The sequence below is a fragment of the Nipponia nippon genome, unplaced genomic scaffold (assembly GCF_047370975.1).
Source record: "Nipponia nippon isolate SJK-2023a ecotype South Korea unplaced genomic scaffold, ASM4737097v1 scaffold_2, whole genome shotgun sequence".
Taxonomy (NCBI): Eukaryota; Metazoa; Chordata; class Aves; order Pelecaniformes; family Threskiornithidae; genus Nipponia; species Nipponia nippon.
In genome coordinates, this window is record NW_028262336.1 from 2,333,533 (window position 1) to 2,585,153 (window position 251,621).

The 251,621-nt window shown below is 43.1% G+C and overlaps 3 protein-coding genes and 1 long non-coding RNA gene across 5 annotated transcripts; 2 read left to right on the top strand and 2 right to left on the bottom strand.

Annotated features, from left to right (window-relative positions):
* Positions 1–3,957: 3,957 nt before the first annotated feature.
* Positions 3,958–17,944, bottom strand: LOC148055607 (uncharacterized). Its single transcript, XR_015705174.1, has 4 exons — positions 17,821–17,944; positions 17,238–17,423; positions 13,501–13,581; positions 3,958–4,703 (listed from the first exon to the last, which is right to left on the bottom strand). It is a non-coding gene; the product is annotated as an uncharacterized LOC148055607 (long non-coding RNA).
* Positions 17,945–71,022: 53,078 nt separating this feature from the next.
* SPAG17 (sperm associated antigen 17) lies at positions 71,023–182,034 on the top strand. Its single transcript, XM_087756878.1, has 48 exons — positions 71,023–71,431; positions 78,970–79,088; positions 79,962–80,102; positions 80,497–80,556; positions 96,195–96,326; positions 100,118–100,325; positions 104,415–104,609; positions 110,342–110,523; positions 113,596–113,751; positions 114,464–114,545; positions 114,911–115,029; positions 115,940–116,077; positions 116,160–116,273; positions 117,732–117,882; positions 119,558–119,788; positions 121,787–121,875; positions 122,534–122,650; positions 124,161–124,315; positions 128,693–128,772; positions 130,548–130,642; positions 131,967–132,203; positions 133,412–133,523; positions 134,094–134,222; positions 134,743–134,856; positions 138,935–139,143; positions 142,801–142,921; positions 145,794–146,122; positions 147,730–147,859; positions 149,459–149,679; positions 149,974–150,118; positions 151,258–151,412; positions 153,272–153,448; positions 155,634–155,761; positions 156,925–157,055; positions 158,735–158,862; positions 159,266–159,448; positions 161,819–161,932; positions 164,130–164,175; positions 165,845–165,947; positions 166,398–166,451; positions 169,481–169,583; positions 170,188–170,284; positions 171,667–171,765; positions 173,664–173,815; positions 174,302–174,471; positions 177,679–177,739; positions 178,982–179,376; positions 180,329–182,034. The coding sequence occupies exons 1-48, from the start codon at positions 71,023–71,025 to the stop codon at positions 180,477–180,479; spliced, it is 7,167 nt and encodes a 2,388-aa protein (XP_087613004.1). The 3' UTR covers positions 180,480–182,034.
* Positions 182,035–185,348: 3,314 nt separating this feature from the next.
* Positions 185,349–208,659, bottom strand: WDR3 (WD repeat domain 3). 2 transcript variants are annotated; one of them, XM_009460547.2, is made up of 26 exons: positions 208,410–208,659; positions 207,245–207,454; positions 206,667–206,785; positions 204,879–204,957; positions 204,437–204,532; positions 203,864–203,974; positions 202,724–202,825; positions 202,509–202,606; positions 201,511–201,606; positions 200,947–201,177; positions 200,016–200,109; positions 199,545–199,646; positions 196,674–196,759; positions 196,083–196,218; positions 195,325–195,381; positions 193,780–193,880; positions 193,517–193,628; positions 193,267–193,401; positions 191,640–191,690; positions 190,899–190,964; positions 189,939–190,031; positions 189,330–189,377; positions 188,229–188,272; positions 187,619–187,747; positions 186,760–186,853; positions 185,349–186,131 (listed from the first exon to the last, which is right to left on the bottom strand). In XM_009460547.2, the coding sequence occupies exons 1-26, from the start codon at positions 208,578–208,580 to the stop codon at positions 185,976–185,978; spliced, it is 2,817 nt and encodes a 938-aa protein (XP_009458822.2). In that variant the 5' UTR covers positions 208,581–208,659; the 3' UTR covers positions 185,349–185,975. The 2 variants fall into 2 exon arrangements, with proteins under 2 accessions (XP_009458822.2, XP_087613320.1); XM_087757194.1 differs by lacking the exons at positions 185,349–186,131; positions 186,760–186,853 and adding an exon at positions 186,871–187,241.
* A 90-nt stretch (positions 208,660–208,749) lies between these two features.
* Positions 208,750–236,032, top strand: GDAP2 (ganglioside induced differentiation associated protein 2). The gene is made up of 14 exons (XM_087758104.1): positions 208,750–208,872; positions 210,501–210,747; positions 212,228–212,367; positions 216,538–216,691; positions 218,246–218,334; positions 220,693–220,769; positions 221,865–222,024; positions 223,732–223,882; positions 224,839–224,915; positions 226,286–226,362; positions 226,938–227,077; positions 227,670–227,724; positions 232,446–232,589; positions 233,501–236,032. Exons 2-14 carry the CDS (start codon positions 210,572–210,574, stop codon positions 233,546–233,548), a joined length of 1,488 nt encoding a protein of 495 aa, XP_087614230.1. The 5' UTR covers positions 208,750–208,872; positions 210,501–210,571; the 3' UTR covers positions 233,549–236,032.
* The last annotated feature ends 15,589 nt before the right edge of the window (positions 236,033–251,621 follow it).

Genomic DNA, 251,621 nt, shown 5'->3' on the forward strand with positions numbered 1-251,621 from the left:
CCTTTTGAAGTATTTTATGCAGTCAGACCGTTAACTGTCAAGTACGGGGAACATCCAGTACTACTGATTTATGAAGCACCGAGGAGAGCTGCATTCCTATCTTGGATAGAGCATGGGGACACTAAGAATTTCAAAACTAGCTATTTAATTAATCCATTTATCCAGGCTCTTATCTACATTTTTTTAATGCATACATCTTGCCTGTAAACTTGCGTTTTCCTTTTGCATCCTCACCAGCAGTATTAATGTGCTTCTGGTGTATATGGCTACATCTCTACTAATAAACTAAACAGAATTGCAACACATGCTCAAGAACAAGTCAACAATCATCCGTTATGTTCACTTCTAGCACACTCCTTGACACAGTTTCCCCAGGCGAACTGGACCCTCGTGCACAAAGCCAAGGCACAGCCTAAGGGATGGTGCAGGTCAGTATTTCCCATAGGCATTTTGGGCAATGGTAGGTATGCCCCTCTCCTTCACTGCTGATTTTATTTTTTAGGATTGACATAGTCTATGGCTCCCATTTTCTATTCCTGAGAACGCAGAAGACTGACAAACTCGTCCACCATGTGGCTGTGCAGGAGTTGCATCTTGTGCAAACCACGACTGAAAAGATGCAGTTTCTTTTCCACTTACTCCCCATAAGCAGACCACCTTTGTGTCTGGCCGCTGCTTACAATGTGCTAAGAATGGGCTCTTCGTTATGCCAGTGTGCAGACAGCACACTTTCCAATATGCAGAAGGCTGAGGACAGCATATATTTTATTTATTTTCTCTTGAACCAAATCCTTAGTTTCTTTCCATCTTTCTACTCAAGCAGCATTCAGCTGCACTACAGCTAATGGGAACTTGACTGAGTAAGAACTTAGCGTTTGTCCTCCTGCTGAAGGAAAACATCTTATTGTTTCTTGCTTCTGTTACCGTAGGCATAAAATGCCTGTTTTTAAACCGAAGTCCCATTGGTCTCAGGACAAAAGGAAAACATAGTTCCACCCCTCAAAGTGATCGTAAGACAAAAGACAATAGGCAGCTACAGACAGATGAACGAGCACACAGACACAGAGAGACAACACTGGTCAGTGTGATGAGCTGCAACCTAACCATTGTCACCGTAGGCATCCCTGGAAGAAAAACAACTGGAAAGAGAACCAAGCCAAGAAGGGCAGTTTATTTGCAGAGGAATTCGCATCTCAGCACTTGGTGACAGTCCAGCCAGAACAAAAACCGGAATTGTTGCAACGTTGGATGAGAGGCGGCGCAGACCCCCCCGCCGGGGACGCTCTCCTGGCAGGCTGGCCCCACATGGGACTTGCACAACCTTCCAGTCACAGCAAACTGGCACATGCCAGCAACCACGAAAACACTTCCGTCACAATTTTTCCAGCCAGCCAAGCCTGAAAGAGGCTCATGGAGCAGCTTTTGTCTATGATTACAGAGAACTCCTCCAGGAATGAGGGGCAGAAAAGGAGAAAATATGATCATTAGATCTGAAAATGTAACATGCGGGCACTATGGTATAGCACCATAGGCTGGCCAAAGATCCAACATCTTCCGAGTGAATGAGATATGATAGGTAGCATAAGAATTGACTGCAGACAGCTAGAAAGGAAAGACTAGCTCCTTGCATTTTATGCAGGAGGTGCAGAAGCAGCAGAGGAGGGTTGCAAACAAAAGGTGACACGATCACAGTGGCAGGCTACAAACACAAAATGCAAACTGACAGAACTTGGATGAGAGTTTAGCCGAGTACATGGAAGCTTGTACCCCCATCACACTGTGCAAAGGGTGTATACGGTCTGGATGGGATTCATGAGTCATGGGCTCTGCCCACATAGGCTCTGAGTGACCAGCAGAATGGCGATGCTGTCCCCAAGAACTGAGAAAGCGAGCTTTAGTCAACCTGAATTCAAACTGTTAATTAGCTGTACATAAAGAAGTGCAGCTAACACAAGTGAAATTTTAACTTGGAAGAGAAAGAGATTCTTCTCTAGCAGTGATGTGAATTGCCTACGTGGAACGGTCTGCGTGGAGACAGTCGATGGATTTGTGTCTGTGCCTGACTAGCAGTTTGAGGGATTTTACATTGAAAGAGATGTCAGAAAGGATCAAGCTCATAAGGAAACTTGAGTCTGACTGTGCTCTGGCCAGAGGAAAGAAAAGTTACCTCTGAATTCAGTCACCTGCAGGATATCTTTGTCCCAGAGTGTTAAAGAGAGCACAGAAGAATGGTTGGCCACCACCAGACTGAAATGGCTAGGACACTTCCTCTTCTCTGAGACCTCCTCTTTCCCTTGGGTGGAAGGAGACTGACCCAAAAATGCCCTGAAAGATGGTGAAAAGGACACTACTTGACTACAGTTTCTCCTTACCATTTTGTGTTGTTTACAGTTTCTTCCTCTGAGATATCTGTCCTTTTTTTCCTAAACTTCAGTCCTGGCGAGCAGTACTACGAAGCTTCGCACCCTAACCTAGACAGGCGGGGACGTGTCAGAGGTACAGGTGCATCAGGAAGTCAGGGTCGTGTCTCTTCTGGTTGCTGGCAGATGTTTACTTGAGAAATCTAGGAGACCACACTTTTCTTTCTAAGTCTGTAATCCTGTTCTTTTCTCACCAGCAAATCAGATGTCCTCTGCAAACCTTTTCCCTATTGGTCTCATTGTAACCTATATGACTTTGGAGGTTGGTAGGAAAGCTGTTTTGCTGACCCACAATTTTATTCTTGTTGGTAATTCAGTGCCTCACTTGGGTTTTGGCCCGTAATGACAATAGTTACCAGTCTAAAAAGTACTTCATCTTGCTTTTTGTTGCCAGTTGAGTTCAAATGTCTTACACGCTATGTGGAGACCCATTATGTTTAATCATTTTTAACTCTTTTCTTCAAGCTTAAATGGAAGTTTCCACACCTCTAATGAGTAACAGGATACAAAAATTATAACTGCGATTAAAAAAACACAACTCGTAGTCTGTCACAGTATTTTAAATTTATTTGTGTTTAGATACTCAGTTCAAAATCGTACGTGCTAGACCTCTTAGTGGTTAGGGAAAACAGTGGGGAGTTACTAGTCTGGAGCCAGAGGGTGTCTGATTTTCGTTGGAAGCTGGAATATCCAAAGCAGGAGTTGGAGGAGCCAAAAGTCCTTCAGAATAATTTTTCTGTTTTGCAAAATAAACAAAGGAGGATTCAAATGAAAGCAATGCTGGGGCAGATTCCCATAGGAACATACAGCATATTCTGGCAGAGTCCTGGGGCTCTCTTCTGCTTTGATTTATATCAGCATCATAAATGCCCTTTATCATTTACCAGCTGCCAAGTATCGGCAGAACCTACAGGAATAATATGGTTCAGTAATCTACAATACAGCTATTTCTTGGTTGCCTTGTCATCTCCCCATCTCTGTGCTCTCATTTAACTGTCCCTGTGCACATCATTGGCTGATCCCTGGCTGATTTCTTCAGCAGGAATAAGAAGATCCAGTACAACGTCCTGCCTCCTGCCACTCTTCTCTCCTTCTTCAACAAACAGGTTTTATAACAGCCAAGTTATGGTCCCTATAGAGCAGATAGTTACACCAATGCCTTACACCACTGATCATCTGTGTGTGTTGTACAAGAACAAGCTGTACCAGTATGACATAGTTGTCCTGGAATAATGGTATGCACAGTCAGGGAGTGCTCTACCAATTTAACTGTGAGGAAATAATTAAATCAGTGCCAACTGCTCGTTCAAATGTGTTCTTAGAAATCCTAGCCATAAGCAAGGAGTTGCCTATTCCCTTAACCCCTGATCCAACTTCAGAGGAAGGTCTCACATCCAGTTCCACATCTACCTTGACATCCATCATAAATGGTCAACGTAGATCAGCAGGGCAGCTAGTGAGAATTGCTGTTTTTCAGAATATTTTTCTGGTTACAGAATGGGCCTGGGTCAGCACAAAGTCCCACTCCTGCTCCCCTGATTCTCTGTCCTCCAGCCTCTCCACCTGCATGCTATAACCATGGCAAGCAACTAGGAACTGAGAGTTGAACAGCCTTTGTTCCTCTTGCATGACAGCAAGACTCTGTTCTGCATCGAAGCCTCCAGGCGATCTCCTAACAGCATGTGATTGTACTGTCTTTTCCACCTATTTAAGTGCCTTGTGGCACACAGGGAAGGTGCACTGTACAATGCAACAACGTGTACTCCCATGTGTGTCTTTTAAGGAAAAAATACATAAAGGAACAATTTTTTTAAAGGAGAACTCTTTTTTCCACTTATGTATTACTTCAGCTACTTTTAAGTATTTTTTAGGATTAGAATATACCATTCTTGGCTTTTTAAAACAATACTTGAAGTAGGATATTTGTTTAAATTCTTTCTGCCAGACACTTTAGGCTAAACAACACACTGGTGTCAATAAGCCACTTCCCACAAATGAAAACTATTTGCAAGGTCCATAGACATCAAATACCAGGACAGACTCAAGGTTAAGGTCTTCTGTTCTCAGCTTGTCATTTTACCCTGCACAACCAGAGAATTCCAGAAAATGGTCCTGAACAGGATCTCAAGAGATCATCTCTGTTCCTCTGCCTCACAGCGTAGCAACTCCACCTATGGCATCCCCAGCAGCCGGTTTTGTCTCTGCACAGAGAGAGCAGTGAAAGGGAATACCGCCTTCATTTCTTCTGGGGCCAAGAGAGTTGGAGATCGGTATCACTGGAAGCTGTGAATATCAGTGAATGGAAGAAGTGATTACTCAAAAGCAAGATTTCCCATGCAAATCGCAGGAGACCAGAGATTTAGGCAAATTCATGTTATGGCCAAGTCAGTCTGCCTAGCTGCTACTGAACAGCATTTGTCTCTTGGGTCCTAGTTCCCTTTCCTGGCTGCACCAGTCCTAACACCTTGTCACCTGCTCCCATCCTGGTGTTCACCTGATCCCACTGGAGGCTGATTCACACAACCAGCCCAGCAGTAAGGTCAGCATTACGGTGTTTAAACTCCCTACAGCACTGTGGGATCAGACTAGCACCAGGGAGATGTAAAAGAAACAGCAGGAGCACAGGAGTGGGAAGATGTTTATGGCATGGAGAAGGAAGCAGGCTCCACAAACACCTTCCCTGAATGCTATGTCCTAGCTTAGCTGCAACCTGGAATAGCACCATCAACCTGCTGTTGATGCTTTAGGTGGGCATAAGCTGCCACTGCTGCAAAACCAGCAACCCCACTGCCAGCTGCTAAACCCTTTCTCCATCCTGCGTCCCTCCTTGTGCTACCCTACGTATCTGTGCACCCACACAAGGATCCAGGCAAAGAAATCGGAGCAAACAGTTGTCTAGGTACGAGGAAAAGGACAAGGCAGGACCTGTACTGAAGGGACGAAGCGGGGCTGGCTCACTGCCTGCTTGCAAAGGGAGTGTGGAAACCATGCCCCAAGCTGGGACCGGGCTCGCTTGCAGGACATCTGCAGCAGAGCCGTACGCACCTGCCACACCTCCCAGCGCGACCACCATCCCTCGTGGGCACTCTGGTAATTAGATAGCTTCCTTTCCAATGACCAGCACTTATGCCTTATTTGCCCCACCGTTAATATGCCTCTGTAAGCACCCTTAATATGAGATTTTAATGAGAAGTGACAGGAAAATGTTCTGTTAGCCAGCACCAGGGAAAACATCCATCTATTTTATCTTCAGTATGGCACTGACCGCTCTCATCACCTATGGCTGATGTCCTAGCTAAACCACCCAGATGTGCCGGCCAAGAAGCACTTAATGACTTTTTTAAAAAATTCATTTAAAATGAGGCCAAGAATGGCAGGAAAAGAGTTAGCAGCTGATATGATAAAGTCATTGTTGCCCGCCATGCTTGGGGATTTCTTGGGAGAGATTTCTGGAGGCCAACTGATCAGGGACGGGGAGCTGGGTGGTCCTTTGTCTCTATTACTTCCACGTTAGGGGTATGGCACTGGGAGGGTTGGTGAGAAATAACGCCAGCCCCTCATTGCTCACCCGCCTCAGAGGTCTTCCACTGCAAAGTTACTACCTGTAGATTCACTGTTTTCTTACCATATAGCATTGCTCCTCCCTGCTACAAGGTACTACGACATCCTACAGTCACAGTACAACAGCATTTGTCCAAAACGTTACCTCTCACAACAGCAATTGCTGTTATTGCCAGTGTTGCAAAATTAGTCCGCAGATGATAAGACCAGAGCTATTTCCCATGGCAGCCGCAACTCACATTGCCTGCTCTAGCACTATCTCCTGCTTGTGCTCCAGGGAACTGCATCAGCCGGGAAAGTTTTACGGCTCATACCTCTTTAGTAACACCTTGGTACCTGCAGTGGCTTTTCATCTATTGCCATATCACCCGTACTGCATAGAGCCCCAAAGGAACTTCAGGCAGTAGGACGTGGAGGAAGACTGAGCAGCTGCAAACCTTTACCGGTGGTAAACTGAACTGCCCGGCCATTTCTGTCCGCAGCCTGTGACACGAAAGAGCTCAGTGCAAACAAAAAGCATGGCGGAGGAATGCCGTGTTCACAGAAAAACATGTTTTTCTCTGTCTCTGCAAAGGCGCCGTGGCCTGGAGGATGAAATGCTACTGCTGAGTGAAGACCGCCTGTCTGAACCACGGTCTGACCGAGCGCTCCGCTTGGACTTGGATTTTCCTTGAACCACAACCCTGCAGGAATCCCAAATTATCCAGAGAAAGAAAAGGCACAAATGAGGTGTTTGTGGTGAGACAGTCTCCGCTTAAATAAATCCGAAGCGACAAGGAGTTTTCTGCGGGACTGGCAAAGAGAAGCCTTGTGGGGCAAGGACGGGGAGGCTGGGGTGACCCAGGAGGCAGGCTGCATGGGATGCTCGGGGAGCAGGAGGGAGAGCTGAAAACAGCCACCACTGTGCTGTCAGCGTCTCGGAGATGGGGAGATGAGCCCTGCTCAGACCTGGGGGAGCACGTCCTTGGTGCTACCACACAGGATAATTCAGCATCCCCGCCTCGACCTGCAGGCAGGAGTTCTGCCAGCTGAACGAAAACAAAACCTCTCTGACTAAGTACGTAGAAACCATACTCTCAGCTGGAAATGGCTTTCTGCAGTCCCGGGGCCTCTCTCAAAAGCCAAGTCAGCATTTTGTATCGGTCTGGGTACCAGAACTACGGTCAAATTGCACTGTCGCTTGCTGAAGAGCTCTAGCAGAACTATTCGCCATGGGGGAATTAGTTTTGTTGAAGGGGAATTATTTCACAAGTCTGATGATTTCTTGGAGGTTTTGCCTCAGAGGTAACGCTGGAGGAGATGGTCTAACACTGTCAAAAGGCCAGGGTTTCTCTGAACAAAGTCTTGGGCTGTGACCTTGAAATTACTTTCTGTAATATTTTTCTTTGTAGTGTATGTATATATATTCAATATTTTTAAAAGAGGGTGTCAAAATCAAGTGTTTAGAGCTATTCAAAGTGAACAATTTTGAGAATATTATTTCATAAGAAGCATCTATATTCCAAAGGCAGAGGAGTGGATCCTCACTTATTAAATTCCTACATAAAACAAATAAAAAATATTCCATTTTCCACATCCCTCGAAGTTATTATCAGTCTGAGCTAAAAATCTCCGTTTTCTCATTCTTCTTCATAAGCATAATACTATGGCAAATACGCAATCCTCCTGAGGAATTCACTTAGTGGAAGCAGTAATTCAGGAGTGCCACGTCTTCCTAGGGAACGTGTCTGAATCTCCCCAAATATTTGACCTCCCTCTCATAGCCTGCACAAACACTAATGACTCTAATGCTGCTCACGCTCTATGCCTAATGACAGCAACTCCTGTTGCCAATTAGATGAGATTAGGGGAGAGCTGTCTTGTGCATACTGTACATGACAGCCTATTCCTAGAGCCATATATTGCCTCTAAATTGGCTAATGCCAAATTCAGGATGGAAATGGAAAGCTATTTGTGGGAGGCTTGTCCTGAGTCCCCAGCAGGGTGTGAGAATTCGTACTTAGTGCTGATGGTAGGGTTATGCTGCATTGCTGATGGATGTAAAAGGCGGCTGCCAAGAAGAGACTCCAGAACCATTTCCTAAATAGCAGCGATAAAAATTACTGTTAGAGCCTAAATCTGCACTGTTTTCCTGTATTCCAGGCAACTCCGAGCTGCCTAGGGGAGCAAGGACATAATTCTCTGAGTATCATTATGTGAGTTTTTGTACACTAAGCTTTTTATACCCACCTCACAAGGAGCAAGACTGAAAGGGAAAACCTGGCAGGAGAGTGAGAAAGAAGAAAGTGGAGAAAGAAGAAAAACAGCCGAGCAGGCTCACCAGGACCGGAGACTGTGCAAGAAAACCGTCACGTCAGCCCACACCATATCACTGCATGGCCAGAGGTGTCTTATGATCCCATGAAAAAACCTGTACCAGAATAATCAAACCAAATTTTCATGCATTCCATTCACTTTCTGGAGTCTAGGTGGGGACTGGTTTTAAAATGCAAATTTTGGACTAAAATAGGCTCTTTTGATTTGTCTTGGCTATTTTAAACATGACACTAAATTCTTGCTGATCAAAAATTTCTATTGGAAATTTGTATTGCACAAAAATAACCCTTTCTTAGAAGCAGAACTTTCTTTAAAAATGTCGTTTTAAAACAATTTTCTGGTCTCTGTCAAGCAAAATGCTTCAAAATCCTGGAATGTGAGTTACAATAGGCTGGATTATATTTAGAGCTTTGTTGATATTTACTTTGTTCGATTTTTCAATATTTATTTCTTTTCAAATTGTTCGCGGTACTGGAAAAGTTACAGGAAAAAAACGACAACTCAGCTGCTCTTTTTCAAAGCTGATCAAGTTGCATGTTAACTCTTTCAGTTTCAATTTTTTTCCTTCATAAACTAGTTTTTCTAAGTTGACACTGTCTTAAAAAGCCATATGAAGCAAAATTAAAAACTGAAAAGTGAAATAAAAGCATTGACATTCTCAATGGTATTTGCTTTCAGTGATCAAAAAAACAGTAAAAAAAAATTGTATTTGGGAAAAATAGAAAGAGATGTACAAACATTAAAAACTGAAAAACATTCTACCTTTATTCACCCGAAGAAGAAACAACTTTGTATTTGGGGCTTTTGTGTGAAATAGTTCCGATATTTTTCTAACAGCTTTAATCCACGCATATGTTTGTGTGGTGAAAAAACCCCAAAAGGGTACATTCAAAGCTGCTCTGTCCTCCTCCAGCGTGAGTGGAAATTGTCCTTCCTGATGCCTATAGCAGATACACTTTCTGTTTGTACAAACAGAAAACATATCTGCCCCCCCAACACACCTGCACTTCTTTAAATAGGGAGGATTTTTAAAAAGAGGAGTGTCCATAATAATGTTAGCAGTATATAAGAATCATTTCTCCTTCAGTTTTATTTTCACATATGCTGAGTGGCAAAACCAGGCAACAGACAGGTCATATAAAAAAAAAAGAAAGAATATATATCTGGTAGCACATTCTCATTTGTATTCTTCTGTTTGGACAGTCTCTTGCAGAGTTTTGTGTTTGGCAATCGGGTCCAGTTTTAGCTTTCACCCTCCAGAAACTATATTTGTCTACAGTCTGTCCCTCTTGTTGGTCACAAGGAAGAATTGCTTTTCAGGCAATTTTTAGATCCCCTCTGCCCCCCTGTTGCAATTTAGTTATATCCTATCAGGAGGTTCTGACTGACGTTCCCAGGACTGCACTCCTCTACCAGGGGGACATGTCAGGATCTGATATTCCCTCCCCTTTACCTTCAGCTAGAGAAAAAACAAAATTATTTTTAAGAAAGACTGCAAGACATCTGTCCCCTTTGACTTCTTAATTTTGGGTTACCCCATCACATTAAGATCAAGAATGCATTGATTACAATCTCAGGATTATAAAGAGGCTGATAAAATAAACAAACTAAAGAATATTCATCCTTTCATCCCTTACCTCTTTGCCACCTTTACTACATTTCACATTTAACCACTCTGAAACATGAAACCATTATTAAGAACTTCTTTTCATTTTCCTGATGCTGTTTTCCCTGTATCTGGATTCCACTCTTTTTCATCACCTTTTTCCCTCTATTAGGTTGAAAGTTTTTGTACGGGACCTTCACCCAGAGACAGCTTTTGCCATCTATAACCAGGGGTCTCTAGACGCTTCCTCATTAAGTCTTATTGCTGCGTTGGTTTAAGGAATAATGTTAGCCAGTTCATCTTACTAGCTGTGCGGACCAGCAAATTACATCATAACCACTGTTACGATCTCCATCTTACTAATGAATTTAGCAAGCTGTTTCTATTTTATCCCAGAAGCTCCCAGGAATATTTCCCATAGTCTCTAACATTCAGGTTTGTTTCCTGTGGTATACTGAGCTGGGTCTAAGGAATAAGTGTGACCTGCCATTGTAACCTCTCTAGTTTAATCTCCGGTGTTGTTATTTATGGAGAATTGCGATGTGAAGACTGCAGGAAACAATATTTCTTTTGGAAGACTCCTTTGCCTCCCCACCCCATGGCTGCGAGATCCTCGCGAAAGTCACACAGCAGATCAGATGCTGGTTCATCTGCAGCCAGTAACAGAATATTTTGGGCAAGTGTATATCCCACCAGGTCAGCTGCTAATATTTCGCTCTTGCTTTTCAGTGAGACAGGCAGGCATAAGATACTCTGACTAAGACCCAACTTGCACATTCCCACTAAAGCTTAATTTGGCTGCATTGCAACATCTGTGTTGTGCTGAGCCCAGTATCTCTCTGTGCTTCCAGGGCCAAACTCATCTATCATCACAGGCAGCAGTTTGGAAGATGGCAACTGCTGCTGCTGCTGGTCCCAACTTACTGACAAAAAGAAACGAAAAAAAAAGGATTATTTTTTATTTTTAAAGGTGCCCAATAGCTGAGGCTACCCCTCTAGGCAAAATCAGGCTGGAGTTACTCCCCAGACACTCTTCCCACACAAGAGGTGCATACCCTTGAAATTTAATAAAAAGAGCAAACAGCACCCCATAATTTTTGGCCCAAGCACTGACTGAAAGGTGACATTACACAATAAGAGTAAATCTCCCACTCCGTTTATACCGGCCGAGTACCCAGAGACATTTCTGCCATAACTCCCAAACCAAAATAGCAATTGGTGAAATACAACCTGCGTGCTGTTGTCAAAAACAAGTGCGAGTATTGTAGTTAATGCTTGGCAGCAAGCCGGGGAGGCAAAGTTCACCAGAGGGGCCCCGCTGGGGATTCCTGGAGGCACTGTATAAATCTCCGCTCCTCTCCTCGCCCCAGCAGAGGCTCACGATGCGCTGTGTATGGGAGCACCCCGAGAGGTATGCCCCAGGCTGCCGGCAGCAAACACACGTCACAGCCCGAAATAAATAACATCAGTGCACGCGCCCTATGTGTGCACGCATGCACGGAGGAGCGAGGGGCAGTTCTTCCTTTGATGCAAACAGATAACCTTGATTCGATAATAGTTAACCGATCATTGAGGCTCTCATTCATTTGGCTCTTACTGGGCTTTTATAACTATCTGGTAATCGTGGCCTGGTACTTGCAGCTCTCACTGTCCCGTCACGCACCATCAATCTTCCCCCAGTAATTCGGTTTCTGACTCAACAGCTCAAAGTCAATCCACAGCACATCTTTTAGGGAACCACACAGTCTTATTTTAAAGGTTCAGAGTGATGCAGGATTTACCTTATCTATTTATCTGTCCTGAAGCTTAAGTACATCCACTACTAAAAAATTTATTTTAGGTTTGAATTGTTCAGCTGTCAGATCTTGTTACACATTTGTCCGCTAGACCGAAGAGCCCTGTAATATCAGATATCTTCTCCTCGCATAAGTAATTATAGAACATGATTAAATCGTTTCTTAAGCTCTTTTACAAGTGAAACAAATAGATCCCTTCTAATCTCTCATAGTAAGCATGTTTTCCAGGCCACAAACCATCCTGGCAGGAGTCAGAGTCAACTGAAGTCAGTGGAGCTACACTAGTCCTCACTTGCTTAGGATCTGATCCCCAAAATGCTAACGTGAATATTTACAAACTAGAAAGTGTCTAGGTATGTAACTAGACACATTCACTAGTTTCGTACCTTTTATTTAGCTCACAGAAAGTATTCACTGTGTAGACTGCAAGTGGTCCCATTAAATATAGCGTATTCACACACCAACTCAAATACACAGACTACCTGTCAATGCAAAACTAAGCAAAATTCAGAATATTTATCCAATAGAAGATTCTGACATCTCACCTTCTTATTTTATCGCAGCTCAATAGTTGAAATATTAATATTTCTCAGAGAAAGAAAATTACATTTTTACAAAAAATGGCAGAACGTTGCATTTTCATATTCTTTAGTGCAGACATATCACATCAACATTGCCCAAATTAAAACACTTCTACGTGGATCAATGCTGTTGTGAATCTACATTGCCTCATTGTGGTAAATTGCCTCGCAGGGACTGCAGGTCGGTACCCCAACGCCCTTGGTGCTCTGCGAAAGGCTGTGCTCCCTGATGAGACCATGCTCCCTCTCCCCAGCTGGCTCAAGCCTTCCAGAGCCAGGCAGAAATTGGGCAACAAGAAACCTGCGTGGCACTGCGGGAAATGGGGACTTCCAGGGAGCTTAGCTCTGGGAAAAGGTTAAACAGGCTAAGTTATAACACCAGCATTTGGCTTAATGCTGTACTGAGTGGCTCTGAAACATTTTAGGCAAGCGGAGCATAGCAGAATTGTCTGATCCAAGTTGAAGGAAGGCTGAAGTTTTTCATACCCACAGTACGCTCCGCAAAAACTACTGATGACTGCTTTTCATGCAAATGTATGTACACAGACACTTCACAGGCATCCACATGCGTACTGCACATACAAACAGAACTGCCATATGGACTCCAACACATATATAAATCACAAGCAAACACATGTCCTGAACACGCACAGTCAGTGTACCTAAAACTTAGATGGCGAGTCTAAATAGATGCCTTGTCCAAAGTGCCTCCACCACCAGAGGAGATTAATCTTCGGACAGGATGAGTTGCTTGCTTTGAAAGTTTCTCTCTACATACTATAAAGTGTGTAAGCAGCCCATTTAGACTAGAAGCTAAACTTTAATATGGCTAAAATGTACATTATGGACACCAACGTGGTAAAAGCACGTAAACATTTAGTTATCCTACAGATGCATGCAAGCACAAAGCATGAGTGTATAGTACAGCTAATAGAAGCACATACCCAGATGTCTACCCCGCAAACAGAAACCCTTTTTACCAGTTCCCAGAATTTAATGCACGTCCTGCTATTTTCCTCATGCCTTTTCTTAAACCTCAGCTCTTACAGCCAAATGATCACTGCAGAATCAGAAATCTACTTTTACAATGAAAATATTGCTCTTCTGTCATCAAAGCTGTAAAGATCAGACTGAAAACATGAATCCAACAAGCTAAGGAAAAAAGAGAAAGTGGACAAAAGAACCCAAAATCTACCATTTTCCCCAATCTTATGACTTACCCAGTCTCGCTGTTATTTTTAACGCTGTTGGCAACACTGCAACAAGCCCATGCACATTAAAAACACATTCACAAGGAAAACCTAAAAACATAAATACATGTAGATATTACTGGCATGAACTCAACATATGTGTGCGTATCTTACCACCACCGTGCAAATGTGGATATCCAAACTATACGGATGAGGGTACATTCTGCAAAACATATATATGTGTAACACCTGCAAATACTCAACATGCATCCTACACAATGCAGTCACACCACCACAATTATGCACACACAAACACTGCAAACCCACATACCTGCAATTTTGGAAGCACGAAATAGCCTGACTTTCTGAGGAGAAGTAACAAAAATATTTTCATTTGTAATTGATACTTTGCAAGTAAATGAAAAATTTTGTTTCGGTTCAAATTAAAATGTCAATTTTTGGTTAGAAAAATAAATGAAATGCTTTTATGTCAAAATAGCAATTTAAAATGACAGATTTCCTTCGGTTTCAATTTAAATTGTTGTTTTGTTTTGAAAAAAAGAAAAAATATTTAACACAGAAGGAAAACAAAAATGAGCATTGTGTTTCAACGGGCCAACCCGAGACAAAAATACTGTTCGGAGAAAATGAAAACCAACTGGAGAAATTGTAATGAAAAATTTTCATTCAAGTTTTCTCTTGGGAACCTTTACTTTCTAGACAGTGGTAACGTGCACATACAACTCCCTTCTTATTCCACGTACACGTATGATCTGTAGGAGTATTTCATAAGGGCACACTCCGAGCACTTTACACACACACACACACACACACACTCGTGGACACTTTGTGTTTGCGCTTTCGGCATGTGTGCAAGCATCAAACACGCATTGGCCCGCAGCAGACACACACATGTGGTCTCTGTTAAGAAACCCAAGAAATAAAGCCAATTTTAGATCAAGTGAGCTGTGGTCCCCTGGCTCAGGTTCTACTGCAGGTGATTCTATAAACAAAGTTTAGTGCCAATGTGAAAGAACAAATACGCTATAAATAGTTCATGACTTCCAAAACCCCTTGTCTCATTCCAGTCCTTGTTCTAAACCAAACCAGCAGATGGGCTGAGAGCACTTCAAACCCACTCCTTGAAATAAAACGCTGGAAATAAAGGAGAACAGCATGAAGGCAGTAAAACAAAATAGGAAAAGGAGGCGGGGGTGGGGAGAAAGGCTTTAATTTATTGGGGAGAGCACTGGGAATGTAAAAAAAGCAGGAGTGGAAGGAAGAAAGGGGACATCACCCTGCCTGATTGCTATTGTCATTAACTTGCAGCAAGGGTATTAAATTGCAGCATGGGTGCAAGTGCACGCAGCCCACCTCCAAACCAAACCTCCTCAGCATCTGATTCTTCTCTGCACCGAGTGATTTAATGCCCTGGCCCATGCGGTTTATTTACTGCCTCTTGCTCCATTTAATTGAACCCAGGGGCCTTCACGCCCGCACGGGTCAGTGACGAAGCATTTGTTACCTGTGCCAGGCAGCACACCAGAGGCAGGGGAGAGGGAGGGGATCAGCCGTTCAGGCACAGAAAGCAACAGTCGGACTCTGTTGGGGGGCGGACGTGGTTCAGCGTGGATTCTGATTAGTTTTACGAAGCAGGAGGTTACTCTCACATCTGGAGGGAGTTTGCGAGGAACTGAGACAACACGGGGCTGATGCAGCAGGCTTTGCATGTAATGGTCGTTCACGCACAGACAGAGGTGTTAGAAGAACTTGAGAAAATCCCCAAATTCTCCAGTGCAGACTAAGAGCCCTAAACACAGTTAAGGAGGCAATTGGTTTAACTATAACCTTTGTAGCTGCCGAATGTCAAATAATGAAAATTACTGTCCATTAAGAGTAAGAAAATGAGAATATTAAGATATTTACCTACACAAGAAATTGGTGACTGCAGCAACTACACAAGGTGAGACAGCATTACTATTAGGTTATTAAAATTAAGGTCTACTGAGATTAAATATAACTGGAGTTGTATGTAATTCAGTATTTCCATGTGCTGAAGTATAATCCTGCTGGTTGAAAGATCAGTCTTCAGTGCTGCTGGAAAAGTCTCCATAGACGTGAAGCAGCAATGACAGAGTGACAGTCAGTGGATCTCCAGGAGAGGTCACTATCATATGACAACATGTAAAAATTTATGGTACACACACAGCAGACAGCGCCTCGGAGAGACAGCGAGGCAGGCTCCAGAGACGGTCGTTCTGCATTAGCACGGTGCTCCGTGCAGACCCGCCGCTGTGCTACGCCAGGGGAAGCACGGGGCCGCAGGACTAGCTCAGCGCACCATGCCACGCAGACACGGCTTTCGGAAACTCTCTTTTCAGGAAGCATGCTATGAAAAGAACAGTAGGGCTGGGAGCACGTAACTCAGGAATAGAAAAAAGCTGGTCACAAATGCCGTACAGTGGATAAATACACCTACAGGTACCAGCGACCTGTTGAAGAGCTGCAGACTGTATAAGAAAACAGTTCAGGAAGAATGATAAAAGGAAACACATAGTATAGTCCTGAGCACTGCACTAAAGCAGAAATGGATTTTTTTCCACAGGAATCCATACAAAATACATTGCTACTGTTAATCGCTACATAGACTTCTAGCAGCTAGATGGACTGCCAGACATTACAACAGTAACTATCAGAGATTAAGCAAAGCGACGTTTCAGCAGGCATGGCATACTCAAAAAAGCATAGGACTTTGGTATCCTTTCAGAAAGGGTGTGGCAATTATCTGTGAAAAGGAAGACCTCACCTCCATCGCACAGCCAAACAGGGACGCTGTTGAAATGGCTAGAATTCTTTCAAAGTTGCAGAAATGACTCACTACGCTATTCCAGGGCAGACAAATGCCCTGGAAAGGCACTAGTGCCTAGAGCTTCAGCATAAGCAAAGGCAGGAACAGTGAAATGAGTAATAGAAAGAAAAAAAAAAAAGGAAGAGAAAAGCAAAAAGTCACCTTGACCCATGTCCCAGAAGTGTGATATCTGAACAAGAAGTGGCCCAGATTAAACTGTTCTCTCAGGAGAAATCTCATCCTGGGGAAGAAAGTCACAGGTGTCAACAGATGAAACTTGGTTCATAATTGTAAGAGCAGGTAGTTTTTTTTTCCCCTGGAAGCACAGATAAACCTATCCACCTCAAACACGCAATTGAGACGTAAGAGAAGAAAAAAGCCCATTGAACTTGTCAGCAAGAAGCGAGAGGAATTTAGCCTGGCAGGTTGGCTGGGTAGCAACACGCTGCCCGAACACCCACACCACCACAGCAACTGAGGGCAAGGCAGTGCCCTTCGGTTACAAGAATGACTTACATTTACAGCTTTATCAAAGCACTCACAAAGTATATACAAAATTCTACACATTTTAAAGGTGTGAAAAAACATCCCTCCTTAGCCAAGGGAAACCTTTTGCCTTTGCCCAGGCAATTTTATAGGGAGCAGTCTTTAAAAAAATCCACATTATGCCATGTCAGCCAATTTCGGTTTTATGGGAATATTACACAATGTTAAATATGTAAACAGATTATCCTCCTCCTTGTGGTTTGTTTTATTCTAAATAAATGTGCCAAAAAAAAAAAAAAAGATGGAACAATAAATAATTCTGTAGTGGGACCATTTATATAAAAATTTGCACTCTAATTCTGTGGGCATGACTGAATAAAACCTGAACATTGCAGTATCTTGGCATGATATCACACAGAATCAAAACACATACCAGAAGCATAGGCAATGCCAGTCAAATGCTTTGAGATGATGAAGAATGACATTGGAGTCGCCGGACAAGGGCGGAAAACTCACACACTCATCTGCCACCGGTCTCGAGCTTGCCTGGGATGGTAAGGACTCACGGTGCTTCTCAGGCATGCCCCAATGAGAAGTGAGTTTAATCTTTGTTATCAGGCTGGAAGCAAGACGAGAATGGAAACAGGAAAAACCCTGAGCCACATCTCCTAAGTTTTAAAGCTTTAAACCAAGTACACATAGGGTAGCATTTTGAAAGTTTCAAAAGGAATACAATCTGTAAAATCAAAGAGATACCTAGGAAAAGTCGACTGTTTACCAGCACAAACTTCTTTACTTCAGCAGGGTAAGTTCTCAGCTTTAGATTGCAATAGTACAAAGGTGCTATATTTGAAGAAAGGGAACCGCAGGGAATAAAGATAGCTAGTAGGTAAGATATGCTCAGCGAGATCTTTTAATAACCTTTCCAAAAGCAGAAACAACCAGAAAAATCTTTCATCACCATAGGTAGGGTCAGGAGATTATGGGTCACATATACAATGCTTTAGAATTCTCACCTTGTACTCCGCTGAAAAACAGGGAATGTAGTTATATAGCGTCTTCCCTATAAGACTTTTTCATTAAAGAAAGAGAGTACACATCAACAATTATCACCAAAAAAAAAAAAAAAAAGTAAAATTGTCTGGCTTTTAGTTCTGATAGAGGTGAGGAGCAGATGGTTAATAATGAGTGAAGCAGGGGGTTCATTTATATCACATGGTTGATTAGTAGGGTTGGGTGTGATTTGCAGGGTGCCCAACCATAGCTGGTTTTACCAAGTGAAATGATTTCCATTAAAAGGTCTTCTGAACTTTATCAGCTGGAAGGTGAGCTGAGTATAAAACATCAGGCTTCAATTGTTTCAGAGAGAAAATCTGAGAGAGGATCAGTGATTAGAGAGAGTTGCCAGGAAATATTTGATAAGCAGCAGACCTAAGGAACTGTTACATGTCCATTTTCAAAATCCCTTTCTTTCCTGCTGTGCAAAACCAAGAGCATTATTTGGCTATGTGTGAACCACAGAATCTGAAACATCTGGGGGGGGGGGGGTGGTTAGACAAAAGGAAGGACAAAGAAGGAAGCATTTATGTATTCCTGTTCCTTCACTGAAAAGGATATTTTTCTGCAACATGTGCTCTGTAGGTACTGGGTATAGTGCAGTATGGGGAAAGAAAGGTGCTTGATTCTACCTAAGTGTCTCTGTGGAGGACAGAGACAGCTTGAGAAGAGCAAGCGGCCTTGCAATCACTCTGCATTTGTAGGAAGAAACATATTTCTAGCAACAGACCAAATAAATTAAGGGTGTCATAGAGAAATCTGTCTCATTTGGATTCACAGATTTACAGCAAAGACAAGAAACATGAAAAAATGGGAGAAAGCAAGTGCCAGAGAATGCCCAGTAAAGCTGTTCTCGCTTTGGTTGAAATGGGAAATATCCACGCAATGGAAGTCCACACCCCAGATACCAGTCAGAGCTCCCTGGGCCATGGGGCTCCGTAGGCATTCAGCCTGCCCTGGAGCTGGCAGCCGCAGAGGGACAGTGTGCACTCACCTGGGCTTCTGTGGGATGCTTAAGGGTTTTGAATGTGTTCACACGGTAAAACAGAACAGTCAGGGTTGCCGTGATAGTATGAGGGAGCATCGGGTAAATGATTTTTTAAGTGCTTTGGTTTCCTTTTTTCAGACCTTAACAGGCAGCTCCCTATTGTTGTAAAAATGAGGTGATTTGCTTCCTCCTCCTTCATCACACAGAGCATCCTCCTGTGAGAAATTATGAGACTTGCCACTGCTCTTTCCACCTTGTTGCGTCCATTCATTGTTCCTGTTAATCAAGGGGGCGGCAGCTCTACGCAGCCAAGCAAGCAGTGAGGAGCAGAGGAAAGGAAAAGGACTATAAGTGGTGGGGTTCAGACCTTGAGGACTCCCGCAGAGAGAAAGCTCACAGGAGAGAGCCGCCCCGGTAGCTCCTCTTGCACCAACTTTGCTGTGGCTCTGGCCCATCTCCTCTAAGACAAGACCTGAAGCACAGCAGGAGAGACTGGGAGGTGGCCACCAGCACAGCGGGAGTAGCTGACAGATCGATCAGCACAGAGCGGTAGGAAGGAGTAAAACTTTGTGAGAGTGGTAAGGAGGGATGCTCACCTTGCTCTAAGTTGAGAAAGGCATATAAGCCTCTTCAACAGAACGTTCCCTGTTGAGGGGGGAACAAGGGATCAAGCCCCAAACAAATGATGTCCTGTAAACTCAGATTACAAGCTATGAACAGGGTACAAAGAGAGATGGACAACAGCTTTCATTATTTAGGCACAAGGGGAAGGGCAAAGACAGGTTTGGAACTGTTGCCTGCATACTTTGGGAGCAGTAATCTCTCCCACGGTGTATTGTCTCAGATTTGACAACTTGATATATCACAACATCATCCATTTACACAGGGCTTTAGGGACAGCAGGGGTGCCAGCCCAACACAGGTGGCTTGTAACTCTCCTAGTGTCACAGCTTGGTGCCAGAACGAGGGGCTGTAACCCCACTGTTCATGGGCCTTTCCAGCTAGGGGCAATGGGTCAATCATTTGTCCTACAGCCAGCAGGGCGCAGCTGAAGAGATGACAGTAGACCCTCATGTCCCATGCCTTGCCTGGTGGGTTTGACATAAGAGAGCCACTAAGCAAAGGCAGTACTTAAAATAGTTGGGCATAGAGGGTGAAAGGAGAAGTAATTTCTATTCAGACTATATAAGCTTATTTTCTGTTTGATTTTGTCAGCTTCCACCTTGTCGAAGTGCTCCATTCATCAGCTTGAAGAAAAGGCCTTTAGTTAACAATTCAACATATCTTTTCTATTAAGAATTTTTAATTAGCATCTCTGGGTCTTTCCAGTAAAGAATTTTAGCAAGCATGAAAAACAGGATTTGTATGCATGATATTCCTAAGGTTTTAAAAAAAGCAATAAAAACCAAAACTTCTCTAACTAGACATCTTCAACATTGTAGACTGAAATTCTACATCAACTAGAATTGGAGGGATATAAGATGTCACATTTTTTCCATACTTCATTTCAGCTGTTACAATGATGTTTTCTGTATTTTAAGAAGCCCATGAACAGATTCAGGTGCTGTCACCACAATAGTATATGACCACAAGAGCAAGATGAGGAAATACAGAGTACATGCTTTCTTGGCTTTTGTGAACCAAAAGCATCCTGAGCAAGTGGCACGGCCATTAAAGGAACGAAAAGCACACAGGACACATCTCTTGTAGTTGCTTGTATGATAAATGAATGGAAGAACCAGCCTTTGAATTCCTGCATTCTTGCTTCCCCATGCCTTTCCCTATGCCATTAGCCAAGGGGATTCAGCAGGGAAGAAGCCTATAGGATTAAGTGCTCATCAGTAAATATAGAAATCAATTTGCACTGGCTTTGGAGGGGTTTGGAAACTAAACACTGATGGGCCAGACCCATACATAGCGTATGCCATCAGGATGTGACACACTGCCAGTATGATAAATTTCTAGCAAAGATGCTTCAGTTGATCAGCCAAGACAGAGTTTCACTGTAGCGCTGAAAGCCACAACAGTTATTTTCCTCACATCATACCTCAGATCAGGTGAGCATTAGGCTGTGATGAAAATTTGCAAGAAATACTTAAAACTGGAACCTTCTCTTTTCCCTGCTCCACAAAATGGATGTTGCTTTTTCCAAAAATTCATCCTATGCAAAGAGTTAGGTCCGAAAAGTTATGGTCTAAAATGTAAAAGAAATGGGAAAGACGATCTTAGAATGCAATTCTTGGGCAAACTTAACTATGTACCTGTCACTTTGGTCCTTGTGATAATTCATAGACGTTAACACCAGAAGGACAGTTACCATTGCATCTGTTGTAATGCAAAACACATCTTCACTCAAAGATTTGTTTCCTTACTGAGGTAATGTCCTCTGTTGAAGTGCGTGAACAATTCCTATTTCCATGACCTGGAGAAGGCCTCCATGAAGGAATTGTCCAGCAACCTGGGACTGGACTGGAAAGTAATTTTAAAATACACATACATTCTCAAATTGAAGTCTCCAGACCATTACGAATTTAGCTTTTCCCTTGATAAACTGTTTGGTGATTAATTATACTCATGGTTGAGAAGTTGTATGTTTTCTCAAATTTGCATTTTTCTAACCTCAGTTTCCAGATGCCACTTCTAATTATAACCTCATCAGCTAGATTAAAGGGTCTCAGAATGACACACATCTCCTTTTTGGAGACATCTACTGCTCATAATTAATTTACCCATTAATGTTCCCTTTCATGGGCTAAGCAAAATAAGCTCTTTTAGTCTCTCATTTTAAGGCATGTTTTCCAGACTTCTTTCTTTCTGTTCTTCATACCTTCTTCAATATTCCAACTTTATTCTCTGAGTCAACACTGAAATCAAACACAGCTCTTAAGGAATAATCTCAGCAGTATCCTACACAGAGGTTTTGACACCTCCTTAGAACAAAATAACTTGAACTGCTTCTGTTTTTCTTCTCAGGCCCACAGGCTCCTGGTCTGCAGTCCCCTCGAATGATCAAAGTCTCTGTATTAATTTTCAAATCCAGAACTTAGTCATTCAGAGGATTCAGGTTGTGATGTTTCTTAAAATGTTTTCAACTACTGCGCTGCAGGTGAACACTCTGATCTAAACTTGGTTTAACATTAAGTATTGGTCAGTAATTTTACAAAAGAAAGATACAAAGGATGTTACAATTAATCATTAAAGTGAATGGAGCTAATAATAACATGAAGATCACACAAAGATCTATTGAACACTTACATTCATGCATTTCAGTTCATAGATTTTCGAACAAATGTTCCCATTTAGAAATGATTGGTTCTGCTGTAAAGATCTGTGGGAGTACAGCTTAGAATAAATACAGGGGAATGTTTTGTCAAAAGTGTGAATAAGCCATTTTGCAAACAAGAAACATGCAGAGATGGTTGAATACAGTCACACGTGTGCAATACAAATTCACAGAAACAGGCATACCCAAATGTGGGGTTTTATGTGATTATGCGTTGCATAGTCTCCGCTACTGTCAAACAATATTTGCACTGACATAAAGAAACTCAAAAACATACAATACCGTGAAACAAGTAACCTTTTCAGAATAAAGAGGGAATAATAAAACACTGAGCATGAAAAATCTTTTCACTTCAGAATGCCTCATCTCTTTTCTTTTTGCCTTGGGAATAAAAAATCCCTTTACAGTCAGACTTGCGGCAGCTCTCTCCAGACAGGCTACAGGGTGTTTATTTGTAACATTCATGTTTGCATAAGGCAGTCTGTTCAGTCAAAGGTTTTAAAAAAAAAAAAAAAAAAAAAAAGCAGCATATGTAATCCTTTTTTGCACTCACTAAAATCTGCAGTTGTTCCCTAAAGTGATGTGTTTCTGTAATTAAGAAGTTCAAGAGAAACCTTTACAGGCAAATCTAACTGATTTCTTTTTTATTAATTAGGCTAATCTAGGAAAGAAGTGTTTGCAGAGCCATCCTGATTGATAAAGAACAATCATTTGAGCGCAGTCTAACCCGAGGGACACTCTGCCTTTCCACTGTGTCCGACTTACCATCTCATTTAGTTCAAAAGGAACCACTGTGACCAGACAGGAAAGGGCATGCGCACGCACAGGCAGAGCAGTGTCATTCTTTATAAAGGAATCATTTCTAGTAAACCTGGAGAATAAATATAGATGTCGTCAGTCTGCAAATGAACTTTTGGTGAATCATTAGATGATACTAATTTGTTGAAGTCAGAAGTCAATGAGGAGAGTGAAGTCATGAGAGAATTGTGCTCCAATGATTAGATCACTGATTATCTCATTTTAATGTCCATGAACCAAAGCTATCAGATTGTCCCAGCATTCGTGCAGGACTCTCTACGGAGTATTCAGTAGTCGGCGCCAAAGATGCCACTGGCTTTGAGATCTGTTCTTTGCTAACTTTTACCTGTCACTCGTAATTTCCTACATATTTTTTTCCAAACAGTGATAGGAACATAAGGATGAGAGGAATTTAAATGCCCTAAAATTGGGCTATTGAACAAGCCAGGAAAAAAGGGATAACAGTTACCCTAGATATGCTTCCATCTCAAAATACCATGTGTGCGGAGAACAAACGTGCTGATGATGTGGTAAGCCATTTGGCCCAAAAGAGGAAATTACATTCAAGTACAAAATATTGAATCACTTGGATATGGTTTTAGTACTGAAAAAAAAGTTATTTTTGCCGCAATTGGCTCTAAAGAAAACAGTTTTTAAAAGGCTTGTCCTTGCTGGTTTTTGTAAACTGCTGTAGCAGGTCTCCCTCTGAGGGTGAGCAGGGCACTTTGGGGTGGGAAGGAGGAGAAGGCACGCACCAGTACGGGGCTACCAATTGCAAGGATGGACTTCATCCAACTCCATTATGTCAGCCCAGGAGTCCTGATGTTAAGGATTAGTTCTGCTTTGTATGACCTCCTGAGTTTCTAATATCACATCTGACAGAAATCACAAGATGTTACTAGGTGTCTCAACTCTAACTGGTATTAATCTACATGGAAGTTTCTGGTACATGTCAGTTAAGACAGAGTCCCATGCAGAAACCAGTTGTGAACAGGAGATGTTACCCCTTACAGTGAAACACCTACCCGTTTCAGGAACTGCATGGGTCGGGATTTCTCACAGTTATTGGCAAACCACTTACTACACTGTCTTTCAACCTACGGTCATTCTACAGGAAGAGGTTTTACATGTCACCGTCTATGACAATAAGCTATCCATCGCAACATCTCTAAAGTAAGGGAGAGTGCAGGGTTTTATTTCTTTTCAGTGACCCACTGTATCACCTTTAGCAAGTTCACTTCTCTCTCTTGAAACAACATTCCCAGATTTTGTATGAAGTATGCTAGTTTACTATGAGGATAAATTCTTTCAAGCTTGTCATGTTGTCATATAATAGCACAGATGTCCCACCCGATGAATAGCCGTTACTTCATGCAAACCATCAGGACAACACTAAGCCTCTTAGAAGCTTTCCTATATGTGCATGCTACCTATATGTAAAAAAAATATTAAGGCTAGGAGGGGTTGATAAGTCATTTGTTTGATTTATAGACTAAAGGAGAAATGTCCAGAATTGCATACTGGCCACTGTTATGTTATTAAATATTTTTTCTGGGCCATTCTGAGCTAATCTGCTGTCACGCTGCCAGGAAAACAACAGTGCAATGCTGCCGGATTGCTCGGGGTTAGGATAACTGATGACATCAGATGGATTCGTAGCAGACTCAAGTTTGAAACTTTGTGGTGCCTAAGAGTGATTCTTAGAGAAATTATCAGTCCTCTCAGATCAATGCAAAAGGCACAAACTAAATCAACTCTTAGGTCAGCAAGTGGACAAGAAGGTAGCCTAAAAAATGGCAGGGAGGGTTGACGCAGTAGCAGGAGGACGCCCTGTTGGCACCCAGTACCGCCACTCACATATTTGACTGCATGGCACTTCTTGTGCGGTGGATTCCGGTGGATGTGGTTATCTTCACCACCACAAGAGAAGAACGTGGTTAACTAGCCAGTACCAAAGACTGTGTGTCCACGAACTCCTGCCTTCCCAAGAAGCCACTTTTTTCCACGATGTGCTCAGAGAACCATCAGCAGTCAGTCTTCTGTTCTGTCACGTAGCCAGTGTTAGCAGAGTGTCGCGATGAATTACAAATTTAAAATTGCACATGCTTTGAAAGAGCTAATGACTTAAAATTGTAAGTGGTTGCTCAGACACTGGGAGAATACTGGCTATTGCTGGAAAAAATAATTTTCTGTGCTGGTTATGCTGCAAGCACAATGGAGGAAGCAGAAACCACTCATCAGAAATTCAGATAAGAACAGAGTTGTCAATCCTTGGTTAAAACTTGAGGCAAGCTCCTGGTTTTACTACCACAGTGCTTCATCGATCTTATCTACCCACACCTGCTTTCCCCTTTTCCACAGCATTTAACTGCCTGATCTGGGAGACTATGAAATCTCTTGTCCACCTTCCACCATCTCTAAGAAGTGAGCCCCGAGTTGCATTTGATATGTACCTCCTTAACAACACAATCTTGATCCAGTCCCTAAGCCCCCTTTATTTTGTGCACTGAATGAAGCAGGTAACCTGCAAAAAAGTAGAATAACAATTAAGTTAACAAAGCTAACATCATAACACACTTCCAAAAAAGGCTGAGCTACGCTTGGGTGGGCAACTTTAATCCTGGGATTTCTTAACTTTTGAATACATAACTCCTTGGGCTTTTTATTCTTTTAATATTTTTATGCAATTGGGCACACAGAGGCACAACAAGTATGAACTTCTGCAAAAGAAGTAGCCATATGGCCACTTCTCCTGCCAGCATTAACTAGCTGCGGAAGGGAAGAGAAGATGTATTCTCTGCCTGCTGCTCTAACCGTGGGCAGCATGCTCAGTGGGTAACCCACTGGAGTGACACATTTTCTGAACCTCTGCCCTTCTCACCCCAGCCTGAAGGGAGCCTGCACCTAGCTACCTGCCTGAAAACCCACTTGCTCTCCCAGTAATGAAACTGTGTCTACTCTATCTCGTGCATCCATTTGCAGGATTGTTTTTCAGACTGTCCCATTCAAGTCCAAGTATTTCATTGCACTTACAAGAGAGGCAAACATAGGCGCAGCCTGCCTGCCACACGTGTAAATACGGGCTAGTGCTCGCACTCAGAGCACAAGGCTGCAGCCTGTAAGCATCCATCACATCCTGACTCACACCCAGGGCTATAAAATGCGTCTTGAAAAAAATAGCAGTTCTGTGCTTTTTGAAGGATGGGTTTTAGTTTAGAGAGACAGACAGAGCCCTGGGGGTGCGTTCTGGGCATTTCCTGCTGGACTATGTAGCTGTAAAGATCAGTCACATTATAAGCCTAACCAACTTGACAGAATCCCTTTAACTAAATCTGCAAATGAAGGCAACCCCTGATGGGAAGGAAGGGCCACTGTGGCTTAATTAACTGTTAATGAAGAGCCTGGGCCTTTCCAATACTAGTACAGGACAACTTAAAGTAACACAGCCAGTTGGGGATCACTCTTGGAAAAACAGAAAGCTTGCAGCCCCCTTCACAGAAATTATACTTCTCTGCCTTTTAGTGTTTCTGGTGTGCCCAGCAAGCCTCCAAAATATGAGATGTAAGGCACAATTTTAGCTGACCGTTGCCAATTGCCCTCTTATCCTACCCTGCCACCCCACTGTCCCCACATCAATGTATTAGCCATGCTTACAGAGTATTCTGACCTAGAAATTATCATCTCCTTTAAAATACATCATTAAGTGCAGAAGTCACTTAAAGTCTATTCCCTGAATCTCTTTTAACATTGCCTTGAGTGATGGCCTCAATTAATTCAGCCACGTAATTCCTGGATACCAAGCAATGGTTAGATGTTGCCAGGTCCTCAGTTGCAAACCTTCTGCCTGGCAGTCTCAGGTAGTGACCTGCTGAGAGACTGAGCGATCCGTTTCTCTGCCTTTCCACAACAGTCAATTAATTTGTGATCACCAGCATTCACTGATGTACTGTAGCGAATGAGATGAGGAAAGAAAAAAAAAAACCAGGGGTGGTACTAGCTTCCATACTATTGACAAAGGTTTGCTACAGGGATCCAAAGCACGAACATGCCCGTGGATGTTCAGTCATCAGCAGTAAATTTCCCATGAGCTAGCTCTTCATTAATATTCTCCAAATTTTGCACGCTGTCATAAAAATCACAGAAGTAGAATTGGAAAAGTCCATTGTTTTAATAGTCTGTTGGGACCAAACAAGGCACACGCCTTTTGCTATACTCAGCACTTCTGTACTTCTTTTAAATGCAGCACTGTTTCAAATGACTCAAGAACTGGCTCTCACCATCTCTTGCAGATGGAGTTCCACAGCTAATAAATGTCACTGAAAAGATTTTTTTTTTTCTCAGTGGCCCACCTATGTTTTGATTTCTTCATATTTATCTCATTACTCAAACTGTAATACTTTACCCTCTTTGGTGTTTCATGCTGGAAGTACATGTGGATGGCTCACATAGATTTATAGAGTCTAGAAGGGAACTCTGTGATGATTTAGTTTGACTTCTATATAATATACTAAAAAAATTTTTGTCAAGCAATTGCTTCATCTGAGCCATTAATTTGTGGCAGAATCAAAGCATACCTTTTAAAAAGACAATGAGTCTCCATTAAGAGACTTCAAGTGGCAGAGAATTTACGATGTCCCTGGGTAAAGTGCTACAATGGTTCATTATTCTCAGGGTTAAAATCTTAATTCTGAATTTTAGTGACCTGAACTCTGAGCCACCAACTCTTGTTATAGCTTTCACCATTAAAGAATTCTCTTATTTTCAACTCTGCTCGAGTAATACCTTAGTTTTCACTTAGCTTATACTAATTGTGAGAGTTTAAAGCTGTCTGACTATGGTATTGCAGTCTTCCCAGAAACAGAGGTCTTGAGAATACGCAGAACTACCCAGCCAATGTCACTCATTACAATTGACAGAGATCCCCTCTCCCCATATCTTAAGAGACCTCAGTCCTGGTGCCTCCTCTCTTTCCAGCCTCCTGTCTTTCCAGCAAAATGACAAAAAAAAAAGGAAAATTTATTTTAAATGAGTAATTACTACCACTTTTTCTGTTCTACCTTTGTGGTACTTTTCATCCAGAAGATCCAATTACCTGTGATAAGGGGAACAGTTATATGCAGAGCTCATTTTCATGGAGAGTGGGAGCTGGAAGGGATGGCTCTGAGTAATATATGTACCAGTACGGAAAGGAGGTGAGGGCAACAGTCTTCTCCAGAACACTATTGTTATTAAGTGAACTTGTTATTATAGAAGCTTACATATGCCCGTTTCATACTAATGCCCACTCTGAGTAAACAGGATCTTGGCTTTTAAGGATTCCTCCTAAAAGCCTTTTCACATGCAGAACAGAAGGGAATTCATCCTAAGCACCTAAAAAATATTGACAATAATAATAATCTTTCACTGTGGTTTACACATTTGGCCTTGTTGGGCATACATTTCTGTACCAGCATAAACTGTTTTGGTTAGAGGCTTGACTTTATTTTTACCTTTGAATTATAGCCTCAGCTGTGGATACAGTCACACTTTATGTTTATTCTGGTAGAGATTATCTTCCTCTAGTAAAGAACTTAGCTACACAGTAGAAGCAGGTGTGGATTCACTCACCATAGGTGACTGTGTTGCCCTCAGCAGCACCACCTTCAGTCTGCGCTCTGCTGGATCACACTGTGCATTAACGGCCATGCAGCTGCACAGCTGCCTCCTCCAACCGCCCTGCCCAACTGTTAGCACCCTTTCTTGAGCCTAATAGCATGGATGCAAGTGAGGGACTTGTTAAAACTTTAACTAAAGCAACAGAACAACTGTGTCTAAGTAAGGAGGTTGCATAAGTCCGCTGTTCACAAAGGGTCTTGTATCCACAAGCAGAAAGGGGGTACCTCAGCATGAAACAATACAATGATTTCATGCTGTGATGTTAGGTTCATTAGATAACTCCCCGTGAAGCAATCATAGAATCATAGAATCGTCAAGGTTGGAAAAGACCCTTAAGATCATCGAGTCCAACCGCTAACCTATCACTGCCAAGTCCATCTATACCATGTCCTCGAGCACCACATCTATCCATTCTTTAAATAAGTGCAGGGATGGGGACTCAACCCCTTCCTTGGGCAGCCTGTGCCAGGGCCTGACAGCCCTTTCGGTAAAGAAGTTTTTCCTAATGTCTAACCTAAACCTGCCCTGGCGCAGCTTGAGGCCATTCCCTCTTGTCCCATCACTTGTTACTAGGGAGAAGAGACCGACCCCCACCTCGCTACAGCCTCCTTTCAGGCAGTTGTAGAGAGCGATAAGGTCTCCCCTCAGCCTCCTCTTCTCCAGGCTGAGCACCCCCAGCTCCCTCAACCGCTCCTCATAAGACTTGTGCTCCAGACCCTTCACCAACTTCGTTGCCCTTCTCTGGCCACGCTCCAGCACCTCCATGTCCTTGTAGTGAGGGGCCCAAAACTGAACACAGTACTCAAGGTGCGGCCTCACCAGTGCCGAGTACAGGGGAACTATCACCTCCCTGGTCCTGCTGGCCACACTATTCCTGATACAAGCCAGGATGCCATTGGCCCTCTTGGCCACCTGTTCCCCTTGCAGGCTCCTCTGCCCTGCTGCTCTCTCTGACCTCGCTCAGAGATCTTACAGGTAGTTGCTTCCCTTGGCTTGTTCTACTTGGCTCCACCGTTCAGCTGGGGCTCTACACACAAATGCACCTGCCTTGGCCTGGCCGTTTGCCAACACATTTTTAGTGCTTTGGTTAAGTAGATTTGTAACAGGTCTGGGAGAAACAATGCAACTTCTTATCACCTATGACCAAACTCTCCAAGAAATTCAGTCCCTCAGGCAGCACATGTTTTACATCTGACTTTGATAAATCAGATATGGGCTAATTATTCCCTATAATTTGGGGTCATGCAGATATGGCCCTCAGAATTAAAGACTTACAGATTTTAAGTTCAAATTCCAAGTACTGTTCATTTTGGGAACTGGTCAAAGTGCAGAGATTGCTTGTAGCTCACCTCCTAGGCTGATTCAAACTCCATTTTAAGATGAAGTCATGGGAACATAAATGCAAATTCACAGAATTGAGATCAGAAAGCAATTAGGCCATTTTGCCCAATCTCCTGCACAGAATTTTGGAAGGTTTCAGAGTATGCTCTTGCTACTCTTCTGCAGAGTTCAGCGACTTTGGTTTGGCTGAGGCATATCAGCCAAGAAGAGGACTGTTACAGAAGATTACTTGTTTGGAAGGAAAGGCAGCAAAAGTTTTTCTGATGCCACAGTAGCACGACATGCGAGTAAAACTGAGACGAGACAATGAGCACAAGCCACTTCTCCATCTGTAACAGAGTAAGAAAGAGAGGGAAAATGCTCCAGTATGGGTCACCAGGACGGGTCACCAGGACCATTTTCTGTAGTGCAGCATTTTCAGCATCATGCAGCACCAGGAGCTGTGCACAGCCCACTACCAGCTACCAGCTACAACACCTACCATCTTTCTTGGACATGAGACAAAATGCAAACATAGAGCCATCTCAGTTCTGCAGAGATAAGAACTAATGAGTTAGCACTCCGTGACGGCACATCTCAGATAACAGAAATGACATCTCAAACCTACAGAAAATCTCATCTGGTAGCTGGGCTGAATGAAACATAAAGCCCAGATTCTTTGCCACAAGGTGATCTCTACTCCATGCTGTTTCAGGATTTCTGCAAGTCTTAAAGAGCCATTTAAGTGAAATAAAAATAACTTTTCATAAATAAATAGTTTACTGACCGAACTTGCCAAGGCTGCATCTCCCCAAATCCCAGGGGAAGAACTGGCTGCACTGAATCAGCTACACTGAGAAAGGTCTCCCTCTTCATGCCTTCAACACCTACAAATCTTCCAGGGCCTGCCGGGCTGCCCACAAACTGACAGCATTTCTGCAATTAAAATCAACTGGCCTGGAGTCAATGTTACAAAAGGAAAGTGCAGGATTTCTTTCTGGCTTATAGGGGAGAAGGCTGGGGGAGAGGTTTGGGGAAAGATAGAGTAGTAGGTACGGAGTAGAAGAAGCGTAGCAGAGGGCAGATAGGGTGTAGTTGCAAAAAGGTGTCCCGTGTTGCCCTCGGTGCCTAGAATTAGTTGAGCTTTGGCCATGTGAGAAAAATACAAGCATTTCCACCTAACAAGAAAAAGACTTTTTTAGCCTTTTTTTTTGGCGTTAAACACCTTGTTAATTTTTCAGCGATTAACAGCCGTTTAGCACATGGAGAGTGCGGTGGGCAACTTATGTAGATGAATAAATTAAGGCTAAGAATGCATGCTAAGATGAAAATCAAAGCTGTCTGTTTTATTGGAAAGGCGTCTGCAAATGAGAAGGGAGGAAATTGGTATCTCATTAAAAATGGGAAAGAGAGTGACAGCGAGAGAGAGAGAGAGAGAGGAAACTGACTTCTCATTAAAATAACTGGAGAGTCTGTCCTAATTATACGTTTCCAATTGCTAACAAGAGGATATTTGTTAGAGGTTCAGAGTGCTTTTCCTCCAACCAAAACAAACAATATTAATAGCATTATTCTGTCTCCTTGGTGCAGTAGCAGTGACAGAACCTTTTTCAAAATAAACATTTTGGGGCTAGAGATCAGCAAAGTTAATGCAAGCAAAAAAGGTCAATTGCTTTTTCTCTTAATGACTCGTTGGAGTGTTGTGGCCTGACCCCTGCCCTGCTGCACGTAAAGTGGCAGGTGGGGCTTAAAAAGAGGCAGCTCAGCTTAGTAATGAACTAGTCCACAGGGCAGCAGAGGCACACTTGCCCTGAAGTACAAAGCTAACAGCTCCCTTCGGCCTCACCACGTGCCTGTGTCTTGTGCTGGAAAACAGTGAGACTCACCTCTGAACTCAAAGATAAGCCATCGTGTCTAGCAAACAGAGAAGTGGACTGAGTGCCAGAGACTTGTGACATTTACTCCCAGATCTTCCACTGGCTGATTCAATGACTTTGCAAATGTAGCCTTGCCACATTCCCTAAATCATAGGCGGGTACCTTGAGGCGTGACGACTGATATCTCCTTGGGAGGACAGAGAGCTGGCCTGGTCATGTCTGTCCCAGGTTGCATAAGAATGGATGTAACGAACTGAGCTGTTGTAACTGGTGCCAGCGGCCATGGGTCTCCAAAGTAATCCAAAATAAGTTATACATTCCTTATGATTAACATGATCACAACAACATCACGGGGGCAGTGTGCAGGGATGTGAATGCCATCCACTACCCCTCCTACCGTGCTGCTGTGAAATCTTCTTTGGGTGAACAGTCCCATTCAGTAGGTCCTGGCCGGGAGCAGTATGGCTGAAGGCCAGCTTGCACCACTTGGCCAGAAGACACAGTTTATTCTTTTGCATGGAGGAAAAAAAAAAAACCACCAGAAAACCCCAAAACAACAAAAAAGGACAATGCAAATGTAGACAAAATCTCCCAAGATAGGTCTAGGTGGCTCACTGTATGAAACTCACAAGCATTTGAAACAGCATAGCTACCTCGAGGCAACACTTCACCAAAATCATTATTGTGCTGCCAAGAAGCAGGAAATACTAGCTTGGTACTACCTTACCTAAGGACTTAGCTACACTGCTTTTGGAGCTAGGTTTGACCATGGATTCCAGACTGTGCACTGGGCCACGTAAGCACAGCCTTGGGTCCTCCTGCTCTGTCTCAAGGGAAAGAAAACATATATAGCAGACTGTGAGATGTGCAGAGATTGTGAGTGGGTGAATAGAACCAGGCTCAAGTGAGTGTCACTTTAAGCTAGTAATCATTTCTGATTTATAAGGAGCAAACTGAACGTAAATATTGACTACTTCGTGACTTGGTTTGATAATGTTACTAAAATCAACGTACAAAATAGACATGTCAGATTTTACTAGAAGGAGCCAACAGCAAGGCACATTCAGTTTATGATCTCTTAATTATAAAACGAAATCCACAACTACCTTCCCCACTGCTTATTGTTTTTACAGACTATAGCCAAGCTGCCATTAAGCTGTACGTAAGTTTAACAGGGAAGATTGGCTCTAATTTATGCCGCTATGAATCATCCAGTAGACTTCTGCTATTGTATCAATACTTACAACGATAAGGACAGAAAAGGCCTTGGGTTTCTTCACTATATTCAGAGAAACTCTATGCATCTGTTGCGGAAACCACAGGGAGGCGAAGGAGTGCACTGGTCGAAGTGGATGAGACGGCCCCTGCAAATGCAGCGTGGGCCTGAATCAGACAACCTTCTCTCCAACTTCCTTTCTTTCCTTCTCCACTTTTTTTCTTTTTCACAGGCGAATTCTCTGATAATCCTGCATGCTGGTATTACCAGCAGCACACAAGTGTGTCTAAAACCTTGACGACAGTCATTAATGTATTCCATCAGCACCCATGTCTCACAGCCAGCTGTTTTGTTGTGAAATCTGCCAAGCCCTAGAGGCAGAAAACTGTGCCCCTTCCTTTCGCTCCATACAATGTCTGGTGTAACTTTCACTTAACGATTAGTGGCTTTATTCAATCCATCAGCATAGGGCAGGGGTTACACTACTCTCAGGGGCATCCAGCAAAAGCTGATCTGATAGAAAGCACTCTGCTGAAGGAGAAGTGCCTATCAGAAGAGTAGCTGCAGGTGGAGAAATGAGAGAGGAAAGAGGGGAGGCCTTTTAGGGAGAGAAATACCACTTCTGTTCTGCTTAGTTATCAGAGCATACAATAGGATGCCTGGGGAAGAAAGATCTTGGTTGTCAGAGCAGGCAGATAAGGTAGGAGCTATGCTTGATTATTGCAGTGACCACCAGACTCTGCATCTGGGCTTTCTGTCTTATTCTATTCCAAGCAGAGTTTGAGAAACCTGTTTTGTACTGTCAAGCCCCTGTATGGAAAGCTCCATTGCTAATGTCACTCAAAATAGGAAAGGAGTGGTTTTATATACCACACATATTTGCCAACCTGCAAGTAGAAAAAGAACTTCTGATCATCTATAAAGAAAACCACTTGTTTATGCGAGATTTAGAGCAGCTAGAAATGGAAAACCACTTTAAGAAATCCTCTTTAAAAAACCTTTGCACTAACTAATAAGTTTATGAGTCATTAAGGTTACTGCTGTCCTCTGATTCACAGCAAGAATGTGTATACAAATGAATTTTCCATTACTATTGTCTCAGTATAGGCAAAGGAAACTCTCTTAAAGAGATGGAACTTGAGGTTTGCCCTCAAAACAGGTTTATAACCTTTCTCAAATCAGTAGTATCCAAGCATTCTCCACCAGGAACATTAAACGTGGCACACATGAATGTTCCATAAGCTCCCTGTTTTCTCTGGACCCATTCCCCAGCCAAACCTACCTGGAGGCTCTCAATCAGTCTACGTTGGCGGCCTTAGCAGTCCTTCAAATCCACCACCTATTCCCCTCCCGAGCTGCGCCGCAGGCTGCAGTCGTCATTCCTGGTTCCTGCACTCCAGGTCCCTTGCTTGCAGTAGCCCTCTCTAGCTTAACCCTTGCACCTTTTGCCTTCTCTTTGCACGGTAAGTCTAGGCGCTTTATTTCCACCTGCACAACTCTGCTCTTAATTCTCTCTCATCCATGAATCAGGAGTGTTTCTGTGTTACCAGCACTGATATACCTATGCTGTTGTCTTCTTCTCAGAAATATCCTGGACTGTCCACATTTAGGAGCTTTGCTTCTTATCTTCCAGTTTTGGGTTTGGGTTTTTTTTTTTTTATTTCCAGGATTCCTCTTGTTTAGCCAGACTTGGTGTCTTCTTATTCTCTTTTACCTAACACATGGAAAAGTTAAATTACTTCTATAAAGTCACGAGGGAAAAAAGGGAAATCAATAACTTTCTAATTTCTAGAAGAAAACTGAGCTTGACACTTCACTGTAAAACAACCAGTGATGTGCATGTGTAATTTTCTTCATAGACTTTCCAAAGTTTGCCAGACCCGAGTCCCGAGACCTGGACCATGCTGACTGAAGAGTGTGCAACCCCATTTGATCCACCACTCTTGCAGAAAAAGCAGAAATCAGCCCTTACCAATCATTACTGTAGATGACAAACACCTTCATTAGAAAGGTGCAGTATTTAAATATAGGTAAAGACTCCCTCCTGTGGAGCTTATGAACTCTGCAAAACCCTATCAGGTTTTGAAACTGCTCTGCAGGGGAAGTTGTAAGTACTGAACAGCATTTGGGAGAGGCATTAGCTTTGGGGACAAATCCCTGAAAAGATGTAGGCAGTCAGTCTGAGTCCGTGGTGTCCAAGTCTAAATTTGTTAGCCTGAAAAAACAGATTCAGCTGCTGCCTACGTCAGCGGGCAGCAACAGCGAGGTGGCTGTGCATCACTAAACCATTTTCAGAACAAATAATGATGGCTGCGACGCTGTCTGTCGCTACATGCCTGATCTCACACTCTTTCCACTTTTGATGTCATGAAAGGTGCAGGGCCGGGGGCAGCTGGGGGCATTTGTGGCTCATGGGGGATCTTCTGCCCCACGTTCACGCTTCTGACGACTGCTTGGGCCTTCACGAAGACCTTCTTCCAGTCAGCGGGCATGAAGAGTAAAGAGGGCACCCATGAAAGACTGCGTGGATGAAAACTGGGGGTCTGGCAGCTGAAGTGTGAGCTCCAGAGACAGCTCAGGTTTTAACACTTAATGTTTCCCAGGTATCTCCATGTGCGTGCAGACCGGGCTCCGGCACAGCCAGCCTGGCTCACTGCCCACCTCACACCGAAGCCCCCCTCTGGCTCCTGAAACCAGGCGCCGCTCCACACCTTTCCCCCCACACCGGGGCTGACAGGCATCCCCTCAGCTGGGCTCCACTCCCGCCCCGTGACAGTGGCCGCCGAGAGGGGGCCAGTGGGCCTGGCCAGCATGTGGGGGCCTGGCCAGCGTGTGGAGGCTGCTGTGGCTGCTCTCCCTGCTGCAGAGAGCCCGGGGGTCGGGCAGGCGTCTCCGCCTGACCATCCCCACACAGCAGGCTTTGGCAGCCCCTGTGGTGGCCCCAGGCCTGGGCCTTGCCTCTCCCCACCAGGGCCACCGCTGCTCCTCCTGCCTCAGCCATACTGCCGCCCCTGCCGGGCTGCCATGTTGCCCCGGCAGCCTGAGGGCTGGCACAGGGCCGCTGTGGGGGCAGCCGGAGAGGGGGATGCCGCCTCCTTGTTGCCCCTGCCTGGCTGCTTCCCTCACCCAGGGAAGGCCGCAGTCCTCAGCTCCCTGGAGCCCGAGCGACCCTCCTCAGGCCACCTGCCCCACCTTCATCGCCCTCCCTCAGCCATTGCAAAGGGGCTGTTGCTGCCTCCATGGCACAAAGCCCTGAGAGAGTCCTGGGACAGGGCAGCCTGGAGGGGCTCCGGGTGAATCAGCTCACGTCCCCGCAGGGCAATGGGCCAGGCTGCCAGCAAGCACAAGCACAAACACAATGCCTGTTGCTGAGCAGACTTTGCCATCGGTTTCCCTCTTGTGATGGCCTTGGCCAGTATTTGAGAAGAAACACGGGATGGCCACAAAAAGCTGGATGGTGGCTGAGGGGAGAAGCCCTTGAAATAGCCACGGCTCAAAGCAAGGCAGGACGTGATGGTGGGAAGCCCCCTGTGGTGCTTGGTACCGCAGGGATATGTTCGAGGGGAGTTCAAGACCGGTAGCAAGTGCATTTCAGCAGCCCAAAGGAGCCGCTTCTTTAACTCCTTCCTGATCCGAGGCTGGCCACTTAGGCCTTCCAGAGGCAAAAGGAGGCCTTTGCGCATTTTATTTCTCCCAGAAGATTTGCAGTCAGCTTTACCATACACCTGCCACCCTGCCAAAAATAATGTAAAGGAGGGCCTTCTGTTTAGTCTGTAGCCAAGAAAGTCTCTTATATTTTGAACAACTCTGGCCCTGATGATCAGGGCTTTTTGAATACACCTTTTTTTTTAAATTTTATTTTTCCTTTCACTTCTGCTGCATTTAATGGCTTGTAGATGGTGTGTTCTCCTGTATTTATGCACAGCCTCTCTTCTACAGGTCCAGGGTCAAACTCCGAAGCATGGCTCAAAGGACTGCAATACTACATTTAGGGGTATCCAAGTCTGAAAGCAAAGTGTGCTGGATACACTAACAGCCCTGCAGCGATGTTGGTGCTTCTTCTAGGAGACCTGTGTAGCTCCGTGAAAAGAGAAGGATGCTTTTACTGCTTCCTTCAGCTACTTTCTTTGTATAGACAGTTGTGTGCTGCTGGGGAAGTGCACCCAGTAGGTAGAAAGCTATGTTTTAGAACATGATAGTTGCTTTTGCTGCTGAGAATTGGTTTAGTATGATTTAGGATTAATTTCACATTTCAAAATTTGTCTATTTTATTTTACTTTTTTTTTTTAGTATTCCTTGAGCAAAAAGCATCTAAACACATCATACAATGGGAAACTTTTTTCACTTGCATAACACAGAAACATACATCGGGATTGTGGTCAAACTTTCTAAAAAATTTTACCTCCAGAGCTGAGACCAGGCACTGAAATGGGAGATTATAATAAAAGTCCAAACATAACCTTAATGATAGGTTTTGCTGTTTTGAAAGCTATAATATAGGGTAACTACTTGTACCCGCCCAGCATATGGGGGACTTCTTTTGTCTCTGACACTTACAAAAGCTTCCTTTGAGCTAGGAAAACATCTTTGGGTTCCTTAACTGGATCACCAAAAGAAAAGAAAAAAAGGAATAAAATCACAAGAAAAAAAGGCTTATCGACTCCATCTAGTTCAACAAGCTCCCAAAATAGCAAGAGCACTCTGCCAAACCTCTAATGCCACAGGGTTCACTCATTCCTTGACCTGATCTTGTGCTTTTCGTTCCACGCTGGGATAGAAGAATTCGCTAGCCCCTTCTGGAGCTGCACGTCTTGTCACGTATTGTCTGCTCTTTCGGTACTGGGAACACCTATGGTCATAGAATAATAAGAGCAACGAAGAAGACCCAGAGGAGGGAAAGACAGAGAAAAGGATGGTTATGTGGAAAAGCCAGAAGACAGGAGAAGCTGAAGGGATACACAAATTGAGAAGGAAAATACAGGGGAAGGAGAAGAGGGGAGGAAGGTGATGAGAGGAATAGAGGTCGCCCTCAAAGAAAAGGAGACTATGGAGAGGTATTTTACTTTCCCATCCATCCGTTAGAAGCAGAGAAAGCCATACAATTGCACTCCTCATTTCATTGTGTACGCGGTGGAATTCCCCCATCTGGTTTGACATACCAGCTGAATCTACAATCCACCCTGTAGCCTCAACAAATACGTCAATCAAAATGACCTGCTGTGAAAGCTGTGAGAAGGCACTCTTTTGTGTTATCCTCACACGCATGTTAGACCCACACAGAATCCCTGCTGTATCTTATTTTCAATCACAGGACGTTGGAAAGCTCCTGCAGATGTTATTTTTGCCATGCAAGTAAAGGAATATTGTGATGTGACTAAACCATGAAAGATGAGGAAAAGCCATGAAATGGGGTCTGGTGTGTGAGCTAGCAGAAGGGGAGCAGCTACACATGGGAGGCTCTGACACAGGACAAGCTCAGCACTCTTTCACATGACTCATTCTGGAACCATGGAGACAACCAGCTTTGCAAATATTGCTGAAGAGCTGATGATGAAATTGCTGCAGTCAACCCAGATGTTTCTATAAAGAAGCCCTTCAAGAAACTCCTGAAGCATCAGTGATGGCCAAAGAAAACTTCCCCATTATACCACAGAGCAATTTAAACAAGTTTCACCACCCAGTTGCAGGAGCTTTCTTGGGGTTCTGGTCTTTCTTTTGTGCGTCTCAGATGTTCTTGGACCCAGAAAGTCAGTTTGGTGATTCAGTAACAGGTCTAAATCCCTCACCTCACAGGAAGTTTGAGGAATAGCTTCACTATATCGCAATGTCAAGTTTAGATTTAGTTAAATTCTGAGGAAGCTGCCAGACATATGCAGCCTGCTTGGTCTGCCATTGCCAAGCAAGGCTTTATCTGGATACTCACAGTTATATATGCCAGTCCTGCCTCTTACTTGTGTAAAAGTAGTACGCGCAATAAGTAAATTATAATTGTTTGGTTTTGCACATCACTATTCAAATGACATACACCTGGACTCCCTGTTGGTACTGCAGATAGCATGAAACATTAAGCTATACTAAAGTAATTTGAGGAATTTGCCCTTGTGAGACTTCTTTTTTCTCACTTATGACCAAGCTTCCAAAGGAGAGACAGAGCCCGAATACCTATGTTTTCTTAAGATCATTCCATGCTACTACCTTTTCATCTTCTACCACATCCTTCCTTCACATTTCTATTCCCATCAGATACAGTGGGAAAGAGTCCTATCTTTTTTTTTTTTTTAATTTAAGCAAATAATGCAATTAATTCTAACCCCATGCTGTAAATTGAGCTCAAGTGAGAAATTCTGGCATTTCTGTGAAAAGGACCGAGTCAGTATTTTCACATTTCTGGTACTCAGTGGCACAAGTGAAATCAGAATTATTTTGTGAGCATGCTGAGGGGGAGGACTGTAGCAGGACATCCATCATCTTGTGGAGCAATGATGATCAGTAGATAGAGTGGCAGGGTGGAGACTAACAATAAAATACATAACAAACACATAATAAAGAGGCATTATTTGTCCCTCTTTCATAGACAGGTAAAGTCAGGAGCATAGTTTTCTTAGAAGTCCTTCATACTGACTCAGAGAAAAGCATAAATGCCCAGTAGCCTTACTCTCACCTCCTTATTCTGAACATCAGATGCTGATCCCTTTTCATTAGTATCGCACTCCTGGTATGTGGCCTTCTGCAAAAACAAGGTGGCATACAGTTCCATTTAAGGCTCTTCTGTGAAGAAAGGCACCTTATTTCAGAATAACTAGAACCTTCCCAGAGGATGCCTTAGGAAATGCTGCTACTATTTCCTTCTGACAGGTAGTCACAACTTAAATAAATGTATCTGGGTGGAAAACTGATACAGCAGTGAACACTTGTGTATGATCCCTGATGGAGTCCTTGGATGCTTCACTGATTAATTCATTTCAGCTTTAACCCAGTTGCTTTACCGGCCCTGCTGAAGTTAGTTAAGTTTTCAATTGGCCTGCAATTGGATCTTAATTATCCATCTCAGAGGTATGGGGAGACAATCTGAGCCAACCTGATGACTCACTGTCATGCTAAGCAGGTCACACTTGTCCTAAAGGGTTGCGTAAGGGTAGGGGGAGGGAGTTCACCAGGATGAAGCTAAACTGATCTCTGCTGATCTCAATCAAGCCTCTGTCCAGCAGTAAATCAGATCCTGTGACACAAGTAATCAAAATAGAAATCTGATGTGCAAGTGTCTTTGTGAGCTGAAGACTGTTCCTTTCTTCAGACAGCAGACTGGTAAAATGATGTCTCATGTAAACTGAGGTGGAAACAGTTTTGGTAAGGCCTGCTGTATCAAGCAGATTTTCTGTTCATAGTGAGAACATTGAAAGTACCACAGGAGTTGGTTTTGCTGACAAGTTCTGATACAAGGAATGCCAGCTCTCTCACACATGTTCTGAGTAAACCAAGAGTCTGTGTTTTAGAAGAAATAAAGAAGAAATGAGAAAAGTTGACTGGGGTTCAGCTTGTGCTTTCTGCATTTACATTGGGTTCTTGAGCATTGGATAAATAGATTTTCAAAATCTGAATAAATAAGCAGCCTCTTGACCTCTCCTCCTAGAGGATGTTTCCCTACAGTATCTTCTCCAGGAGCCTTCCTTGCTACCTTGCTTCACAAAATTCCACTCTCCATTCCCTATCAGATAACCAAGGTGAAGTTTTAAATAGGGGAAGCGTGGGGCTGGCTACATAGCCTCATATGGGAGAACTACTCTCCCTTTCCTCTTTTCTTGTCATATGATCAGATGCACAGCCACCACATGCCAAAAATGCCAGCATCCCACATCATGTGAGGGGCACACATGCGGTTCCATAATGGGGAATAACATTCAGCCATGTGACCAGCTCACTCCTTGTCACCTGATGGGAGGAAAGGCTCTGGGGACTTCAGAAATGAGGATAGCGAAGAAGAAACTAACAGAAAAATTAATCCAGCCTGCAACACGCTCCTTCTCCAGCCACCTCCAAAAACACTTTCAAGTGACACTTCCTACTGATGGGCAGCTGGAAGGCTGTCCTAGCAGAAAATGCCTTGGCCATGTCTTTGTCATCACGTGGCTGAACTATAGCAATGTCATAAACTTTGGGAAGAAGCCTTTAGCCCATAGGAAATTCCAGCTACGTACAGAGGGGAGCAGGCTATTATTTCATCCATACAGATTTGTGAGACATGATGTCTGATCCCCCTGTGCTCTGGGTGTGTACTCTAAAGATGTGCAAAACCAGAATCAGGATATAGGAAATTTGGATCGATACCTTCTTCACCATCTGCTGCTCCACATACCTGTCATGCTTTTTGATATAGTCTTCTATAGTATAAACACATAGCAGTATGTTCTTCTAACTTTTAAAAATAAACAAAAATTCCAATAAAAATGTTTCTCCCTATGAAGCAACCTTTCCCCTTCCAGCAGTAGCTTCTTCCACCCTGTCTCCACTGTTCTAGATCAATTCCTTCACCTGTGCATTCTCTGAGCCATCTCTGGTATTGTCTATGGCATGCCTCCTTGGATTCCCATCCCTTCTGTGCAAGGAAAGATGATATCTTCATTTACATTTTTTGGGGTGGTTACAGGTCCTAGCTGAACAAGGTGCAAGGGGCTGGACAAGCACTAAGTGGTATGGCTGATGCTAACAAAGAGGAATGCACCTCAGCAAATCCACTCCTGAATGCCTCATCTGGGATCAGATCATGCGATGGCCTCAAGCTTGACATAACTAGAGCATAGATAGGAAAGTTTATATATTTGACAATTCATTCAGAATGAATCTTACCTAGCAGGCTATGAGGACCAAGACAGAAGCCTAAGCACATACAACTTTCAGGTAACCAGTCTTTGCATCAGGTAAGATCCTTCTCCTCCTTCCAGCCTCTTGTCTCCATCACAGTTTTATCTGGAAGGGGACTATTTTGTGTTCTTTGTATGACAGGTAGCATGGAGAAATCTTTGTCCCACCACAGAGGCCTCTGAGGTAATAAGTACAACGATGACAGTGATATGTATTGAACGAAATCTATTGTGCTGGTCCCATTACTTTGCACGTCCCGGGACAAGCAATGGGAGATGTTTGGGAGCTGCTGCTTTAGCAAACGGCAATGCAAGGATGATTGCTCCTTTGGGGCCTTGTTATCTACAACTTTTGCCACCTCAGTTCAGTAAATTTTTGAACGGCGTTTCCCTGCCAGACCATTGCTTCTCTGAACTCACAAGTGTCTGTTCTGTCACCCTGTGAGCTACCTTCCTCGTCACGTCACAGCGTTTCCCTTCTGACCAAAAACTGATCATGGGTTCAGGCTGACCTCTGCAATCCAGCCACTGAGCTGCACTCGGAGCTGTGAGAGAGGGGCATCAGCCAAGCAGCTCCCCAGACAACATGTGCTTTAGCGGGGAGAATTCAGCGTAACATGGGTTGATGTTTCACAGAACAAACCACGTCAGTTCAACAAACCAACCTCATCCATTTCAGGCCATGAATCAAGGTTTTTGCTTGGTCAAGATATTAAACAAATAAATAAATATTCACTATTTCTTAATCACTTTTTTTTTTTTTTTTTTTTACAGGAGAAGTTTTGGTGGTTAATTTTTTGTTTTCATTTGAGAACAAAAATGAATGTTGAAATATTAGGATCTCCCAGAATGTCATGCAATGTAGATAATTCTGGTGCGTCATACAGAGTCCTATTACTGTTCCTTCTGATGGGAACTGGTTGCTAGTAACCACTTGGTGAGCTCTGCTGAACTTTTCTGAAGGGGAAGAACAGGCATTATGTCTGTTACAGGCATTATGTCTGTTCCTACTACCCATCACAACCTGGCTTTTGGGCCAGCCTGAAAGGCCAGTCTATGAACTGCAGCATCTGGGCATAGAGGTGCTTCCTATCCTTCCAATTCTGCTAAAAAAGGTGGTGTCTCCAGAAAAGGACCAAGGCAGACATGCCAGATAAAAGCCGTATCTTTGGCTGCCTCAGCAGACGTTCGGTGTACTTGATCAAATGAAGCCCTTGTGCTTGCTGTACTGCTGGACTTGCATTCCAGGAGGGACATCTGATCCCCTCAGGTGAAGGCGATTGCCAAGATATTTCTGTGGTTGGCCTTTAGCTTTGCAAGACAGATGTCTTAGCCCTCTGCTCACCTGGCAGTGTGTGCCTTTTTGTTCCCTGACATCTGGCAGAACTCTGTGGTATGACTTTGTGTAATATAAGTGCGATCGAATACTAATAAAAGAGGAATTTGGGTTTGTGTGGACATTCCGGTACTTAGCTTTTAATATCGGCACAAATATTTCGACTGAGCTGAGGTAGGGTGCTTCCAATATAAAAATAAAATATACCTGAAAAATTCTAATTAATTCACTGACAGTAAGAATGGCCTCTTGATATTTATAAGCTATCCTGACATGCTGAAGTGTTAATGATAATGATCTGCATATAAAATTAACTGAACAGTCAGAGTTTATATCAGTGCTGAATCACTTTTCTATGTGGCACCTTGTGAACCACATTTCTTTTCCGTAGCTGATCATTCTTCTCATGAAATTTTACTGTGGTTTTTTACAGAGAAAGTGGAAAAATCATCATTTGAAGAATACTCACTTCTCAGCTGATCAATCAAAACTACCGAAACCAAAAATGAGACTATATGTTCCAAGAAGCTGTATATTTTATCATTTGATTCCATTATATTATATTTTTAAAGAATTGTCTTTTAAAAAAGTATTCACAAAAATAACTTTTGGGGAAAAAAACCTAAAATGGGCTACTTCAAACTCATAAGCCATTTGCTATTAACATTTTCCAAGTTGAGATCAGACTTACGAGAGCTAACGTAGAGTGTGTTGAGATATCTTAAAGGATAGTACAACAGAGCAGCAAAGTAATATTTCTTACCCACTAGGACACTTAACCACAAACTAATTGAGTCCAAAGTATTCTCAATGAGCTGATCTTAGAGCTGGGAATGAAACTTCAGGCTTCTGGCTCGAAATCTGCCATTTGAACACTATTAAAATAATGAATACAAATAACGGAGCAATAAATAGTACTGTTCCTGTGCCAGGCATACCCAGATGATAGCTGTACTTAGCAAAAAAAGGAGACATTTAATTATATGAAGATTTGCTGCATTACGAATTTCAGCCCTTGATAGCATCGGTGTCTGAAGACAACAGCTGTGCAAGCAGCAGAAAAATTCACTCTCTGCCGTGATGTCTGACCAGAGCGCATTCTTGAAACGTTGTCTTTTGTCAACTGTGTAAGAGGTTGAGATTCCCGAAGAAACAATTATGTGTCCAGCACTTGACAGCCTGTGTTCCAGAGCACGTGTCTTGTGAACAAAGCGAGGTACAAGCAGGCACTGAGATACGGAGATCCCTCCTGTGGGTGTTTCCCACCAAGCTGGGAAGGTAACCCGCATAGCCCAGGTCTCTCTGTTTCACATGGACATGCCACCAGCACCTGAACAGAGCAAGTGCCGGAAAAAAGGGCATTAATATTCTGAAGAACCCCGTGAATGAAAGAGAGCAGCACATGACTGTAGACTTTACTTAATAGCACGAGTATTTAAACCTCTGGTTTTTCTGCAGTAAAACTGTTATTATCCGAACTCTCCATCTTGGTTCCAAATATCTGGATTTTATCAAATTCACCTATTTTTGAGAAATTACAAAATAACAAAATCCATTTAGAAGGAGACAAGGAATAAAATCCTTCAGGAGAGTAACAGTTCCCTTTAAAAACCTGGAATGAGGCTCCGATCTGCAGTGCCAGATTGCAACAATGGCAAAGGAAAAAGTCATCAAGGAAAATGCTGACTTCATATCACACCTGATGGTAACGAACCCAGCTGCAATTTCAGGCAGGGGAACGGTACTTCTCCCTCATCACTTTAAAGTCTGCTCTGTTTTAAAGTTCCTGCTAAATTTGACAATTTAAAGGGGCATTTAATGGAATTGCTCCTTGTACCTTGTGTTATGCTTTAGCTCTGGAAGGAAAACTTGCCAGTTTTGCTGAAGTCATGCCAGGAGCGTGGCAATGTGCGCTATGCGTGATCATCCATTTGGGACAGAAGCGAGATGGCCACTTGCACAGGCCTTTTATAGCCATCTGAAGATCGAATGACCTGCTGTGGTTCTAATCAGGGCTCAGCTCTGCGGCAACTGCCAAAAGGAAAAGGCCAAAGGAGAGAGAGAATTCAAAGCTCACATCATAACAGCAATCAAGCGGGGCCATAGTTACAGGCAAACCACAGAAATGAGCAGGGTAAAAGAATTATCCAACTATCACAGGCACATTAACGTTGGTCGCATTCCAAAGCACTCATTACAGCACTCCAGTGTGGCTCCCTGTACAGCTGGTCAAATAATGCTCATCAAATAAACGATTTGACAAATTTTGCAGAGTTTCAAAAATAAATTATCCAAAAAAGTGTGCCTTTTTAATTATTCCCACAGCTGTATTCTTGCGAATCTAGAAATATGTTCAAACTCGCCTCTTTCCCTCAGCCTGCTCACTCTCTACATTTTCTTAATTCATGCTCCCCAGTTGCACTTTCTGAGCAAACCTGTTAAAATAAGTCTCTGGGTGCACATTGCAGCCTTCCTAAGCAACTCAAAATAGCAACGCAGCGTACCTTGTCCGGCTCTCCTGCGCACCCCTAAGTTTTAATAATAAATCAGCATGTCGGTACACATGACAAAGCCCAGAACCTTGAGGGTTTCTTCCAGACAAGTCAGGCATCCAGTTGTACTTCATCAACACTCCACTGAAGTTAATGGCACCATGCTGATTTACACTGGGTGAAGATCTGCTCCATCATCACAATGACTCAGGTCAATGCACACTGCAGAAAGGGTCCTGCCTAGCTGCCTGCCTGAGTTTGCTTCTCTGTTGTCTAGTACACTGCAGTTTGTAAACACATGCGATCCTGCAAATTTATAATTTCCCCTGATAACCTTGTTTGAAAAAAACCAGAGCATGTATTTATTGAATTTAAGTGATTTTTTTCCCTTTTATTTGTGGAGCCATCAAAATGGCTCTTTGTACATATCAGTATATACTGAGTGCTTCTCCCGAATAACTATAAAATAACAGGTCAGCAAATTTCTCCTAGTTCTTTTGAGTGACTTTAAATGACAACCATGTTTGTACAGCCAAGATTGTGCAGTCATCCCTGAATGCTAGACCTGACTGATCCAGTTCTCCACAGCTCTTGCTTGAAGGCCCTTCAGGTAAGAAATGTGTAGGCCAAAGTAACTAATTTTTTTCACTATGGTTAGGAACAGAGACACAATGGCAGGAAGATAGTTTATTCCCTATAAAGAAACAGTTTAATTTCCTAGCCCTGCTGGACCAACTCCTTCAATAAGCATTGTGTACATTTAATTAACAAAAATAAGTCAATGTAGAAAAAATTCAAAACTATGCAGGTACATTTATTAAATTGTTTGATTTTGATCACAGATTCAAAGCCCTTTTACAAAAGGTCCCAGATATCTGGCAGATCAGCTCTTGCTCTTGTTTCTAACCAAAGCTTCCTTCTCTTGAACAGTGAATTGTCGGTCGATAGAGGGAGGCTTCTGACCATGGGAAGCAGGAGCCTGGCCAGGGCTGGGGCCAGGCTGAAGAATTTTGCTGCCTGGTGAAACAAAAGTGAATGTTCGGTTTTCCTACTTTTAGGATTAAATGCAAAACCCACCTGCTTGGAAAGGTTTGGCTTTTTTTTATAATACTACTCTTCTTGTGATGCATTCATTTAGAAAATCAAGCCAAACTTAGCATTTCCTCATAGCAAGGAAAGAGGAGAAAAGTTTTTATCACTTAGTCACTACAAGGAATGTACAAGCATCAGGGTTATTAGCAAAATTATACTGGAACATCATATTTAGATTCAGAAAGACCTTGGCACGTCACTGGTACGCACTAAAAAAATGTGTATTCTGCACATGCGAAACACACGAATACAAGCCTCTCAAAATTTTTCATCTCTTTTCGACTACTTTTTTTTTAAATTTGACTTGAATCGACTCTGGTTAAGTGAGGAAAATGAAGAGATGTGCACTACTATTTCTTCAAATCCAGAGCAGGGCAACAGTAAGCCTGGAGACTAGCTTTGGAGATAGATCGATTTTCCTTAATCTAATAAAGTTGAGGGGCAGGGGAGGGTGCCTGTACTGATCCATATCATTCTGGTAGTTCAAGCCCCTCACAAATCCTCCGTCAAAATGGGTGTTAAGCCATGTTGCAGCCCCAGTGGGAAATTAAGTTGTGGGTTGTTCTTAACGATTAGGACAGGAAGAGTGGTGTGTGCTGATGGAGACTGTATTGGTGATTTTAGGCACATGGCCAGTATATATTTGTTAGGATCTGGACAAGATGTGCCAGTTCACTCTATAAAAACCCCTGAGCAGTCCAAGTAGTTCAGTAAAGTCAGTGGAAAACTAAGCACAAGGAAAAAAGGGTTCAGAAACAGAAAGGAGTAAAGATGAAAATGTGTATCTAAAATGGAATCAAAATGTTAAAAGCAGAAGTAAAAAACAGAAGAGTGTTTTGACCTGTCTGATTCTGTACGGGTTGCAAGAGTTCTTAAAGCACAAAATCTTAGGCATTTAACCTTTCTTTCTCTTTCCTCAGCTGTGCATTTTTTCACCTTTTTATGTCTTGCTACACAGGAGTGGATTCCAACAGCACTTTTATGATCCAAGGACAAGGCTTCAATTCTATCAGAATATTCAGTCTTTAAAACACGGGAGAGGGAGGGAAAGAGAAAAGGGTCTAGGGGTGAGAGATGCCAGAAGGCACCAGACTGTTTCTTTCCAGATGCAGAATTACCATCTATTTTGATTTTTATAGGCCAGCCTTGAAACACAAAGGGCATGCTTGCATCCTACAGGATTGCAATTTGGGACTTGTAGAGCCAAAGGTTGCAGCCCTTTTGGGGGCTCTCTCATCTTGCTGTTCATGTACGCGAATCGGCTGGACGTGGGGTAAGGAGATCTGGGCTCAGGTGTAGCTGTCACGCAGTCTCAGGAGTCTTCCTAGAAGCCAAGGGCAGTGCAGCAGCGTTTCTGGTGGTTCTCAGCTAAGTGGTAAGTCACTGCAGGTGCAACAGCTGCTGACACAGCTCCATGGGTGAGGAGGACTGTGAAAAGCTTTCCTTCCCTGAGCCACCTACACGAGTCCTGAGACGTAGAGAACAGAGCTGGAGAGACACTTATTTGGGGCAATGAAGAAGTCAACAGGAAAAGAAGGCAAAAAACCATGCCAAAGGTAAACGAAGCAGAGTAGGTGTGAGCACAGATGCTAGAGAGGTTGTTAGGGAAGAAGACTCATCGAGATCCTAAAAAGGCTGAGAGACAAATGAGGAAGCAATGGACATAAAGAGAAAGAAACTTCGAGAGAGCACTATAAGAAGGCAGTACATCACAGAAAATGTGCCGTAAGAGCAGCTGAGTGGGTGAATAAGGGCATTGGGCCAGTGCTGAAGAGGATGAAAGCAAAAAGAAAACTACACTCACATCAAAATATCACTGATGCAACCAGTGAAGTCATTGAACATGAGGACTGGGCACCACAGGGTGAGGGAGAAGGAGGTAGACAGATAAAAAATTCAGAGAAAGAAATTAGAGAAATTGGGAAAGGAGCAAGGAGGAGGTCCATCAACAACAATCAGCCAGGACCCTCAGTGCAGTAGTTGAGTCAGTCTTGCCATCAGGAGAGGACTTGGTCTCAGTGACAGGGAGCAGGACCAAAGAGAGCCTGCAAGGTCTAAATGAACATTTTAACTATCAAGCAGGGATTTGAGAGGAAGCAGACGGAGGGAAGAGGGAAGAGGCATAAAGCTGGACAGATTATGTCAAGGAGAAGGAGAGGGTGTAAGGAGAGCCTGGTATTTAGAACCTGCATATTTCTTCCTTGAAATGATAAGGCAATATATTTTGGAGAGATTTATACTTTGTGGACGGTAAAGAGGCTGTAGATGATCTGTCTCATGCAAGTTACGTTTGAGCCATTGGTGTCAGGTGGCACAGGAAGGGTTAAGTTCAAGTCCCACCAAGCGGCTGTACAGCTGGTGAAATGCATCTGTCAACAGAACTATTACTGTCATCCCCAGATCAGCACAATGTCCTTGACTCTGGACGTCAACTAAGAGGCATTAGCTGTCAAGCTCTGGTGGGAACAGAAAGGTTACAAGACCACTTGGATCAGCCCAAGGAGTAAAACCGTCCCTCCTTATCCAATAGTGGCTTAGAGATGCAGGTGAAGTGCAGTGTGATGGAGTTACTCCAGCACCTTTTCCCTTTGGAAACCTAGATTTAAACACTCCCTTTCAAACAGGCAAGGAGAGGGACTCCGGTTATCGTCCTTCATAGCCCCCATTTATGCGCATCACAAAACTGTTGTGTAGTTTGCGGGGCGCAAAGCCTGCGCTAGACACGGAACGGCTCAAGGCTGGAAGTGGGTGGGAAGCAGATTCGGAGGGGGGACCCCAGGGGTGGCACAGCGGGGGGGAAAGAGGCAGCGCGGGACAGAGGCTGTAGGGCTGCAACAGTGAAGAGCTGCAGGGCAGGACTATGAAGTTTGTGCTTTTAACCATAAGAAGATGAACACAGGCATTAAAAAGTTCTCCTTTTTGAAGTAACTGGTGGCATTCCCGTTGCCTTCAGCAATGCTTTTTTATCATTTTATTTACAGCGCAGTCACAGTAACAACAGAGGTAGAGGGCTCTTAATGTCACATTTCCCTGAAGGGATGCGAAGTCTTAAAGCTAAGATTTCATTAGTGAACAATTTCATTAAACCTCCTCTGATGATATATATAGACATACAATCCAGTGTTGTTCAATTACCAGGCAATTACATCCCATCTTGGCTGAAATATTATCTAAATTGCATTTTTAAAGGGGTGATTGACAGTGGAATGGCAGCATTTCCCTCGATACTAGGATCTGGCAGCGTGGAAGGGAGATGGGAGAGCTACGGAGAGACAGAGGAAGCAGAGAACAAAGGCAGAAAAGGTGAAAGAAAAGGGAAAATAACCAGGTTCTCTTTTTTTTTTTTTTTAATTTATTGTAAACTGTTAATCGTGGCAGCACGTTGTTCAGCTTGTAGAAGCGCCTCCCCTCTTGCTCCTCTAACTTAGCCCCCCCCCGTGTATTTTTTTATTTTCTTTTGAGGCAACCTGCATTAGCAAAACATTTTTGCATTACTTAAATCGGGGACAACCCCCCGCTGCGCGCGGCGCAGGGAGAGCACTCTACCCCGTGGTTTGTCTCCGGGTTCTGCAGATCCCGCGGCGCTGGTGAAGTTCGCTCAGTCCTGGCAGCAGGTGGAAGCTCCCAGCCCCGCAGCAGCTGTGCACAGCCTTGATCTTCAGGTTTTCACACACAGTCCTCAACCTCCCCTGCCCAAGCCTCCTTTCCCTGTGGTTTTTTTTTTTTTTTTTTTAATGCGGAAAGCAGTAACCCTCTGGCCCGGCTAGCCCCCCGCTATCGGATTCCACCAGAGGAATTCTGGGCACGAAGCTTCACGGGGCAAACAGGTCTCCCGCCCTCTCTAAATGTCTCCCCCCTTCCTCCCTCCCTCTCTCTCTGTCGCTGGGAATCCACCCTTATCCACTGCAGCGGGGACGATATTTTTGAATTGTGTTTATTTGTTGGCACCCTGGTGTGAAAGCGCTTCCCATCAACTGCATATTAATCTTGTCAGCAGTTTGTGAACATTTTCCTCCCTCTCTGCCCTAACTAATTTATGACTTTTGGGTCTCTTGCTCCCTTCCATCCCTGCCTCTCACTGTAATTAAAGAGAAATTAATCATCCTGATTTTTGCTAAAGTGAGTCCAACCCTGTCAAAATGGTAAGAAAGGGACTACTTTAGCCCTAGGAAGAGTGAAGTTAGGAAAGCTGTAAATTGACTTTTAGAAAAACCTAGGTGGTGATACAGGTATCTAGCCGTTACATGTTCACATGGTCTTTGAAAGTCCTGGGTCGTTTGTGCCTGCACTTTTTCCATTGATCCATAGCCACTGGTTGGAACCTCTGCCGGGTTTTCCTTATCTTGAAATCCCCAGGGACACTGCAAATTTTTTTAATGCGGAAAGCAGTAACCCTCTGGCCCGGCTAGCCCCCCGCTATCGGATTCCACCTGTGTTCTCCGTTATCCTGAAATCTTTCAGGCCATTATATTCAGTGATACAGCCTTTTATTCACTATACCCGTTGATACATTAATACTTCTGTTACTTGATTACCCAAACATTCCTGGGCATTTTTTGCAATCCCAGACTCCTGGTCCCTATTTCTTAGGTACATAGCCCACAGTGATTTTTATTTCAGGGTGGTTTCGGGGAGCTGAATTGAATTTAGTTGCACTGAGCAGTCTTCTTCAGGAAAAGGCACTATTAGAAGCCCTCTGGCTGATGGGGGCAAGTGGAAATGGTGCGATGCTGTTAATGCACGGGGACATTGACTAGTTGGAGTTATAGAGGAGGTAACGGAGAGTGCCCACCGCACAAGGAGTGCACATCCCCACCCATCAGAGAGGACAGAGGTCTCCCCACCCCCTTGGCAGGGTGGAACTAGCAGAAACCCTGGGTTTTTTTTACTCATTTGCTGGTCACTTCTGATGAGCTGCTCCAGCCTTTCACTTCCTTGGGCTAGCGAAGATTCACATGTCCACATCAGTGCGGACCCAGGTGGGTCCTGGACCCACTACCAGAACACTCAACTATAGGATGCTTTTGATAAACTGCCAGCTTGAAATAAGCTCTAGCTGGTTAAAAGTGGAGCTGCTTGCTTATATAGCACCCCAGGCTATATTTACCATTTAGTTCCCCAGGAACCTGGCTAAATAGCCCAAGCAAATGCAGAGCTTCAGGCAATACCTTCTAGTTCCTCTAGGGTCAGAGCCCCAATCATCTGGAAAACTCAGCATGTGTCTCAGTCTTCCAGATCTACAACACAGATGGGCATAATTCAGAGAAGCCTCTGAACTATGCCCATCTGTGAGCTAATTATGTCTTCTGTGGCTGTTTGGCATTCATACAATGGTAGTTACTCTCAAACTTTACCACCTACATCAGGGTGTGACTTTTGCAGGAACCTAGCCACTGTGCCATTACAATTCATACTTTCCTTACTTCAGCAGCAGATCACTGTTACGGGCTAGGGAGGTGGCTATACTTGAAAAAAAAATCTGCAGAGATGGGAGTGTGAAGTGAGTACTTGCGTCCTCAAGGAGCATCATCCTCCTGAGACCCCAGGTCCCCAGGGCCCTGGGATTTCTACCACACGCCTGTTAGACTTCAACGTTTTCCCTTTGATCTAAAATAGCCAGGACCAACCTGCATAAAGCGTCCCCTCTTCCCTGCATCCCATCCCCACTGAAGCTAGGGAAGGTGCTTTGACAAATCCAGACCCAGAATTTTCAGATCTCATTTTATCTTTCCTCTTTTGTGGTGTCCAAAATTGCCGAGATCTGCCTGCCTTTTTGGGACGCCATTTAAATTGTTTATATGATTAGTGTTTCAGGAAGAGGGTCAGCTATAGGATAGAAGGGAAGGAAGGAGCTTTTATCTGGGTGAAGAAAAGTGGACAGTGGTTTGGATTTATAGTGTTGGGCTGTCGGAGTAAGAATACTTTATGATGCTGGCTGACAGACATTTTGTAAAAGTTTGATATTGCTAAGTACTTTATCACTGCTGTGCTTGCATTTCTGTTATTTTTACACAGCATTTCACAGTGGGCAAATAGACGTCATCCCAAACTGAGAGGTCAATGGCTTGGCTGAAAAATTAGCAACTTTCTTCTTGGTGACTGACAGTAAACTCAGATTTTTCTCTTTGTAGGCCAGGTTTTTCTACCACACAGCGGAGCTGTCTGCTTCAGGCAAACTCTGCCTCCCTGGGAATATCAAGAGAAAGATAGTGCTAAGCATTGAAAAGTGCAGCAAGGTGAGTAATCTTCCACTGGTTAAAAACTAGAAATGCAACAGGCAGAAGACATGACCCTCTAGATTCTATAAATTCAACTAATTCCATAACTCAGCCTCCTCCTGCATAGATTTCATTTGCTCCTTGTCCAAATACTCATGTCCTCCCTCTGCTGACATCTCCACATCCTTCCCTTCTAAGCTCTGATAGTGTCTCTGCTACCATATTTACACCAGTTGCAAGTGTGCCACTTTGTTATTTATGTCAGCGTCACCCTGGCTGGCATTACTAAGGCTTTGCGTACCCCAGGGCTGCAGCTATTTCTCTTATTTATGTTAATGAGTCCTGCATAAAAGGTTTTGCCCAAGTCAAAAAAAGTGTAAAATTGATGACATAATTGTGGGAGAGTCTACGGGAATATTGAGGAGGATTAGGGTACTATCAACAAATCAGGTTTTGAGTATTGTTCCGCTAGGCAAGGAGTGTTTTCAATTAATTTGTAATTAAATAAGGGAAGCAATTTAGTGAACTCAGAGAGATATTCCAGCAAACGGTTTATCTCATCAGTCTGAACCTCACATTCCTCCAGAACAGGATCATTGTTTAGATCTTGGGCATGTTATATGATCTGACCTATAGGAGTAATTTAATAAAACATCAATATTTTCCTTCTATTAACCCTTAGTGTCATGCTGAATGGAGAGAGCTGCCTCTGCCTCCCTTCACAGCCCCCATTAGATCTGCACCCTCTCCAACTGGTTGGACAGGTGTTATCACTAAGCAGTCTGGGGCTTTCAAACATAGACAAACCAGACACATTCTCCAGCAAATTTGCAGCGCAGCAGTAATATAGGGAGAAATGGAGATGAAGCAAGGGAGGGACAGATAGAGAGGACAGAACGACGAAGAGGAAACACACACGGCTTACACAGCGGAAAACGTAGTGTCGCTTGAAGAGATTTCCAACTAAGATGATGGGATTTGCTCATATTTTCTCAAAATGTTCCTTATAAAATCATTTCTTCAATCAGAGCCAGAAGTAAAAGGTAGTTTAAGAGGACCTGAGAAGAGATGAGCAATTCCAGATGGGGTTCTATGCATGAATATATTCAGGGCAGGCAGAGCAGGGATTTGTTGATTGCTTAAAGGGCTTAGTGCAACAGCTGGGCACATTTTGTGTATGACCAAAAATAAGAGTACAGATGAACACCGATGTCCAGACATCTGGCCTTACAACTATTGTTCTTGGCTTTTTTTTTTTTTTTTCTCATAGCCAGAGTTATTCCATGGAGCAGATTGAGGGGGGAAAAAAACTATGACATGAAGGAAAAGGAGCCAAGAGAAGAAATTTAGGAGATAATTAAGAAGTAGAGTAGGAAAGAAAAACAAAATGAGGTGCAAAGGGACTATAAGGAGACAGAGTATGAGACGAAACAGGTACAGAACTGAAGAATAAAGATGTTGGGGACATGGAATTAGAGGAGAAGGGAGTGAATGAAGTAGGAGAAGACAAGACAAGCAGAGCGGTGAAGAGAGTACTATATCATAACTATGTTGTTAAAGACTTACTGCAACCTCTGATAAAAGAAAAAAGACATGGACACCTTTGATATAGGTTTCTTCCATTTCAAGTCTCTTTTCACTTAAACTTCTCCCACCCTCTCTGTCCCTAGCTTGCCCCAGTCATTGTCATGTTCATGATGAAACACTTGTCTGGAAAATTCAACTTGAAACATTATGAACATTTAAATTTTTGTTCATATTGAACACGTTCTGATAAATTTATTTTAGAAGATGTAGTGTTACTAAAGTTCAAAAGGAAAATGCCGTCCTGTCAGAAGGAATGCCTTTTGAGTCAGGAGTGTTCCTCTTTCTCTCCTTGTGAAAACTATCAAAGCTTGGCCAAGTTGGAAAGGTCTCATTTTGACATGCACAGGTCAAAGCTGCACAGCCAAAGTCACCAAGGATTTTGTGCATGCGTTGCATGCATAAGAAGTCAAGTAGGTTGCTTCTTATAGACACTGCTCCTAGAGTTAATAGTGGTAGGACAGACTCCCTCAGGATTGCGATGATCTGCAACTGGCACTCAGAAAACATGGAGGAGAGGACCTACTGAATGGAAGTGAATGTGGAGGAGAGAGAGGAGGAATAAAAACCAGTTCAGCATAGAAATTGCAAACAGGAGTTGTTTGGCTGATGCTCAGGGCAGGGATCTGAGGAAAAGGGAAGGCTACATTCAGAAGAAAAGAGGAGGAGGAATCTGAGGAGGAAAGACTCAGCTTGAGGAGAAGGCTGGAGCCACAGGCTGTACTGTAAATGTGTCAGATGAAGAGGTGCGGCAGGAGAGAGATCAATTCTAGTAGGAGTTGTGTCCAAGGTAAAGGAGTTGGTCTAGATAAACGCAGGGGCTGGAGAGGGAGCAGAGAGTAAGAAAGACAGAAAAGAGGGCAAATGGGAAAGGTGAACGAAGAGAAGCTGGAGTGGTACAGGCAACAGAGACTGCAAGAAATGCAGGTAGGGAAAAATTATTGTAACTCAGAGTGTCAGAGAAACGGACTGATCAGGGAACTAGTCCATGCTGGTGACACAAATCAGAGAAGGGAGTCAGAGACAAGCTGAGCCAAGAAACTGGGGCAGGGGTGTGGAGAAGGGATTGAACTACAACATTTACCTAAGTAAGGGGGAAAGACAGAACTGCAGCAAGGACCAGGGAACAGCAATGGCACACAAGGATCACAGCTTGTTTGGCGCTGGCAGAGGGGATCCCCTTTGATCATAGTCCCCATCGGAACAGAGTCCACATCTCACCGCTCCTTCCCTGCCATGGAGTCTCTCTGAAAGCCAACAGTATGTGGTAGTAAGAATTGTATGACCTCATCTCTTTTTAATGCTCATTCACCTACCAAATAGCAAACCTCTGCTGTTACCAGTTATTCCAGTTAGCTCAAGTGACAGGGGTTGCTGAAAGTGATCTTAAGTTATCAGTTGTGGAGTTAAGAATGTCAGTGTGATCCTACATAACTGGTTTATTTTTCCTCGAGTTCACCTTTCCTCTTTGAGGCCTAGAACATAAACTCAGAAAAATATTTTAAGAGAATACTATTAAGCTGTTAAGGTCAAAGACTTTAAAGTTGTTTAAAATAAGGTCAGTATTGTGAGGCATGCATCATGCCAAAAGTATGAGATTACGCTACTGTAAGGATTTAACTCTGTTTTTCTTACAATTTCTCCTGTGATGCTGTATTAATTTCTATTTTTTATCTAACAGTAAACTCAATGTCCCATTTGATTTTTAGTACCCTGAGACACAGTGTTCAGCATATCTGGAAATGGTTCCAACAAAAACATAATTGTTTGTGCTCTTTTTCAGCTACACATCCTGCAGAGAAATGCCTATGACAAGAAACATCTCATACAGCTTTTGGGGGTTCTCTCCTTCTCTAGAACCTCCTCCTTTCCCACTCCAGCAGCTGTGGTTCACCCTGTCCCTCTCAAGCTCCTAGAAGTAGGTGCCTTTAAGCTATACAGTGGTCTGGGTACTTTGAAGTTAAATACTGCTTGAAGAATCGGATCATATTTTCCAATTTCCATTTAGTACTGGCTCCTTCTCTGAGTGTGGCTCAAGCAAGCCCAGCTTCTCTGCCCATACCTGAAACAACCACGTGCTGCTATGTCTAATTTGCCTCAGAAACCTGGAGATTGCTTTCCTTCTGGAGAGACCAGGCAGGACTGGGTTACAGAGCAACACGAAACTTCAGGCACATAAGAATTGCCTTGGTTGTGGTGCTGGGGTTTTGTATTTATAGGCTGCCCAACTCCAGGCGTGGAATGCAGCCATCGACTTTTCTCGTTTATCTTTGTTTTGGTTGCACCAAAACCTATAAATGAAACAGAAACCCCAGAAAACAGTTTCTGAGCTTAACGCTGCTGAGCTTTTGCCCAGCATTACAACCTCTGGCTTCCCCTCAGATAATTATGGAAGGACCAGAGGCTTGATCCTCAGTCATATATGAATTTTCTCCTCTGCAGAAGGGGAAAAAACAGTTCTTAAGAGGAGCCAAACAAGACCAGAGGATGTGCTGTAGGAAACAACAATGCATGGAGCCCAAGTTCTGGATTAGGCATGGCCTGGTGGGCATCATTTGCTTCCATTACAGATGACAAAGCCATAAGAAGCCATTGTGATCATCTGCTCCAGCCTCCTGCATAATGCAAGGTATAAGACTTGCCTAAATTAGCTTATCTTAGAGCTATAGCATCTGTTACGGGAGGAAAAAAACATCCAGTCTTGCCTGGAAGCTTTCCAGAGAAGGGCGTTCATCACAATGCTCGCTAATTTGCCCCATCCTTTAGCTGCATTCCACGTTAAATATATGGGGGGGCCTTGTTTCCAGTCTGAACCAGTCTGTCTTCACCTTCGCCCACTGCATATCATCATGTGTTTGTCCGCTGTACTGAAGAGGTCCGGTCCTCAGTCTGCCGTACCTGTCACATTTGAACAGTAGAATGACTCCACTGAATGGTGTCATCTCCGTGGTGCAGCTCCGTGGAAGACCATCAACTTGAGCACCAGTCATGAATGACCCCTTGTCTCCTTACCAAGCGTTGCAGAGCATCGCTGAGAGAGCCTATTTCTTTTGAAGCCCATGGGGACTCCTAGCGGGAAAGACACAATGACTTGCAAAATAGTGAAAATTGTTTATAATCAAAGTGGTCACTTATAAATAGCTCTCGCTCGTTGTCATGTGGCCAGCTTAATTAAGTAGCACAGAGCGTGTGCGGTCACTCACCTCAGATAGAAAAATCTGTATTGGGCCTTCGCCCTAATGTGAATTTCCTGACCTGACAGATGGGGATTGAGTGTCTGTTTATGCCAAGCGTAGTTTGCTAACATTTTTCCTCTAATTACTAATTATACCAGTGAAAGGGGCTTTACGCCAGAGTCCTGAAAATGTGAAACTTGATCATCAGAGATTTGCAGGAAAGATGGAAGATTGATGGGTGACATCAAACAGCTGACAAGGAGGCCAGGGCAGCCAGACAGACCACAGCTGCTCCAAGGGGTTTCAGGGGGTGGGGGGCAGCTGCTCAGGGGGGGATGGGGGTCTGTGGGGGAGCAGCATGGAGGGGGCTAAGCCATTTTGACAGTTTGCCCCCCTCCAGTCATTTCAGACATGAATGGGTCTAATCTCCACGGGCTCGAGGCTGCGCGTGAGTGCGTCCACCAACAGGTGGTAAGGCGAAGCAGCAGGACCGAATGCAGCTGCCTCCACAGAGCAACACCAGAGGCAGAGGGCTCCGCATGGTGCTGTGAACACCCGACCGAGGAAGAGGAGCTGGAGGATGTAAATCAGCTCCTCTGGGCCTCAGGTTTCCCAGATCCAAGCCTAAACATCAGTGTGTCCGTTCCCTGAGGCCCCGGGAAACCTATCTTCCCATCCAGCTACGGAGCGAGGACAGGGTCACTGCGAAGAGATCCCTGCGGGGCAGTTTCCTTCTCTGAAGGACACGGGAGTTGCATGTTCTCATCAAGCTGCACCAATTCCTGTTTAGAGGTCCAAACCCAAATCATCCTGGTGGTCTCTGACTCGATGGTGGGATCAGCACGTTGTCCTGATTCTCCGAAAAATGTTTGGCCCAGGCTGGGCTGTGTTACCCCTACCCTGTTACCATCCAGCCGGCTGGAGACTGGTGCTGCATCGCAGTGCCCGTACAAGCTCAGTCTCCAGTGGTCCTGCCATGGTGTACTTCACATGGCCTCCAAACCACCGGTTTCCTTGGCATCCTTGGGAGTCAAGGGGATCGGCTGCCAGAGCTTCCCCTACAGGCTCCCTTGTCTAAACCGCAGATCTCCTCCCCATTGCAGCCACTCCGCCCGCGTGGCTGTCCACACGGAGATTCCCGTGCTGACAGGAGGCCACCTTCTGCTGGAGGAGTTAAACCACCGTCTTGAATGACATTCCCTGAGTGGACATAAGAGTCCTGGTGCTGGCACAGCTACTCCTGCTCCCAGCATTATTGCCTGCTCGACGGTGCCACCCTGAAGAGGATTAATTATCACGCCATGAGCCCACATCGCTAAGCCAGCAAGCTGCAGCCCATATCCTGCCCAAACCCACGACTGTAGAAAGCGAGCAGAGTGACCACTGGAAATACATAAATTGGGAGTCTGCTGGGGAGTTGAGAGAAAACCGGCTTTCGCCATCCCAGAGCAGCAGGCATCTGGTTGATTTGTATGATGTTAATTAGAACTTTATTCTTGAAAAGGGCCAAGTGAACTGCGTTTGGTTTTGCATTCCATGAATGTGAAAGAAGCAGGCAGCTAAATAGTGAGCTGTCTTTATGAAAATTGCTTTTTGCTGGATGTAAGGGAGCGCACAGCAGCAGTAGCACAGGAATGAGCAGATTTGTGATAATAGGAACTTTTTCACCAGCACAGTGAGCTTAATTTCTAACTGATACAGTAAATAGTGCACATGTATTAACAGGTAAGTAACCTGTACTGCCACCTAGCCAGTACTCGAGGTAGCGAACATTGCCACAAGCTCCATCTCAGGTAACAAGCCTGCCTTTCACCAGAGTTGGCAGAATATTGTAATACTTACGAGTGTTTCCCAGAGCTCTAGGTCATGACTGCAAGTTCGAAACAACCAAATGATCACATAGGAAATATCACAGTTACACGGTTCAGCATGTGCACTCTCATCCCAGTGTTTCTGGTCCAGGTGGGTAGCCTTCATCTGAAGTAGAGTTGGAGAGATATAGCACAAGGGATAACTCTGTAACGCATATATTCTCTCCCATGAAGGAGCCTAGTCATCTATTTTACCTAGGAAAGGCTGTGGTCTCCCACACTGATGTTTGCATTTCTATGCTTGTACTTTTCTTCTCATAGATACAAAGTACTGAACTTCACTGTGTGAAGAAAACTGCTATAAAGAATCTACCCTGAGTTTTGCAGCTCCAGCTTTACAAATGCATACAGAACCACACTGAAAATACAGATATTTAACATTACAACTAGCTTTGTACTGTCTTATTCTATCTTTCTTCAGATTATGTTTTATACATACTACTGTACAGAAGTGTCCTATGTTCTCCAAAAAAAAAAAACCAACCAAAAAACCCCACAAAAACAAAAACCAACCACAGGCTTTTTGAAGCACCCATCATCAACTCCTCATAAATATCCCAGAAAGCAGCTGGGCAAGATATCCCCAGCTTGATCTTTATCAGACTGATAAGCTGTTCTTTTAAAAAGTCTATTGCAAATGATTTCCAGGGCTTCCCATCTAGGTCAGGAGCCTTTCAAAACTTGATTAAAACATTCTATTTCCCCACTGAATTGAGGATAACAAATGGATGAAAGTCTGCACATAATGTTTCCTCCCTTCAACAATTCTTTAAATTCCAGAAGTGGAGGTCTAGAGCCCAGCGTGGGAGGATGAGCAAACAAATGGGTCAAGGCAGGTCAAGGTATCTCAGTTTAAAAAGACTAATATTAAACACATAGTGCAGTCCCTAATGGTAATATTGCCAAGCCCCACCAGTACCATGCCCCACCAGCAATGTATTTGCATGAACAGAACTGAAATTATTTTCTCCCAGCTTCAAACGCCTGCTTTTCAGTGCCTTCTCACCCCTCTCACACTTCCAGCGGCACGGACTGCTCGTTTGTGTGTAGCGGCAGCAATGCAGCATGCCCCCGGGTTTGTGTTTTGAGCTCTGTCCCTCCTGTGTTCTCTCCCTGCCTTCACATCCCCTCCGTAGATAAAATCAGGAACACGAATGTAGTCATTCTTTCAGAGAAACCACACTGTTCCTGTCTAGTTGATGGAATAATCGATGATGGCATAAACGCAGCCTTGAGGAATGCCTCCCAAAGGCCAAGCTGCATCATCAATAGTCCTTTCTCATGAACACTCAGGCAAAGAATTTGGTTTACGGCACTGTGAAGCTTTCCATCATTTCACCATATTTCTGAAAAGCAAAAAGGATAGCGCTTTCTACAGGGAACTCCACTGTTCTTGGCAGTAAAGATCTCCAAGTCTCCGATTTGAACAGCATCCTAGTACGTGTAGTGGATCAACTGACTAATGTTTCATTAACATCTATTAGAACCACCGGATGAGAAGTGCCGCCAATTGTATCTACTACGTGTTGCTAATCCACTCATTCTGGGCAGAAAAGAAGGGGAAGCCAGCTCGGTCTGCCCTGCTTTGCCTGTTAGACAGCCCTCTAATTAGATGTGAGTATACCTCCAGCGATCCAGGATGTGTGGGCAAAGGTGTGTGAGCCAGGTACATAAGCTCAGATCGTTCGAGGTATCTAGGGAGCTGACTGCCTACAGATCTGGGCCTCAGCCTGTTGTTCGAAGCATCTAGAATTACTCGACCTCTGATGGCAAGGTCTGAATGAGGTAAGTGTTGAGCTTTAGTAGTCAATATTTTCCTTGCTTCAGAACTGATCAGCTTTTCCCACAGCTAGCTTACTGCCCCAAAATAACAGCGATATATGTGCAGCAGCTTGGAATCCCAAGTACTAAGCTCTAAAAAGGACCATAAAGTGCTGATTGAACCTTTTGTGCAAAAGCTACGTTATGATCTCCGAAATAAAATTCCATCACCTCTGAAACGAAAACTACTCTAGGAGTGATTCAGTTTCAGAGTAGCCTTTTATTACACCCAAACTCTCACACTTCTTGGTGGCACAGCTCTGTCTTTCTAGTGTTGTCTAAACATCATTAGACCAGAAGACGGCCTTTCAATTTCAGTTCGTTAATTTTTTGTCCTGGAAAGCAATAGTTGGTGTTGCAAATCCAAAAAAAGTTTAAATAAATCTTGCAAATGTCAGACTTCTGTATAAGAGGAAACCAGACAAGTTGTACTTCATTGATCCACGCTGGTAGTAATGGCACTCAAGGTTTACTGACAGGAGTTTGCAGTAAAAATAACTCATTCATCAGTGCTTTCCTTAAATTGTTATTGCTTAGTCATCACAGGATTTTGTGGGATGATGAAGAAAAGCAAAGATAATTCAAGGCAAATGGAAGAAGACATGTTCACCAAAAAAAGCTTTCTGTTGGCATTTAACATATATTTTAAAGAAAGCTAAGAAATTCTGCTTTCTTTCATTTTGCTCACAGCCTTACTTTGTCATACCTGATGACAGACAGTCACAATGACTTTATGACGATTGTGTACTCAGAACTTATCTGCATGGAAGAGAAACAGGGTTTACACACCACAGCTGGTACATTGGGCCAAACCACTGAGCTCAGCTGTTTACCTCAAATCTCTCCACATTATTTGCAAATGCTGACTAGTACCACTCTTAAAAATCACTAGAGACAAACTAAGCATTAAGGATGGCATGATCTGAAAACACTGGCACAGGCAGGTCAATACACTGGGATCATGGCCAGATTTTAGCTAGTGTACCTTTTCCATTGATAGAATCATAGAATTATAGAATTGTTTAGGTTGGAAAAGACCTTTAAGATCATCAAGTCCAACCGTTAACCCAGCACTGCCAAGTCCACCACTAAACCATGTCCCCAAGCACCGCATCTACCTGGCTTTTAAATACCTCCAGGGATGGGGACTCAGCCCCTGCCCTGGGCAGCCTGTGCCAGGGCCTGACAGCCCTTTGGGTGAAGAAATGTTTCCTAGTATCCAACCTAAACCTCCCCTGGCACAGCTTGAGGCCATTTCCTCTTGTCCCATCACTTGTTACTGGGGAGAAGAGACAAACCCCCACCTTGCCATGGCCTCCTTTCAGGTAGCTCTAGAGAGTGATAAGGTCTCCCCTTCAGCCTCCCCTTCAGCCTCCCCCAGCTCCCCCAGCCGCTCCTCCCCAGCCTTGTGCTCCAGCCCCTGCCCCAGCCTCGCTGCCCTGTTCTGGCCACGCTCCAGCCCCTCCATGGCCTTCTTGGGGTGAGGGGCCCAACACTGAACACAGGATTCGAGGGGCGGCCTCACCAGTGCCCAGCACAGGGGCACCAGCACCTCCCTGGTCCTGCTGGCCACACTATTCCTGATACAAGCCAGGATGCCATTGGCCCTCTTGGCCACCTGAGCACACTGCTGGCTCATGTTCAGGCGGCTGTCGACCAGCACCCCCAGGTCCTTTTCCGCCGGGCAGCTCCCAGCCGCTCCTCCCCACGCCTGCAGCGTTGCCTGGGGTTGTTGTGACCAAAGTGCGGGACCCAGCCCTGAGCCTTGTTGACCCTCACCCAGTGGCCTGGGTCCATCGATCCAGCCTGGCCAGGGCCCTCTGCAGAGCCTTCCTGCTCTCCAGCAGATCAACGCTCCCGCCCAGCTTGGTGCCGTCTGTAAACTTACTTCCAGATCATTGATAAAGGTATTAAACAGAACCGGCCCCAGCACTGAGCCCTGGGGACACCACTGGTGACCGGCTGCCAGCTGGATTTGGCTCCATTCACCACCACTCTCTGGGTCCGGCCATCAGCCAGGTTTTACCCAGCGAAGCGTACGCCCGTCCAAGCCCTGAGCAGCCAGCTTCTCCAGGAGAATGCTGTGGGAAACGGTGTCAAAGGCCTTACTAAAGTCCAGGTAGACAGCATCCACAGCCTTTCCCTCACCCACTAAGTGGGTCACCTTGTCATAGGAGACCACGTTGGTCAAGCAGGACCTGTCTTTCATAAACCCATGCTGACTGGGCCCGATCCCCTGGTCGTCCTGCATGTGCCGCGTGATGGCAGTCAGGATGATCTGCTCCATAACCTTCCCCGACACTGAGGTCAGGCTGACAGGACTGTAGCTCCCCAGATCCTCCTTCCGGCCCTTCTTGTAGATGGGCATCACATTTGCTACCCTCCAGTCCACTGGGACCTCCCCGGTGAGCCAGGACTGCTGATAGATGATGGAAAGTGGCTTGGTGAGCACCTCCGCTGCTCCCTCGGTGCCCTTGGGTGGATCCCACCCGGCCCCATAGACTTGTGTGTGTCTAGGTGGTGCAGCAGGTCGCTGACCATTTCCCCTTGGATCATGGGGGCTTCATTCTGCTCCCTGTCCATCTTCCAGCTCAGGGGGCTGGGTACCCCGAGAACAACTGGTCTGACTATTAAAGACTGAGGCAAAGAAGGCATTAAGTACCTCAGCCTTTTCCTCATCCTTTGATGGCCCTCAGCGTCTTGCAACGCTGCCACAGTAAATGTTTTGCTTTGTCTGAAGTAATGAGATGGAGAGAGACAGAAAAAGGCCTGGTTTTCATTCTGACTGATGTTAATGTGAATTAAGGAATTTGGCTGGTGGAAATTAGTCCTAATACAGTTTGTTAACTAAAAAAAGTGCTAATTAGAAATCATTTTAAACTTGATCTGTGTAACAATATAAAGTAAACTCTTGCTGCATTTTATATGCTTAAAGCTTACTGAACCCATATGAATGAGTGGTCATGGCCGAAGTTGTACGTTGATGATAGGGTGTTACCGGTTGTTTTTTGCAACTTTTATTTATTACACAACACCTGTCAGTAGTAGTAAGTGGAACTTTTACATTAAAGCAGGTGTTAGCATCTGATAGGGATGAAAATATTGTTTACCCTTCCTAAAATTATGTCATTTGCTCTTTAAATAAAGAATTAGTTTTCTGAGAATTTTAAATTAAATCTGCTCTCCTTCAAATAGCTAATTTCAGAAATGCAGAAAATCTAAGAGAGCCTTGTTTTTGCTGTCATTTGCAGAAACAAAGACAGCACAAATTCTTTCAACTTCCCATACTGATAGGACTCACTAAAATCTTGCACGTAGGATACGTACGCAGACTTTGGGGGGCAGGAAACTCTCTTTTTTTGTGGTTACTTTGCATAACTGCACAGCGTCCATCCAAAGAAGATGAGGAATAATACACTGTTACAGATAATTCCACAAAGGTAAGCCACCTTTCGTAATACTTTCCATCTCTCGCTTACCTCGGTAGGAGGGTGCAAGACGAGGCCTGGCAGGCAGAGACTGCTCATAGCCTGCTCATCCCCATCACCTGGTTTTCACCGTGCTTTTCCTAATAATAGCTGGGGCTACAGCACTTGCGGGGGCACTATATGGGATCATGGCTAGATCCTGATGCCCTCAGGAATAAGTAAATTTTCAAATTATTTGAGATTCTATAGGATGACTGGCCAAATTACAGGATGTGAACTCAACTCATTAACTACCGCAGCACCCAGCCTTCCCATATTCTTTTATTTCATCCGTCATCCGGGAGATGGTGGTGGTGAGGTGCTCGATGAAGCGCAAGGGAGGAGGCACCCAGCACAGCTGATGAGCGAGAGGACCACATCCGCATAAATGCTTTTGTTGGAGCGCCGTGCCAGGAGCTCGCTGGCGGCGGAGGGGCTCGGCAGGGGTATCACAGATCACAGGGACCAGCTGCACTGAGAAGCAAGGACTGGCAGGAGAGAGGTGCCGGTCCTTCAGATGTAAGAGATCTGCTCCCGCCACTGCTGGGAGGTGCTGGCTTTGAGGCTTTATGGTGCCTCGGTCTGCTGACACAGGCAGGGGTATGTGCTGGCCGGGGGGGAAGTATTTCAGGGGATGGGGGTCCAGCTTGAAGCTTGGAGATGCAGAATAAGAAAAGCTTGTGACGTAGGAATGGTGCAGGTGGGAAAGAAAGAAGTGTAGGATGCTGCTCTGGTCTGAGGTAAGGGGACTATTCGTTAGACTTCAGGTTTACGGAAGAGTAAAGGATTTAGTGGATGATAGGGTAAGGCACGACAGGGGTTTGGGATACAGTCCTAGGACTGGGAAGTTTAATCGTGGCTGTTCTAGAAAGCAGATTTTAGGCACAAGTATGACCGAGAGAGACAGGTGCCAAAATAGGGCAGGAAATAGCCATTACTCCATGTACTTCTTTCTAAAACCTCCTCATTGACCGAGATCTACTGGGGAGCGTATGTGCTCAGAGAAACAGATGGGAAAGAAAGTTGAAGCAACAGTTTCCGAACAGCATATATTGTTGCAATTCAGTTATTCTGCAACTAGACGTTACCCTCAGAAAATTCAGTTAAAAACCATCAGAGTGCAAGTTCACAGAATTAGGATACCAAGGCCAAAGAATTATGGTTCTAGCCATTTAATTACTCCAATTCCAGTTCCGATTGCATGTATTTTTACAAATAATCTCTTCTCTTTTCAAAAATAAGCAAACCCACCACGTTTTTCCACCACTTACCATCAATATTTTCAGTGCAAACTCTGGCATACACCTCAGGTCTGTTTACCCTCCACGGTGTTAATGTTTGTTTTTAACAGATTAGAAACATTTTTATTTTTGCACCAGTAACGGTATAATGTTTCAAATTCCACTTATTTAGACGTTGCTTTGTTTGGCTGTTGAGAAAGGTTGGAGGTTAGTGCCCAGCACTACTCTGTAGGACTCCCTGGCTTGCTGGTGGCGGGAGGGAGGCGTGCTCCAGAAGCAGATCCACACGGAGGAACCCCCCGACCTTAGGGACACCGCTCCTGTTGTGCCAGAAGAAAGCGGGCAACGATACAGGATTTGAAAGTGCAGGAGAATGGGGTGAGGGTGGGGAGCCTGGCTTTCCGCAAGGGTGGGAACATGTTTTCTTTGGGTTCATTTCTTTAGGGAGAAGAATAAAACCTTGTGATCTGTTTTGGAAAGGGGCAGGAATAAAGCCCGAGATATCTGAAATCGGACTTTTTTGCTGACTGGCAGCACTGAACTGCTTCCAAGATTCAGTTACCTAGAGACAGTAGAACTATAAGACCAAATGCAGAGGGAGTCTTTCTTTAAAGAGAGTGTTGCACAGCATCCAGCTGGAATTTGGAAGTCGTTTTACTGACAGATGATAATGGATTTCATTTTGAGCTTTGCCAGGAATCCTTACCCCTTTGGCTATAGAGAGGAAAAAGCATTCTCCTCGCACATGCATGCACGTGGGAGAGAGCAGACTACGAAAGCATCTTTTCCAAAATTAAATGCAGGGCCTTGTAAGTTTGGGGTTTTTTTCCCCTCCAGTAAAACAAAGTTGGTGGATACTCTTAAATGTAAACTTATTTGTATGTATAAAGGAAGTTTGATCTGTTCTGCGTGTTACGCTTGTACATATTTGTAACTCAGCTTGATGGGAGATACTTGAGTGAAGAAAAAACAATGACTGCTGAGGCCAGCACTAAATGCTAGAGCCGGAGGAAGAAGGGAATATCTACAACTTGCTTTGATTTTGGCCACATTACTGGACAAATATAGGCTTAAACAGGTTAGGCCTATTGCTTTGTGCATCTACCCGAGGGCAGGCCTTGCCATGTGGCGGATGGACTCGACTGAATGGTATTGTCTTTACAGTTTAGCTGCTCCCTTACTCTCTAACCATCCCTGCGTGTTCTCACAGTTCTGCAAGCATCTAGCAACCTTTATCTTATTAGGAAGATCCATTACAATCTGAGGAGGAGAGTTTATTTTATTGTTTCATTATGGTTAGAACTCAGTCTAATTCAGAAATGATTGACCTTTTGCGTTGATTATAAGCGCACCGTGCCACATTCAGAAGGGGAGTGCATTGATATATTTACACTCAGCTTAACCTTTGTCCCTTTCAGGGCATGCGCACTTGTAATTTACTGATGTAGAAATAAGCTTTCTGGATCCTAAAGCCAAGACAGATATTTGGTCCACATCCACGAGGCCAATGCAGTCCATGTGGGAAGATTTATGCAAATTATTTAAGCGAATGTAGAGACTGAGAAATAAATTATAAGGAATCATTTGGTGGCCAGAGCAGCAACTGTAGGCAAAGAACTCCTGCATCCAGCTTGGTACGTGAGAGTTCAGGGAGGCTGTGGGAACACATGCCAGAGCTGCCAAATCTGCGTAACTTGTGAGACGGCTGCGTCCTGGGAGGCTGCAACTGTCAAGCAAAAGCTGTCCCCAGCCCAGATGCTACAGTGCCATGAAACTGGGAAGGAAAGCAAAATGAGTTTTATGTTCTTCCCCCTCTTCCTTTGTGAGGGAAGAAGGATTGGACAGTGTTCTCTTAAAAAAAAATCAAGTACACTTTTTTTTAAATACCTTTCTTCTTCTTTTAGAAATACTAGGAATATGAAAGACTGTTTTCCTTAGCAGTGCTGAAGGCCATGTTAGCTGTTCTAGACACCCTTCTGGAAAGTTTTCTAAAACGGAAACAGCTTTCTGAAGCCATAATTCAGGAAGCCTCCCCGTTTAAGAAACATTTAAATCTTATGAAAGCAATATAAAGCAATTAAGTGTGTTCTTAAGGACTCAAGCAAAGAGGACTCTCTGCTCACTTCTCAACTGAAGGCGAGAAGTTGATGGCTCTTACTGAAAAGATCATTTTTTCCAAATATTTGTCAAGCATTTAAAATAAGCATTTAAAAAAAAAAGTAAGCACGATTAAAATTAATTCCCCTCTCAGTCAATCCAGCTTTAATTATTTAAGATCCAAAACTTTTACTAGTTCTTTAGTCAACCGTAGTCTTTCAGGAAATATCAAGTAGAGAAGACATGACTTTTACAACTAGTAATGCCTTTCCACTCCCCACATTTTACTGGAGAACAAGTAAGTGCAAATGTTCTTTAAGTCACCCTAAAATAAAAGGCAACCAATGTTTCTTCTTCCTGAAGGAGGTAAAGAGTATAACTAATTTCTAAATGGTCCTTCTATATTATTATTATTAAAAGCGTGGGCACAGGAACATGATATTGTGTCTAGCTGCTCCGCAGTATTAACCATGCACGCTTTCCTACCCTGCTGTGTAAATTCAGAATACACAGGGTTGTTAGCCCCTCTCCCAGGGAAAGGCAAGCTACCTTCTATTTACACAGAGTAGTATTCAGAATCAGAAGTGTATTGTAAATTCACAGCTTTCGTTACTCCACTCTCGTTTGTTCATGGATTCACACGCTATGTTTTCTAATAAGCCAGAAAATAAAAGGCTGGCTTTATGCTTCTTAGCTTGCCACTCTCCCTGAAAATCTCACCATAAATATTCTTGTCATTCGCAAAGTCATCACCGATTCTCCCATTCACTCTTGCACTAACGGCAGACCCAGTTTCACTGCATGGAAATGTCAGGCTTACATGTGCGCATCCCTTTTTTGTGCAGAAGGTAGCCCAAGCAGTGTATTGTCTCTCTGGAGTCTTAATTTGCCTATTCTTCTCATCTGTGGCTTATCAGTACAGTTGAATTACACTCACTTTTTGGAATATAAGTTTTAAGATTGCGGCAACTTCGTCTTTTAGTTCTCAGGAGGAAGCTGGAGGTTTTCAGATGGCCCAGAGACAACTCAGTGCTCTGTAGTCCAGACCATTCGGAGGAAACAAAGGCTGTAGTTTCCCAATATTTTTTAGTTGTCTCTTTTGTCTGCCAGAGGATTTAACCAAGAGGGTTTCAGGGATCTGGTTTACAGCTTGGCCCACAAGCATCTTTGGCAGCACAACCGCATGGACAGGGACAAGCAGCCAAACAGGAGACGTCTTCAGCTGACTTTGCTACCGGAGGACCTATTTCAGAACTATACGCTAGGGCCCTTTGTGATAGCGAATAAATACAGTTTCTTTCTCTCCTTTGTTCGGGAGAGTGGTGGAGGTAATTTTAAATGAACTGGTATAAACTCCCAGTGAGCGGCTGTCCTACTTCAGCTTGACTCGCTATCTGCTACAGCATCCAACAACAATAAACAGCAAGTTATCTAGATGCATTTACTAAGACGGCAAGCAGCAGAACAAAACAATCTCCTTCAAATAATCGTTATTCATCCAAGCAAACACAGGCCAGTCCATCGTTCGCACAGCTACTGTTCATGTTCTCAGAGCTGTCTGTAGGCTGACATCAGTCTTGCTGGTTTTTAACCTTCCTAACGACCCTGGGCATACAGATCCAGGTGTGGGCATAATGAAGCAGTCGTCATCTCCCACGGACATCGCGGCAGTGCGTATTTCCAGCCATACCATCAGCACCTGGGTGCACAACCCTCTCCCGTTGGTCCTCCTGAAGCTTATATCCAGCCCTGAAAACTGAGCCATGAAAAATCAGAAGGGTGGTTCATAATAGGGACATTTGGCACCATTTTCTGTGCATTCTGCCCCATGCCTCTGTCCTGTTCTGCTGCATCGACGGCCGATCCGGCCTCGTCCCTCCTTCCCGTACTCTCTCACTGCACCTCAGCAGGCACAGGCTGCCTATCCAAGACTTTAATGAAGAACAAGGGTATGGTGGGAATGTCACACTGCCTGCTTCTGTGAACAATTGAAGCCTGATTTTTTTCTGGACAACAAAAGAAAACCTCAAAAAGAGAAAAATGGCCACCAGCCAAGAAACGGGGTGGGGGAAAATGTTTATGGATGTTGGCAAACCTACTGTGCAGCTTTCCCATGTTATAAACTACATCACTGTCTGCAAACCCTGGGGAGGATACCCTTCTGCAAACTAAGATGGTATGAGACTCGCCTGTTACGTCCCCTATGAACCTAAATTCCTACTTCTCCACTAAAACCCTGTAATTAAAGGTGTTTTATTCAGCGCATACACTAGGTCGGTATCATCCCAGAGTGAAATTCTGACTCAAGCAATAACGTGCTGCACAGCAGAGCTTTAAGGCTCGGACAAAATTAAAGCTTTGGAGGCTCTGAACAGCCCTGGTCGGTATGAGGCTGGGGGGAAGGGCGGCATGTGGTTTGGGATATTTTCACCAAATGTTAAATCACACAGAATATTTCACTCGTCTCCAGTGTGAGATCACGACATGACTCCTCTGTAATGAATTCTTTATCTTGGCAGCTCTCCTGCTTTCTCCCAACTGTGCCTCCCTCTCCCGCTCTGGTCCCAGCGCGGTAACATATGGCAGCGTTCGGGGAGCGACGGCGGCCTGGGCGCGGGCCTGGCCGCCCACGCCCGCGCGCCCCGGCCCGCTGCCCCGCCGCCGGCCGCGCTCCCCTCAGCCCCCCGCCCCGCCGCCTCAGCCCCCTCCTTCGCCCTCCTGCCCGGGCACGCCGCGGGCCGCGGGGCGGCTTGGCTCCGGGCGGCCCGCTGGATGCCGGCTTCGTGCGCCCCTTCCGATGTCACGCTTGTCTTGGCGGCCAGGGGACGGCGCGGGCCCCCGCCGTCGCCCCTGAAGGGCGCCGAACCCTTCCCGCGCAGCCCCGGCGAAGCCTCTCCTTCGGGCGGCCCTGCTGGGGCCGAAGCGGCTGGCGGAGAGCAGAGCTCCCGCCGCCCGCCTGAGGCCCCGCGGGCGGCGGGCACGCACCTCACCGCCCGCCCGCCACCGCCGCCGCCGCCGCCGCCCCGGAAGGCGCCGCCGCGCGGGAGCCGGTCGCCAGGGCGACGCGTCGGGCTTGCCCGTCGCCATGGGCCCGAAGCAGCCCAAGACCGGCGGGGTCGCCTCGGCGGGGGCCGCGGCCAACAGCTGGGAAGCCGCGCTGGTGTCCGCCCGCCTCCAGGAGGTGAAGGCGGCCGCGGGGCCGGGCGGGGCCGCCCCGGGGGCTGGGGACGCGGGGAGCGGGCCCGGGCGGCTCTCGGCGCTCCTCCGGGCGGGCCGGGGCCGCGCCGCTGCCGGGGCCGCCCCGGGCCGGGCCCTGAGTCCTCCCGGCGGGGGCCTGGCCTTCCCCTCCGCGGCGCTTTCCTTTCTGGGGCTCTGGGTGCCAGGTTTCGGCTCGGAGTGAACTTTTTATAAACTGCTGAACGAGGAGGCGTGATGGAGGTGCTGACACAGCATTAACTGTAGCGTTGAAAATGTGAGGCTGTAATTTTCCTGCTTGAGTGTGTGCAGCTAAAAGTCACTTTCCCCCCCCCCCCTTTTTTTTTTTCCCTTCTTTTACAGCGTGTGAGGATCTAAAGGCATATTTGGGTTTCCAGGTTCTAAGTAAGCAATGTAATTCTAATAAATCTTGACTTGCAAGAGAGAATTTGGTTTCAAAGTAGCAGAGTAGTTTAGCAAACAATAATATTTATCTAGCATGTGTTTATCTAGCGCTGCTTCTGCAAGTGAGACAAATGACTTCCACGGCTTCTGTGTTGGGTGGGTTCCTGTTGTGCCCTGTTAAAAACCCAGGTGTTTGTTGTTGTTGCTGCTGTGTTTGGGTTGGGTTTTTTTAACATGTCAGCAGTTCTGGTTAAGTATGAGGACTTTTGAATACAGGCGGAGGCTTTTAAACTGGCTAATCAGTTTTCCCGAAAATGCCGCAGATGTCCAAAAATCTTTTAAATACTTACGTGCTTTTACTTTTATTTAGCGGTAACCATATAGTACAAGTTCAGCCAAACAAAATCACTTTTTGAAGCAAGCTGCTCAGCTAAGGCTGTCGTTTCCCATTTCTCCCTAGAACGTAGAGTTTTTCAGTAGAGTTCAAAGGCGCCTGAGCCCTTTCTGGCTGGTGACGCTCACCCCCGCGCTAGGAGAACCTCCCCGGAGCACGGGAAGGGGCTGGAGGTTCGGTCTCCGTCACCTACTCCGTTCCTGACCTTTCTCCCGAGCTTACAGCAAGGTGCCAATTAGTGATTTATTTTGTTTTTGTTTTTACGGTGGTGTTTATTGTGGTTGTGGATATTGTCCGGTGAGTTCACTGAACAAAGTGCTTTGTTTACACTGCTGCTTCTACATGTAACTTACTACATTTGTTAAATGCAAACCGTTGTATTGAAGTATTTTAAAAGGTAGGAAATAAAATGCTCAAAACTTAGGAAATGCCAGAATTAGGATTCTTCAGGACCACACATTGAGGCAGATGGAAAGAAATGTTGAATACGTTCACTGAATGGGGTAAGAATTCTGTAGGAAAAAAATACCCGATCACCTAATTAAAGGTTATCGTAATGCCTATACCCATGGGGGCTGAATTAAGATTCCTTGGTGCCTTAATTCTGGTATTGTCCAACCGTTTTCTGTTCCAGTTAAGCTAATTCCACTTTCTCGGGCTCACTGTTAGCAGGCAGAGCCTTGGGAACATGGGAAAAACTGTCTCCCCGCTGCCGTCAGCTTGAACTCAGGCTCCTGTGATGCTGGGCAGCCGCTGAAATTTCTTATTGCAGGAAAATTCTTATTCAGCTCTTACAGTCATGGGCAGGAGTGCAAAACTGTCAAATGCAAACAAATCTCTTCTGAGCATGTGTGAATCAAGATTTGTCAAGTACAGCCAAATGTGGGTATAAATAATGTAAATAAACGTGCTCTGCAACAGAACATCTTTGACACAAGTGTGGCTGTGCTGCCAAATTTTAGTTCCTTCCTCTCGAACACGGAGGGAATTGAATATCTTAATTACTTAATCACATAGGGTTTTTTATTAAAGGGTAAAAATGATTTTTAAAAATGAAATCTCATTCTGCAAATAGTCTAACCACAGTATCCTTCCCCCCTCTCCCCGCCCCAGTAATCTCAGAGCATACAAGATTTAAACTGGAATATATAATGGTCAGGAGCGGAAAGCAGCCTGTAAAAGAGAGTGCTGAGCACCTCTAATTGTGGGTGTCACCAGACACGCTGCACAAAATTGTTCCCTACTCTTCCTCAGTATTGTATGTGATACACCCTGTGAATCTGAAATGATTTGGGAGATGGCGGGAACTCCTATCGCTTAAATACATTTCTCTCCTGGTAATTCATGTCTAATGAATTTTAAAATCTTTTACTTGTATCAATTCAGAGAATATTCTTTCCCTTTAGTGGAGTCAAAGGGAATTTACTAGAACTGGTTTTAAATTGTACCAGATAGACTGAGCAATGAAATTTCACGTTTTAATGTGTGTTTATGGCTTACAATATTTTATTAGTCTGATCTATGAAAAGGAGTCATTTTACCAGTGCTGTTAAGATTTTATGGATGGGTATGCTAACTAAAATATGATTTAAATGGTATTTACTAACCAAATAATTGCTTTTACTAAATGCACTGTGAAAACTGGCAAACAGACAACTTAAAAACATGTACAGAGGAAATATGGAATTTTCATTATAGTTTATATACATCTTTTTTTTGTTTCTAATGTGCTACGCAGAAGAACATGGAGCTGCAAGTTGTATTTGCCTTCAGATATTTGTCAAGACATTTTGATTGGGTTTGCTGCAGAATTAAATTACAAAATATAAATTAAGATTCTTAGTTTTAAACTGTGCATGCTTTAAGTAGTTAAAGGGCAATATTTGCTAAGTGAAAGGTGAATTCTGGGCAAATACAGCCCTTAACAATTGAAATAATTGTAATCTATTATATCTTCTTCTTAACTAGTAAAGCTAAGCATAGCAACTGGAAGCCATCTTCTGCTCTGACGTTCCGTCTGTATGGTTTCTCTCATTTTATTGGCATTTTAGGGCCTGAAAATTGGCCTGAAATTAAAGCTTGTAAAACCATTTAAAGTGTTCTGAATAGGATGGCCCCACTTTTGGTTACTATTCTTACTGCTTCCGCTTTGGAGAGGAATTAGCATTCAATGGAGTTTTGGTACTCTCTCATCTGCCCAGGTTATACAGCAAAAGCTCAGGCTCTTAAAACCAGAACCCATTAGTAAACACGGGCGTGTGTCAGTCAGCAGATAAGGCAGGGGGACTTGCGGATTTCTCAGCAGGGATGCCCTACGCAGGCACTATGTTAGGGCTACAAAATTGCTGATGAGCAACCTTTCCCGGTAATGCCAGCTGTATTGATTGATTTACAAGCTCTCTCGTTGTTGAAAGCAATGGATGCGAGAGGTAACATCGCCCTAAGTGTTCATAAATCACTAATAAATCTCATTATTTCTGAGGCATTATGTAAAAATCAGGAGATTAAAGAACTCTTGCTGTTTGGTGCTGAAGTGTTTGGAGTTTAAGTTTTCAAATGTTTCTCCTCAGCCATTACAGTTAAATTTGAAATTGTGCTGTAATGAAATGAACCTACTAATTGTGGCCCTAAGAGGGGGAAAAAAAAAAACCCAAACAACAAAAAAAACCCCATTACATACCACAAGAATAAATGATGATGCAAAATGAGAGATACTCAGATTGCCTGGAAAGGGGGTGGGGTGAGGTGGCTGCTTGATGCTTTTCCTGGCCAAAGAGATCTAGAAACTGGTACTGCAAAAATAAACAACATAGCTGACTTTTTCAAATGTCTGCTCTAGAACAGCTGCCCTTTTCTGTCTAGGAAATGAAGCAGGGAAAACAAGACACGTTTAAAAAGGAAACAAAATTTTGTGAGCTACATCTGCTTTTTTCCTCAATGTGAATTGAAGTTAGAGATTTTTTTTAACATACCTACGCTGTTCCAATAGCACTGTGACAAAGAAGTAGGCTATATTGTACTGGTTTTTAACAGTTGGGAAAAAAAATCACATTACAGGGTGACACAGTGGAGGCTTGAGAACAAAATCAGGAGATGATGAGATACCTTCTGTCTTTTGTGAAAACAAGGATTTTGGAAAACTCCTAGCTGCTTAGACGGAGCTTTCAGAGTTAGGTAGACTTTGCTAGGACTGGAGCCCCTTCACCTGAGGGATGTACAAGCTTCCCCCATAGATGGTTATTTCTAACACTGAGAGAGACGTTGGTGCATGTCAACTCTTGACATGGCCGAGAGTTTTGGAAGGGGGTGGGGACAGTGTCGTCTGTGACAATGGTTGTCACTGGAGGTTTTCCAGGGAGAGTGGTCTGGCCTCCCCTTAACTGGAGCTTGTTTCAGATCGTTTAAGGAGTATTCAGTTGCCAATCCCACATTTCCAGCTTTGGGTTTTTTCATTCGTGTTTCAGTCAGTGTTGTTGGTTCTGTGGGCTACCTACTCTCCGCATTTTGGTCGTCTTCGTTCACAGTACGTCGTGCTGGCGTTATACTCTCAACGGCAGCCTTCCTAGACTGTTTCCTTGCTTCTCCAGTAGTTATTTTTATGGCTTTCTCTATCCTGTTCTTTAAGCTGGGAACCTCATTTGAGGTAGCCGTAGGGTCACTAATCTATCTTCTTTCAGATCCTTTCTCGGGTCTCACTTCTACAATAACATTTGAAAGAATTAAACTCAGTGGAGGAGCAGTTGTATATTGAGGGAGAAAATGTTTTTAAAGTAACCATATACATTTTACTACTTTTCCTTCTCATTTTTATGTTGTGATTTTAGGTGGTGAGCTGTAGAAGCAGGGTCTGTTTCTTCTCTTCCTTTCAGTGCCTTGAACATTAAGGATACTGTTACAGTATTGATAATATAAGGGCAATATTGCAAAAGTAATAGATTTTTAAGGTCAGAAAAGAGCATAGTCAATTAAACACCTTTAAACTATGTATTAACGCTACGCATTCGCGGTCATTATTGACTTCAGTTGCTGTTCTCAAAGTTTAGCTTTTCTGAAAAATGATCTTTGAGGGCTTCAAAACTGGTCAGTCTGGAAATAGTTGATATGCTATTAGTGACTCTGAGAATTCTGGATCATTATTCACTGTTGAAGTGTTTGTAGCCATTTCTGGTATTTAACTAGCTCCAATTCCCAGGTATTGCACCTTTTTTACAAAAGGAACATTTTTTTCTTCATTTTGCAGCTAGGGAGGTATGGGCTATCTCTAATACTGTTTAAATTTTTACACAAAAGGCCTTACATCGAGTTGCATATACTTCTGTAGAATTAAATTAGGTGAGGTTATAATTTTCCCTACCAGCTATCTTGTAGAGGCTCATTCCATGTATTTTATTTTTAATATATTAGCCAGTGTTTTGCCTATGCTATGAGTATTCGCATAGCTGTTCTGTGGAGAAACTTTAGCAGCTTGTTTCTTTGAAGCAGAGAATTTAGGAGGGGAGGAGATGCACCACGGTGATGCCAAGGGTATGCCTTTTGCTGAGGGCATACCTCTTTCTGAGAATGTTTGTGTTTGGGTAAATCCTAAGTTTTTTGAAAAATTGATTTTTCAGCAGGACTTACCCTGATGTTTTGCTTTGGTGCTTTGTTACAGGCTGCTGTGAAGGTGAGCACCGCAGTGGAAATCGGGAAAATTCTCTCTCCGTTGCTTTTAGTGCCTTCCCAGGGAACACACAAGTACCGGGAAGGAGAAAGTCTCGTTGCTCAAGCGTAACTCTGAAAGTGCCTGGGAAGTATTAGAGGGGCTAGAGAATAAGGATTTGGAGAAGGAATCTGAGGCTGGAGAAAGCTGGAAGTGGGATCAGATAATGAAACTAGGGACTAGCTGGACAAGGAGACTGAGGACGAGAGCTAGGGGAGCAGGTAATGGATGTGGGAAGCATTAGGAGAAGTGGTGGAAGTTGGGTGAGGAACAGCGAGTAGAAATGGAAGGAGAAGTGAGCTAGGGACAGTTGTGACCAAGGGGTGGAAAGATCAATGAGAGACAGGACTGTAAGGAAGACAGGTTTCACAGACGTTGTTGTTGCAGGATGATGTTAATCAGTGCTAAGCAGGTGTAATTTGTGGGCACCAAGACACCGGCATGTTTTAAGGAGGAACTGAAGAAGGCATAAGGCAGAGGTTTGAGGACTCTGATGGAGATTTCTTTGCATATCTGAAGAACTGCAGAAGTTGTGAGAGCAGGCTCTGTATTTCTGCTGGACCATGCTTCCCCTAGCATCTAGGGTAGAACCTGACATTCCTCAGTCTTGCTCTTCTTGTGCTGTCACCATCTGTCTGTGAGACTGACTGAGCCTCGTTCCCCTCTTTTGGTGGTCCTCACTGAAGAGGACAGCGTAGCGGTATCAGTCGCTCCTTTAGCTCACGTTGTAGGCGGATGGTTGTTCTAAAGGCCCCGTCTCTGCTGGCGAGCCCTGGGAACACCAGGGTACTGCCACATGAAGGCGTTTCGGTCTCAATTCTGAAAGCCTAGGAAATGACACGTTGGCACACAAGTATGGACATCTAAATGCTCTCTGTCCAAAGAATGGTAAAGTTTTTGCGTCCAGCTCTTGGCAGCTATACAATGACAATTCTAACTTGAATTCAGATTAACTGCAACTCCTGCGCACGTGTTTTGACGATAATACTGGAATACCTAGCTCTTTCATAGCGCTGTGCACCTGTAGTTATCTTGGCTACTTTAGGCAGGAGGAGGTATTGTCCTCCATCCTCGCCGCCAGCTAGAAAGGGGAAAAAGAAATTGCGTGTGCTTGGTGCAGTCCCCACACAGGCCATTGCTGCTGCCGCTTCTCCAGCGAGCGGTGCCCGCTGCCCCAGCGCAACTGGGCACTCTCCGCTCGTAAATTCCGTCGTGTTTGCACGCTCCTAGAGCATCAGTGATATGCTTGCACTCTCCTGCATTTTGTAATTTTAAAAACTTAAGGTTTGTTTTGTGCTGCTATAAAAGGTCAAGGAAGTTTATGATGTGTGGAACTCTAGGGGCCCTTCTGGATTAGGTGTCTGCTCTGTAGCTACTTGCAGTTTCAGAAGACTGCACTTAGTGACCCAGGTGATCTTTCCATCTTTTTTTATTTCTCTGAATATTCTGTGGTTTAAAACATGGGGCATGTATGTATCATCACATTGCGCCATATTCATGTGATGTTATCCTTTGTTACCTGAAGAGTATGACAAACTGTTTCCCTCCATGCAAGCATTTACTAGTTTGAAACTTACGTCAGCTCTTGCTTTATCCCATCCCAAGTCATCAGTTGCTCAAATTGCAAACGTTTAGGTAGGCTTTTTTTTCAACTAAGGGAAGGAACAAATGAAGAAGGGTACAGTAAAACTGGAAAAAGAAACTTGTCCTTTTACCGTTTACATCTAACTTTTTTTTGGAACCGTCCTTTCCCTCACTTTACCGTCCACTCAGGTTTTGTTCCTCTTTTCCACAGGCACTTTGTACATAATATACACGTATGATAATATTTCCATCAAAATCCTAAAGTTACCACCCTCTCTTAAATTTGTCTTTAAAATCTTTCCCTGCTATGGTGCACACTGGTCCGGTACGTGACTCTGCTTGGCCCGGTCCTGGTTAGCGTGACAATGTCTTGGGACCACCTTGATCTTACTGAAGCTCTTTCAATATTTACCTTTATTCAGCTTTATTGATATCCTTGCAGTTTACACATGCAGATGTGCAATCAAAAAAAAATTTGGTGATCCCTGCGGAGTGTACAGCACAACCATTGGAAGCACGTATGGTTCAGGTGCCACTGATGCTGATAGCGAATACTCTGGGGTGAGATGTAGGTGTGCTGGAGAGAGCCACTCGCTTTGTGAAAGGGATTCTGGTTAAAGCAGAACAAATGGAAAAGAAGAGTAACGAGTAAAAGTTGCTTAGATGACATTGTTTTGAGGGTTTTGTGGATGCATATCACTATATAACGTGTTCCAGTCTTCTCTGGTTCTGCATTTCTTTAATGCTGAAATCAGATTTTTTCCCATAAAAATGTGTGTATTTTACTGCAAGTGTTTGAAAACTACTAGTGTTTTTCATTTGTCAATATTGTAGTGAAATATAACTTGCCATTGATAAATAATTTTTCTTAGTCCAGAATACTTATTGAAACCATGTAAGAACCATGATATGCATAAAAATACCCTTATAAAACATCATACAAATAATGCTACCATTTTCAGAAAATAGTATCTGGGCATTATCTAATTCCCGGGATGAGGGAGCTGAAATTCGTTTATTTTTTTCTACAGCAAATAATCACAATAATAGATGTATTCAGTGACAATAACACATATATTCAAAATTCACTTCTTGTTTGCTTACTTAACTGTCAAACCTGCAAATGACATTTAAAAGTTACTTTATCTGTGTGTGGTGCTAATGCGTTTGCCTGGGGGAGGTTTGTAGGGGTTGTTAGTAGGCATTTGTGTTTTCCATAGCATAATGCTGCCACCTGATGGCAGAAAGAATTGCGACAAAATAGTATGTGCTTTTTCGAGTTGTATACAGTTTATTTCAGTGTGATTAATACAGTGATGTTGAATATGTCTTAAAGGGAATAACCACCTCTACGGGCTTATTCCTTAAAACTGCAGAGAAGCGCCTTTTTTTGCTTGTGTTTTAATACCTTAAATATTTTATTTTGGAACGCAGGATGACTGGAAGCCTAGCATCGCTTTCGTTGTGGGGACCAAACCTGAGGATGAAATCCACACCAAGGCCCTGTCTCTTGCTGTGCGGGTGCCGCAGCGGAAGCTCTTCAGCGTGGTAACGCGGGAAGACGTTTTCAGACAGGTATTCCCAGAATGGAACTTTTAACAACAAACCAAACCCTAGATCTCACTTCTAAATACGAACTTCTTTGGTCTGTGGTAGCTGTAAGTTTTGTGTTCAATTGAATTACTCTGTGGAAGTTTTAAAAATTACACTAATTCATAGGAGTTAAAAATGGAAAAAGAAAAGCTTACTGTATAAGCTGCTCTGCTCCCTGTGAATAGTGAGGTTTTGCTACAGACTTTTCTTCAAGATGCTGATCACAAAAGTTCCCTCCCTAAGGTACAAGGGTACCCTAAGATGATTCCTCGCTATTTTGGAGTGAGAGTGTAGTGTTTTCAAAAGGGAATAACGAGTAAAATAATTTGTGCAAACTTAAAATCTTCTCACAGTAGAATGCTTTGTTTCCTCGCAGATCAGAGAATCTGGGAATCAAAAGGGAAAAAAGGTTAAGGATCTGCCTATGTACTATGAGGTAGGTTAAAACACGTTTTGCAGAGCCTGTGCTGTTTTACACTGAGGTAAATACAGCTGTGTGATTGTGTTGTGCATACCTGAGTAAATGCAACTCTGTTGGACGTAGCTGGTAAAAACGCTCCACCATCTAGATACTTAAACTGCTTTCTTTTGGTGATACCAACAGTGTTCTGTTGGACTGCTAAGTGAGTGAGGATCAAGATGGCTTTTTAGGGGTATGAAATTTATTATGTTAAGGTATGTTATGTGGTCGTACTTGGATGGTGGTGTCATAAATTACAGAAAAACGATTCCACTCTGCTCTCCCCGATGCTCCCAGTAATTTAGACTTATGCCTTCAATTATGGGAATGAAGTCCCATAAGTGAAACACCATCTCGGTGTGCTAGTATCCATTATAATCTCAGTTTGATGTTAAATTCTAAGCTGGTTCCTCTAGTGGGGTATGTCAGCGGGGTTAGGAATCATGCCTAGTACAAAGAGGACTTCCTTCTCCCTACCTTGTTAATGTTTTACTTAGAGCTTGTGAGAGGTTATAAAATTCTGTGATTAATTAGAAGATTGTTTAAATTTTTCTCAGGTAGAGTTTTATGGCCCTACAGACCTGGAGCATAAAGAATTTTGGATCCCTCTAAAAAGATCTTGTTTGCATTTTAGTTCTGCAATGACTAATAAACTTTTTATGTGTCTCAGGTTTTGGTGGGCCTTATAACAGGTCTTTTTAGTTGCAGTCTGTTTTTCAGTAATGCCAGACTACTATCTGAACAAGTCCCTTTGGAATTATTTACCACTGACATGACTGTGAATTTTATGCAATTAACCCTCTTCGTTTAGGACTAGCCTCCCAGGCAAAGTCACCCTTATATTGCCTGGGATGTAAAACCCTGTCAGTCCTACTGACAGAAGGATTTTGAAGTCTGGCTCTAAGCAGAAGCTTTGTATGATACCTGTATTTAATTACTAAGAGCAATTTTCCTTGTGAAGTGGATACTTATTAAATTCCAGCTGTCAGTGCTGTGTCTCATTAGCTACTTACTTTACTCCTCAAAGACATTTTTTTCCTCCCCTCTTTTAACAGAGAATATAAAATGCCTGTTCTGACCTTTTGCTTGGACTCAGTTTCCGTTCTGGCTGCAGCAAATTAAAAGATTGATCATGTTGCCACAAGCGTTAAGGTCTTGCCTCTCTGGGCAGAATTTGCTCCTGAGTGTTCATTTAAAGTCCATGTGCAGTTTGTGCATTCAGAGCTTTCACTGCAGTAAGGATAAACAAGTACGAGGTTAGCACACGACGCAGGATTGGGAGATGTTCTTCTGAAAGGAGCATTTCTACCTTCACTGCATACGGTTCTCTTCTCTGTGGTAGGATTCAACACACTGGCATTTCTACAAGCGCATATTCGTTTCTAGGAAGACTGTAAATGAGATTCCTGACGTTTAATGGGCTTTGAACATATGATGTGTACGTGTGTGTGAATTTGGGACTGATGACATGCATAGTAATGTGGTTATTAATGGAATTAATAGTAATGTTGTTACCCATGTCATTGGTCTCGCACATTGCGTCTACTGAAATGCAGGGGCTTTTAATAAAGTTCAGTGCAGCAGTCAGCAGTGCCTGCTTTAAGTCAAGAAACTTTAACAAACTACTCTTGGTATATTGCAATCTAATTATCTATCATATTAAAATAATTCCTTTAGTCTATTCTAAATTATTTCCCTTCAGGGTTTCTATCATCTTACATTGTTGTATTTCCTATCACTTTTATTGTACAAAGTGAAGAGGATCAGGGCAGGGTTTATGAATACGTAGCTAAAAGATTTCCAAATCCAAGAGAGTTAGGTGTCTAACACCTTTTCTGTCTCTTAATGGGACTCTTGATGGGAGTAGGAGTCCTGATTTGTAATTTTGTGCTAATTCCGGCACTTAATTAAATGATGGTAGACTGAGTCTCTCATAAAGATGCCGTGGAAATTTTTTTTTTTCTTTGTATCTGGGAGGGAAAATGTTACGCTTCTTATAAAATATCAACAGATTTTATAATAAATCAGATTAATTTATCATGTACAGTTTTTCCAACAGACAAGACCTAAAACTACAGTATGTTTGAATAAAATACAGGCATTTTATAAGCAAGGTATGTATCTTTTATTGTTTGTGTACCTGTTTGTTTCTGAACTTTCTGTTAGGGTTGGTAGTGTCATATGTAATTAAGGTGCTTTACCACTACTAAATCTGATAGTGTTTTAGTTTCCAAACTTTGAATTTTGAAAATCTATTCAAGCCTAAATTTTCCATACTAGATTTGTTTATGAAACTGATTTTTAAAATGTTTTTTCTTGAAAATTCTGGTGAGATTAAGTTTGGGGGCTATGTGGATGGAAGGATTTTTTTTTTCCTTGTAAGAGTTGTTTTCCAGCTTTGCCAAAGTCGTTGGGACAGGGTCAGGGAAGTTGTCTTTACGTTACCCAGGCAATTTTGAGTAGGATCCTTGTCCTATACTCATAAGGGAACAAGCTGGAGTTGCAGAGTAGTACCATAGTGAGAAAAGATTTTTGAAAGAAGATGGAGCCTCATGTGGTCCCTTCATGTGATAATACTGGAAGTAGATAGATGGCGTTGCTGAAAACGGACAGTTGAATAAAGGATATAGCCATGAGAGAGAGAGGGATGGAAGGGGAAAGAGATGTGGAACGATTTTGTGGTTCTCTTGGATAAGCTGAGATGCTTGGGATAAAGGGTTGTGGAAGGATAAAGAAAGCACAAGTGGCAGAAACCAGAGTGGTTTTGCTTGGATGTGGATCCCAGAACACTGCCTTAAAAATGTGTCCTTGTGCTTGTGAAGCCAGCAAAACTGAAGTCTTCTAACAGCAGCATCCCTCCCCACACTGCTCTGACTCATCTCTTGGACAAGCCATCCCATGTAACAAAAAAGGCTTGATTACAATTAAACGTAATAATCTTTATTCCACTACCTGTCAAGACTTAATTCTGCTTTCTCACAGCATAGCTCCTACCTATAGTTGTCAAACTGAAAAATATTGTCAAATCAGGGGCCAGATCTAAATCCTGGCCCATTCTCATGCTGGAATTCTGTGAGACTGGAGCAGAATAAATCAGCTGTAAATAAGTATTTCCCAGCTGTTAATCACTGGGTAGAGAGCTAACTGTACTGGTGTCTCCTGCATTTTGAGGATGGGAGGCAGCACGAGCCGTGTGTGCTGCACTCCAGGAATCCTCACTAGACTTAGGATTTCTTGAGGACAGGTGTAGGTGAACACAAGTTAGAAAAGCTCCTAGGCATGGCAGAATTTTATCTATCTATCTATCTATCTATCTATCTATCTATCTATACAAAAACAAACCTAAGGAGTAAATTCATCTTCTGCTAGGCTCTGTATAATAGGCTGTGGAAGAGTGGAAGCACTCTTTAAGTAGAAAAGATGGGCACAACACGGGGGAAGAGGCCATTGCACACGTGGAGTGAAGGCTGTGATAGCAGCAAATCCCGTAACTTGCAGTGGGTGGTGGGAGGTGGTTGGAGAAGGCTTTCATATTGGAAAGGAAAAGGTAAATGGGCTTTGGACCTCAAAAGTAGTGGAAGTGTTTGATGTAGTTGAAAGGAAAGTTCCTGCAAGTGATCTTTTTTTTTTTTTTTTTTAAATCCTGCACCCTGCCTTTAATGATGCCTTTCTTCTCTCCATCTTTCTTTCCCTTGTGAGACACAGAGCTTTGAAAAGATTTTCCTTCTCCCTTCATCTCTAGTTAAACTGCCCCAATGCTCTCTCTGTTCCTCTCAGTCTAGGCTGAGAAGTGCTCAGTAGTTAAATGCCTCATATTTTAGGCTTACATTGTTATGGTTTACACTGTTCTGGCTTACAAGAGGATTTAAATGGGAGTTATGGCACTTCCCTGAGAGCTAACTCTTCTGGCCAGGTGTGAAAACTTTGGACTTGTTTTTTAAGCGTACATGTGATCTGTTTTCCCAGGAGACTATAGCGAATACTACAAAAATAAATAAACATACACACAAAACAAGTTCACTAAATTGTTTTGATTCTTCTCTTTTGGTGAGAAAGGCTACTGACAAGAAAATCTGTAAACGATGTAGCCCAAGAGCTGGCTTTCTGACCAATGCTGCTATCACCAGTTTGTTTTATGTTCTGTGAAATTAGTAGATGGATAGATTTGATTGGCAGAAGAGGCTATTGTGTGACCTGTACCACCAGTCACAGTATTTTTTTCAACCATAATCTGTGTGCTCAAATTTTTAAAATCAAGATTGGATGTTTTTTCTAAATGATTGAAAACAATTAGGAATCTGCTACAACTTAATTTGTTTCTGGGGAGGACCTTTCCTGATAAAAGTTACTTCTAGTTTCAGTGTAAATGTATGGTTCAATGTATGGCTTATGCCATATTTACTAAATAAAATAAAATCGTGCAATTGATCTTCTCTGTGTAGAAACTTTGAGATTGTGTTCAAATTGTCCCTTAATTTTCCTCTTTATTTAGCAATGTGTAATAAATTCCTTCATGGCTTTTTTTCAATTCTTTAGTAATAAAATTTATAATAATATAATAATAATATATTTTTAATATATATAATAATATATATTATAATATATATAATAATATAATAAATTTATTTAGTAAAATACAAGCATAACATAATGCACGTACTCCTATTTGATAGCTCATTGTATACAAATCTGAAGATTGTGGAAGTTATCTTGGCTGCTGCCTTACACTGAGGGCTAATTTTGGATGGATTGGTTCACCCTTGACCAATGAGTCCTGCCCAGAGTTACCACTTCACAGGTTCTCCATCCCGTCAGTTTGGCCTGTTTTCTTTCTTCTGAGATATGTCTTGTAATTTAGCCAAATCAAATAATATTGCTTTCTTGCACTATACTAAAACTACATTCACCAAATTTCTTTGTGTGAATTAGTTTTCCACTACATTCTTTAAATCTCCTGTGGTTACCACATCTTCTGGAGATCTTATAATTGAAGACTTTGTGTCTTTTCCCAGATCACTGACAAACTTCTAAATAGAGTAGTCTCAATATGTTGTATGCTTCAGACCCAACAAGAAACTCACCTGTTTGATGATGCCTCTTTGTAATTGCATTTTTAATCTGTCAGTTAATGAGTTTTAATCTTTGTCACTGCTTTATTAACTACAGAATGCTTGTTTCTAAACCAATAGTTAAAGAATACTTAGGGAATTGTGTTTTACATTATATCAGAGTTATTATCTGTTTCAACTAGAATTACAGTCTTACCAGAGAAAGCTATTCTCTTTGTGAAAAGGCCACCTTCTTTTTTTTTTTTTCCAACAAAATTGAATTGGTAATAATTATTTTACCCTCCTTTTATTTGTTGTTCATTGAACCCTCTGTTAGGACATTAAGGAAATAATATCAGCTCCTCTGTTATTCTGCAATGATCAGCATTACATTACCAGTACTTAAAACGCATATGTTATTCTAGTTTCCCTTTTTTTAAGCATTGGTGTGACATCAGCTTTCTTTTATTTAGTTTAAAACTGCCCTTGTTCTCCAAGAGTTGCTTTGAGATTATATTCATCATATAAAAAAGCTCCTCAGCTACATATTTTTAGTGCTTCTTTGATTATGTTGCCCAGGTTTACTGGGTTTTGGTATGCCTAGCTTTAAAAGCTGCCTTTTTGCAACTTGCCATTGACGCAGTTGGAAATAACTGCTTATTAATGGAGTGATACAACATATTATCTCTTGTTTTTCCGAATATAGAGCAGAAAAATCACTGATTAGCCCTGCTTTTCCTGAATCTTTATTGATTCTTCTACTGTTTTCTTTAATACCAGACCAATGCCATGTTAATGATATTTTTTTCCTGATACAGTTTTTTAAAAAAGTAAATCTGTTATTGTCCTTATCTCTGCTGGCATACGTTGTCTCTCCCTTGTTTTTCTTGCTTTTCTTCCTTAAATCTGAAATAGTGAGGACTTTTTAAATCTGCCTGTCCAGGATCTTGTTACCCATCTGATTGCACTGAATTGTCTCTGTTTGATTCTTGCTTGTGACAAGCAAGAAAACATTAATTTGCATGTCACATGGAGGAACTGTTAATATTTAAACAGAAGAGAATATAGAATTTTGATTACGAATTGTTCTGTTTCTTGTCATTGTTGGCTGAACTCGGGACCTGTTTGATTCTCCTGTTGACTTGCTGCCAGATCTGCGTGGCAAATGGTTCTCATACAAAGCCTCACTTTATTTTACCTCCTTGCTAACAAGGAAGGAGTATCAACTCAGATACTTCAAGCTTCAGGACCGATAAAAGCAGGAGAAGTGCCAGTTTTACTGTCTGAGTCAAGATAGGTAACAGTCAACCCGTATCACCAGGCATATTGCGATATCAACCTAGTTGTGCAGTTTCAACAAACAAACCAGAGACCCCCAAATTAAATCCTTCTGCTGAGCATAATATGCACAGTTTTGCCATCAAAATCCTGTTCCGCTGAGTGCTTGAATATAAATCTTAACTAATTCATGCTTTGTACAGCTCATTTTGAGGACTAAAAGGTTATTGGTTAGAAATAGAATCTTGCATTGTTTTAAAATTATTTATGTGGTACATGGGCTTTTTTCTTTGGTTTGTTTTTTTCCCTAAGATTGTGCTGTCAGAATCCTCGGGAAATTGCGTAATGCTCCCTGTACTTCACGGTACTTCTTGCCTTAATAGGCAATAGGCTGTAGCAGACAGAAGGATCCTTGGGTTTTCTAGGTGTAAATGAAACATGCCTCTCCTGCCACGTCCAACACAAAGACATAACCAAAGATATTAAGAACTTCTGTAGGACAGTAGAATGTAGCAATAAACAAGCTGAAGTGGAAAAATTTGAATTAATTTAGCCAGGAAACAAAGGATTAAAAGCAGTCTTTAAGCACTTCTGTGAATGAATGCTTTGCTACAAGTGTGTAGAATGTAGACGTATGAAGTGAGGGCTGCTGCTGGTAAGACTATTTGGAGTGCTGATTGTGTCATGATGTGAAGGGAAGGTCCGCTTTAGATTGGAACTGAGTATGTAGTTCATGGGATAGGTGCTCTTACTGTATTATGAAAGTTTATATATATAAAAATATTATGCATATATTTTATTATAGATGATTATATGATATAATTATACATCATTAGATAATAAATATCTTTTAACATGTATTAAAAATATATGTGCATAATTATTCTAAGCTACCTGATTCTATTACTCCCTCACCCCAATGGCATGAATTTCGCTCAAGAAACCAGTTAAGAATAGCTATTCTGTTTCTAAGTAACTTTTACGTCCTCTCTTCAGTCGGTCTTAAATACCTCATACCTTTCTGTTATCTTATACCTTTCTGTTGTCTGACGTCACTTTTTTTTAGATTCTCTCATCATTTTCTCTAACAATATCTTCAGGAAAAAAAAAAAAAAAAAAGGAGGGCAGCACTAGGGACAAGGAGTATGCATTTATTTCATGTTAAGGATGTTATAGTAAATTCCTCGGGCAGAAAAATCAAAAATTTTGGTTTTAACTTGATGTGAAAACAAAACTCTTAATGTCATAGACATAACACTTGTGGCGAGGAGTATTTTCACCTGAGAAGGTACAAACTGTTGTGAGTTGTGTGGCATCTGGAGGAGAGCAAAGACTGGTTAGTAGCCGGGATATGTGTCACTGAAGAAACAAATTTCAGAAATAATGCTAGTCAGGAGTACTTTTAAGGAAGTCTTTTGTTTTTTTGTGGAAACATATAATTAAAGGTGAAATATTTTTGTGGAAGTGTATAGATTTTGACAAAACACCATCAGAAAGGTTGTGATCAAGAACAGGCTTTCTCAAAAGTAGAGACAGTCATACTAAAATCCAGCCTTCTCAGTCTAAAAATCTATGTCAATAGAACTCTATTTTGTAATAAAAGTTAGAAAGATTTTGTTTTCATTCCACTGTAGAACAAAATTAATTATAAAAGTAGTTGTAAAATGGAACAGTTCAGGAGCCAAAACTTGTCTGGTGTCATTGTTTTGATGAGAGGGCTTGACAGTAAAAACAACTTTGGCAGCCATGCGGCCATGGTCAGAAGGATAGAAAGATTTAATTTTATTTTTCATTCCAGTACAGAGCAAAACAAATACAGCAGTCTTAAATGTCATAATAAAATGGAACAATTCTCCAGTCAGCCTTTGTCAAGTGCTATTGTGTGGATGTTAGAGAATTTTATTGCAGAAGGACTTGGCCCTTACACTGTATGGATACAGAGGGGACTAATGCTCGATAAACAGCTGGGAACTGTCGTTAAATGAAGATGCCTTTTAGGGAGGTACTGGCTCCAGGGAAGGGACTTTAAATCCTACTGTGGGCACTGTCTACTCATCTGTTTTCAGCTCTGTTGTATCTGTTACCAGGCTCCTACCAGGTACATCACAGTACAGAATATAGTATGGTTTGTAAACGATCCCACTGCATGAAGTGGTACATTTACCTGAGATATTTATTGTCTTGTCTTCTGAGGAGAGTTTAAGTACTCTGCCTCCTGGGTCCAGGTATTTAGGTCAGTTTACTTAAAAGGATGTTAAGAAAAAAAATTGTTAGCTTAGGTTTAGCAAGTTTCACAACTCCCATTGGTCTTCAGCAGTTTGTGAATGTCAATATGATGGGCGTTATGGAAGACTACCAGTGTCTGCGTATCAGCTGAGGTTAGATTTACCCCCCTTTTTACCTCGCAGGAGACCTTTACAAGCAGTTCAGTTTGCTCTGCTGCCAACTGAATAGGGACAATTTATGGCTGTGCCAAACTATTCCAAACAGACACTATCACCCCAGGCCACAAATCTTTGGCATCTTTAGATGAACTGCAAACTTGGGTTATCCACATTCCTCCTAGATAATGTTAAGGTATTCCAGGATTTCCTACCTCTTGAAGATTTTACTAAAACTCGCTGGGAGTTTCTCAGCTCGCTGCACAAGCTTCTACCTGTCCTGCTTACCTTAATTCTTACTTGATAATGCCTTTCACTGGTGGACTTCTTAGTGCTTGCTGAATTGCTCGGACAGACAATTGCCTTGGTAGCACCAATATCCAAGAGAGCAGAATATCATTGGCAAATGCCTTCTTATAACTTGGCCAAATGGAAACAAAATAAAATGTCCTGACAGAAGCATTCACCTGGGTTCAGCTGCCTTTCCCGAACAGCAAAGGTCTCCCCTAGTTCTGCGTTCCGTATGCCAGTCCAGTATTGATGTCTGAAGGACCTAGGTCATCCTAGTGGCATTAGAGGCGTGTGTGTGATCAGGTAAATAGTTCTAACCCTTGGAGAACAGTAAAGGGATTTTTATTTCAAATATAGGAAACCCATGCCACCTAAAAAGAAGAAAATAGTACCCAGAGTAAAAACATACCACCATGTCCTTGCATCAGCCTTTGCCATTGTCAGAGCATCCGATGCCACTGCATGATCAATAGTGGCACGTGTAGTCCTTTGAGTTATCAAATTATACGCCTTCCATTTGGGATTTATTTATTCCATGAGACTGAACTGTTGTTGCTATGAACCAGTCAGTCCCAGACATTGTAGTTGTTTGTAATCAATTTCTAAAGTCTCTCCAGTTCAGTATCCCTTTCCAGGGACCCCTCTAAGGACAATATGTCATGTTAAGAACTACTAGGATTTCTAAGTGCTGAAACTGGGGCAAAAAGTCTTGAGCTCCTGCAGGAAAACCATCTGTGTCTTCTCATTTTCTGTTTCCTAAAATCTGAGAGGTTGGGTTCTATTATTTACATGAGACAACTGAACATGTTCATCTTTTCTTTCCATTTCAGAATAGTGACTCTTCTTCATAATCCTAATTCTAGTGCCCTCTGCATGTATTATTATTTTACTACTGTTATAATTATTTGGCCTGAGGCCATCCATAAAACTCAAAATTGCTGACAATTTTATTTTCTTTGAAAGAAACTTGATGCCATTTGAAATTCATCTATCTATTTAAAACCTGCTTTAGAACACTGGTGAGACCTTGGTTTTGCTTCCTAGATTACAAGGTTTCCTGCACGCATGCAACTTAGTATAAAATTTCCTGCTTTTCCTGTGCAGGTTTTATTGAAATCTCTGTGTAATTAGAGCAAACAGCAATTATGTCTGTAAGAATGTCATCCTTAAATTGGTAGAGGGACCCTCTGGAGTAGCCAAAGGAAATGCTGTTCTCTGTTTTGTTGCCTTCAAAAATTTCAGGTGACTGTAATTGGTTAATTAAGGAGAATAGTGTGTAAGACATTTTTCTCAAGTAGAGCAACTAATCCCAGAATCCTTTGTCACCAAAGGAAAAAAAAAATGCCCAAAGCCCTCTTGCAAAGCTGGACCAAGGTGGAAAGATCCTGCCTAGGAGTTTTGTGGTGCCAAGCCCACGAGGGCATTGGGACTTTGTGGCCCACGAGTTCTGAGACGGCTTAGGAAACTCTGGCAAGGTGTAGCTAGATGGGTTCTGCCAGCACAAGGGTTGATGAGACAACTTTGCTTCTTAAATCTTTTTGTTCCCCCTCTGATTGGGTTCTTTTCCTAGCCAGATGCAATGTTAGAGAAGCGTGACTAAATCCTTTAACTTTGTAATGTTTGTTGTGTGGATCCAGTTGGCTGGAATTACTGGGACAATTTACTTCTCAGAAGCATAAAATACTCTGCTCCACAATGGAAAGACTTGTTGGGCAGATTCTTACAACTGAAAGGTAAACATTTCAAGATTTGATCACGGTAATATCTTTCCTCTTCTGAGCACAGATCACAGCAGGCTGGCCTGTCCTCTCTTTTTAAAAAGGCCTGGGTTCTGTAGAGGTTCTTCAGAAATCACTTAAATGCTATTTCAACGATCTCCCCCGCAATCAGAGTGTTAAAAGGAAACAAGTATCTGAAGGGTCACATGAGAAAACCTTCCCCATGCATAAAACTCCTCCTTCCTGAGGTAGCAATACTAATGACTGATCTTTGGAATCACTCGATATTCATATTTGTATTTTGTCCTGCCTTAAAGCAGTTTGTTTTGGTAGCAGTTAGGTGGTCAGGAAGCCATAGGAGGTACACGTCATTGATGGTGAGAGCTCTTATACGAGCTCTTTAATAAAGCCAAGGTGAAAAATCATCCTAATTTTTGTGTAATGTATTTTCTCATTTTTACTTAAATTAGACTATTCACCTATTTGTATTTCCCTTTAAACATTATTTAAGTATTGGTAACACTAAGACACATACGCTGTGCAGATGTCTTAGAAAGTCCTCATTCTGCGTTGCTGAGATTAAGCCAGTTAAGGTATGCCCTCAGGTTGCACGTTTTCTGTAGAGAGAGGTTTAAGGAACAGGCCTTCTTACAATGGATGTTACTAACTAGGTTTCTGCTAACCAGATCAAGCTGTGTTATGATTTGGCAAAAAACAGACTCACTCATATGAGTGACAACATATTTTTCTAGCGCACAAACAGCCGTTGCTGCTGCTTTGAGAAATGCTCTCACAATAGAAAGGCAGATATTTAGTGTATGAACGCGTACATATTTGCTCAGTGTTGCTCAATAGTGAAAGTGTCCTATTCTTCTTTTAGTAGGTTTGTTTGAAAAGGACTCTGAGGGGCAGGAGAAGTCATCAAATCCACTTTAATTTTTTTTAATTCTCCAGAATACATGTTGGTAGAGTCTTCACTGATTAGCGAAGATGCTTCATTGGCTTAGCTTAAGTTTGACGGTCTACCTTGTGGATACATAAGCTGGATATGGAGCTCCGTTCAGATATGCAATTGATTTACTGATTCACATGAGTCCTTAAGCTCCATTTGAATTGTGAGTCATTAATTCACCAATGAAGGATAATGATTAAGCAATGATAATGATCTTTTGACGTCATAGTTGGGAAGAGGTTCCGAGAGGAAAAATGAAATTAGATGAATGATCTGATAGTAGAGACTAAATTGCCTTTCACCACACTGCAGGTGAGATCTGAAAGAAGTTTGAGTCAGCTCAGTGCCTTTCTGGTATACTTTCAAAATTGTTGATTGTAATGTGCTATAGTCAATGAAATTACATCAGCAGATTCAGAAATATTTAATAGTGTACGTAAAGAAGTCTTCTTTGGACAAAAGAAATTTATCAGTATGACACATGGAGCTCTTGTTTCCCTAGTTTGTCTTGAAAGCTGCTTCTGAGGGATTCACGATACTGATGGCAGATTGTAATATGTGAAGATCGCTTTTTTCCCCCTGCTTTTATTAGCTTGCTCAGGAAAATGCATTTGAACATTAAATAAGAACTTGGTTGCTATGTGTAGTCCCTATAGCCTCTTGACTGATGGCTCTGCTGCTTCAAATTGACTTGAACTGTGTCCGCTACTAAGGGACTGGAATTACTGAGGAGTTCTTCTAGGAACCATTATGTTTCTGTTAGGAAGTGTTATGTGAGTCTGAGGTATGTGATGGCCTAGATTTCTTACAGTTTCAAGAACAAGAGGGAAGCTTCAAGAACAAGAGGCAAGCTTTAGAAAGTTCACCCTGGATATGGGAGAACTACACTATGAAATGGGCTGACCACTGTTCATAGCAAGTGATGCTACTGCTTCTGAGTAGTGATAAAGCTGTGAAAGTCAATAATGCAATTTATCACTTGGAAAGCTTTTCTGATTGTGATTTAGCAGCCACAGAGGTTCTGTATATTGAAAAGGAGGCATTTCAAAGAAAGATACCATAAAGACTCTGGCTTTAAATGTTTCTCTAACTTTTAAGGCCCGTCTCCTCTCTCAATGGCGTCGACATCTGCCAATAGCATAGTGTCACCTACAAGCACTCATGCAGTGTTTGAATGGCTTGAAATACATGCCCTTTGCACCAGGCCGCTAAATCTCTGCATGGTTCCTACTGCCACCATATGAGATCAAATACTGCATCACTGAGGCCTTTCTGCACTTCACAAATGTGACCCCTGCTGTGTGAGGAATGCTAAGTTTCCTCTTCCTTTAAAGGCAAAGAGGCCCTACCTAACTTTGTCCATCCAAGTTTCCATGGTTTCTCACATACGAAAAAGGTCATCACTGGTGGGATGAAGTATAGCCAATCTGAAATGAATCCACCTCATAGTATCCCAAAAAATTCCTTCTGTACTCCTACCAAGTCTTTGTCTTCAGCTTTTTTTTTTAGTTGAGGCTCTGTGGATTCTTAACTGTTTATGCCAGGTGCCTGCATAATTCACAGGGCCACAAATGAAGTAAACATCCATAAGTGTAATAAATATAATTCCTTTTATTTACTGTGCATGGATTGATCTATGTTCTGTCTTTAAACTAGCAGTGATGAGGGGTTGGTTTTTATTCACTTATGCATAAAGGAGATTTTACATTGCTGTATGAAAAACTATTTGCTTTCTTTGTATTGCCAAACGTAGTGTGCTCATTTTATCTTTGTCTTATTTGTGTGACTGCCCTCCACAGTCATGGCATGTACTCCTGTTAAGTGGAGTTTGGTTTGTACTTTTCTAATGCCTCACATAAGAAAATTTGTCCTTCCCACCCACTCAGAGTTGTCCAGCTCACTATGGACCTTGGACAAGTCTCTTCATTCCTGCGTTCTCTATCTACAAAATAGGAATAATCATGATGCATTGCTTTTGACTGGTAAAATGCTTTGAACTTCTCAGGAAGAATGGGTTGTAAAAGAGTCTAAGCATTCCTTCCTTCTTCCATGAACAGTAAATCAGCAACTGCCAGCGAGCTGGGTTACTATATATACACTTTTCAGGAATCCTTCCAGAATCGCTCCATTTCCCCTCTATTGTGTTTCAAGAAATGTGCAACTCATCTAGATTAGGCAGTTGAGAAGCATCCCTTTCCATAGGCTGTTAACACCCCTTCTGCAAAAAAACCCTATATGAGAATTTTTCTCTCTAAGGGAAATTACTATGATACTTCTACCAAAGTTTCTTTCAGAGCACAGAGCTTTCTAGCTCTGGATGACCGTTTTTTGTTGGAATAGCTAATAGTTTCTAGCGTGCCTAAAGTCTGTAGGAGTTTTGGAGTCTGTTCTTAACATATCCTTGATTTTCTGCTGTGACTCTGAAGTCAAGTCTTTCCAGTAAGCCTTCTATGGTTGGCTTGTTGAGATAGTGACCAGTAATTAGTCTTACTCCGAATACAAAAGATGTAAAGCAGACTGATCTTAATAATGGTGTATTTTCCTATGTGTATGTTAAGGAGATCATCAGGTTTAATAGTGTTGGAGGGGCAGGATTGTTTTGGGAAGCCTTATAAATGCAAATATTTTGGTTGCTTTGTCTCCCTGTTAGGCGATTCAGAAAAATATGAATTGTAAGAGGTTTCTTTTTCTGTACTTTGCTTTCATTTGTATGAAACAATAATTTGGCATATAATAGGCAAAATGGAATCCAGACTTTGTTTTATTCAGAGAAGCATTTTTAGTGGCCGCATTTGCTTACCTGGGTTTTACTTGAGAAGTGAAAATTTCTAAGCTGGGCAAGAAACTATGAGCGCTCAAAGCTAATGGTGGTGTTTGTGCTAGACAAGACACAGTTCAGTGAGATGCAGTGTGCACCTTCATTGTCTGAATGCTAGCAAGCAAAATTGACACCATATGTGCCCAACTGTAATTGCTCCAAGAGGGGAAAAGAGAAACATGTCAGAACATTTGAGTAACACCTAATTCAGCCCATGGTTATAAATAAAGCTGATGGTTGCTCAAAAACAAAAGTAGGAAAATATTATGGTTATATTATTCCTCAACAGCGCTTCCTACATAGGTGAACTTTATTACAGAGACAACACAAGTGAAAAGAAACATATAACAACTTTTTATGGTATTTTTATGTTATTTTATTTTTTTCGCAGTAAATAAAGTGGTTATGAGGCTCCAAGGAAAACGGCCCAGATGTTAGTGAGTTGTATGAAATTTAGTGGAAACAAGCTGTAAAAAACATAGTCATAAAACAGCCTGTCAATGCCACACATCTGGACAATGCAGCTGTATGTTCCCGCTGCTGTCATCACCCTAAGAAAACTCAATAGCCTTATTTCACCCCAATTAGGCTGCATACCAACGGAATCAGAATTACACAGGGAGGGGGTGTATTTTCACCAAGACAGACCCTCTCAAATTCCCTTCAAGAAGTTTTTATCTTTCATTCAGGGCTACTGCCTCAGACACTAGTCACTTTGTAAACAGTACACCAAACTATTCCCCTTGATTTGCTATCTGTTAAATGCTTTTTAATTTATTGCTTTATAATAAGTAGTTGCTTAATGTTGCTTCTTTGTTTAAAACCTAAAAAAAATGGCATTTTACTGTGAGAATCGTGTGTCTGATGACCCTTACATAAATCATAGAAGGTTTCTCCATTGTAGTTTTATCTCATACTATAGCAGTTATAACTTCATTTGGTGTCTTAGGAACCAAAGAATAGCTATACGTTTTACTGATATGCTGTTTTTCTGAAACTGTGGCCATTTTGACCAACGCATTGTACGATGTGAGATAGCACTTCCTCATTTCAGCATGCAAAATATGTGTCAAATGCAATATTAAAATTATATAAGTAATAGTTTTTTGGGTTTTTTTTCCCCTGCAGGTGATAGAAGTAGCCAAAGCCATTCTGGATAGTGGTGAAGAAATTCCTGTAACACTAACTGGAAAGCTGTTGAAATTTCAACTGCTTTGTCTCAAACAGAAGGAACTGCAGAGAAGAGAAGCTGAAAAGAAGGTACTATAGTATGCCTTAGGGAGGACGCTTAATTAACTTTATGAAGACACTTCCATTCTGGTGCTGTTTGCATAAATTCAGCTTTGTCCTCATGCTTAACTTCCTAGATCTATAATTGAAGAGAAGTGTGAATAAAATTTATCTTTTTAAGTTAATTAGATTAGATTGGAGAAGCAGCTCTCAATTACTCAAATGCAGGTGAGACAGGGAAAAAAAAAAGAAAAGAAAAAATATTGTCCAAGAACTCTTTGCTAGAGTAATAAGTAGTAATGTCTTAGCTGAGCCTTAGAACCAATAGAAAATAGAACTGGCTTCAGCTGAGTATATCTCTGCTGAAGTAAAGATAGGACAGGTTATTACTTGAGAGGTATCAAGGATAGATGCAGAACAGCAGTATGAAGAAGTTGTTATTATGAATCACCTCTCTGGGGGAAATTTGGAGAAGTTATCTATGCCATCCTCTGGCACTAAAGCAGGATAAAATATACATAAACTATTCCTGGCAGATGTTTGTTGAACCTGTTCTAAAAACCTTCCACTGCTGTGCTTTCACTTCTCTGCGGCAATCAGTGTTACTGCTCAGCTATCTCTGCAACATAGCCATTTGGAAAAGGTTTCTAACCTTGTCGACCCTGCTCACATTTAAACCTGTTACTGCTTCGCTTCTCACTGTGTACGGGGACAACAGCTCTTACCCTTCATTCTGCAGAAATCTATTACATGTTTAACTAAACAAACCCAAATATATGCCATGGTTTCTAGCTTTTGATTATGCTTGTTCCTCTCCTCCGAACTCTCTCCAAACAGTTCACATCTTGAAGTCTGCTTCTCAGAACCGAGTACCACATTTTCCAGTGTTCCTATGACTCGCTTCCACGTATTCTCCAAGATCCTCGCTACTAGCTCCAAGATTGCTTCAGTCAGATTGCTGATGTGTTCTAGGAGGAATTTCACCAAGCTTGCACAGCATCACAATCAGATCAGACCTCTAATTGCTTTCTAACATCTGTAATTAAAAAAAAATGTTGTCAGTACATTTCAACAACTTGCTGAACGGTTGGTCTTTGCTATACTCCTTTTCCAGCAAACATTCATGCGACTGAAGACCATTACCAGAAAGTCATATAATTGCTGCAATAGTTTACCCTGTTAATTGATCAAAAACTATAACGTAAAATGTGATGACATGGAGACCTAAGCAGTCTATGCATGTAAAAGATGCAAGAAGAAAATGTTTTCGTGAATTTTGTGTGGTTGAAAAGTATGTAACTTTCTCTATCAATAATGCTATTTGTAGGAATAATTGGTGGGTGAAGTATAGGACACAAGCACAAGAACATTATATGCTAGGTGGTAAATTAAAGTTGTGTCCTGTTCCCATACAAGTCAATTACAAAACTGATTAGCAAATTATAATATAAGCCACAGAAATATATAAAGAATCTGAGAAAAAAAAAAGTGTTTTCAATCTGAAGAGAAATCAAGAGGCTGAAGCTATAGAGCAGATTTTTTGTAATGAATGGAGAAAAAAAAAGACTTTTCTGTTAGATATCACTCAGTGCTGATAATTAAACTGTAAATGAAAAATTTGAAATTTAAAAATTAGGCACTTCAATATTAAAATGGAGCCTTTAGCTTTGATTTGGCAAGATGACTGTTGTAAGTATAATTTTATTTCCCTGGATAATCTGAGGATAGTCAGTATTGAAGGCTGAAGAATCTCTGGAACTTACAATGTCTTCTCTTTTAGCCGAGCAATCTGGTCAAAGTTGTCATCTCCTCTGGATTATATCTATATCAAAGCATGACAGGCAAACGTGAGAGCAGCAGTTGAAGGACAAAGACAGAGTCAAGAACCGGAAGGGCTCTTGGCTGTGAGGATGCTCTGCAGTACAGAACGGGCAGAAACTGCTTTTAATTTAAAATTCTAACTAAATTGTCTGACATAAAATTTTTAGTCCTTTCCAACTAGCTTGTACAGTACAAGTTCCATTGCCAACAACTCAGGGGTTGAAACAAGGATTTTACTAGCAGATCAGTTCTCAGAAAGCCAACATAACTGTCCATTGTTTTTTAGAATAGACATCAATTAATACAATGGATTGGCAGAAGAAAAACAGCAAGGGAATAAACAAAAATAAACCATTACGAAATTTCTTTATTTCAGTAGGAACAGAAGCTTATCATAAATTGACAGGTGTATGCATTTGAACTAATATGCAGAAGAGGTGTCTCTGAATTAGAGAACTGTTTGAGGTAGTAAGATTCTGTAATATGAAGCTTAAAATAACAAAATTACAGACTGTAAAGCTAATGGAAGATTAGAAGCTCCACAAAAAGCTGCACCTTGTAGGGAAAGAGAAATATGACATTGAAGGGAAAAGGAAAGAGTCCTAGAAAGGAGAGGCTTTTACTTTCTGAGGTGTTAAGGTCAGCTAGCATTCCTTGTTGGAATATTGGCAAGTTCAGAAATGTCTCGCTTATTTGAGACTTAATTACATAAAATGATGCAGATGCGATAGATAAAGCTGATGGTGAACTTTGTAGCCTGATGATTGTATCATCCGTTTTGATGTGTTCATCGGCTTACAATCAAAGTAGTGTTATCAAAATCATTGGTTTGAAATATCCAGAGTGGAATAGATTTGAAAGAAAATAATGAAAGCATCCAAATCCCCCATTTCACAGCACACATAGTTCTAAGAATCTCTTGAAGGCATTTTTAAATTTTACAGAAAGGGAATGCATGAAGAAGGGAAAGCAGGGAAAGATTTTTCTGCTTTGGTTTTGAATTTGAACTAAACACAACTTCTACAGCTGGAAAGTCTGCTTTTCCAGCTGAATCTAGGGAAAGCAGCTGTGTAGTCAACTGCCCTATCTCGTTTGCATGGAGAACTTTTCTCATTGCTTTAATAGCCTTTAAAGTGACACCAGCAGGATGGTAACAGTAAGTTAAGTTAATATAGTTTTATGGTATTTAGTTTAGCTTTACAATCCTTAAATGTCATTCTTGCATAGTTAGTGTGTAGTCCTGCTGCTGGGCAGAAATAAGGTGGAGGTTTTCTTGCTCTTACAGCACCTCGCTTTACCTTAATATATTTTTGATTATTTTAATTTTAGGCTGACTCTGAGCTTTCTGGATTTATAGTGTGAGGCTTTGGGATACTTGCAAAATCTTTTTTCATTCTTCACTCTTAAATTACTGAGTAGAACTTAATGTAGGTGTTTTTGTTTGAAAATAATGAGAATGGCTGAGTAATATCCTGTGTGAAATGAACACAAGACTCTTGGTTCTAGTTTATAGTAGACAGATATTTACATCAAAGAAAAATAGTGCTGGTACCATTTTACACCATACTCAAGAGTGTTAACAGAGATGCTAAAGACTTAACAGAAATTGAATTTTTTGTCTTATTTCCCTTCAGTCCAGGGAAGGTTTCTGGCTGATGCAAGTGCTGTAGCAGCAGTAACTAAAGCACAGTGATTCTTTACTCGTCTTTCTGCCAGTATGCATTTCATTAGTTTTGTAGGTATAATGTCTACCTACCTCTCTCTGTTCCTTTTTAATGTGAAGTCTTAACACTATGATTTAGTAAGAATATAATAAACTGAATGGCGTGTTTGAGAAGGATAAAGCAGAGTGTTCAGGATGGCTTCACCACATCAACATTATAGTGGCTGAGAAGGAAAAGTATTCAAATAAAAAAATTGAACCACTAAAATTTTACAGCAGTCTGCCCTTTGTTCTGCACGAAGGCTACAGTGAGAACTTAGTTTATTCATCTTGTCAGGCAGAAGAAGAGCAACAACAGGAAAAAGATGGAGGGAAAGAGAAAGCTAAACCTCCCGGCAAGAAGGAGAGCCTCCCCAGTGCCAAGACAGCTGAGAAAGAAAGGAAAGGCAAAAAGACAGAAGGAGGCCCTCTAGCACCAGTCACTGTTAAAAAGGACACCCAACTGAAGCGACGGGGAGACGCAGAAGAGGAAGTCAAATACATCGGTATGTAAAAAATGTAGATATACTCTTGAAAAACTTGCTGGAAATCTTGCAGCCTAGCTTCTAACCAAGTACTTTGTTTTGTTCCATGTTGAGCAGTGAAGATTTATTTGGCAACATTAAAGCATTGCCACTTTGCATTTGAAGAGGGCACTGTGTTCTGCTCAGTATTAGGATAGATTGTACAGTCCAAGAAATAAAATACAGATGAGGCCTATGTAGCATGTCGACATCAAAATGTTTTAGCATGTGTAAGACTAAAAGAAAGTGGCTAAACAAATCCTGCAGGAAACCTTTCTTACAGAAGGATTTCAGAATAACTAAACACATTTGTGTCAGTATCCAAAGGCGGCTTTCTCCTTGTATTATAAAGTATAACAGAGAGCCTGCCATTGTCTGGGGATGAAGCCAGGTTCTGTACAAAGGGCAGTATGATTTAATTTAACATGTGGATAGACCTGAGACCTGAAGAAATCTACTCCAGAAATGAGCTATACAAGGTAAGGAATAATATGCTAACTAGTGCTGAGAAAACCTTTATTCTTAATACATAACACCCATGGTTACAAATTTCGCTGGAACAAAAAATATTGGAGAATGTGCATAGCTCTCCTCATTAGATCACAGTTGTATTTAATTTGGACCATATTATGTTTGAGCTACATCAACATAAACAGAATCTCTCCTGCTGGAGAAGCACTTGCTGATTTTTGGATGCTTTATGTGTACCTGCTATTCCCTAGTTGAACTGCTGCAGGCTTTCCTCACTCTTTCATCAGACCTTTGTCTGCATCTCATTTGAGATCAATGGCACTCTTCAGGCATCTAAAAAGCATTGGTCCAGGTGTTTAGAGCAAATCTTGAATCTTAATGAAGCTGACAAAAGTCCGCAAGAACAGAACAGTAGCTATCTGTGCACAGCTCCTCAGTTTTTCAGCTGAGGCTTGGCTGTAACATCATTCTTTTGATAATTTTAAGTTTTTTCAGGGCCTGAAAGAAGTTTTCAAAGAAACATTCATGCCTTTAAGAATCCAAGCTGAAGCGATGTAGAGAACTCATGTCATCTTACTAAAATTTGTACAGAATGTACAGTACCGAGTGGCTTTGGGTGGGTATTAATGTGCTTCCACTCGGCCCCGTGGAAGCAATTTTAGCAGCTCCAACATTTTTACTCCCTACTGCCTTGAGAGGTGGGCAGAAAACTTCAGGTACCTGTATAAGATGCCCATGCTTTGCTGCCTTGTTAGTCACAGCTAATGAGAAGACAAAGTAAGGAAAATATAAATTGCCTCCAAAAACTAACAAGCATGAAAAGTATCCTTCTTTAGTATGCTTAGTAACTTTATATATACTACTACTATTTATAACTACTAGCATTGCTGTTAAACTATTATTTTATTGACTGGGATTTGTCTCATTAGTCCCAAGGATATTTACGAAACAGCAATAGTCGCAGATTGCCTCAAAGGAGAAGCTGTTGAGGTATTTTGCGCTTGGTCGCCTGTGCTGTATTTAATTTTACAGTCATGACTGTGCTGAGCTGAAGCCATTCTGAACAATTTACCACATTCATTGTGCATCCACACAGTTGGGCTTAATAATAAACAAATTGGTTCTGACTCATACAAAAAAAAATTGTATTCAGTGGATTGATTTCCAGTCTGAAGACAATAAGGAACTACCTAACAACGGAAAAGGTAATCTGAGCTTGCTGCTTCCTTTAGTCGTACTGAGGAAGACAGCGAGGAGGAACCGGTAGCCCTAGGAAGGGACAGCACCCCGCAAACCCTTCACCCTAGGCTACAGGAAAAACACAGCTGTTGTTTTATGGAGAGGTAATTGTTTCTTCATTCTTCCTGACAGTTCCACCCAGAAGTCCGTACCAAGAGAAAATTAAGTCAAGTATTGCCAAAATTTCTGGAGACCATTCTAAATTAACATTGAGTGTGGTGAAACAACGGTGTCAGGAATTTCTCTCTTTCCTCGAGAACATGGCAATTAAGGTTCTCAGAGACCTCATGCAAAAGCTTTGTCTTGGGACAAAGTGGCGCCAGCTCCATTTCTCAGTGTCAAGATCATGTAGATCTATGAAACTTTTCTACCAAGAATGTAGTACTTTAAAAATCCTCATGCATATTCCATATTTTCCAAGAGCCTGAGCAGAAGACATGAAGAACCTCGGATGATCCTTAAAGCTGATACAATAGAAATTTTTTTCAGCACTCTTGGCCACTCTAATATAGCTGTATCAAGTGGGAAAAAAAAAAAAAAAAAAGAGAAAAATGCCACAGTTTTTACTCGAGAGTAGTCTGAGCTACTGCTTATATATGACCATGTCTTGAACTCAAAGACAATCTGTATCTGTTTCTAGTAGTTAACAGTCATTTTATCATTCATCCCTAGTACATTATCACCTTTCTGAAATGGAATATTTCTGCTTTTGAGTAACCTTGAGATTACTTGCATTGATGTCTTTCATCATTTAAGTATGAACTAGTCACTGATTATTACAGCTGACTGATTGTTATCAACTTGTCATGATTATTAGCATAATCATAACTGTTGAATGGCAGGCAGTCGTTCTTCTCAGCATTGGGATTTTTGGGTCTCTGTGAGTCACTATGCAGACATCTGTCTTTTTTGTTAGAAATCATTAATGCTCAGTAATTGTACATGCTCATGCTTTTTCTTCCTGCAGTAACTGAGGCATCAAGGTATGTAGTTCAGTTTCAGCACTAGCAGTACTAGCAGTGATAGACTAGATAGTGGACTAGTTTTCTTCTGGTTTTGATTTTGCTTTATGCAATATATGTACTGGACTGCGGTGGCTGCTTCCTCAGTCAGTCTTTCTCCAAATTCCTCAGTTCTTTTATGTTTGCCTAATGTTACAAGAAGAGGCGAGACAACCGTGTTGCCAGCCTGCTGCTCCAGCGTTTGCGCAGCCCTGGCTACGTACCTGAGCACAGGCAGATGTCAGCGCCAGGCTACCTTTTTTTCCTGCCTTTTTTTCTCCCATGGATGAATGAGTCCCGTAAGCTGAGGAGTGGCCAAAGGACTTTTAAGGGTGTTGTGTTAGTAGGCATAAGATAGAATTTTAATGCTAAATAGAGTATAAAACTGTGTTTTGTTGTTAGTGCAGGATCTGCATTAATTGTATGCGTTCCATAGTCGATGGAGAGATACAGGAACTTCAGCAGGCAGTTTCTGTTGTTTTAGGATAAATAACCATGTTGGATTAATTAGATCACTGGATACCTGTCTGAATACCTGTATTTCTGCACGGACCGTAAAGGAAATCTACACAATTAGCTTCAAATAGAGTCAAGCTTCTAGAGGGATCGTTTTTACTTACATAATGCTTAACCTTTTGCTTTGGTACTGAAATGTGTTGCATATTTCTACAGAAGTAATAAGCCCAAACAGAGCAGGCGCTCAATGAAACCTCTCATCTGTACTTTAGGATGAATTTGGATATGCCCCTTGCCAACTAAAAGGACTAATGTGAGCTGGTATCACCAGCTGAGGAGGGTTTTGACAGGGAGTCTGCCTAGGAAACATGAACCTGTTGGGCAGGGAGCAGTCAGCAGTGAGTCAGCTCATACCTGCAGCTAATCCTTCAAAACTGTTACAGCTAATATCATCTCTCAGCTAAGACACGATAACTTATTCTGTGTGTGCTCCCTGGCCAGCTTTATGCAGGATGAATTAGGATAGCGTAAACTACCGTTAGAGCATGTGAGTATGTCCTGGCACTAAACTCCTTCTTAAAGAGAAGCAATTACAGAAATGCTGCTACAGCTGGCATTCTGGTTATAATCAGCTTCTCCAATTTTTCTCCTGGTGCTTCTCCACAAACAAGTTTTACTTCTGACTTGTACTCTTCCTGCTGAGTTCTAGGTGGTTTGCTACAGAAGACTTCAGTCTAGTGCACATAGTGTTTTTAAACTTATATGTAATTATCCCAATGAGGTTATAAAAGAACTGTTTCTCTGCCCTTAATTTGCAGCATCCCTATATAGTCAAGAAAAAAAAGAATTTTGTTTAGTTGTTGAACGTCCTTGCTTTAATCTGGTTTTGTTGTGTTTTGAACAGATGATGAACCAGATGATGGTGCCCATCATTACATTATAATTTTGGATTTCCATAACCCTCAGCTGTTGCCTGTGATGTCTGAGCTTGGGATTAACATTTCAAGTGTAATTAGAATTTCTTCGGAGAATTATAAGCCGTTGCAGACATACTTGGAAGCAACTAAACTGCAGGAACAATGCTTACTTTCACCTGAAGGTAATCTGGTCATAAGAACAAAGCTTGTGTAGAAAGGAGACTATTTTATATGCAAGTAAAGACTGTTCCTGCTGTGTTTTTCTCCCTCTCTGTGCCTTGTGTTTGTGCATACTACCTGTGAGCAGCTGTATTTGCCAGTGCAAAAATGATATTGCCATTGGTTTGGTCAGTGCAGAAACTTGCCTCAGCTGGATGGTGGAAAGAGGGGCTGACGAAGCAGGCAGCAGTTGCAGCCGTAGTTTTCTGCAGCAGCTACCAAAGAACATTTTATCAAATGCGTACTTCTATGACTCATTAGCCAGGAAGGTGTGTTGCTAAACAAACGGGGCTCATTTGGTAATTTCAAGGGAAGTGCACAAGGAGAGGCTGAGAGCTGGGAATGTTTACCCTGGAGAAGAGAAAGCACAGAGGGGTCTCATCAGTGTGAGAGCAGCGGAGTTGTACCAGAGGTGCCTTCCAACATCAACCATTCTGTGAGTCTGTAATTGAAATAGAAGATTCTGGCAAGATATAAGGTGGGGAAAATTAGCCCGAAGACAGTCAAGCGTTGCAACAGGTTGTCTGTAGAGGTTGTGGGATCTCTGGAGATTTTCAAGACTGAGCTAGATAAAGCCCTGAGCATGTTGTCTGAATTTCATGTTGGCCATGCTTTGAGTAGGAGATTGAGGTCCCTTCCAACCTGAATTATTTTAAATCTAAGTCACAGTCTGATGATAAATAAGTGTAGGTGAGAAAACTGAGTTGGTTGCGATAATTGTTCATATATGTGTTTTTTTGACTAATAATTATGGTTCTAACTATAACTGTGCATATTGACTTTCTGCAATGTTCTCTGTGGTGCTGGGAAATCCCTTGTGATGGATTCTGACACTGTTGAGATGGCACAAGCGACCCAGTAAATGGGAGGAATGGTGTCCTGGGTATGTTGGGCAGGAGAGAGGGTTATAAGGGTTGTTTATGTTGGAGTGCTGAAGGACAGGAGATGGGATGGTGTGACTCACTGCCATTCTGACCACTGAGGAACATAAGCCATTCACCTATGAGTGTTGTGAAGGCTGAACTATCTCAGCGTGCTATTCCTTCTTTCCCGTTCATGTTGACAAAATGGAATACTCATATTGCCTCATTGCAAATGCTACAGGTTAGATTGTGTGGGCACTGGGGAAGCTGTCCCCAAAGGTGCCAAGGTGTGCTAATGTGAATCACATAGATGGAGCTTTTAAGACTTAGGCAATCACAGAACCCAACTGATGGACTCAAAGAAGTAACATCATGTTTGAATTTGATGAGCCATCTTATCTCTGGGAAAAACATGAGAGGAAAACATAATTCCCAGGTTCTTATAGTTTTGTTAGAACTTGTAAGATTTAAGGGTAATGTCTTACTAGAAAGTAGTTGGAAGTGCAGAGAGCAGAAAGCGGGGGTTTGTTTATTTTCATTTTATTTACAACACCTGCTGGGGGTGAGGGGGCAGGGGGAAGTTTCCCCAAATATTTCCAAAGTTATGTTATCTTTTCTTTCTCTTGTATGTATAATAGCAGGAAGAGTTCAGTAAACTTAGATAATTAGTAAGTAAAATTTGTAAGCAAACTTTTTAAAGGGGAAAAATGTAAATATAGATGATAGTATCTTGTGTAAGTAGTATTATACGTAGTAATGCAAGCTTTCCCTGTTACTAAGAAAGGATAGGTTGCAGTAAGAAAACAGCTTGGCTAAACCATGCGTTCTTTGTGGACCTCAGATATAAGGAAGCATTTAAGAATTGGAAATAGGTCAGGTCACTAGGAATGAGAATATATGTTTATTATGAGCCTATTGGCACAAAATCAGAAATGCCACGATACAAAATGGGATGCAGGAGGAGGACCAAGGAAAATGTTTGTCTGCTGCTCAACAGAGAGGAATAACTGTCAGGAGGTGGTCCTGAGACAGCTGGCAGGGGTTAATGTTTGAGGGGGGCTTTGGGTGGTACTTGCTGGCAGGTGTGTTGGGGGGTTAATCTGTTTTCACTACAAATACAATTGCAGACAGGTGGTAGTTATAACTAACCACAGTTAATGCTGGTAGCAGAAAGATTCAGCTTCAAATTGTGGAGGAACAGGTAAAATAACTGAGTACTACTTAGGTAAGGTGGAGAACTTTTCAGATCATCTGATTCAGATTAACTTAGATTGTATTCTGTTTAACGATCTGCCTGCCATTCTCATTTATATTTGAGAACTCATAAAGAGCAAGTGAGACAGTGGAAAAAGAGTTGTGAGGAAGATAAATAGTCAAGGTACTGTAATCTGCTTAATTTCTGTGTCTGGAAAAGTACTGGAACAAATAATTTATAAGCACTTAAAAGAGGAATGAGGAGATGAGTAACAGCTAGTGTATGCTGTTCAAGAACAAATCACGTCAGGTAAGTTTAATTTCTTTACAAAGTGAAGCACTGATCTTCTGAGCAGAGGAGTAGTCTATGTTGTATATTTGGGTTTTAATAAGGCTATTTTACCTAGCCCGCAGTGAGCAAGGTGGGTCTAGATCAAAAGAAATGTGTAGTAGGTGCAGTTTCATTCAAAAATCTTGGTCTCTGTGGAGTAGCTGTTAGAGGTGCGCTGTTGAATAGAAGGATGCATGCAGCAGACTCAAGGGAATTTGTGCTGGGTCTGGTATTGTTTGGTATCGTCATGGGTATTGGAATAAGAGGGTGTGATTCAAATGCAAAATGTTCTTGACAGAATAGAGAATAATAATCTGGAAAAAAGACTTTTGTTTAATATAGACAATATACTATGCTTATACAGGAATAATTAAATGTACAAATGAAGGCTAGGAAACAGATGGCTAGATGACAGGTTTGAAAGATAAGCTATCATGCTGACTTCAAAAATGAACATGTCAGCAATATCACTATGCCACTAAAAAACAAATACCATCTACAGATTATAAATGAGAATGTCCTAAAAAATACCTGAAGTGATCTTATCATGCAACACAGTAGTAAGGCAAGACCTTGTAAGAAATGTATGCCAATCAGAAAAATTCCAAATGATGGAAAAGAAAATTATTAGGGATCTATAAAATTTTACCTATGAGGAAAAAAAATGGAATTGTTATCCTTAAACTTAAGAAGAGAAGGCTGAATGATGTAGTGGAGAAATGATAAAGTTTGTAAAAGGCTAGAACACAAAATGAAGAGTTTAAATTGTAATAGAGAAAATACAAATTAGCAGGAAGAAACTTCCCACAGGTGAGGTTAGTGAAGTACTGAAGTAGACTGAGTAGGAATATTATTGAGTCTTTGAGGCTTTTAAGGTTATATTAAGACAAACATTTGTCAGCAGCGATACAGATGTAGTTAATTGTGCCTTGGAGCAGGCATTAACTTAAGTATTTCGTAGCTGAATGACTTACAAAACAGATCATGGTTGATCATTTCAATAATGTACGGAGATACTTTGAGAAGGGAAGACGTTAACCTGTAAATGCAATCATGTTACAGCGTTTCTGTTGTTCCTAGCGTGAATGCGCATGAATCATGGATTAGGGACCACAGCTTTCATGTTCTTTTTCTTCCCAGGTGTTTGCATCCCCTAATGGCTTTCATTTTGTGATGTTACCAAGTCAAGCACTCTTAGTACCCTTTCATATGTTAGTTTTCTGTTCCTCTAATCACTCTAGTGGCTGTGTTACTACTAGTTCAGCTTTTCTGAGAGCTAATGAGAGAACTCAGACTAATCTCTCAGCCTGACAAAATGGAATTCATTTTTCTCCATTTGTTCTAGAAATATGTGACCTGACACATCCTAGTGATTCTAGGATTTCTGTTTTCGCTGTGATGGTTCAAAATCACTATGCCATGTATTAGTATATATTAGATGTTTTTCTTCTATGGTTATATGATGATAACAGATTTTTTGTTGTTGTTCCAAAATCATGTAGTGTACTGCTGGGTACTGTCTCAGTTCTATTACTGAATTCAGTTCCTCTCCGGGGTTTTGCCAAATCTCTTCTGTATCGACAGTTTCTCCCAGCTTCTGCACCTTCTTTTGGGGTTACTCATGAAAGCTTTAATTCATTCTGAGAGGGTTTACATGATGAAAATATACTTGAGGAAAGAAAAGCCTTAAGACTGCAAGGCAAAAGAGTTAAGAGGGGAGGCAATAGTCAAAGGCAGAGCATCTAATGATTGATCTTGGCAAGCCATGATGTTTCTGTGAAAGTGGAAACCTAAGTGTCGTACACATTTTTGTGTGTTTTTTATTATTAAACTATGGGACGGAGTTAGTAAAAAGTTATTATTCTTCTATTGTAAAGCAGGAATGTCTAGCTACAATGCTATTAGCACAGTGCCATTCAAAATTCAAAAATGCAAAGAGATTAATCCATTGACTGAGCAGCCCTCGATGCTGTTACACTGCTGAGATGTACTTTCAAATCTGAGTTTGTTAGGGGAATGTTGCCACAGGTGAGGTCTTGTCCTGAATTAGAGGATACCTTTCATGAGCAGATGAAAAACAAAGAGAAAGTATGATCCCGTGACTGAGGTGAGCTGTTAGGAGCATAGAACTGTTGAAGATCAAGGCCAGTGATCTACCTCCAGAAGTGCTCATAAACTGATGCCCAAGGAAAAGAGTAGTAGGAAAAGCATGTATGAAACTTCTCAATGCATAGATCATCTAGCCACCACTTATTTTCAAGTCAGGGGATTATCCTGATGTGTTTGTCTAAATCCTGTGATGGATTTAGTTTGTCTGGTTTTTAAGTACTTGTTCAGTCTCCCCTTGAACTCATGAGAATGTCTTATACCTACAGAATCTTTTGGCAGAGTTCCCAGGTCTTCTACCCAGTTTCTGGAGTCACTTAATGGGAAATATCTTCCAAATCATGATAAAACCATTTCATGAGTTCATTGGCAAACGTTTCTGATGGCTGCTACAGGAGGCGCATATAACTTGGAAAACCTTCAGGAGATCAGCATTTTTGGAAGAGTCCACAGCCTCACTGCGTTGTTTTGTTTTAAACCCATGGGGCCACTAAAATTATACAAGTGAGGTATTTGGCCTTCGTATTTAGCTTTTAGAAGTGCCTGAGCACCCATAAGTCCAAATGAAGGCAAGTCACTGCAGGCTTAGCGTCCTTACATCTCTTAAATTCGGCTACAAAAAGTAGGGTTCATCTTGGATTCCAGAGTGTGATTGTAAGGTTGGCATTAAGAGAGAACTTCTTTTTTCTCTGTAGCTAGAGCACCTTTGAAAATGGATGATTACTATGCAGTAAAAATGGAAACCATACAGCTTCTAGGCTTGCTATTCATAGTCATACTGTACCTTAATCTCCTTTTGCCCCAATTTCCACGCCAATAAAATTGTGATAATACGGCTTGCTTACCCTATAGTTAAAGAACATGTTCATCAAGGTAGGTGCTGGCAACTTTGAAAAAGTGCAACCTGGGATTTTTACATTTCCTAGGTTTCAAACATTCACTGCTGCTGTTTAGTTTGAAGGGGAGAGGTAGGGGGGTGGTTCTGGTCTTGGTTTTGTTTTTTTCCTGAAAGAACTACCATGTTTTACTGAAGCTTTATCTTCCTGGAGTTTTTTAATCCCAAAGTTGGGTGTCAGATTTTTGCTGAGGCTCTGAGGATGGGAATATTTTAACAGTACTTATGGAAGACTAATATATGATTTGTGCTTTCTGTAAAAGGAAGACATTGTACCATGATTTATCTAATACTTATAAGTTTTAGTTGTAGAAGCAGAGAAAAGAAAGAAAGATGAAGCTATCAAAGACCTGGAAACATTTTGGAAATACCTGGAGCCGGTTCTGAACAGTGGGAAGCATGGATCAAGTCTCTTTGATGTTGCCATACTTCATCACCTAGTTAAGGAGAGCGCCTTTCCCCCTGACTGGTCTGACAGAGAAATGCTGGTCAGTAGATTCTGCTTTCAGAATGCATGGCGTGCTTTGGGGTTTGTAACATCTAAGACCAATTGAGAAATGACAGGAATTTTGGCTTAGTCTTCTATGAAGCAGAACCAGAGTAGTTAATATATTTTTAACCTTGAAAAAAAAATCATTTGCTAAGTATCCGACAAGTTTATTCAGTGTGTATTCACAAGGAGTCCTTTGAATAAAAACACCAGACTTGGAGTTTCTTACTATTGTAGGCCACAGCAGCAGAGTTTTAAAACAGTTTGAGGTATTAAATTTATTCAGCATTTTTACACAGACTCAATTTGGATCTCATTTGAGAGTCAGATGTCAGTATGAAATAACACAAAAATTATATTTTTGTCCTCATAACAGCAGGTCTACTTACTGTATCTCAGAACCATTGCATGAGAACAAATTAAAATGAATGCAAGAATGCTTTTTGATATAAAATGTTGTTTTAGCATACCCAGCACCACTTCTTTTTGTCCAACCCAAAACATGCCTCTGGCTTGTTACTCATTATAGTCTGCTGAGTCAGGACTATTTATTACTCATTATAGCGTGCTGAATCAGGACTATTACCAGGCACTGGAAGAGAAAGTGAACCATTAGAAATTTTTTCCACCCTAGGTTCTCAAGTCTAGTGAGGTAAAAGGGTCCGGTATTTTTCAATCCACAATGGCAGCACTAAAAAATATAAACTGCTAAAGCAAAATAAAGCAACATGCCATAATTTAACGTACTGTATTTGTGGGCTATAGTATTCGGACAGGCTACACTCTCCTAACACTTACTTATAGTGCATTAAATCCTGTACATAAACAATCTGGTGAGCTAGGAAGTACCCTTGATCCTGAAGGGATCAGAACTGAGTTTGGCTAAATCCACAGTGGTTTCCAAGGCATTCACTAAAAATGCCTCAATTGTGGAAATGTGTAGGCTTGCCACTTACAACATTACTTACCAGATCTAATCTTAAAATATGAAGCCTATTTTGGGAAAGAAGTTTTTTAATCTTGTCTATCTTCCCCATAATCACATCTTATAGGGGACCGTTGCTACTCGTGAATATCCTGCGAGCAGCTATATAACTGAAATAAAAGAAAAATGACCTGTCACTGAAATTGTTCCAGCAGATTGTAGCTGTAATTTCCCATTCTTCTGTATCTCAGAATTCAACAGAGCTCTAAAGAAGTAGGAACATTTGTAAGTTTTTTAAAGAAACAGATGGGCAGAATGTAAGTTGTGAAATCATAGGTGGATAGAGTAAGTCTGCTCTAGTGGGCTTCCTGGAGAGTCTCCAAGTCCTAGCTTGCTGCATCCCTGAAGTCCAAGACATACAGAAGGAAAACTCTTGTGACAAATTGTTAGACATTGATAGAAAAATGATTATTATATATAGCAAGTAATTGTCACTTTCATATTTCAAATATTTAGAAAGGAAAATATTACCAAAAATTTTTTTCTTTTACTGAAGAGTCACTAGTTGTTAGACTCTGAGAACTTTTGACAAGTATCTCTGTCTCTTCTGAGAAGAGGAGAGAGCAAGTAAATTGAATCACAAAACTGTAATTATACATGTAATATGGCTATACACACAACGTGGCTAAACTTTGCATGTGTCCCATTGAGCAGAGCCAGGTTGTGTTACTTGGAACTTTGTAAAAATTCTTGTTTTGTTTAAAAGATAGTGCATTCAAAACACTCCAGTACTTGAACTGAAATTTTCATGTGCCCTAGTGATCTCTTGTAAGTAATGTATGAATGGAAAGTTTTTTATACTAACCCATTTTTCAGAAGAGTATCCCATTGGAAGAACAAAGGTACAAGAATATTAACTCTGAAAATTCTGCTTTCACAAATAGAACTTCTCTCCCAAATATCTCCTCTAGTCTTCAAATGTTATGAAAACTGAGACAAGTATTCCATAACCGATCAGTGATTTGGGGTGCTCATTTTGAGGTGCCATAAAGGGGGTCTGAGTTGAAGAAGCAGATGCTTAATACTTCTTAAGGATCAGCTAATATATTTAGTGCTTAATAATAGCTTCTTTGCCATGTTTCATTTTTGCATTTCTCAATTTTAAGTTTCCTAAGTTGATAACCACCTCTTAGAGGCAAACTTCTTAGTACAAGAGACTTCCCCTACTTTCACAAGAGTGAAATAATCACTCAGAAAAGGGCTGTTGACAGACATTGTCTAAAAATTATAATAATTTCATCTTTTCCACAATGTCTAGGATGTACAGGGGAAGAATATGTCCATTAAAGCCACTGAAACTGGAGCATGACATGTGGCCTCAGATAGGGCTTTGGTATTTGTACAAAGACATTTCACACTTAAAACAGCGGTTGGTATTATTCTTTTTATTCCTCCCAAGCCTTGGTGAAAGCCACAGTACACCACCTCAAGAACCTTGACTCTTTCCTTGTCAGACTTTTGCAGATACAGCACTCTCCCTTTGGGCGTTGGGCTGGTATGCTGACATTCCTTTGCTTGCACAACTATGGAATTCGGAGTTCAGTAGTTGAGGCTTTCTTTGTTTTAAAAGGGCAACAGAAAGAAAGAAAATAATATGAGATGGCATTGATTAGTTGGTTGGTGGGGTTTATTATTTTTTTTATTCTTCTAGGGCAGGAGAATAGTTGACCTTGCAAATACGCTGCAGGTTGATCACCAGTAGAAACATGCACATATGATATAAAACAATTATTTTAAGCTACCTCTCCTGATCCTTCCCATTCAAAAAAATAACCTAAATTCCAGTTGCAAGAGAGGAGAGCTTGAATGGTTACTGTTAAGACAAGCTAGGCTTTATAACAACTAAAGCAATTGGGTGATACTCAGTCCATACTGTGGTGTGGCAGTGTTTAAGGAAATAAAGGTGAGGAGACCTTGTTTGCTTAGAGTAACTATAAAACATTTTGAATTAGTAGAGAAAAAAATCCCTTGGAGGATTTTAAAATAGTTGTAGATCAGCTAGTTAGAGAGCTAATGACTCATGGCTAAGTTACATGACAGTTTTGTATGCAAACTTCATCCTTTGTATCTGATTTTCTGTCATAGCTTGCATTTGGCACTGCGCTGTTCGAAAGCATTGCTTGTTTAATGTATGACTGCCTGGACTGGAGAAGACAGCATTGTAACTACTTGGAAAACACCAAGTTTGTTAATGTGCCTGCATTATCGGAGAGCAAATCAACACAACCACCTGTAACTGAGGCAAGGTTCCTTTGTGCTTTACCATGCTTCTTGTAGAGAATAACTAGTTATAGGCTAGAATTGTCTGTCTTTAATTCTGCACTCAAAAATTCACTTTGGACCATCACTCCATGTGTAATTTTTTGTGAGTGAAATTGGGATTTTTGCCATCAGCATTTTAAACCTAAAAAATAGAAAAAAAAATAGCAGAGCACTGGGGAAACAAGAAAGGAAAATTGGAAGTATCACACAGGTGCTGGCATAAAGTACCACAGGTGTAAAAATGACTTAAATAGCTTCAGGTGGCACCTTCTTGTGTCTGGAAAAATCCCTATGCCTCTGTGGAGCTACTATGTCTTGTTGCAGATCTGTGAACTACCCAGAGAAGATTATTAGTTCTATCCAAGATCAGTTTCTTTATTTTGGTCACAGTAGACAAAAGCTTAAGTGGGCAGAAGAAAGTGGCTTATAGGACGTAAATCAGTGGCAGGGAAAAAATGGGCTTACTCCATTTGTAGCAGTACTACTGAATGCTCATTTAAAGCATTCATAAAACTACATTCTTACTATCTTGTTCCATTCAGTTAGGTAGGGTTTGCCTCCCCTAGCACCAGCCGTTTAAAAGTTTAGCATCTAGTCTAGGGTAAGTAACCAAAGCTAAATGAAGTTAATTTCTCCCACCTATTTGTGCAATCCTCATTTGTTCCAAGGTTTTTTATTTTTGTTCCTTTAGGTACAACCAGCATCACAGATCACACCTTCAAAGAAAAAAGGGCAAGCAGAAGAAATTCTGCCAGCAGTAATTTTGTCACAGGGTATGTCTCAAGGATTCAAGCACTGGTCTGTAGCTGTTTGCTCTGTTGTACTATTCATTCATCCGACAACACAAATCTTTGAAATTATTTGCACAGTAAGCTGAAGATGTGATTTGATGTTGTGAGAGTAGTTTCTTGGTGAATACATTGTGAAAATCTCTGGAAACTGCAGTGGTGATAACTAAGTTCTTTAGAGAATCACTTTTCCTATTTGTTCCTCGTCACAGTCAGATTTAAGAGCTCTACAGTAAGGGACTTTGTTAGTCTTTTTTTAAGAAAAATTGTCTGAAGGTTGAACTGGTTGATTTCTTCAGAAATGCCCATTTATATTACCAATCTTAATGTTTTATCTCTTATTACAACAGAGGAAGAAGCTTCTGTTTTGGCTGCTTCTGTGGACATGAGGTATTACAATGACTTGCTGAGTCAGATTCCCGAGGAGTACTTTTCTGTACCCTTAATGCTGAACTGTATGTTGGAACAGGTGGGAATATTCTCTTTATAATTCCTGTGGCTAATTCGGCTTAGAGCTGGTATAATGAATTGATCAAAGATCAATAAATCCATCTGTTTCAGCCTAAAATAAGAGACTGTGCATGGAGGCACTGACCAAGGAAGTTCAATAGAAAGGAATCACCACTCAGAAGTGACTTCTTTGGGTTTCTTTCATGTTGTGCACTTACCCTGTATATACAGCGTTATTCCAAAATTTTTTTCCAAGACTACAGATCCAATATAATCAAATGAGGAGAAAGGTGTAATTTCTTAGCTAAGTCACTAACGAGTTTTTGTGTCCTGCAGCAATGTTATTGATACTGAACTTTTACTGTTTTGCTCAGTATAAAGGTCTTGGGGCAAGCCTAACGCAGAAGTGGCGTGTATCAATGCTAGTGCTAGACAGATCTGACTTTTGTTGGGTTCAGGCACAGCCTATGAGTCAGCAAGGACCCACAGTATGATTTGGAAATCTTCCTTCTTTTAGAAATAAAATTTCAGCACAATCTTATTTTTTACTTTTTGCAATTTAGTCTGAAAATCAGATTCAGGCAAAAATACTCAAAATAAGGTCCAACGCTTGATACACAGTTAGTGTTTAATTATCTATGTTCATTAGCAATTCTTAACATTTCAAGTTGGAAATATTTTTCTTCTCATACTTCCAAAAGTGAATAACAGGAGAAAACATTTAATTCCAGTTTCCATAGTCTTTGTTTGGGGCAGGAACTAGCGTGGAGAATTGCATTTTTACTTCTTGTAGAAAAAAATTATGGTTTTCTTTCCTGACAAAATTTATGGACATGTGTTTAGCTTATAGTAGGATCTGGTTGGTAGTTTTAATGAAGTTAAGCAGCAGTCATACTGTAATGACAGCTAACGTATATCACGTTTGCCAGGTTATTGCAAGTGAAGACGACCTTATACCACCTAGTCTGGTGGTGCCAGAGCCCCGGGTGGATGGGCTGCATCATACCATTGCAGATCATATAGCCTCCATCCTTCCTTCTCTTTCACTTTCTGAGAGTGAAAAAAAGGTTTGTATTGTCTTTTGTTCATTTCCTAAAAGGACAAATAAATCTAATTGTTGGAGTTTAATGCATCTTTCTTTTTTAACAGAATCTATATGACTACTTTTCTCCTAAATATAGTGAAGAAAAGGCTGTCGCCCCCGAGTACCCACTCTTATTTAACTACCACGATACCCTGGCTCAGCGGTTGCACCTGCTGAAGGTATAGTGCTACCTGTCATACGTAAACAGTTCTAAAGTCCACAGGCAGTGAATACTTAATGCACTGGAAAGGATGGAGTGGTGTTTTTACAAAGCAGAACAGTATAGCCTAGATTTTTCCTGCCGAGATAGATGCACTAACAGATGTGTTTAGTGTGCTTAAGAAGCAATGAGTTACTGCTACTGACAGAGAACGCGTCACAAACATAAAGCATTATATTGATTTCAGTGATCTGTTTGCATTATTAGGAAGAATGTTTAGCCTTTGGCATAGATAAGAGATATTACAGAACTCTGTTGATTTACTGTAGTCAAACACTGATGAAACTGTGGAAAATGAGTTACTAACTTGACAACAGTGATTTAACACATAGACTCGATACATTCTAGATGTAGAGGAGTACCAGAAAAGATACAGAGTTTGTTAGTGAACACAAGAAGTGTGCTCAGGTTGGCTAAATAGTTGGAGCATAGTGTATACCCAGGACATTGCCAAATTCTAACAAAGGCAGAAAGTTTGAGACTGCAAGGTTTGGGATTATTTCAAAGTAACTGTTCCCAGACGTTCTGAACCAAAAAAACACTATGAATTCCTCAATTTTTTCCAAAGCCAGGGTGTAGTTTTACAATTAAACTTTGAAAATACTCTGAAGGCAATACAAGTGATAATACAGTTCTAGATTTCATAGCTAAGGTGTATCTGCCTGGCTTCATGAATTACAAATTGTCTATGGAATACTTTGACAACCCTTGATTAAAACAGTACTCAGAAACAAATCAAGCTTGACATGTTGGTGGTACTCAAGCAAAAGGAAGGACTAAGTAATCACCAAGAGAGGTGCTCTTAGCAGGCATATGCTTGATGTATATGATGTACTTGCTGCAGAGGAAATTCAGGATATAGCACAATGTTTGAGTGGTTACAGGAAAAAGATTTGGAAGATACCGTCCCAGACAAAGGTACTGTAAGTGCGTAATACTAAAAAGAGCAAAGCTGAAAGATACCAATAAGTCTCAAAAGAGAAACCCTTAAATATATAGGGATGCTGCAGTCACAGACTGGTCAACGAGTTTACAGACTTCATTACCGTGGGAAGTAGCACAGACCAGCTGAAAGATATGTGGAAGGTACCTTCTGCCTGTCTGAATAGATCAGTACATATTTCTGTATTCCAGAATTTTTGAGTCTAGCTAGCACAGGAAAATATCTTCTAACAAGTGTCTGTTATTATGCTGTCAGTTATTCTCTTATGTATTTCATTTTTTCTGCCTAAAATATCTGACACCACGATTCAATAACACACTGCAAGCACAGCACATGCTCAAATTTATGTCCTGCTAACTTAAGCACATGCTTATGTCTTTTGCTATAAAAAGACTTCTTTATTCAAACATAATTTTTAGAAATCCACTGATGTGAAAGTTTACTTTAACTCTGGTACTTTGGGTTTTGTTCCAGGTCCAGAAGAACTTAAATCCAGAAAAGATTGAACGTGAAATGATGGATAAACTGCCTCTTACAGAACTTATCCATTTCGCCTTTCCTTCAGCTGAAAACAACACTAAACGCTTGGCCAGAGTTCACGAGCTCATGCATTATTGTACCAGTGGTAAACTGATTTTCTTTTTCATTGATATGCATCTTCAATTTTTTTTTTTTTTCTTCTGGTTGATGAGCCAATTAAATAACAGGAATTTTGGGACAAGTTTTTTTTCAGCTGCCTAAAACCTTTGCAGAAATTTCCCATTTTCACATTCTTGCTTATACCTTAGCCTACTATACAAGCTAGGGCTAACTTTAGACCTCAGTTTCATGGTTAATGGGCAAGGCTGTATGAGTATTAAATATTGCATGACTAAGAGCTGGAAGTATGTTAGAACTCATTTATTTATATTCACAAACATAAAACCACTTACTAAATCTGAGAAAAATAAATAGTTGTACAAATTGCTATTTTGATCCTAGGACGTAGAATGCATTTTGGGAGACACTGACATAATCTGTACACTTACTTACTAATGCCCTTTTGGTGGAGGAGCACATATATCTTAGGTCAAAGATTTTTATTGGGCAATAAATGGCTTTCAGAATGTATTCTGTGTAAGCTGTTGGTGTTAATAATGAAATGGCTTTTATAACAGTCCCTTTATCAAACCAAGAATCCATTCACTTCTTCAACCATAATCACTTCTGCAGTTACCTTTTCTTGGAGTGTGCATACCACCATGACGTACACTGTGAAACAATCCCAAAGACTGCATAAATACCCTTAGGTAGTTTTGAAAGTTTACGCTGGACTACTAAGAAATATAAACATCCAAATCCCTTTGGTTACATTTATGCCGTCATATAAGGCACAGGATTTGAAGGTACTTTCCCAGCTATTCAGTCCTGAAATCCCTTGTGTTGGATTAATTTACACTTGCTGCATTGTTTCTAGTTGTTGGTATGTTCATTTGGGACATTAAGCTATTAAGGTATTCTGTATTGCTGTAGCATTCCAGCTGATGGGTATCAAATTTGATGGTCTTCACAGGGCCATACTATACTGCCAAACTCTCCCAGCGCTTAACTTAGCAATGTCTTTGCTTTTATAAAGAAGGTGATTGATTCGAACAGAAGATGAGATATCCAACATTTTCAAGATGTGTGACATGCTTGGCTGTTTAACTACCATAAAGAGAAAACATTTCAAACTGAAGATACGCTTCGTATGATTTGGACGCTGAACTACCTGTCTTAAAATTCAGTCCTTCTCGTGATTATCATTGTTATATGGACACCAATGCATACAACCATAAATAGGATTTATTATTGCCTTTGCACCTTGCATACTTCTGTATAAACTATGTGTAAAATTTTGTCTGAAGAGAAAAAAACATTTGATACTTGGTTTGAGAAGCTACAGATAATAAAAAAAATTATGATAATGAAGCCTTTTTTATGAACTGAAAATACCTAGTTGTTAACTGGTTTGATAAAGTCTACTCAGTATTTTAAAATCAACATCATTTATATAAAGTTAATGAGCCAAGAGGTATTCAGATGTAGGAAACGCTTCATTTGAGATGGATTAATAGTTAGGCATATCATTTTGCAATTTGGAAGCATTCGACTTCGAATGCAGTGTAAAATGTAGCTCACATAATTTGATCCAATACCATTAAGGAAATTGTTGTTGGCTTTTGCGGAGTTGCCAAGAACAATACACTTACATAGTCTTCTATTTATCTTCTGCTGAGCCATAAGGACACTTTCAGTTAATGATTGTAATTCTTTTCTAGAACCTCTGAGTTCGGCTGAAGTAGAAAGAGCCTTCAGAGTGTTTACTTTTGAGAGCCTGAGGCTGACTGGGCTGAGTGACTCTGGTCTCCTGGAGAGCTCTGGATCTATGGTTGGAGGTGATTCTGCAGTGTCTTATATCCCTTGGGATAATCCAGCCCGGTTTGCAAGACAGCTGAGACGACTATTCCTTATGGAAAAGAAGTTTAGTGGGAAATCTCCAAGAGGCTCTGGTAAAAAATTCTCTGTTTACATTACTCCTGAAGAATTTAAATCCACTATTTATTTTACCATATCCTTTGCTATTTCAGGGTTGTGATTTTTTTTTTTCTTACTTGTACAAATCACTGAATTTCAAGTCTTATATAGTCTGTACATTGAGTATATGTGTAGGATTACTAGATAAAGACAAAAGTTAGCTCTTTTGTATGACATTAATGGTTTATTTAAGCAACTCTTTAAAATGACATCTGTAGAAAAGTGTGTACTAGAAAACTGTTTTATTGCTTATGACATCAAATATATTTTAGAGACAAAATACTGAAGACGTGCTCCAACACCTTTCTGAATACAGGCTTTTGTGAGTTATGATGGCAGCCGAGTCTACAAACTCTGTAGGAACCACCGAGTGAAATCAAAAGTGATGTATAAGGTTAATTAGATGAGTACTAGTGAATGAGTATTAGGAAGTGGAAAGGATATATAACACACATGAGGACTCTAGAAGGTGATATAAAAAGTTGAAAATTAAAAAAAGATGTGCCGTATGTTGTAATTATACAAGCACACATGCTTTTTCCTATAAATTTTTTTCTTCATTTGCAGTCTGTGCAATTAGTAGATCTTTAGCAAGTTACTGTGTGACATTTGAACCATTATAACTATCTCATTCATATTAGAATGGGAACATTTTGGATAGAAGGATCAGCGATGGAGATCTCTTGTAGACAATGCGGAGTGAATTTTCTGCAAGTTCTACATATTCTCCTTCTGCAGATTGTAACATAATGAAAAGCTGTTGGCCTGAAGCAGTGTTGGAGCAGTTCTGGCCAAGAAGCAACATTAAAAACAAGACATTATTTTTCTGGGATGTGAGAAAAATAGAAATTAGGTCAGTTTAAGCTGCTATACCTTTAGATTTGTGATGTTGCCCATGCTTTCCTAATATAGATGCCTAGGCAACCAGCTTAGATGGGATCCTTTGCTTAGAAGGTTGGAGCAGGCCAAATGAATCCTGCTTATCTGCCTCTTCCGAATTTTGGGAATGCTTTTTGGGTGTTAGTTTTACTTTTATGCTAGTCACAATACTAAATATTGCAGTTACAAACGTAGCCTCTAACATTTCATCACTTCTGCAACGCTAAAGCAAATACCAGGAAGAGAAAACTTTTGCTTTCAGATTTCTTAAATCTTCTAGAGGCAGTCAGTAAACAGGTCTGATTTCCTAGAGAAGCAGAGCCAGATACATGCCTGGAGGCTGAGCTGTTTATGAGCCACTTACGAACAAATACTCTCCAGCGTATTTTCTCCCAGGAAGAGTATTTTTCTTGTATGTGTGAATTTTGATCAAATGTTAGCGACCTCTGCCCTAACTCTGGGCATAAATAATACTATTAAAAGGAAATTATTTAAAAAAATTATGAGAGCATAGAAGTTAGTGTCGATGTCATCCTATTCATATCAGGTGGCCATTGTAACAACGATAGTTTGTCAGGAATGACTGGTCAGATCCTTGGCAGAAGTCATATTCTGTCAGTAGCTTGTAGAACTCCATAAATCCAATTAATTTCAAGTTTAAAATGTTGCGTTTTTCAAAAACATGAAGATATCAACATAACTTATTTTGCCGCCTTTTTTATGTCACCTGTGCAAAGGAATGCTTGTTATTGATTCTCTTGTATAGTAAGCAGAGAAATGGTTCTTCATGTATGAGTCTTGAGGACACTTCTTAGAGTATTTTAATCTTTTTGACTGGCAGGGCCAGCATTTTTTTTTTTTTTTTTTTTTCTAATGAGCTGTCTGGCACTCCTTGTCCCTGGATTTTGAAGTGCTCTTTTAGGAAAGAAGTGTGGCAGAGTTGGTCATGTATTTATTGGACTAGTGTCGTAAAAGAAAGCTTCAACTTGATGGCAATCCCATCAGGGAGGCTAAGGAAATTGCATCACTCCAACCTTAGTGTTTAGGGCTGAAACTTCTGGAACGCTTCTTAAAATTCTGCTTTCAATTTCCAGGACATACAGAAACAAATGGCAAAGATGGAAGAGATGGTCTGGCTGATCCTGTTTTGAACAAAGAATTGGACCTTTTTATTTCTGATATGGCAAGTGTGAGGAATGGAATAAACTGCTCTATAGCGTGAGACAACAGAAGATACTGTTCAGTGCCAGGACACGTTACTGGGGACTCCTTTGCAATGCTACGTGCAAATATTAATTTTGTGATGTTTGGTGAATACTGCCATAAGCGCTATGAAATGACTTTCTTTGAGTTTTAAGGTGACGGGTCTTGGTGAAGCTACTAATGACAATTCTGTGCTGGTTTCACTGAATACCAGGGGTCAAATACTAGCATGAGAGATTAAGAGAAGTTGCCAAATTGTGTCACGTTAATAGACTGTGTAGTTTGGCATCTTCAGAAACACCTGCCTGCCATACAGCCCTGGATAAATATAGCAATTTTAAAATTACTTCATAGGACATGTTTAAATATTCATAATTGCTTACAGAACTCAAAAACATATAACCTAATAATAAAAATATTTAGATTATGTTTGCCATAAGAAAGCCAAGACCAAAAACCTTTGGGAGTAATTGTGTTTTTTATTAAATAGTGCCATACGGGTCTACACATGTGCAGCATTACGCAATTAACTGATGCAACATGGGATGCTGTCTGTTAAGTCAACAAGATTACAGTTAATTTAATACAACTGACACTGAAATGTTGATATTCATTATTTTGTTTTGGTGTATTTTGAGGCGAGTCTGGAAAATTATGGTCTAGGACCAAACTTAGAAGAAATAAAAAAGACACAGAGGCGTTGTTTGACAGACTGGAGTTTCACTGAGCATTTTCAACCCCATGTTCTTCTTCAGGTATCTGTGCACTGACAATCTTGTACATACACTCACCCCCCTGTTTCTGTACAACAAATTAGTAGCACAGTACAGGGTATTTCCTTGCTAGATAATTGATTCAGTTTTATCCCTTTTACATTGCTCTTTAGCTGCTTTTCAGTTTCTTGTGTGAAATTTAGTTTGTAATGGGTTTTTATTTCCTGGTTTGGCCAAACTGCAGCCGTCCTTTTTGGTAGTGAGTCTTTTACCTAAACGTGTGATGGAGACAAAATGATCTTGCCCTTAGGGGTGATCTTCCCTGGCAGTTACGGGACTCATTAGTGCAATGTATGTGAAAGCATACTTTTCAAATACCTATGCAGTATATGCTTTATGGGCAAATAGAAAATTTTGTTGCAATGGTACTTCACCTTCTCAGGGCTACAAGCTTCATTTATAGAAACCTTGCAAGCTAAAGACTAAAACTCATCTTGCAGAAAGACAGAACGACAAATGTGAAAGATAAGTTGAAGTGTAGATGGCTTAAGTGGGTAGGCATCCTCTTGGGAGGAGTGGATTATTAGTTCCTGTGCTGCCTTGAGCTTCATATGCTGCAATTCTTATTTGATCCCCGACACATGCTATACGTGGGTGAAGGAAAGGCTGCTTGGACTTTTTCAGCACCACTTTAGCATCACAACTTTAAAGTCTGGTCATACGTTTCAGTACCTGGGGAATTCCTTCTTATGCAACATAAATAGCGAGTACTAACTCAACTGTCAATAATTAATGAATCTAATCAAAAGGTGCTGATGAAAAATAACTGCAACAGAAAATAACATTTTGTAAGAATACTTCCATATTTCTTCACACTACATGTCACATCTGCACGTAATTTTTATACCAGCTGATACTAAGGTTTTCATGTTTAAAGCGAATATTTTTTGATCGGGGGTTATTTCAGTTTTTACAGAACTATGCAACTGAGGTAAAATAATAGTTTCAAAGAAGGCTTTCTTCTAGCTATAACTATAAAATAAGTTTCAGGCTGCAGGCAATGTAAACATTGAAAATGATGGGGCAATACAGAACAGAGTAGAATAATGTAGAACACAGTAAATCTCAGAGATGTACAGGTCATAGTATAGCAAATTGAATATCAAGTAAACTTGAGCTAAAAAAAAAGTAAATTTGTTTTCTTTTTACATGGTGTATGATGGTTCTGCTTTTATTTACTAGTTAATTATTTAAATACTTGAAATTTAAGTATTTAAATATTAAATTTGTTTATTATATAGCTGAACTTTTTCATTCATGGTCAGTCTCAGAAGGTGGAGCATAGTGACTGCCCCTTCTCAATATGAATAGCGGTGGAGTTGCAATTTCCGCCTGCCTGAACACTTCAGATTGCTGGACTCTAAATGCTTTGCGTACATCTTGTAGGAAAGTGAAGTTCTGAAGCACCTTTTGCTAAAAGCCGTGCTGTGTAGCATCTGTACGTATGCTGTTGTCTGCAGAGAGGAGGTACCTTCCTTCCTTTCTTTTTCAGGTTCTTCATACTGCGTCCCAAGAATACAGATGCATTGATTCCTTTTATCGTACCCAAGATAACTCTTTGCTAATGGTTCTTCACAATCCTATGAATCAGTATCGTTTGTGCCAAGAGACTTGGGATGTTGCATTGCACTCTAATGTTGGATTCAGGTAATTGATTTTATCTTTCATGTCTTGTTCACAGTCGTTTTCAATTAAAGCTTGCATGGCTATGCTTGGGGCAAAGCTTTGAAATTAAGAGATACTATGATGTAACACATTTATGAGAAAGCAAGTCACGCAGGTGGAAAACAGTGCTATATCAAAAGAATTGAATTGAGACAAAGCGTTTCTGAGTGAGGAGAACTGTGCGGTAACTGTTATGTGATTCCTTATCACAAACTATAAAAATACATATAATGCACACATACACGCAAAGTCATATTAGGGATATCCATATCAAGAAAACTACATTGAGGATACTTCAGGTGAGGGAGGTTAAAAAGAAAATTCTGTCCAAGAATATAATTGTCAGGTTTTTCAACTATGTGTACATAAATTAGGCAAGCGTCACTGGGAAAATTTTTCAAGAAAAGCTAGAAGCCATTTATTAATATTAGAATAATTTTTTAACAGAATACCACGTTCTTCTTAATTCCTTGCCACTATCAGCTTACAAGTTAGAGGTATGCAAGTAGCTGATGTGTCCACTATTATAGCTTTTGTCTGTGGACCTGTTCATTTTGGAATACATTTTTGCACTGAAACAGCTATATAAATGATGTGGGTCCAACTACTATTCCAAATAATTGACCAAAAATAGAATATGTGTCCATGTACTGATATGTAAAGAAGCTACAATGCCATGGAGAGACAGCTGAGCTGTCTTTAACCATGTCGCTCTGGTGCTTTATGGATTAATTAGATTTGATTTATCAAATAGAATTCCAAGCAAATTATCCAATGGGCAGCAACCAACTTGTCTGCAGGCATCCCTTTCTAAGTGCGGTGCCTCATTTATCAGAATATGGGAATCTTTTGGTAGCAACTGTTGTTGGTACCTATATATTTGAGCAGGTTTGAATGCTAAATAGGCAATGTATGCCTTCCTGAAGACCTATTTTGTATTGTATCTTTGCTCTCAGTCAGGGAACTCTGTGTGAGTCTATCTCAGCTCTCCAGGCACTTGGACTTAAATTCTTTTCCATGAAAAGAGGCTGTTGTGATTAGCAGTGACTGGACCAGAGCCAGAAGAGATTTACCAGCAGAAACACAAAGTTTCTTGGAGAAAATGCTGGCTGTTTTGTGGTTGTTGGGCAAATCCACTAAATGTCTGGTCAATCAATTTTTTTTGCATGTATATAACAGCTGAAATCTTCCCCAAAAGATAGTGAAAGATGGTGTGTTCAGGTAAACCTGGGTCTTGCATTCAAGATAGACTCAGGCAGAGGATCAGTGATCTCGAAGTCTGTTACACAGAAGTATATTGGAACCCGGAGCTGTTTACTTTGCCAGCTATTCTTAATCTTCTTTGGGGCACTGGACATTAAAGGCCTGATTCAAGTTGCTTAAACATAAACACCTGGTGCTAGCTTAGCTGCTTGGTGTTTCTGAGATGTCTGCACAGGTCTGACACATATGACATGAGACCCATAGGAGACCCCTACTCTTTTGGAACAGACACTGGAGACCAGGTCACGTACCCTGTACATCTAACGTGTCACTTGGTGTTGACGTACACTGAGTAACACCTCATCCCAATGGCATATTGTTGTGTTGTCTGTAGGAGCAGATAGTGAGGAACCAGACCTCCTCAGGAAGCATTTATCCTTGAAACAACAACTCTTCATCTCTGGGGTCCTAGAACAATTTGGCTGGTCGCCTTGAAAGGGCATTGAAATAGTCAATTCAAGGCCAGCTGAAAAATGGGAAGAGCTCTTGATACCTGCAAAAGAAAAGTTGCTAATTTTGCATCCAAAGGAGGAATGAAGCATGTTTTCTGGTAGATGCATTATAATTCAGTTGAGGATGGAATAGCTCTATGCTTCCTCCGTCTTACTCTTCCATATACACTGGAAACAAGGCTTAGGCACTGAAGATAGCTTCTGCTTGGGGCATGCCATCTTTTTTCATTGATGCTTCTTCGGCTTCTGTTTCAAAGCAGCAAGGAGTTCCTAAAGAAACTGGCATGAAAGCTAACAAGAAGGTTTGACTTTGCTGTTGTTTCATTGAATATTTCTATGTCACTGCTAGGTATGCTATTTAATATCTTTGAAGAGCTATGGGCTCTCACTTGGATCTGTTATGTGGCAAATATACTTGCTTTTTCTCTGCAAAATAATCAGCACGACTTCTGACCTTATTCAACCTTTTTGCTAAAGATCATTTCAGATTTCCAGACAAAGCATCATAAATACTTGCTAGTGTATGTTTCCAAGCAACATAACACTCCTCTGGAAGACGGTCTTTAAATACCTGGAGTGCTTCAAGCTGTTGCCTGCAGCAGCTTCCAGATCCTGCCGAGTTGCCAGAAACGGGCACTAAACCCTACTTATTAATTAAGCAGTGTTATTACTGGTTTTTACCTTTGTATGAAATAACTGCCTCCTGATGAGTTTAGTAACAATTTATTGATTTTCCTTTCATTAAAATTACTATCATTCTAATTTGGGGGATATATTTAAGAGTCACACTTTCACCACAGTTACAAATACACAACAGATGCTGTGCTTGACTATCTCTCTGTTAGTTCTCTACCTGTGTTTACTTGTTACTTCTTTATTGTGACATCTTACAGACCACAGACCCACTTTGTAGGGTTGTTCCGTATTTGCTGTCTGGAATATACTTCTCTTACCTGCTGATCAGTTGGTTACAGTGGGTCCTGGTACAGCGAATTCTCATGCAAGGGGGAAATGAAATCTCTCATGTTGCAGCAACTTTTGCCTCTGGAGATCCTAGTCAGGTCCCATAGTTCATGTAGAACGTCCGAAAATTCAGGAATTGTGCTGTTCAAAGGGTAGGCAGCAGGAGGCTGCCCATGAATCCAATGGATGCTACTGACTAAGGGGATACACGCGTACCTGCAGTGATATGTGTGTATAAAACATTTCGACTCTGGTTAGGATAAGTGACCACTCTAACAGGAAGCCAAATGAATTCAGACATCATGAAAACTATTCTTTTGCTCAAAGTTAATCTTAATGACATTTGTTTACTGTTTCATAGTAAACACATTACACAAGTTACTGGAAAAGAATAATCCTTTCTGAGAAATGATTCTGAGTCAGACATTGGCAGTAGTGACATCAGAATACATATTAATAGAATGTGTATTTTTGACTTTGAATGACTGTTTCATTGCCCTAAAATATTTTCCATGCGAATAATCTCTTTTTTATTTATAACATATATTCATCTTCAAGTTATTCCAGTACTGGCAACTCTAGGTTCCAGCCTAGCTTTGCCTTTTGTTTTCAACACCTTTGTTTTTATAGCTTGTGCGCTTTTCTTCAGATACAACCAGAGTCACCTTGTTCCTACTGAGTATATGATCAACAGTTTCTCCATGCAAGTTTCCCAAAGCAGGCTCCACGCACATTGCAGGAGCTGGGAGAGACTTGTGTATCTTTAACCTGTACATGAAGCGTATACATCTCTAGTCTGTGTAGATAGCCTAATTCTCTTGGATATACAATGTAATGCTGCAATAAGAACTTTAAAACTGTCACAAGGTCAAGAATTGGTTGTGCCGCCTACGTGTTCACAAACAAAAACTGTAATGCATACGGAGCTTTTGAGTACAATTGAATCATCTTGAACTTATAAATGCAAAACATTGTGAAGATGCTACAAGTGAATCTTGCGTGTTCTTTAAAAGCCCCCTTTAGTTTTGCACATGTGAAGAACTGTAAAGAATTAGGGTAACGCTCCAAACAAGGGGTTGAGTGGTAACTGCGTATAAGACTTCCAGGCTTCATCCTACCTTGGAAGCAGTTGTTCACAATGAACTATTTTGGCAGTCATTTCAGGCACCTTTGGAAGATGAGACAATGCAACTACCGATACCAGCTGCAAACTCTGGATCAGTTTGTCATTCGGGGTTCGCTTCAACTGCTAGTTGTGAATATTCTTAATTTATGCTAGGCTACTGTGCGCTGATTCTCTAATCTGGATTTGGATGGCAATTTCCAAGCACCTTGCTTGTCACACTGATAAAGAAGAGCTAGAAATTAAATAGAATAACACCTCCTCAGCTGCTGAACAAACAAATGAAGCGTATTCTAAAAGACAATATAAATCAAGAGCAACTAAGAAAATAAGTTATCCTGGTGGTAAAACAGTAAGATATATTGAGCAAATAGCAGCCAGGCAAAAGTATCAGCTCCTGTAAAAACCGAGCAAAACTCTGTCAAACGCAAGCATTCTCTCAAAGGTTATAGAATAATATTTGTATAAGAAACTGAGAAGCCAAGTGATCTTGTTTGACCTGAAATCATATTAGTGAAAACTGTATTATGGTAAATAGAGGAATGTTGTACTTTTCAGGAACTATCTTGAGCTGGTGGCCAACTCAATTGAAGACTGGGTGAAAGAGGAAGAAGTCAAATACCAAGAAGAGAAAACGGGTAAGGAAATAGAGTCTCTTAAACTGGAAAATGCCATAGCAGAAAGACCTTTTGAGTTGTCTGCATGTGCTGTCAAAAAAACTGCTTTCCCTAAGAAAGCTAAAAGTAGGCATCTTTTTGTTTTATCCTAGAAAATTCATTTTTCATGTTGAGTGCTGAGACCAAAAGTTGTCCAGAGCAGAATCGCATGTATTTTTTCATAGGGTAGCCTTGTTTTGTCATCTGTATAGACCTAAATATGTTTTGAAATGAATTAAATATATATGCTTAAATATTCTGCATCATCCTCTGTTCTGAAAACCAAGACCTTTAATGTCAATTTACGTTTACAATAGCCATGTTTATTTAATGGAATTACTTTAAGGATTGCATACAAATATGCATCTCTGTTTAGATGACTGAACATATGAAGAGATGAGCAGTAGTTAAAGTTGGCAATATGGTTCAGGAAAATTCCTTTTTAAAAGGGCAGGATAAAAGCTGGAAGTCAGAAGCGGTGGGCTAGAAGCTAAAATTGGAATCCGGAGTTGACTAGACTGCAGAGCAAACTTTAATCACAAGCAACATTTTGGATGGTGAAAATTGTAAGCAGTAACTGTTGAGCAGACAGCAAAATCTGGAAACCCATTTTGACAAAAGAGAACTTTTGTCCAAATTTTCTATTTATGTATTTAAATGGTATTAACAATGATTTGTTGATATTTAGCCTTTGCTTTGTTCACCTTCTTTGAGCATGCACTTTGAAACCTTCTAGTACTAGTAATTAGCATTTACAAAAATAGGAATGTTATTCCTCAGCCCAATTAACACGTCTGATTGTAGTTTGGAACATGAAAGGACAGTTATGACTTCTAAATCTTAACTTGTGCCTATCTAGCTGTCACAGGAGCTAGACTGAGTCTTGCCCTATCTGGTCCCTCATGACAGATATGAATTGTAGAGAAGTTCGCTTGCTGAAAGAAGATAATTACCTCTAGCCTGGGACGTGCAGATGGGCAACAGTGTATTTAGGTGATTTCAATTTCGCTGGCAGTGCTGTAACCCACACTGTAATTTTTACTGTTTAATGCAAAGTAATTTAAGTAGAAGTTTTGGATAGTGTAGTTTAATTTATCTTTTCTAGTGGGGTAAATATTGGGTGTCCAAGCATGATATAAAACCACACACCTAGAGAAATACTCTTTTCATGAGTGGTAGAGGCTGTAAAGTCCTAATAGTAAACAGGGCATATGGTAAGTGTTTCTTTAGTGAAAGTTTGAAGGTTCATGACAGCATTTATTCACTTTTTTTGACTGGAAAGGTTGTAATATCTATCATTCTGGTATTGAGCTTGTTCTGGCATTTGGTGAGCTGATTAAAGCACTGGATCTGAATTCTGGAACAGTGGTAGTAGCAAAAATAACAAATACTGCTTATTGTTTATTCAGTATTGCTTAATCTGCATTAAAAAAAAAAGTCTTGTTGCAGGAGCAAGGCCTTCAATAGCAAGAAGCAGAGATTGAGTCTTTAAATATGTTGATATATTGTTTAGCATATGTGGTCCCCAGTTATGACTGTCAAGTAATACTAGTTGTCAGATAAGTTTCTTCTAACCTGAACAGTCTTTCTATTTTTATCTCTAAAAATATTTAACATTTTTTCTACTTTTATACTTTTACAAATACATATTTTTTTATTTACTTGCACTTCTTTTTATTTTTATTTTCCCATTTTTTAAAAATTACTCCATTTTCATATATTTATAACCTCATTTATTCCCCTTTCATTTCTCAAAGGCAGCACGTCAGAACCTGAGAGCATAACAGAGACTATTCCAGAGTCTCAATGCGACAATGAAAAAAGTCCCTTTATCAGAGAAGGCTCTCTAAAGGTGAGGCAAAAATATGTATGTTTCTGAAATGGACTAAATAACACTGCTTTCCCAGGAAGATAAGCCTTCATTCTTATGTAGATTTGACTCAGTCCTCTTAGTTTTTCTGTTCTTGACTGTTTCTTGTATACTTTATTTCTTGTTTTCTTTAATTTATTCCTAATTGATTCAGTTATGTTATTTGCTTAAGGGAAGACTGGAGTTAGACTAGACATTCCAAAAGCAATTTATAATTGCAGAACTAGGTAATGAGAGTTATGGATAATATCCTACTTCTCATTGAAGGTTTCTGGTTATAAAGCTATGAAAACATAAGATCCAGATTCATGGAAGTGCTTATGTACCCAACTCCTGCTTTCACTATGTACATCTCTTTGAAGTTGAGGAATGTAATGGTACCTCAGAGTTGCCTTATGTCAGAGGATCCTATTTTACAGACGTAGACCATGGTCATGCACTATAGATGAATTGACTTGCCTAGGTTCACACAGTAAGTTTCTGGCTGAGGTAGAAGTTAAGCACACATTTTTTAAGTCTTAGCACTGGTACTGTCCATTACTCTGTACAAATCTAGCTTAATTGATGTTGTACTCCCCTGCTTTTTTTTTTTTTTTGACTCCTTACAGCCATAGTACGTCTCATCTTTCTTACAGCGCGTAATGCTCTGTACATTAAGTACCGATATTGCAATGTAGCTATGAAATGGCGCTAACCAGTTCCCAGGTACTCAACTTGAGCTGGCACAGCTCAAGTACAGCTGATGCCTAACTTGTAATTGTGAATACTTCCCGTTTCTTCCACAGAAATGCTTGTGCTTTGATATGCTTAGAATATAAAATGCTACAAAGCCCTAAATACTCTGGAGAATCTTGGACGTTTCTTGTTGTCTTCCTCATATAAGTTGATAATTCTGGCATTGATACCTCATTCCTCTTTCTGTAAAACAATAAAATAATTTTATCTCACAGTTGCATTTTTGGGAATAAACTAATACCAGTGATGCATTCTGATTTGGTGATAAGCGTTGCAGAAAAGTGCACAACAAAATAATTCTTTTATGACTGAATGTGTAAGATACAAGTAATCATCTGGTACGTCTCCTGTGGTCAAAAATGACTGATCCTGTGGATTGAATGAGTCAGTAATTTTATGCAAAATACAGTGCGTAATATTGTAAAACTGTAGACGTGTTTGGAAAACATGTGAGTGACTTAGAATATTGTTCCTTTGAGTTTGTTTACTTATAGTCTTTTCAGCGTGCACATATGAAATATCTTGTAACGCAAAGAGAACCAGTCATTTGAATTCCTAACATTTAATGTAGGCTTGGAAGGCGGAGCAGGACCGATTACTAGAGGAAGAACAATTTAAGGAAGTAAAAAATGGAAAAAAAGAAAATTTGGGAGGATCCCAAAAGAAAGGACAGGAGCTAATACGTGAAGAAAGTAAAGGTTCCAATAAGAAATCTTCCAAGGAGAAGTTTGAAGATGAGCCAGCAAAAGCTCCTGAACTTCATGAGGATCCTAGCATCCCAGAACCACATTCTGAGAAAGTTTATAAGGTAAGGAGGTGTATTACTACACCATGTTAGGGAAGTGCTACCTATAGAGAGAGAGAGTTGAGATCACAGTAAAGCTATTATCTGTTGTGAAATTGGAGTTCAGGGCAAATTAAGCCTAAGTAGGTCTTGTTTAACTCCATCATTTTAGCAGCAGATCCTTTCCTAAAAGTTTTGGAAAGCAGTTTCTGATGTTTAAGATTATTCTACACACAACTATTTAATTAACTTGGATGGTTTTTAGTGTATGTGACATGAACACAAAGATAAGTTGATCATGGTTTTGTGCCCGTGGAAAATATATTTATGAGATGAATTTTTCCTGAAAATGTGATTTTCATGGGAGAGAGTAGGGAAGGGGAACATAAAGACCTGTTCCAGCTTCCATATGCAGGGACTACTAGACCTAGTTGAAGTCTTGGCTGTCCACATTGGAAATCAAGTAAACGGAGTTCACCATTTCTTCCATTTCCTGTTTCAAAATTCATGCTCTTGGAGTGCCCTAATACAAGCTATTCTGCCTGATATATTAACAGAGGAATATTTCTTACAGAGGGAACTCTTCACTAGTTGTGTTCAAATGGTTTTTAGGCAGTTTGCACCACTTCATATTTGTGGAGTCTAAGCCTTCCATTCAAAACTTGTGTAGGTCAATATATTTTAGTCTAAACGTGCTTGAATACAGACTTCAGATTCAGAGAGATATAACATTTCAGTCTGAACTTACTTGAGTACACTCACCTCGTTTTTGCCAATTTGTGGCTCTTTGGAAGGCACAGCAATCTAAGAATCAGATTTACAGTGTCCAAATTCCAAAACCTAGAGGGTGGAAAGCTGAATCTTTATCTGCCCTTTATCTGATCCCATGGCATTGTACCTTGTCGTTTTGTACTTGGCCAGAATTTTTCTTACCTTCCAAATGTATGTTAGGCTACCAGTCTACTTGCTACTCTTCAGTTTCCATGATGGCTCCATACCACTGAAGGACCAGATTCTGCTCTCATGTGTAACAAGTTACTGCAATTAGTAACTGAGAAATTATTTGGATACGAGAATAACATGCTATGTATTTGCTAAAGTCATTATTACATTAGTTAAATATCTAAGCAAAAATGTTGACCAGAACAGTGGGATCCTGCTGATGTCCTTTATTTGCCCTTTCATGGCTTCTGCCTTAACACTTACGCATAATCTAAAATGTGTTTTTCCAGTTTCTTGGCTACAATACAGGGGAGGATCTCATTCAAGTATCAGGAACCAATCAGTATCTTTTCCCATCTGATGGAGGACAGATTCAAGTAGAGAAGATAGAGTTTGTAAAAGGTGATTCTTTAATTCTTTATGCGTTGCTTTGACTCAGTTACTAACTGATGGCATAGTTTCTTGGTCCATAAATGCTTTTTCGTGTCTCAGTGGTAGAAATTCAGTTAAAGATATTGAGAGTACTATGTAATTCCATATTAGCCTCTATCGCTACTAATGTTTACATTTTCCTGGAGTATGCTAATAATTGATAAATAAAGTACCAGAAAATTAGAAATGGAGAAAAATTAGTTCATATTTATCTGTTCAATGGCAACCAATGTGTGGTATTCCAAGACTGCATGTTCCAATAATTTGTCCAGTCAAATTCAATATATCTAAGCAACGGGGTTATTCTGCAGCCTCTCAGATCTAATGGTCAGGAAGTTTTTGAATATTTAGTCTAAACTCAGGTAACCTTGATTTTGTCGTCTTGGTCTACTGCTAAGCAATTCAGTCCACTTCTGAGCAATTTTCTTTTTTGTGTGCTTTATAGTTGTTAGGTGCAGGGTGGTTTGTTTTGGGGTTTTTTTGGCACGGGGCAGTTCTGAAGCCTGGTGGGAGCAGTAATAGTATCCTGTTGCTTTGCAGACCTAACTTTGGTAAAGGTGAAAGTGATAAAAGACAACCACAATTTCTTCATTCATATCACAGACCCCAAGAAAAATGTAAAAGAAATGGAAGTGCAAGAAATTGATGAAGAACAGAAAATTAGTTCAGGTTAGTGGATTGACATCGTTTATATAAAGAATTAATAGTTTGAGATATTTAGTAATTGGATGCAAACCTTATCAGCTAACATAAAATAAATTCCTACGAATGGCAGAGGGTACATAAGATCAGTGTTCTGTAAATAGAAGTAAAAATCCAGCTGGCTGACTTAAGCACTGTGTAGAAAGATCTTACCGAGATGTAGAAGCACAGTACAGGTCAACAGATGCAAACCAGTCTCTTTTCCAAAGCAAGGAAATAAATGAAAAGAGTCACCATTCCTTAAAGAATTTTAATTTAATTAGAATGCACTTTCTAGATGAAAAATCAAAGCTATATTACACAAAACTGACTGTTATATACTACCCTATGTGTGGAATGATAAAGTTTTCCCTGTTCTATATTAATCTATTTTACAGGTTAGTCGTCCACATTAAGGTGCCACTGTTCACACCAGTCATTGGTTTGCAGGTCGGGTGGTTCTGGTATGCGTTGCTATCTTTAAAATGCATTCAAATTTTTTTTAAAGGAAATTCGAAAAATCAAAAGAAAGCTGTGAGCAAGTTTGGATCTTTTTCAGCCACCTTGGAAAATGGAATCCAGCTGTCCCTGAGCTATTACGGACCTACAGGGAAGACAGCAGGTAAAGTAAGCAAATAGAAGAGGATATTTGAGAACCATAGGGGGAATTCTTTTTTTTTTTTTTCTTGGGTTTTTTTTTTTCCCCTTCATATACTCCTTAACCCAATAATTTGTTGCATGCAATTCTGCCTTTCTCAGCAGCTGTTACTACATGGTGGGGAATTTTCAGCAAGGCTTGAGGTGAGATTACATTGTCAAGAATATTCAGTGATTCAAATTTCAAAATGGAGGGAGGTCTCTGTGCTTTTATACTTACTGTGAAAACAGAGCAGTGCAGGGAGAAACTTGCAAGTATTGTTATTAAGTAGCCCAGCAAAATCAGCCAATTAATTTGAGCCAAAGAAAATGTGATTTGCTGAGGAGTCTTCTTGGTTTTCCAAGAAATAATATTTTTCTAAACTTATATAGGTGATTATGGAACTTTCATTTTACATTAGGAGTTGGACTTTAGGTTACAGTTGTGCAGATATAATGGGGCATTTCTCTCAGTCTTTCAATAAACACATTCACCGACTGGAAGCAATTGCTTCACAAAACCACGGTGAAAATAGCGTCTGCTTTTACCAAGAGCTTTTTGTTTCCATTACATTTGAAAGGCCACTGAAACCATTATACGTATAAAAGTGAAACCTTCCTCTAATCAGAAAATAATCCCAGCATTTTTCAGCTCTTAAAATATGAAAACATTTAATTGAATGCATCTTTGTGTGGACTGTGGTAAACCATTCAACTATACACTCAGTGTTTAATATTCAAATACATTTTACAAATTATTTACTAAAAGAGGACTTTTTAAACTTGGGCCAAGAGAGCATCCACAATGTAGTGGACTGAGTAAAGTTGTGTTTTGGCATAAAAGAGAGATGTCTAATTAAACATCTACATGTCAGCTGTGATGGTCAGGCTGTTTCACATCTACCGTAAGCATCCTATTCTACATTAGAATAATCCTTGCCATGTTGAGCTTTAGTGCAGCACTGGTGATGGGCATTCTTTTGATTGTTTGCAGTTTTTCTACAATCACTTGCTTATGCCTAATTCCCTTTGTGGGTGTTTGTATCGTAAGTGCTCTGAAAAATTCTAACCAGGAATATTCTGGTTTAGACTTTTCTCACATATGTCATCCATCCCTAAAGTAGAAAGGTATGCCATGTAATCTGTGGTTTCTCTCCACTGATTGGTTAAATTGGGTGCAAATTACTCATTTTCCCTGCATTACTAAAATAATTTTCTGGAACCTCTCTAATTCTCATTTTTCTTATTGTTTTTTTTTCTCATTTTTCTTATTGTTTTTTTTCTCATTTTCTGTCTTCCATTCTCCTTTTAGGGAAGCTAAGATGACAAAAGGTTCTCAGGCCGTTTGCCATCTTTATGCATCTTTTTCAATTATTGGTTAAATGTTAATATTCATTTCTGTTTTGAATTATTAGTTGTTTTTTCTAGCATGACCAAAATCTAACTTCAGACCACCTTACAACCAGACTTAGAAGTAAGCTCCTCATGGCTTTGTGAATCTGGCACTGCTTGAGCACCTGCAGGGCTTTCGTCTCTGGGTATTATAGAACCTTTGCACGTGCTCTTTGTGCCTTAATGAAATCATGAGAGTACAACTCCAAGTGCTAGAAATCTGCTTATGTGTACAGGAGGAAGGAAACCTTCCTTAATCTGACAGTCCTCTGGAATTTCCCATCTGTCTCAAGATTTCTAGAGACACTTTCCCTCAGTCTCAACAATCCACTCTTTTTCATTGTTACCCTCAAACACTATGTTCGCATTTTTCAGAGCAAAGGGGTAGGTGAAATTTCCTTAGGGGTCAAGAGCCTATAATGGCTTCTGTTCCTAAATTCAGCACTCTGGAAAGTAGTGTCATCTGAAACTGAGCGTGCTCCACTTCACAGCACAGGTGGCTGTGAAGGATAGCTCCCCTCACTAATATATAGAACTTTCTTATACCCAGTTTGCAGTATTCACATGGATATTTATACTCTCCTGAGCGGATGGATTATATTCACTAACGATTTTATTGGACGGTTGCCTCAGAATCCTTCATGTCAGCTATCCTGCTACTTTGTGGAGCACTAGCTCTGTCAAAGTTTATTAGTCAGCTGTTTCTTCTCACCATCTACCTGGAGATGGGTACTACTACTTGTTTATTCCGTGGCCATACTGTCTAATAAATGTGTATCAGAAAGGACCCCATGGAGAGTTTTAAACTTTCCTGTTTTATATAATAAGCTGAGAATTTCTCTCTAGCATATTATAAATAAAACAGATTTGTTTGCCTTTCCTCAGACTTCCAATAAGCTGTAGAAGCCACACAGCATAAATTTCAGTTCATGAAAGCAGAGCCACCTAACAAAGAGTCAGACTCTCATGCCATCAGCTAATGAAAGCAGGGATTTCAAAAATCTTTGTGGCTAAAGGCCATGGATATATTCAGATATCTGTGCGTTTCCCTAATTCTGGCACCAAGGCGAAAACTGAGATTGAAGGGTTAAAAACTGAGGTGGAAGGCTTGTTATCCATGGACTCCCAAATAGCACTTTATCACCAGATGATCTAATAGTTTCTTCTAGCCTGAGAGTCTTAAATTTTGGGTCACCTTTGCAGTTGCCATAAATCCAGAATCATCCATAAGGCAAATGAACATGCAGGCAGCCTTTCTAGTAGTTTAGAACTTTATTTTTAAGATGGCCTCCGTATTTTCTTATCTGCAGAGCTAAAACCATCTATGCTAAAACCTTTCTGGAAACAGTGGACATAGTAGCGCTCAGGCCTACCTTTTATCTCTTTCAGCCAAAGATATACTAACACTTCATCTGCATTACAGAAAATGCAATGATCTCGCACCAGAATGGTTCTATTAGCACGCTTCCAGATGCATGTCTTTCCTTCTTTGTCTGAATGGGATCTGGCTTGCAGTTTGTTAATGAGTTATTTAACTTTTCTTTGCCTGATGGATCAGTTTTCACATTAAATAATACTGTTCATGGGAAGAAGAATTAAAATGTAATTTTACCAAAACAACAAAAAGAAGGATTTTTTAGAAGTCTTCCTGAAGATGTTCTTGAAATGACTGACTTGTCATCAAGCTTCATCCTTCGTAGAAACTACTAAGCAAATCAAGCTTGCTTGATTTATTTAAAAAAGGTTTTCAAAAGATGGTTTCTGAGATCATCATGTTTTGCTTACTGGTGTTTTTGGTTCTTATCTATATGGGTGTGGTTAAGATGTGGATAATAAGTTACTCCATCGGGGGTAACAAGTTTTCCAAAACAACCAAGAATTAAATTGCTTAAATTGTCTGGATCGGAAACAAGGTGGTATTTCATGAGTTGTAGGTTTGGGATTTAGGCTGCCTTCAAGCAAGAAAAGATGATTAAAAAAAAAATCTTCCAAAAAAAAATGTTAAGGTTAGAGCTGGCTGGGTTTTCCTGATTAAAGAAAAGTGTCAGTTTGAAACAAAAAAGTTTTACAGAAAATCTTACTTTGTATTAATTTTATTTTCAAGAAACTGTTTTGGAAGGCAACATGACTACTTCCTGTTAACATGCTTAGCAGGCTGCCCTAACGCTTGGCCTTTAAGAACTGGGAGAGTCTTAGCAAATGTAGATCATCAGAATTTTTCTCAATCGTTATAGCAAAATAGAGCTACGTAGTGCAAAACTGCTGGAGTCGGTCGGTGCTGGATCAGCCCATGATAAAGCATAACAACAGTGATCATTTCCTAGGCACTAGACTCAAAATGTTTCCACCTATCTAAGTATTCTGGAGGTAAAAGAGAATTTTTAAAAATTGTGTGTTCTGTTTTTGAGAGACAAGTGATGACCTGTGGGAAACAATAGTTTCAAGATGCCTTTTAGGCTGACAAGTAGTCAGTCTGTGGAAAGATATTTTTTTTTTTTTTTAAATAATTTCATATGTTCAGTCCCTCTATCTGAAATAATAACACCCCCCCCCCCCGAGGTTGTTATTTCTAAGGTAAAATTTAGTTTACAAAATCTTGTTAAAAATAAAATGTGGCTATCTACGTTTATGAAACTTAATTGCATTAAAAATATTGCTTTTCCTTCCCTTAGATGATAAAACAGATCCTGTCTTAGCAAGAATTCTGAACATCCCTTCTGTTCATATTCCGACCATAATTTCTCCTGCCCCATCAGCTTCTGGAAAAAAAGATAAGTCTGCCAAACAAAAATCAGGAAAATCTCTGCTATCTATGAAAGCAAGCCATAGCAAAATAGGCCCTGCACCACCTGGTGACCTGGTAAAGCAAGAAGAAGGAAAGGTGAGAGCATAGATATTATCCAATGAACACAGAAAAGAAACAAACAAAAACTCAAATACATATTCTTCTCAGATGGCTTTGAGCTGTGCCTTGACAAATTCCTAACAATTTATCGTGCTTCTAAGGGTATGTTTTACTCTTCCAGTTGTTCTCAGATGTACATGTTGGCAGCTGTTACTGAAATTAAAGTTCCTTTATGACTCCATGATATAAAGCAGTGTGTCTTCCATGGTCCACATACTTGTGTCCGTTTTGGCTTTACAGTTACACCTGTTACATTATTAATATCTCAGGGACTAGAACTGCTCTAGAAATTAATTTTTACTTTAACCAAGTAGGAGAACTTTTCTGTGCTTTCCAAAACCTGTATCAGAAAGTCTAACCAACCGGTAAATTAGTGGAGACAGTTTTGCAAAAGCTTGATCTGCAATTTTCAGTTTCTAGCTGATCACAAGCCAGGGACCAGCAACTTGAAGAAGTTACTTTTGCCCATAACTGAAGTACTTCTATCACAGGACAGTCCTTTCGAAAGGAGGGATGACATTTCAAAAGCAAATTCTGAATTTCTGTTATGGAATACTTAGCACAGATTAATACAGGAATCACAGGACCATGTGCATCAGAAATGCACAGCGTTTAATCTTGAACATCTTCCACAAAGCTCTATGAGAAGCTTTTTTTGGCATAAAAACATGTGAGTGGGGGAGGCCATATGAGTTCAGAAATGGGTCACCATTGCCCTCTGCAAAATGACTAACCTAGCTTATTTCAGATCATTAGCTAACTATTGGCAGAATATTTTAGGCAACCATCAGAGGTTTGTTTGATCCAGTGGTCTCACAGACCAGCAAGGGTATGAGTTATGTCCAGGTTCTCAACCTGAGCCAAATTTAAGTCCAATCTACTGCATATAACACTTTTCATGACCAATCATTTTCCATTAACTCAGTCATTCCTCCCTTTTATATTCTGCTTCTTCCACAGGATGATGGGTGATATGTAGAGAACATGAGTGGCACCAGGTCTGCCATGTTTTCCTGCACTGTTTTCTCTTTTGTCCTGTTCCTCCGACTTTCTCCATGGAAAATTAACACTAGTTCATTCAACTGTAGTGGCTTCCAATTCCCAAGGCATTTCATGAAACACTGCTTTAGTTCTTGTTACCATTTTCTAGGGCACTGCCCCAAAAAGAGTCACTACCTTCTGGTCTAAAGATCTGTTCATTTCTTTTTCAGAACTATGTCTTGAAAAATTGGTCTTTTGTCTACTCTGCTTACTTTGACCACTTCTCTCAAAGTCACTCCTGCTATGCACTCATGAGAGGTTTATGAGTTATCTTCTCAGGTCCCTTGGCAAGGGAGGTTGAATGGAGATCATAATTCTGGTGAGAGAGCTGGGCTGAACTGTTTAAAGAAGCAGAATGGGCAATATGGAAGTGAAGGGTTAAATGCAGTGCAGGTTTAATCAAAACAGGAGATAGCTTCCATTACAGAGCAAATGAGAGGAGAGAGTAATAAGAATAAGACAAGAATGATAACATACTGAGAGCTGCAGGAATAGCCTTGGAAGACTCTCTAAACACAAAATAGCTGTGCTGCTTCCATGCTACCTAGTGGATGAAGTAATGCTGTAGCTCTTGTTTCAATGTGGATTCTGTCCATAGCCACAAGAAGTCCTGATGACCTAATTTCAACAAGTTTAGGTAGGTATTTAAAGAGCATGAGCATGGAAGGTGGTGTAGGGAGTTGCCAAACAGCACTCAGCATAACACACAGCAATTGTGTGGTATAAACAAACTCTAGACAAACAAATTCCCTTACCATTAAAATTCTGTCAGGAGGACATCTAAGTTCCTCCTCTTCTTCCAGAAGGCTTTTTACTATTTCGTTTAAAATGTCCTCAGTCCATTTTTGGTGTTTTAATAAAAACTCTGAAAGACAGAGCGTATCCATATTAGTGCATACAGCTCGCGGCTATGTGTCTGCAAGTTATTTTGGAGGACAGGATTAAAATCCAAAGCAAACTTGACAAATTCACATGGACGTGGTCTGGAAAATAGGATGCAATTCAGTAAGAATAAATACTAGGTTCTACAGTTAGATGTAAATAATGGATATATTTGCATAGAATGAGTAACAGTTCTATCGATAACCGTTCTGCAGAGAAAGGTCTGAGAGTTGCAATGGATCACAAGCTATACCTAAGTCAACAATGCCATCTTGCTGTGAGAAGGGCAAAGACTACATTGAGGTGAATAAACATGAGTATAGCCTGCTAAATATGTGAAGTTATTTTCCATTCAGTGCTGGTAGGGCCTCACTTGGAGTATTGTGTCCAGTTATGGATGCTGCACTGCAAGAAAAATGTGGGTCACACTGGAGAGTTCTAAGGAAAGCACGAAGAAAAATCAGACGTCTAGAAAACTTGACTGGTGGGGAAAGATTAAAAGGCTTGGTTTGGGTTTGTTTGATGTAGAGTTGAGAAACAGAATAGCCTTCTGTAAAGAGCTAAAGGGACACCACCATCTCTTATGCTACCCATGTAATCAGAAGAAATAATCCGAAGTAAACTAATTTTTTGCAAGAGAGATTCAGGCTAACCAATAGGAAAATGTCAGTAAGGTTAGTCAAGGTAAAGTACTAGAATAGAGTGCCAGGAAACCTCCAGTCCTGGAAATTTTTTAAATCGGTTATGTTAACAGTTTTCTCTAACGATGTAGACATAATTGATTTTTTTTTTTTTTAACCGTTAGACAGGAGGAAGTAAATGACAACTGAGCGTGACTTCTACTCCATGATCCTGTCGCTACGATCTTAGGGTATTGAGGATAGCCTTAATTACCCAGTGATACTGTGTAAAGTAACTATAAAATGTACATCATCCTTTATGCTGAAAAACAGGTGGCAAAGCATCGGCCAATTTTTCCCTGTATTTCTATTCCTAAAAATTGAAAACATGGGGTAATACCAGGACGAGTCCTCTCTGTTACCTCTGTCTGCAACCCAAAACTGTTTTCATCTTATGACGACAGGCATAGCGTAGTTCATTGTCACATAGCTTTTTGGGCGGATGACGTCAAAGGGTCTATTGTTGTATTTTTTCCAAATGTTCCAGGGTCTTCAGACATTCCTTAGGTCAACCTCATCCTTTCTAGTCATCAGAACAGTTTCCACTACAGAGAGAATTACACATTTTGACTACTAAACATTCCTTCCTGTCCCCTTCTCGGGTCAGCGCTGTATCTGCAGCAGACTGGAAGTACTGCTTTACTTACCTTTTGTGCTCTTTTAGTGATTATAGGTAAAATAATTGATGTGCAATTTCAAGAATTATTTCACGCTATTCTGCTTCACGTTATCCATTTATTGTCATCTTGACGCTGTGTACAAAGTAGCATAATCACTCAGCAAAATGAATAAAGTTAGGAAGGGTTGTTCTTCAAGGGTTAATATAGAGGAATGAAAGAAGAGAGTGTAATCGAAGAAAATAAGCTAATGTTTCCACTTCAGAATCTACAAGCTCTCAAAATGTTAAAAATGAATGATAGAAAGCACTCCTTTTTTTTAAATGTTTTGTTACAACTGAAATCTCTAGCCTAATTTTTTTCTTTATTCTTTTAAAATGTGGAATAAAACTAATTTGTATTTCATTCCATAGATGGAAATGGAAGAATCAGCGTTCCAAACACAAGTGATGTCAAATGCTATTGCTTTCCCAAGTTTGAACGTCTCCTGTCCCAATGGACTAGTATTAACTTTCCTTGGTGAAAGTTTTGGAGGTTAGTTTTCCGAGCCGCTGCAAAGTAAGGAATTTTAAAAGAAGTTACAATTACAGGAGAAAATTATTTCTGCCTTGATGGGTTTAGATGTAACAATATGAATTTTTTCAATGTCTCCAAGTCTGTCATAATGTCTATTTAATAGTATTTGCAACATAAATAATGTGTTTTACTTCAAACAAATGTAAAATCTAGAATTGCAAGTTGTTGGACATAACAGATTGGGGGCAGGGCAGCAGCAACCCTAAAAAGCACTTGGGAGTCATGTCAGATAATCAGTTGAATATGCATGTATATTGGAATATTAAAGAAAACAGAGAAAATTCAATTCATGAACGCGCATATATATATATATATATATATCTATATCTATATCAAGGAATCTTGAGCGACAACAGGAAGCTTGTTATGTTACCTATATCTGCACCTCCTTTGCAATCAATCGTATGTATTGGTTTTAAGTCCACAAGACAAGATGTTCATATTTTGAAAGATTCAGGGGAGAATGACAATAATGATTGAAGCATTGGAAGAGATATCTTATAGTGAGCTTATGCACCAGAGAACTTAATTTAATTACCAAAGAAAAGGTCAAAGGAGTGACTGATGCAAGTCTGGAAGTACAAAGGAAACAGAATTTTGGTGATAGCCTGTAAACAGAGAGCTTGTAAACACAGTATACAAAAAGGTATTACAGATTTGAGGGGCTTGAAACTGAAAAGTAGTACTTTGTGCTAGATTTAAGTTATACTCATTTTTTAATGGTAAGAATCATTAACAAAACTAACCCAGGCTGTGATGGACTCTCTGCTACTGGATATTTTACAGTCAGGTTTTGTTGCCTTTCTAAAAGATACGATCAGTTTCAAACAGGAATTACTTCACATAAGTCCTTTGGTTTATGCCATCCGGTACATACAGAAAACACGGTCATAATAAGGCTTTCTGCCCTTATTGAATTTCCTTTTGAAGACCGGTAGGCTATATAGATACTTGTAGTTTGTGCGTGACATCCCTCTGCAACGATTCCGTTTCCCAGTGTTTTTGAAAACTAGCATGAGGTTCATCTTTGCATACTATAAACTGTAGTAAATCTTGGATTTTTGTAGTCACACCATTAGGTTTTGAAGCAGAAAAGTGTGAATTTTGCTGTTGTCACCCGGTCAGTTTTAAAAACGGCTACCTACAGGTGTCATTTAATACCGATGTATAACAAATCTGTCCAGCCCAGGCTGTATTGGAGCTATTGAGTATGTGAAAATAGATCAGCACAACTGCAGAGGTGCCCATATCCAGGAATAAACCAGATTTATCACACACACCAAGTACATGCTAGCAGTAAATCCAACGTATCCTATGCATGAGCTGTTGCATAAAAAAACCCCAGCAGAATCATTTGTCTTCCTGGCAACTAATGAAATGACATACCTCTTAGAAAGCAGCCAAGTGGTAAGTCTACTGTGTATAAATTAATAAAAAATAAGAAATTTATATTAAATAGCATTAATAAATGTAGTACGGTACACAAGGATCCGGCACAAATTTATAATCATGTGAGAGAGGAATGTCTTGATGGTTTTTTGGTTGTTTGGGTTTTTTTTGGCCACGTGGACCTGAATTGCTAGTAAAAGTTTCCCTCCTCTTTCTTCTTGGACATGTCTTTCCTTTTAATATCAAAATCACAGAATCATAGAACAGCCCAGGTTGGAAGGGACCTCAAAACATCACCTGGTCCAACCTTTTGTGGAAAAGGGAGCCTAGATGAGATTATCTGGCACCCTGTCCAATTGCATCTTGAAAACCTACGGCAATGGGGTCTCTACCACGTCCCTGGGGATGTTGTTCCAGTGAATGATTGTTCTCACCGTAAAAAATTTCTTATATTGAGATGAAACCTCTCCCAGTACAACTTGTGCCCATTGTCCCCTGTCTTCTCCATGTAGCTCCTTGTGAAGAGAGAGCCTCTGTTCTCTTTGTAACTGCCCTTTAAGTGCTGGAACACCGTGGTGAGGTCCCCGCTGAGCCTTCTCCAGGAAGAAGAGACCTAACTCCTTCAATCTTTCCTCATAGACAGACTTACTAGCCATTTGATCATCTCTGTGGCCCTCCTTTGGACCGTCTCCAGTCTGTCCATGTCTGTCTTGAATTGTGGGGACCAGAACTGGACACAGTACTCCAAGCGTAGCCTGACAAATGCCGAGTAGAGTGGGATGATCACATCTCTGTCTCTGCTAATAATGCCCCTGTGGGTGTAGCCAGCTTGGCACGTTTTGCCAGTTTAGAGTGAATGTGCTCAGATCGGTCTGGTATGAAGTAAAGAGGATGCAGAGGGTTTTCAAACATACATATTTTGGCAAGGAGCATGAGTTGAAATGCTGAAAAGTTGAGGTGACCAGAGCAATTACGGACACATACATGTGGTCTCTTGATACAGCTACCATAATTATACTCATTAGCACACTCAAAACACTGTCATAATTTAATCTAAGAGCCTTATTTGTTCAAGTAGACAAAATATCTAACTTGGTGAAACTCCGTAACTATTTTCACCTTTGTGGGCAGTTAGGAAATTCCTCTCACCTAATGTCAGTCTTCCGAAAGTTCAGCATCCATAATAAATCCATCTTCAGATTTCCCTTGTTTTCATTTGGAAAGACAGACACCTCCACAGGAGGATGCAGAATTTCTGAGTAGATGACTGCTTTGAAACAGAGCCTGTCCCTTACTCTGTGGATTACAGAGGAAGCCAAGGAGGGTTACTCTTACTCACCTAAAGTTTCATACCTTCTGTAGACATGCAGAATGATGCTGGGTGTTAGCACTGTTTGAATGTGTGCTACACAGTATTAAGTAATGCAGAATTTGTTTTCAGATTCGAAAGGTGAAGCCACTACAGCTGAAGCTGAGAAAGAGATGGCAAAGAAAAGTGAGGCCAAAGCAGATGAAGCAAAGGAGGAAGAGGTTACAGAAAGTGGAGAGAAGGAACATGAGGTTACAGAAGGTGAAATAAAGCACAAAGACACCAGAAGAGAACAGGCCAAGCAGCCTGCTGTGGAAATTCTGGTTAGGCAGAGTTATCCCCAAAAGGTAAAGAACTCTCGCCTTTATACATCTGTGGCAAGGCAAGCAGAACAAGAGGTGTCAAGAGTCATCACCACTCAAGGAACTGTTATAAAGTACATGATGGATGGATCTACCCAGGTATGTTTAGTACATGTCACTGAAAGCAGCCTGCGTGTGTGATTACCCTTGAACTTGTGCTTGTCAACTGAGATAGAGAAGTGTCCAGTTTGTAGATGAAGAAGTTAAGTAACCACTGAGTTATGCAGCCATGTCAAGACTAAAATGCTCTTGACTTTGTTCAGAATCGGAACTTAAGGCAAATAGACAGCTTTAATGATGAAAATTTTAGGCATGTGAAGATTTTAGGCAACTTTTGGATTAGGAAATAGCCAAATATGGTTTTGAGTATTACATTCCTGGACTTAAACATCTGAAGTATGGGCTAGTTGGACTTTTGAGTATTTTTGGCAGCACAAAAGCATCCATATATTTTTTCAGTCATCTAAACAATCATATGGGATCCAGAAAAGACCTGAATTCTTCTTCAGTCCTGAAGACACCTTTAGGTATCCTAAATTTTCATTAAAAAGACTTTATATTCCTAAGTACCTTCTTTGTTTACACATATTTAGGTCGCCCAGAATTCTGGTACCTTTCAGGTGCTATAGGCTAGATACCATCTTTGCAGATACTGTAATCAATCTACAAGCCACTATCTTTTTAAAGCAAAGAGTTTATGTGTAGTTAGCAAACAGATAAAGAGAGGAGTCCTCTGTTTTGACTCAGAAACTGCCAAAATAATTCCTCACGTTTTTTTTTCTAAGTAGACCACAACTCCTGGTACAAGTTCTTTACGTTCATTCATTACATTGGATCTTAAACCATTTAGCCAGGATTTCTGAGAAACATATCCATTCCAAAAGTATGCAAAGAAGCTAGCTGCTGTATGTCTATATATTCTCAACACACTCTCTTCTGACAGAAGAATATAGGTCTTGCGTGCCTAGCATAATTGTACCATAGTCTCTGTATAAGCAGTTTATGAGTGTGTCCTTTATATTAACTTAATATTTGTGACTCATCTAGAATGTATTGCATATAGACAAGCATTCAAAAAAGAAGAAATAGTGAATTACCTTACAGTAACTGTAACTCTGGAGATGTTTCTATATGTTGTCCGTTTGTTTTCCACATTGTACTGTCTTCTGCCTAGAACATCCGTACTGTATTTGTAATGAATTCAGGGACAATTATTCCCTGTGGCACAGGGAAGAATTGGGTGTAATGGACAATAGATCTCAGAAACCAGCTATAATAAGATAAATAACCATGACTTCTTTTTGTTAGCTGTCTTGATGGATAAAAAATTAACAGCAATCCTAGATATGTGGAATACCTGAATACAGATCAATATGGTGATACAGATGCATTACTACTGCTACAAAAAAAGTCATCAGCATTTGACCACTTAAATAGTCGAAGAATAATCTTTACTGTTTACTTTTACAATGCCTGTTTGTTACTAGAGTCCTCATTAATTATGTATGTAAACTGCAGCAATTAGCAGTCCTTTCTTTTTGAGACAGCTTCTTTATTTCTTGTATTCATTCTGCAAGTCTCTTACTTTTTTCCACTCTATCACCCACAATATTCTAGCGACTACTACATTTGCGACACATTCTTTTGAGACTTTCTATTGGTGTTTGAAGTGATTTTAACCTCTAGTATGTCCTTGATTGCTGTAGATTCTGTTTGCTGATGGCACAGTGAGTACAAGTCCTGATTCTGGCCCCGTCTTGCCACCACCTACAATTCCAGATAACCAGCAACCGTTACCAGACTCAGAGCCTTCACCCGAGACCACCACTAAGAAAGGTAAAGTTTCCAGTGTTTTGGACAGATTTAAAGTTAGTAGGGCTGATGATACTTAATAAAGGGCATATTTCTTTAGACTGATAATTCTGCTAGCGTGAAAATGCAATTTTATCTGTACTGAGCTGCTGCACACTGCTCGTTTGTTACCTTCATATCAAATAATTTCTCTCCTACTCCAGATTTCTTTTTCTCCTAACATGCTAGGACTCTAAAAGGGTAAGAACTACATTGGTAGCAAAGTGATTCAACACAAAGTATTTTAAAAGAAATCCTTGTAACTACGGTAGTGTCAAATCCTTACTTATGCGTTACACAGGTTTTTTGTCTTGGTATTGAGAAATGCTTCTCTCGCAGAGGACTTGCTATATTTTTCTTTCTCATTGTATGTATTCCAAAGCACCTACTATTTGTCATTAATAATTGGTTGTATGGACTTGTGGTCTGTCCCAATATAACCATTTTTACATTATTTTGTTTGGCTGAGAAAGAACCAAATAAAAGTTTACTTCATACCTCAGAGTGTAGTCCAAGATCACTGTCAGTTTTACTTGGTGGAAAGAATAATTATGACCTGTCATAATATTAACATATAATTTATTGGAAGTTGCTGCCAAAGAGAAAAGTCTCTCAAAAAGGAGACTTTCAAGTCATCAGGTCCAGTCCTTGTTCTTAGGATGTTTCTTAGGAGAACTAGAAGGATGTTTGAGAACTTCCCTGACAAACCATCTTCTAATTTTCAGTGTTAGTATCTCTGTATACCCTTTATTCCTTATCCTTTATTTATGATCACGTTTTCCCCCACCTTTCCTCTCCACTGCTTAGTCTTGACAAATTTATAGTGAAAAGTTTCATGTCTTTGTGGCTGGTTTTTTTGGCTATTTTGGGGTTTGGTTTTTTTTTTGCTATGATGCATATGCTGTAAGCCTTTTGGACTCCTCTCTGGACTGTGCTATTGTCTTTTGCATACACTTAGACTAAGTTCCTTTTCTTGAATATGGGAGAACTCTATCACATTCGTAATAAGATCTCACCATTACCTTTCACAACGGAATCTTCATCCCTTTTCTTCTGATGCGCCATAGGGTTGTGTTTGCCTTTCTTGTCACCTTGTTTTCACACCGATCACTTGTAGTCATTCTCTATGGATGATACCTCCAGGTCTTTCTTTTTTTCTACTGTTACAAACTTATCTGAAGCGTAAATTATTTTTACTCCTTTTTGCATTAAATTTCATTCTAATAGGCTGTATCAAATTTCTATTACTTTAATCTTCAAGCTTGTGGGACAGTTTTGGATGCTTTTTTTTCTGTAGTCCATTCAGATTTTCTTCTGCATTGATAGTCCCTTCCAAAGTCATGTCATAATCAGATGTTGTTAGCGTGATGTTTACTTTTTCTGTGTCATTAATGAACACATTAAATAAGATTAGTTCAAGGGCACACCTTTGAGTAACAGCAATTGTAATTTTTCTCCAGCCTGATAAATAGTTCTTCTTTCAATTCTGTCAAAACCAATACTCACAGAAACTCTTCACTTTATTGATTTTGTCTTTTGCCTTAGAGAATACCAAGTCTGATACAGAAATTTTTGTTTCTGCAGGAAAAGGCAGTGACAGAAACAGTATATCACACCCAAACAAAGATGAGTTGTTTGAAAATATTGCGCAGGGTCTGGTTAATTCTGAGCAACCTAAGGAGAACCAGGCAGGAACCTGGATAACAACTACTCCATCAGGCATTCGAGTGGGCACTGAGGGAGCAAAGAGAATGGATCTGAAGCCACTCTTAATCTATCAGGCAACTGACCCAGCTGATGGAACGGTATGACTATTTTTGTGTTGTTATAGCACTGTCTACTAAGCTAAGAGACAGGGCTGCCGTCATATAAGTTGTAGGATCTGTTCCTTGAACGTATACCCTACAGGTTGTGTTACACTGTTACTAATACAAAAGCTTTGGATTTTGAGGAAAATGCGAGTCCTCGGTCTCTGAAGTAGATAAAGTTGCAGTAGTCTAGCTTCATCAGAGTTGCAGTACGTAATGCCTTGTTTTACTGTTGTTGCTGTTACAAGTATCGCCGAGCTAATATAAATGAGTATTCCTTCATTCTTCCAGGTTATGACTGTACGAGACGATGAAGTGGTAATTGTTGAGAAGCTGGATGGTAGCAGAGTAGTAGATCATGCTGATGGCACTAGGATCACGACTTTTTATCAAAACTGTAAAGCACTTTTTGTACCAGAGGATAGCGAGGAAACAGGTAAAATCAAAAGGGGAGCACTTATCTCTGCTCTATCTTGTGAAGCAGACAATTGTCAAAATATACTAAAGAAGGCTCATGCCAATAGCCTAGATAACAAATCCACTAGTGCAGTCTACGCTCAGTTTGTCTGCTTGGTCTTTTTTTCATCAGTATTCAGTGCAAAAACTACATTGTAGCAAACAAGCAAATTTCCTTCTTTCCATGGATATACTTACATGACCCACTTTTCCCATGAGACAACGGTGCCTGAGTATGTCTAGTATGTTGGTTGCCTGCTCTCCACCTACCCTGATATAACAAGCAAGTTGATTTGAGGCTTAACTGAAGAGGTGTATAAGGACCAAGGCATCCTCATATTCCCCAGTGAGGCCGTGGACACACCCACCTCAGAGGTATTCAAAATTTGATCAAATACGGCTGTGGAAAATGCCACATCTAGTAGCAGTGAAGCTACATTTGCCTGAAACGAGTGGGACTAACGGTCACCTGTGTTTCTTCTGGCTGACAGTATATTCTGTACGCTTAGTTCAGTTGCTGGGTAAGCTCTGTAATTAACATGAAGTGTGTATTTACTGTGTGGGTGTCAGGACTGTCCTGTTCAAACACAGCAGAAAGTTCTGGTTGTGGAACACCTCCCTGTGGGATTTTAAAAATCAAAACAATGACCTTGAACTGGTCTGTCTATTCAATGGGAAGGCAATGGCCAAATTAACATGCCAGTTTGATTTGTTTTCCCTGACTTCTGCTGCTGAAAAGGAATTTCTTCACATCTTAGAGCTTGTATCACAGGTATAAAAAATTTTAGTAGTCCCACTTGTATGTTACAAATATCCAGATCATTACGGTTAGTACTGTACTTGATAAATTAGAGAGTACTCTCCTGACCACACCAGCCACAGATAGTTACAGATGTTTTTTGCTGTTGGATTTTCCTGTATTTAGTGCACAGTCCAAAAATTTGAAGGTTGCATATTGTTTACCTAACATAAAATTATGTGATAAAGGAAGTTATGAAGCCTGAGGGTCTTTTACTGAGGAGATAAAGGTCCAGCCTTATGGGAGAAAAAGCAAATTGAATCCTAAGACTTTTCCATGGTTCATGTGCTCCTGTCTAGTTGTTCTGTATTAATTCTTAGATGAACCCTCGGAAGCCATCACAAGGAAGGTGAAATCTGTGCAAGTAGAGAATCCTGAGTTTGCTACCGTTATAACAAATTGTGAGGATGGTACCTGTCGTACTGTCTTTGGAGATGGGACATCTATTATAGCAAAGCCACAGGGAACATATCAGGTGGGAATTATTTTTAGTTTGTGACAGTGAAATGTATCTTTGTGTTCCAAGATCCCTGCCATGAGCATCTCTCACCTTGACTATTTTAACTCCCTTCTCTACGGCCTTCACGTATCCTGTGATTCTCCCTCTTTTATACTCTGCCAATATTTAGATATTAGAAGTCCTAGTCAACTGAAGGTGGCAAATGTTGTCCTAATTTTCAAGAAGGGTAAGAAGGAAGACCCTGGTAATTACAGGCCTGTCAGTCTCTCTTCAGTGCCTGGTAAAATTGTGGAGAAGGTTATTCTGGGAGTTATTGAAAAACACCTGAGAGACAATACAGTCATTGGTCATAGCCAGGACGGGTTCACAAGGGGAAAGTCCTGCTTAACTAACTTGATTTCCTTTTATGACAGTGTCACCCATTTGGTTGACCAAGGGAAGTCAGTAGGGTTTTTTTGTTTTAGCAAAGCTTTTGATACTGTCTCTCATGGTATCCCTCTGGACAAAATGTCCGGCACACAGCTAGACCAAGTCCATAATACGTTGGGTGAGCAATTGGCTGATGGGTCAGGCTCAAAGAGTTATAGTAAATGGGATTACATGAGGCTGGCAGCCAGTCACCAGTGGGGTTCCGCAGGGTTCAATTTTAGAGCCAGTGCTCTTTAACATTTTTATAAATGATCTGGATGTAGGAATTGAATGTACATTAAGTAAGTTTGATGATGATACTGAACTAGGAGGAGCTGTGGACTCCCTCGAGGGTAGAGAGGCCTTACAAAGAGATAGGGATAGACTAGACAACTGGGCAATCACCAACTGCATGAAATTTAACAAGATCAAGTGCCAGATTCTTCACCTGGGATGGGGTAATCCTGGTTATACATACAAACTGGGGGACGAGAAGCTGGAGACCAGCCCTGCGGAAAGAGATGTGGGTGTTTGGGTGGATGGCAAGTTGAATATGAGTCAACAGTGTGTCCTGGTGGCAAAAAGGGCCAACCATGTCCTGGGGTGCATCAAGCACAGCATAGCTAGCCGGTCGAGGGAGGTGATTGTCCCACTCTACACTGCAATGGTGTGGTCCCACCTCAAGTACTGTGTGCAGTTTTGGGCACCTCGATATAAGGAGGACATCAAACTATTAGAGTGTGTCCAGAGGAGGGCAACCAAGATGGTGAAAGGTCTCGAAGGCAAGACTTATGAGGAGCGGCTGAGGTGACTTGGTTTGTTCAGGTTGGAGAAGGCTGAGGGGTGACCTCATTGCAGTCTAAACTTCCTCAAGGGGGGCAGCGGAGGGGGACATGCTGATCTGCTCTCTCTGGTGACCAGTGGTAGGACGCGAGGCAATGGAATGAAACTGCATCAGGGGAAGTTCAGATTGGATATTAGGAAAAGGTTCTTCACTGAGGTGGTGGTTGGTCACTGGCACAGGCTCCCTAGGGAAGTGGTCATGGTACCAAGCCTGTCAGAGTTCAAGGAGCATCTGGACGATGCTCTCAAGTCATACAGTTTAGATTTAGGTAGTCCTGTGAGGAGCAGGGAGTTGGACTCGATAATCCTTATGGGTCCCTTCCAACTTGAGATATTCTACGATTCTATGGTATTTCCTAACAACTGCATATTTAAATATTAATATTCAAATCACAAGCTTAAATTTCCTGAAGTTAAAGAAAATATTACAGAGACTAACATCAGCCTAACTCCTGGACCTCATCTTCCTTCTTCCTCTCTCTAGTCCCTCAAAACTGGATGATTCAGTAGTAAAGGTCTGAGAGCTCTCCTCTTGATTTGCATCTGTTCTTCATTTTCATGGTACTTCTAAACTGAAGATTTCACCTTTCAGGACTGAACCTTTTCCCTTCTTACTGTGATAGGTTTTACCCATCAAGACAGGCTCTCTTTTCATTGATGAAGATTGCTCAGCAGTTTATACCCATGAAGTTTACGATTTCATCAGCAAGAAAGAAGAGAAACAAGCAGGGAGATACATTATGAAACACACTTCCAGCACTATTTGTGAGATGATGGATCCTGAAGGAAATCTTTTCAAGGTAAAATACATGGAAGGAAACAAGTTTCTGCATTTTAACTAATCTTATAAACATCTCTCAAAGTCAGCTGGTAGCCTGGTAGTACTTATTCCGAAAGTAGCCTAGCTAGCCAGAAGGAACAGCTCCTGAATCAGGTCTCTGAAATGTTCTTGATGATGTAATGGGTTTCCCTTTTTTGGTATTTCCCCCTTTTTAGAGAGATTAAGATAAAACACATGGTCTACGGTTTACCTCACCTGTAGTTACCTTAATTAGCATGACTTGCCTTATAGCAAAAAATCATCTCAGCAAATGAGGATTAAAAATGAGAGAGGATATTGGCTTTTCAGAAGGTCCATAGACGTGCTGTAATCTGCCTGGTAAGGCAAATATTGTTGTAAAAGGAATGATTCAGTCTTTAAAGTCATACTGATTGTGCTGTGATCTTTTCACACCTAAGAGATATTTTTGAGTTAGGTTAGTACTTAGTTTTGAGTTCAGAAAACATCGTCTAAGCCTCTGTGACCTACGTACTGTTTTCTAATTAAAGGTTCTAATAAAAGATTCTAAATGCGACATCCTTAGAGTACGCTTTCTGTTGTTGCAATGGTAATCATTACCATTGTCCCAGATGCCTGTGAAAGAGCACTGAGGTTCTGCTGGACATATACATTATAATACAGTTTTTAACCTGATTTCCTAGGCTGAAGAAGCAGTGCTTATATAAATCTATGCTGTCTGTCAGTCTCCCTAACAAATTTTGAACTAATCAACAGAGGGTTAGAAATTTCAAAGATACCAAGTTCCTACAAAATCAATGCAATTCAGAGCAGCACAGAAGTTGCTCGGCATCAGCGTCAGCACGTCCTGCTGTTTCTCAGCTGATACTTAGGGCACGAAGGAAGGAGGCTGAGGCGGCTGTGGGGCAGTTGAAGGTATTGCAGGAGCACTGGTCGCAGGGGATGTGGATGGGGGGCTGTAGTAAGAAAGGTGAGATTAATGGTTGGTAGGGATGGCAACGAGGTGCGGGTGTGATAGGATTGGCTCTTCCTCTGCCCTAGTCACACCTGAGAGTACAGAGAAATGGGCGCGGACTGGGTGTGTCAGGTTCAGTTCATGGACTGCCCTTTGAATCACTCTGGTTTAAACTGTGTCTTCCCAAGGCATCTCTCCTTCAACTGACTGCACTAGGAATTTGAGGTATTATTATACCTTGTGTGCATATGTCAGTGGCACGTAAGTTAATAATGACACGAAGGAAATACTGTAGAAATTTACTCAGTATTATCATAAGATTATCTGAGACCGTATTTTTGAAGTGAAAAAATGCCTAAAAAGGGACCCCTCTATACATATATACCTATAGGTATATATAAAAATATATAATCTGTATCTATATCTATTTATATTTCTTCATATATCAACATATATATAGATGTGTATATATTTATACATATGTATATACACCAGGTATATATAGGTAGATGGATAAATATATATAATGCATATATATATAATTTATATCTCTTTATATGTCAACAAGTATATAAAGGTGTGTGTATAGGGGTATATATTTATACATACATTCACCTATATACCTATATACATACACACATCTGTATGTATATACACATTTCTATATGTATACACACATTTATATTTATATATACACCTATATGTGAGTATATGTATGTACTATGTAATTATTAACTAACATATTAGCATATAGACATGTATATAAATTTGTATATATTTGTGTGTACCTCTGTGTATAGGTGTATATCCATAGATACATACATACCTCGCAGAGGTACATCAGTACCTGAGTATACGGTTACCTGGCTTGACCAGCAAGTGAGTATTTTTGTGTGAAGTTGCCTATTGATGCCTGCAGCTATATATGTTGAAGATGGAATGTCACAGATGGCCCTGTGTGACGACTAACAATCCTTGAGCATTTATTAAAAATCAGCATGTGATACTAGCATTTATGATATAGCACATCTTTCTAGAAATGCTTGTTTTGCCTTTTTCACTATCTTTTCAGTTTTCTTTGTTTTTTTTTCCTGTGAATTCCAGGTTGCTCATCCTGAAATATGTTTTTTCTGTCTCTTTCACTGGGCTAGGTCATGTTACAGTTCAGCAGCAAGTTACTCTTTTAAAGGTATCATGTAACTCAATTCATTTTGTATAATTTCTATTATAGGTCATGGCTGATGGCAGCACATCTGTGTGTGTTCCTAGCAGTGGCTCTGATGACAAGGAAGACAGAAGTTCAGCATCAGCACTCCCAGAAGTTAACAAACCTATCACTTATGATGAGCATGCCCCCAGGTAAACTACGCTGGATTCATGCGTTTACACTTTCTTTCTTCACTACACTGTATTTGTACAGGGTTTGTAGATTTGCACTTCCTTTGTTCAGTACTCTGTATTTGCACATTTGATGTCGTCATCTTGGAGTTCCGTTTTCTTGTGTCATCACAGTACTTTTGCATTTTTGTCATCTAGAAAAGAATGCAATTTGAAAGCCATTGGATTTGATCAGTGTGGTGGGTTGACCTCAGCCAGCTGCCAAATGCCCACCCAGCTGCTCTCTCACTCCCCCTCCTTAAAAGGACAAGGTGGGAAAATAAGGCGCAAAAGGTCGTGGATCAGGATAAAGGCAGGGAGATCACTTTCCGATTACCGTCACAGGCAAAACAGACTCAACTTGGGGAAAATTAATTTAATTTATTACCAATTAAAATAGAGTTGGATGGTGAGAAACAAAGATGAAAAGTAAAACACCTCCCCCCATCCCCTCTTTTTCTCAGGCTCAACATCAACTGCCTCATTCCTGACCCCTCTACCTCCTCCCCACTCCAGCAGCGCAGGGAATGGGAGGTTGCAATCAGTCCATAACAGCTCCTCTCTGCTGCTCCTTCCTTCTTACACTTTTCCCCTGCTCTATCATGGATCCTTCCCATGGGCTGCCGTCCTTTTGGTTAAACCTGCTCCAGCATGGGCTCTCAACGGGCTGCAGTTCCTTCAGGAAATATTCGCCTGCACCAGCGTGACCCTGTCCACAGGCTGCAGGGGAATACCTGTTCCACCGTGGTCTCCTCCACAGGCTGCAACGTGGATGTCTGCTCCACCATGGTCCTCTCCACAGGCTGCAAGGGAATCTCTGCTCTGGCACCAGGAGCTCCTCTTCCCCCTCCTCCTTCTCTGACCTTGGTGTCTGCAGGGCTGTTTCTCATATTTTTTCCCTCGCTTGTCACTGCCTGTGGGGCATTTTGCCCTTTCTTACACACGCTTTCCCTGAGGTGCCGTGGTCTTGGCTGAGGGTCTCAGCTGTGTCCTGTGGTGGGTCTGTTGGAGCCAGCTGGGACCGTCTGTGTCCAGCACAGGGCAGCCCCTGCCCTCTCCTCGCAGAGGCCACCCTGCATACCCCCACTGCCAACAGCTTGCCTCCTATGCTCAATACAATCCAATGTGTGTGGCTGGCTGTATAGGTTCTTCGTCATCTACGTGGATGGTTCTGGAACTGAGCTCCTGCGGAGCAGGGATGTACACAAGTATCTTGCCGAAGCCTGTAGTGATCCCGCTGCTGCTGTCTTGCAGGATCCTGTGCAAGAATGTCCGGGTAGGAAAATTTTATTTCTTTTCCAACAAAATAATAACAGAAATAATTACAAAGGTGGGGTCAGAAGTGTCAAAACTCTTATTTGGACAGGAAATTTGAAAATGTTTCTCCCCATGTAGAGAGGTGCCCACACTTCTGGCACTGAAGCACGGGGAAGAGGAGCTTCTGGAAAAGTCTGGGAAGCAGAGCATTAACTGAATGACACTGTAAAGGGATAAGCAAACAAACAACTGGCATATCTTTATCCACTCTCAGACACGCAAACAAAAGCGATGACCAAATGCATAGTTCTCTGTGTATTTACCATCAAAAAACACTGAATGTATCACAGTCTTCATTAATCATATACCTCCATTTATCAATGAAGACAATGATACTCTGATGTTGACTAGTCTGGCTGTTGGAAAAGATAAATATATGTTACTAAGAAGCTGGAAAAAAATGACTGAAATAGGGGATGCCGAAAGTACATGGCACCAACCACCTCGTAGTAGCAACACAAGAAGTTATATGCTGAAATGATTGGTTCTCATTGTAAAGTTCGTTGGAGATGCTGTTTCTATAAAATACACTGTGGCATAACAGGTAGATCCTAAGAAAATAAATATATCTTTAAAAAGACAGGAACACATGGATGTCCTGGATATGGGGGGTGATAAGGATAGTTTGCTTCAAGCTGTAAAGTACTAAGACATTCTTCTCAGAGATTTATATCATAAGCATGGGGAACAGGTTTCCCACCTACTATTCTTACCAGGGTTTTGCACATTTTAAAATGCTGCTTCTATTCACACTAATAACCAGTTCCCCGTTTTATAAACTGAACGAAATAATTTTGCCATGGGAAAAGGAAAAGAGAAAGGGCACTGAGGGAGACGGAGAGATAGGGAAGGTGGAAAGACCAGGAAGATGGAGAAGATAGATACCCAGTGAAAATCCCAGTCCTGCTCGCAACCAGCAGTCATTTCTAATAGTAGCAAGTCTGCTTTTCCGGACTTCGTACTCTATCTTTATCAATACTAGCTTTATTTGCCTTGATACCAAGGCTCTGCAATTTTGTATCATTGTGACAAAGCACCTCAGTGGTCATATCCATTTTGAAGGCCACCTATGGGGTAGATAATAGTAGATTAAGTAGATTTTTGGGGTTGGGTTGGAAAAAATATTTTGAAGAACATTAATATTAATCAGAACAATAAAAAAAGATTATAATCTCTAATGGAATCCATCCAGTGATCAGATTGTGAACTATAAAATACAGTGAAGAATTACGCATGTTCTGAATATGACGTACTTCTGAGATTAGTATTCAGTAAACATGGGTCGATGGTCTGCTCTTCTTTGTTTGGGATACTCCACACACTATACAACTGAGCTGTTACCCAATAGTCAAAGCAAGTAGCATAGGCAGTCTGTTGTTGAACGTGGTCTGAGTAATCTGAACTTGTCCAACTATTCTATAATCACCTCAGTGATCTGAACTCATCCAGCTTCTATAATCACCTCAGTTATCTGATATTATCCGTAGCCACAAGCATCGCATTTTCACATGGAGTTTTACCACTTAATAATAAGGTTTTTTTTATGCTTAGGTAAGTATATTTTTCTGGACGTCTGAGACACTTGACCATCATTTTTGGATTTGAACTGATTCTTAGCAAAATGTGTCTTCGAACCAGGTGTTTTCAGTATTACTGTCCTCCGCCCTTTGGCTGAAGCCTCCCCCTGGGTAATGAAGAAAGAACCAGAGAGTATTGTTCCTCCAAACCTTCAGTCAAGGACCCGGGACACATTTTCTTCTCCTGAGGTATAATTGTTTCAAAATTGTCTTTTGCCGCTTAAGCAATAGATGTTTGTCACGGGGGGGGGGGGGGGGGGGGCGGGGAATGGAGCTCTAAACAATGTGACGTTGTTAAGTCCAGTTTATTAAGCAGGCAAAGCAGGGGGCAGGCTATGTCAGGAAAAACCTTGGGCTGCTTCTGCTCTCAGTAAGGCGATATGGCAATTTTAAGGGGAGTTCATCTTGCCAGATGAAGAAGTTTTAGAATAGATAAATTGTGCCCAAGAATCTACTGACTTTATTGTCTAGATCTATGATGCTATAAGGAGAGCTTGCGCTTTTCAGCTGAGACACACGTTGCTGATATCTGCATTTAATTAGTAATATAAGTAGCCTCTTGCTCTTTTTGCTTGTTCTGGTCCATGTTCAGAGGAAGATCACGGGTCCCTCAGTCAGAACACCTGTTTGGAGGGGTCTCTGCATTGGATCCAAAGAGAAGACGTGCTTGCCAGTACCTGTGAGAAAATGTCCTAATAAACTGCAAATCCGTCAGCTATTCCAGTATAAGCCACTCAGTGATGAACTAAGAGAAAAGCTGCAGCTTTCCCTCAAGGTAGTGCAATCACGTTTATTCATTCTTCCAGTGAGCAATAGAGAACAGACAAATTGGGTGACATGAATTTACAGCATAACCCTGGGACAAAAATTCTGCTACTTTTGAAGAACAATCAGCACTTCATATGTAGACAGGTGCTCTAAGAAAAGTGTATTTCTGAAGCAGCTCAACTGTTTTCACTCATCTCTTGTGGAACCTTCTTTTCTGTGCAAATATGTGGTATCCAGTCCAGTACACATCACAGGTAGACAGTACACTAACAAATAGTTTCCTTTCTGTCAATATTGATATCTGTTACTTTGCTTTTACTTTGCTTAGGGTTTGTTTTCCTTCCCAAAGCCTTAAAAACTTAAATCTATGAAGCTGTACAAGAATTTCTAACCCACCATAATTCTACAGTTAACTTGCTGACCAGGTCACTGAGACACACTCCCGTTTTGGTTACGTATTTGTTTTCATAAATCAGTACAGAACGTTTCCAGGTTCAAGGCTGAGTTCTGTCACTCTATCCCTGTCTAGCAAATAGCTATGTAGCCTCCTGACAAAGTGTGTGGCCATCCCTCATGAGTTACTGGTTTGTAACAAGGTGCAAGCTACACCTCACGTGCAAGTGTTCTGAGATGGAATCTGAACGTTCTGCAGATGATCCTTGTCAGCAGCTTCGTAGTTCTCAGTTTTGGTATAAAACATTGATTTATTTAATTCACATTGTGAAGATGCTCTTAGAAGATATTTTAGAGTTAAAAACGCGTTATTACGTACCAATTAGAGAATAACAAAATAAATGTGTTCTATAATTTATTAATTTAACATATTTTGGTGATGGCATTGCAGATGGAATTTGAAAGTTAACAGCGTGTGAAATTTGTGAAGGTAGTAGCATGTTGTAGCCAGTTAGACTTCCCCGCCCCCTTACATTTCAAAGAAGACATGCTTGCAATAGAAAAATATGGACAGCTGTTCAGCCCTGGCATGTTTGGAACATGCCAGTCTATCAGAATTAAATTTTACCCTTTTACAGTTTATAAATATATAAATTGCATACTGATCTTTCAAAGGCAATGCTATAACAAGAAGTTCCACACCAAAATGCCAAGGTGAGTCTCTTCATTGACTAGATCTGTTGTTGGCTTTTAGAGAAAGAAGAACGCTGTTTGTTACATTGGGAAGGAAGAATTGCAATTAGTGGCACTGAGAAAACATTTGTAATAATTGCATTAATGTGCAATGGAAATATCCTCATTGCTCACATATCAATATTTAATGAATAGATTTTTCCAGAAAGAGGTATCTTAAATCTTTAGCCAAATATTCACTTCGTCAGAACTAAATCAAGATCTAAAGAAAAAGGTATTCTTTCTTTCTCCACCTCCTTTAAGATTTAAGCGGTATAAAGGAATCAAAAAGAACTGGAACTGGAAACAGATTGCTTCTGCAAACCTTGTCTATTCATAAAGCTTGGTACTGCATGTAGCTTTCTAGCAGAGTGGTGTTAGGACAGCCTTCTGTAAGGACCCTTTTTCCCATCCAGCTGATCTTCTAAAGCATAAAGAAGTGTGGGAAAAGAAAAGTGTTCTTTTCCGTAGCACGATTCTGGCAAAGTAAACATCTGCCTAAAAACAGAGTTTTAGATTTTTTTTTTTTTCCTGAACCTAATTTTTCAATTATGCTGTTGTAAATTCCCTTTTCCCTAATAGGAGATCAAACAGGAGGGAGATACAGATCATGTTTGTTGGAACATCTTTTATTCATTAAGCTGATCTTTGTTATATAATTGATTATTATTGAGAGCAGCTATTTACTCAACACATTCCTTTATTCACTCACATAGTTTACTCAAGCACTTGCATGCTCACTCATACTTGCCTGGCTGGTGCAACGGTTGGGAGGCCAAACCTACCTGCCTTCTCAGAAGCAGGGGGTCACATTGATGGAGCAGGGGCACCTAGATAGCTGTTGGATGTGCTGCAAGTCACACCGTTCATTGTGGATGCTAATGTGTGCTAGTGGCCTGGTAGAGATTCAGCAAACTCTTTTTGTCCTTAGTATATTAGTTCTTGCAGATTCAATAGTCTTGCTAGCCTTCAGAGTTGATTAGTCCTTGGTAAGCTTTCACCTGCTACCTTCTCGGCAAGTACTCCTCTCTTTGACCTGTTGGGTTTTTTAAAAACTATTTCTCCGTACAAACCTTTAGATATCTATATAATCCGTTCACACAAATTCACAGAAGGGGCCTTTATGACATTGAGAAGAAGCGTATATGTCCATTACTTCTACAAACTCTTTTCTCTGTGTATGTGCCCCTTAAGTCTACCTCTGCAAAGAAAACATCTGCATCTATCTTGTTCTTTTTCATTGTTCCACCAGGAATATATAGACAACATTTTAAAGCAGGAAGATGAGTTGGAAGAGATGAATGTAAAAGAACCAAGAACAGAAGAGGAAAAGGAGAATGCTGCAAGTCTCCTTGAACTAGTTACGGTGAGAGAAATACAGTTTTTAACTGCTTTTTCCAACAAAACCATTGTATTGCATTGGAAGTGTCAGCCTTAAAACACAGCATCATCCGTTAATAAAACAGCAAATGTTAGGATAGCACAGTGCCAGCTCTGCTGTAGTTTAATGGTAAAGCAAAGCCACACTCAGCATTTGGCTGGGCTACTGAATGGCACTACTGCCATTTTGGGGAAGCAATGCTCAAAACAGTTCAAGAGTTTGGCTCTACGGAATGATATATTCCCGAACACACAGGCTAAAAATACTGAAATGTCCGTATCCCGCAACGTTAGGATGAGAATGTTCCCAGTCTGTTGTCATTGCAGGTGGGAGACTTGTATTTCAACCACAGCCACCTCCACAGTGAGAGTTTAAACCCTGCTTTTGGGATGATCCAAAACCAATCTGGAGGCATAGTGTTATTACTGCTGAATAGCATTTATGTTTTTGGAAAATGTGCTCTCCTAATTTGCACAGCTAATTAGAGCATGAAAAGAAAAGGGAGGGGAATAGGGAATGGGAAAGGTGGGAAAATAGGGAAAGAGGGACTTGGGGTAGCAGTCAGGAAACAGTAAGGTTAGTGGGAGGTGAGTGGTAAAAAATATTAGAAAAGCTCAAGCAGCAAAAGTGCGTGGGGTGAATTAGGATGAATGAGAGAAACACTGCTACATCTTACATAGAGAGTGATGAGTTTGCTCTATTTCAGTTATTTAAATTATTCATTTCTTACAGCTTCCTTTCATTTGGTACCTTGCATGATGTGAATTCACACGCTAGATTTTTAGTAGTTATTAAACACTGGTTTCTTTTTTTAGTCTCATTTAAGAAATACTTTTATTTTCATTTAATCAATGAATTAAAATTAATAATAGTAAATGAATCAATGAATTAAAAAAATCTGACATTTGAAAAATAAGATCTAGCCCTGTTAGTTTGAATATTACTACCAGATGATCTATCCACCTTTCAAAAGTGAATGTATTCTAGCAAGCAAACATCATCTTAGCTTTAGAGTCTACCTTTTAAACATTGTCTCAACGTGCAAAAACATTAGGCATGAGATCTTTCCAGTTTTAAATGCTGTTAATTTCCTTTTCATAGTTTTCTGGATAGAGCTATAACTTTACTATTATTTTTTCCTTACAAGCTTAAAAAAACCCCATGTAATTCTAGAATTTGTCTCTGAACTTTTTAGCCAAGTTAGCATTTTCATTTGCTGCAACTAAAGTCAATTTTTTTATATTACAAGCTTCTGTATATTACCTTGCTCAGTACTTTCAAGTGACGTACAAGTTTTAAAAAGAGAGTAAAGAAATACCTAGCAAAAAAAACCAGGAAGAAACTCGCAGCCGCTCTGGAAAGAGGAACACAGAGAAGTGATCTATCAGCACCTCCATCTGCCTCTGTCCTCTAGGCAGGCATTTATTTGCTTTGGTGAGATCCAGGTGCTGAATCTCACATGCTGCCCCGTTCCAATGGACTTGTCTAGTGACTGTTGTTGGTTGTACCAGCTACCATAAGCCCGTTTCCAAGTACAGATTTCACATTGGACAACTATTTTTCCGAGCAGTAGAGCCTTGCTGTGGACCTGCTGCCACCCAGGAATCGGTGTCGCACTCCTCCCGCGTCTCCGCTGTTCCCCAGCTCTGTCAGAACCTAGACTGCCTCGTCGCAGGAACTCTGGTTTCCAGCTAACTGCTTCAGGGACAGCGTAAGAGTAAGGGAAATGGCTTCGTTTAGAGTCTCTTACCCCCCAAACACTTCACTGCAAACCAACCACAAGAGAGACCCTCAGTAACGAAGCCTACAAATTCCTGAACATATTTCCCATTTGACTTCTTGTTGTGACTATGAGTTTTAGATCTGGTTCATATCCTTTGCAGAAGGATTTGAGTTTGCATATGAACTGGCTTAGTTGATTTAATAAACAGCAACCATATAAAATACGAAGCCACCTGTGAAGCAGGTCATCAAGACCTACTGTTTAGACCAGGGAAATTGTACTTCATTTCCTTTTTCACCAGCTCATGTTTTCTAACACACTGTGAAATACCTCCATTCTTGGAGTCGCATTCTCGGGTAACAAGATAACGCTTGTTTAGGACAGAAAGCCTTCGAACAGGGTGCTGTGGTTGTGAGGTCCGTTTCTGGCATGGTCACAGTTATTCCTTCTTCATTGCAGTCTTTCCCTAACTGGGAGAAGTCAACTGAAAACCCCTGTGACAGAGGTAATAAAAATCTAATATGTACCTTTTAAAATAGTAAAATATCATAGTAAGTTTTTAAGTACTGTAGTATTATTTTTAAAGAAGGAACATAAAGGTGAATTCATCTATGTGCTATCTACGTGCTTCTGTGCGATTTCTCACAGGTGATTAGAACTTGTTAGCATCGATGATGCAGTACCTCTAAAAAACAGCTCCTCGGCATGTGTATTTGGCATTTTCACTCACGTTTCTGCATGTATTGAGTTTTCTTAGGTATAAGAACTATGACAGTACTTGGTTACTTTTATACAAGTATCAACTTTTCAGACAAGTTTTTCAAAGCAACTGGATAAGTCCTGGTTATTTATTACACTTGAAAATCTGCTCTTAAATGATCATGTGTTTTTGTTACATTAACCTTGCCTGCGGGAAAGATGGAACAATGTATTAGCTCTCCCTGGTGGATTTCTGTTGAGGTTTTCATAAGATACTTGTTAACATTTAGTAATGTTTTCAATAGGTACAAACAAGAATTAAGATGTTTTTGTTTCTTTTAAAATCCATAAGCCTTTCCCATAGAAAAATCCATAGTATTCAGTCCCATAGTGATGCTAGCCTTTAATGTGTTATTTTTCTGCCCTTCCTGCCTTGTCAAGAGTATTTCTGCTTGTTAAAAAAAGCATACTGTGCAAAGTAAATGGAAACTGCTGCAGCAAATGCATACTACACAGTTTCCCGATTTAAAAACATAGTTAAAATGGAGGCGTACTTGTAACGTACCCTTATTAATGAAGAAGATTGTGTGAAAAAGCAGCTCTTTAAGATAGGCAAAAATAGAAAAAGGAAAATAAAAGTATATTTTTATGGTGAAAAATCTGACAAAAAAAAACCAAAGCGAAACCAAAAGAAAAAAACTAACTTTGAAGTTTGCAATTACATAATTCCCAAAACACTGAGAGATGTTGTCATGATCAAATAGGATCATCTCTCTGAAATACTCAGACCTCCTAAATTTTCCCATGGAAATTTATTTGCAACCAAGGAAACTTCTTTGGGCACACAGCTTAGGTGTGAGGCATGAAGCAAGCAACACGTTTTATAGAAGATGTCAGAGGACAGGGAAACTCTTTAGTAAAGCCCCAAAGCTGGTCAGTCTTAAATACGGAAAGATTGGCTTTTCTCCATTATACATATTGAACTAGTAGTTCCTTCTGTGAGAATGGCTGTGAAGCAGCCATGATCAAAACAATTAAGCACAACTTAAGTAAGCTGAAAGCAGTAAAGGTCCCTGAAGGCCCACATTATTTTCTTCAGCTGGAGATAGAGACCTGGAATGTTGCTCCCCAGTCAGAAAGTGGCTGAATGTCAGCAACTTTTCCTATTCACAGGCATTTGATTTGTACCTGGAAAAAACACAAAGATATTTCAGGAAATACAGGGTAGGGGAACTTAATCTGCTTCTGGTTCTTTCTACATTGACTTGAATTATTTTCCTACCTGTTAATGTTCTGAAATTGATTTTGGAATGAAGTTCTTTCTGCCTCTTCCCTCCCAGTAATAAAGAATCTGTTAGGTTTTCATCAAGTGACAGAAAGATGCATTAAAAATATATACTTGCATGGTTTTTATTCATAACACTTAGCAGTGCTTAGCAGAACACGCATATTCAATAATACCCTTTACCTTGCAGCTCACGTAACTGAGCTGTATGAACAGGCGGTGGCTTCTCATCGCCAGTGTCACACAGAGAAGACGATCGCTGCCCAAAGAGAGGACCAACGGCGGAGGTTCAGGTAGGACAGACCAGCGAGAACTGATGCAAGTGTAAATAATGCAAAGGATGGAACCAAGCGCACAGGCAAGGCGATGTACTTTGCTGACTGTCATTAAGGACCAGGACCTAGATCTTCTAGATACATATCACAATGTTTTACTAGCTTTTCCTATGATCATTTGTCCCTGTGTGCCTCTTCTTTCCTTATCTCGAAGATACTTTAAAGTTTGTTGGAAAAGGATTTTGAGGGTTTCTGTGATTAAAAAAATATAATAAAAATGCAGATATGAGTGAACAATTTTGCAGCAAACCATACAAGTGGAAGTCAGGAGTCACCTGAGATGTTCATATAAAATACTCTTACAAAAAGCATTCTCTTTCCAGGGTTATCTTGTAAATATTTTTGTGCTTATAAAACATCGTGCTAGTTTTCTCATTTTCACTACTTGTTTCTTCCCTGATCATTTAGCCCAGAAGGAGTAACACCAGTGTCCAAGTGGCAGAGCAGACTAGAAGAGTACAGGTAATAGTATTAGTAGGGCAGAAAGTTGATTATTTTAAGAGCCAACTTAAGTCTGTTTTTGGAAAGACTGTTGCTGATTTCACCAGGTCTTGGGTAATGGTTCAGTGGTTTGCTGGCAAATAACGGGGTGTTTTCTGCAACAGAAATGCTGAATGGATGGTTTGAGTCTCTCTCAATTTTTTCAAAGCCTAGCACTGTAAAGTTAAGTTATGCTATTCAAAACAAGGCTGAAGTCAAAGTCCTGTGTTCTGTTTGCTGGCTCGGCCACCAGCATGGAAAATAATTTAAATTAGTATTTTCAAATGCTGATGCTGTAGGTTAAGATTTGGGTATTTCACACATCCTGGCTGATTTTTCAGAACCCCAGACATGTCTATCACGTGATGGTGCTTCAAAGCTGCTCAAGGCAAAACAGTCCCAGCTCTCTCAGCCTCCTCTCATATGAAAGATCCTCCAAACCCTTAATCATCTTTGTGTCCCTTTTCTGGACTTGCTTCTTTAAGTCCATGTCTTTTGATGTATCAGGGAACCCAGAACTGGACACAGTACTCCACAGGTGGTTTCACCAGTGCCAAGTAGAGGGGAAGGTTCACCTCCCTGCCTGCTTGGACCTGCTGACAACTCCTCCTAAGGATTCTGCTGGTCATCTTTGCCACAAGGGCGCACTGTTGGTTCACATTCATTTTGGTGTCCACCAGGACTCCTAGGTCCTTCTTTGCAGAGCTGCTTTTCAGTGCTGGGCACGGTGCCTTAAGTCCCCCATGGGGACCACGCGTTATGAACGTGAGGCTTCTTCCAGTTGTCTGAAGAAGGCCAGATCTATCTCTTCTTCCTTATTTATATGCATATGCTTGGTGCGACCCCACTTCAGCTCTGGTTTGTTGATTGTGATGTCCCTTATGTCCCTTGTGATATCCCATCACCCCAGGCCCTTTGCTAGCCTACCACATCCACTGCTTCCTTGCTTGGTTGTGGAGGCTTCTCTCCCTCCCCTCTTCATTGTGGAGTTCACTATAAAAGTGCAGGGTACGCTCGTGGTTTACACCCTGGCAATGCAGCTGCAGTTCCGAGGGCATTTTAGGAGGCAAAACATGTGGACAGTAGGTAAACTCATTATCTTTAAGTAGAACCTTAAGATTAGGGTCATCTTAAAAATCAGTGCCTTACTGAAGCAATGCCCATTTTTCCACATTTGAACATTCTGCTTTGGGAATTAGCTGTCCCTCAGTTTCCTGTTGGCGAAGTATTTCTCATGGGGGTCCTGAGGCAGGTGCTATAATCTTCAGGTTAGAAGTGGTTTTACAGGAAGATGTGTGTATGCGTATAAAAATCTTTGTCATGCTTAAAGTTGTATTTAAGGCTGACCCTCAACTTTAATTCTAACCCACTTTGCTTCACTTGCTCTTATTTTTAAAAAATTGCCCTTTATCTCCCACTGATAACTGGTGAAGCTGTTTGATGAGTTCAAGAAAAAAAATCTATATAGGTGCTTTGAAACAGTATATATTGCTAAAAATGTACATTTCACAATCAGATAAATAAATTTTCATGAGAATTTCTGCTCAGGTGTAAATCAAGAGTCACTGCATTTCAGTCTTCAGATATGGTAATTCACAAAAGCATTTGAAAAAAAAAATACGACTAATCTCAAAGCCGCTATTAATTGAGAGAAAAATATGGTTTTTTGGAAGGTAAATTTACAGACTCTTAATCTATGGAGATAAATAATTATATTGTTGCATTATATAATTCTTTAGTACCACACAAAAACTTCTCATTTAAGTGTTGTGCATTAAAACCGTTATCGTTTTCAGTTCTAGAGGAAAGGGCTTTCTGGATCTATCAGATCCATCAAATTTCTCAGTGTAATCCAAGCACAACTGTTTAAATTTAAAGAATTAAAAATATGCATTTAATTTATGTAGAAATAGAAAACCTGATATGTGAACTAGGATTAACACAAAGTCATCAGTAACATACATTCATTCACGATGGAATTAAAATAATTATATTGACAGCTATTTAGGTCATTCACTATTTCTTAGATTAAACAGAATAACTTGAAATGGTGATGAACTAATATTATAATCAGAAACTTGCTTTTTCTTATTATTGTGAAAGGTTAAATAGCAATTGAAAACTAAGATCTTTTCCACCCTACTTCTTAATTACTTTTGGACTTGCATGAGATTAAAAAAAACTTTTATAATTTCGGATTTATATTTTAATATAGCATTTTACACTGTTTTGCAAACTATTTAAAGAATGACTTTAAATATATATATATCTCTCTATATGAGTGTATATATATATATATATATATATGAGTAGCCAGCACCCAAGAACATCATGGGCAATTCTGGCTCTAAAACCAGCGTCAAAACTCTCAACATGATTAAGAGTGGTAATTCCATGGCTGATATTAGGCCCTGCAAGCCAGGGAAACTATAGTAGTGTAAAACTGGAGTAAATCAAGCTGAAAACATTAACCCGTCTTTACTCTGGTGAATCTTACCTTCGGAAGTTTGAACAGCTTTTTCTGTATCCACAGAGCCATCAAGTTTTTCTGTGATAAAATAAGGAAATTAGATTAATTGTGTATTATAAATTCTAGCAATGCATCTGAAATACCACTTCTCAGATTTAAATGTTTGTTGGAAGGTTGGAAAGACACTACTGGCAGTCTCAGACGTGTTCCGCAAGGCGTAGAGAACTGGAGCATGCTTTGAGGAGGAGCTCTCTGTAGCAGCCAACCCACAGTCAATGTGCATTTTGATCAGCTCTTCCAAAAATCAGTGTCTGAGGAGGACGTTTTCTCTGCAAGCCAGACCAGCCCGTTCTTGATCTATCACTGAGAAAATTGCCAATTACAAGATTATCGCTCAGTGTGATTAACCAGAACAAAAAAACGCCACTTGCCTTTATCCCTTCCATTCCTTGATGTTTCAGACATAACACTGAAAAACTGGGTTAACTCAGTTATGCTTTTTTCTTTCTTTTCCTTACCAACAATGTTAAATATTTCTTAGGAAAGAACTTGATGAAGGAAAGAAGTCCTTAATGGCAATAAGAAACAAAATATTTCCTCCGTATTTTGAATCAGAATTCGGCAAGGAGTTTTTCCTGAAAGAGGTAACGTAGCTGAAAACCAGATGACCTTGTGTTAGGCCAGGTATTTTCTGTCACACTCGCACAAAGACAGTTGTCGGTTTACATCTCAGCCTCCATTTATCTCAAGAAACCATTACAGAGGACAGCTGTGGCAGGATTAATACCAGGAATTATACGCCCTTGTCAAAGGAAACATATCGTGGAGGTGGTATGTGTTATATTGAGCACAAACTCTGCAGATTCCTTACGTAAACTCTGGAGAGAGTCTGAGTCAGAGCAGAAGCTGAACCTCGGCTCTTTTCACCTGCCTTTCAAAGGCCCCTCTCTGCCAGCTGGAGAGGGAATTAGTGAGAGCAACCCTCCTGGGTTAACGGTGGCCGCGGGAACTCTTCTGTTGTGATCTCACCTGATAAATGCTCCAAGTGCATAAAGCATACTCAGAAAAGTGCTTTGGAATCTGAGGTATAATTATGTATATTTTTATAGTTACCACTTTGGTTCTGCTTCTTTGCACACACACCCCTTTTTTTTTTTCTCCTTTTTTGGGGGGGAGGGCGGGGGGGGCATCTGCTGGTTTTTCCTAAGTGTTTAGTGGGGAGACCTAAGCCCTCTTACTTTTCTCCAGTTTCCTGATGTGGAAGCACTGTCTATGGAACTTCCTCCAGTTCAAAAAAAACAAAGCGGGAATTTCCTTCTAGAGATGACCAAAAAACCCAGTAGAGGTAACTTGAGCTCTTCTGCCTGGTAACGTTTTAGTATCTTCGTTGTTTTATCCAGTTGCCTCATTTCATATTGCAGTTAAATCTAAGATTACTTTATCTGACCCTATGTATTGCCAGTCATTTTGACACATGAACTGCGTGGACCGCAGTGGCTATATCTATTCTGATACATGAAACGTGCCCAGCGGCATTCCCTGACATTGAGATCCACCAGCACGGAGTAGGCTGTGTAAATTCACTCTCCCAAAACAACACGGCCTTTTCCCTGGCCAAAACTTGTTTACTTGAGAGTGGTTTTGGGGAGACTGCTACATGGCACAGTCAATATCGTGCCGGCATTAATTATAAAATAATGAAATAAATAAATGAAATAAATTAATTAAACTTATTAATTAAATTAAATTTAAAAATAATAAATACATTAAATAAATATAAATTTAACGGTACAGATTATCATGTTCCAGTATCTGGGAATGTTCCTGTTTAATCCACTAATATAAATGTGGTCTATGAGACTTCTATCTTTAGTGTGCTAAAGGAGCCTTTGCAGACACCACTGAGTGTGGAAGCACCACAGGCTTTGGATGCAAAGCAGAACAACTGTGCTATGAGGGGGGGGGGGGGTGTGGGTGTGCCTGCAAAATGCTCAAGAAAAACTTAAATGGAATAAAGAGTAGTTAGGGGTGGATGAGCAAGAACCAAGGAGGCCAAGTGTAGGAAAAGACTAGTATGATTGTAGGGGAAAAAATGGGAGCTGGAATTCTGAAACTCTGTGGTAAGAGGGGCAGCTTGGGGGCTGGGGCAAAGAAATACGGCGTGGGAAACAGGCAGGCTCAGGGGGTTTGGAGGACATGGGAGAAAGCGGTGACTGGATGGCAGGAAGCGGTGGAAGAGCGAACCATCGTCTTCGGTTTGAGCTGTACAGCGCTGGGAGGACTGCTTCAGTTCTGTTGGAAAAGCAGCCCTGAGAAGTTACCGAAATCACGTAGTGAGATTAAAAGTCACGCACAGCAAAGAATCATACCAGGAAAGCGGTGCTCCCTGGGGCTTTCTCGGACCCCTCTAGTTCCCATACTCCCTCATTTTGCAATCACCAGACGACCTGTGTTGGATTGTCCGTTAGCCCTTTAGGGCTTATTGCTCAGTTAGCCAGAGAACAAGAAATGACTAACCACAAATAGGCGGTTTTGATCCCTGTTGCCCAGTGGAGCAAAATGTCACGTGCAGAGTTTACTTAGCCTCTCATGGCTACGTAGGCAGCTTTCAAAGGTTGCCTGCATTAAAGGGGCAAAGACTTTGTGATTTATTTTTTTTATGTGTTTATGAAAACGATGACGATCGTGAAAAACACTTGTCACAGTATTCCATTATTTTCCCTTTAGCATCTGAGTGTCTCAATACTACGAGCGATTCCTCAGCTTCACCTGGCCGCCTGCTGCAGGCTCATTCCAAACCAAAGGAAGGTTCCAGCAGCACAACAGGTAAAGCTCCCTTCCAGAACGTAGTTTGGAGCAGGTTAATATCTATCTTCTTATAACTTTTGACAAAATATTTACAATAGAAATTTAAATCCACCTATCTCTGTTCAGCATTCTGAATGCAAGGCTGGCAGAAATGGAGAGGTATAAAACTGATGGGAGAGATTCCCTCCTTCACCCTAGGAGACTGCCATAACAACGTGAGATGATGGGGATGGTAGAACTGCGGACAAAGCCAAGAAGTAATTTCTCTACTAAAAAAAATTGCACAAGCTGATTTTCCCTGCTCGTTAAAGCCTGTAACAGAAGACTCTAGAACAGAGTTTGCTGTGGTTAAACGGTCTTTGCCGTTTAAGCATCCCCATTCGATTTTGCTTTCCTTGCTAGGTCTACTGTTGTTCACTCTGTTGTCAGGTGACAGCCTTGGATGGTCACGGCTGGAGAGCCACCAGTCTGCTTTGATTAGCCCCAACCTTGACTTTCACATAATGCCACACCAGCCGAGCTTTGGCAGCGCATACTTGCAAAATCTATCCTTGCATCCCATAGTTAAGCTTCCCTTCTCCCCTTCCTTTCCCTTCCACGCATACTGGAAACTTTTCTTAGTAGCGGGGCTCCGCAAGAGCTGTTGCCTTCAAACTTGCTCAATTTCCTCTGTTATTTATGCATAATCCATAGACCTCAGGGCAGATGTACGAATCGGTAATCCCAGAGCCACACAGTAGGTGACAAAAGGCTCAGCGATTTGGAGGGGTGGGGAGAGAGATGCCAAAACTACACGAACTTCTAATGTCAAAGCAAAAATTCTGCTCACCTTTAGGCAAAACAGGGAATGCTAGTGTTTTTTCCATAATGTACGTGCTTGGCTTTTTTTTTTTTTTTTTTTTTTTTTAATAAGCTCTGGGCCATTTGCTGTGTTAGGTGGGAAGCCCTTCTCTACCACCTGCATTTCTGTTGTCTGGGAATAAGAGGGGGAATCTAGAGAAGATGCTCTTCTCAAATAACATGTCTGCCTCCTCGCGGTGACTAACTGACCAGACTTGGCATTCCAGCTAGACAGTGCCTGCAGTCCAAACTGAGAAAAACCAATTCTCTTCAGTACAAAATATTGATCTAGAGGTTGACCCCTGGTGAGAAGACAGCTACCATAATTGTCTTGTGTTTTCCCTTCAGAAGTTATCGGACTTTACAATAAGCTAAATGTGTCTTAGGCTGTCGAGGAAAAGAAGCTGTATTTAGATCTAAGTTGCTCTGGCCATCCCTGTGCTCAGTCTATCTACGTTATACAGTGGAGCACGTTTCAAAGATGACAAGGTAGCTAAGACCATCTTAAGCCCAGAATCAGAAGCATACAGGTCATGCATATGAATGAATTGTTGCCTTCAAGACAATAAATCCTGCTCAGAGCCAGGGCTGCCTAGCCGGTTGTGCTGGCGGAGCTGCACTGCTTTGGGGCCTGAACTGGAATTTGTTTTTCCATGGACATACAGATTTGACTTGAGCGGCCTGGGTCGTTGTGCAGTGCAGGCATGCCTTTGGAATAGTAATGTCCTCGATTTTGATTTTAGTGCTTGGGGTTTTGTACCGCCTCTTCTGTTTTTAATCACTTTCCCAGGTGTTGATATCTTCATTGTGAGTTTCCACTGAGATGCTCCCTACTAATTAGTTCCAATAATCATAGTACAGCTTTATTTACTAGTTAAATTTTAATTTCTTGCTACTATTAGGGGGTTTCTTAATTCCTTTCTTGACCTCTTAAATAAAAATGAGACCAATTCTTCTGTCCTTGGGCTAATCAAATGCTTTCATGGAAAATAAAAGTCTTATCTGAACAAGAACTTCAGGATTAGGCTGAATATAATGCTTTGTTTTTCATGGTTTTGGAAATCTTTCCTTCCCAGACCTAAACACAGCTGCAAGATCACAACAGACACCCTCTCAAAGTAAAGTTCAGAGTCTGCTGGTGAATGCTGCAGGACAGCCAAGAAGAGAGAAAGTGAAGTTACCGTCATCCCTCCAGGGAAGACAACCAAACTCCATACCAAATAAAAGGGTAAAATAACATCTTTTTTGTTGATATTCATATCCTTTTAGTCATCTCTTTTGCATGAAATATTCATTCTGGAGCAATACCATAAGGTATTTTGAATCTCTTTACTGAAACAATAGCAGTTGCAATTTACGTACAAGTTTACTGGCAATTCTAAAAGTACCTTTCCTCTCAGCTGCGAGGACAGACTCGTATGCTGAACGCATAGCTCTGCACCAGGCACCCACATGGAAGCCCTGATTTCCAAAAGAGCAGAGCCTCCCCCGCTCCCCCGATACATCTCAATGGCTTAATGTCTGAAAACTCAAACCAGTATGAATTTGTGGACAATACTCAAAGTGCCTTTTCAGTTTTACTCAAATTAGGGTGTCTTTTTGTAATTCTTCAGGATGAGTGGACAGAGGTCAAATGTAGGTTAAATAACTCTGAACCTAACTTGATGGCCACCAGCTTTACCTGTTGTCTAATATTTTCATTCTGTTTGCAAAGATAGAAGATCCTGTCGCAGGGAAGGTCAACACATCTTCTCTTGCAACAAGAAGACAGCATCTTAGTGGCTTCCACCTCATTCCACCCAGAGTGACGCTTGGAGTGCTAAAGGAAGGCTGCACCTATGCAGCCACGGTGATCCTGAAGAATGTTGGCGTCAACTTCTCAAGGTCAGTTTGGATTCCTAGTACCTTGGTTTTTAACTGTCCAAATATGCATTGCTTGTTAATTGTCAACCTTCTGATCTAAGTAACATGGGATAACAAATGGTATTTTTATATTTGGAATCATTTGATAATGACTGACGGGATATAGGAGAGGAGATAATATTAGAAATACTTCAGCGTTATTTGCATATTAGTGTTATTAGGAAGATGGAAACCAGTAAGGAACAGCAGGTCCTGCATGCATAGCCCTGGCCCACTGCAGATTATTTACTGGTTCTTATCGAACTTCTCAGGTTCAGGGACCAAACTCCTTCATGGTACCCAGTGTTAATTTGGCTTTGGGAAGTACCGCTGGATGCTGCCAGTCTAAATCTAAATGGGCACAGCGGCATTGAGGCAGCCACCTGTCTTCAGCTGTGCTGAAAAAACAGCTTCAGTGATGACACTGGGAACAAGCAGAGGACGAGGACGAAATAAAGCATTTATTTATTCACACGTCACCCCGTCAGCGTGTGGGACAAGAGAGCACCACACTCGGTGGTACGAGTACGTCCATTTCTAGGTCTGCAGTCCAGCAGACCGTCTCTTGCACTGCATGACAAATCGCAAGAAATTATCAGATTTACCCAGCCCCGGTTTAGAGAATATATAAATACAGTAAGAAAATGCTTGTGACTGCTCTTCTGTGCTAGAATTCGTCTTTGGAGTGACTGTACCTATGTTCAGTCACTCCTGCACCAGCACCGCCCCCGTGGTTTCACTTCAGCGACAGTCAGGCAGGTGTGTTTACGACCCCCGTCCTCCCAGGCGCCATACGTGGGATGGAAAATGGGGCAAAGCATATTCCTCCCACTCGGTTTGCTCGTAGCACAGCTGAGGCAAGTGCAGTTATGTACCTTGCCCTTTAGCTTCAAGGAGAGCCTGCAACAAGGGTCTCTTAAGTCCTTACAGCTTCTGGGCTTCCACCTAAGGTCTGGCACTTCAAAACAGCTTCATTTGAATGGTTATAATCCCACCAGGTGGTTTCAAGAATTGCAGTGCTTGGTGGGAAGCTTTCATTTCAGATGGCTCAAAAGCCCCAAAGCCAAATCCAAGCTTTTTAAATTCCTGTGCTCTAAGATAGCTATTCCCACCAAAGTTTTCCAATGTCAGCTTCTCACTCCCACCTATCCTCAGCTACCTCCTGCAGCTGGAGAGGTTCTTAGTTTATTTAGCAGTTAAATGAAAGCTGCCAATCTCATCCATTTGTCCTAAAGGACAGTTATATACTGTTCTCTCAGGAACTTAGAGTAAGCCAAGCTTGGACCACTCCTGTTATATGGGCCTTTTTTCTGCTAGACCCACAGGTCCCAGGAGACGGAGGCTAACTGAAAGCATGGAAATAAATGTCCTACTGTCCTGTTGGTCTGGGTCATTAAAAAGGTGGTTCCTCTTCTTGGCCCTGGTGATAAATGGTCTTTGGTTTTCCCTGCAACATTAGCACCAGTTAAGGAAAACAGTAAGGAGGGCATTAAACGTTCTTGGGCTCAAGTGTGCGAGTCTCGTGGCCCTGGCGTGCTGCAGCTTCCAGATGCTGTTTCTTTGGAGCACTCTTCAGATGGGCAAGCGCCTGCCAAACTTCCCTTTTCGGGATGCGGGTGAGCTATGGTCTGATGGCCTCTTTAAAAAGGGAGTCAAGAGAGGGTGACGGTGACACTACCTCAGCAGTCACAGCATCCCTTTACTGTGGTACCACAGTGCCGGAACGTAAACATAAAGATTTGTGTCTGACGTGTTGTTTCTCCTCCTTGGGTAGCTAATTACCATCAAGAGAGGAGCTCACAGGAGACTTACCCTGCTGGGATCATTGCTAGGCACTTTAGAAACCTGTTCAAGACCAGGTGGGAGACTACTGTACAGCTCCTGCCAGCAGGAGGGATGGCAGAGACAGTGTTGGTTGGTTTTTGTTTTTTTTTTTAATCAGCCTAGTTAGATATGGCCCCAAAGAGACTTTTTTTTTTCCTTTAATGCACATTTAAGCATCATGGTGCATACCAGGAAAAAATCAGCAGATCATATACCAACATCCTAGAGCTCGAGGTGTGTACATTAATTTTTTTTTTCACGCCAGGGCACTACATGTAGACAGTCAAGGAAAATACCACCACGATTCTGATAAATCTAGCTTATCTTTTAAGCCTTTTAGTAGACGCTTCGAGAGGAGAGCTAAGTGACTAGCGGCTGCATGACAGCGGAACATGCCAAGGGCAAAGGTAGGGCCAACGGTGGGCAATTCTGAGCCGCATCTGCCTCACGCTGAAGCCGAAACTTTTCCGTGACAGGGTCGGTAGTTAACTATGTGCTGTCCAAACTGTCCGTACCTTAGCCTGAACGTGTTGGGACACCCTGACAAAAAAATCAAGTCCGGTGTCTCCTAACAGCCAGCACTCCAGAGAAAGCGCAGGAGTTCTGACAGCCGGTTTGTAATTCTGCCAGAGCTTCCATAAGATGGAGCCCCGTACCAGGAATGCCTCTTCTGCTGCCTCTCCTTTAACAGCTCCTGGTGCAACTGCACGCTGGTAACTGTTCTCAAGGTAGAAGTGAAAATCACAAGATAAAGTCCAGAGCCATGCAAAAGTAGAGGTCATATCTGCTCTGATGATCTTTAGAGACCGTAACAGTGGAAGCTGCGTGCGCAGCAGGAGTGCACAGATGTGAAACAATCAGTGAAGATGTGAAACTACTGCCTTCGTGGGTACCGTGAAATTAAAGAGGGTTACTTACACAAAATTTATACCAGTATCATGCCTTCTACAATAGAAGCATAGCAAAAGACATTAAATAAAGGCCGTTAAGGATTTCTGGGTGTGCAACCCACAGGTGTTTGCCAAAAAGGTGTAATTTGTACTTCACCTTCCTTTGCGTACGCAGGCCGAGAATGCTGACGTTTCACATTCTGTTGAGGACCAGGCAGTGTAACAAGCTCTTTGGAGACTGACTTTAGCCCAGTGATCTGCTCCTTTGTTTTTTTGTTAGAAACCTGAGCCTTGGCGAGGAGCCCAGGGTTACCGCTGCAGCCCAAGCCGTACACTGTGACGGGAAGGATGAGCTAAAAAAAATCCTGCTGTCGCTTGCACGAGCGGCGGAAGGGCAGGTGGCCTGCTCCCAGCAGCGCCCTTCTGCCTGCCTGAAACCGTGTCTGGCAAGCTAATTCTCTTCTCTTTCCGACAGGTTTCGGGTGAAGCAACCACCTCCGCACACAGGGCTGAGAGTGACGTACGCGCCAGGACCTGTAGGTTACACAGATTTTTTGGTTTTTGCTAGACTCAGCTGGCCCTCGGGCCATCAGGGGCCCTCTCGCTCCGTGTCTGGGAATAGAGCCGGCAGGGTACAGGAATTGTTTCGAGTTATTTGAAGTGATGCTGCCTTCAACCGTGCACCCCGACTCTCAGAGCCTGCACCGGGATGCAGAGGGATAAACGTGTTAAGGTCAGGGGAAAGGAGCAGGTCAAGCACTGAGGTTGGAGGGCTTTTTTGAAGCAAACAGGATACTCTGCCACTACCTCCGAGTTTTCCCATCGTTTAGGGTATTTGTTGTATCTGCTCTGTCTTACACCTAGACTTTATCTCCTGCCTGATACCTTCAAGAGTTGAACCTAGTAAACTCTTGCCTCGGGCGTTTCTTCTCCTGCTTGCAGCTATTCTCCATGTGAAGGCTTTTATCCAGCAAAGCACCACAGCATGTGAAATTGTCCCATTAAGTGGGAAGCTTTCCTGCTTCCTGCTCTTGTTCAGTCTCTCTCTTCACCTGCGTGCCCTATCTGAACAAATCTTGTGCTGGCCAGCGTCCCCACAGCATCCAGGTAACGCCAGGCAATATCCTTGCCAGTGCTTTTACAGGCATGGAAGCAAGCAGCAATGACTTGTGCAAGGAGGCAGTGCCAGAACGCGAGTTAAACCTCCTACTCCAGAGCCCCAGCCAAGACCCAGCACTTAAAATGGCTGGAATAATTTCCATTCTCTTTTCCTCTCCACGCATCCATCCCTTTTGTATCTCCCTTTTCTCCCTACCTCTACGTTCTTTTTAGACTAGACTAGTTCAGTTGGAAGGGACCTACAACAACATCTCATCCAGCTGCCTGACCGCTTCAGGGCTGACCGACAGCTAAAGCATGTTATTAAGGGCATTGTCCAAATGCCTCTCAAACACTGACAGGCTTGGGGCATGGACCACCTCTCTTTTTTGCTTCTCTCCCAACTTTCCCAATTCCCCTTTTCCCTCTGGAACCTAAAAGGAAATTTACGGGGGAAAAAATACAAACACCTGGCAGTTTTCTTTCAAACTGCAATGTGAAGAGACGCTGTTTTGTCCAGACCTTTCCAGTGGAACAGACAGCGGGTACCTGGCACGCACAATCACGTGCGCTGGGCACCAAGTCTTTAGTTTCATCAGGCAGCGCAGAACAAGAACCAGCCGCACGCGCTGGATCGTGTACGCAACGCGCCTTACTGCGAGCAATCCGCTCTCTCCTAGGTGGCAGCAGGCTTGCAGGTGGAACTGGAGATAGAGATTTTTGCCGTGGTAATTGGAGGGGAAGATACCGGTGGCCTTGAAGAAATTTCCCACGATATTGAAATATTAACAGAAACAGAGACGCTTCTCCTGCCTGTGAGAGCAAATATCCTTTGTTGTCGTCCTTCCCGCACCCACCTTCTAGCATCAGCCCTGGGGACCATCCGTCTGTCAGGAGCCCTGAGCATCGCTTCCAGCGCAGGCTGCTCTCCTAAAGCAAGCTTTAGGGTCCTCTTCAGAAGCACACGAATGGGTGTTTTCAAAAGCAAAACAACTGAACATTTTAAGATTCTGACCCAAAAGCAATTTATGTTAGTGAAAAGTGGGGAAAGGAAGAAGGGTAAGCCCAGACAGATGTGACTTTTCAAGAATAAATGAAAAGAACAGGAACTCTTTCCCACCACCCCCAGTGGAAATCCTTTACAAGATTTCTGAACCTACAGTAGCATCCGATGGTGCATCCTCATGAGCACCAAGGTCGTGTGTCAGCCTGGGTGCTAACGAGACAACCCCCGTGTCAGCAGAGACGCGAGCACAGAAGTGCACAAATGCCGTCAGAAATTAGCCCAGCGTGGGTTCAGTGGGCTTTTCAGTTGTGTAATTGAGGACAGAGGTAGAGGTAAAGAAAATAAAGTCAAGAACTATTATTTCTCTTTCCCTTGTGCTCCAGAAACTATAATTATTTTTTGGATAAAATTACAGGCTCATTTTTTAAGGGCAAGTTCTGAAGAAAGGATGAAGTTCTGTTTGACTTTTACTCAAATTTACACTTAAAAGCCTGGGAGGTCTTCTGAAAACCTATACAATAAATAGCAAGGCAAGGTGCATCCAAACACTTTTTTTTTTTTTTTTAATTACCACACCAGAAACTCCACTCCTGGTAAGGGCTGCCCTTATGAAAGAAAGATCTTCAGGGGTGTCTGAGACTGACCAGCGTAACAGCTAACAGCAACTCCACGGTGACTTTATATGCCCTGGAAGTGACACTGAAACTCCCCAAATTTGCTTCATAGTGACCCAGAGGAGCCTTTTGTGCCCATTATCGCGGAGCTGAGCTGGACAGGACTGGTGGCACAGTAGCAGAACCAGTTCCCGCTCTGTTCCCGCTCACCCAGCCCTCGGACACGCAGCTGCAGACCAGCCTCCAAAACACCTGCCCTTCCCCAGTGTTTTACCTCATCTTTCGTCTTTGAGCTGAGGCCAGTAGTCCAGATTGAAGTTGTTTCACAGCCTTATTTCCAGAATTCCTTCTGGCCTCCATATATATTATTTTAGTTCTATAAACGCACAGAAATGGCTGGAGCCTTAACATGATATTCCAGCTGTGTTAACCAGTGCCATTTACGAGTGCCGCCCACAAGGATACCCCAAGGGTGGGATGGCAGCGACAGCCCGGGCAGTTCCTGCAAGCCCCACGCCGCGGCTCCGGATTACGCTACCCCAAAAGCTTTCTAGTTAAGGTAAGTACTGCACGCAGCGATACCGGCTGTAAATCACATCACAGTTGTTTTACCTCCTCCTCTTGGCTTCTGCAAAATATGCGCACATCACGCACACGACAGCCCGAGATGAGAAAAGGGGAGCACCGTGCAACATTAACCAAAGGGAGCACGGCAGGGGGTCACAGACGACTGTGACCGCTCAGGTCCGCGGAGGCACTCGCAGCAGAGCCTCCCCAGTCCGGTCCCAAATCCGTCACTTAACTGTCTCCACATTAAACAAGCCATTGAGCCTCCTGGCAGCGGGAGGCTGGATTTATTGCAGTTAAGCCCTAATAAATCAGCCTCTCTTTAACACTCTTCACTTTCTAAAACCAAGTCTTACTGCTGACCCTTTGACACTGACAGCAAGTCTAAGGGACCGGAGTCTTACAGATAGACAGGGCAACCGTAGCAGAAGTTCAAACACATGCAACCCTCTGCACGCGTGCTTTCATACAGCACGTTTCTGTAACCTGGGAGAATCAGACTCCCTACAGAGAACGGGTAAGTCTGCCCTGCCAACAAGAAAGCCTTATCGGGAATTTCTCCTCAAAGCACCAGCCAACACGTTTAAAATTAGGCTGGTGTTTCCTCTCGCCCACGTCAACTCGGGTGCTCTACAACACAATCGATGGTGACAGTTCATAAGCAGGAGCCCTGTGGATGTTTCTTCTTAAGAGTCCCCGTTTGCCTCGTATGTGTAACACTGACATCACCTTTTTCTTTCAACTGTACCATCTGTAAGCCTGCCGTGTTATCTAGCAAGGCAGTACAGACCTCCCCGCTCTATCTCATGTCCTCTCCTCTGGAGAAACAGAAGAGCGACCGCATCAGTCAGTTCTCAAAAGAAACACAGCCGAGACATGCACCTCTGACTGCTGCATCTGCTCTGGGGCTGCCCGCAGTATTTCAAACATAGCTTTTTTCCCTGTTTAAATATCTTCTTACCTTTTCCAGTGTGGAATTTTACCCCAGAGTAAGAGACAATTATAGCCTAGAAGAACAGAGAAGTTAATGCCTTCCAGCTGAGGGCTTACAATCTGGAGCTGATCAGCGAAGGCAATTTATACAAACTTCTCGCTCTGTGTTGAACTGGAAGAGAAGCACTCAGGCAGTCAGGTCACGTTTCGGTGAGACGGCCCCCTGTCCCAACGCGGTCCCCTACGGCCCGGCACTAAGCTATGGCTGTCGGATCATCTCTGTACACTGGATGTACACCAGTCTAGTTTTTCCTGCCAAGTCTTGAGTCCTGGAAATTCTGATCAGTGTCATCTCCCATCAAAAGCTCCAGGTGGAGAGAAACCACCTACCTGGTATTCTCCTCCCACAGCGCTAATCCAGCTACTCGTTAAGCTCACAAAACGTGCGACACTGGCGCTCCTAGGTTAAGTCCTGTATTTGGTTAAGTAGTCTTGTTCAGTCAGCCAGAATAGAAACAGTTGAGTCTTTGCAGAGGCGCGTGACAACTTCCTAAGTCCGTATCCCCTTTCCCAGGTGATTATCACCAGAGCCAATGCTTCTCTCCATCGAGACCTAGAAACGTCCCTGCAATATTAGGATCGATCACTAATTTGCCACATCTCCTAGTAGAGACCAACAGGCAAAAATCACCAATGAAGCACCACCTGACTGAACTTAGTAATATCTCATTTATAGTTTCTTAGTTATTTCTCATTTCATTTAAAACATTTCATAAAGATTCTCTTAATACACTCAAAATGAAATACTGCATAGAAAGCTGCCCATGAAAGCCTTCAGTATTCCTAAGAGTAAATTGCCCCTCCTGAACTTGTGGTCATTTTTATTCCACTCAATTTGTGAAATAAAACCAAACTCTTTATCGAGTTGAAGCCCGGTGAGAACCCTTTCTCGTGTTGTTCCCTTCCAACAAGAAGGGCAGAGGCCAGTTCTGCCGAAGCCAGTGCGTAGCAATCTCGGTGCTCCCACACCACTTGCAAGGAATCTGGACGGAATGACTGGGTTTGCTTCAGCAACGGTACAGAGGTGGAGCTGGGGCTTGGTTTGCCTCCTTTCCTTTCGTGTTAATTTTCTCTCCTCTTTCACTACAGGTCAGAGCCCTAGAAGAACAGGATGAAGATCAGCAATACTGAAATACCCAAATTTTAGTCCAACGTTATGGAAACATCCCAGTGTTTCATTTATTTCATCAGATTAATGTGAATAAATATTTTGTCTGTCCCCTATTATTGGGAAATGTGGTCCAAAAGTTGCACGGCCTTCTGACATGACTGAATGCAATTAGTGGAAAGATTACTGTATTTCCACCCCAATATTGGATAGTCTGCACTTACTTCAGGAGAGTGCTGAATGGTTCCCAATAGGTTTATTTTGTTTTTAAAAGGGATTAAGTTTCCATAACCTGCGCTGAGGCACCTGAAATCTTTTTTAAATACTGAGGATGCAGCAGGTTTCACAAGTCAAGAAAGAGCTGCTGCTCTGCTCTTCTAATTCCTAAGTTTCTGTTTGCTTTCACAATCATACGCTTAATTTTCTGTGTGTTCACCGACCTTTAATTAGCTGCAGACACCAGATGGGATAACACAAAGTTACACTCGACAGAGAGGGATTCTGCTTACCTCCTTGTGTTCACTACCAGACACGGTCATCTCCAAACACTCATCTGCGCATCTCTCTCCATAGTGGAAGACTGAGGCACTTAGAGACGGCCTTCCCCCCCCCCCCCCCCCCTTGTTCCTACTTACGCAGTAGTGACTAAAAGAAACATCTCGGTCTCTTTGTGAGACACCATATTTGTATATCCAAGTGCAGTTCTGCTTTCTTTTTATGAATTCATTTCCAGTGAGGTGCTTTCCTGTGCTTCAGCCTTTTTCCAGCATGTGACATCCTGAGAGACGGGGAATTTTCCTTGATACACGCAGATGACTTGTTCTCTCAACACTTTACAGTGACCGAGAATCCCATGATTGGGGATTAAATAATAGCTTTCACCAGTGTGAAATATGAATGCCAGTTTTGGACTCTCCCATCCACACTGTTAAGTGAGACACATAGTCTAACAATACACATTTTCAGTTGGCCCCGTATTTGCAAATGCTTTCCTGCTCAGGCTTGTAAATCTAGGGACTTTCACCAAGCTGAGGTACCCAGGGGTATCGGAATTCTGGCGTATCGGCGGATTGTTGGCACAGGACAGACCTCTTCCACTTAGAGCACATGCCGAGCTGCCTCAGTAGCAGTCCAAGTATGCACTGGTGCCTTCTGCTGCCCCACCAGACATGGCTATTGGTCCATCAGCTCTGTGAGCCAGACTGGACCTGTTACCCAAGGCTCAGAAAGGTGCCAAAACAGACACCCAGCTGCGGACGTTGTTTAAGCCCTACCCTCAGGTGAGAAAACACGGCAAGAAGCAGTGCCAAACTTGATCCAGGATTCTCCAACACCAATGATTTTGCTCCTGCCTGTGCCGATTTCTGCCCTGATGCTTTTCAGTTTTCTGTAGACACAGACGACAGTCCTACATCAGTCCCCTTGGCAGGGCATTCTGAGCACTGAGGCAAGCCACTATTGCCGGTACAGCCTGGTCACAAGAGATACAAATCAGAGAACCAGAGGGAAAGTTCAACGGGGAAGCCTGCGTCAGCACCTATGGGGAGAGGACAACCACTTTCCACCACCTCCAAGACCTTTTCTTCCAAGGATTCTTCCCAAATCCCAGTGACAGCAAACAGAGACAAAGGCAAAGGAATTCCACCTCCTCCAACTTAGATCAAAGGAGACACCGGTCATCACCATGAGAAGATGACTCCGCATCCCAAGTCACTCTTCTATACCACCACCTACATCCCTGTCATCAGTCCCCGAGCTCGTATGCACCTGTAGCCACGGCTTTCTCCCAGGCCTCCCAGAGGATCGTCAGACAGCAGCTCATTACTTTGGTCCCATTAATATTTATCTCCCTGGCATTCAGGTAAGCAGAGCACATCACAGGGAGGCGTAAGAGTCAGCCTTCCCCTTTTCGTACCTGGTTTTGGTCTCTCTCCTCTCAGTCATCACTGCTGAAGGTGCACGGTGGTGTCACGAGCCGCCCCTCCATTTGACACACTTGATTTATTTTCCCAGCAGGCCAGCCCATTTCAGCAGCAGCTGACATGGATACAGGATGTCAACTGAGGTTACCAGCACAATTCGTCATTCCACAGTGCCTCCTCTCCCTCCCATTCCAGTAATCCCTCTTATGAGGGTCCCCTTTGGGAGGAGTAAAGGAATACAATAAAGTTAGATGGAGTAGGACGGAAGAAGATGGGAGTAGGAAAGGACAGAGACATGTTTGAGTAGAGCTGTTTGATCACAAGTTTCATCCACATCTGGACAAATATAAAATTATAGAGGCACCCAGAAACAACTGGCAGAGCTGTATGAGGACCGCTATTTCCATAGAGAGTCTGAGACCCATCTCCTGGAATCAGAGCACGAAGTGCTTTGAGTACCCAGGTCAGACCTGTAAGTCCAACAGTCAGCAAAGTACCCAGAAGCAGCCCCCACCACATCCACCAAACCTGTGCTTACTGGTAAAAAAGACAGCATGTACTACAAACTAATAACTTACCAACAGCAGCAGACACTTGCTCACTTTATCCTCCCCCACTGTGAAAATAAGTCATTTTATCTGATCCAGGACAAATACAACATTGCAGCAATTCAGTGCAATTTCTAAAACTGAAGCAAGTACAATGCAGACAAGCTACGCTTCTCACGCTCAGTCTGCCGAGCCTATGGAACAGCGCCATCCCGGACGGCAGCCCTTTCATTTGCTCCCACAGATCTTATTCTCTGGAAAAAAATCATTTGAGGACTGACACACAGGGCAAGGCAGTTGAGGCTTTACTAGAGAAATATCAGGACAAAACTCCATGAACAACGTTGTCTCGTAAAGCGTATGTAAATAGAGTGCAGCCGTCTTTTTCCGTGTCCCACTAAAAAGTGAGTGGCTGTAGACCAAGTTCTCACCCTTTGGCAGAAGTCACGGAGCTTTGCCCAGGGGCTCCAAGCATTGCCACAAACCACCAGCAGGTTGTCAAAACAGTGTAAAATCTTGCCAGCTGCCTTCCCTGCACAGGGCCTGGCCCCACGAGCAGTCCACGTGCTGGATCCACTCTGTTCGGTTAAAACACTGCCAGAATGAGCTGACCTCTTCTGCGGGAGAAATCAACTCCATTTCTCACGGGCATTCTGCCGGAGAAAAAGCATGTACCTTTGACAGCCACCTCAGAAATAGTTCAAATGCATACATTTGCAGCAGACTAGAGAGAGTTCATCTCAGAGACAACCATTCTGAGCTGGGGTTATATGCCGGGTTATACCACATGGGGAGGGACAGACTTTGTCCCAGTTACCGGACATCACCACTGATGTTCAGCCATGAGAACACTTCCATGGCCAGCGCTGAGGTTACGTGACCCCATCCAGGTGCTCTGGGTCTTGGGCAGCAAATGCTAGAGCACTGCAAGAACCATCTTCTCCTTCTTCTTCCTCTTCCTCTTCTTCTCCTCAAAACGGTCAGTAGCATCAGCAAAAAATGTCACCTCATCCTTGGCCTCAATCTCCCTCTTCAGGTACTGGAGCCCTGCCATGTTGAATCCCAGCACATCCTGCAGAGACAGACCAGCACCACACTCACTCTTGGGTACATCTCAAGCTTGTTAGGGGGCAGAGGGTCCCGCACTGGCCACCCTCTACTAAGAAATGATGAAGGGAAGACAATCCACAGATTTAAATAAAGCAACATTATTTAAATGTAAACTTCACTGAGTAGGAGGACATTCAGTCCTGCCTCTGTTCCCCACAGTTCTCTCTTAAGAGCAGCTATAATCCACTGTATTTTCTGAAAGGCAAGTTGCTGGCAGGCACCTGAAGTTGCCTCTGGGAAGATGCACGGTCTGCATTATTTGAGACTAGTAGCCCACAGAAAAGCCCAAGAGAAACAGAGAGTTCATTTACCTCCTACATATTTAGAAACTAGCAAGCCAAAGCCCAAATACATATATCAAAGAAAACCAAAAGTAAATGAGGGAGGAAGCCGAGTGCTGGATCACCACTGCGCAGACTCACATCAGGAAGAACACAAGGAAAAGGCGGCCTGTTTGCACAGGAGGAAGGTGAAACGGGCTCAGACCCCCAACCAGCTTTCCCACTGGACACCACAGACAACACATGCTCCCAGCCATTGGCCCATTCTGTTATTCCAGATCCTGGAAAAAGGGGGGCTGCAACACTCACCCGGGCCTCACTGACTCTGGAGATGGTGGTTTTCTTCAGATTTTCTATCACCGTCACCAGCATGTGGTTGCTTGTGATCTGCCCAAAATGTATCCTGGGAACAAAGCAGGCAGCGATGTATTGCAGCATTGTTCTTGGAAACATCAGACAGCGCTCTGTACGTTCTGGACAGAGGATTTCTCTTAAATCAGGCCTTCCCAGACCAGCCTGAGGAGATTTATCTGGAAAAGCTATTCTCTGAAGCTTCTCTTTAACGCACAGTGGTTCAAGGGGAAGGCTCTCTGGGGTACCCTCTAAGGGCATGGGCTCTACAATGACCGTGCCAGTGAACGATGCCATTTCAGCCTTGATGCAGGACCTTTCATACCGATGAGATCTGGCAGACCAGGACCAGCAACCCCATCTGGGCACGTCAACACTCCGCATCCGATCAGTCCATTCCCGCATACCACTCACTGCAGGCTGCAGTGATTCCTTATCTCCTGCAGAGACCACATCTTTATTCCCAAGGATGCTTCCCAAGAGCTTCAGAGCCAGAGACATACGAGAAAGCCCAAATTTTCCCCACACTCTTATGCTACATGCATTCGCAGCAAGCAGCGTCATCTTTGCAGCTGCAGGAGATGGGGTATATTCCCCAGCTCTGTGCCGTCTCACAGCACAGGAGCAAGGAGGACCTCTCTGCCCACCTAACTCACGCCAAGCGAGTCATGACGTGCACCAGCACGAGGGGCCCAGAAGAACCAGCAGGCCTACTACTGACCGGAGCCCTGTCGGGGCTTCCTCGGGGCCAGGTTCTGGGCAGCAAGAGCAGCTGAACTAGGACTAGCAGATCTGTCTGGGCAGATGAAAGACTCACTTGAGCAGGAAGAGGAGAGCTCGGCACAGGAGTTCAACTTCCAAACCCAGGTGAATATATTCATTAAAGAGTTTGAGCAGGTCAGGGACGTAGGAGAACGGCAGCACCAGGAGAGACTCTTCCAGCTCACTGAGGAGAAAGCAGAGGGACAGAAGCATTAGTCTCAATCACCGCACTGCTACAGATGAGCAGGGAACGCTTCCGTATAGGAAGGCTCTGCTACAAAAGCTGTGCTAAGCATTCATCACTGCTGGTCTGCGACTGCCCACAAAGCACAGTGCAGCTCCCAGACTAGAGCCCAGGCCAGCAGACATCATCTGGCACAGGGAGCAGGCACACAACCCTCCCTCCTCGGCATCCCCAAGCTGCTCTTCACGTACACGTGCATACACATACACAGGCTTCACCCAACACTCCCCGTGGAAGGAACAATTTCCATTCCCCAGTTCCACGCATGCTCCAAAAGAGGGTGCCGGGAACACCAACTCCAGACTCCCCAGCACTGCCCATAACCAGCACAGGGGACTGTCCTAGGACCCTGCCGGTCCTGGGCCCAGAAACCCAATACTCAATCACAGACCTCTTCGGCAGTAAGGCTCTCGGGACTCACCTTGACTTGACCTTCTTGAAAACTTCTAGCACGTACGCAGAAGGCTGCAACAGAGGAAAGACAACAGCTCTGCTTATCAAAAAACATTCCAATGCAAACACGTGCCTTAAAGTCCATTTCACCCCGTTAAAAGCACACAATCATGTCTTGTGAGACAGACAGATCAACCTGCCAGTCTGGGAAGTTCTCCCTCCACAAAACGCAAACCCAGCCTTCTCAGGATACTCTTAACTGGTGAAGAATATTGTGAAAAGTCTAATTTATATTCCATCAGCTAAATTATCTCATATTCAGTTCCATGAATCTTGTACAAACTGGATAGAAAACATGGTGAAACAGCCAAATACATACAAAACCTTACACAAACTCATCTCCCAAAGACTTAATTCCCGCTACTCCTGTTTATCCGCTGAAAGCGTTTGGCAGATGCAGAGCACAGCTGGGAAGCCTCTCCCAGGAAAGAGGATAACAGACTGTCAATGCATAAAGTATTTTTGTTCCTGGTGTGACATACTAAATGCTCATCGCAGTCATTTCACCACGTAACAGGATACGTAATAACGTGCCGCTGTGTTTTTACCCAGCAGCCTGGCACTTGGGCATTCTTCCAGGACTCTGGAAACTGGTTCAAATCCCTTCTCTGTACAGTGGGATTCAATCAAACATCATCCGCCTCCAAAGAAAGGGCTAGCTGCTAAGCCACAGGATTTCATTCACCCTTGTTCAATCTATTCAACTTGCAATTAAATGCGCCTATATTCACAGGGGAAGGGAGAGAATGGCCCCGGCTAAGTGCTTACCGATGTCACGTGGTGGGGGGCACCGTGATAGGGGTTCTCAATTACCCATTCCAGTGGATGCTCAGGTATTTTGTGTTAGATGGCACAGCTCCTCTGCAACATACTATAGCATGGCAACTGCACCCTCCTGGCAGCAGGAAGATGTGCCCTTCGGCACAGGAAAGGTTTGAGCTAGCCTTCCCGTATCTTGGAGAATACCGTAAACCGTTGGCTCATGATAAGGTACATGGTAAGGTCACAGCTTAACCCCGATGGGGTTAAACTTTTTTAACACACATTCAAGACATAAAAAACCACTTACTGTAATATTTCCATAAGCACGGAGGATGGGATTGACAGGAAAGGGAACCTGGAGACACAGAATGGGTTAGAATGAGGCAGGTGTGTATGTGCAAATGCAGAGAAACTAACCCACGGTAGAAAAGAGCTTTTATCAAGTGTCTTCCTGCAATTCCCACACCTTCACCCTCCCCAGAATGTCACTGAAGGCCTCATTTGCAGCCACTAGACAATCTCATTCTCAGATGTATATGACTAACTCAAACATGCATGAATTTTCTTCCACTTCTTAATTGTCACTTTTCCCACTTACATCACAGCCCCTTATTTAGCAGGGAGTGTTGAGATGAAGGCAAAGACTAGGCTTTGGGATGAATTTGCAGCAGCATGCTCTCCCAGGGACAAAACTTACATCCTACTGTGACTTTACACATAAAGGTTGTTAGAAAGAACACACCACTAACCATGCCCCAGGGCACAGTGCCACCGCGTTCTCCATAAGATTTCGGCAAATCTTTGCTATGTCCAGCTGTCCTGATTTTATCTGCATGCTGAGCCTTTCCACCCAGACGACAGAGCTGGAAGGATACACCCAGACACCCTGGGACTGGTACATTCCTCAGTCTTTTACCTCTTTTCCCACAGCTTTGCATATGGCCTTGTGCTCCGTTAGTTTTGCCATCTCTTCTCTGTACAGCTCAATAGCTTCCATGATCCGCTCAGCCTGTGCAGCACAAGAACAGCACATCAGTGACGGCAGACAAGCCAAAGCAAAGCTCAAGTCCAACTGGACAAATGGAGGGGGAAGCAGGAGGGCTGACACGGAGCATCACAGGACGTCTCGCTCGGAAAGGTAACCTCGACTCCAGACTGCACCACTATTCTGAGCACATCGATCATGTCCTGAAGGTGTCAAGCACCATCCACGTTCCCCCCACTGCCCCCGGTGCTCTCTGCTGCAGCTTCAGTTGTTGCCTTGACATTGAACTACACCCCAAGCAAGCAGTGCCCCTTCAAGGCACAAGCCAAGGTCAGACCATTTTGAGTATTCAGACTGAGGATTTCCTCTGTATTTGCAAGAGCACCAGGCTGTTGGAATTGGCGTCCATGAAGTTACCCACCCCCACACCCTCCTGGTACACCTCCCGCCTCAGGCACTACAATAAATTTCCACCTGCCACAGATGCCCACGGACAGGGCAGCCCTTGGGCAAGAGGCCTGATGCCTAGAGAACATCCAGCTGCCTCGTGCTCCTTTGGGCTGCAAACACCAAAGGGCAAGAGCAGCCCTGTCTGTCCCACACGTGACAGGCAGAGAAATCTGCAGCCTGAATATCTACAGGAACCTCCCACCTCGTTCCCTGGAGAGATCTCAGGAGGAGAGCATTCCTGGTGGGTGACTCTCCAGAGTCAGATCCCTCCCTGCTGGCCATGGAGCAGGACAGACCGCTCTTGCAGGCAGAGGCAATTCTGCCCTTATGTGACAGCACAGGTTACTGCTCTTCAAACTGATGCTCCCGCCCTCTGACAGCCCCCCTCCTTGAGAGACGGATAAGGCACAAAGCAATGCTGGGGGACCCGCACGATCTTACCGCTTTGATGGTTTCAATAGTCTTCTTTCCTGCCAGCCCTGTCTCTCCTTGCGTCTCTCCAGCCACCTACAAAATACAGAGTTTGCAGCTTCCTCCTTCAGCAGCTGATACACGTAGGCACCCCCTGCATCCTATCACACTCCATGCTAAGAAAAACAATCAGCCCCATTCCCTAAACTGGTCATTTATCTGGGGAAATACGGGATTTCCCAAGTGCACAGCTCTTCCTCAGGAACAGAGGCGCCGTGCTAACACTGAGCTCTGAAAGGCAGGTAAACACAGCTCTTGTTCTACCAACAGAGTCCGAGTAACCCGATCAGTGTCAAAACTATTGGCGACACAACCCAAGCGTCTGAGCAGGAGGGATCAGGCTTCCCCACCCGTCCTGCACTACACGGACCTGGAAGCAGCTGTCACAAGGCAGCCCAGCCTTGGTGCAGACCTGGTGTGGACATGAACTGGGGAGATAGGACAGACAACAGCACAGCAAGGTTTCAGCATCCACAGCTACTGTGTAGCAGTTTGGCCACTCCACGCTCTCTCCTAAAGCTGTCTGTAGGAAGTACCAGAGTCAACTGCATCACGGGGCAACCACAGCTTCAGCAGCACCTTCCCCTCCGCACCTCCTCAAAGCAAGAAAATTACCAGTCCTCTCCAACACCTCTTCTAGGCCTCTTACAGAAATAGTTATTCCGGACTCTGTACAGGCAGACTGTCACACAGTCAGATAGTGCAACTCACCACAGGCTGCTCTTCCTTCGCCACGCTCTCTTCATATTCAGCTTCTCGTTGCTACAGTGGATGAGAACACAACATATTAACACAGGCGAGCAGGCAGCAAGCAAGGTAACAAGTCCCCTCCAGACTGGTTGAGCAAGGGAGCTTCATGCAGCCCATTGCAAAACCAGGACAAGTCAGCAGAGATCAACAATGCCAGTGGGCATTTGCCCACTTGTCCCTGGTCCCAATCCCAGGGAGAACTCTGGGATCTCCCAGACAGAAAGAAATCAAGGTCTCTGCTCTGGATGCAGGAAGAGCCCTTAGACAGCCCACCAAGCTGAGAGACAGACAACAGCATTTCACACCAGACCTTCCACCTGGCACACAGCACAGAAGGAACAAGCCTAGGCAAGTCCCAGGGCTGTCCTAGCCTGCAAGAGGGAAAAGCCTCCTGTCTGACATCTCTCACATGAACGGGGCCCCATCAGTGCGTAATTCACTACTGGTGTATTCATGCCCACCTTGTTACTCAAATTTCACCCCAAACACACTTTTGTCGCATCTGGAAAAGGAGCTGTCTCTGTCTCTCCTTTTACCACCATCATTCCTAGCACACCAACTACTGGGCATCAAGATGCTGCCTATGGTTCACCTGAGCTCTCTGCAAACAGGCTGGGACAAAAAAAACCCAATACATTTATTGTAGGTTTCTCATCCACTCCTGCTTCTGCACATGTTTCTACATCCTTCCCCCACTGTGGTTTGAGAACTGCTTTAAGAAGGGGAGACAGAGCCAGACTCCTCTGAGGGATATAGTGAAAAGACAAAAGTTACAACTTGTTCCAAGGGAATTTCCAGTTGGATACGTGAAACAAATGCATCCGCCAACCCCGAGGGTTGTTCAGCACTGGAACAGGTGCTCAGATAGCCTGGAAAATCTCCTTCCTTGGAGATGTTCATGTGTCTGAGCAAGTCTCTGAGCAGTCTGATACAGCTTTAACCTTACCCTGCAGCGGGCAAGGGGTTGGACCAGAGACCCTCAGTTTCCTTCCTACTGAAGTCCTTCTGTGAGTCCATGATTCCTCACAATACATGCTCAAATGGAGTAGAAGTGGCTTCTTCCAGCATCCCTGAGCTCTGGGGCCCGCTACCAAGGTAGAATGGACCTCTCACGGTTGGAAAACCAAGACAAACTGCATTTAACAGGAGCAGCGCTCTCCATGACTCCACGACAGCCACCTGCTGAGCTGCGTCCAAAGCACACTTGAGTTGAAAGGAGCACCAGAGAGTAAGAGAAGGTCAAAGGCTGTAGCCAACAGACCTGTAGGAAACCACAGCTATAGAGGAAAGTCTGGGAAGGAAGAGAGAAGCAAAGCAGAGCGCAGGTTAGCCAGGCATCTGCAATGCAGTACAGACAGACAAGCACCTGCAACATCCGCGGTGCTGTCTCCAGACAGCTTGGGCAACAGTCCCATCACGCAAAAGATGCCAGTCAGCCCTGGGCACCTCAACACCAGGTCGTGGCTAATAACGAGCAAGTCTGCCAAGCGCGGAGCCAGACTCTTCCACAGTGAAAAATGAAGAATCTGCCTGCTGGGGAGAAAACAGGCCTGGAAGTTGTCTTTGGCAGGAAGGATGCGACACTCACCATCTCCCTCTCCTCTTCCAAAACAAGTGGCTCCCTCGTCCTTTCCCAGAGGCGCAGGGACTTGTCATGGGATGCCGACACCACGTAGTCTCCGTTGGGACTCAGTGCCAAACACCACACCTCCTGGTGATGCCCCTGCATGGTAGACAGAAGAGGTAAGACATGAGCACCGCCCAGCTCCCAGCCCCTGAGGGAAGTGCTGCTCATGCAGGGATAACGCTTCCTTTCAACAGTCTCCAAAACTTCCTACCTCCAGCGTCTGGATGTGCTCAAATTTATCTGCATCCCACTGCTTAATCTTACTGTCCTTCCCAGCTGTGAAGAAGAGATGGGATTTTGCCACAAACTGCAGATACATCACACTGAAAGGGAAAAAGGCTCAAATTCACCCACTTGGGGAACAATGCAGACATCCCCCCATTCGATATGCTGGACAAAAGGGTTATTGCTGGATCACAGCCTCTTGGAGATCAGATAGCCTGCAGCCCAGAGATGCTGTAGGATTTGACTGACCTGTCATCATGGGCAAAGAGAGAGCGGTGACAGTCCCCAAAATCCAAGCCCCAAATCTTCACATTCCTGTCAGCAGAGCCGGTCGCAATTAGAGTCCCATCCTACGGAGCAACAGAGAGAGGCCCCATGAAGAATTACTGCTGAACCAGTGACTGAGCAGCACTAAGTAAGCAGATGCCTGGCTCCTGAATGAAACATGCCCTCCTGATCCCTCCGCCTCCTGTCACCATGGTGGCCCATGCTTGTGGTACTGGCACAGCCCACTGACAGCACTCTGGCTCTTTTCTGAACCTCTGCAGGCATTTAAGACCTTCACTACATCTTGATATTTTTGGCTTCCAGTGAGCCTCATTCCAAGGACACCCCAGAGCAAGATCTAAGTGCCAGGTCCCGCACTTGGGTCACAACAACCCCAGGCAATGCTGCAGGCGTGGGCAGGAGTGCCTGGAGAGCTGCCCGGCGGGAAAGGACCTGGGGGTGTTGGTCGACAGCTGGCTGAACATGAGCCAGCAGTGTGCCCAGGTGGCCAAGAGGGCCAACAGCATCCTGGATTGTATCAGGTGTGGCCAGCAGGAGCAGGGCAGGGATCGTCCCCCTGTACTGGGCACTGGTGAGGCCACACCTCGAATCCTGTGCTCAGCGTTGGGCCCCTCACCCCAAGGCGGCCATGGAGGGGCTGGAGCGTGGCCAGAGCAGGGCAGCGAGGCTGGGGCAGGGGCTGGAGCACAAGGCTGGGGAGGAGCGGCTGGGGGAGCTGGGGGTGCTCAGCCTGGAGAAGAGGAGGCTGAGGGGAGCCCTCATCGCTCTCTGCAACTGCCTGACAGGAGGCTGGAGCCGGGGGCGTCGGTCTCTTCTCCCCAGTAACAAGCGATGGGACGAGAGGGAACGGCCTCAAGCTGCGCCAGGGCAGGTTTAGATTGGATATTAGGAAAAACTTCTTCACCCAAAGGGCTGTCAGGCCCTGGCCCAGGCTGCCCAGGGCAGGGGCTGAGTCCCCATCCCTGGAAGGATTTAAAAGCCAGGGAGATGTGGTGCTGAGGGACACGGGTTAGTGGGGGACTTGGCAGCGCTGGGTTAACGGTTGGACTCAATGATCTTAAAAGTCTTTTCCAACCTAAATGATTCTATGATTCTAAGATACAGCCCAAGAATGAACAGGCATGAAAAGGCTGCTCCAGTTCAGCACACGCTCTCTGCGCCCACTAACAAAGAATTTGGGCTCCTCTCACACGGTTAGTAACTTCAGCAGAGAGCAGGCTGTACCTCTTAAGATGAGTATAGGGAAGCACCACTGCATTTCGATTTCCACTCGCTCACAAAATGCCCTGCTCAGTTCTGTCATGACCACTGCTCCGTGACCCCTCCCAGTGAGCACAGGACTGCGGGATAAAGAGGGGCTTGCTGTGTCCCGTCAAGAAACTGCTAAGTCAGGAGAAAGGAGGTGACAAGAAAGCATTATCCTAGAGGCCCTGCTGCCAGCAGAGGTTCTCGCAGTCATCCATATCACCACAGTCCCACCTAACACAGAGCCCTAATGATACTTACATAGGAGATGTCCATACACAGCACTGGCAGCTTGTGTCCATACAGAGAGAGGAAAAACTGAAGCAGAAGAAAGGTGTCTCAGTTAGACATGCTGGGTAAAGACGTGTGAAAATCTCAAGATCCAGGCTTGTTCTGCTCTGCCTCAGGAGCTCTGTCTTTCTAGCACTGCCCCACTTTCACTCTTGCCCTGAATGCTGTTAGCCGCAGAGCCACGATGGCACAACTGAGATGAGGGTGGAAGTACCCAAGCAAGCTGAGCTACTTCTGGTGCTAATCACCACCGCCTACGGAGTTTCTCTCTCTTTCTCTTTGCCTGTTTGTCAGTGCTGGTCTGTCTTGTGTCGTTCCCTAACATTCACGTGCTAATAACGCACAAAACCACCACACGCTGCTCACAAGGAAGATTCCGCTCCCCCGGGCCTTGCCTGTGCTATGCCCTGTTTAATGCCATGTGTGACACATCCATCCGCACCCTCACAGCGCCTCGCAGCTCTGGAGTACCACCATGCCCTCAGGGTTTAGAGTGACCCTTGCCTCCTGCAGGTTCACAACACTTTCCAGATCTTCTCCCCAGTGTGGGCCAGCCATGGTTCCGTCAGGGTTGCTAGCAAACAGGCACCTGAAGTGGGATGCATGGTCTCTCTTTGATTCTTACTAGCATCCCACAATAAACAGACCTTTTTCCTATGTATTCCTTATCTTTCAGCCTACAATTACATCACTCCCGGCACAGCCTCACAGCCCATTTGGTCACACACCTTGAGCGTGTCAATGTAGAAAATCTTCACAGTGCAATCCAGTAAGGAGACAGCCAGCAGTTTCTGGTTGGGGCTGTACCGCACACAGAGAACATCTTCATCCAGCTGCAAAACGCGCACATGTTTCATGGAGAGTCTGGCAACAAAAAGAGGGAAAAAAACCAATTGTTATCCCAAACGAACAAGTTGGGAAGAGGTATGAACACAACACCCACATTGCACCCTGGGAAAGACAGTTAATTCTAACACGCAGCATCTCATTCCTCACTACGACTTGAACAAGACGGGACTGGAAATAAGCACGGCACTGTGGGCTGATAAACTTCACTGCTAAATTACTGCTTAATGATCTGAAGGCCCATCCTGTTGATTAGAAGCTAAACTCACACACAAGCAAGGGATCAGAACGGGGCAAGGGCCCTTCCCCAGCTAAGCTCAGACCTTCACAAAACAGCACTGAGCTCACACTCTTCTCCACGTGTTCCACGTACGTGTCATGGGCGCTTCTTACAGCGCACAGCAAAGGCCAAAGCATCCATCAATGACAATGGCTATTGCAGCTGAATGTCGTCTAGAAAGGTTTCTTCTCACCTTTTCTGAACACTGCTCTCATCCTTCACAAGCTCAAACTCCCAGAACTTGACACATTTATCAGCACCTCCTGTCACAAAGCCACGCTACAGGGGAAAACAAAAACATTATTGTGAAACCAGTTTTGCTGTAACCCAGAGAAATTCTACAGCAAGGAACTGTCAACACACAAGGAGGTTTTTGAAGCATCCCACATTCCTACAGTACTAAGTGGACGCCACCAGGAGCACTTGCTCTGGCTGGAGCATGCATTACCCAATGGCTGAGCAACAACCATTTCAAAAGCTCGGGCAGGGAGGTCTAAGACAAAGACTCCAAATGTAAATCAAGACATGGGCTGAAACCTTGGGACAGAAAGCAATCACCTCAGCTGTAGGTAATGTTGTGCTTGTGTTTTGTGGGCAGGTTGACACTCGCACTGTTACTGGATGCGTGGCCAGAGCAGGGCAGTGAGGCTGGGGAAGGGGCTGGAGCACAAGGCTGGGGAGGAGCGGCTGGGGGAGCTGGGGGTGCTCAGCCTGGAGAAGAGGAGGCTGAGGGGAGCCCTCATCGCTCTCTGCAACTGCCTGACAGGAGGCTGGAGCCGGGGGGGGGTTGGTCTCTTCTCCCAAGGAACGAGCGATGGGACGAGAGGGAACGGCCTCAAGCTGCGCCAGGGGAGGTTTAGATTGGATATTAGGAAAAACTTCTTCACCCAAAGGGCTGTCAGGCCCTGGCCCAGGCTGCCCAGGGCAGGGGCTGAGTCCCCATCCCTGGAGGTATTTAAAAGCCGGGTAGATGTGGTGCTGAGGGACATGGGTTAGTGGTGGGCTTGGCAGTGCTGGGTTAACGGCTGGACTTGATGATCTTGAAGGTCTTTTCCAACCTAAACGATTCTACGATTCTATGGATCACACACACCTTACCACCACCCCACAAGCACAGCTTTCTAAAGGAAGTTCAACATTATCCCTTTCACATTAAGAACAAGGGTAAAATCTGTCCCACATGTTGTAATCTGTAGGGCAAATGAATCTCAGGCAGATTATTACTTGCTATGGTTTTGATTCCACTAAAAACCACTCCAGCTTCTAGCCCAACGTGACCACATAAGAAAAACAAGAAAAGGGTACACAACAAACAGAAGAAAGTGGAAATTGACAGAAACCAACATGAACCTGAACTGTGGTAATGGACAAAAACCTACACAAGAAGTAAAAGACACAAACAGATTTCTACAGCCGGGGTGGTTACGCCAAATAGAGTGAGTGTGTGCATGTAAAATGGGAACATTAAAAAAAGAAAATCTTTTCAGTAGTACTGACCCATTTCTAGAGGGAAGTATAAGAACTACTAAACAGCAAGGCTCAGTAAACATGGGTTCAATAAACATTTCTCATCTGTTGTGCTCAGGGAAAAACCACGTACCATAATCACGTTACAACACAGTGAAGAAAAACTGCTCCAAAACCTCAAAAGGCTGTCAAAAAGCAGCTACTTATGTCAGACATTTGTAAATCAATGGTTCGGACCCATAGCAGAATGAGATACTCTCTAAACTTTCAACGTCCATTCTCAGCAACTTCAGAAATACTGAGGGGAATCCAGGAAGAAACTATTGTAACACTGTAATCCAGACAGAGTAAACAGGCAGGCCTGGTAACTGTGAGCGTGGTCAACAGAAGTAACAGGTCACTGCAGTTTCCATCAAACAAAGAAAGTAAACTGCATACGGAGAAAAGAGCTTATGGAAAATTAATTTGATAGGGATTATCCTCCTTTTCCTTAAGATTAAAGCTGTAGTTGAGAATAGTAACAGCGTTGCTCATGCAAGGCACGCCTCTTGGTCTTGTGTTACATTTTCATTACAAAACTAGGATAATATAGTTCAACAGAGCACATACTCCATGGATTAAAGACCAGCTAAGAGGTTTCAAAGCTTAATTTTAAATGAGAAATACCTAATAACTTGACACTATGTTGCTTACAGATTTTATGGATTACTAGAAAAATAGCCAACATATCTATATAATGTCAGAGCTATTCAATCTATCTGAAAAAGAGTGCCCAAACAAAACCCAAACATTAATTTATACCTTAGGAAGCAAGGATCTGAGCTCCACATATACACCTTCTGCGAAGCAGTGCCCCAAAATGGGCTTTGAGGGACACAGTGGATTATTATCCACATACACATTCTCACTGCAGAGCTATCGCCAGAAGAGTCCTTGGATGGATTCAAAAGGCATTGGTGCATTTGGCACTGGTATACTCACACAGTGCACCCAGATCCTGGGGCCACCAGCAAAAAAAAGACTACAGTAACTTAAAAAGTACAATTAAGAGCCTGGAAAACACATCCTGCAGGGACAGGAGAAGTTCAGCCTAACGACCATCAGATAGAAGGGGAGGGTGATTTGGTCACTCAAGAAGAGCGCAATACAAAGAAAAAACATCACTATGTTAACGAGATCTTTAATCCAGCAGACAAGCAGCAAATTTAACAAGGAGGATAATCAGCCACTGCAGCAGGTTACGAGGGGCTGAAGCTCTCCACAGCTGGAACACATCCACAAGGCACCTATTGCTGCGCACACAGACTCCACCAGGGAAGTCCAAGTGTTCTCAAATCATGCAGCAGCCAGATGAGGTGATGAGGATGGCTCCCCTCAGCGCAAAGCCTCCTTGCCATGTGCCACACAACTAGAGAGATTACTCATCAAGTTGTGCATGTATCCACAGTTAAAGTTCTTAGACGCTACCAGCTGCATCCTCCACCTCCCAGGATGAGGGGTTCCCATGCTCCCACCAGTAGTGCAAACGCAGCACTATAGGAAGAAGCTACATGAAAAGGCGTGCAACAGATGACGCTTAGAAGGGTGGCTGAGTTACCTGGTCTGGTGAAAGAGCAATGGACCACACCGCCCCGTCATGAGCGTTAAGTGTCTCCATCAGACTCCCAGAAGCCAGGTCATACAGCTGCAGCTTCCCTGTCTGCGGAGAGACACATCGCAGAGGACAAATCAGCCCCTCCGCTTTCACGACACGATAGCTCCTCGCAGGAGAGCACCCCTGCCACCCGTCTCCTGAACAGCCAGCTTCATTAGGTGACTGTCACATACAGATGGCCAAACTCCTATTCGCCACCAGGGACTTCCCAAAGCTCTCCCCAGCTGTCCAGCTTAAGCCATAGGAGCTACAGAAAGAGACTGGGAACAGAGCAGAACCCGTCAGAGAGGTTTTTACACCTAAACCAGAGTGCACCAGATCAGGAAACGCAATTTTCTGTAAGGCTGCCTTAATGCCATTCTGAGAACATTTCCAGACCTGGGCGGTCCGGAGTGCAGAAGGGACGCTATTTACCTTGGTGCCAACGATGGCCTGGCGATCTCCTGGGACAAAGAGCGAGCAGAGTGCGTACTCACAGTCCATTGTCCGGATGCACTGCAAGGTTGATCTGTGGACAAAGGCAGAGCCCAAAACCTCGTCACACACAAAATCTGGCCCACTAAGTGAGACATGCTCCAGAGTGGCCTCTGCCCACAGCTGTCTTTTCAGCTGGGGCCAGAAGATCCACCACCGCCATCCTGTGACCCAAACGCTATCCAGCGTTACTGCTAAGAACAGATCCCATAAAAATACGCCATTCCATAGTTCACCATCGTGACTTGTTGCTGTTATGAGCAAGGACAGAGCTCCTGCCCTCCAACAGCAATTCCTGTCATTCAGGAGATGAGGGAGGAGTATAAGACGGCACACTCAAAGGAAACAGAGCTTGAAATTGGCACCACTCAGGAAACACTGGGACAACACTCTAGCTCAAAACAGCAGCCTACTCAGTCTAATACTAGATCCTTCAGATAAGATGCCAAGAAGCCCACGTGTTCCCCAAAGAAGAGGCAGTAGCTAGTTTAGGGTAACAGTTAGTACCTCTTATTAAAAAGGAAAAAAAAAAACCAACAAAACAACAAAATATAGTCTATACGGGACTGCTACATATGGCCTTTGTGTTGAGAGATCTGTCTTTCCATACCTGCCACTAAACTTAGCCTCAGTGCTGCTTTACAGCATCAAACTCCATGAGTTAATTATGCAGTTTTCGCTCTATAGCTTCTCAGTTTCGCTAACAAGGAAAGAAGTCAAATAGTTTTCTATTTACTTCCGTTGCTTCCGTATTTTGTATTTCTCCATCATCCCCTCTTCCTTATCACTGCCTCTCTGAACACAGCATCCCTGAGCTCTGGGAGACTGACACACACAGCACAGAGGGGACTGACACAACCGGACTGTGTACCTGTTCCAAATCTTTACAGACTCTGCAGCTGCTGAGAGAATGGCAATGTTGTCAGAGCTAAAAGCCAACGTCCTGACATCACTGCGGTGGCCTCCGATGGTTATCTTGGATGCACGGACAGCCTGTGGGACTTGTGCCGACAGGTCCAGGTTGTACGACTCAATGATGTTGTTCTGGAGCAGCAGTACGATCTTCAGCTCTCCTTTTGGAGAGAGAAGCAAGTCAAATGACCTGTTTGATTAGACAAAATCAGAGCTGTACACAGGGGCAATAAGACAAAAACGTAGGAGGGATCAAATATCAAGAACAACTGAGAAAAAGGAACATAGACAGAGGCATGCCACAGGAGAGCGCACACTCAGCCACAGAGGTGTGCACAAACGGCACCACTTGTGGAAGAGGTGTGAATGGACTGGAGGTCACGGCAGGCCTCTGCCCAGCTCCAAGCTGAACAGATGTCGAGGGGGAAACTTCTTCCATCTCTCCCTGTATTGAGCTGTGCAGAGCTCTCCCCAAGCAGCTGCATGACCACAGCTCAGCCTCTACAACAGGCTTTCCACTCACTTGATTTTAGAAGAAGCTCTGATTTTAGTGACCCGCTCAATCTCCTCCTGCAGGCTCAGCTCCACGGTCTTTTCAGGCTCCTCTTCAGAGTTCTGTCTAGAGATGTCAGATAATGGAGGAGAGTCAAATAACCCAGCACAGCCAAAACAAACTAACACAGGGACAGAGAATAACAGAAGGAAACCACTTAGCCTGCTAAAAACAACCACCCTCTTATCCAGTAGTGCTAACTACATTTAAGAATAGGGTGAGACAGTGAAGTTCATGCTGGTATGCAGACTACTAAAAAAAGGCAACCACCTCCGGAGCCAAAGCACTTGAACAAGGCACGTTAGAAAGATGGATACAAAACAAACAGAAAGCTGCGTTTGAGTGGGAAATCAGCTTCTGCTCATCTCCTACCGCTCATCAAAAGTCCTCAGCCATAGCCAAAATGCATCTCCAGATTTACGTGCTCGGTGCATCAGTTTCTACCCTGGAACCAAACCTCTCCCTGCGGGCTGTCATGAGGCACCTGTTACGTGCCAGGATACCCAGACACTTAACACAAGGCAAACATTAATAAAGCTCTCACCTGCATCTCTGCCTGCTGTAAAACAGGAGATGAGGTATCAGAGTCACTCTGACTTCTCAGATGAAACTCATTCCTGTATGTCCTATCAAGGGCTTTATTTGATGCACCAAGCAGCGTAAATATGAATGTCAGGTAGAAGTGAGCAGCTCTGAAAAAAACATTTTATGTCCATTCCTTTCCACGCATTAGCTTTTTTTGCAGGGGGAAGACTCAAAAAGAAAGGTTATTTCCTTAGTCTCTGGGAGCAGTGTTGCTCAGACAAGCATCAAGGATGCACAGGAACAGTGACCCCAAAATACAACAGCTAGCACAGACAAAATGACCAGCAGCTTGCAGTTCAACCACTGTGTCATGCTGCTGAAGGGCTTTTCTAACAGTTCTCTGGACGCAGACAGCATCCAAATACATCCATTAGACTGCTTACTTCGCTTTTTTCTTTGCTTTCTTCATTTTCTTTTCCAATTTCTTTTGGACTTCCTCTTCAGAAAGGACAGAGAACACTTCCAGAACAGCATCTGTTCCCTAGAGACAGAGCAAACAAAGTCAAAGGCACGCAAAGCCGCCTGGCCCTTACAGAAACTACCCAAGGTCTCTAACAGCCTCCTCTACAGCTCGACAGCAGAGCCCCCCATTACTTACATGGCAGGCCAAAATCTTGCCCGTTTGGTCTGTGGCAAGAGTAACTACTCGGTCTCTCCCTTCCCGCATGATGGATCCAACTTTGCTGCACTTTACGAGGCGCTATAGGGAAAGAAGGAGAATAAATTCGGTCTGAAAGGTTAAGTGATCTTCTCAAGCAAACTCAGAAACCTACTGGCAAGAGAAGTCAAGAGGAGAAGAGGGGAAATGGACCTATAGAGTCCTGGTAAAACAGCTAGCAGGGATAACCTAGGGACAAAACAAGCATTTGTGTGATCTATAGGCTTATCTCATTATGTTTTGTTGCATTTTAGCTGAAAAAAATCATTGACAGTCTCGGTGGAAGAGTAACAACTTTATTGGCAAATCATAGCCATTTAAGAGACAGAGATGAATTTTTATGCTACAAAGACAGCAGAGCTCAGTTCCTCTGTTAGAAGAGGCAGAGAAGGCAAGAACAGAGACTCTAAACCGGTGGCTGAAGGCAGAGAAATCCTTTGGAGAGGAAGTTGGAAAAGTATTTAACAAGGTCAGGTATTTACCATAACTACAAGCAGCCTGAAATCTGAGGAGGACCCCTGAAAGTTCCACCGGAAAGACAGATTCAGTAAAGTCTCCACCAGGAGCACAAGTGGGTACGGCTTTCCGCAATCAAATCTCACACCATAACTCATTACAGTTACTCTGCCCTCCCAGCTTCCACTGGTGACCTGCAAAGCTGGGCATCAGCACTGAACCCAGCAGCTGCCAACCAGATAGTAACTATTTTATTCCTATGCTGTCCAATGAGAGAGCTCTGTTAGCACTGTCAAACTTTAAACACTTGCTAGCTCCCCCCAAACAGAAGGCAAAGAAAAAGCTTTCGGTGGACGACAACACGTGTATGTGTTTCGGCACACATACTTCTGCTGATGTTCTGCAGGTAGAAGGGGCAGCAACTGCTGCTGAGGAAGATGTTATGAAGCAAGACAAGAATCACCGCATTTTCCCTAACAGGCTAAATATGACACTCAGGGTATAAACCCCATACCGAGGAGCAACGTGTGAGTGACTCTCAAACTCCTGTTGGCTCTGCAAGCAGCACCACGCAAAAGGGGTTAGGTACACCATCCCACAGGCAGCATGGAAAACTGAACTTACTTCCTCGGGATGCTCATCCAACTCTAGGGTCTCATCGTCTTCAGTGTTTTCTTCTGCTCCAGGTGAAGACTCTTTGCTTTTCTTGGATTCTGGCTCATCAGGATCTTTTACCTGTTCATGGACAAAAAAAAAACATATGGAATACCTTAAACCCCAAGAGCTACGGTGTTCTGATTCCTGTCTCGCACTTCACTTCCCTGGAGGAAGAAGTGGTTAGCGTACACTGCAACAAAGCAGTGGCCCACAGCATGCCGGTAGGCACCAAACATTCCACGTCCTCCACTGCTTATCATCCGGCCAAAAGCCTGTCTTCTCTAGCAGTAAGCCAGAAGGCAGGAAGATCTGACACACTCTGGAAACCTTGTTCTGGAAGTGCTCGCAGCTTTACTTCAAAGCTCAAAACACAGAAAACAGCAAAATCTATCCCAAGAGCAGCTTCCAGACCCCTCAGGCAGCAAAGACATTGCTTTGTCTCCCAGAATGGCAGTAAGATTTAATGTGTTCCAGACCCATCCTAGTCCAAAGACAAGCAGCTGGACAAGGCTGTGAGGGGTTGCAGAGGGAATATCTTACCTCCTGGATGTAAGTGATATCCCACACCCTCAGCTCACTGTCAGCACTGCCAGTGATCAGACGCTTCTCTTCGGATATCAAAGCCATCCCCCAAACCTGTACCGAAGCAGAATGTGAGGAATTGGCTTATGGACCCTTTAACTATCACCATAACAGCAGAGCATCTGCAATTGATTTATTTAAATGGCAACCAAGAAGAGAGTGGATCTAGTCGGGACCTCCTCTGGGGACATCTATATTGGGATTGCCACCCACTGCATGCTGATGACAGATCCTGGAAAGTTTGGAAGTTTCTCATTTGCTCATCTCTAAAGCCTAATGACAAGCAAAATATATCACAGTGCCAGTTTAGAACTCCTGAGAGCAGGGAAAGCACCGAGTGAGCCCTGACATGCAATCCAAAGTCCCTCCATCCCAACAGCTCCCCACATATCCTCTTTACCTCAGTACGGTGTCCAACCAGAGTTTTGAAGCAGTGCTGGGTGTCCAGATCCCACCATTTCACCAATGTGTCTTTGCCGCTGGAACAAAGAAGAAAAACTCAAGACACGAGGAAAGGCTGCCAGAGCTCACGTGCTTAGAAAAGTGGTAGAAATACAAGAAATCTAAAACGTGCCACAACGTATCACAGAGCAGCTGCTCAGACATTGAATTTCGCAAGCTATGCAAGGACAAAGTAGAGCAATACAAGGGTGCTGCAAAAAGGTATCTAGCAAGTCACTGAAAAGTGCTTCCCCATCCGGATTCGGCTGCAAGCCCCAGTGTCACACAGCCTCCTTTCTCGCTTATTTAGGGTGAGAACAGTAAGCACAAAGATCTTAGATCTTTAGATCAATTCTAAAGCTGCCTCTAAAACCCCTCTCCACATTCTCAGCCTGTGCCATGCCTGTGCATTGACCAGGCTGCCAGGAAAGCAAATGCCTTCACTCTGAGCAGTGATCTGGAGCTGCTCCTCCTAACAGAGAATTACAGCTGTTTCAGTCCTCCTAAGCCGCTGTAGGATTAGACCTCCTTGAAAACACGTTTCTGGCTATATTATGCTACCCCAATGTTACAAGAGCACCCAAGAAAAATAATCTGAACATCTATACAGATTCTTTCAGTACACCTTACAACAATTAATACTTTTTTAATTTTTGCTAACTTTGTTAGAGCCTATTTTTCACAATAAGTTTCAACTAAATCAAAATATAAAACTTGTTGTTCAATTACTAAGCTCCTTCAGGACAAAAAAATTTTGATTAAAAGTGTTATTTATTGTTAAGCCATCTCTTTTGCTACATAGGATCCAAAGGCACTTGTAAACTGGACATACAAAAATATCGCAAAAAATTCTGTACACCAAGGACTGCAGTTAGCTGCTTGGGCAAAAAAACAATCTAAAGTAAGAAGCAAAACTTTGCATCTCCAGAAAAATAGGATAACACCTCTCCTCTATTAACAAAAAAAAAGAAAGGAATTCTTTATCTCAATTTAGCTACTGAGAGAATTAAGAAGCATTTCTAAAGCTGACCTGCAAAGACTTGAAATCGCATTAAGAAACAGGCATCATCTACCAGACCAACAAAATACTACTTTTTCCATTTGAAACAACAAAAAAAGCACAAGAAACTTGTTATAATTTTACACTGAACTGATTGCATGCACTTTTCTGTTAAGCTATTAGATGACATGTTAATTAATAAAAAATTATTGATGAATATTTGAGCAAGAGTACCTTATGTCAACCGTTTATTATTAAACAGTCAACTAGCAGCTCGTGTTGAATAACTAATAACCAACTCAAAAAAACATCTATCTTCTTTTAACTAACGCCTATAATTATGAACTACTAGGAAGCAATTTTTCTGTCATGTTGCTGTGTGAATTACCTATACAGAAGGTAAGTCTGCTTAATTCTTGAAGATAAACAGCAAAAATGGTTACATACATAACGAACATATGATCACAATCAATAATTCTAAGTTGTTATATTTACCAGCAAGTTAAACCCTTTTCTAATCAGTATTCTTCAGGATAGCCATTTCAGTTCTGCTTAACACATTTGGATTCAGGCACCGGACATTTGAAACATGTGGACGTGACAAAATCATATTCTGAGATGCTGCTGGGCCTGAGATACCGTGTGTCGAGAAGGAAAATACAAATGGCTGTAGCACCTAGGACATCTAAACTGCAAGTAAAACAATGGCTGCTTTCCTGGGTGACCACTACGCTTAGGCTGGCTCACCTGGTGACCAACAGGTTCTTCTCCTTCAAGAAAAGGACTTGAGTGACAGCATCCTTGTGTCCTCTCAGCCGGTACAGACCGCTCTCGTTGATGACATCCCACACGATGACATCTGTATCCTGGAACAGACAGAGTGTCTCCGAGGGACTGGCATTTGTCTCTGCAAAATGTCTACCTCTGCTATGAGACAGAAAAGGTTACCTGAGAGCAAGCTTTCTTGCTCTGAATTTGAATGTTAGGGATGATTAATGCAAGTGACATTCCTTCCCCCAAGGCGCATTCAGACCAAGAGATGCACCTCTGCCCTGCCTTTTGCTATTCCTGACCCCACGAGCTTCTTCACCTTTAACGGCTCACACCCCGCTCCTGCCCTGCAGTCCCCGCTGCTCGCTGCTCTCCTGGCCCTGGGCTCCCCAGCTCCATCGCTGTCTTGCAGCCCGAACTCCTCTCATTGTCATCCTCTGGCCATACGCAGAGGCCACATAACCCGCTTAAAATACCAAACATTTTAGTGCAGGTCAGCCTTCTCCACAGAGCATCTCTATGAACGGGCTGCCCTCCAGATGTGCAACCCTCACCTTTGAGCCAGACACCAGCCGGCCACCCAGATGGTCATACCGCAGGGCTGTAACTGCAGCCTTGTGTCCATTGAAAGTGATATTCGCTTCTCCGCTTAGGAGGCTGAAGACACGGATTGATCCATCTTCATACCCAACAGCCAAGTGCAACCCGTCTGGAGAGGGGCAGAGGCAACTGACCTCCTGCTTGAGACCCTTAAGGATAAGAACCTGCAATTTTTAGGAGACAAAACACGTACAATGTTGATAAATGGCATCTCAGAGCCAGATACTTATACAGCAGAAAGAATATACTCTGCTCTTCTACTGAACTTCCAGCTGAGCACTTCTGCCACTTTAGAAGTTCATTTTTCAGCTTTCTGCACTGAACACAGTGTCATTAGCCCCGTTTTAGATGGCAGACAGCAGCTAGAATTTCTCACAATCACACAGGAAACTGGTGCAGAATGAGGCCTGGAACTCAGAAGCCCAAATTTCTGCCCCTGCATTTTAAGTGCCAGAGAGCAAGGAGCATTGTTCAAGAGCAAAGTCTGAAAGCTTCTTCCTGACCCATCCTCTCTTGCTTGGCCTGTCTCAGAGCAGAGCTGCCTTTCCACAGACTGCACAAGAACTTGAGAATGATAAAAACACTGCAAAACAACAAGCCGGCAGTCAGCACTCTAGGGGCTGTAAAGCAAATCCTGAGTTCGGGTTGTAGTGGACAGTAGCACTTACAATGATTTCAGACTCTCGCAGGAGGAAACATGTGGCAAAATCCTTAAAGTCACAACCCCCCTGTGGGATACAACTTTCACTTGGGAAGCCCAGCCCCACAGCCGAAACGCAAACTCCACCACGTCCCTGTTCCATCCCACAACTTCCACACAGCGCTGCTGCTCGTCGCCAGGTGAAAAGGGGACAACTTTCCACTCACTGGCGGCAATCACTCTTCCCCAGCTGAGGCACCAGAGGCAAACCTCAGAGGATCAGCAGTGCATGCTCAGCCAGGGCGCACCCCGAGCTGCAGACTCGCCCCACAAGCAAGCCTCAAGGCGTGCTCAGGCTACAGAAGCGGGGAGGGGGCCGTGGAGGTGACGCTTCTCGTAAAACGTCGCCCACTAAGACAAATTACTTCGCTTCAGATGGTCCCATGGCGCCGCACGCTGCCCCCCCGCCCCGCTCGCACCTTCTCTCCTTTCCGCAGGTCCCACACGAAGACGTGCTCGCAGGCCGCCACGGCCACGCAGCGGCTCCGCTCGCCGCGCAGCCTCACGAAGGCCGCGTTGCCCCTGGCGCTGGCCACCAGCCCGAAAAGCGCGGCCGGCCCGTACCGCAGGTACTGCCGGGTGAGGCCCATGGCGGCGGCGGGAGGCGCTGAGGAAACCCGGCCGCCCAACGGCCGCTCCAACGGCCGCCACGCGGACCGAGCCCGGAAATGCGTCGGAGTGGGCGGGGACAGCCCTCGCCGGAAGCGAGGCGGTGAAGCCGGCGGGGGGCAGCCCGGGGGCGGGGCGGGGCGGGGCGGGGGCGGGGCTACCCCCGGAAGCGGAAGCGCCCGGCGGCGGCCCCGCCGTTCTGGGTGATGTCGCCGAAGCGGCGCCGGCCGAGACCCTGCGGGCGGGCGGGGCTGGCGGCGGCGCGGCCTGCCCGTGAGTTGCGGAGAGGCTGCCGTTGCTGCTGCCGCCGGTTCCGCGCTGACAGGGGCCGGGTGGAACGGAGCGGGGCGGGGGGTGGGGAGCCGCTGAGCGCTCGCCGGCCTCGCCCCCCCCGGCGGTGCGGGTCGCCGGCAGCCCGGGTGCGGGCGGCGGGTTGTAGGAGGCGGGAGAGGCAGCGCCCTTCAGCCGGGCAGGAGCACGGCACCGCGCCCGGGGGCTTTGGGAGCCGCCAGTCCCGCCGGCACCGCTTTGTGCCGCTATCCCGCAGGGCCGCCGCTGCCGCGGGAGGCCCCCGGGCGGCAAATGGCGGGGGAGGGTCCGGCGGGGCTCCTGTGCGGCCCTTTTCTTCTGTCCGCCCCCGGCCCGCCCGCCCGGGCCCGGCTTTGGCTGTCGGTCGCGGGGAAGGCACCGTTGTAGATGAGCGCTCGGTTGGAGCCACGCCGGCTGCCCGTGCCTCCTTGTTTGTCGCCCGTCTCCCAGCTCTTCACGGCAAAATCCTCGTTTAGATGCTCTTGTGGCCATCTTTGTCCCAGTGTCAGCCTGTATTACCCCTCAGTTTGAGTTTGGATGCTTGGGTTTTGGGTTTTTTTTTCCCTCGCTAACGAATATACTTCATAATTCACATTTCAGAGTTACCGCTTGTGAATGCTATCTTTTAAAAATTATTATCTATTATGCACCTATGAAAAAGGTTAAATCGTAGGTGTGTATGTGGCAAACGGCAGGTACCTATGTGAGTGTGTTTGTGCTAGCTCAGTTCGCTAGTATGGTTTAGTAGCTACAAGAAAAATGTAGTAGCCTAGGCGTTAGGTGCTGGCAATTGAACAGTGTGTTTCGGCTAGTTTGAGTCTTAATCTAACAACCAGTATCATCCCAGCCTTCTAAAAAAAAAAAAAAAATAGCCAGATGGCAGAGTTCAGACTGCAGGTTCATTGGGCCAGCGCTCAAATGTACAACTTTGCTCTCTTTCTTGCAAAACCGATTTGGGTGAAGGGGTTTTGTGCCTGTAAGAACCAAGTAACTGTAAGTCTTATTAGCAGTGCCTCGGAATTCACTGAACTGCAAGGGTTGTATGATTTGGGGGGAGGGAGGATGTTTTCATTGGTTGGTTTGTAAGGGATTTTTTGTGTTTAGGGTTTTGGGGGGCTGTGGTGGTTTGGGGGATGGTGTATTGTCTTTTGGTCTTTCCTTCCCCCCCCCCCCCCCGCCAAGTATGACCCAGGGCTAGACCAAAATATCTGAAGGGATAGATTATACATACCCTGCTACAAATGTGCTTTTTGTTTAGATAAAGAAATAGTAATTTTCAGAAAGACTAAGGTCCTTTCTGTGCTTGGGAATTTGTGTTCAGCATTTTCAAAGTGCAAGATCACAAGCCAGTTGGACCAATTTAATAGTAAAGGTGTTTTCATCTTGAACTATTGGAAGAGGTTTGTCTTACTGCAAGTATTTGCATTGCCTTTTTGCATACAGATAACAAAACGGAGAGTGGTTGAGTTGGAAATCTGTTTTTCTGTTTTCTGCTAGCTGTAATTGCATTGCAGTCTTGTGAAAGGTCTGGCTCCACAGGAATTACTTTTAGCAAGCACCTGGTGACCTGGTTTGATTTTCTTCCTTTAAAGCACCTGGAAGACTCCAGTGAGAATTGGAGTGTGACAAGTTAGCGGAGGAAAGGAGTTGTTGTTTCCATTCCATGGATCCCTTGGGTGCTCCTTCGCAGTTTGTGGATGTTGACAGTCTGCCAGGCTGGACTGATGCCTATGAGGCTAAGCAGCTGGACTCTCACCAGAATCCTGTTGAAAAAGCTCAAGCTGATGTTAGATCACCTTTTCCATACAGGAAAGACATCAATGCAAAAATAATCTTATGGTAAGTTCCATATGGCTCTGGTGTGTTTGTCATCGCTTCTCCATTGACTGCAGGATCCATTGCCTCATATAACAATCGCTGCTATAGAATAAAGCCTTCAAGTCTGAGATTTGCTCCACCGTAGGCTATAAATTGCATGTTCATGGGCATTCCTTGATGCAGCAGACTGGAGCTGTGCTTCCTACTGTCATACTGTATGCTTAGATCAAAACCTAATCGGGTACTTTGGTACAGTTTTTTAAATTTTTAAAAAATGTACTTGCTGTCTACTAGCTTTTTTTCTTTCTTTTCTGGCTTTATTCTGCTTTCACTTTTCTGGTTTCGATCAGTATTTTTCTTTCTTTCATGTGGTTCTTGTGGCTTGCTTTGGGCTCTTCCCCCTGCCTTTCTCTCTCCATTCTGTGTTCTGTCTCCATGGTTTTCTACCAAAATCGATTGATAAAGTACGGTGTGCTGAGATGAACTTACTCCATCAGTTTTTCTTTCCTGTAACTCAGATACTTGAACCTGCTCTCTAGATGAGTTCACTCTTTGTTAATATGAAGAGAGAAGGATTTCTCAGGGATGCAGATTCAGGGATCAGCCTGAACCTCTTTCTGGTTCATACATGCAGGAAATGGGACTGTTCTTGGATTTCCTGAACCTGATTAAGTACAGAAAGAGAAAAGTAAAAGGTTAAACATCTCTTATGACTTGGGCTTGGGTGTAATAAATGTCTGCAATTTGAACTGTCATTTGAATCTCTCCCTGTGCGTGGGAATCTTTATTTCCCTTCCTATGCTCTTTGATCCCAAAATCTCTAATGGCTGCTGCTGTGACAAAAAGCAGGTCAGAGTTTGCTACTCCATTGTCTCTTGTGCGTCTCTGCTTTATCTTCTGCATGTCTGATCCTCGAACAGCAGAATGAACAGGATCAAATTGCGGGTTCACAATTTCAGAACAAAAGCGGTGCAAGCTTGCCTAGCTGCAGTGTCGCTCTAGATCCTCAGTGGTCGGAGGAAGAGCAGCAGCAGCAGTAAGGTGCCCGAATAGTGTGTATGCAAACCGAAAAAAGTACATTGAAAAAACTGTTGAAGTTTTGAAAGCAATATACCGCAAGGACTGTCCTCTTATCTCCAAGAGAGAATATATGTTTTTTTGGAACACGTTACACTCCATCAGTTTAGCACGCTGCTTCGCGTGTTCTGCTAGTTAAACTGCCCTACGTACAATTACAACGCTGCCTTTTCTACATACGTCACTAAGTTACTGTTGAGGCTGGGAGTTTTTAAGGAAATGACGGGTTGCATGCGATCTTTCTTCATCAGTTAGAGGCAAAGGATGATTCTGCATGGTGAGCATGTCAGGGTACGCTACGCTACCTGGGCACTTGGGTATGGTTAATGCTTTTCCTTTAACTTGGCACTTCCGTGCTTGTCAGCACTTAATCCTGCTTAATCTTACATTTAGCCTGCAATAAACTGTTTCCTTGTTTCCTCAGGAAAGGAGATGTAGCATTATTGAATTGCACAGCCATAGTAAATACCAGTAATGAGTCTCTCACTGATAAGAATCCAGTATCTGAAAGTATATTCATGCATGCTGGGCCTGACCTGAGGGATGAACTCCAGAAGCTCAAAGGTAAGTGGCTGGAGGCGCTTTTATCTTATTGACATCTACTGTCCTTGCATAGTACAAAGCATCAGGATTTGGAGCTTTAAACTAAAATCATGGTATAGCTTCGCCCCCACCCCCCACCCTCTGGTGTTAATGTGAAATAAACGGAGGAAACACATGCCAATCTAATCTCTTTTTGCCATTCAGGTAACAGATCGTTGCAAATCTGTGGCAGACGTTTGAGTTGCTGAGCCCTTACTTTGTGATACACTGATTCCCGTTGTTATCCGAAGCCAATTAGAGTAGTCAGCTTATCAGAGCTTTTGCTCGAGGGGCCAGTCGTGTACATATTCAGATTTTGCTCTTACCCTGTTTGGTGTGTGTACACTGTGGAAGACAGGAACTGAAGTTCACCGTTGCAGAAATTACGTGGGTTCTAATATACACTTCATGTATTCTCTTTCAGGCTGTTAATATACACACACAGTCTTTCAGGAAACTATGGCAATAACGGATGGATTGCTAAAGCGCTGCATGTCTAAATAAAGTCTTAGTGACTATTTAAAGTGTTCGCTTCATTTGCCTCTTCTGCAGAAGAAAAGGTTTTATTAGAAAGTTACAAGACCGTCCCTAATAGAAGGCTATGCTGGAAATGGCTGAGATTTGCTTTACCTCAATTCTTTATTGACAGGGTTTATGGCTGATAATGACATTTACAAATGCTCAGCTTTATTTCCCATCCCTGTTAGATGAAGACTTTCCTTATTTTGTGTGTGAGGAACAAACGGTTCATAGTTATCCAAGGTTATACAGACGTCTGATACAGTTTGCAGTTAAGAAGTCATGTTTTTAGTAACTATGGTACTGAGCCTAATTTTGAGACCCAACCGATCCCTGAGTAGTATTGCTTACTCTCTTGGGTAACAGCTCCTATCTCCTTATCGTGTAGTAACAAAACAGATAGAAGAGCCGTAATATTTTTAATACAAACTCTCAGTAGCTTAAACTACAATTGAATAGACATCCTCTGGTTTTATAAAATCATGTTTTGCTGATTCAGCTTGCTTTTTGTGAGTAACCTGGAAGTAAAACAGGAGGAAGAGTAACCGTTTCATAGGAGAGAGAAAAGTCAGTGTGTCCTTCGGGTGGAAACAACTGTTAAAATACAGCAGATATTACAGAATAGTTAGGACCCTGCTATGTTCACCAGAACTCTTCTAAAATAAACTTGAGTTTCTTGTGTGCGCTGTGAGGTGGGAAGAGAGGGACAACACTTCAAGGAGTCCTTAAAATTTGAGATCTGTCAGCTCCATAGGGAGTTATTTGTAAAAGTTGGGCTTAGCTTCTTAAATTCCCCTTTACCATGCTGAGTTGTATCTAGTTTTGCATCCTCCGCCCCTGTGATGACACTGATGTCTTCTCTCTGTAATGCATTCTGCAGGTTCACGACTCCCTATACATGGCAGTTTCCTTTTAATCTTGTGACGAGAGCTTTTCAGAAATCAGTTCTTCTGTGACACTCTACTGGTGTGTTGCGTGGGGGAGGAGAGAGAGGCTGGGTTACAGCTTGGCTTTTGTGCACCTTTAATGTGTTTGTCATGGTAGCACAAGTGGAAGCGAGCTTAGTTGATAAATTAGTTTATCATTCTTTTGTCACTTCTGCCTCCTTTTTGCACTCTTTCCCATTTAACTGAACTTTTTTTATAGGGGAATGTTCTTGGGGAGAAGTGAAAATGTATGGTCTTTGCTCTAAAGCTGTAAAATGGGTGCAGTGGTGATTTTCAGTTAGTTCTCTCCTGCTTTATTCCTACTGCTTGGTATATATTCATATTTCGTAGATTCCAAGAAAAATCACGACCTTACAGCATCTGACGTGCTGACCTTTCAAAGGCATGTGCTTTCTTTAAGGCTCAGCCGACTGCTGCGTTCCTTGGAACAGTCTGTAGTTTTGATTAACACAGAAATACTGCAGCCAAGGCTCCACGCTTGCAGATGAAGTGCTGTTGATACATGCCTGCCTATCAACACATACATGCAGTCTAGTAAAGACCTTCTGTAACAGCAATGCATAGTAGTCTTCCAACTCCAGTGAGACTTTTTCTCTGCTGCACGCTTTATATGGAGGATTCAGACTTTCCGTTTTAAACTTGGAGGGAAGCTGTTGGAATGTTTGAAATCTCATCGGATAAAAAAATAAGATCTTGACTTTGTTCCCCGTTTTGCCACAGACCTTGACCTCTGCGGCTCACTCTACTAGCTCACCTCACCCTGTATCTTAACGTAGGAATAATACTTGCTGCTCATTTTACTTTTATAAATTTTGTGGAGATCTCCAGGCAGAAGGCATTGGGAAGTACTAAGTGTGATTAGAGATTACTGATGCTACATCTGGTTGTCCGAATTTGTTAGTTTCCCTACTGAATTCGCAACTATACCTCAGTCGAACTTCCTTCATTCTTTTTCACAAGACAGTTTTTCCTTCAGGCCTTTGCTTGCTCTTTTCATGTTGGGTGACTTGGATGGGCCATGGAGGAAGCATAGTAACTTGATATCTGATATATTAAGTGTTTTGGTTTTAGCTTCTGCTTTTTCCATATTGTGCTTATTTAATTCTTCTCTTGAGCTGAGGTGTCTTAGAGGATGTGCAGCAAGTCAGGAGACTATGCTTAGTTTTAGTATGCTCTTACATTCCTTCTGATTAACCCAGAAGAAAGGAGGTGGAGCTCCATAGAAGCTAATGATGTGATTTATTGGATCAAAAAGTTTACAAGATGTTGGCTTAAAGGCAACGTGGTGTTGCCATTAAAAAGACATGCCTAAAGTTTTGAGTAAGAGAGATTCTCAACCTGGAATGTCTCTTGCCGTGAGATATGCTTTCGTGCATGCTGATAGCCTGCCTGAGCACCGCAAGGAGAGTGGAGCGGGAGAGGTGATCGCTCCCGTTCACTGGGCAGCTTGACTTAAGCCGAGCTACTGCGGTGCTGCTGCCAGAAGGGTGGGCACAGCCTCTTGTTCACACCTAGTTCCTTTTCGTGGGCACTGGCAACCTATAAGGTCAGGTTGAAAGCAAATCCAGTGAAAATATTAGTTTTCAGCCAGATCAGAAAGCTGAAGTGCAGCTGTACAAGCAGAATGAAGAAGGTGGGAAATGCTTGTCTTTGAGGGTAGGGAAAGAGAAAGACTAGAAGTACTTCTTCAGCTGTCCAGAACAGGAATGGACTAGATTTGGGTGAAGAAGGGGAGAGTTAGCAGACTTTTCTTCCAGGTGCCAAAGCAAAAACAGACTTCAAACACAGTAGCCGTTCCTGGATTTTTCATTATCAGAAATGTATTGACAAACTGAAGGGAATAGAGAGGTTTATGGATGTCATCGAGGGTTCTGACAAACTGATTTCCCTTGCGAAAAATTACGGGAATTGAGTGTGAGTAACTTGCAGGGGATAGCGAAAGAGCAGTCAAAACAAAAAAGAGGTAAAGATGTGAAGTATGCTAGGATGCAGTAAATGCTCCTAGAGCATGTAACTGGAGGGTGCTGTGAACGGCACGATTAAATGTGTTGCTTGAACTTCCTTGCCTTGAGACTAGACGCCTAGTCTGTCAAGAAAGCATGATCTCCATGAGAATCACACTTCTGCCCTGTGGACATGAAGAAACTTCCAAAACAAAGCAAGCTACCTTGTTCTGGGAGCCTAGATGAAGCAAGTGCTTGATCTATTTATTTCTAATAGCTTTGCCAACAGCTGGTGGGTTTGATTAAGGAGACTTGCAGTCCTTTTATCCAAAAAGCAATCTCCCCAAACCAAGTTAAATTCGGAAGGACTTTTTATTGCTGGTTGTGTAGCGTATTTGTGCATCAGTTCTCTGCACATTGTTAAATCATTTCTGCCTTTGGCTTTGTGTGTAGCATAGTAAGCACTGCAATTAAGACAGCATTTCTAGCAATTTCTGGTTTGTCCTTATATGCATAGTCTTAAAATTGAGAGGAATGAGCATAGCTCTCGCCACCTCAACCTGGCTAGGTGATACTAGGCAGCTGTTATGAGATAGAATGCTATCCTTAATATTTTATGTCTAAAACACTGACTTCTATATATGGAGTTGCCTGACTCTGGAGGAGGCCAAGGGCTTGAATGCGTCTGGCTTTCTTATCACAACATTGGCATTTATCCTTGTGTTTGCTTTTTTTTTTTTCAGGGTGCAGGACAGGCGAGGCTAAACTCACCAAAGGATTTAATTTGGCTGCACGTTTCATCATTCACACAGTGGGACCCAAATACAAAAGCCGGTATCGCACAGCAGCCGAGAGTTCTCTATACAGCTGTTACCGCAATGTCCTGCAGCTCGCAAAGTAAGCACACAACAAGTTACGTGAGGGTTTTCCATCTGTGGCACATCTGTTCTAGATACTGGGGTCTGCACAGAGGCCAAATGGCTGTGAACGTCTTCTCACGTATACTGTATTTGGTTAAGGATATGAGAACATTAGTGGCTTCGTGGTATACTTCGTACCTTTTGTTATCGGTGTTGCTGTCTAGATAAGATGTGCAGAGAGATCTGAGCTGGTTCAAGTCCTGAAACAGTGTAGCTAGAGCTGTGCAGCATTCATTTACTCTGAGGAAAAGCAGCACTGATAATTGCGTTGGGTCTCGTGCTGCAAAAAGCTTTAAATGAGCTTGCTCAAGCAGCAGCTTCATGTGTCTCTGCAGCCACAGGAACATACCCACGGGTAGATCTGACTGCCGTGTCAGTTCATATATCTGGCCTCTCTGCCTTTGTACAACAGCCATCTAACATTGAGTCAGGGTGCAAGGTTATTTCTAAATTCACAGTTGCTGCAGATGGGTTTGTAGTTTTTCCTCTTTCATCTGTGGTATTTTCTACTTCCTCTTAGCTAACAGTTGTGTTTTCTTTCTATTTTTCTGTGTTCTTTCCTGTATTCTGTTCTTCTCCTGTGATGGCTGTTGTAATGGTAGCAGTCACAAAAATACCTGAACGAGAGCAATGTCAGAAAATGTACTCAATAATTTCTTGGGGTTGGGAAGATCAGTTCTTCCAAGTCTGGAGTGTGTGTTACAGTGCAATAGTAACTGTTTCATAATCAAGATTACAGCTAAGGTTTCTAGAATGTGCCAGTTTTGTTCTGCCTCAGAAGTAACAAGTAAAGTCAGGTCTGGATTGAAACACGTTGAAAACAATTAAAAATTGTAATAATTCTGCTTAGTGAATTCTGAGTGCCTTTCAGTCAGCCTGTTCTCTAGAGTAACTCGTGACACCTAGGAAATTGTCTACCAGCTCTGAGCTTGCTTGGACTCCTCTGATGACTGTTGGCGACACCTTTGCTTTACTCTTCTAAAATTGTGGCTCTCTGCTGGAAGCATTTTACTGATCTTAAAGTATGTATCACTCCCGGCCAGTGATTGTCTAATCATACCGAGGATTGAATAAGCCACCTCTGTGTCCCGACCTCTAACAAACCAAGTGATAGGTCAGGTGGAGGAACAGGAGAATGTCTGCAATAAAGAGCACCTTCTTTTCCCCTCCTTCTCCTCACTGTCAGTCCTATACAGGAAGGAAAGTATTTTGGAAAGGATTGCAGGGAGCTTGAGGGAAGAACTTCATTCAGGATATGAGAAATTGCAGGAACAACGTAGCTGAGGTAGAAGGAAAAATCTGAGAACAAACACAAGAGGAAACAGTGTGGGATCATTAATGGTTCCCTCCTTCTCTGCTTAATGATGGTATGTATGCATCTTGCCAGGAAAGAATCCTTCTGCATAAACCTGAAAGGGGGTTGCTGCTGCACAGAGGCAGGAAAAAACATACTGGTGTTATCTGCTGTACTGACAGACATTTGTTCTCATCTGACCTTCTATTCATTTGGTTTTCTTTTTTTGGATTTCAGGGAACAGGCAATGTGCTCCGTAGGATTTTGTGTCATTAACTCTCTGAAAAGATGCTACCCCTTGGAGGATGCAACCCACATAGCACTGCGTAAGTTTGTTGGAAAGTGACTTAAACTGGATGGCAGTATTCAGCAGATCGCTTACCTCTGACAGACTGCTGTTGGTATGGGGCAACCTTATTTTTAGGGGACTGTAGTTTGTTAGAGGCTGTAAAAAGGCAAGGCCTTCTTCCATGGTTGATCAGGAAATGGAGGATCCTTTCTCTGAGCAGTCATCAGTAAAGATACATGAGAATCTGTGCTGGAAGTTGTAGTCTTCAATATATTCATTAATAACCTGGAAAAGATACTGAACAATGAGGTGAGAGAGTTTGCCGGTAAGAGAAAATTGTTCAGAATAGCAAAGATGAGGCCTTACTGTGAATAGCTGTAGACGGACCTCAAGCAACAGAGTAAATTTCATCTGCCATTTTAGTGTCATCAGTATATCCAAATGTAAAGTGATATTCTTCCCCCACTGACCCACCCTTATATGCTTCTGTCTTCACATGTAAAATGATGCTCTAATCCTTGGGAGCAAAATCTTGGGATTATAATAGTTCCATGAAAACAACAGCTCACTGGAGTTCAAAACAGCAAGCTAAGGAAGACACGAGAAAATTAAGAATGTTATGCTATAAATCTGTGTTTCGTCCACCCTTTAAAGCTGCACATTCAAAAAGAATATAGTAGAAGTTGAGGAGGTCAACAAGAATGGGGAAAAGCAAGAAATAGCTAAGGAAGCTAAAGTCTTTTTCAGACTAGAATACACAGAACTTGAAGGGAGTGTGACAGATGTCTGTAAACTCATGAGCGGTATCGTAATGGTGAATAGGAATCAGCTGTTCAGTGTCTCCCAAAATGAGAACCTTCAAACAATGTTAGTATGAATCAGGTTCAGAACAAACAAGGGGAAATCGTTCTTTATGCTTACACTATTTGTTTTATGGAACATCTTACCAAAAGGCATTGTAGATGCTAAAAGTTTTCAAACTTGTTTGTGTTCAAGAGGAAACTATATTAAAGAGGGGGGAAAAAAAAAGTTACTAAAAACCAATCAGAAAAATTCCTACGTTATACTTGGAGAATAGAAAAGTGCTCAGACAAGAATATTATATACTTGCCTAGTTCTTACTTTTCCCTTTTCACTTTTGACTTTTTTATTTCTATTGGCCTGTTCCAGTCTGCTTTCCACCACCCAGTCCCTGGACCTTCCTGCACGGTACTCCTGCACAGTAGGAAAGTTGTTGCAGATGGAAGGAGTGGGTTTTCCTCTTGCTGTGCAAGCTGACTGGAGAAATCTTTCTTAGATTCCCCAGCTAATGCTGGGGAAACCCAGATTTATCCATTGTTTTCTCTGCTATCTGCCTGTTGAGTGAGACATCTGAAAATATCTGCTCCCACAGGTTCAGAAACTGTTCGCTGTGGAACCGCACAACTGCCTTTGTCCTGTAGTGTTGCAGGTCAACCCGATTACACGTGAATTTCTGTACAGGAAGTATTTGAAAATAGCTCTTGTTTTTTTCCTCTGAACTGCTGTTTCTTGAAGAACTCTCACCAGTGTATTCTCTGTAGAGTAGACTTCTTTCCTGTATTGCTCTCTTCTGTTGTCTCTGTAGGGCTATATGCTACTCTAGTGAAATACTGCTAGACCAACCTATTTGTTTGGACACTCTCTCTTGGCAGTCTGACAGGAAAGCACTTGGAAATCCTGACGTGTCAAGGTTGTTGCAGCTCAAGGACCTCATCTGTACAAGGACACGTCTGGGAGCTTGATTACTAAACTCCCTCCCCGCCCCCCCAGCTGCAAATGTTTAGGAGCTTCACTGTGTCCCTGGATTATGCTAAAGCTTTGGGGGAGTCCAAAAAAAGGAAATAATTTCTCTTATGATTTACAAATATAGTTTTTATATGCCTCTGTGGCATAGCTGACCCCAGAGTTTTTGTGTGGCTGACTCTGTCTTGTACCAGCTTCTGCTATGGCTTGCTTATCATGCTTTCCTGATAACTTGGGGTGCAATAACTGGTTTTAGGAATATCTGGTTTTGGCAGTTTGCACAGGACTCTCTAAAGGAAGGATTTGGCTTGATCTTGCAGGGCCATGGAATCACATTCCACAGACTGAGAAATACCTAGTAAGCTAAAATCAGAGAGAGACTTTTCCTCTTTGTGTATTCTTCTCTAAAGTGAGAAGCAGGAGAGAGTGGAGATGGAACTTCCAATGTGGCCAACAACCCATTTTGTGTGTTAAACTACCACTTAACGCACACTTGCATACAGCCTGTGGAGCTATTTTGTATGAGGAGAGAGAGGTGTCTCTCTATTCCGCACTCTGACTTCCTCACTTGTAGTCATGTGTAAATTTCTCCTCCTGTTTTCCTAACTACATTTAATCTTCTTCCTTGCAGGCACAGTTAGAAGGTTTCTGGAGATTCATGGAGAGACTCTGGAGAAGGTGGTGTTTGCAGTCTCCGAGCTTGAAGAGGTATCTCCTTGACGTTCGTTCCACCAAAATTCATGGGCATGTTTGATCTTCTCTGCAGCAGTACTAACTCCTGCATTGCAGAGCTGGATTCGGATTTCCCCTTCAAATCACGTAGACTTTTGGTCCCACAGCATCCTTCTGTCTCCTACTAGCATAGCATCTTTCCCAGTACTGTTTATGCTCATAGTAGTCACTATGGACATTTCAAAATCTTTCCACTTCTACATGGCTTCCGTGTTCCTGAGCCATGAGGAGGAGCTAATACTAGAGGTTATAGCACGCAGTTGTGCTGGATGGTATCTGCCAGCCAGAAGGGAAATTCCTCATACAAGATTTCCTCCTTACACAATTCTGCTTCCCTTGTGCTTTAAAAAGGCCAGCTTAGCATGCCCACAGATCACCTACAAACATCTTAAACATTGCTTGCTGAAATCACAAGCTTGACATTTAATGATCTGTATTCAGACAGATGCTAGAAGTTTGAGCATTGACTTCTCTTGTATATCAGACTCGCTAATGGCTGTTCCTGGGCAGAACACCCACATTGTGTTCAGGTTCTGTGGCATCTGGATGAGGAAAATAACTAACTTGTTGTGGGTTCTAAAACTGCTAATCAGTTGGAGAGAACACATGAAGTACTACAGTGTTCGGTAGAGATTTTCACTATTTTCCTCCATGTGGGGAGGGTTTCTCTTGGCTGGTTGGTGCTTTTTCTTTTTCCCCAGTCAGGTCGCTAAAGGTGATCTGTGTAGTGGTACATTTTAATATAAGCAGCCTTTGCTGAAGTCTGTCATCCATGCATATTGTAACTTCATTACACAGCTAAAGTATCTGCAATCTGCCTGAGTTCATTGCGGTTAAAGCAGAGTCCTCTCAAGGTCATTTCCCAGTGTGGCAAAAAAAAAAAAAAAAAAAAAGTTAACCTTTATCAACGTTATCTGCCTTTATTGCCAGGTAGCAGCCCAAAATAAGCCATTGAGGGAAGTGGTACTTTGCCTCCAAACCTCTGAGAAGATTCCTGCTGCAAGGGCAGGTGTTACTTAAGCGAAGAGCAAGGATGCGTGATAGACCTTCACGCATTTTTCTTATTTGTAGGCCACTTACCAGAAGTTGCTGCCTCTGTATTTTCCAAGATCCTTGGAAGAAGAGATACAATCCTTGCCTTACCTCCCTGCAGATATTGGCAATGCAGAAGGGGAGCCTGTAGTACCAGAGCGGCAGATCAGGATTACTGAAAAGCCAGGTGTTCCGGACGGTGAGTTCTTAACTGAACCTTGGAATAAGTATCTCTGTGTGAAAGTCACTGGGAAAACAGAAAAGGCACATGGGAAGCCAAGAGATGTCTTCCCACCTCACCCAAGGCAGGCTGTGATGAAGAGTGTTATCAAGCTGCCTCGCTGGCTTCGTGTGCCCCACCGCAGTAACTTCTGCTTTCTGCCTCGTTGTGTAGAGTGGTGTGGCTGGAGGACGTGGCAGACCTGTTGTTCTGTCTTTTTCTTTCTTGTGGGGAGAGGTAGGGTAGCTCATTCCCTCTGCAAATTTTCTCCCAAGGTGATAAGGAACTTTGCAGTTTTTTTGCAGAATCTTGTGCAGCCCCTAACTAAAAAAGACTATCATTGTTAATGGCTATCTTATATATTAGTAAAATGTTGCTTATATATTAGCAAATGTTGTCTCAAATGACAAGATTCTGTTGATACAGCATGTGCATCAAACTAGTAGATGCTTAATGAAAACTAGCAGAAACTCCCTAAGAGACAGAGGAATTAATCAACCCAGAGATCAGTGTTTGGGAAATGGCTGTCAAAGCTTAGGGAAAAGAAGTCTGTCTGTAAAGAGGTTGCCTAGATGTCAGGGTTGAGGAGGTGTAGCAAAACAATTTAATATATAAATGAGCATAGCTGGCATGTTCTGCCTTATTTATTAAGCAGTGCTGTGAAAGTTTTACACTTCTTCAGGCAAAGCCTTAAACCATCAAAAGCAGATAACTTGGAATGGGTTTCGAAGGCTCTCTACTTTTGCGTGACCAGTTGGGATAAGGCTGACTATGCAATGAGGATGCAGACAACTTAATTTTCCTGTTCGCATTGGTATCAGCTCCTGTTGATCAGACTCCCAGGTTTTTTTGCCCCCGTCCAAGCTGCTCGTTAGTGGTATTTGCAGCTGTGGCTGATCAGGGTGAGGCATTCAACCACTAGCTGATAATTTGTGAAATTAACTGGTTTTGCCTATGTAGGAGCGAATGGGTATAGCGGAATCCTGCGCTGTTGTCCCATTGCTACTATAGCATGTCGCACTAAAACTGGGAAACTCGGTTCCCATCCAGATTGCCCGGAGAGGTCGTGCTAGAAGCCTTAGCAATATTCCTTGCTGACATCGAGTTCAGTGGAGCGTTCTGGTATTGTCACCAGCAAGCGAGCCTGTGCTCTTCTACTTCATCGCATAGTCGTGTTGTAAGCAATACTATGAAAACATTCGAACTCAGGCTACCACCAGCTCTACAGCATCTGTTGGAGCAGTGTCAATGATACAAAAAGAAGCGAGCCCTTCCTACAGAACAGCTTCTAAACTGAGTAAACCTGCAGCATCTGTCCTTCTGCATGCTTATTTTTCCCCCTATGACAAGTAGGACAACTGTAAAGCCCAAGCCTCTCTCTCTCCAGACCTTATTTTCTGAGAGTCAACCATTATCCCTTTGTTACAAGCTGATGACTAGGACTTGCCCAGTTAGTTTCCAGGCAAACCAACATTTTAAGGGAGTCCGTAGTTATCAGTCACATGCCATAATCTGTCAGTGGTACTGGTGAGATATCAGAGCCACATCATCGTACATGGTGGGGTTTTGTGTTCCTTTGTAGCACGACGACTGGGTTGCCTCACTGAGGTGCACAGCAATTCGGCAGCAGCATTGCTGTCTTGTATGCAGCTTGAACATTTTACACTACCTTTGTTTCTACTGCAGATGCTTCAGATGAAGAGGGTCTGGAGGCAGATCTGTCTTTCATCGGTTCCCATGCTTTTGCCCGCATGGAGGGAGATGTTGATAAACAGAGACGCCTCATCCTTCAGGGACAGTTGTCAGAGGCAGCACTGCAAAAACAGCATCAGAGGAAGTGAGAATTTCCGTGTCCGTGTGAATGTTTTGCATTAGTTAGCTCTTCAGTAAAGCCTAATCTTCTGGCAAGGAAATACACATAAAGCCTGGTGTCGCCCTGGATTGCTGTGGTAGCCTCTTTGGCCTGAAGGGAGAAGGGAAGGGGCAGCAGGAGGAAAAGGGACGCCAGTGATGAGCAGCCCGCTGGCATACCCAGTGCATCCGACCGGCCGCCTGATCTCTTTGCCACAAGATGTCACTGTTTTGTCACCGCTTTTTGTAGTAGGGTCACCTGCACCTTGCTCCTGAGGCTCTGGGCAGATAGCAAAACATTTTTCTTCCGTCTTTCAAAAGAGAAAGATAATTAAATGAATGCCGAGGCTTTTTTCCTCTCCCCCACCTGACCCCCGCTAACCCTAATGTGCATGATCGCTTTCTTAGAAGCCAGCTCCATACTGGAGCCCTCTTGAGGCATGATGCTTGGCTTGTTCTGTCAGGTGAGGCACTAAGTTGTTCACCATTCAAAGGGGGAAAAAAAACCCCACAAACATATGTGACCCTGGTTGCTACATAGTTGTGTTCAACTCCTAGACTTTTTAAATAAATTTTCTTTTTTTTTTTTTCCTATTTTATAAACACTGAGGTATTTAAATGGAAAAAACCTCTGAGATGCTTTCAGCCCAGACGCAATGCCGCTATAGTTACTAGCTGGTGCGTATTCATCGCCCTAGTGAAAATCACTAGGTATGTAACTGAGACACTCAAATCTATCTTTTTTTTTTTTTTTTTTCTCCCCCCAACATTTCTTTCTTCAACAACTTGATAGTTGTTCCATAGGTGAGAAAACAACGACATTAGAGAGAGGGCTCAGTCAGAAAGAGCTTGTTTTGTCCTTCCCTTCCCAACCACCTCTTCAGGCTTCTAATGCTAATCCAAAGGCGGATTAGGTCTGACCAGATGTTTTTAACTTTCTAGCTATAATCGCTGGCTGTGTCAGGCAAGAGCTGAAGACCTCTCTGATATTGCTTCTCTCAAAGCCTTGTACCAGACAGGTAAGTTCAGTGTACCAATGACTGATGTATATTGTCTGAAAGTAAAAATACAAAATAAAAATATAATATTTTCTTTGGACTTGAGTATATAAATAAAGTCATGTTATTAAGCTAGAAGCCTGGCCAAAAACTAGGCAACGTCTCTGCAGTAAAGCAGGAATCCTCTCTTGATTGGCTTTGACAGACTGCATGGTAAACTCCCAAACTGCTCTGCTTTAACGGTCTGAGGATACGTGCACATCCTGAATTGTCTGTAGCTTTACATGTCCATCAGTACTGGTAGATTAAGCCAATGCATAAGGTGCTCTGTATGAAATAATGCAGACCAGAAGAGGAACTATCTCCACCCTTTGTTGGAAAGAAATGAATGTTGCTTTCAGGTGATTAGTGCAGAGAATAGCAGTTGCCAAAGCAACTTTTAATACAGCTTTCCCGAACAAAATGGGTTGCTTTATTTCCCTCAGGGTAGGTATGTGTTGCTCTGCTCTGTATGTGTCTCCTAGTACTAATGGCTGAGTGCCCTGGGCAGCACATCTTGCAACCTTCAGTTCAGTAGATGGTGAGATTAGGAAGATTCAACAACCCAACGGAGAGTTCAGTGGGAGAAAATAACTGCGAGGTCCTTGCAGCCTGGGAAGCAGAGATGGGGAGCCTGTACTCTTCAGTTCATTTTTACGCTTTAGGTAGCATCGTACTCGGACATAAAAACTTGTCATAGTCCCAGTGGGTTATTGCTGCTCTGCGCCGTGACGGGCAGAAACGGGCAAGTAGTCAGGCTCTGGAAAGCGTAGCTGTGTTTTTGCAGAGAAAGTCTGTTCAGCAGTTTGGCTGATATCTTTGGCCTCCTGAAAATCCAGATACTTACCTTGATCTTTGTGCGAATACGAAGGCTGTGTGATACCTTCTACTCAGTAGCTGTAATTTTAAATTCTCTCCTTTGCCTTAGACAAGGCTCTGTGGGCTGCAGGAGGTCCGTAAGGCATGCTCTGGGAATCTGTGTGTTAGGTTTCAGAGCTTGGTTTCTAGGAAGAAGTTTGCTTTGGTGGTAGAACTGCAAGAGAAGATTTTTTTTTTTTAAATAAAAATGATTTTAATACTTGAGATTTAGGTAAATGTGGAGTACACGGGCAACATAAAATTGCAGTCCTTAAGACTGAAGTTTCTCAGATGTGATGCACCCTTTTTTGGATCAGCTACTGGTATGGTGAGAACAGTAACTCTAAGCGTATGGCCTCTGTTGTAAAGATGGAAACGAGATGCGCTGCGAAAATTCTGAGCTGTGGCTGGTTCTCCCTGGTTTGAAGGGGACCAACCCCAAAACCTGGCATGACTGAGGGAAGTTCAGAGACTTATTTTTCTTTCTTTTGTAGGTGTAGATAACTGTGGCCGCACGGTGATGGTGGTGGTTGGAAGGAATATCCCCGTAACATTGATAGACATGGAAAAGGTAAGGCTTTGTAAAACTAGAGTTGTGTGGGTTGAATGTGAATGTTCAGGGTGTAAGAGTCTGATTATAAGGGTAATTCAGTGTTAATACTAGAAACATTATCTGCAGAAGACTTAAAAAAGATTAAAGAGGAACTATTTTTACAGGCAGATAAAAATGTATTCCGTTATAAAGCTTTGTGTGTGTTGAGGTGGCTTTTCTCAAGGAGGAACTGGCCTATTTTTAGAAAAACAGGCCTAACATGGACTCCTTTTTCTTCTCAAGAAGAAAGAGACTTACCCTGCTGCTATAACTGCCGAGACATGAAGAGTGAAATGTAAGGAGTCAACTTAGTTTTTCATGGAAACAGCAAGAATTTATCTCCATCTGTGAGGTCAGCTAGACAAAAAAGACATCGAAGTTATTACAGTCAAGTTGAAGACTTGGAATGTTCACCTTGCTTTTGTAGCTGAAACATAATGCCACCCAGCCTCATGATTCCTGATTTGTGAATGAATTAAAGGAAGCATATTAAGATGTAATGCCACTGTGAAAGAATTCTTTGCAAATATAAATTTCATTTCTTTCTGTCTCAGGCTCTTCTGTATTTCATTCACGTCATGGATCATATTGCAGTGAAGGAATATGTCCTGGTGTACTTCCATACGCTCACAAATGATTACAATCAACTAGACTCTAATTTCTTGAAGAAACTCTATGATGTTGTTGATGCCAAGTGAGTGTCGATAGGAAAAAAACCCCTTCTGGTCTTCCTCTGTGCTATGCAAATGTTTGTCATTCCCTGTATCTGGTTTCCCATTTATTTGTGAGAGAGTTTTGTTGGGACAAAGACCTAAATAAATAACAAAGGCAAGAGGAAGGAAGATACGTTTTCTTTCCTTCTCGGAACCATCTATCACACCAGAAGTTCTGTGCTCTGCAGTCTCCCTTCGGGAGCTGTTGGAGAGGCATATGGGGTGTATTGTCTGTCTCTGTGCAGAGGTGGAGCTTCTGGAGCCTGGCAGTGTTAAAAATATGTTGTTAGTTGTGAAGGAAGAGGCTTGGGTAACATTGGTAGTCATAATTTGTACATAACTTTCACTGTCCACATAAAAGACTGCAGGCTATGATGTCTTTACCTGAAAAATAATCTGCTTTTTTCCCCCTTTTACATTTACTTTTCTGGTATCTGCCTTTATATTAGATCTAATTTTGTAAAATTACATTACAGGCACTTAAGCAAAATGATCTGTGTTTTGACTGTTATGCTGTGTAGGTGCGCTTAATTAGAAGTCACTTTTAAAGAGTTTTTTCTTTCTTTAAACCAGGTACAAGAGGAACTTGAAGGCGCTGTATTTTGTCCACCCAACATTTCGTTCAAAGGTGAGGTATATAGTACAAAAGAAAAGAATGTTCTGGGTGCTGGCGGGGTAGCGTGTAAGACTATAGTATGAGGAACATGGAGGTACATGGAAGAAGACTTCCAAAATTAGGCAGTATCTTCTGGATCCACGGTCAGAACTAGAAATTCATCCCCATCTTTGATCTAGCTGTGGTCTTCCAGCCTTAGTGATAAGCTGAACCCCGATGCAGTGCGACTGTCTGTGCCTTGTTTTGCATGTGCTCTTAACAGAGAGAGGTGGAAGCTTTGGATCTCGCTTCTTTCAGAGAGAAACATTTTGTCCTTTTTCCTGCTGTCTGGTTGGCAAGATGACAAGCCATGTCCAAAAACCCTTAGAATTCTTTTTTGTGTAGTTCATTCCCTGGATGTTCCACCTTTTCTCTCCCCACAAGAGGTATTGCGTGTGTGCTGCATATCACTTCAGAGCTGCCCTGAAAAACTGAACCCGTCAAGCAGTAAGGTATTATCCTTGACGATGATCTGTGCAGGGCAGCAGAAGAGGGAGCTCGCTCCCTTATGTACTTCGTACACGCTACTCGCATGGCAGCAGTGTGAGGACTTCAGATGAACTGTCAGCAGCAGCCCTTCCTAAAATTTTTGTTTGTCTTATTAAAACAGTTAGAAATGTGATCCTCCATGTTCACATCAGATTAAGCCCTGTGTTTATTCTGCTTTTTGCTGACGTTGATCAAATTTGAGAAAATTATACGCCTGCAAAAAAATATCTGTTTGCACATGTTCAGCAAGAATTTCTTTGCTAAATTTCCAAAGAGTCCTTTCTTCTCGTGTGCACAGATGGGGCAGCATGAGACTTAGAGCTTCCTTGGATTTGTGTAGATGAGACTGAGTCTTCCCAGCAGCATACCTTCCAGTTTCTGTCAGGATATTAATTATTCCCACAGGGTACAGATCTGAGTGCCAGAATTAGAGCTTCCAGCTCTGATGCTCCTGAAAATGTAGGAGCTGGCATAGAACATTAGTAAGGTCACAAAGTTGAGTGGAAAAGCTGAAGCTAGGAAGTACTAGTGCGTTAGGTTCCCAGCAGCACTTTCTCCCCCTCCTCTCTTACCATGCATTTCTGTTTGGTTGAGAAATATTTTCTTTTGTTGGAAGATGAGGACTCGTGTTCACCAGTCCATCGCCATGTTCTCTGTCCCTTTGGGAACTGCGGCGGGACTGGACAGATCTGTGGGGCAAGCGGATAGCTGGCGGGCAGAGGGGAGGGTGAGAGGCATAGTGCGCTCTGACTTGCTGGAGATGGAGTTGGTTTGTATCCTATGCTAGCAGCACAGCTGGAGGCAGAAGAGGATGTGTGTCCACGTCTTTCTGCCAAGCCTTTTCTCTAGCTGAAAGGCAAGTGGGATTGCTGCTGGCTGTTGCAGCGACCATCAGCTTATGAAACACGATGGGGAACATGCATCAGAAAGTCCTGGTGGAGAAGGTGGCTGCTAAGAGGGAATGATTTTTCTCTCCCCTCCTTTTTTGGCTATTTCAGGGTGGTTGTCCCTGTGGAAGATTGCTAGCCCAGAAGCCTCAAATCTCTTAAAAAAAAAAAAATAAAAAAAAAAAAAATGTTTGGCACATTCATCTCCCTACTTGGAGCATTGACTTCCTTCCCTAGAAACAGTGGAAAATAGCCCGTGTCTCAAATGTAGGAGGAAGGCTTGTGTGTTCCTGCAGCTTCCCAGACCATCGCGCTTGTACATGTATCTCATTCTTAAATCTCGATATAAATGGCCTGTTTTACTGCGGTATTGAATCCTGGCACAGTGGATGTCTGCCATCTGTTAGTCACATTGCTTATTTCTGAGCTAAAAGGGATCAAGAGGCTTTTCATCATGCCTTTTGGAAACTCATGTGCCCCTAGAAAACAAACATAGTTCTGAAAATGCTTCATAGTGCCAGTGATGATTCTTTGTTTGGTTTCTAGAGGTGAAACTTTTAAATTCTGTATATTCTGAGGATAATTGCCTATCTGGAACACATGGTTTTCAGCATGCCAGGAGGAGGGTTCAGCAGTTATCCTAAAGCACAGAGTAACTGAAGCAGGGTGTGTCACTGCACAATCTGCTGTTGTACACTCATGCTTCGACGTGAGCCGCCTTGCGATCTGTGAGGGACTTGATTCTCTTGTGGTGCTGCTGAAACGCAACCGTTCTTGTGATGAAACGGCATCGTAGGCAACAGCAGGTTTTTAGGCTCGCAGCAACTCTTGCAGTGTGAACACTTCACCGCCAGGACTTAGATTAAGGTACCCTTGAAGCGCTGTCACGAGTTCCTTCGTACTCTTGCGTGTAAATGTACTTCTGCTTGTTATTGCTATAGTTGCCAATATATAAATAAAGGGCTCTTTGGGGCGTTTTTGTGTGAAGCCTCTTGGCTCCCACCTTCTGAGAGCTCCCCGGACAAAGCCTTACAGAGCTTGGTGTGTTCGGAGTGCAGTGTCAGGGGCTGGACCTGAAACAGTCTCCACCAGAGAAATTCTGCTTTCGTAAAGTTAGTAACTTGGCTGTGAGTGAATCAAGAACACTTCAAAACTGAAACATACCTGAATACTCAAATCAGATATTCATACTCATCATAATCTTCATCTTTATCATGGACGATTTTTGTCTTGTTTTGCTGTAACAGTCATAAAAGCAGTTTCTGGAGATCAGCTGCCAGTATAAAGGTTGTTGCAAATCACTTCCAGCTTTTTTTTACACAAGATGCTTCCAACTGTACTAAAATTTCCCAGGTTTTATTAAGTTTCTCTTTGGGGTATGACCCAGTTGAGAGATTGGTCACACACTTTATCTGTGTTGTGCTGGTTTTTTGAGGGAAAGACATCTGATACTTTAACCCTGTGGTTTTCTAGCTTGGCAGAGTGACTTCGATAGCCTTTTATTCAGATTCAGAACTGCAGTACAAGAGAAATGAAGGAAAACTTCAGCAGATGACTAGATTTTTAACTTTTTTTGACTGCTCTTGTATAACTTATTCTACTTTCAGTGCATTGACCGGAATTTGGTTTAATTTAAAGTTCTCTGTCCTCTCACCGATAAGGAAATGGCTGCTCTCGTATTACTGTTTCTAAAACCTGTGATTATTGAGAATGGAGATAATAGAAAAATTCTCTAGAGACATTTCTGGCTCCCTACCTTTTTTCCGTGTTACTGGGTAAGATGTGTCAAGCTGCAGTGGCTTGTATACTGAGAAGGGGAGAAAAAATAAAAACCACTTTTCTCGGTATCAGTTTTCGTGATGGCAGCAAAAATATTCCCTATTAGACTTCTATACATTAAACATCCATAGCAATTATTTTTAATGATTGTCATTCATAATACGCCTCGGAATGCATGCTACTTTGGTACAGGATTGAGAGGGTATTTTTCATTCATTAAACTGTCATCCAGTGTCACTCATAGGAGGTCTTGTTAGAAAAATGTAGTAAAAAGTGGATGCCAGTAATAGTCTGTTTCCCTGCTTTATGCTAACATAAATCTCTAATTCTGCCCTTAAAATCATGCACCCATCTTAAATGTTCTGTCCTGTTCTTTACCTCCTTTTCTCTTTTTCGTTGTTCCTTTCTCATGAAAATACGCTGTTTTGAGGAGGCAGCCTAGTTATTCCAAGACAGTTTTTAGGCATCAACTTTTTCTTTAAATGTTGTACTCAGGCAGATCATTTGTATTGACCTAATGTTTTAGTTTATTTGAAGCTTCCACTTTCCTCAAGGCTTTTCTTGTGGTGTTGCTTCTTTTCTGTTAACGTACTGCAGTCAAAGTACAACTATCAAAGAGAATCACGGAATGATTGAGGTTGGCAGGGACTTCTGGAGGTGATCTGGTCCAGCCCCCTGGCTCGAGCAGGGTCAGCGAGCACTGATTGCCCAGGACGTCTGGCTCTCACAAGTTTTTTCTTTCCCTTCAGTCTGCCAGGAAAAGACTAGACAAGAAATAAACAAAAAGCAATATAGTGCTTAATTTTGGAGAAGGTGGGTTGAAAAGCAAAAGCTTGTGCAGTCAATCTAAACAGGAATGTTAATAACGTGTAGAACATGTCTACACAATGGTGCCTTACTGGCCTTTGCAAAACAAAAATTCCTTATCCTGTTCGCATCCAAAAGAGACAAGAGGTGTGTATACTTAAAGTCTTGTAGAATAAGTTGATAAGGCTTATTCTTGTAGAGTAAGATGATAAGGCTTTGGTAAGAAATGTGGTAAAACAGAAGGATGCATTTGTTCGCTCAGCCAACCCAAAGCAGAGAGGAGACTTCAGCAGGAGCTTTGAACAGCTGAAAGTCTCTCTCTCTCTCTCTCCCTCAAATTGCTTTTTCTGTGAAAACGTGAAGGCAAAGGGTTGGAAATGGCTTCTGTCAGATACAGAGTCAAATAAGTCATATTCTGAGCTGGCTAAACTGGAAGTGAAAATGTGCCACTATACCGATGGTTTTTTGAAGACAAATAGCAGAACAGCTGTCACTCCTGTGCAGTAGAAAGGGACCTCGAACTGGGGAGGAGTGAGCGTGGAGGCTTGAAAGCTCTCAAGACAGCGCTTGCTAGCAGTCAGTGGCAGGCACTTCCCAACCTTGCTGTGTTATTGCCATGACTTTAGTGTTTCAAGTTTAACCGAAGCCTTTTTAACTATGGAGTGTTATGTTGAACTTGAAGGTTTTGAAACAGCACCATTTTCATTTGGTTTTGTTGGGGTTTATTTTCAGGTCTCGGCATGGTTTTTCACAACCTTTACAGTCTCAGGGCTAAAGGACAAAATCCACTATGTGGAAAGCCTTCAGCAGTTATTCACAGCCATACCCCCAGAACAGATTGATCTCCCCCCTTTCGTCCTCGAGTACGATGCCAGGGTAAGTGACTTCATGTGGCAAGCATCAGCCTTTGCTCCTAAGTGTAGTTCTCGTGCATGTCCCATTCTGCTTTGCAAGAGCTTTAAAGGGGCTGACTTCCACACCTTAAGAATGGGGAGAAGAAAGGGAGGGTTCCTGGAGAGTCTACATTTTCTTCTGTGAGTAACACTTTTCTTAAACTTTTTTTCTACATCAGTCCAAGCAGAGGACTTGGCCAAGAAGCAGACTCCTTTCCCAATAGAGCAGTCTCCTATGTGCATAAAAGGCAGACTACCTTTCCTCAGCCAAGGACTGTAACATAACACACTGAGAGCCGGTGGACAAGATAAAATTCATGTTATATACCTGCTATGTACCTTACACTGACTGCAAAAAAACCCCATGCTATCTGTGTTTCATCTTCCCTGCCCCATGTATCAACGAGCATGCAGGAAGGAAAAAAAAAAAAAAAAAAGTTGGGAAAATGGAACTGTAGGAAGGTGCCTTGCCTTTGGTGTTGGTCCCTCTTCCTCCTGCCTTCTCCATCCCAGGTCTCTACCCAAATAGTGGAATGAATATGGCTTGCATTGGCCAAATCATTCCAAAGAGGATGTGCTGTAACACAGCCAGAGCTGTGCGGCTGCATAAGCCACTTTGTCTTGAACTGTGCCACTGGCTACGCTAGCATTTGCGGCTTCCTTGCGTCGCAGCTTTGGCTTCATGGCAAAATTTTAACCTGCGCTTTTTACTTAAGACAGGCAAAACCAAGGCCTGTTTTTGCCTGGTTACCAGCACAGTCCTCTCCTGGGTGAATTGTGGCAGTCACCGTACTCACGGAAGACAAAGCCAGGAGTGCCTCTGCTCATCATCCATTGCACCAAGGCGTATTGGAGAAGACATTTGTTCAACTGCTCATTCTGTTCTCCTTGCAGGAAAATGGGCCTTACTATTCTTCTTATCCTCCATCCCCTGACTTGTGATCTGCAGTCCTGCGATGCTGCTGGTTTCCCATGGATCCGATGACCTGATGCCTGCCAAAACCTGTGCATTTGCCCATGTACAGACTTCAGAGAGAGGGTTTTCCTCCCCCAGCTCTGGTATTTTTTTACTGATGAGATATTTTCAAGCACTCAAGCAATCAGAGAACTTTATGCCACTGTGAACTGTACAACTATTTCAAATATATTTATCCAATGGAAAAGTTGATTTAAAGATCACTAGGTGCATTTTATTTTGGCTTTTTTTTTTTTTTTTTTTTGAAGCTGTTACATTTATTTCTGAACAGACTTTCTCTTTTCTGGGAAATCCAGCAAAAGCACTTGATCATGTTTTTAACTGTTACCATTTTCCAGCTCCGTTTGCAATACCTATTTCTGACTGGTCTGTGCAAATATTGTGCAGTCCCAGCCTGACACGTTGCTCATCATCTGGTCTCTGTGTTTCACGTTGGATTACTTTCCCTTTCTGTTAGTGCTGATTACTTTGGTCTTAACCCAGCAAAAGTATCTGGAATTGGGAATGCCATGTCTGCAGGCTGAATAAAACACTACAGCCAAGCCAAGATTCCTGCAAGGCTTAGTACCATAAATGCTAGGTGAGCTAGGAGCCTTGATGAAGTCCCTGTCAGTTATCATTGGATGATGTGACATGTCAGGATGCCACTGCCCTCCCAGTAAGAATAAAAGTGAAAAGCATTTGCGGTTTCTTTTCTCTAACTGTAGTTGTTTACGTTCTCCTTTGACATGGCCAGATGTTTGTATGATAAATGAATGCCATCTGCCTGAAGTATGCATGGAGGGGAGGGGGAAATGGTGACTCCAGCCCCAACCTCTGGTGGCAGAGATTGGTTTTGAGACATAACCAGTGTCCCTTTTATTTCCTGTTACGCTGACGCTCCCTGGTTTTTGAGAGACACAATATATGTAAGAGAGCTGAGCCACACGGTACTTACGGAACCGGACGTGAAAAGTTTTTCAGCCTGCTGATGGAAAGCTAAAAGAGGAGGGAGAAGGCTCCCTTGTAAAACATCATCAGCGATGGCAGTCCTAAATACAGAAGGACGGAATCCCTGGTAGAGAGAATGGCGCAACAGTACTGAATGTGAAAGCGATGGCACGATTTTCATGTTTTCATTCTAGCTGCTTTCCTGCCCTGACTTGCATCTACTACTCTCTCGTGACCAAACTTCAGTTTTCCCTGTTCTGCCGCTTCTGCAATAACTACCTTCTTTAAGCGTAAGCAAAAGTCACTGTGAGATATCCTAGAAGGTGGTTATTCACACCCATTGACCTGACTGGAAATAGATGTCTCTCTTCTGTTTAAAGGTACTGTAAACCGTTGGGATAAACAGGAAAAATATCCTCCCTTGGTCTTGGTCATCTACTTGCCTGCCACAATTTGTGTTTGCAGCCTGAGAGTTTGGGCTTTTTGAAGTTGAGTGCAGTGAAAGATGGGCTATACTGAGTTTCCTTTCTTTCCTACCTTGGCCTCCTGGCTTAATGTTGTGTTTATACGCCACGTATCCTCAGCCTGTTGGTATGGCAGTTACAGATGAAGATAATCATTTGGCTGGCGTTTAACAGTAATGCTTATCCAACATACAAAAAGCAAGTGGTTTTGCTTTTTAAGTGTCCCCCAGGGGTCCTTATGTGATTCCATTATCAGATCCAAGGTGCTGCTAAAAGCTGGAAACCGCGGCAGAATGGAAAACCACCTCAGTGTTAATATTTGGGAGCGTTGCATCTTACGGTCAGTTCACGCGTGACGCTTTCAGCGCTTTGGTGGCTTTTGCGAAAAGGAAATAGCAGCAGTCTACAGAGAGCGGCTACCCCGTGGCCCTGCCTCCTCTTGTCACCTAGCTGTTTGCAGCTGCCCTTGTCTAGCGACTTTTATAGCCAGCAGTGAATTTTCCATGCTTCTCTAACGATTTGTATAGCTCTCCACCCCCGGTAAGCACCTGCTGGTTTTCACACCCATGGCGTTTTCAGTGGGGCTGCTGCAGAATGGCCAGTCTCCGCTTCCTAGGCAGATTAAAGGTGATTCAGAGCACGTTGTGAAAACCAAACTCTCAGCTGCACAGTTTTTAGATGGTTTCTGTCCCTTTAGCTCACAGATGGCTCAGAGTCATAAAGCCTAAACAGTTCTTCTTAGGACTCAGTCTGCACGTTTTTCAAACCCTAGTCCAGTCATTTTAAGAAATGACTTGGCTCAGTGAAGTGCGAATCTGCCTCTAGAGCATTTGCAAAGCAAAAAGGAGATCTTGGCACTGTGCATCTTATTGTGCATATTTTTCCCTTGAAAGACTTTGCTTAAATTTATTATTTATTTTTTTACTGAAGTCTCGCAAGTCTCGGTGGCAAGACAGACCTGCATTGTGCTGCAAAAATCCTGCATTTTCCAGCGACTCTGGAGTTGTGGCAGTTTACCAATTTGGGTTTTTTTCATGGAGACTTTTAAATGTAACATGCCGGGGGGGGGGGGGGCGGGAATCACTGAAGTCCTCAGGATATTCATTGCTATTAAAATGTTTAATTGTTTAATTCTAATATGCAAAAAAATCGCATTAAGCCAGTGGAACCGCATTTGGTTCAAGCTGAGAGAACCACGGGCACCAGCGACGCAGCGAGGCGTCGGAAGAGCCGATGTCCAACCACGGGCAGGTGACTCAAAGTACCTTGGCATAGCTGCTGTCTTCTGGCCAAGCCAGGGTTTGAAGCGATTGGTAAGGTAAAGTATCTGGTGGCTGCTTCTCGTCCTCCTGTTGTGTTTTGTGCTTGTTTCTTAACCGGACGCTGTTGGGAATAGGGAATGGCAAAAAATGGTGGGCAAAGTGGGAACATCAGCTTTCTACAGGCCATCGAGCCTGTGTGAATTTGCCACGTACGCTTGAAGCTGAGCTCTTCTTTTCCTGGGTTCTCCTGCTTACAAGATCCTACAATGAAAACAGAGCTGCTGCCTTTCTCTGGCATCTTCTCTTCCCCAGCAATAGCCTAAACCCTTGGTTTTCCTACCGTATATGCCTCGGTTGCCTCAGCTTTGTGCCCAATTAGGCCGCCTCCTTGGTCTGTCCCTGAGCGCTTATGTGGCTGTAGTGCTGCAAAGGATTAGCATCCCGCTGCTGAGACCAGCCACCCCACGTGAAATTAATTTAGATGGTTCTGCTATTCAACAGGCTGATATCAGCTCTTCTCCTCTGTCAAACTGGAAAACAAGAGCAAAAGGAGTTATCCCCTTTCCTTGGCCTCTCTGGGATGAATCTCCTGGTACGTTTGTGACCAAGCAACCGAACGAATAGTCCCAATCTGAAACTCGTTTGCACCTCTAAGCATGATACAGAAATCCTGAATATGTTGATTCTGGCTGAATAGGAACTAATCCCTGTGACTTCTGTTAGCAAGTGCGGTCTTGGGAGAGCAAGGGGAGTGCTTCAGCCCCGTTTGGGGAGAGGGTAAGAAGTGGTTACCTTGGAATTTGTGATTTCACTGCCAAGGAGGGCAAGCACCAACACCCGGCCTGTACTCCGAATGCAGCTGGCCCACGGGATTTTCTGCAGTCTCCCATGGGAAAGAGTCAGTCCCGGGTTAGAGGGATAAATGACGGAGTACACAGACCAGCACCGCGCAGCCTCTGCGCTAGGCGAAGAGGAGGATGGGGATGAGGCAGAGCAGCCTTTAGCCACACTGGAGCCGTGAGAGGCCAGCGACTTTGCTGCTGCAAGGTGCTGCTCCCTCCCAAAGCTGAATGAGAGAAAGGTGGTTCATGCCTCAGTACTGGGATGCAGAGCCCTCTTAGCTCATACGCTTAAAACTAAAGCAAAGCAGGGGGGGGGGGGTTCCTCCCCTGGTCCCCGAGTTGATGGAGCCCTTTCCTCCAGGAGAAGGGGAGAAAGTGCTGTGCAAAGGTTCAGGACTGCAGAGATTAAAACACTACAGCCCCAGGCCCTCTGCAGCACGGCCTCTGCCTCCTGTGAATACCAGGTGCATTTCTGATAAGCAGTCAACTACTTGACACCACAGTCCCTCCAAAGTATTTTAAATGGCAAAACCATTCACAACACGTATAACTGAAAAAATGCCAAGATTCCTAATGCAATTTAGACATAGCTATGGGGGAGGTGGCTTTGCTTGGAAGGACATCATGTACAAAAACGAGGGGAAGGGGATTGTATCAGATGATCCGCAGGGGCCTGTCTGCCAGCACAGCATCTGTTTTTAATCGGCTAATCAGATCCTGTTTGAAGCCTTTCTCAGCTGTGCTTCCCTTGAAAACCAGACTCCTCGTCCAGCTGAGACAGGGCTGCTTGTGCAGTTAGCACAAGAGCAGGAAAACTCAACGTAGCAAGTGCTCAACACTTCCACCAAAACGTTAGGAGAAGAAGCCCTTACTCCAAGGAAGATGTAGGCAGCAGAGCCTCTTCTCCCGCATTCCTCCCATCTACTGGAGGAGCGTTATTCTCCCCTTTTTGGGGGTGAGGAGAAAAGGGAAGGTTGTTAAATGCCCACCCCTCTGCTGTGGAAGGAGGACCACCTGAGGTATCGAGCAACAGTTCAGCCTCCTCCTCTAATACTGATGCTTCTGGGTGGAACTGGTTTTAGGAGTGAGATCTGGCTTTGTAGCCATGGGTAGCCTGAGCCAGGTCCTGGAGAGATGATCTGGAGAGGCTGTACCTGGCCTAGGGACCCAAGCCAGCATACGCACCACGTCTGCATCGTGTCTACGTTAGTCAGCGTCGTCCCGACTCGTCTCTGCCTGGTGCCTGCAGCTGAGTTGCTGTCTGCATATGTGATTTTCACATATCGCCCATTAAGGAAGCTCTGGGAAAACATGACGGGCTTAATCTCAGTCCTTTGGGAAGGTCCTGTAACTCTCTGAGAACTGACATGAATGGCAAACACTCAGAAGAAAGGCTCAGCATGATTATTTTGCTCTTGCTGGGTTGTTTGGGTTTTTTCAGAAAGCGATTAAAAGTATTTTTTAAGTAGTTGATAAGGAGAACGACTGATTTAATCGCTGGCCTTCTAATGAAGCCCTGGAGTGACGTACTCACCACCGCTGCTGGGACCAGCTGCGTGGCCTGTCGCACAGCAGCAGATGTCCCGTGTTGTGTGTCTTTTCCCCATAAAAACCTGTGGGCCTGGCACCTTCAGGAAAGGTGGTTCCAGGGCATCACTGGGGAACGCTTTGGGTGGGAGGGTCTTTGTGGTTACCATAAACCCGAGCTGCAGGTCTTACCTGGCACATGGATACACCATCTCCTGAGCAGTTAGTGCAACTGGGCTGTAACCTGGCCTTCGGCTTGAAGAAAGGGGTGGAGGTGAGGTTTCAAAAGCGGCCGTAGTGCTAAGTGGAGCTACTTTATCAACAGGATCATTCACAATTGAGTCTTCTTTGTAGGACCGCTTTGGTTTCTAGCGCGACGCTGTAACAAACTCACCCCTACCATAAGGCAACACTGCACGAGAGCAGACAGAGGTGTCGGTAGGCGAGCGTCCCGCGCGGGGTCAGGCGCTCGTCCCGCAGAACGTGCCCCGTGTTGTCTGGGCAGCTCGCCATGCTTATTTCCTAGAAAGAGCTGATCACAAACTCTCCTCCTCATTCTCACCAGAATGTTTGCGCGATAAGGAGCTGGTAACTTGCATGGTTTAAAAGGTTAATAACAGCAGCTGGCCGGTGTAACAACTTGGACATGCTTAGGCATTGCTAATAGTTTGGCAGGAAAAGCCATATTTACATCATCTGAACAGGTTTGCTTATTCACAAGTTAGATGTTACCCTGTCTGCCCAGAAAGGGCATTTCAAAGGTGGCTTTGCACATCGAAGGCTAACACCAGCGACCACCAGCACAAGAAGAGGGATGGTGCAACGTGGCCCCTTGGCTGGCCGGCGTTTGTTAGCTCCGCCAGTTCTCTGGCTCACTGATCCATTGGCATCCTCTTCATCGGATCTTGCCGAGTTGGGTTTCTGCCGGCACGGTGAGCCACCGGGCGCCTGCTGGATCGAACACGAGGGAAATGGCCGAAGCACACGAGAAAGTGTGTGGTTTAGGGCAGGGGGCCCCACAGCGCATGGACCTACTCTTCTCAGTAGCAGCCAGGAGCAATAACAGGCTAAGCGTAGCCAAACTCTGCCCTCAGAGTCGCGTACATCCTATGCGGGTTCAGGAATCCCTAGAAGTCTTTGGGCCACCTCCTCAGCAAGCTGCAGGGACTCAGAGATAAGCCAGCGACAGGAGATCCCAAAAGAGAGTCACTGAACCAGCCTGGCAAGCGCTCACCCGAGCACAGAAGAGTGGAGAAAGAAACCACAGACCCTGAGGTCTCTTGAATCTGCCGTCATTAGTGAAGCCTAATCAGCCCAGCCCAGCAAACCCTTTGAGCCTGCACGGGGGGAAAACTGACAGAAAACTGCTGGGCGTAGCTGAAAATCTCCCCGAAAGCGCTCTGCATCGCACACCAGGGGCAACCCCCTTCTCCGTTCCCAGTGGGCTTCGGGGGGCTCTTCCAACCGTGGCTGGACACACAGCATCTCAGGGATGTGAGCCTCTCTGATGCGTTATGAAAACGCATCCAGAAGCTCGTACATGGTCGGTACAAAATGTGAACTTGGTAAGATGTTAGGGAGCAGAGGCCAGCTGGTGCTCAACAGCACGGTCAGAACGGCCACATTAAACAAGCATTTCTGTGAGTCCAGAGCCATGAGAAAGACCACTCAGCAGAAGAGCTGCTCCGTTATGAGACCTGACAAGAGCATGGTATACCTGCATTTCAAAAGTGCAAACATATTTTACGGTAATGGTAGGACAGCTTCTTTTGGCAGATCCCAGTTGAGTAGTTATGTTACAGGGAAACACTCCGTGTCCTATCTCGGTAGCTTTGTTTGCACTTGAGCATCTCTTTGAACTTAGCTCTGTTACAGCAATACACCAAAGCACGTTCAAGGGACTGATCCAGGAATATTTTTTTAAAAAAACAAAACTTTAAACACCAACAACTGACGAGCCCAAAGCACAACACGTAGAAATATTCTGCAACTTGGCTGGTGCGGTAGCAGCCATTGGTGTGACTTGCTGATGTGCCAGCCCGGGACAGCAGAGCCTCGGGGTGCGAGATGGGTGCTCAATACAACAAAGCGTACCGAGACCCGAAGAAGATGGCAGAGTTTGTGCAGATGGAGTGGCCGTGAGCAAGATGCCCTTTTAGACGTTTTCAGAGCCATTGATGCAGTTAGGCACATTCTCCTCTGCTGCGTCACATTTTAATGATTCACTTTATGCGCTGTGATCATCATTGTTATCATTAGCGAGCAAAACTAGTTAAATAGTCATTACAGAAGCAACAGTGCAGAAATATTTCACGATTAGCAATGAGCCTTCAAAGTGAGTCACTAAAAACAGACTCTGGGGCTGCCCCCAGCAAAACCCATTGCTCCCTCCTGTCCCATCCTCCGGTGGCCCATTGCCAAGGGGCTCAAAGTGCAGCAGAACAACACCTGGGCTGGAAAGGCGTGTTGGTGTTCGCTGTTGGATGCAAGCTGTTTTACTGATCCAGATAGGTGGCAAGCAGTAGAACTAGAAACAGTCCTTACGCCTGTGGAAAATACACTGCGGAGTCAGCAGCAAGGTTTTCTGATAGAGGACTACTTCAGCAGCCTGGTCTTGCACGCCCTCCCTGCCCGAGGCAATGCTCATCAGCTGGCCCGAGGAAATACCCTGGAGCAACCAGCATGGACGACAGGGGCAGCAAGCAGTCCCAGTGGCACCCCGTCCCGTAGCATGGTTCGGTGCAGTTTTAAACCATCGCAATTAAATTAAGCATGTTGACTCCAGACACTTCTTGAGGTTTGGAGGTTTTGGGGTTTTGGCTTAGGGTTTTTTGGGTGGGGAGGAACAAAGCTCTTTAGGAGCCCCCTGGGCTCTTCAGTCGTTCTTTGATGTGTCCTGGGGTCCGTGAATGGAGCGCGTGCCTGCACCTAGGCGCCGCGGGAGAGATGGGTGCCGTGCCCACGGCAGCGCGGCGCAGCTGGGAGCTGCTCCGAGCCCTCCACCTCCAGCTGCCAGCACCCCGCGCGGTCTAAACAGCACGGGGCTTGCTGTGTCTGGCAAATCCCAAGAGAGGAGCACTTGTAGCAGCGCCAGGACAGCGGTAGAGGGACGTGCACATGAATCCAGAGAGAAATATTCTTTTCTCTTGGCACTATAACAAGCCCTAATGAGAAGCAGCCCACCCGAGCTTTTGTAGAATGAACTCACCAGGAGACTCCTCTGCTCTGATCAGCCTCCAACCCTCTCATCCGCTTCCGAGAAAGAATAAACTGGGACATACGAGTTACTTTCATACGCACAGTTGGGTAACCTCACGTAGGGAGGACTGGCGGGGAGGACGAGGGCAATGTTGGGGCTGCTCGCCCCAGGACCAGGCAACGCAACAGGGAGCCCACGGAGCCCGCGGAAACTCTCCTGGTCCCTTTGGGGAGATGAGGGAGTGGGGCAGGAAAGAGGGGACAGGGTGCTTTGTTTCCCAGGGCCCAAAAGGCTGTATTATGTTTTGGTTTTTAAGCTGGGCTCGTGCAGGCTGCCATGCTCTGACCCGCCGTTGTGTCCCGGGACAGACACCCGCCTGCCTGCAGCGTGGGCAGGCACAGCGCCGGCAGCGCCGCTACGGCACAGCCAGCCAGGTCCCGGGCAGCTTCTTGGGCCTGCCCAGGAACCAGGCAGAAAGCATGGGGTCTTCTTCAACTGAAGCATAAACTTTGAGAATGTTATTTGATGGCCCAAACTGTGATACTCAGGGGATTTCTTTTTTTCTTCTTAAATTTTAAATATTTCACTTTTCTTTTCACCTTATTTTTTTTCCTTTAGCATTCGTGTTCCTGCTGGCAGACACCTTTTTGAAAGGTCACGTCCAATCAACTTCTTCCCATCCTATTCTTGCTGCTTTCCAAGCCAAGTAAGGCAGATTTGACTTTCTATTCTGAAGAAAAATAAAAGGGGAGGGGAGAAATTGTCACAAAATCATTTGTTTACCCAAGGACACCAGTTGCCAGGAGCGGCAGCAAAGTGAATGGGGAACTGTGGTCCTGAACTTGGTCCCTCATCCCCGTCCTTGGCCCCAAGCTGGCCGGGTGAGGGGAGCCGTGGCACCCACCTGGGACGGGCTTTGGCGCGGCTGGGCCTCGGGGCCGGCGGCGGAGGGAAGCCGAGCAGCTGCGGCCGCCGCGCTGCTTTGGGGGGGCAGCGCTGATAGGGGCGACCCTGAGCCTGGCTGTGCCCGCTCGCCAGCCTCGCGCCCCGGGCACCTCTGTTTGCACTGCAGCGAGCTGCGGAGGGTGGTGGGAACGGGCCACACGGGCCCCACGGCGGGCAGGCTTTCTGCAGATTTCTGCTCAAGCTGCTCAGTCCATGGCGTGCAAATGCAATTACCCCTTTTTTCCAAGCCCATTTGAGCAGCAGTACAGCTATCCCCTTTTTTTCCCCCCAAAGTTTTAGCAGCAAAAGCTCCTTGGCTAGGTAAAGCCAGCGGTCAAACAGGCAGAAGGTTTTTTGAAGGAAGTTTCAATCTTTCCCAAGTTGCAAACCAGATCAGCGAAGCCAAAGTGTCCTCCCTGGGTAGATGAAGGGCTCGTGCCGTGGGGCGAGTCAGCCCTTTGCTTTGCGCTCCCAGGGGCAAAGACACGACGGCGACCGTCGCTTTCGGTCTCCAAAAGGTCACAGGCAATTTGTGGTTTCATCCGAGTTTTATTTGTTGTAGGGCTTTTGCTTTCTGGTCTGTAAAAACCCAAGGTAGCCAAGAAGGGGGTTGGGTTGGGGTTTTTTTTAAGTGATAGATTTGCTTTTAAATCCTGAATTGGGTTCTCTTTGCATGACCTGCTTTCCCTAACATCTCCTGTCCCCCTCCTGTTTCCTGCAGGAGGAGGGTTAGATAAGGATAATCAGCGGTGGAAACCTCCTCCATTGCTAGCTGAAGCAGCAAACGCTCTTTGAATTTTCACATAAAACACTTCTAACCACTTGCCAGACATCTGGAGACAAACGGCTGCTAAAAGGAACTAGCATAAAGCATGTATGTTTTGACCGTTTGATTGATTGACTAAAATATTTTTGCCTTTTGGTTGCTCTTGGTTTCTCCCGTTGCTTAGGTTGTGTCAAAGCCATCTCCTACACTGCCGGTACTGGGCAAAGTCTTCCAGGAAACAGAGAGCAATCAAGACCTAATTTCCTAAATCAAAAAAAAATAAACAAACAAAAAGAAGAAACAAAGTCTGCCAATGTTGCAGATATTTGTGTCTGCTTATAAAGAAACAAACAACCAAAAGCCATCCCCCAATCAAAGCAACTGTCCTCCCTCCTCCCCCTCGCAAGACGGCCTAGAAAGCTAGCTCTCCTTTCTGTTTTAGTGCTGCTTTTCAAAGGAAAAGGAAGTTTTCAAGTTGGAGACAGCATGAAATGGGCTAATTTATGCCAGAAATTTGCACTGAGACTTCCAAAAAGCTTTAGCCCACCGTTTTAGAGAAGTGCAGACCCACAGGGCTTATACCCCTACCTGGCAAATCACCGGAGGCAATAAATAAAGGAGAAGCCACGACACGTTTGGGCAATGATAAACCCACTGACTGAAGAGTCAGAAGAGGGGTTGGTAGAGCTGCTGCCTCCTTGGGGACACAGCTTCTGAAGCAGCCCAAAACGCTGCGTGACTCTTGAGCTACGGCATGAGCTCAGGGCTTGTTTTGCCTCCTCTTTCTGGGATAAACACCCAGGTCACGCAAGCCTGGGGACACGTGCTGGGGCAGCAAGTATTGCCAGCGGACAGATGCATGTGCCAAGGGCCTCTCCAAAAAAGCTGCGGCTGGGGAAAGGGTCCCATCCTGGCACGGAGCCTTGCCTCACTGCTTTCTCAAGGTCTTTTCAGGATCTTTTCCTCCACAACAACCTTGCGCACAGCTGATGTTTAGTCTGACCTCGCTGCTGTGTCTCCAGCGTGCTGCTGCCTCACGGGGCTCGCCGGCTCTCAGGCATGCTGCATGGCGGAGCTCGCAGGCAGCGACTGCGCTGCGGGGTTACGGCATGCCCTTAGCACTAGCGCTGGCTCCCCTGCAAAGCCGAGAGGCGGCTCCCGGGGCCCCATGTGCTGGCCCAGCCGCGAACACCGGAGGACTGGCAGCTGGCATGGGGCAGAGCAGCCAAGAGGCTCAGCCAGCACCGTGAACTCTGTAGATGCAGCATGGCTGCCATCCACAGCTGCCAAACTCCCTGAAAAACTCTGACTTCTCTTCAAAGAATCCCTTCCCATTGCAAAACAGAGGGGCTGGCCAAGTGAGCACGTTATTCGCTCCATCTGCTGTGCTGTACTGCTAAGACATGGGGTACAAACCCTCCTGGCATCACAGAGACCTTTTGGTAGGACCACGAGTTGGGCTGTTCTGCAATCCCAAAGGAGCAAGTGCCTCCGGGGACCACACGCACCGATATTTCAGATCAGTCACTGGGATGGACTATGAACAGCTCAGAAACTTCCTAAGCTGGTAACTGGGTCCACCCACACCCAAACATTGCTCCTCCAGAGTGGACAGGAACATCTCCACCCGGCCACCCACCAGCCCCAGGCTCCCCAGGGTGGGACGGGGATGAGAACCACCAAAGCAGGGTGTGGGCAGCACTGGGCACACAGAGGACTGGATTCAGGTTTGGGAAACAGCACAGCCAGGCCACTAAAGAGCTGTGCATGGAGCAGGTGCTGGATGAGCCACGGACCCCATTGCAGGACACCGCTCCGGCAGTGGGCACCGGCCAGCACTGGGATGGTGGCTCAGTCCATCACCAGACTGACCCAGGGATACAGCAGCACATGCGGGATTTTGCTGGTGTGTGGCTTTTCACTTGCAAGTCAACCACCAGCTCCTCAGAGGGCTGGAGGGTTTGAAGGCGTCGTACACCACCTCTACGCAGAGACCCTCGCCCAACTCAGCCAGCCGCCTGGGTGCAGGTCCCCTCCACCTGCCCGTGTCAAACCCTGTGGCTGCAGGCAACGACACTGATCGCGACGGACGGAGACAGAGCAGAGCCCCACTGCAACAGGCTCTCTGCTGGCCACAGCCCCCATCCACCCACCGGTGCTCAGGTCAGAGCACAAAACCAGGGGCGGGAGTGGTTTTGTGGGGTGTAGGAGCGCAGGAAAGCAGTGGGATGCATTTCTTATCTCAGGGCGCAGAGGCGGCTCCGCTTCCTACACCGTCTGCAGGCAAGAGGGGAGAGAAGGAGGAGGAGGATGGGGACCAAAGCATCTTGCAGAAAGGAGGTAGCCACAGGGCCCCCTCATGCCTGCCCTCCCAGGAAACACCTGGTTTGGGCTTCAGTTGGGAGCCCGAGCCACCATGCGTGCACAGGAGGATGCAGCGGGTTTCTCTGTCCTTTTCTCCCTCCCCTCCTCAGTACATTATTGGCACCTGGGACACTATGAAAGCCTTCACGCAGGCTGCACCTGGCCCTCCGACTTTGTCCCATTTTAGCTGCTGTGTCCTCTTGCAGAGCTGCTGTTCTGGGTGAGAACAGGGCACCAAGAGAACGGCTATTTCCAGCCACAAGCCCTCCTGTACCACCACCCGGGCTCAAAAGCAGCCAGCCCAGCCGACAGATCAGGCCAGGAGAGGGATGTGCTTCACAGGACGCTGAGAGCCCCCAGGTGTCCTGGGTTCAGTGTAACCAGGAGGGCCCTGTTTCTGAACATTTTCCCTTTTGGCTCCGGCTCCTCAGGAAACCTGGCCTCTCCTCCAGGGCGATGGCATGGCCATGATGGCCTCAGTACCTGCCGCCCATGCTGCTGTTGCACCAACAGGAAAGCCAAGTGCGCGCAGTGCCTCCGACAGAGAGGGTCTTCCGAGGCTGCTGATGTTCTGGTGGTCCCTACTTGAGCACGAGCCAGCTTTTGCCTAGATCCAGCCCCAGGAGAGCTCTAAGCCTGGCCCTTGGTTCAGAGGTTCCCCTTTCTGTTTTCTCAGGCCGTGTCTGACACACAGCTACCTCATCCCAAGCCGTGGCCAAGCCTACAGAGAGCTACAGATGGCTCTCCTCATGCAGCCTGCCTGGGACCGCCGGGAAGCACCAGCTCGTCTCTTACAGCAGCTCCCTGTGGGCTCAGAGGGGCAGTGATTTATTGGTTGCAATCACAAGCACAGCCCCTGTTAGCACTGGTGGGCACTCGGCAAGCCAAGGCGTGCCCGGGAGGGGATGCCGAGCAGCTGTGACCCTCCCCATAACGTCTTCCAGGGGCTGACAGAGACTGGAGCTGCCTTGGCCCATGATGGCATGCTTCACGAAGCCAGTCTTTCCACCTTCTGAAAGCTGTGGCCAGACCTGTCAGAGAGGCCAAACTGGGCTGAGTCTGGCCAGTAGCTGTGTTGCAAGCAACGTTACTCACCCCCTTGCTGAAGAAGCAATGGGCTGGATGCAACTCAAACATCAGTGTTTGTAAGAACTCCAGCTGCCTAGCTTCTTGTTCTGGAGGTGAAGGGGAACCTCCAGGCTCCAGAGCTTTATTTCAATCTGCCCCACCTTTCTCAGGCACTGCAGTCTCCTGTGATATGGGGAGCTGGCTTCCTTGCTGGAGCTCCATCTCTGCTGGCTCCTTCTGCAGAGCAGGAGCAGGGGTTGTGCAGAAGAGGGGCACAGCCCCTTAACTGCTGGTCCACGAGCCAGCCACGAGGCTTCTCCGAACTGCTGGCTGGGATCATGCTTGGCTGTTTCGGTAGCAGCACCGGAGCTAGCAATGGAGGTGGGAGGAGGTGGGGGCTGGCAGCAGCGGCCCTGCCAGAGGCGAGGGACTTGCACGGCACCGGGACGTGCCACCATGCAAGGCATAGTAAGACTCCTGTCCTGCATAGCAACAAGGCTACCCGTGACAGGTTGTTTTGCCACCCATAGTCTAAATCAGGCCCTGTGGCCAGCACCAGCTTCACCGCTGAGAAGCCAAGGTAAGGGGAAGTGAAAGCCGCAGGGACCGGGACACCTGCTCTGCCTCACTGTTTCGCTTGTCTCTCTCTCAGGAAACCTTGAGTTGCTATATTTGAGCACTGATTATATCCTGGGTCTGTTCTTATCCTTGTTTGTGAAGTTTGACTGAGTTCACACACTCCTGTGTACACAATGTGCCGCCCTCCGGCTGCCAGGGAGCGCTCACAGCTGGCCGGGATTCCCCCACACCGCAGGGACACGGGGCCCGGGGAGGATGCAAATGCTGTCCCCGGGCTTTCTGCACCACCGACATGCCGGCACCCGCGCGGAACAGGCGAGGAGCGGCTGACAGCCCGTGCTGGGCACAGGCGTGCGATCCGATCCCCCCCCACGCACTGCACGGTGAGAGGTGCCCGGCGATGGAGGGTATTGGCCCTCCTCCCACAGAGCTGAGCACCCCTCTAGAAAAGGCAGGAAAGCCACAGCGGGGGATTTGCAATGAAAGAGGGAGAAGCCAGGGCTAAAGTCAGCCCAGATGCAGAGCAGCCCCTGCAAAGGGGGGTGAAGGGAAGGCTAATGGTGGGGAAGCAAGCGGAGGCTGTGAGGGCTGGGGTCTGTGGGAGAGGAGGGAGAAGAAAGGAAGGCCACTAAGCCCCAGGCCACCCTGGGTGGCTGGGCTCCTGAATTCCCTGCTGTCCCCCATCAGCAGCATCTTCTTGTTCCTGAGGGTGATTGATAACAATGATTTTTCCATTCTACGAGACCGGCCAGCCTGGGGAGGGCTGTTCCACACCGTGACCCCTCTTCTCGTCAATCCCATCCCATGGCAGCTTTTCCTCTCCAATTATTTTTCTACCATTGAAGGGACCTTTAATTCTCCCAGGAGTCAAAGGGCACTCAAACCCGCTGAGGCTCTCAAGCCAACCCCCAAGTGCCCTCACCCTTCTTCTCCCCAGTCAGAGGAGACGCACTGGAGGGAGGCAGCTGAGTCCCCTTTGGGTGGGTGCGCATAGCCCAGACAGGGCTTTTAGGGGCAGCCCCGGAAAGGCCACCTCCGCATCCACCTCCTTCCTCCCATCGACATTTCTGTGGTCAGGCTGACCTAGTCCTGATCTCTCTGTCCTTCGTTACATATTCTCCCTCCTGCTATTTTCTGTCTTTTACATACTGGTATCACACTCTTCCATACAAAGGTCTACACGAGAACCCATACAGCATGGCCTACCCGTTGTTTTTCTACCACATGTCAAGGGGATTACAAGTTACATGTTGAAGTACCGCCGAAACACTGCGCCGAGCTAATACTTGGTCTCTGGCCCCGGGGAGCAAGCAGACTGAAACAGGGCAGGGAGCTCACACTGTAACACCAGAAGAGAAGGGGGAATCTGCTAGTCAAAACCAACAGCCAGGTAAGCGTTGCCTGAAGGGACACAAAACAGTAAGGTCCCAAAGAAAGGGACTTTTCTGTGTGACTATTTCAATTTTCTCCTCTTTCCTTCTCTTTTCAGGTCTCCACCAATAAAACTGGGATTAAAATACTTCCTTCTCTCATGCCAAAAGGCAAATTAATTGAGCCCTGAGAAGGCTGGAAATGAGCCTTCATCTTTCCTTCACACTTCTAATCACAGGAGAATGTGAGGACGACCTGCAAGCTCAGGGGAAGTTTCTTCACAGACATGCTTTGAATGGAAAGTCTCCAACACCAGTCCTTCCATTAGCTGTAGGCTGGTACTTGCTCAGCAAGCAAAGCCCCAGCTTTAGTCACTTGCTGCCTGATCAGGGCCCTCCCTGAGCTCAAGAAGGAGGCTGTCTTCAGGAAGACGGGTGGGAAGAGATCATGGGGAATAAGCGCTCCCTCTAGAGCCTCCCATGCAGACCGGGATCGCAAGGACCACGGTGTTCTGGTTTCAGCTGGGATAGAGTTAATTTTCTTCTTGGTAGCCGGTGTGGGGCTGTGTTTTGGGTTTAGGATGAGAACAATGTCGATGATACACTGATGTTTTAGTTCTTGCTAAGTAGTTGCTAAGTGGCGCTCACACTGGTCAAGGACCTTTCAGCTTCCCCTGCTCTGCCGGTGCACGAGAAGCTGGGAGGGGGCACAGCCAGGCCAGCTGACCTAGACCGGCCAAGGGGCTATTCCATACCATGCTGTCATGCTCAGTATATGAGCGGGGGGAGTTGGCTGGGGCGGGGGCAACGATCGCTGCTCGGGGGACGTGCTGGGCATCGGTCGGCGGGTGGTGAGAAACTGTACAGTGTATCGCTTGCTTTGTGTTACTATTGTACTGTTATTACTTGTTTTTATTATTATTGTTATTATTACTATTACTACTGTTCTATTCTTATTTTACTTTAGTTATCAAACTGTTCTTATCTCAGCTCACGAGATTTCCCCTTTTGCCCTTCCGATCCTCTCCCCCATCCCACCGGTGGGGAGTGAGCGAGCGGCTGCGGTCAAACCACGACACACGGCAGCCCAGCTCGCTGAACTCCCATCTTCTCGCTCCCTAGCTAACCATCCCCGCAGCACTCTGCCTCGGGTTTTGGTTTGTTTTTTTTTTTTTTGAGATGCCTCCATCAGAAGAGGAAGCTCTTAAGAGAGTTAATTAACCCGAGGAAGTGTGCAACGCCCACGCTGCTCTCCCCCCGCAGCGCTTCCCGCCCCCCGCCGCCGGCAGCGCGGCGTTGCGGGGGACCCGGGCGCTGTCCGCGGTGCTGAGGCACCGCGCCCGGGGGGGAGCCGGGGGGCACCGGCGGGCGAGAGGGAAGGGTCTGCTCCTGGGGGGAAGCCGGGTGGGGGGGGGGGAGGGGGAATAAAAATGAACCAGGAAAAAAACACAACCAAAAACCCCAGCGAACCAACACAAGAATTGGAATTGAACATTGGAAAATGAGTTTAAGGCATGGCTTTCTCCACCCCATGCCAGGGTAGCATCATCTTCCAACTCTAAAAGTAAAAAAATTATTGTGACCCAGTCCTCTGTGTACTTCACAACATACTCAATTCATATTCCGAACCAAACTCCCTAGCCACTGAAGGAGAGGGTGCCTTGCTGAACTTTGCAGCAGCCTGAAAAAAAGGGGGAAAGCGTAGAGATTGAGGAGTTTCACAAAACCGCTTCTGTAAGGATACGTAATTAATTGCCCTGACAGCTTTCAACAAGCCAGCCTGTTCACAGACATTTATCATTACAGTCCTTCCAGGCCTCTTGCTGACCAGGAATGAATACAAATCATAATGAGACACATGGCAGGGGTGGACCATTTATTGCTGGCCCAAACAGGCACATGCAGCTGCTGAACGGGTGTATGATATGTAGAAAAGGTGGCAGAGAGTAACAGAAAATGACTGAGGGATTCACAGCAGACACGCACAAGTCGAATAAGTCACCGCTCATTCATTGAGGCACTTAATCCGAGACAAAACGGAGAGGGGAATGACTTCTCTGAGCCTAAAAATGGGCATTTAAATACCTGCCTCTCTTCTCTCTCTTCCCTGTAGAGCCCATGTTTCTCCAAAATGACAAATTAAAAGTTTTCCTTGTCGGCAATATTTTTTTTAGGGTGAGGTGACCTGGGTTTGGCGATAGCAGGAACTGTTTTAGAAACTTCGGGGGATAAAGTTTGTTGGCTAAGCTGGGCAGGAGGTAAATCACAGGACATACATTCCCGCTTTTACAGACAGGATCCTGGATCTGAACATCAGCGATCAGTAACTTTGTTTTGTTTCCTCTTTAAAAAAGCCTGCATCATCAGTGACGTCTAGTACCCATAGCACTAAACACATAAGAAGAAATCTTTTCAATACTCTTTGAAGACAAAAGTTCAAGAACAAATTATGTCATGTATAATTCCTAATGGGAACACTGCCCTTACAGCCTTGAGTTACATTCTCCAAAGCACTGTGTCAGTCTAAAATAGAGGCAGCATGCACTTGAAGCATTGTCAAAGACTCTTGCCTTACAAAATTTTAGAACAAGGTTTTCTGTGCTCCAAATCCATTTTATTTCTCAAGCGGGCAGAGAATGCCAAGTGCATAAAGCAAAGTCCCTCTCGTGTACCAGCCTCGTTGCTCAGCGCAGTGATCTACTATGTCCCATTTCTTCTGTGTG

Excerpts from the sequence above, each read along its gene's own strand:
- SPAG17 (XM_087756878.1), top strand. The coding sequence starts at position 71,023 with ATGCCGGCTTCGTGCGCCCCTTCCGATGTCACGCTTGTCTTGGCGGCC. Across the intron at positions 79,089-79,961 it reads CTGATAGCGAATACTCTGGG|GATGACTGGAAGCCTAGCAT; the intron begins GTGAGATGTAGG and ends TTTGGAACGCAG. Across the intron at positions 119,789-121,786 it reads GAAATCTCCAAGAGGCTCTG|GACATACAGAAACAAATGGC; the intron begins GTAAAAAATTCT and ends TTCAATTTCCAG.
- WDR3 (XM_009460547.2), bottom strand. The coding sequence starts at position 208,580 with ATGGGCCTCACCCGGCAGTACCTGCGGTACGGGCCGGCCGCGCTTTTC. Across the intron at positions 186,854-187,618 it reads GCTCTCCTCTTCCTGCTCAA|GATACATTTTGGGCAGATCA; the intron begins GTGAGTCTTTCA and ends CTTTGTTCCCAG. Across the intron at positions 186,132-186,759 it reads CCAGAGTCAGTGAGGCCCGG|GATGTGCTGGGATTCAACAT; the intron begins GTGAGTGTTGCA and ends CTGTCTCTGCAG.
- GDAP2 (XM_087758104.1), top strand. The coding sequence starts at position 210,572 with ATGGATCCCTTGGGTGCTCCTTCGCAGTTTGTGGATGTTGACAGTCTG. Across the intron at positions 223,883-224,838 it reads CAAAAACAGCATCAGAGGAA|CTATAATCGCTGGCTGTGTC; the intron begins GTGAGAATTTCC and ends TTAACTTTCTAG. Across the intron at positions 232,590-233,500 it reads TCCTCGAGTACGATGCCAGG|GAAAATGGGCCTTACTATTC; the intron begins GTAAGTGACTTC and ends TTCTCCTTGCAG.